Raw genomic sequence first — 236022 nt, 5'->3', positions numbered from 1 at the left:
AGAGGAGATCTTATCAATGTATGCAAATATCTGAAGGGAAGGTGTCAAGAGGATGAGGCCAGACTCTTTTCAGTGGTGCCCAGAAACAAGACAAGAGGCAACGGACACAAACTGAAACACAGGAAGGTCCATCTGAATATGAGGAAAAACTTCTTCACTGTGAGGGTGACAGAGCACTGGAAGAGGTTGCCCAGAGAGGTTGTGGAATCTCCTTCTCTGGAGATATTCAAAAGCCGCCTGGTCGCGATCCTGTGCAACGTGTTCTAGATGACCCTGCTTGAGCAGGGGGGTTGGACTAGATGATCTCCAGAGGTCCCTTCCAACCTCCACCATTCTGTGATTCTGTGAACCAACCCCAAACAACAGCAAAGGCTTTGAAGTCCCTCAGAACTGTGCAGCACGCTCACGATTTGTGTTTGAATGACCCTGGTGTAGCTGTGTGAGGAACCATTAAGCTCAAATCCTTGTGTGAGCCCTTTGTCAAGTGATATGTATCCCACTCGGGGACAGCAGGTGGTCCCTGCTAAGAGCATGGCAAATCTGCATGGCTTCTGAGAGCTGGTGGGGCCATGGCACAAGTAATGTAAAGGTTAACACTGTCTTTCTCTCACCTTTTTTTTTTTTCTTCTTATCCTGCCAAGTTGCTTGTGGGGAAGAATGACTGCTCTGCCTCTGCAATGAAGTACAGCACAGTTCCAGTTCCTCGGTGGGCAAGTCTTCATAACCTTTTTGTCCAATTCAAAGCACTCCATTCATTGCTTCTTTCTTGTTTTCTGGATAACACCTGCAGCAAGAGAGGTCACATCAAATTCAAGTGCAGTCTTTATGGAGATCCCTCTCAAAATCAGGGGAGAGAGTGTGCCAGGAAGAAAAAACTATGGCATATTAGCATCCCAAAGCAATCCCTCTCTGGTGCACCTGCTCTCAAAAGAGAGCAAATTCTGAGCTGCATGCAGTCTCCCTCTTCCTTTCTGCCCTGCATACTAGTGCACTTTCCCTTCTGCTAGTGCTACTGCTTGTGGGGCTGTGTTGTGAACCAGAGGGGTAAACCAGTTAGCAAACATGTGGCAAGGATTTACTTCAGATGGAGCAGTAAATGGAGGATGAAAGGTACGTTAATTTATGGATAGCCTGTTTGAGCTGGGTCTGTGTGCATGTCTGACTGTCAAAACAGCACGGAGCCAGCTCTAGCACTCTGTCTAGGGTTGTTCAGGACATTCCCCACACCCATGCCTTGTGTTCCTGCTGTTGCTACCAGCCATTACCTATCTCATGCTACTGCTGCCCACCTTCACTTGTGCCAGAGCAAGCATTTCACAGAATGGTTGAGGTTGGAAGGGACCTCTGGAGATCATCTAGTCCAACCCCCCTGCTCAAGCAGGGTCACCTAGAGCAAGTTGCACAGGGTTGCATCCAGGCAGCTTTTGAATATCTCCAGAGAAGGAGACTCTACAACCTCTCTGGGCAACCTGTTCCAGTGCTCTGTCACCCTCACAGTGAAAAAGTTTTTCCTCATTTGTGTTTTGCTTGTGCTATGAACCATTACAGGAAATAGATCTGGCCTTTTTTCAGTGTTTTTTGAGAGCATTTCCCTGGTTTGGCTCCTAGCACTGTGAAAATCAGACCACCCAGGGAACAACACACTGGAGTGGGTGGGTGACGGAGCAACCAGGGTGGAAACCAATCCTGTATGCCAGTATTGTTGTACCACAGCACCAAGGCCTCGGAGCCATTTCTCTGCCACATTTCCATCCCTGATCCTAGTCAAAAGATCATTTCGTAATGAAGGAAGGTCCTGGCTTGTTTTCCTCTGGTTCTAAAGATTTATGCACTCTCTTCAGACAAATAAAAAAAAAATCAGGTTTCAGCTGTTTAGCAAGGGTGACATTACACAAGACAGCTGAGCCAATCTAACAGCGCATCACTGCTGAAAGGCAAAGGTCCTGTTTTCTTCTGTTGTCCCACATTTTGTAGTTACTCTGTGTCTGCACAGGAATAATCCAGGACAATCATCATCAGCTTTTATTTTTATTATAACAGCTTATCCAATAAGCTAATGCTGTTCTTACAGTGTAGCTTGACTGTTCCTGGAAGCCTCATTTTTCAAACAGCAGGCAAAGTGCTGGTCCAAGTACTGACACCCAAAATAGTCGGATAGAACAATGTAGTAACAGAAGCATATGCTGCTGCTTCAGTAAAGCAACTGGTGCTATTTGCCTGTCTTGACTGTTCCAGGCTGTGCTAGCACCCACACACAGACAAACTGGGCAAACTATCACATACTAGGAATAATCCTGCGCAAAGACACTGGCTCTGGCAGCACAGTAACCCCAGGACATGAGACAAAACTTCACGACACTACAGCTATAATGGAGTTAACATGATCTGTAGGATCAGCCCCGCTAGCAGCACTACCAATTCATAGTGCTCTTCTCATGTGAAGAGCAGATAGAAGCCCTGTTAATTTGTCACTGGAAAGCTCCAAATAGCCAAGAGGAATCCAGATGTTCATGTGTTGCCTCTGGGACTCACTGCCACAGCTGTGCCGAGTTACAAGCTTGGGGGAGTCCTAAAAAGGGCCGTCACACAGTTACATGTGCAACATGACTAGCCAGAACTATACCTGTACCTACAGAAACAAATCCAAGGGATCTTTGAAGGGAACACACTCATGCTGAAATAGCATTTTCTCGAGGAAGAATTGTTTCACTGAAATATTCACAACCAGCTTTAGTGTTACATAAATACAAGACCCTTTTAACTGCGGCTCCACAATTTGTGTGCTTTTCCAAGCACAGCTGTTTTCGCACCTCTTTTCCCTTATATTCTCTCACATTCATGTTTATCAGTTATGCACAGATATAAAATTGTTTTACAGTGAATACGTTCATTAATGTGCTTTAAACACTGTTGACTTTAAAATGATCCACTCCAAAGCTCTAAAGGCATTTCGAGATTAAAAGTACTATTTCCCTTTTAGTGCAAACAATGTAGAGAAGCCAGGTAGAACGCTGAGATAGGAGAAAGCCATTTCCAAAGCTGAAAGGGATTCAGGAGATTTAGCTGCATCCTATCCAGCTTAAAATAAAGTTACAGCCCTGTCCTTTCCTATGGCTTATGTCTCTGACAGCAAATGTAATTAAAGCTATACAGAGAGGAATCGCTGCTTGTTCTGAATCACTGAAACTTGACAACCAAGAAAATAATGCCAGCCAGTGCATCCCCCCTAGTCCCAAGTCCTTTAAGCAGTTTTCTCTCCTTTCTTGGCAGAGAATACTGCTAAGGGGAAGACTTTTCCAGGCACTGTGTGCAAATTCATTCACACGCACCCTCAGATAGGGAGGATTCTGTCTCCCACGTGAAATGACATGAGTATGGCTGTGAGGATGTAGTGTTTGATGTCAACATCAAAATTTAGTGCTTGCCCCTTTCTCTGAGGATTCAGGTAACTTTCCAAATAAGCTAAATTGCATTTAACCTCTCAGAGGCTTTAAACAGGCTACCAAGATGTACCAGAATGATCATCTACCTCGTTCAGGCTCTGTATTCCGGAATAAGCCTTAAACCCATTTGTGCACGTAGCCAGGGACAAAACTGCCTTTGCTTTCAAGTTCAGCTTTGCTCTTATTAAAAAAAATGGCAAATTATTCATTTAGACATCAGCCACACTAGACTACTTTTAATCTTGACCCAATGGTGCATCATAAAAGTCTCCCTCCTCTTTGGGTTTGTACAAGGAGGCCAGCTAGTGAAGGAAAAAGGTGGCCCTTTCTGTAAGATGGAGAGCACTCACTTTGTTCTCCCAGTAACTCACTACCACTTCTTTACAGTGCAATAATATTGTACTTTTTGATACTCCCTTCCTAATTGTTTCTGATTTTATCCCTGAGTACATGTGTGGGGGATGAGGAATAATCCTTGAGCACTGAATCAAATCTTTCCATTCCTGCTGGTACGCCCTTCTCCTGGTCCACTGCATTCATCACGTGTCTTCAGAGCAATAAAGAAGTTGTCATCTGTGACCAGCCTTTGTAGATTACCAATATACATTTTGCTCCTGTAAAGCCTCTATTAAGGATGTGATTCCATGATACATACTTAAGTCAGTTTCTCAGCACTATGGTTGCCTGTGTGAAAGAAACCTAGAAACTGTTACTGTGAAGTTGCCTCCAGCTCTTGAGCACAGGAGGTAGCAACTGACTAATAGTTTCTTAGACAGCCCTGGCAGATGTGTCAGGTTTCTTCACAACTGTGCACCTCGTGAGAGAGCAATGCACGCAAAGCTCCCCTTCTAATAATGTCCCCAGCTGTAATTAATCCATAGTATCATTCTATAGTGTCAGCAGCACCATATGGACCAAGCAGTATTTGAAGGGCTAACCATAGAGAGTAAGTATTCTGAGAAGATTGCAATTATGCACCTGATTATCCTCCAGGGTAGCCACAAGGTGTTTTATCAAAGGCATGAGAATCTGAAAGGAGCGGTATTGTCATGGACTTGGCCAAGAGAACGTGAATGACCAGTGGAAGATAAAACAGCTGGCCTTTCATTGGGGCCTGCATAAACTTACCTCTCATCTTGTGTACAGCTACTGTCTTATGTTACACTGTTTCCAGTCTCAACTACAATTTTAATCCAAAAAAACAGCTCCAGAGAAAAACACATTGCATTTGGCATTAAACTCAACAGTTTGTGCACCACATGGTACACACCGAGCAAGCATTTAAGAAGCATGCACATACATATTACACTTGCACAGACCTAACATCCTCCTCTTCCCAAGGCTTGTAGAGGGGCTGCAAGAAGTTTCAAATCGGAGTTGAGTGCCCAGGTCCTCACAAGAATTTAGGTCGGTTGCAGTTATGAGCCTCGGGTATAAAATTTCTTTAATTGTCTTTGAAAGCTCTACCATAGAAATGAAAGATACAAATATTTTTAAATGCAGAATTGCTTCTCTAACTGTTTATTAAAATCATTTTGTTGGCAACRCTATTATTTACTATCTACTTAATTTATATGTCTATATTATATACATAATCAGATTACATATAAGCTGATTTACTCAAGGATATAACCGAGAAAGATTAAACATTTGTGTTTTGCTGGTGGTGTCAGTTTTCCTGTAGCAAAACCACTCCAGAACTGTAAAGGAGAGGACAGTTTATCTTCACTCCCACAGGCAGCTCCAAAACATCCAATCTGAGGGGAGGCATTATGTTATTCATGGTAGCAGCTCCTGTAGGAGCGGGAATGCGAGCAGGTGAGAAAAGGCTGTGTTGAAAGAAAACCCAACCAAGACAAACAAATGATATTACTTTATTTACCAAAAAATTTGAAGTTTACCAGGAACTGTTTGCCATCCATTTAGTGCAGAAAAAGAGAGTTTATACTTAAAAAATAATAACAACTGGTTGTATTTGACTATGCCTTATAGAGACAGTTGAAATAAAGCAGTTACTATCTCTGTGACAGTTGCTACTGCTAATACCTATCATAAAAGCCAGTAAGGAGGCAGATATGTTGATTTATCACACATTGCTGTTCCCATATATCTACTTTCTAACAAAAATCTGTGGAATTATTACTTACTCTGAGCTTCATGTGCCCATATTTGTATTGCTAACCTCTCCTGTAAAATTTCAAAGCTTTATTTATGTGAGGCTTTTATCTACCCCTCGGAAAAACACTAGCAATATGAGCTTGCCTGTCTCCAAAACTCAGATCCTTTACAATCCAGATTTATACAAACTGAATTCTCTAGTGGAGAAACACACCCTTTATCTAAGCTCTCAGTTAAAGCTCAGCTCCAGTTAGTACTTGCTAGTGTTTGGGATACTCACCTGCATGTTTGAGGAGCAGGTGCTGCTCATAGATCTTCCAGTGATCTGATGTGCGGTAACCAGTCACCTCTGAGCACAGACAAATGTTGGTGAGCCATTATTTCTTGTGACTTAGCAAGTTCCTCTTGATCAGCCGTGCTCTGCTGTCAGACACAGGCATGCTCCTAGCCTCCTGCAACTTCAGGATACATTGGCATAACTCACCCAGAAGGAAACAATTTGAATCCACAGCAAAAAGCAATGTCATTTTGTAGCTGGAATACAGTAGGAACACACACACACTCAGTTAACATGTCCGAGAGAAGGAGCTACTTCAGCCCTGAAAAACTGTTCACCGATGACTGCATTGTATGCCCGCATCTTTCAGAAAGTTTGCCCTTCTAAATATTCTCTGTCCTCTCTACATAGAGTAATTTCCTTGGCTCTGACACTGCCTCATCCTCCATATGTCAGTGCCTAGCACAAGCATTATCATCATGCCAATACCTGTCCATTCACCAGGATAACTTGTGTACAAACCTAGGCAAAGTTCTCCACCACAGTCTCTTTGGACATGACCACGTGTATGATGTGAAGATCAAGCCCTTCTTCTAAAACTTTATGATCTGTTTCACAGCTCTTTTTTTCCCCCAAGGCATTATTTTTAGCTATTTTTCAATTGTATTTTATAAGGATTTTTTAGATTTTAGAATTATTTTATTAGCTTTATTACCTAAACACAGCACATATTGAGAGGACTGATATGTTATTTTGAGCCAAACTGTCTTAACTAAACTCCTTAGAATGAAGTGTTTTCTTATCTTTTCTGCCATTCTTGCAGATTATGATGAATTTTGCCTGGTTTAAAAACTGAAGGGGCATATTGAGTGCCAGGCTTAACAGCTACAAGGCAGTGAGATGAAAAAGGCTAACACATTTGAGAAAACGCAGATATTTTCCATGCTAGGACTCCTTAAGGACAGGGGTGGATGTAGCGAGGAGCAAAGTTTCCAGCAGCAGTGTGGGGCGGTATCCACCCAAACGTGCCCCACTGAGTCCCTGAACGTGTGCTGAGGGCATATTACCTTGAACATATCAATCTTCAGCTGGTGTGTTGTCACAGCTTAGGAGATTTCAGTGGAGATAAGTTAATTACAGAGCTACCCTTTGTTCTTTTGGCTCTGGTCACAGTGAGGGGTCAGCATCCAGGGCTGAGCCTAAGTGGTTTCTTCTGGGACAATTAGTCTGAACCAGAGCTCTCTCTGCAGAAGAGAGGGGATCCTTTCTGGGGTCTGGGACACCTTGTCCTCTGCATGTTTTTACAAAATCTCAGCCATGCATCATAAATACATTATCTTGCGTGCACAGCGCTGAAGGGGACACATGAAGGACAACATGTCTGATACAAACCATAACTTTGGGGCCAGATTCATATAGAGCTGAGCACTCTTGTTTTAAATAGCATGAATTAATAAAAATAGCACAGATCCTATCAAACAAAACAGAACAAAAGCCCACACATTCACGGAGCCTGCTCTGGTCAGGTAGTTACAGGGMAGTGGCGTGCCAGTAGTGTCCCTGCCTGGAGTCACCCCTTTTCTCTCACCCCTCATCTGCTGAAGCTCTGTTTCTCCTTATCTTGTGGTCACCGTTCTGTGCTGAACTGCAAGGCACTACTGGGACTATGCCCAGCGAGATCACCACCAGCTCAGCATGCAGGGGTAGCTGTTCACTGCCAGTGTTTCTTGAAACAAACTGTCCACAGCAGTGCCATGCAAAGGGCAAGTTCAGTTATGCCCATGATGAGGTGCTACTTTTCACTGCTAATGTGTCCAGCCTGATAAGGCCCCTCTGTGCAGTGAAATCTGAAGTTCTACTAAAGTGGAATTATCTTCCAAAAACTAATGTTACTCCATTTCCTGCATCATAGCCAAACTGCAAAACCCTGATAAGTTTCATAGTCAAAAAGCAGAGATCACGGTTAGCTGGGGACAAAACAAAACTCTCTTTGACCTAAGAGTAATTAGAAACTACCAATTAATCAGACATTCTGCACAGGTGGATTTTCTAAACCGTTGACAACAACAGCCCTTAAGAAAACAAGGCTAGTGCACACATGTTGAATTAAGTCATTTCTCTCTCACCAAAAGGGGAGGTAGAGTGGACTAGGGTCACCGCTCACCCAGCTGCTATCCAAATCAAGATATAACAGGATAGCAACTGAGTAATGCTAAAAAGTTTGTTTCTTTGAAGAGAGCAAAACACTTTCTCCTCCATCCCAGTAACACATCATGAGAAATGACTGCAGGCTGTTGAGTAGGCCAACGGATGGGGAGTCAGGAGCTGAATTTCTTTCTTACCTCTCTCACTGGTCCATGGGCACAGTCTCTCCATGGCCTGGCCAGGGTAATCCATATGCTGCTGTTTGCAGGATTTCATGATCAGGGCAGTTAGACCCAAGGCATCCTCAAAACTTCATGAGCTCCTCGCAGATTTTGTGGACCTCTACTCCAGGGAATTCTGTGCAGGCAGCAAGCACATGCTGGTGTGCCATGATGCTGTGAGGAAGACTGAGGTGAACCTGTCCCCAGTTACACACAAKTGTAACGAGCAGGTTTCAAGAACATCTCTGGCAAGAGGATGGTAGCCACTGTTAAGAAAAGAGTCATATCGCCATTACGCTTAAAAGAATAAAAGTTCCCAAAGATGTTAACATATTCAGCACTTCACTTAAATTGCACCAGTGTCAAAATTTCAGTGCTGCTGAAATCAGAGCTCCAGTGTTAGGTGCTGYCAGAGCTCTTTCCAGGCACAGGTTGCCTAACTAATGAGACAAGGAGGGGTGGGGATTTGCCTGTGGTCACACAGATCAGATCTAAGACCAGAGCCCATGTATGGAATGAATTTATTTTCTTTTTATTGAGTTAAAGAATGCAACCCTGAATAATTTCATTTTTGGATTAGAACAAGCAGGCGATGTGCCAGCAAAGACCAAGACAGACAACAGCAGTCATCCCATTCCAAAGTGATCTGTGCCGGTGGCCTGACAGAAGGATTGAAGAGAGAAAGCACTGCCCAGTTATTAAAACAACAGGCATAAATCACAGAATCACAGAATGGTTGAGGTTGGAAGGGACCTCTGGAGATCATCTAGTCCAACCCCCCTGCTCAAGCAGGTCACCTAGAGCATGTTGCACAGGATCACATCCAGATGGGTTTTGAAAATCTCCAGAGAAGGAGACTCTACAACCTCTCTGGGCAACCTCTTCCAGTGCTCCGTCACCCTCACAGTGAAGAAGTTTTTCCTCATGTTGCAATGGAGCTTCATGTGTTTCAGTTTGTGCCCGTTGCCTCTTGTCCTGTCTCTGGGCACCACTGAAAAGAGTCTGGCCCCATCCTCTTGACACCCTCCCTTCAGATATTTGCATACATTGATAAGATCTCCTCTTCTCTTCTCCAGACTAAACASTCCCAGCTCTCTCAGCCTTTCCTCATAAGAGAGATGCTCCGGTCCCCTAATCATCTTCGTAGCCCTACGCTGGACTCTCTCCTGTAGTGCCGTGTCTCTCTTAAATCAGTGTGTGATGCCAAAGGCACAGACTGAATGTGCTCTTGTGAAAATCGTATAGTGTTGAAAAGCAAATATTCACTTTCTGAAGCCAGAAGCAGTACAAGTACACAAACAGTACACATGAGACAACTGAAGCTTGAATCACAGACTTCTATTTAGCTTGTGAACCTGAGGGGAGAAAAATGCATATTACATTTTTCACCAGTGAGCTCCAGAGAAACCTAAGCAGGGGTTGTAACTGGTCACTGTATCACATGGACAAGAGGAAGGGGGAGGCAGTAAGAGAACAAAGTTAGCTCACCTGATCAGTCATTTTAGTTTGCCTTAGAGTAGTAATGGTGTTGTAAAGAACCTGGGATGTCCCTATAGGAGTCAGCTATACCATACCAGAAAATCATCACTGCTTAAAAAAAAGCAACAGAAATATTTGCAGGTGCTCAGAATTAGAGCCAACCAGAAAAGTGTTTCTTGCACCTTCAACTTCTTCACCCATGAAAAATGTTCAAAAGAAATGTTTCTACATTTTCTTTTTTCTCTGAAATCATATAAACAAAATATTAGCCCACAGAAGAGTTATTGGTTCGAAACTTCATTTTTGCCCGTTTTTCCCTCAAAACATTTTGCTTTTTTTTTCTGGATCTATTCAGATTATAACTGTCCAAAATGAAAGTTAGCAAATCCATCTAGTTTATTTTTCTTCTTACAAAGAATGCAGCAGTTACATGGGTTCCAGGTATTGCAACAGTCTGTTGATGAACTGGAAGAACTGAAATTTACAGTCTCTCCTCCACCAGTCCCTCACAAAACACTGATGCAACCCTCTTAACTTGACCCAGTCTGAACTTGAACCCTGAAGTAAAGCACAATCCTGTGTATATGGTGGAAGAGATGCTAGTCAAGAGTCCACACTTCTGTTTATTAGCATGTTAGTAATCTAATAACTGGTACTTGAAAACTCTAGAGAGAACMAGCTCTTGGAGAAAGCATTAGTTTTGGAGATGGAAATGCCAATACCCAGAACGACACGACCTGTGTCTCCTGCGAGGCCTTATAAAAGTAATATGCAACACAGAAGTACTGCAGATCTTCCCAAGATGACCTGCTTTATCCTCCTGTGGCAGAGACAGGACCATTACCAAATCAATATAAGTTACAACGATAGCCAAGGTGAACCCAAGAGACCGATCTAATGCCCTCCAATCTAATGGTTTGATGAGAAAGTCTAGGAAATTAATGGGGTGATGGTGCTCCGCTTTGCTATTTAAACAGTTGATCACAGAAGAAGCAGAACCTGTAATCATCCTCACACAAAATATGTGCTGAATAGAAATGTGAGGGCATCGTGAACAAGAAACACTTGATAACTTAGTAACCCAAGCAGCATGACATCCTGGTTTCACTGAACTCAACTAAAGAACRTTTACTTTTGACTTCAATGAGACCATGAGTTTTCTCAGTCATTTTAACTGCACTTTGCTGATACCATCTTTGGAGAATGACTTAAAGACTAGAGTTAGGTAAAGAGTGAATCGCTCTCTTTCTCCCCATAAAAAGTTAACACGGAAAGTCCTAAAATGATGAATACCTTTTTCCACTTCAACTTACAAAATCAAAATGAAAAACAGTTTAAGTATGTTTTTTGTGTGTGTTTGTCAAAACATTTTACAGGGGAAAAAATAGAAAGAAAAAACAACATTTTCCCCCAGACACATTTTCATTTTTGATTAAATCTATTACTGATGTGCTCTGGGATGAAACATATCAAGTCTATGAAATAAGTGTGTGAGCAATTTCCAAGAATAAGCAGGATTTAAAATGATCTTTTATTCTAGGCAAGCAAAGGCAAGCAGTATGCTGTACGGAAAAGAATTACTGAGAAACAAGGAAATTTGCATCCAGTATCACCGACAGCAAAGGGGGAACTAAAAAAATGTGCTAGCTTTACACAGAGGGATACAGTGTCATGTTATTGCAGACAAATGAAGGGCTTGTATTAAAAATGCATAATTTAATCAAGAGAAAACTACTAATCAGATGGAAATATGCAGACCTGATATTGGTTTTTTAATATTAGTGTTATTAAATTCTGCTATAATTTTTTACAGAATCACCCAAATGTAAATTAATATAAGGAGAAACAGTTAACAAAATTAAGGGATCAGATCAAACATTCCTGACCATTTGTAGAGTCTTGCTGACTTGTAATATTAGGTATGGCATAAAAGGCTCAGTATAAAATACTACATGTACTAATCTAATAATTTTCCCCTGGTCAGAGCAGCCTGAAACAAGCCTTGATCACTGATGCAGCTGTTCGWGTCAGATGAACAGGAGCAAGGGGGACCGACTGCCTTGGCCAAAGAGTTGCCACCTTTCCGCCATAACACCACACACTCCTCTGCCTCCAGAACCTGAGCACATCCAGAAGGCTGCCAACTTCACCCCAAATCCCTACTCTGCCCACACTAAGATGGCCAGGAGTTTATTCCCTCTAATAAATTTTATTTTACTCCCACAGGCAGCAGGAGCAAGTAGTTGCCTGCTTTGGGTTTGTGCAGGAAGGACATCAGGCAGACCAGTACCTGACCCAAAGCACTGTCTACATATAGCAGTACTGAAGATTAGTGATCTGTTCCTTCTTTTTCCTTCCAAACCTTTCTTTTTCTTTTTTGAGCCAGAGTTATTTAAAAGGTTATTAACGTTGTACATCCTCAGCATCTCCAAGCACCTGATCCACGACAGCCCCATGCCATAGGCATTATGCACATTTTTACAAGTAGACAGAAGGATGTGTGTAAGCATTAGAACAGATCTCATGGGAGTCCTGCCTCCTACCGCTCCTGTCTAAGCACTGGACAGAATTAGCCTACAGAGTATCTGCCCTGAGAAAACAATAGCACGTCCAGGCTGAATATTTTCCCAATTTAACATGTTAAAAAGCTTTAAAAATATCTTCCATTTGTGCAGACACAAACCATGCACAAATCATTGTGAGAATCGTTGTGGTATTTTATCTATGCAGCTGCCTCAGCATCTCTTGTGCTCTTGAAACTTGCAGCAACAGCACAAGCTCCAACTTACCCAGGGCTCTGCCACCTCTGGTGCTGAAGTGCAGGTTACTAACGTGCCCATTTTACAGGCAGGCAGAGCAGCTACGCAAAAAGGGAATCCCACTTGCCAAGTCAAATGGCACCTTGGGGTTAAAGGTAGGAAAAGAACCCAAGTCCAGTTTCTCATTTGAACACTTCTGACGTGGCAAACATTGGCAAAAAGAGGTATTCTTGTCCTGAAACTTTGCCAAGAAACGTAGGGCTCAGACTTCAGACCACAAGCCTATTTCAGACTATGAGTTGCAGTACGAAAATGACTCTGTAACACCGTTCTTCCAGAAAATGAAGAATTATTAATACTGACTTGGTTTGTAACAGCACCTATAGGCCCTGGCCCCAGGTTTCAAGTAGTGTAGAAACACCCCCCCCCCCCAAAAAAAAATGCACACTTATATTTTCTTTTCCTTTGTCAATTAGACTATAAACACTCCAGAGCAGAGAATATTTCTTTTCATGTTTGTACAGCACCTTGTACCACTAGGTCCTAATCTTTCTGGCATATCTAGAACACACACTGAAATAGGATCAAAACAGGTACCAAGCATTTAATGTTAACACCAATTCCTAGTGACATTTTATTTGATATCCAGATAAGAGAGAAAGACTAGATGCACAGCAGAATAGCAAGGGAAATTAAATAGCATGTGTGACCAGTAATACACAAAATTGTTCATTTCTGCAAAAATAGATGTAGACTCTTTTAGACCAAAACCTGAATGTGTCAATTGCACTTCCTATTTCATTTTATGTTATTTGCTGTAAGTGCTTGTGACACACTCACACAAGTAGATAAATAAAGCCAAGCCAGATTTCTTCTTCTTCCTTTTTTCCCCCATGTTTTTACCAGCTGGTATCTCCCCTTGATCGTAGGTCCTGAATAAGCATGTAGCACTGCACTCAAGCAGCCACTGACAGCGCCAGATAATGGCCAGGAAGCTGTTGCTATTCAAGATTCCCTGCTATGTTACACCAGTGTCAATGAGAAGTAAATAATAATAATAATAATAATAATAATAATAATCAGCTTTCTTCAATTTACAGTAAGACATTCAATATTCACTGCGATTACCAGCAGCTCAAGACAGGTTTCCAGGGGCCATGTGTCCTGCCCCACCAGGTACATGTTGCAATACTGCAAATTCCATCTTCTGGAAGAACAGTTCAATGCTGTAAACTTCAAACACCCCATCCTGCTGGGCATCAAGGTTAGGAATCTTTTGCAGATGGCAGATAAAGAATGAAGTTAGAGGGGACACTCACTCACATGGTTTATAGCCTGTCTAAAGCAGAGCGTGCCTGTGCTTGATGTCACCTAGCTAACAAAAGTACTGCTGCAGCAAAGTCTTTCTGGCTCACAGGGTGGGACAGGACCTAGTGGATGCAAACAAGCCCCGAGGGGATTGCAGGCACTCTCACTGAAAGGGTTATATTAAGCCATACCACCACATCTGCTCTGCAGTTGTTACCCTGCATTAGCACTGGTTCAAGCAATGGCCCTCTGAGTTGTAGTCACACCTCAGTTTTGCCGGGGGGCTTGGTCCAGTGGCGGCTTTTTCTCCAAGAGCTTAAAGGAGAACTCTGACTCCCTCTAAAGGCACGTTCCCAGCTACGCTCAGAGAAGTCTCTCAAGTTTAGGAGAAGCAGCCAAAGCACGGTTCTATAACCAGACTCAGCAGTGAAGCAACGGGGGAGCTTACACATCTGCTCAGCTCACACAAGGCCCCTGCTAAGCAGCAAAGAAATTCTAAATAACCTTCCAGCTAATGCACCAAGTAGTGGCTTTGCCAGGCTATAAGCATTTCTGGCTTTAAGCAACATGTTAGGCAGAAATCTTCCTCGCTGATGTGAGCCAGGAAATGTGGAATGAGTTCCCAGGCCAACAAACGTTGTCCCAGTTTGCTTCTCCTGTCTATGACAGATAACTGGCCCAATCATCCCAGTATTTGAGGTCTTCTGCTGACATTACCCTCATTGTAACTGTCAAACAGAGCGGTGCTATTATCCCCGATAATACTAATAATTCCTCAGAACCTGAGGAACAGGGAGGTTAAAGACTTGCCCAAAGACAAGATGACAGAGAACAGGCAGACCTTGCCACTCAGCTGGACTTTGACATTAGTGGTTTGGTAGCTGATAAACAACGCTGTTTAGGATGATCCCCAGTAAAACGGAGTTAGATAAAGCCAAACATTAGCCCAAAGCAATGACGCTCCATTTGTTCACCATGAAAGTCATTTTCAGCTCTACAATAACCAGAAAGCTGTGCTGCGTAATGGCTTACAACTGACAAAGCAAGGACAACACAAGGCAGAGGCTCATGCTCTGGGACATCCTGGGACTTGGCTGCAGTGTGCCCAGCCTAGGCCACCTTCATTACTGCCTCTCCCACAAGCTCCAAATTTCCTTACAGTTCTGAAGYTTAAAATCAGCCTCAAAGGGATAAATGTAAAGACTGTCTCAGCATTTTTAAAATATATATAAAAAAACCACTCCACTTTCCTGCTTTCTTCATAATAACAGTTGATTAGGTATGAGGACCTACATTGGGCAGTCAGAGAACATGCGTTCTCCTTTACCATAATCAGTGAAAGTTATCACCAGTATTACCCACTTTGTTCCCATTGCCTTTTTGATGTCTCCTGTAGCCCATGGAAATTGTCAGAGTGAAGAGCTAGGAATAGAAAACGTGGAAGGAACATAGGTGAGCAAACGAAGATGAYGATCCTTTAATTCCTTGAAGTTTTGGAGGAAGAAACTCTGAAAAGAAGAATTTGCAATTGAATTCCAATTTGTTAGAGGGTGAACCATTTCCARAAGAAGAAATAGTCATCATGATGGAAATAGAGCAGCTGAGCAACAGGTCTGGGAGGGAAAAAAAGATGGGGCTTTCGTCCAAAAGCCGTGCTGCAGTCTTACCTTACACTTTACTGGCCTCTAGTGGAAAACAGAAGCTATTATCTTGTGATGCCAAAATTTCATTCACAGAGCATAAGAGAAAAATATACCATTACCCATATAGCTTATGTGTACATACTTGATAAAGGAAGCAATGCATGCAACTAAAAGGGTCGACCATTCTGCATCAACCACGTAAACAACTTTAGTATTGCTCACACTCAGAGCAGACATTGAATAAAATGTTATTTCTTATCTATATATGTGATTGTTCTCATTTAGGTGCTCCTCTTAACTGTGTGCCATAAAAGAGAAAAATAAAGTATCACCTGCGGAGGCACAAAGCTTGATTGTATTCATACYGGAAACTCCGGGCCTTTGTATGTGTTCCACTGAATATTAACCCTTTTAGCACTCCGATCACAGCAGCTTAGCTATAAAGTAGACTCTAAGGAGTTGAGCCACTATCTTCTATAAACACAGAGACTCTAAAAATGGAAACATATGTCTACATGAGCAGACAGTGATTGTCATACCAGTCCTGCCGAAGTATAAATTCACTGATTCAGAAACATTCACTCCAGTTTCTATGGAAGACAACTCACATCAATTAATTAAAAATATAAATAACACCAAGTAGGATTACAGGAACAAACCTCTGAAAAGATAAGTCAATGGAGGGCAAGAGGTGTAGTGCACAGACATTAGATAACATAAAGAGCAAGTCATCTGTTGGATTCCCACAGCTCTCAAAAACAGAGCCAGCTATAAAGCAAACACTGTCTCCAGCAGAACAAGGCACAAAAAAAGGAATAAATTAAAGGATGCCTCCTGAACAGGACCTGACACAGATCATTGGAGAGGGCTGTCTTCCTTCAGCTGTGCATAATTCTGTTTGTTCCAGMAGCTTGGCTTGGTTTCCCTCCCTTGAACCTTCCAGAGTCAAGGGCAGCAGGCAAGGTTTGCGACTCTGCTCCCTGGATAACAGAGGCTCCGTCACTGGCAGCCTTGAGATGGTGGGAGGCAGATGGCAGCACAGTACTCAACAGGGACCGCTTGGCTGGTCTTCTGCAGAGGCACGGCCCTCCCAGGGCCTGAGGGCCAGGTGCAAGGACGTGCCTTATTTGCTCTCCAGAAACACTGCACTTGGTAGCCTCGATATTCAGGAAAGGGGAAAATAGCAACAGGCTCCCTCAAACTCATGAAAAACTCACCCAAAGCATTACAGCACAAAGTGGGTATTTTCTGACCATATTTTCTGTATAGTTTGACTGTCTCTTCCACTCATTTTACCAGCTTACATATTAGCCTGTGCTACAGAAGCATGTCACTGGAAACTTCTTAGAAGGCTGAAGAAGATCACATGCTAAAACAACACAGCATTCATTCATTCAGAGTGGGACTACCTGAGTCACCTAATAAATCTGAAAAAACATTTTGGAAAGCAAAATGCACTCTTCTGACTTGTTTGTTCTGCTCCATCACCTTGGTCACTCCCCATTCACCATCGAGGAGAGGTGGGAAGAGACACCTACCTCCAAAAGTAATCATGTTAATATTTTTAACCAGTTCAAAAACCCCCAGCACCTCTTATTGTTTCCAAACATATGACCTGCTAGTCAGCGCAGTTTCAGACTAAAAGCATGGACACCTCAGAGCAGCAATACCACAGTCTGAACAGCATCAAGGAGAATAAACACCAGCCAAAGGGAAAAAAATCAACAGGATTGAGCTGCAACCATGCTAAGGAAAAAGCAGGTTCCTTTCAGCTCCCAAAAGTCTACACCAAAAGGGCTTCCTTGGGGACAGCTCTAGTTTGGGCTAAGGGTGCACACCACTCACCCCTTTGGGAAAGGCCCCACAGTGTCACTAAGTTGAAGGTTACAAACCATGGTGCTAGAACGGCTGTTGCAGGAACAGTAACAGCTTGACTAGCCAGAGAGCAAGGGCTCTCCCAGGTCTCTGCAACAGCTGAGCAGAAACGGAGGTAGCTGGGGTGGTAAGGCACTGACTGTTTTCTGGCATAGGTCTACAACTGGTAGCACCCTGCAGGCACCAGCCTGGAGACACTGCTCCTTCCCTGCACTCTGCTCTGCTCCTCATCAAATTCAGCCCCATGGTTTACACRGGCTGGGGCAACTCAGAACAGGAGCCCTGGGGGCTTTGCTTGAAACTTCACCATTTCCATGTTCTACCTGTTTGCTCTCTATTACCCCCCTTTTCTGTCTTTTGCCTTCTCCCTCCTCTCTCTTTTTCTCTTCCGTGTGTATGTGGAGGTGGGCTGGGGGAGGCGAGGGGTGTAAAATGCAAACAGCAGCAGTGAAGCTCTAAGGGGTAAGTACCAGGCTAAATCTTGCTTGAGTTCCCTTGGCTCACTACTAGTCCAAGTGTTTTTTCTACAACATTTAACAGAGTAACCAAAAAAAGCCTGATCTCCACGCCGTAAGTTTAAAATAATCAACCAAAGGACTTCAAGACCATGAGTCCTCAGGGCTAGCTGAACTCCCATCTGTAAATCCTATGAATTAGTTTCATTGTATTTATTTTCTCCACCAGACAAAGCAGAAGAAATGGAATGAATCTGAACTGGAAACAGACTTCTCTCAGCCTATTACACAGACTGGGATCTCAGAAAGAGCCTTAGAAAGTCTTTGGCTAGCTCTGTTAGGGCCTGAGTTGCAGAATGGTTGTCAGGGACCACAGGAGAGAAGACTGTCTCTTAGGTGAAATGGCAAGAGGGCCAGTGCACACTTCACCAGGCTGAGGCAGCACCAGAAGCAAAGCTTGGTTAGCATGGAAGAGGAAAGCTTTTGCCAGTATCAAGAGAGGCAGCTGGAGAGCTCTCTACACATTCTCCTTTTGCTTTACACAAAAAAAAAAAGAAAAAAAAAGAAAAACACACCCTCCATCCTACTGTCTTAATTTCTTAGACTGCAAAACATTTGGTCCTGGTCTGATATATGATATATGATTCTTTTACCTAATTTTGTGTATGCGGGTAATACCCAGTTCAAAACAGAAAAGGAAAAATCACGCAAGCCTTAACAGACGCATTAAAAATGCAGAGGAGTGCAAGTCCTATTTTAGTAACAGCTGAAGTACATGAGAAAGCAATCACAGTTGAACACCAGCAAACTACATACCACTGTAACCAATTTTGCTTCCAACAGGAGAGGAGGATCCTTTTAAATCCAGAGATATTTAAAATACACATGGTAAAACCAATCCTGAGCTGCCCAATGCATGCAATAAATGTGACTTTCAATAGTCTCTTCTATCATTACCAGATAACACGGAACTTCTGAGGCTGTTCTCCTGAAGTCCTGGGTGCAAGCAATTGCCTTTACCTCTGTCAYGTCTCAGGACACAAATGTGCACAAGAGCTCAGGGTTGGCTACATTATACTAGAGCAGTCATTTTGTAGCTAATGGCACATGTAGTGTGAGTACCTCCTGTGCCGTGCCTGTAATTGGGCTACAATATAGCCCAGCACCTATATAGCAACAACCTTGCTTGGTCCTGGGCCATGGGATAATCTGAATCCTCCCTCCCTCCCTCCAGTGGGGAAAGCCAGCCAGTCCAGGACAATTTCCAAGACCACCACATATCACCACTATGACCCAGAACTCTTCTGCACCTTCAGGTCACAACCATCCTGACATGAAATGAATAGAGGAGTTTTAAGTTTTGAACAATCCTGAAATAGTCCTACCTCAATTCAATTGTTTACTATGTGCCTTACAGTCCTAAGCATAATAAGATTATGGTGTGATTAGTCAGGACAGTTGGTCTCTCCTGAGCCTCCTTTTATTTTGTTTTGTAGGAACAAAGGAGACTTAACAGCAAACAAACCATTATTTTAGTACCTGTTGCTCAGGAAGCTGCAATATTCTAGAAAGGGGAAGAATTTCACTCCATGTCCATAGAAGCATTTTATTTCCAGTGGTTTATAAATACTTTACTTTTTGTCCACTAAAAGATAAAAAAGTAATTAAGTTGAATTCTTTTAAATTCTAGAGAAATTCAGCCTCCCCTTCCTGTTGTGCCCTCTGAATTGTCCACCTTACCTGTTTGTCACTTTTTCCTACAGCCCCTGAAACTTTTTAGGCCTTCCAGTGACATGACAAACTCAAAACAATAGATGTATGATCACTGGAAGAACTCTAAAAAAAACAAAACAAAAAACCCAAAGAAAACAACTTCATCCCCCTTCCCCCCTGCAAAAAAACCCAACCCCCACAAAATACAAGAGAGGCTCCTTGCTTCCTAAAAATTAATTGTGTGCCATCATTTAGATTTTAGTGAAACTGCCCTCCTATTGTGAAGTTATGACTGATTCTAATTGGCATAAGAAGGGAATGTTCTGATTCTTCCAGGTTGTATCAGACAAAAAAAAAAAAAACAGAGATGTATTAATGATCTTCCCACTTGTTGAAATATAGTACATCATATGCTTTGCTTCTGTCCAATGCATTGATTTGATCCAATTAACATGAAATCATTATGGACTGTTCTGGTTGAATGCATCTCCACTCCTACTTAAAATGTTGCACTGTGAAGCAGCAACAATTCCTTGAGCCAGACAGAAAGTACAAGAGAGCATGACCTCTAGTTAACATTGAAGAGGAGGAAAGAGAATCCCAAGATCTGTTGCCTGCTCAAGGGATTCAACAAAGCAACTTAAGAACGTGCTTATCAGAACAAAACAGCACTCGCATTGCATCAGGTTTGGCCTTTTATGATACTACTTTGTCATTCCAGCCCTCTCACTTTGTAATACAGACACTAGTATTATGTACTTGTGTGCACTTACCCAAGCATGCCTAATACACAGTATACAGCTGAGTTATACGAATGTTGGGAGTCTTTATGTAGAGATTCTCTGCTGCTTTAGTTAATTTTAATACTGGAATTGAGAGAGGGCTTCCAGAATCACTAGAACTGCAAGTCAAAAGCCTGCACTTAAACAAAGCTTTCACTGGCAAATTGCTAACAAGTGTTTCCTGGGCAGGGTGGACTGGAATTAATTTGTTATAAACTGAGTTTATAGAACATTCTTGGTGTAGAAGATTCCTTTTGCTCTCTTCTTTATAGCATTAAAAATCTTAAACCACTATCATCCATAGCACAGATCATTTTTGTTCAAGGAGAACAGTTTTTCTTAGCCTCTCACCTTTAGAAATTGTTTCATTTCCAAAATCTTTTTAATACTGATCCAGACTCCCAAGTTTTAAAGTCTGGATAACTCTACAACACTTAATTTATTAAAAAAAAAAAAAAAAGTGGGTTCAGTTGAGGGAAAGATATCAAAAAAAAAACAAACAAAAAACCAAAAAAACCATCAACAACAACCCAGCAGTATGAACTGCATAGTTGAGCCCAATTTGGATTGTAAATGGTTCCTAGAGAGACCTACTTTTACTATCCACAGTCAAGACTTGAGAAAATGAGCTCTTTGCTGTGGGATTAATAATAGATCTATGCAGATTGATATTCCCAGGAGACACAGGGAAAGGAAAAATATTAAAAACTGATGCTCCTGGCAAATGAAAAACTAATGGACCATATTTTCCCAAAGGGATGGGAGGTGCTTTCACTTTATTTCCCTCTGATGACTATGCAAGACCTGCCATAACGGGTAAAGCTCAGGGAGCACCATCTCCAGCTAAATGGAAACACCTTGAAAATTTCAGAGTACAGAGGGGAGTGTAAGTCAAACAATCAAATTCCAAGAGCACTGAATGCTCACAATTCTGCAACAGAATGTAGCTCCGTTTATAATTTACCTCAGAAAGTAGAAGAATTCTTCAACATTCACATTTCAGCCTGGAGTTTCTGTATACCCATGAGCAGGAACAGAAGGCCTTTTTTTTAGCAGGGRTTCAAATTGGAACTAAAGCCACTTTATCATTTAAGAACACTGTTTTTCAAAAACAATCAATATTAGCTTATTCTACTTTCAAACTCATCTTAAGAGTTTTATTAACTCTGATAGAACAGTTAAGAGATGGGCATCTGTTGGTGACATCCTTGAAAACACTCAAGGTACCTCAGCTTATTTATAAATATTTACAAGTAGGAAACTGCTTGTTTTCATGCAATTACCTGCATTTTCAAAATCTCATCAACTACTAGAAAATTCATTCTTAAATGAGTTAGAAAGGTGAAGAAATCAAAACTGATTTTCATTATTTAATATTTATTGATACAAAACAAAAAATAACTTGTAACAAACTACTTATTTACAATTTACACTGGAGGAAGATCTTTTAAGATCAGTGAAACAGTGTACTCCCAGTACTGAGTATGTGTCCACTTGGATGACAGTTACAGTTTCTTTAGAACTCCCTCACATTAAATGATCTTCAGTTTGCAGGTGAAGTTATGGAGAAGAGGTCTCCAACATCTCCTCTCCTGCTTTTGGTCTAAAAAATAAAAAAGAAATGAAGTTAGTTCATTCACATTGACACAATCTGTATCAAAAATCATGGCCTATCTGGCCACACCATAGTATTATAAAGTTACTGGACAGTAAGGTGGAACAACTGCAAATTGTATTCACAGCAGCAAGGATGTTAGAACATACACATACTCCAGGGGCAAATCAATAAAAATATTAGTATCATTTCAATTATGACTTTCAAAAAAGTGGATTACCTTAATATAATTTAACTAAACATGGCCTCTAATCTATTCCTCTATGCAAAATTTGCAGTTGTCAGTGTCACATCATCTTGTGGCATTCATACTTGGTCTGTAAATATTATACTGTCAATAATATGAAATGTGTATTTTGTGCAGGACAAAGAAAATTTAAAATAACAAATGCACTGAGACCTAAGGAGCAAATGTACATTTAAGTTTCATGCTATTTTTGTAAGAATCCTGTGCATATTTTAATTCACTTATATTCACTTCTAGACAAATGATCCACAATCCATGATTTACAGTTCTAAGCCCGTAAAAAGCTGCTAACAGTCAAGAGAAGTCCAAGAATTAAAATGGTTGCCAACTGAGAGAATGAAGTCTGATATAACCCACCATCAAGTGACCGCTAGGGGCTATCACTCCAGATGTAGAGTTACATGGAAAAAACAGCCACATCATCATCTGGACTGCACAAGAAGCCAAATTTTCAAACTGATTTAAAGCCCACATAAAAAAACAAAAGACTGCCATTGAGACTTGCAAACACAGCAGCCCACTAACAAAATATCTCTATTAAAAATTTTGTTTGGTATAGATATAGATAATTTTGGGGAAATCCACAATACTGATCAGTGGACTTATCATCAGACCCAGGATATGCATATTCCTTAGAGGGACACTTCAAAACGAAGACCAAAAGGGGAAGGTTACAGCCGGCAGTTTTAACAAAAACTAATATTTCATATCTTTTAATACACTTTCACTGTAGGGAAACGATGGCTCTTCCCCAGTGGCCAAGCACTCTTTGGCTCATCCCATATACTCTTTCAGCTGGTATGTTCATGGCCTGCTGTACAACAACAAAAGTTTTCTCCTTGCTTTATCTGCAGAGGGTATATCCATCTGCCTGTATATCCACCACCTCCTGTTTGAAGCATAAGATACAAGGTTCCTCAACACAACAGTGAACTAAATTTATAGAAGAGCAGCTTTCATAGCATGGGAGCCTCTGATTTTCCCAAAGAGCTCTGGGAACCATGTGGGAATTAGGCACAACTTCCCAATACTGGCAAAGGAAAAAAAAAAAAAAATGAAAGACTGAATGAATCACAGAATAAAAGAACCACCTTTATTGTCGACACCTGTACTAGGGTATGTGAACACCAAGATCCACTGCAATGAAAACAGTTCCAAATCTATTGCCAAGATCTTGATGGCTACATAGGGAGCCACAGACAAGAAAAAAAAAGCACGAGAACTGATAATTAGCCTGACCAATCGTGAATCAAAGTGAGAAGGGTCTGAGAACAGTGGGAAAACCCAGTATCCTGCAGACAGACCAGGAACTGCTCTCCTCCCTGAGCACCTGGCAAGATACATGGCAGCACCAGATTCCAAAATTCAGATTCACAGATGAGATAGGATGTCGAGATAGTAGATACCTCATGCCAGAGTGGAAACTGAAATCAACACATGGGCACAGAAACAGATTTGGGATCCCCAAACACACTTAGAGGACTGCTGATGCACAGGCTCAGAGCAGTGGGATGTGCACAGAGGTGACCTGTGACAGACAAATCACTGCTGTAAAGGAGACTGATCGAAGGATCACCCAGAAGAAAACTGTACAGCAGGGCCCCGTGGTGCAGACTGAACAAGATGACAGGAGGTACTGAACAACTGCTTCCCTCCATGCAGCAACTGGGAAGACTTCAGGAGAGTTCAGAGTTACCTGGGAATCTTTAACAGAAGAGAGGATCCCATCCATTCCTGGGCCCCCAAAAAGGGAGATTCTGAGGAAATGTATTCATCTCTAAAGAAAGCCCAGCACTCTACACCCAGGAATAACAGCACAGCAAGCCATCTGGAGCAACTGAACAAGATGCTGTGCTTACTGCCGTTTCCTGCTATCTCAAGTGAGATGCAGGAGGTAAGTTTATGACACCATAAATACCATCCTCCACCAGGCAGGAGAGAGAAAAGCTTAAACTTGTGATTAGTGAAGGGAACTAAACATTTCACTGGGCAGAAGTGGAGGGATGCAAATGAACTCCTTTTCCCACAGCATCCGAGCTTTTCATCTCCTGATCTCTTCTGTACCCCTTGACCCCTCCAGAGCAACCACAGTGACAAGGATGAGGAAGCCAGGCATGTGCACAAATACTCTAATGTACTTTGSAAAAACATTCCCATCCATGGGCAACAAGTAGGGTAAAATAAAGCTGACAGCTTCCAAACTGTGTGGGTAAACCTACATCATATGGAAGAAAACCTCAGGTGGGCTTGGTCAGCCACTAAGATGTAGCAGGTCTCAGCTCTCCCTCTAAGAGAAACCATCCTCTGACGGTGCAGGCCATCCTCTGATGGTGATCCTGCAGGGCCTCCCAGACTCTCCAGCTTATTCAGTCCAGGCTCCTCCTTACACACCATAAAAATTCGCCAACCAGGAAGACACTTTTCTCCTGGCATTGAATCACATTACCAGAAAACTCAGGCAGCAATGGGGTTGGGGGCGGAGGTGGTATATGTGCACGCATGCAAATCTGCAGCGATGGGCACATATTTCCATGCTAGGCCTCTGTGCCAAAACCAGCGGGTGCCAAGTGGCATTCCCACTGGCAACAGGAACAAAGGTATAAGAGCAGGTGAATGTCTAGACTAGCCTGCCAATACAAAATCAGGGTATGGTTTGATACCTAAGTGATGGCAAAGCCACAGCAAGATTGTGCCAAGGTGAAAGAAGTCACCTGCATGCTGAATTAGTGCTACCAGAGGAGCAGAACACACAATTTTCTGATGCTCTACATTAAGTTTGGCCGGGTGGAATGGTGCTGGAAAGGGGTTTTTCAACACTGCAGAGCCAGCCTCAACAGATGGATGAGACTCGAGAGCAGCCATGTGGGCCTGAAGTGGTCTCAGTTCTGCTTCTGCAATCYGGAAAAAAACAAAGATGATGATGATGATAATGAACATCTTTCCAGGGATGTCCTAAGCCGGCCTTCTTAGGATTAAAACTACACTAAAGTTCTTCAAAGAATGGAGGCCAAAGGAAGCTTTGAATTGCTTCTCTGAGCAAAAAATTGGGAGCTTTGCTAAGCCTTGTACAAAGCTTTATGATGGTGAAACTGGTGAACTTTTAGGCCCAAGAACACCTCTGAAAGAGTTCAAATATCAGCAACTGAGTTGGAAAAAATTATACAATCCTCACCAGTGGCACAAAGACAAAAAAAGATACCTTTGGTGAGGGCACTGAAATCCAAAAACAACAAGAAATTAGTTTAAGCAGCAAGGCAAAAAATGTAGGATAAAAACATTCAAACTTGATATGGCAGCTGAGAGGAACTGAAGCAGTGGCAGGTGAAAGCCTCTTCACACGGCCCACTCCCAGAGAAAAGGAGAGGCAAAGGTGCACCTTCGACAGATACTGCAAGGAGAAAATTGCCAGCTCAAATGGCAGGACGCAGAACATCTCACTGGCAGCATGTGCATATGGACTTTCACGAAGAAAAGGAAATTATGATAAACATTTTTGTAATAGATAAGGAGATCCTCTCTTCATAATTCCTGAAATAATTCAAGTTCCAGATGAGTGCAAATAAAGTTGGATAWCTAAGCAAGTTATTAGCACATGCATGCCTCCAATTAATTAAAAATGTGTTTCATCAGTGTACTCAGCTCCAGGGAAATAGGTAAGGACAGGGGGAAGAGGACTGGCCTACACCTCATTTGCAACCCTTAGCGTCTCACCAGAGAGATGAGCCTTGTGACGAAACAAATGCAAGCTTAAAATACTCTTCAGAAGAGGAACTAAATTATTTTCAGGAAAATAGTGTTATTGCTGTCATTCTCCCCCCTTTTTCTTCCATCAAGAAACACAAGTGTGTTATGCAGAGTGGATGTAGAATGTAAGCAACAGAAGCCATTTTATGAACAAGGTAATGATTTCTGTGAACTTAACTGGGGTTAACAACCAAATAAAATGAAGCTATTCTAAATTCTGATGAGATAATCTACTCAACGTAATTTGTTTGAAGGGTTAAACAGGATGCAAAGATGGACTCTGTAAGCCACAAAAAGAAGAGGCAAATAAAGCAAACAATCAGCGTTACTTTGTCTTTAAAAGATAGTGGGAGTTTGCTYACTGGCTGAAATACTGTTCAAGTCTGGCAGCTGTGTTCTAATTTATTCCTGCAGCAACCKCTATGCTTTACCTATGAATTATCTTAAGGGTGCACAATAAAGCTCAAGTGTTCAAAAGGCCAATGTCCACTTTCACCAATATTAAGAAAAGCAGCCATAATAAAAGTCAGAGAGCATTTGCTGGATGCAAAAAGGCCTCTGCAATTATCACTTAATTGTCCTTCATGGGCCAATACAGCAAGTCTCATACTTTCCCTTTAAGGTTGATCCCTCCTTCAGCACTTTTTCCTAACTGGCTACTTAATTAGTCTTCTTTCCTGGGCTTAATTATAAATTTGYTTTCATTAATTAGCCTCCGAGCTGACTTGGCACTTACTGAGATATAAGAGAAGTGCTTAGTTTCCTCAGTGTATGGGCTACTGTATCCTAAGGGAGCCTCCTCCTTGTCAGCCAGAAAATTTCAAGTTCAAATTGTGTTTGGAAAAAAAAATCATAATTAACTTGCATATCTTGTAATTGCCCACTCTGTTCTACAACACAAAAATAATGTTAACATAAAAAAGGATAGAACTAATTAATTCGGCCCTCTTTTTCAATGGATCATGTCAGCAATTGAATCTTGCAATTTTAGATAATATAAAATGACTTGATACTCTTAAATGAAAGTGATAATAGCATTACTTTAATCCCCAAAAAAGGGATTACCAGCAGACAGCTGTGTTCTGATGGCACTAATGCTGGAAAGGTATCCCTCACCATCCAAACGTCATGTTTAGTTCTTCGAGAAGTTATTGAACTTCATTGAAAGCCCACATGCAACCTAGACAACCCAGTCTGCTACATCTTTTGACACTGGGATACTACAAATACTATGGTTCTTCATTACATTAACACATCATATTGCTTGTTTCCTATTGCTTTTTACGGCATGTCAGTTCCAGAAGACACTCAAACAATTTTATCATATACCTGCAAACTTGATCAAATCTCATTTCAACTAGTGATACCGAAAGGACTGGAAAAAGCAACTTCAAACACCTGTAACTGTGAAACAGAATGAGCTAAACAGCATAATAAAATTTGTGTTATCAGCTATCCTACCAACCAGCTATCCTACCAGTTGGTATCCTACCAACTTCTCAAGTAGTTATTATCAAGAACACTGCTTTTCTTCAATCTTAAGGTTTAAAAGTCCTTACCTATTGAGCTACAAAGGGAAGTTAAGTATCTTATTTGGAAGATTAATATGTTTTTCTCTGAAAGCTTTTAGATTTGGATCTCAATTAAGTATACAGATTGGAAAAGTAAACAGGTTGCTTCCTTCAACCTCATGTTTCATTCATTGCCCCTGTTGTGTACCAAACATGAGAAGACTGCTTAACAAGTGCAAAGCAAATGTGGTTTTACAACCTTTTGTGAGCCCTTACTCAGGCACAGCAGTTTAAATCCAGCAAAACAGGAACACAAATTTTGTGGGTGAACTCAAAAATATAGAACAGTTCTCCAGGCATTCCTTTAACATATTCTTTCCCCAATAAGCAGTTGGCTAGCCAATTATTTTCACTGATGATCAAATATTGTTCTACTCTTAGAACCGAATATTAAGAATCATTTTTGTTGTCAAATCCTAAAGTAAGTTTTCACATGCAGCCAGAGAAATGTTTGGCTATGACTAAATTCATGAACATCATGAAGTGACAGGATATTCTGAAGAGGAAATGTACCATTTTGGAAGGACTAAGATATTCAGTTAAAACAGCTGCCAATACCATTAAAGAGGCACATTCTTTATGAGGCATGTTCAGTTAGATGTATTATCTGCAATCAATCACCACTTAAAATAAATCCTGTATTACAATACACAGTAGACAACAGAGTCTACATCAGTAGAAATATAAATAAGAAATATTTCTTCATGCTGAAATGCCTTTTCAGCTGTTATGAAAATGAGGATATAGCTCTTTAGGTTTATTACATTTCCCCAATGTTAATTTAAAATCATCTGCAGATAACTAATTCAGTTACGTACTTGAAAAATAGAAGGAATTGTATATGTGCCCCAGATCGTTTTATTGGCACTCTTTATTTTTCTATAATTACTCAGCTCATATTCTATTTTCTGTTTACTAAGTTGTATAAATATGTATGTGCACACAGATCTGACCCTTTTGCAATCATTCTTCTGCTGCTTTAAAGTGCAAAAAGCGTTGTTTAGTAAAATAGAAACAGCTTTCTAGCCAAATGAAACTCTAGATAGTTACACTTTCAAAAGAACCTGCTAACCAGCAGAGTCTTTTTCTCAGAGGGACCCAAAGCCTTTAAAAATCTGACTTTTACATTTAGGTGAATCACTGTCAGTAAATCTCTTAAAATTTGCCTCTAGTTGTTATCACAATACATACTGTAAAACACAAGTACATACTAACACTGAGTGGATGAATATATGATTCAGCCTTTGTTTTCAAATCTCTCAGTTATTATTCACAGAAAGCAACAAATTAGCATCCTAAAACAGCAATATCCTCCAGGAACAGTATATTTACTGCATCAGCAACAGAATATGTACTGTCCTGGCACGTCTCTTTCATGATCATAATCCTGAAAGCATCATCTATAGTCATGACACAGTAAATCAGCCTACATTCAAATCCAATTCTTATTTGCTTCAATAAGCCTGCTAAAGATATGGCAAATAGAATATGGATGTGCCTAAGATGAAATAAATCAATACCCTTCTTCAACTGGCAGCAGGTAACACCGGCTAACTCATTTTGGTCTAGCTTAGCATGAAGCTGGCTCACATTTATACTACATTTAGAGGTAACATTCTGTGTTCTAGAATACGCAAAAAGTTATGCCATCTGAGTTGAACATATAAGACATTATAGTCTTTGAAGTAACCTGAAAGCTGTTTTAAAAGCTTACAACACGCAAATAACATTATATAAACCCTAAGAATATATATTTAAGCTATGGGCCACAAAATGATGTGCATGGGCTATTATCTTAGCATTTTTCAAAGTCTAAATAATTTTGCCACATCTCTATGCAAAATTATCATAATGGGACGTGGAAGTTAGATTATTCAACACAGTAGAAAATATGCAAAGGAGAAGAATCACATCTTGGCAAGGAACAGAAAGGGATTTATGAAAGTTAATTTCTCAGATGTCAGAGAAATACCCATTAGACTTTTTTCTTCCTTTTCAATATCCCACTTGGTAAAGAAAAAAATGAGACCACCAAAGGTTACCCATGACTACTAATAGCCTGATATACAATAAAATATAGGAAGCAGGAGCCATAACAAGAACAGGCAAAAATGAAACATAGCGGCATCCTCTGACTAATGACCCATTCTTGTTTGCTGCATTTCATATTGTAGAACCCTTAGGAGTAGCGAAACTCAGACTCGCAAACAGAACTTCACAACAGAAGTTGTGAATTGTCCTGCACCTGCTCACCTTATATTCAGGCTAATGACAGGCAAATGAGTTTTGTACAAGCGTCAAGTTAAAAAAAATGCAACCCAGACAAAGTGTAAGCAATCTAGCTCAATTCAGCTTCTTATAAACTGTGTACTAGTATTTTAAAAAAGAGTTTCAAGTGAATGGCTGCAACTGGTACAACATACATAACAATGAAATTAGCAAGGTACAATGCCTAGTCCTAATGTTAATGGAAAATGATTTACATTTATTGGCAACAGGATTCAACTGAATTTTTATCTTTATGTGTAACATATGCTTCTTCCTCCCTTCTAAAAGTCAAGCCCTACTAAAGTACGGGTGMCTGCCTAAGCATATATAGATGTGCTTAGAGCCCCATCTAATGGTAAATACTGAAATTGTTTGTATAGATAAACTAGGCAAAAAAATCGATTTTTTTTTTTAATTCTTCTCTATTCTGCCCCTCCTTCTTTCCAAAATGGAATATTTTTCCTAAACTACAAAATGTTGGAGCCATTGTGACTATTTTAAGAAACCAAGCTCCTTTTCCACAGCAAAGTGGAAGAAAAAGACACTTCTTGCTCAGCTGTCACAGCAAAATACATGGTATACAACTATTTCTTTTACCAGAAGTTCAAGGTGAAACACGAAGGGAAAAAAAATAAATAAGCAAGTATCCAGTTGGTTATCTCTGTATACTTCTTCATAATTTTACAAACTAAAAGCAACATCCTAGATACAATACCACGCATACTCAGCTTAAATGACTTTGCTACTAAAGAGACAAAAATCAAACACTGAGATGCAGTTCAACTCTGAAACGTTCTCTGCAAACTCAACTATATAGGATACCTCTTGTAAGAAATTCAGTACCCAGGAAGCAACAAAACCATCTAGCCTGCAAAATTCCTTTACAAAATCCACTGTATTCTGTTGACATTCCCAGCCACAGAATTAGGAAAGCCTGACCAAATGTTCATGGCATTCTGACCTCAGACCTGCACTTCAACATCTGGCACTTTCCAGTCTGTGTCAGGAACAGGCCTGTGCGCTTTTACTTTTGTTTACGACGACATTCTGAAGGACAGATTTTTAATCATCTACTGGTGACCTAAAGAAAATCCACGCAAAAGCTTGCTGCCAAGTTACAATATAGTGCAGTGGGAGAAGATAGATTGGTGCCTGATACAGCAAGGGCAGTATATGACCTATCAGCTGAACCTACCAGCATGCAGCGTGTTGCTGGAAAGTGGCAGGCTGCCTGGACTTCCATAACAACATACATCCACGCTTTCCTTCAGAACCATAAACTCTGTAACCCGTATTGTTCACCAACTCCTTCACAAGGCATCCTGCTCTCCACCCTGGCAAAATGAACGGATAGCAAAGGGTACACTCCTTTGCAAGGCTGCAGTGAAGCTTCTCTCATAGTGGGATAAAGCACCAGCAGAGAGGCCGTTTGTGGAATGCAAGCAATGCTTCAGGTAGCAGCAGTTTTGGCTAGTACATGGCATTGCCAACAAGCATATCTTAATACCCTCTAAAAGGCAAGACTCTAGTTAAAAATAAAAGGTCAAGCCAAATTTTCAGGAACCTGTTTTGACATAAGGAGCCCACAAACTTAATGGAGTTTAGCACCATCCCCACTCATCTCTGGACAGGAATGAGGAATTAGTTTAGCATGTTCATGCCCACATTGTGAAACACACTTGGTGCACGAGAATATTCTATGGTGCCAGCATATTAGATCAGCCTTTTTGTCACCAGTTTCAGCACTGTAGAAGGAATGGTTTTTGAAGATAGATCCTGTTATTTAAGCAGAGAGATTTTGGGGTGCTGAAAGTAGGGGTACCTGGATGCTATCTCAGAAGCAAGTCATCAGCATTTCAGTGCACATGAGCTTTATCAGAGACTAAAGGGAGCTACACAATCTCAGTAGAAAGGTAATACAGAAGAGAACCTGTAGCATATCTTCTTTCTGAACTCCCCTACCTTTAACACATCCGAAAAGTGGTTTTATTCTGACTTTTGGCTGAAGCCAATGAGCTGTTGGGCTCAGAGATCACATCCACGCCCTGACTGCTGGGAGACACGTGGGAGAAGAATAGATGATCTCTGGTCTAATGCTAGTCCTGTACTGTTTTCCAAGTGGCAAATTTCCAGACCTCTGCAGGCCTGAGGAGTGGAAAGACTTACAAACTGAGCATTTTACTGGGTGAGATTCCCTCAAGCAGCAGAGACAGCATGTGCGCCCATCTGGTAGCTAAGATGGCTCCAAAACAGAAGGGACAATATTTGAATCTAGATGACCTTGAAGAGACCATCCCAAGCCCAAAATTCAGAAAAGCTGCCAACACCAAATTATTATCAGCTGCAACTAAATGACTTTTTTTTAAATCTCATGTTAAACTGCCTACAAAATTAGAGGTTGGGGAAAAAACAAAGGTCTTTCCCTGCAGTCTGAGCCTTGACAGCAAATAGTTTGTATCAAGGCAGAGGAAGAACTGAATGGTGTCTGGCATATTCCTTTGTTTTGCCTTCTCAGAGTTCAGCATGACTTAGCCATAAATACACACAAGCCATATGACTTCTACTGACCAAATATTTCCAAGGTCAGCCTATACGTGCACTGATTATAGGAATGACTGCTTGAAAGAGAGTGTTTAAAAAAAAAAAAAAAAGTATATTATCTCAACTTCCCCAATCTAATTGGTCTCTCACAGAGGAATGGTAATGTCAGTGTCTAGGCACTTTCACAGACAAATGAAGTTATTTGGCAGCCGACAGCTTCTTAAGGGAAGCACTAAAAGCCAATTCTTCTTTCTTACTTTAATGCATAACCTAGATTTGGCATAAAGATCTCGGTCAAGACTGTTTACAAGGTAAATACTCAGTCCTCAAGTACTCAGTCCTTAAACAACTTTCAATTCCAGTTCAGTTCCCCCCATGATCTCCTCCTTTTCTGGAATAGCAGTGACCATTCAGAGAAAGGATCCTATTGTAATAGCTGTAGTTTATCCTTATCTTCAGCCATAAGGAACCTTGAACAGCTTGGGAGACAAATGCTATATACGCCACCTGCTGTCCAGACTTGGTTTTTGGAATATACAGAATGAGCATGATTTTCCCAGAGGTCTCGATTATTACCCATGAAGACATCAAACAAAACGGAAGGAGATATTAAAGTAATACATTTGGCAATGACTTATTGCCCAGACAAAATAAAGCTATCTACAGCGTTCAGAGCTGATCACACAATCACACCATAGCTCATACAGAAGATACAACTGAAAAGCTCCTACACAAGAGCTCCCATTTTACAACATGAATTTTAGAYACTAATTACCCAGCTGCTACACAAGGAAGAAACTTCTGTCATTAACATATTGGAAGAATGCTGGATACTAGCACACAAGCATTCCACTAGCCCATCTCCATGACCAGCAATTATTGAAGTGCAAGCAGCATGATCCTACATTTAAATAGAGATTATTCTGAGAGGTTCGTACTAGACAAACATTAAGTCTACCAGATGTTATCTGAAGACGTCAAAACTTATTCAAATGCTAAGCATCTTCTGGGTTATTAGGCATATAAATACAATTTGGAACAACAATGTATTTTACTTGAGAAATCTGTAAGTATATCTTTCTATCTTTGGATGACAAAACAACAGTATCAGACCCAAAACAAGCTCCCTCATTATGTGATTTCAGTAAATTTCTGAGTTGGTTTTTAACTCTTTTTATACCAATTTCACATGCTCCGTGTTAGTTTGTAATGTTAAGCTGGACAATCTCTTTTTATGTAAAAAGAAACCCAAAAAACTCTATTATATAAAAGCTTTAAAAGCATTTTAACAAACTTTTATACGCAAAGTTCTTTACCTATCTCTTTTCAGTTGTGTGAAGAGAAGAATGCTTTCTTCATTCAGAATATTACGTATGTTATAACCATTTCCTACAAAGATGAGCAGAAAAGGTTTTGTTTAGAAGCCATTAACAATTTTTGAAGTTTACGACTAAGAGTATTTTTCATTATTTCATATATTTTAACAGATAGGGAAGAAGAGCCCTTAACCTAGGATGCCACCCTTAGACCCAAGTCACTGCATTCTGCAGTGATAACAAGGAAGAAAACCTACATCTAGAGTCTCCCTCAGAACTACTTCGAACTCTCCTGATTTCAGTCCTACCCACTGAAGGACAGCTTCTCGTATGGAATTCATTCCACTTTCATTTCAAAAGGGCAAAATCAGAGGTATCTAACAATTCTCAACCAGTATGAAGTTACAGCCCTTCCAACACACAGTTTGCACCTTCTACAGATCAAACATGGAGTGTAATAGGTATTGAACTGATCCAATTGGATTTTCATAATTTTATGTACAAAATTAGCAAAAAGATGAAGACCAAAACAGTCATATTAATTACCACTATATTAAGCTGTCTGTGAAGCTTCACAAACATTACAGTTTGGGACAGAAACAGAATATCAAAGAGAATGTGACTCTTATAATTTGATTACGTAATCAAAAACTTTGAAGCCAACCCACCAGAACACACAGTGTTTGCATGACTGCCTTCAAAGGTTAGGTCATCAACCCATGTCCAGTGTTGGGTCACATTCCCGTCTTCGTAACCCTATACTTTCACATTCCTTACTTGAAATTCTTTTTAATCATCATTCAGCTCAGTTTTAATTCCTAGCATGCTAATTCAGTCTAGTCTGTTTCCAACAAAGTGGTTTTAAACACATGTGCTTACCTGCTGGAACATAGAAATAGTCCCCTGTAGTCAGATAATATGACGTCTTATGCAAGGTAAGAACAATTTTGCCTTGGATAACATGGAAAGCCTTAATATAAGCCAAAGGGTTCTAAGATTAGCAATGATCCTTTTGCAAACATTTAAGAAAACTACCCAAGAAAGTAAGCTCTTTCTTTTTCCCCCCMAAAAAACAGTTGTAAATGAAGGCCAAAAAACAAACAAACTAACATAATAAGCAGAGTTGCAACTCCTTTTCCCCACCTCTGTTGAAAAATAAGTTGCAAAACTTAAAAAGGGGGGTGAAGGGTCTTTTCCTTTTTTTCTTCCTCCTTTTCTTTATATTTCTATTTTGCCTGAAAGTTCCAAACAGTAAGAACGTACAGGGATACAGGTTTAATGTCAAACAAAGCAAGGCAACGTGCATGCAAAATACCTGAGCTAATATTAGCAAGTTTTTTTTATTTCTGTTTGATTTCACAACTCAAATAATTCTTTAATGTTTCCCGTATTTATTTGCATTTTAAGACAGAAAAAATGAAAAAACAAACATGTCAACTTCATATGCTACTTTTAACCATTCTAAGTATTCTTCAAAGTGCTAAAGATTTTCTGTATACATACAGTCTACTATATAAAAATAAATAGGAAGAAAGCATACTTACTATTGTATCCATGTGAACAAACTGGTGTCCCTTTTCTTTAAATGGTTTCAAGACCAATTTACCAGTTGCAAAATCAGAGGTATTCAGATTTTTATATATTTCTACTGATTCATCTTTAAAGAAGCAGGAATGTCTGTTTCCAGTGTTAATACACTCTACARAAAAAAAAATCCAGGAGATTAACATTAAAGTCAACACATAATCAGTTTTGTTATCCACTCAATAACCACTTTTTAAATTATATACTCTATGCATGATACCAGTGCAATACCCCAAAGAGCTAGATTCAATATTAACTGAAAAATCAGGACATTTCACTCCCCTGTCCCCCTTTTTCTCTCCCTCAGGCTTTTTCTCCAGAAAAACAATTAATATTTCAGCAGCTCAGTTTTTTTAATGCTTAAGGAGGCATGAACAATCTTTTTTCTAGATCAGTCCAAAGGAAGACTCTGTTCTACATACTTCCTACATAATTCAGAAAGGTCCTTGTCAAACCCCCTCAACTTACCTAGAAGAACTTCCTTATTTGTTATTGGGTCCAGTACAACAGTTGGCTTAGAAGTATCAGCTAGAGTCTGATCCAAATTTGCAGCTATCTCTCTCCCTGAAGAGAAAAAAGACCAGCAAAATAATCACTCTACATTTTAAAAACTTTTATTATGTCACCACAATTTTTGCAGAATTTTAGATTTCAAACATAAGTAGTTAAATTTATTAAGTGACTTAATAGACTGATGTACACTTTCTTCAAATAAAAGGAAATAATCCATAACTCTCTGAAATAAGTAATTTTCGTTGGAATTACTTCTATATGTGACAGATATGGAGACCCTGAACCCTAAAGAATTTTCCTGAGCAATGCCAACTATTTCTACTATGCTACCAATAACAGTATCTACTCAAAAGCATGTGTGTTTTAAGAGAAGACATGTTCCTAAATAAAAGAGGAATATTAAATACATGATGAACAAAGATGAATTTCCTTCTACACACTGTTGATGTTAAAGAGATGAAATGTTCAGAAGAATAAACACATGTTCATTTTCCTTTTCTTGAGAGATACCATTAAAGGAATCTCATTTTAAGTTCTAAATCAGAAAACTATTTCTATAATGAAAAGGGTTTTTCCAGAGAAGGCAATAGCCTAACAGTTGATGTCAAACTTACACTTTTCAAATAAAAAAGAGACACTAGAGAACTTTCAAGACAGAGCAAATATCCCCAAACTCTCTTACAGAAGTCTCTTAAGCGGACAAGTTTAGCACAGGAAATTTCTCTACAGGCAGTCAGAACAAGGATGTCAAACGCAAGCTGCAGCACTTTACAGAAGCCTGTAATTGCTTACCTACTCTTATACCAAGACAACCAGGGATGGGAAGAAAGTTACTGTGTTTGAAGCAGCTACGTTCCAACATAGCCACCTCTCTATGAGCAAAAACAGCAACAGCGGCAACTTTATGGATATAACCACAGAATTTTTGTAGCATCAATAAAATTCAGGAAATTCTACTCAGCTCTTTACTTGTGGGCCTTATACATCTCACTTAAAATTCAAGGATGCTAACAAAACAGTATCTCTCAAGATGGATGTCTGTTAAATAGCAAATCCATCACTTTTGGAGGCAGTTTAAATGCATCTAAAGCAACAAATAATTCTTGTAAGATACAGTATGAACAGTCAATACCAGCTCAAGTTTACATAGGCTGCAAATGACTTGCATAAAAACTTAACAGTTGTGCTCAGAGCAAGGGTTCCAGCAACGGCCAAAAGCAGGCATCTCTCCAGCTCTCCAAAATAGTGTAATGGAGTAATGACGCTTCCCTGGAATACTCCTCGCCTCTAACAACATGCAGTTCTCACTGTCTATTTAAGAACTATCCACAGGTAAGTATTCCATGAATTTAGCCAGTTCTCCCTTTGAATCTAAGTAAACTTTTTTATCCACAACTTTCTGCGTGGCAAGCAGTCCACRAGCTTAACTGCACATGGTCAGAAGAACCACTTTATTGTGCTTGAAAAACCTGGCTCCCACTAAGCTTCATTTGACACCTTCTAGTTCTTGTATTTAAAAAAAAAAAATTGTTTTATATTCCCCTTCTCCATGCCACTCATCATTTAAAAGGTCTCAGCTGCACCCCTGCAATCACCTCTTTTTAGGACTGAGAAGCTTTTGCCTACATAGTTGCTCCTTGTACAGGAGTTCTTCCATATTTGTGACAAGTCTTCTCTGAACCTTCTTTGGTCCTACTACTTTCTTTATGAGATAAGGAATCAAACTTGCATGCAATACTCTAGAGCATCACAAATTTCTAACTACATTCACTATTTTCTTCCTTATTCTTTCTCTTATGATTTTTAACATTCAGTAGTTTTTTTAAAAAAGGTTATCAAGACTATCAAGCCTTGTGCTGACTTTCTTACAGAACTGTCCATTATTACCCTAAACTTCATACCTTAGTGGCAATGATCAATTCAGAGCCCATCCTTTTTAATGTGAATGCAGGACTGCTTCCCCCTGCCCCCACCTGCCTCCCTTGCATTACCTACACTGAAGCATACCTACCATTTCTAAATCTACACTCAATCTCTTAAAGTCCTTCTGAAATTCTTAACAGCCCTAGGTTTTACTACACTGAGCATGATCAATGAACATGGTTCAGCAGCATGGGTCTGCATATCCCTCTGCTGTACAAATTGACTGTTGACTATCTTCCATTTTCTATCTTTTAGCCAATCTTTTACCCATGAAGTTTTCCTCTTATCCCGTCACGCTTTAGCCTCCTAAAGAGGTTTTGATGCAAGAATCTATCAAATACCTCTTGCACATCTCAATTCGTTATATCAACTAGATCCCCCTCCTCACGTCATTGCTGACTCCCTCACAGAACACCAATACTTCGCAAGGCACTACCGCTCTTCTCAAAACCATTTCTGACCCCAGGGTCCACTAATTCTATCCTTTAGTACAGTTTCTAATTCATTTGATACACACATCCACAGATCTCTCTTAGAGCCCTTTTTTTCCCAAGGATCTATGGCAAAATGTCATATGCCTACACACAGGAACCAGGATGATTTTAATCAAGAGGTTACACAACAGTTAAAAGTTAGTTATTTCATTCTGAGTTGTTTTAGAACTGTGTCAGGACCATATGATATTCTCCAATTTGTTAGCATCATTTTGTCTACTTGTTCTATAACTTTATATCCAAATGTTTCAGTCTCAAACAAAAGCGCTGGAGAGTCCTCAGAAAGAAAGGTTCTAACATCCAAATCTCTTCCATAGAAGAAAAATTGTCTGGACTATGAGCCTATCTTTCTTCTGAGTACCATCTACATGCTGATCATCTACTGGCCTTGCAGATTCTCTAGCAAAGCTTCCTGTTCACCGGTGTTTAGAACGGTGTTTATTACTCATTTTTATCCTTTTTTGCCTTGTTCTTAAAGCTTCACTTGCCTTGTTATGTGTTTATATTTAACCTACAATAGTTTAAAAATCTATTGACAACATATGCTACCTTTTCAGATGTGATATTACAGGTATCAGTGAAATGCCAGGAAGTTTTTGTACCTAAACTGCACATTATGAAACTAAACACATTAACATCGTTAACCAACAAGCTGATCAAGGACAGAAGTACAGCCTACTTTCTTTAACCCCTGCTTTAAGGGCATCACCACACTTCTGGTTCTGTCCTTTACCTCTCCCTTTCCAGCCTTGAGAAGTTCAAGTTTTTATAAGAAGATAATACAGCATTGCTACAGCTACAGTAAAAGCAAAGTGTTTCTCACATCAGATCACATTAACAAATTTCATTATGTAAGGTTTTCACTTAGAGACAGAACCAAGCTGTCACAGGAAAAAATCTTAAAGCAATAGTGTGTTTGAGCATAGATTTTTTTTAAGCATTAAAAAAAAAAAAAAGAAAGAAAAACAGGAGTCTGTGTTTATACTTGTCTGATCTCCTTTCTGCTTATGACCACGCTTCTTCCGTTTAATCTTCCTGCAAGGTTCTGTTTCAGGACACACTATTCCACTGATCACAAGTCCTGAAACAAAAGGAAGTTAAGCAAAGTTCACTAACACACAATGATTATTCTACAAGAATGCAGATTTGCACAACCTAAATCATTTCAGTTCAGAATATAATTCCTCAGTGCAGAAATCTTCAGACAGCTTTAAAAAAAGTCAGAACAAATCCAAAAAGCTTTTCAAAAGCAAGTAAAAGTATTTTGGAATGCAATACAACTGGACACTTTTTGAAAAGAATCTGATCATATTTCAGATGAAGAATATTTCAGAAAGTCATGACATGAGAGTCAAGTTTTAAGAAAAAAAAAATCAACTTTAGGGACACAAAGAAATGCTATTTTCAAGCAGACTAATTACTTAAGAGAAGACCAAATTAGGCTGAATTGTCAGAAAAAAAATGACTGAGAACAAGATGTATTCTATCACTTGGGGCATTTAACACTATGACTGGATAAAATATTATGGTATCTTCTCTAGAAAGCAATTCATACACCAAGAGAAATGCTCCAATGAATGATCCAGTAAGTTGTCTCTTTTCCCTACATCGTACAGAATCTTTGACATAATAAACGCAGTAATACTGAGAAACTATTTTGTTCTTCCTGCTACAGTTAAAACAAGTGTACTTAACATTCTCTGCTGATACTGACTAAATAGATGACGAAATAGTACCTTGAGACTATAAACAATTTACTTTTTTAAATTAATGAGCAAATAGCAAGTGTCTCAAAACTTTTATAGCACAAAGTCAGCCCACACTAAGTAACCCTTACCATGCTATCAGGACAAACCAAATAGAACTAATACCTGAAGGCCTCATTGTATAGTTCACACGCTCCCCTCGCCAATATTCCAAAGGTCTCAGACGTATCCTTTTTGTTCGACGAACATTAGGTGTGTTGGAGGGCATTACTAAAAGCATTTACATTAAATAAGAAAGAAAAACTCAAAAATAGAAAACACAGAATAGTCTGTCCTGTTGTTCCATATCAGCTGAAATAACCCAGCTGATATTTATACCACATTGTTTTTATGACAGGGAAAGAAAATCAAGTATCACCAAGAGTCTTTTTACATACATCAGTATTTCACCCTACTTTTTTTTAAACATACATCACACTACCTTTCTATTAGATGCCATTCTATATATCCTAGTGAATCACTGAGATATGGACATTAGGGGCTTAAGCACAAAAAACAGCAAAGATACTACAGCCACGAAGACAAACTCCGATGACAAAGGCTAAGAGTCCTACTCAGATCTAAGGGATTTCACCAACAACAGTGAAAAAAGCATTGCCTTGGTTGTGGCAACAGGAGAGTAACAGAGAGACTGCATAAATAGCCATAGCCCCTCCTGTTCCAGGTTCCTAAGTCCCATCTCCAAAGTCCAAAAGAACAGCACTTTTGCCAACAGAACCCCACACGTTTCCAGAATTTCTCAGATATATATTTTCAGACTTACCTATAACACAGGCTGAATTTTCAATTTTTTTAAGCTACCATATATGAATACAGTAAGATTCTGTATTTTAGTCTATATAAGGACTAAAAGCTCCCTTTAGGAGAACAACTTAGTCAAGAATATTCAAATGCTAAAAATAAAAATGGTAAATAAAAAATTGCTTAGATTGTTTTTGAAAATAGGCARACCTAGTGTTGTACATAAAATAATAATGAAAGAATTAACAAAATAAAAATAAAACAAACTAGTATCGGATTACAATCCACTGCATGCCTGCTGTTCCACCCTATCCTCCCACATGACCAACTTGGACCACAACAGGAGACAAGGTCAAAAAATGCATCCTCAGTTAAATTGTATTAAACTGCTTCAAATTCTCTTAGATTTGCCACAGATTAAGAGGACACCTATGAATTGATGAGAGAGAGCAGTTACCAAACAGTAAGTAGTGTCTGCCTCAATATTAAATGAAAAATGGAAAGGTGATAATTAAAAAGATAATTGTCAAACACAGTAAAAAAGGAGAAAGTCAAAGTCTTTTAAAGTAACTTAAAAATTACAGCAGGGTTACACAGTACCCTAATGAGGGATGAACAAACCTTATCTTTAAATACTTTCTGCACTTTCCCTGACTGTTCTCCAAAAATTTTTCAACTTAAAATTAAGGTTTTGAGGACACAGCATTGCATAAAGTATTAATGATGCTTAACAAATTAATGCATGAATCCTTTTCTAGGGGTTTTCCTGCATCTCCTTTAGTGTAATCTACATCAACCTGGAAATGCATTTGTATTTATAGGCTTACATTAAGGTATTTTAAAAATCTTACCTATTTTATGTCTTGCTATCTTGTTTGACAACAGATCATTTATTTGACAATCCAAATCTTCAGAGTTATCTGAAAATACATTCAAAAAAATCCATCACAATACTGCTCCTGACTTCAATATTCAATTATTCAATATATCTGCTAGGAGCAACTAAAAGTAGTTACAAACAAAATTCCCAAGTCCCAATTTCTTTAAACAAATATGAAATCCTTGATGTAAATAAACAGCATATGTAATATGATTTTATGTAGAACAAGCTTGAAAATTATATGAAAATTAGGCATAGAAGTAAATATTCCTCAGATCCGTCCCTCTGAACAAAAAGTATTGGCAAATTATAACTACACACATAATTCTATTGATCGAAGTGCAAGATCATTCAGCTTTACGCCACTCAAGTATAACTTCAGAAGACAGTTATTTTCAAAACATGCACAAAACTAGGTCTCTGAAGAAAGCATTGCATAAAGTAACTAACACGACTGGCTCTAGAACATTAAAGAGAAGACTTTCTATCCTCAGAGTCCATACTTGCTATGACAGTATGTGCAACTTGTGTATGGAAATTTAACATAGAAAATGAAAATATTCTTAGGTAAATAGGCCCTGATTCCGTAAGGCTGTAAACTTTGATCTAGGGTGGCAGGAAGTGAACAAACATAGTACTGTCACATGACAACATACTAAATGGGTACAAACCAAGTATTAAGGTTTGTTCAAAATACTTTGGAAGGATAATTTTATCCTGGTAGGCTTTATGCCAAACCATGCAGTGCACGTTCTTCCACAGCTAACACAATATAAAGCTGGCATAAACACTGTATCATATACTCGGACAGAAACGCGATCACTCCCACTCCARTCAGCACTTGTTATACTGGACAAGCCAGTAGAGCAGAGATACAATAGAAATTACTCCAGAATCATAACCTAAGAAGCATATACAGAAAACAGAGGAAAATACCAGCTTTAAACATTACCTGAAGATGAATTATCCTGTTTACAAGCAAAGGACTTCCTTCTAGAAGTAAATTTAACACCATGTTCTAGTAAAGGCCCACTTCAAAGAAAACAAAAAAAAATTGCTTGAAAAATGTTACATATCAAAGGAACATTATAGCAAACCCAGGAGTGACAAATCAACTTTTTCGCATCACACAATTTTTCCTTCCAAATGCCTGTCTGTACCGATTAGATACRGAAGCAAATGACTGCTAGCTAGAAACCACAGGTCCCAAATCCATCAAACRGAGCACACTAAAAACTGTTCCTCTACTCAGTCAACACACAGCCAAACTAGTGTTCACATAATCTCTCTAGCCAGACTTACTAAAATCTCTTACTTTTTTCCCTCCTTTTCAGGAAAAAGAGACCTTCTCCTTTTCTCTGCACCATGATTATAAAAATCACCTTAAAAAAATGTTTTACATGCTGCAAGGGAAGGGCAGAAAAAYAGTTTATAATTTAGTTTTAAGTATCCTGTCATAAAACCTTCCCCATAATCTGACAATAATTAACATGCATGCACTTCCACCAGAGAGAAATTCTCCAGCAATCAAGTTATTTATAAGTTATTTATCAAGTTATTTATTTTTATATATATATTTATAACAGGACTTTAATAAACAGCCTTAGTGTTAGTAACCTTCCCTCCTTCCCCCCCTCATCTTTGACTTCGCTTCACTGCCATTACAGTGGCAACAGATCAAGTTGAGCAGCTGAATGTAGCTAGGACCCATAAGAACTCCAAAAGGAGCATTTTAATTCTGTATCAGTGCATCAACACTTTGTAGCACCAGTTTGTCCAGTTGAAGTCTGCAGTAGGGTCATTTAAATTAAAATACTAAAGATTTCAGTAGAATTACAACATAAGAATTCAATAAATCCAGACTGTCACTTCCATTTGCTTTCTTATTAAGTTCCCTTCCCACGAAGGAGAAGGTACATGCTTATCTACCTGCACAGAGTTTGCATTCAAGATACTGCTACATACCCTACTTAATGGCAACGAAGTTAATGGATACTCATGCAGTCGTTACCAGATCCTGGAGTGCAGTATTTCTGTTTAAAAGTCACATGCTAAGGTGGAAGCAAGCTTCAAAGTAAAAAATCCCCAAAGGCAAAAAATCCTATTGTGACAGCTTATTCACCACAGGAAAAAGGATTTTATTATTTCATTAGCTGTATTAGTACAAACACCTAGATGTCTCAAGCATGAATCATGATCCCTTTCTACTAGATTCTATATTAACACAAAATAGAACATAGTAATTATAACAGGGGGATTAAATGTAAATTTTACAGACGACTGAAGAAATTACCTTCTACGATTCATAGCTTTCTCAGCTGCAGAGGAATCTCTAGAAAAGAGACAATTATTATTACTGTGTGTACTGGAAGTGAATAATTTTGCTTAGTAAAAGGAACCATATAAAAGAGGTTTTCAAAAAACCAGCAATACAAAGAACAAGAAGTACTCAACTATACTATCTAAAGAAACTTCCTGTTTTGATTACCAATCATAAGTAAAGTCACTTCCATTAAAAACATAATTAATTAAAGAATTAAATATTGTATGGTCTGAATTTATAAACAAAGTAACACACACAAAATTAATATTATAGTTTTCCACTACTATGAAATCTAATGTCTCATAAGCATTTTGGTTAGTTTTATTAATATTTACATTTACACTGAAGTAGTAGTTTCTAAATACATCCACACGCCCAGAGCTTACTGGAAGGTGCACCCACTTCTCCCATTGCACTCCACTTCATTTCTCTAGCCTCACTATTCCAGATTCTAGACATCTCTGCTAATATCCAAGGGCTCTGATTTCCTCCCAACTCTGGCTATCCTACTAATGGACTGCTTGCAATAGTAAATTTACAAAACAGTGTAGGAATTCTAAAACCAAGATTCTCATAACAGTATCAAAAAACTATTTCCATCAATCTCGGCGTTAAAAAAATTATAATATAAACAGATCAAATTATGCAGCATTCTTATCCCTCATAAAAAAATGTATCTTCCAGTTGGCAGGGTATTCCTGAAGTACACTATAAGAGTGCTTTGCACCTTCTTCTGAAACACTGGGCGCTGAGAGGTTACTAAACTCGATGAATTATTCATCTTAGTTACCTGGCATATGCTCAGTGTTCTGTAAAAGAATTTCCCATGACCTCTACCAAAAAATGACTCAAAATTCAACTGAACAGTACCACTTAATACATGACTAGCTGCATTTTAAACAGCCACAAACATAAATTAGTTGTAATATTTTCTCTTGAGAAGTCTCCTCTGCAACTTCATAAGACAGACTGGTATCTTAAAAAGTTATCCTACGGGGATTTTTTTTGCTTTTTAACACTGGATCTGTACTCAAATCTCAAAAGAACACTGCAAATTCCAGTGCAAGCTTCCTTATGTAGGAGTGATTACTAGATTTGGCAGCCTACCTTTGCTAATAGGATGTTAATTACGCCACTGCATTTCTCTACTAGCTATTTAATCAGGCTGAAACTATCATATATTTCAACTATGCAAGTACTGCTTAAAAGGTAACAAAACAGGTTGCATTAACTATCAAGTTACACTGCATTTTTTAAAGGAATTAAACAAATCACTTACTGTGATTCATGTCGCATGTTACGTTTTCTTTTGTTACTTTTTATTTTAACATCCGATGGCCTGTTTTTTTTTCCCACCATGTCCTGCACAAAAGAGTTCTCAGAATCTGTTGTATTTGGAGGCTCAATGTCCTCAGATTTTGAGCACACACTTTTATGGGCTTTGCAATGAATCTCTTCAGGTATCTTCCTTGAAGACTTAGCTGATGATCTCTTCTCAGAATTCCACACAGTGTCTGTGAGATTCTGCAGTAGCTCTTTGGCTTTTACAGGAGTTTTGTTATTTGTACCACCAAGTGATTCTAATGAATGCAAAACATTTTTACGTTTTTCAGTGTTAGCCAAATTCTGAATCTTAGAAGTCTGTAATTTCAAATGCAATGGTGATGCAAACACTTCATTTAACTTCACGGACTCTCTTTCAAGCCCTTCTTCACCAGGTTCACTTTCAGAACTCTCCACTGCTGGTAATAGAGGCTTTCTATTGCTACCTTTCTTGCCAAATGCTTTCATTTTCTTTCTGGCACTTTCTGACAGCTTCTTAGCTATTGTATCTTTTGAAAGTTTCTGCTTAACATTTTGTTTCTTGTGAACTAAATGCTGAGAAGTTCTTAAAGTGGACTGCATGTAGTTTGAAGACTTAAGATTCTTTTTTGGCCAAACAGTCTGCTCCTGTTGATCTCCAGCTGGAGGCATAGATGAATCCTCACTTGGCATCACCTTTTTTTTACATCGTTCTGCATCAGATGCTTTTGTGTCTAACCCAGACAGTGATAATAACAGCTCTTCATCTTTTGGTTTCCAGGATGTGCCTTTTCTCTGTTTTGGAGAGTCTTGCCTAAGTGCTTCCTTTTTAGCCTTTTCTATCAATACACAAAACACATGGATATTAATTCCTTTTCAACATAAAAATTTGAAGAAATACTTTTACATGTGAACACATAAAATTTAACCAAAGGATCATACAAAAATAAAGTATCACAAAAGCAGGTTTTTCCCTGATGAATAATAAAGCTTTCTCAGCACTACAGTCCATGGAGAATTCAATATAGAATTTTTGGTGAACTTAGTGTATTTCCTAGCAAGAAAAAAAAGACAGAAATGTTCACATTCAATCTGCTTTCCAGTTTTCAGTTCTTCCTGCTAAGAAACCCTTCCCAACTAATCCTCAAAAACTAAATCCCAATTCACAACACACATCTTAATCTTCTTCCTAGAGAGACAGGAGTAAAAGCTTGAAAGTACCTTCCTGCTTCACTCCATTTGTAAGAAAATGAGGATTTTTCATCACTGCTAACTTAATTTTTAACCTCTTAACAGGAAGGGCTACAAAAAGAAATGAGCAAAGACATTCTCTCTTGTTGCCTTACATAAACCCAAACCTCCTAACTGTGCACCTGCAATATTAATTAAGACTCTGTTAACCTGTCTCATCTCCTTTATCCTCCTCATTTCCCAAAAAAACAAAAAGTCCAGTAATACAATGACCTGAAATGAAAAGCCTGAAGACCTGTTAAATAACTCACCCATATGAGTGCTGCTTTGCCTTTGAGATTTAAGGACTTTTCCTTCCCTGTCAGAAGATACTATCTCTGATTCTGATGTACTCCTGAAGTCAGGTTGCACTCTGACATCCAAATGACGCATTTGCTGTTTATCAGGTGCATCAATCTGTACCTTTCTGTTCTTCCCTTTCTTACTTTCTGTCTTCTGCCTTTCCAAGGACTGGGATTTCAAAGCAGGAGTTGCAGAGCCATCTTTTTTTGATTTTTTGTTCTTCCGGGGTATTGAAAACCAAGAATTAAAAGACACACCATCTGATTCATCAATTAAAAATTCACATTCATTTTCTATTTCTAAATCTTGATCTTTTGCAAGAGGAGGTGATGGTGGTGATATTGAGGCTGAATACCTACAGAAAGGAGGGACAAAGTATTCATATGAACGGGAAAAAAATTTTTGACTTTCAATCTTGTAAATCCTGGCGATGACTGCAGAACACAGAAGCATGCTACAGGATACTATCCAGAACAATGATTACAAAGGCCATCATTCATCGCTTTTAATCTTCCAAAAGGAGGACAGCATCTGCTTTTTCTTTCTTTGTCCTGATACCCATAACTCATCGTTTCTCAGATGCTAGATAAACAACTTCCTACCTAACTGCTCAGATCCATACCTGCTCTAAAAAAGAGACTGCTTGATCACCACTAACTTAAGAATCACATATACTTTGCCTGAATCCTCCAACCTACATATCAAAACCTCTCAGGCTCAATCTGAAAAGCTTTTTAAAAGCTGTACACTATTTCGCTGGCAGACAAAAGAAATACCATTATTAAACTATAATTGCACAAAGAGTTCAAACAGCTACTTAAAACCTTCCTCAATTTGAGCTTTTCAGTAATGATGGACTATCCCAACACATCATCCTATACCATATTTATAGGTAAAATTATCTTATTCCAATACTTAGGACTGGATTATTTTACTAACAAATTATGTTCCATGCTAAGCCTCAAAATACACCTTTTTCCAAGCGTTCCTGTCGTTACAGCTGCTAAAAATGCTGAAGAGAAAGCAGACTTCTTTTTCTGTACAGAGGTTATAGCAACATGGTCTGTTCCTTGCACCAGAACAAGCTGCTCGTTTTTCCCAGTTTGAGATCCTCCCAAATCTTCAACTTCTGCATGGCTCTTAACCGCAGCTGGAGTATTTTGCTCATCAAAATGTAATCTAGATACGAGAAACAGTATTTAAATGCAATGCAATGCTATACAATCCTGAGTGCACAATAAAGTATCTTGTTGACGGACAGCGACTCTCACTTTCTCCTGCTGACACTGTCTCACTTTTTATGAATGAACTTTCATTTGGTAATTTGCTGGAACGCAGGTTAGTGTTCCTACTTCCAAGTGTAGTAGTTAGTGTCCTCATCAGTAAGGCAACAGGGTTAACCTGAGACCCTCGAGCAAAGCAAGGGCTGCTCGACAATCCAAACATCTAATTTTAAGAGAAAGCGCTTCAAAAATTGTCAGATCTCCTGGATACTGGGTGCACTCTTGGATGAGACTCTTCCCAGTCTCATCGCACCATGGGTCAGTGGGACCACTGTCTCTCCCTCTCTGTGAGCACCCCCAGAGATCCGGTCCTCCAAGAAAGCAAAACCATGGCCACGGCAGCTGGCCATGAGAGCAACTGGGCTTCCAGTTTTCCAAAGAGGAAATCCCTCAGTGACCACAACTGATGTTATTCTACTCTGTATAAAACATTCGCATATTTTCAGTGAGAGGAAGAATGACTGCTCATCTCTGCTTTAGCAAAATTTTTGTAGCTTTTAAGGTGAACCCTGTCAACAGGATTCACTGAAAAAAAATCTAGAATATCTGAGAAGCTGACAGTTTGGGGCACTTTTCTGGATAAAAAGAGTTCAAACCCATTCTGGCAGGTATTCTGCACTTGGATACTGCGCTTCTGGAGGTTAACTCTAATCACCAGAATACTTAATAAAAACCACTACTACCCCCTGCAACAGCATTCTAAATCCAAATGTGAAAATTCTCTCCCTGGTTGGAATTTCTTTTTCTAATTCACAAATCAAACTCATAAATGAGTAAAATCACTGTGTTAGTTTACCCTAAAATGAAAGAAAGAAAAAAAAAAAAGTTCAGCTCTACTTACATATGGACAGGAGAACTTATAGCTTTCTCCACAAGAAGAGGTGATCCCACAACCTCATGATCATCCTCAAAGACTGAGAAGTTGGCAGGACTTCTGCATAACACTTCAACATCTTTTAATATGTTATTTGTTTTGCCAGGAGATCCAACAAGATCATTGATGTCTGCACTGACATTTTTATTTGAGCTTTCTCCTTTAGACACAGGACTCTCTAATTTGTTAGCATCAGATACATAATCACGTATCGCAGGCTTCAGGTGTGATTCAAGTGACCATCCTGCCATATATATTAAATAGTTTCAGTTCCTCCCCTCAAAACTGTATAAAAATCCCAAGAAATAGTTACCCCAAACCCTGAATTGGATAATGGTGGTACCAACCTTTGCTAATGACTGTTTTTAGTGGTGATGCAGATAAGGAGTCTGCAGAATTACAGGCGCTTTTCACAGAGTTCGTTAAACCTGCATTTGGCTGCCATATTTGATAGAAAATAATGAGACAAAGGAAAATGCTTGATACAGTAATAGAAGAAGTATTTTGACAAAAATATAAATTTTTAAGGACACAATTTTCTTCCTCAATTCTTCCTCAACTCATTTAAAGCACAGTTCTAATTCAATTGAACACTTCACTTTTCTATTATTTGAGACTTTCAAGAAAGTAACTGTAAATTTCAAACAACAGGTAACACAGTGTATACCCTAAAAATAAATTTGCAGCTTGTAGAGAATTCCTGCTAGTTTAGAAGTTATTTCTTCTCTTCAATGGAATGAATTAATTTAAACAATCTAATTCACCTTTATTAAATTAAGCTGTGGTTTTGCAAGAATTACTTTGAAGAAAATATAGTATTGTATCATCAGACTAAAATACACAAATTCCATTACAAAAGCTGTCTGTTTTAAACTCTCCTATTAGCAGAATATCCTGCTTTAAAAAAACTCTATAATCAAAATATTAAAACCAAGTAGACCAGGCTGCAGACACAAACTACATTATTTGTAACATTTGCTCAGACAAGATTCTAACAAGTCCTTTGACTTGTTTCTTCTGCTTCCCAACAAAGTTACAGATATACAAAGTCATTTTACAGAGAGACAACTGATTATCAGGAGCTGACAAGCACCTTTTATAGAAGGATCATCTTTCAATTTTACTGTCCATTTACTACATCCATTCATCTGGAAAAATGACCGAGGCCAAGTTCAATGGATTTCAAGATAGCCATACTCACCACCTGCTATAAAGCAGTGTGCTTGAACCTGAGAATGTTACTATCCCAGACAAAATGCTGAGAAAGCTTTCATTAGCAAAAGTCTAAAAAAAGAGGCCACCAAAAAAGCTTTGTTAAAGAATACTTCCCTTTTATTATAGCACAATTATCTAAGTACCATAATTACCATTATACCAGAAGGTTAAATTATAGCCAATATACTAATATTTATGACATACAGAGCTTATTCACCCAATGCTCATATACATCATCGCAGTCCTACAGAACTATATACATACCAAAGTAAAACTGTACCCAACAGTATGCTATGACACTAACGAAACTAACTTACCTTTTCGCTTTGTATTGAAGTGCCCTTTTTGTTTCTGACAACAGGAGTTGAGCAACATGTTGTACTTGGAGAGTTTATTGTAACATCACTACCACAACCTATAAAGAAAAAACTGTAAGTACAGGATACTTGGAATTGTACAGGTTTTGAGTTTGTTTCAACAAGTCACTAAGACTTGTCAAGTTCAAATAAATCTAAATAAGAAAGAAATAATAAAGAAACCAGTTATTCAGGAAAAATATTACCTCCCAAGATGGCTAAAACACAGTTTTAAGGGGTTGGAGGTTGGGGGGGGGGATGCTGTTAAAGATTGTGATACTTTTGATGTGATGAAAAATTGAACCTTTTTATTTTTATATATTTTAATTTCTATTTATTTACCACTGCATTTGATACAGGAAAGAAAATGGTTTTTTTGATTTTTAAATTTAACTGGCAAATTAAGCACAGCCTCAAATAATAGCTTACTTTCAAAGCAATCTTGTATGATTTTCAGGATGTTCTGACCTGGCTGTACATCAATCTGTTTCCTAGAAAGAAAAGAAAAAAATTATTTTCAATACACAATACTAATTAATCCCATCTAACCTGGCAATATAAGAGCATCTGCAGCAAACATTAAAGTTGTTATTACTTAATATTTTACACCATTATTTCCACCAGTCCCAAATTCAATAGCTTTCACCTACCATTTCCATAGATAGATACATGCATAGAAACTTGTCTAAATAAGCACTGCAGGAGAAAAAGTCCCTCTGTCACTGAATATGATGGGAATGAAGAAATACCTCTACATAACAGAAAATATACAACAACTGGAACAGCCCTCAGGTAACGCAACTTTGGGCTGAACAGAGTTTCTGGCTTAAAAAAAAAAAAAAAAAAAAATCAGTCCTCAAGTAGTATTGTCTGCACAATGATCCAACCTCAGCAGATACAGAAATGAAATTTGTGCAGCACATATCTCCTCACAGAAACAACCACCCTTCTCTTCTCTTACTACCACTCAACCAGTTACTCTTAGCTTTTATGATACCTTTGACAGCAAGAGCTGGCTTGATGTTTCAAATCCGTAAGCAAGCATCAAACCAGCTCAAATGGTTAGGCTGCTATTTCTTGTCTTCTCTAAGGGAAATGAAAAATGGCAGAAGAGATCCATGAGCTATACCATTTTGATGAAAGCAACAATAAAAAAGCCACAGACCATTTCTTCCATATGATTATTTTATGTCTTCTAAAACAGATAATTTGGTAGATTTTTTCTCTCAGTAAACTCATGAAACGCATGTCTAAAAACGGATTCCAGTAACACAAAGCTCGCTGACTTCTGACATTCCTTTAGAAAAGACTACAGCACAACAAATACTCAAACTAATCTTCAACATTTACCAGAAAGGGCCAAACTACACAAGTAGGAACTCTGCCTGCGCTTCATTTCTCTACTTCCTGAAAGGAAAAATGTTTGCATGGACTACTGTTTCAGTACTCAACTAGTCTAGCTAGGGTAGCTTCAGTATCTCTACACCACAGTTTGCCACTTTAACAGAGGACTGCAAAGGAAAAGCAATCGAATGAAATGGAAGAGTCTAGGAAGGATACAAAGAAAAAAATATATATATATACACACATGCACATATATATAAAAAAGTACATTTAATTTATATTAAATATATACATATACACACATGTCTATTTTTTAAATGTAAGTGACTTAAATTATGTAAATAAGGACTCTATCCTGTGGACAATCTGTCACTAGATGTCACGTTGATTATTGACTTGAACAGCGTTCTCTGTCATGGAATTGCTTTATCCATTCTCCACTCTGCTGCAAATGAAACAGCAGTAATACCTTTGCACCCAAGAGGTCTAAGAGGAATGTATGCACTGAGGTAAGACAGCTTCAGAAGCATATTAAACACTACTTTTTCCAACCAAAGTGGAATACTCCAAGCTTCAGTAAGACACTGTATTCTCTCCCCCAGCACGATTTGCTCCTCTCACCACTAAGAAATACAAAAACTTTGGGAACCACTGTATAACCAATTTTAAAAGATACACTCCTGTAATTTTGACATTAAGTTCACAGAAATAAATCAATGCAACTTTTCCAAACAATACTGTCTAAAATTAGAATTTTAAATATAAATACAAATTACCCTCCTCCGTGGCAGAATCTTGCTCTGTAGTCTTTCTTAAAATGATTCTGTTAAGAAAAAAAAAATCAGTTTTTACCAAGCATGTTGCCACTTGATGAAAAAGCAAACAAAAAACAACTTCCTTTTTCTCATATAAACAAATCTTGAGGATTCTTGATTCATCATAAAACCAGCAGGAGTTACTGCAGCCCTATTATTCTTAGAACCCTGCAGTTCTGATACACGTGCCCACTACCCCTCTAACAACTGCCAGGAATTCAGCTTTCCTTAAGAATCACCAAGCATGTGTTGTATTTAAATTAACTGTGAGACTTATATGAGAAAAATCTTACAGAATCTAAGGGATTAGTTAACTTTTCTAACTATTACCATTATAGAAATACTCATCTTAATAAAGAAAAGGGATCAACGACCACAAAGCAAACTAGAACATAACCTTACAACCCAACTACTGCTCTGTGGAAACTGCTCACATGGATATTCTTACCCTCTATTTATCACAAGCAAGACCATGCTGACAGGCAGTTACAACATAACAACTGTTCCATGGTAAAATTACCACCTTGCTTAACTCCCAGTACTTGGTCACCTACTCAAACCCCAAGTATAATCAAAGTCACTTGAATACCATGAGTTCAGTCATCTATTATCACAACCTGAGTAATTCAAATGACAGTTAGTATAAGCATAACTCTCTATATCAACAAATGAAATAAAGCCTACTGAGTTGGAAAGAGGCAAATGCTGTAGAGGAGAAAAACAGGAAGGAAGGGTAAGATAAAGAAAATTCAGTAGGCTAAGCAGAGCGTAGTTTTTCACCAATGTGACCATAAAATGTTTTTTGAAAATTCTAAATGTTTAACTGAAAGTTATGACCTCCTCCAATCTGCTGCTGCTGGAGTAAGTGTATGTACAGTATGAAGATCGTGTAGTCCTAATGCCACAAAATTCAACATGCTCTTCCTAATAATTTTGCCATACTGAAACCACTTCATATCTTTCCTGACAAAAAGCGATGGCTTCAGCTAGGATTTCTTTCAGATACTTCTGCGGATATTACTTCTGGTAATAAAAAATGACCGAAAAGATCAATTTATTCAAAAAAAGGATTTCATTCCACTGCAGATCTTCAACTTAACCTTAAAACTGCAGGATGAAATTCCACATCACTCAGCGAATCGACTGACTAATAACACAAAACATTGTCCCTTCACAAAAAGTACGGAAATGTACTCTGCAGTGAGCCAGTCACTCAGGCTCGAAGCTCTTCATCTCGCAAGTGCAGTATAGTCTAGCGGCAAGCAACCTTTCATGCAAAAAAAAAAATGAAACCTTCCTTAAGAAACCTAGCAGAGCTTTTAACAGTTTATTGGTGATTAGGTTAATGCTCCACTGCACATAAAGAGCTTTTAAAATTTTATCCCCCTATCTCTGACAGTGGTCTGTAGGGGGAAGCTAGGTACCTCTCTAATACGTCTAGATGAGACTTATTGATTCCCTGTGGCCCCGCCCGCCCGCAAGCGCGCTGAGGAGACGGGGGGGGCAGGGTAGGGGGACGCGCCCCAACCGTTAGCGAGGGGAACGGCCGCCCGCGCGCCACGCGACAGCCGCTGCCCGCGCGACTGGGCTCGCGCCCTCTCACCAACGCCTCCGCCATCCCGGGCCGCCGCCGCTGCCACGACGAGAACGAGGACTGCCGGCCCTGCAGCCCGGGCACCGGCGACGCCGTCTCCTCCTCTCCCCCCCCTCCCTCCCCGTTTCTTCTCCCTCCCGCTCCTTTCAAACCTCGGGGGGCTTTCCCGCTGCGCGCGCGCGCAGGCAGCGGTACCGCCCCCACCCCCTTCCCCCCACCCCATTGGTCGGCGGCAGCCGCGCGCCGGTGAGGGCTGTTTCTCTGCGCGCGCGCCAGCGCCTCCCCCATCGCCGGCCGTTGCCGCGCGTGCGCAGGAGCCTCCCTCCCTCCCCACTTCCCCGCCTCAGGCGGGGCGGTGCTTTTGTCTCATGTCGCAGTTGCCTTTACTCCCCTCTTTTCCCAGGAAGCAGTTGCTAACCTGCGCTGTCCTTAAAGCGCAGAACGGGGCAAGATTATTCGGAGGATCTGCCGAGTCTGTCATGATACCCTTCCCCGAGTATTCATCCCCTTCTCTCCCTCGGACAGGTATCCTGGCAGTCACTCCATCTTTTTTTTCTCCCCTTCCTGGATAGCACAAGGATCAATTTCAGAAAAGTTCAAATAATCAGGTTTCTAAATGCTCCAAAGTATCTGCAATCACCACAGGGTTTTGAATTTTGTTCTTTAAGCATTACTGAAGAACGCACAGAGAGCTATTGCTAAAAGAACTGGTTGAGAGCACACGCTGCTACAATAGCCAGCCCAAAATACATTTTAAAAAGACACTTTTTAGAGTGCACCACACACGACTGAGTTCACCTGTTCCAGTGTCATTTTCAACCTTGCCAAGCAGAGGTGCCGGTACCTATCTTCATAAGCTCCTCTGTAACAATTCAGTCAGATTTTGCCATTTAAATGAAATGAAAAGAAAATGCATATGAAATTCTGCAATCTGAAATGTATACAAAACCTGAGACCGTGGACCTGTCCGCAGCAGTACTGAGAGATGACATGGAGAATTCACTTTCACCTGCGCAATTGCACCTCTCTTTTCTGCTGGGACTAGCGAGCAGCTGTGTGATCCATCACAGATCACCTCACAGGCCAATTATGTACTCATCTTACAGGTACATGCTGCTGAGAAACAAAAAGAGATCATGAAGATGTTCAGCAACAAATGATCCACAGAAATTTGTCATGTTCGCTTTGTCTCTCATACCAACAAGCACCAAAATACCAACTCTCGTCATCGCTATTCTTTCTGAACGCTATAGGAAAGGCCAGAAATGGAATAAAGCATAATGGTTCTGTGAAGTCAATGGAAATTTCACCCCTCATTTCAGAAGGACCCACATTTCACTCCTGAACTACAATTTCCCTTTGCAATTTTTTAGAAGGCTTTGGTATATTAGTTCTTTCACAATGGAAGTCTTTCTCTCCTGCACGCACATTAGAAATTTGGCTGTCAGTAATAAACAGTGGTAGGTAGGCTTATTTCTAATATTACTTTTGGGGTCCTGTAATCCTACTAGATGTCCCATTTCCTAAAGGTCAATTTCAACTAGTCTTAATGTTAAACACATATTCACACAGAAAATTGTAAATAATACTATGGAAGCAGCTAAGAGTACAAACAGTTTCCCTAGCTGATAGGGTACTACAAGGGTAGCCTGCATAACCCTTGTGGGACCCAAGTCCAACACTTTAAGTTATAGTAAGCAAGCTTTTCTGCCATTACCTCCAAGCGAAACTGGCCATGGTAATGATGCAGTTTCGTATCAGAAGGCTCATAATTTGGCTGTTCCTCTTCGAGCAAACTGAGGAACGAACTCACAGACACTGCTGAAAAAAATCCTTTGAATCCATTCAGTCTGGTTCCTCCTGTGATTATCTGTTGAGTAAAGAGTCTGCGGCATGTACTGACCTAAAAGTGAGTACGGAGACTTCCTCTTTAAGCTGTTGCTTTTTTTCCCCTCTCACAAGGGTGAGTTCTTCTCCGGCTGAGGCTGACACAAGGCAGACAAGAACAGGATAGGAGGAAAAAAAACGTATCTGATATCCAGAGGACACTGAGAAGCGTTATGGAAGAGCCTGAGAAAATTCCTAAACCAGCTCCCCGGCGGATCTTCCACGAGCGACAGAGGATCACCGGTCTGCCTTTGTACTTCGAAGGTTATCTGTCAATCCGGCATTCAAGCTGCCAGGTAAGGTGCACAGTCCCCATAAATATATGCTTTTAAACATTTTTGCAAAAATCTGTCACCGTGAGCTAAAGACTGGGGGAGAAACACTTCCCGGTGCTGCCCAATACACATAGCTGCACTGAAATAAAGATATCTAGTTTAATTTGCACTTTCAGTCATTTCTGTTCATGCTTCTTGAAAAAGAAGTAAACTAAAGTATGTAACGTAACGATCAATATCTCCAGGATCCCATTATAATTTACTATTACCAATTGAAATGCAGACTGAGTGTGACTGATTTCATAGTTAACACCATGGTGAAAGGTTAATGCAATATTTTTAATAATAAGAGCAAAGTTTGACATGGAAATATTTTCTGATGCATCCTGTATTTACTGGACAATAGTATCCCTCCTGAGATATCCAACAACACACCATTTGAAGTATATGTGAGGTGTTCTACATCTGTTTTTTCTTGTTGTTAAAGGCTGATCATTTAGCATATGCGGACTACCTAGGAAAGTAGTACTTTGATTTTTTGACAAAGAATAACCATTTAAGACCCAAATTAGTAAATACCTTCATACTCTTCTGTGTGCTACAGTAGCATATATTTTCAGAGCATATCCTTAATCAAGCTGATTGCCTTTGTTAAGCACTTGACAACGGTGATCCCTGCACTTAGGATTATAAAATAGTCTTTGCCCTAACCCTACCTACACTCTCATCTCTGTAGATACAGAAGCACAGACAGTAGAGAAAATACGAGTTACAGAGGCTAAAGATGGACATAGTCAAAGGACGGATATAGCACAGTGGTTCACAAACACCAGAACAAACAGGTACCACAGAAAACAGGAACTCCAAGAAACAAAAAGCAGACTGTTAAATTGTCTGCAGCACTCAAAATTATTCTAAGCATTGCTTTGCTGTATCTAGCATGAGAATACCTGCATGTTTAGGAAAGCTCCCTCTCACATTGCTTTATTTATATAACTTCTATGTAAAAACTTTTTTCCTGAAGAATACTCCTTTTGAAATGTAATAATTACCATAATGGAATAACAAACAATACCAGGTGAGAGCAATAACACACAACCACTCTAGAGAGGCTTATGTGGGGCTGAAGAGGTGTACTAACCACCTGGCCTGCAGACCAGACACCAGGAGAAAAGAACTCATTAATACATATTTCTTAACTGGATCTGACTAAAAAATACCATGTTACTATCAGCCACTTCCAATCTCTTTTTGAAAAAAGAAAGGACTCTATGTGTGCATTACTTTTACAAATCCTACTTTATTTTAAATATCCACAGATGTCTTTAAGTAGCAGCCAGCTTCAATTTTGCACAGTGCTAAGTTACAAGTACTACTTCCTCCTGTGGTAATTGTTCTGCTGCCTTCTCCCTGTGATGCAGGTAGACTGCACACAGGGGTATAAGGAACAATTACGGCTGTGAAACACCAACAAATGTTCCTGGGCAAATACTACTGCATTTCCATAGAGCACAATGCCCAATTTATAAAGTGCAATTCAGAAATTTCGCATGACATCCAGGACCACACCTCTCTCAGCCAAGCGCTACTCCACAGCAAGCTTTCACAGGCTTCATTAACTTGCTAGGGACAGATGTTTTAAGGAGAACATTTACATTAATAGCACACTGCAGTGCTCAGAGGTTGGGGCCCAGAGGCTGAATGCTACAGAGAACATTTCGCTAGTAATTTGACAGAAACCACCAGAAAAACTAGTTAGGAGTTGACAGTGTAGGGAGCAAGGATCACCTGCAGGATACTCTAGGAAAAATATTTTGTTGACTCTAATTCATATGACCTTGCAGACCTGAAGACTTATTTCTTTTCTCTATTTCTGTGAAAATCTCCAACTTTGTGTCAAAAAAAAAAAATCAAAAAACAAAACAGGTATGTAAACTGAAAACTAGAACAGAGCGTCTGTTTTACAGGTTTGCATTCCCAGTTCACAGTCCCATAACAGATACACTTCTCAGAGGAACAAGAAAAAGAGAAAAACGTTTCCCATCATTCAGGACATGATTGTATTAGGGAACATTTGTAACAGTCAGACAGTCATATTTACCATGGCATGCTGTTGATTTACAAACACTATCACATGTAATTTAAAGACGAAGTACATAAAATATCTCTTCAAGTGCAAGAAGTCCAATTAGTAGGTCAGACTACTGTCAAGCTTTACAAGAAAGGCATTAACATGGTCTTATCCCTAAAGCAAATAAACTAGCATGATCAAAATCAAATGCAAGTAAGCAGTTCAAGGAAACAGTGTTCAGAAGATTAGCATCTTTAAACATGTTCACCTCATGCTATTTTCCGCTTTCTAGAGAATGATGTGCTGAGAACAACGAGGAAACTGTTTGCTTTTTATTAGTTGTCTTAAGCAGCATCAGGATCTTACTTTTTCTGCTTTTCAACTTAAAAATTAAGTGAACGTACAACTCACTTTTGTATTTGTCCAAAGTATGGAGTGCCATTTTTATGCTTTTTAGGGACAGTGAGAGTTTTAAATGGTATTTAAAATATATTTTTCTTTCATTACTTACCACTTCTAAATTGACGAATGTTAAAAATCTTCAGTGTTGGTTAGCTGGTAACCAGAGGAGAATGTGTTTCTCAGTGCTACTCAAAAGGAGTTTTTATTAGCAGGCACTGAAGCCAAGTAAAGGGATATAGTTTACCCATTGTCTAGATCAACATTATAATGATCTAGATCAACAAACAACAGAAAAGTTTTCCCGTTCCATGGCAGATTAGGACACTAGAAAACAAAGGTAGGAGCCTGTATATCTTTCTAGCCATCAACAAATTATTTAATAAACTTTTTTTTCTTACAYTGCTTGCAAAACAAATGTATCCTCACTCTTTAATGCTCTTTAAAACACTGATATAAAAGTAAATGATGGCAGAATTTTTATCAGTCCTTTTACTTTAAGCATTTGGTGGGAACTGAAAAGATTACCTTGACAAACTGACATTTCCTCCTTTCAGCAGGAATTTAAAGTGTATTGGACAGAACTCAGAGGAACTATGCTCTTCTTTTACAATGATAAGAAAGCCCCAACAGTGAGTAACATACTGTCTTTGTTACTATGCATTTGATGAATTGCATCTGTTATTTTCATCAAGTAATCCTTTGCTATTCCAGGCACTTCGCTACGTTCCTTTTCTCTCTCATCTCCATAGCAAAGCAAAGAGTATCTAACATAGTAACAGAAAGGCTGAGATTAAAATAAAAAAGAGTGAAACAAGCAGTAGCATATTAATTTGTCTCATTAAAACAAAAAGGAAGATTCTTTGGCACCTGAACTATAAATGTATCCACAGTGCTCCACAATGTTACTGAGTGCTCTTTCCTTGACTTTGCAAAAGAATACAATACATCTTGATGTGTAATATGACATTTTTTTATGCAGCTAAGGAAAAAGTGTTTGGTATTATCACAGAGTACTGTGGCTGAGGCTCTAGTTAGAGTCACCCACTCAGGTGGGTCTTGCGGGTCACTCAGGAACAAGACCTTAGCATTGCAATAGACAGTTCTATAAAAAGGTCACTTCAGCACTCAACAGTGGTCCAAACCACAAAGCAAGTGTTAGGAATTATTGGCAAAGTAACAGAGAATAAGACAGAAAAAAGATCATTAGGCCACAGTAAAAGCCCATGCTACACCTTGAATACGGCATGCAGTTCTAATCCCTTCATCTCAGAAATGGGGACAGTAGACCTGGAAGAGATTCAGAGCAGGGCAACAAGGTGGCAAGGAACAGCTCCTGCAAGGAATGACTGAGCAGGCCGGGACTGAAAAGAGAGGAGCTTATGGAGTACGGGAGAGAAAAGGGATATAATGGTAGTGTCCAATACCATTAACTGTTGGGAGAGGAGCGATAGAGATCTTCAGTGCCTCTTCCCGCTGCAAGAACTAGGGGCCATCAAATGAAGTAACCAGCTGAAGGAGGTGGTTCTTCACACATGCCTAGGCACTGCTTCCTACAGGATGAAGATGTCAGCAGTTCCCATGGATCCTAGGGGAGATCGGACAAGTCCTTGGGAGGGCGCTCCCACAAACACACCACAGCCACTTGAAGAAATCCCCTGAGCTGCAAGTAGCAGGGGACTGGAAGAGTACCAGGGCGCAGTTTTCATGTGCCTGTTTTGTTCCTATTCTTCTCAAGTGCCCACCCCTGACCGCTGTTACAGGCAGAGCACTGAGTGACATGGACCACTGGTCTGAACCAATACAGCCATTTTGTTCTCTCATGCCCCAGACAGGCTCATAAGTGCTCATGCTCTTGTATGAGAAGCAAGGAGTCACTGAGGCTCATAGGGAGAGACTGTAAAACAGTGCCATTGAAATGAGTCCAGCTTCTAGCCATAAGAAGCATGTCCCTCATGCYAGCTTTGGTGACAGGCACCAAAGAGATCATGCCCTTATTTTGTGCATGAGGTAAAAGCCTTCCTGCTGACAGGAGAGGAAATACTGCCTGCTCAAAGTGGAGATGGGTGGCCTGTCTACCCAGAAGGTACGTTGTTGCTGAAAAGAGCTTTTGTAAGCAGAAATAAGGGGCTGAGCTTTGGCATGCATGTTAGTGAAACAACCCAAACTCCAGAAAAGAAAAAGTCTCAACATGTTTTCTGCTAAACAAATTTCTTTGGAGAACAGCTAGATTTTTGGTGAATATTACAACTTGTGCTATTTCTCTTTTTTCTTCCTTAGTACTCACAGAAATTAGATATATCAGCTTTGATATCAGTAACTAGTATTCATCCAGATGAAAATGGCTTTGCGCAGTTCATCCTGATACTGTCGAATGAGGAACTAGAACTGAAGGTAAAAAAGGGAAAGCTACGATTTGAAAACCACCCAGTGCTTTACCATATCTCTCACAGAGCTCTGTTTCGATGTGGGGGTACTAGCTGTCTTTGTGGCCTCTAAGTGTGCAGCTTGCAGACAGACAGCACCCAAAGGCAATCAAAGAGAGAGGCAGAGCAGAAGGAACTAACATCAAGGAAGTTTCCCCTGTAGGCATTAGAAACTTTTCTTGGGAGTATTTGGGAATATAAAATGAGCAAAGAATTGAACAAGAAAATATATGAGAGAAACCAGGAAGTTCCACACTGACATGCCTATAGCCCAGGTCACTTGTAAAACAAAGAAGGGCAATAAAATACCTAACCATACCCCCGTTCAGAAGCCACAGAGGTTACAGGGCTCACGGACTACCTAGAAAGTTTTATCCTGAGCCCCGTCTGTCTCAGCTTTTCCTCCTGTTTGGATCCATATAACCTACTCCTTTTACTCCAACAGAGCCCACTCTTTCTTACCTTCCCACCTCTGAAATTGAAAATGGGGTATTGGGGAAGTGCCCGGTTTCAGGGTATGAAGTAGCTTGGCATGGTACTTCTAAAGGGATGAGGATTATGTGAGTCTCCAGGATGAAAATGCAGTACATTTTTTGCAGCAGTCATTCTTACTCTGTCATTTTCTGTTCTCTCAGGCAGAGGACTGTGAACTTGGGAAAGAATGGAAAGGTTTTATTCTCACTGTAACAAAGGTAGGGAAGAGCTTTATATCTCGCTCTATGTCTAAAGTGTCTATGAGGGGCTTTTGTCTTCATGCATGCCACAAGTTGGCTTTCCAAGCCATGAAGTCTTGCTGCTAAGGTGTTTGCACACACTAAACTGTTGGGTTGGTTATAACAACACCTAGTTTTTTTCTGAGGAGAAGAAAATTCAGGGTTGATTTTACCCCACTCATCTGCCATGGTATCTAATAGGTATAGATCCCAATCCACTGTTTGCTGTCCAGAAAGAAAAGACTTTTGGGAAGTGTCTAGTCCCTACAGCTGTGGACAAATGAAGCATGCTGAGAGAGACAAATTCTCTTATTCCTTACCCCATAAACATAGAAATGGCCAAACTGCATCCCTGAGAGAACCCATCAGTCCTGTTATTTTACTGAGGGAAAAAAAAGTTTTTATTTCCCAGAAGTCTTCACGTGGCACTTTTGAAGCAACTAAACTTATCTGCTATTTCCCTGTTATTCTGAATTGCTAGCACTCTCCCTCAGGGCTCCTTTTATTGGTCCAACAGGCAAAACTCACAGCATTTTGCCAGCTGTAAGTGTTTTAAAATGAAAGGAACTAACTTAGATCATGCTAGCGCTGGATTTGCTTATTTGCCTCAGTCTCTTTAAATAGCTAAACATTTTTTCTCCCCTTTCCTAATGCATGGAGAGTCTAAAGTCTCGCCTACATGTTAAAAAAAATACAATCACTAATAATTACTGTGGAATAACCATTCCATAATAGTTTCATATAAACTCACTCTTACACAACACCTTTGTAGCTAAATGCACTTTGAAAACAGCAAGACTCTCATTGATAACTGCCCGTGGGAAACTAAATGGGGTTTGTTTACAGGTGACTTTACACTGGCCTGGCTGAATCACTTAAAAACTCAGGCTAGCTGAAATAGGTTAAATTATGTATACATGGCCTTTTGCAGTAGAGCAACCCCAAAGCATTATTGTGAACTCCCACTCCTGTCAATGCACATCTCTGCACCTTGGTAAGTCAGGCCACAGATATGCTTATCTCACTATTCTGATACAAACAGAGGTGCAGCATCTTACTCAAAGCAGAAGATGACCCAAACCTTCCAGATTATCACACCTGCTTAAACCAACCATGTAAGAAAGTCTTTTGCATGGCAGCTGCACTTAGAAATTAGTTGTGATAGCCACAGAAACAATTGCTCACAATGTTTGTCCATTCTTTCATTTCCTTTTTAACTTTGGCATTCATTTTCAGATGTCAGTTCCACTGCATGAGTCATTATCACCTGGTCAATTTATGAGAATGCATGAAGTGCTAGAGAAAGAAAAGAAAAGAAGGATAACACTTAATGACTGTTCAAGTGCATCCTTGAATGAAGAAAGCCCTCCCAGCAGAAACTACAGCAGTACATTGACCTCTATGCCAGCGTAAGCTCCGACTGAACTATACCAACCCCAGCCTGACTAGAAAGCCTTCCCTTCTTCTTTCAAAGTATTATTTTCCTACAGAGGTTTAACATTCAACTGTTGTACAAGGGTTGCTTGATAGTCAGTGAGCAAAATCTACCTTTAAAACTAGGGAGATTTCCTAAAGGGAAGATTATTGCTGCGGCTTTTCTACAAGGCATTTTTGTTTTGAAAACATTAAGTGTAGCATATTGCCCTTCTAGAAGAAAATACTGATTCTTTTTGAGAAATTCAACTTAAGTTCTGGTTACTCATCTCACATTCTTTGCAAGGCTCCAGAAACCATACCTGAACCAAGGTGTCATTTGCTCTTTAAGAAGGCCAGAGCACTGCTGTCCTGAATTATATTTCTATAATAGCATTGTTCAGTAAGTCTTTCAGATGTCCTGCCTACCCTGGACAAGCCTAGGATTGTTAGGATGCATTAGTCTGGTAGACAACATCACTCTTTGTACAGCTCAGAATGACAGGGCCTTGCTAGCATGTATTTGTGCTGTTTCTCTCCTCTCTTCCGCATAGGTGTTTCTATGCAGTATCTCGGCAAGAAGCGATAGAGATGTTAGAAAAGAACCCTTCATGTGGGAATTTGATCCTGCGGCCTGGCAGCAACAGTAAGAACTACGCAATCACAGTTCGACAAGTGCTAGAGTAGGTTGATTCCACAGTATATTATCCCAGTCTTAACTAGCATGCACTGTATTACAAGCTGAATTGGTAATATCCAGAGATGATACATGAAGCATATCCCCTACCTTCTGGCTGTTTTGAGAAAGGCAATGTGAAGCAGCAGGGATGGGCCTGAGACTCATTTGTTAGTCCTTTCCCCCTCTAAAGCCAATTAAACTAAACAAAAAAGAAACCAAAAGAAAAAAAATCAAAAGCTGATTTCCTTGGGTGAATAGCCTTTCCCGATCTGCTGTCCAGCCATGAAAGCTTACTGAGTTTAAGAATTCATCTCAAAGAACAGGTGTAAGAATGGAACAAACCATATCCCTCGGTAAAAATGAACAAATAAAATGAAAGAAACAAATGTTTTCAAACAGTAACTTAATCAAAACACACCATGTTTCCACTGAATTAGCACATTTTAGCTTTTGAAGAGCTTCAAAACAAGAGGCATCTGAGAGCCAGGGAACGACATCTGCAATTCTCAACATTCCTAAAGTAGAGCAAGAACAGGAAAAAAGAAACCCTGCCCCACACCTTCAACAGGCCCTGGAGATATTACAAAGCACATCCACTGCTCCTGTGAAGGAGTTTATAACGACAGCAATCATGCATCAAAAGGTATTTAACTTCTGGCAGCATACCAACTTTCTTTTTATTTCCTTTCAGTGCCCCATTCATAAAGCACTACAGAGTAATGACCAAAGAAGCAAGTTTTGTCGTCGAATTGGAAAGACAGGTAAGTGAGCAGTTAGTTCCCTTGTTGCAGATTCTTAAGCAAGTGTAAGGAAAATTATTTATGGAAAATTAGAAAAACTGTAGTAAATTTCTACCTATAAGTTGTGATAGTCAGAGTAAAGCATGTAGAGAGATTTTGCTTCTTGCTAGTCCAACTAATCTGATCATAAAGAATAAATATCCTTCTGAGAACAGAGAACATAGACAAGTAGARAAAAACCACATCAACCTCTTCTATCTCCCTTTCTACCAAAAATAAAATCAACCACCACCACCACCACTCCCAAGACTGCTTGAAAAATGGCTTCAGTTCTTTCAACCCTAACTTCAGTAATAAGCCTGAAAACTGAGGTCCCATCCCGGATGGGCAAAGTTCAAAGTGCATTTAATGTAATTTTGAGAAATAGAATTAGTTTGGTTGAAGCACTACGAAGGCTGTAAAGACCTTTTATTTTAGTTTAAAACAGTTTTCTTCCACTTTTCCTAAGGCTCATTGTTTAATTAATGGCCTGAGAAATGTCCTATTAGTTAGAAAAAGCATGTGCTTTCTTCTCTGCTGTTGCACCAGCTGCTGGAACAACAAGAGCAGGCTTCAAAGTAGTCATTGTAGAGCAGCCAGGTGAATACAGTTAAACCTCTCAGTTAATTTACTGTTTTGAAGGAAGGGAAGAAGTTGTATATTTAAGGGTCAAAATGTTACCACAGGTAGCAAATGTTACCATCCTAGACCTCACTGTTTAAATGCTGGATGTAAATCCAGTATAGGTTGTTTGAGAAACATCATTAGGAATCCCAGCCTGCCAGCAGGTTTTTGAAAACTTATTCTCACCGTAACCCACATAGTATGTTTTGTTTTGAGTGCAGGGCGTTTTGTTTTTTGTTTTTTTCATGAAACAGGTGACACTGATGAGCCTTCACGATGTCATCAATTACTTTGTGACCCAGACCCGAGGGAACTTGAAACCGTTTGTCATGCCTACGCATGACAACATGCTGCAGAGGGCACAGCGTTTCGAAGGTGAGCCAGCTGCTGGAGGCACATACAGGAACCATCTCACTGCAACACAGAGACAGAAGCAGCATACGGGGACCCTGCACTAAAGCTAAACATGAGGGTTTTCCAAGGCTGTTCTTGCATGATTTCTAGAACAGCTCTGTTAACCTTAAACCAAAAAGGCAATGCTGCTTCTCCCAGAGATACTTCTGAGATTTGGAGAGGGCATCACACAAATAATTCTCAAAGCAGGGAAATACATATCCAAATAACCCCAATTCCTACAGAAGACTAAAAGAACTAAGGAAAAAAGGGGGGGAGAGAGAGGATGCACTGCTCCTGTAAAATGTGATGGAAAATAGTGCACTGAAATGAGAAAGACAGCATTTGCAGGTCACAGTGCAATAAACTCTTCACGTGACATCCCCATACCTTGTCTACTTACTTGTAACAGGATCAGCACTGTCGATGATATCCCACAGGAACAGCAGGGATGCCTCACATTTGCTAGGGCTTAAAGCACTGCCAGAGAAGCAGAAAACTCAAGTCTGGACATCTTAAATAGGGGCCCCTAGTTCTCTGCCAGGTCGCACATCTGTTACGGTATCTGAAACACAGCGAGTGGGGCATCGGGGCATTTTCCAAGCTATGAAACTGAGGAAGGGTATAAATCCAAGCAAACTGAAAGTTCTCCTGCCACAGCTGTACATTCCCACCCCTTTTGCATGCCAGCAGGCATGTTCATCTGACCCTGCCAGGACTTAGTTCAGGGAACTAAACCAACATTTAACCCAGCAAAAATAAGTAAGTGTCCCTGTTGGTTTAGCTCTCTGAACCACCTTTGCGTGGGCTGAGGCAGGCCCCAGTCACCGCAGAGGGAGGGCAAGACTGCACAGCTCGTCATGAGATAAGGCAGCAGGAGTGCRGCAGCCCTGCCCCAGATCATACTGGACAGTTGTGGAACCACACCAAGCCTCAGACACAGCATCCAACTTCTCAGAAATAGGGGATCGAGGCCTTAAAACAAGTGATTTAAGTGATCAGCAGTAGGATCCGACTTCAGTATTTTTAGCCTCTAAGTTCTGCGAGGCAGCTGGACTGAATATAGTACTTAAAGGATGAGGTACCCCTACTACTGAGCTACAGTCTTTTATACTTAATGGAGATGATTACTTCCAGAGCCTGGCTCTTTTTCAAACACCTCCTGTAGCACAAGATGACTTGTCCCTTCCTCTCCTCTGACAGCAGTGGGGCAGCAAGCATGTGGCTCAGCTGAAGACAGCTATGCTCTAGGTGCTAAAGTAGCTAGCAGCTCCACTGCACACACAGGATATGTTCTAGGTAGATGTACTCTTATTTGCAGACCAAGAGTGATCATGATGCACCTTTGATATCAGCTGTGAAATACAAATGAATTAATAGTTGTTTCAAGGATTGTGGAAGTCACTTGAGGCTTGGGAAAGTTAGTTTAGAAGAATGTCTGTGTGCTTCTAAAGAATAAATAATGTGTGCCTTGAATAAAGTGTACCCACTGTATTTTTAAGAGTGCAATGTAACATGAGCTGTACATTACTGTTGCCAGTATAAAAGTATTTGCATTTAGAGTTTTTTATACTTTTAAAATTATTTTTTAAAGATTTAATCAAACTCCTATTGTCTTATCTCACCAATAAATTCACCAGAACAAAATCTTTACCCCTACCCAGCCCCCTAGACTCTTCGGGGAACAGTTTTATATAAAATGAAATATTAAGACTTGGTTCTTCTTCCTCCATGCAGGTGTGCCTACCTCAGAGCAGGTGCCAATAAAGACCGAACAGGAAACTATCCACAGTCCAGGAGAAAGACCACTCGTGGCCCCTGTTCCTAACCAAATAGTACCACTGAGTCAGGAATGTACTGCCCCTGCATCAAGAGCATCCAGAGCAACAAAGGGTGAGGAAAAAGCAGCTTTTGCTCCCTTTTTATACTGAAAGTTATTTTTAGGAGACAGTGAATTTATTGCAATTTTCAAAGGTTAAGGGCCACATGCACCAAGTCTCTCCACTCATTTTAGGCTCCTGTAGCTATCAACATCATAAATATCATCAGGTCCTGTTTCCAACAGCCTCCTTCATTGCAACCTGAAGGACTGGTGTAAAATTCAGGCTTCTATTTAAGATCAAGCCAAAAAAGTGCTGTGAATATTCCCACTTTTTCCCCCTCCCTTGCTTTTCCTCTCTACTCCCAAATTAAGATAGTTCTACACTGTGTTGTTACACTGCAGCCACATTCTCTTGTAAACAAAGAGACAGAAATTGGAGAAGGGCAAGTTCTCCAGAGCAGGGTGCAACTTTCTGAGCAGGGCCTGACACTTTGTAGCCTTAATCCTAATTGGGGGCCTTCTGACGCTACTTAGCAGTAACAGACACTATTCCACAGCTGGATGCAAGCCAGACTGGGGCTTTTTCTTCTAAAAACTTAACATAAACATAATATTCTAAACAGCATAGGAAACATTTACAGTCCATGACCTGACACTGACCCCAACGTGTTAGCTAAAGCAGGCAACTGCAGACCTTCAGTACTGCTAGTGCAGCACAGGGCAGGACTCAGGGCTGCAGCTTACTGCTACCTAGCTGCACAGCCTAGCAGCTCAGATACTTTAACCCTCTTCTCCTGCTGATGTGAGTCAACAGGACATTAGGCAAGCCCAGAATAGAAATGAAAACACAGCAAAACAAGCATGGCAAACAAAAGAAACACATGGGTTTAGCATCCACTCAGTAGGGCCTTAGTGGGGGTGGTCTGTTGGTGCTATTACTGTGCAGACTGCAGTGGTAAACAGAAAATACAAGCTCTGGCTAGGAAGCTGGGGGTGGCCACAACACATCTTAGAGGGCATCTTCTCATTCTCTGGTTTTGAGATTTCCCCTCCTTTTTCTCCAGAGTTTCACAGAAGAGAAATGAAGAAAAGAATGAGAAAGAGGCAAGAGGGGCTGGAAAAGGCATGAATCAACCAGTAATACTGCAAGCAGGGACTCTCAGCAAACCCTTGAGAAACAGAAAGCTACTTGGGGAGGTGGAAAGGAAGAATTACTTGGCCTTGTTTTAGCCTTTGAAATCCCTTTGGTCTAATCCAAAAAAACCCAAGACTTTTCAACTGGTGGAATGAACTGAAACCACTTTTATTCAAATCATTTTAGATCTGTACAACGAAACTCATAGCCAGGATTCCAGGGCTATTTTGAACCTTGGAAGCTTTTTTGAAAGCAGTAAGGGGGTGAAGGGTAGGAATAAAAGAAAGAAAAATTTCAGTTTCAGCTCCTACTGAAATCTGCGGAAGAGAATTTCCAGAACACCTCTCAAAATCTGTAAGCAGCTTGGGTGGTTGTAAACTGGGGAGATGTGACTAGGTACAGAAGCTTTCATGAAGCATTTCCACATCAGTATTGCCTCCATGCTACTTGCAAACAAAAGGGACCCCACTAGAGCAGTCTATTGAGAAATAGTGTGTCAAGGGGGAGAAAAGCAGCACCTCAGTAAGTCTGCAGGCTACTAATTGCTTAAAATCAAAATGCCACCTAGAAAACAGGCACCCAGTCTTCTTCATATAAGCTACTACATTATGATGAATGTTCATGCTTCCAACTGATTTAAGCAATCACAAGCCCCCAAGTCTTGGTAACAGTCATCTGGGGGCAAAGTCCACATTGGCAACATGTCATCCTACCCTGCTGGCTAGCTGCAACTGTGTAAAGTATCAATGATTTCTGTGGCTTTCCATTAAAGAGCAACTCTGTCATTTCCAGCTTGCAGCTTCATCTCATGTAAGAGTTTCCCTACAGTTACATCCATCTTCTTTAATGAAGAAATAAAGGATATCGCTTTATATTCAGAATTCTCATATATTTTTGTGTTGAGCAATGATTTTTTTCCACAGCATTAGAACTTTCTTTTCATGAAAATATTTAAATTACTTTGCAAGGATGGCGCTGCTCCACATGTACTAGGTTAGAGTCACAGCTTTTTCTTAGTATGAAACTGAAACTTGTATGTTGCTGTGAGAAGTGGAAACTTAGTATTTCTTTACTATACCTTGCCTTCACCATGCAAAGCGATTCATTTGCTAATAGGATAGTTTTACCCCTGTGATCACCAATGCTGTAATTCATGATAACTTTAACCCTCAGCCTTAATAAGTATTCTGCAGAATAGACAGATGCCCATGCTAGCTGTTTCATCAACCACACAGAAGACACCAAAAGACACTTTTACTAAAATAATCTCTCAAAAGCTATCTGGTCAGAATGTATAACCCTTTAGATAAAAGTTTAGATTGCTGCGCTATTCTGCAGCAGAGTCCCATTTCCGGCATTACTACATTAACGGTAGATAATTAACAGAGATAGATCAACCTTCCAGCATACAGAGGTGACATTAAGCCAGTTGCATTTGTCTGAAATCTGTTTCCTTTTACATCAACTGGCCTACAGCTGCACTGTTTCCAAAGATACAAGGAAATATTAAGAACACAAACTTATCTAAAGCCTCTAAAGCCTTGATTTATGTTTGCTATCAGTTAGACATACATATCAAACTCTCTGCCTAGCTCAAACCTGCTAAGAGAGCCCCAGCATTCCTTCAGGATGTGAGATGCCATGATGAGGTGACAGGGAGAGTTTCTGCATTCACAGATGCCCAGCTGGTTCCAGAAATTTTCTATGTATTCATTATTCTTGAATAACACTATTTTTTTCCAAATACATGCACAAACATTTGGAAAAGGGGTAAAAAGATAAAAACTTGTACTTTTTACTCACTAGATATGTAAAGTCTTAGATCCACCTGAACTACCAGGCTTTATCTGCCAAAAAGGTCTTGTTAACAGCAGCATAATCTTCACACAGAACCCCTGCTACTCTTAGCATTAAGGAGACATGGAGACTAACCCTGGAAAACAGTTGAGCTGGCAGCAAAACACCTGGTGTTTTATATGCATGAGCATTCCTATAACTATTAAGAGCTGTGGGAAATGAAGGAAAATGGAAAGCTAGTGTGAGCAGATGCTGTAAGAAAGCAGTGGAGTGAGAGAGAAAGATCTTGACTGCTGGTATTAAATTTGATCTCCGCAAATCAACTGCTCTTGCAAAGAATAACATTTTGAAGGAAAGCTGTTGGAAGCATTCTAGCAGAAGGCAGTTCTTCACTGCTGCAGGGAGATGGCTAGCTCTAGTCGAAGCCCAGGGAATACAGCACCAAACAATCCTTGACACACGCAAGCTTTTCTTACGAGGCTCAAGAGCAGTTCTTGCGTTCTGGGTAGCGCAAGAAGCTTCTGTGCTGCTAACACTGGTAGTGACAGCTGACAGATCAGCACTCCCTGCCCAAAGTTCACTTGCCCAGTTTGAGTGAGTCCTTTTACTGTGATCCTGCCAAACACCTGCTCGGACCTCTGGTAAGAAGCAGCACTAGACTGAGAAACCGTCTGTATCAAACACAAATTCACACTGAATCAGCTCACTCCACTCTGCACAACCTCTAACATGAATACATTCAACCTCTATATCAGCAATTCAGAAAATTTTGAAACATGAAAAACAATTTTAATCAGCCACTTGACATGCACAGTTCTTTCATATAAAGTCCTCTTTAGGTTACTTGTAAAATTTTACCTAGGTTAAACTACATTCAGAAAATTTTAAAGGTCTGCTAATGAATATTGAGAGCCATTGTGAATTTTCAGGTTGTCCATCATCGTTTGCTTAACTGAGCAGAGGCCATCCATAGAACAGACATCCATTCAACAGAGAGGCACAATAAGAGCAATATAGAGATGCAGCCATATTTGTTAATTCTGGCCCTGACACCTGCCAAGCTTCATCTGGAATTTTTGGCAAGGTCTCACAAAGCTGTATGTGTTAGCATTAATAACACCATTCCAATAATTAGATCTGAAAACTTACTTTAAACCCTGAGGGCCATCAGATGGCATTCCAGCAAAGTACTGAGGCTAATACTATTTTTATATGCTAYTTACTTTGAAAGTATAAGCATGATGTTAACACCACACTAACGTACCAGAATGTCCTTGCTCAAAATGTCCTTGCTCAGCCTTTAATTTTGACAGAAGACAGTGCTTTTGATTTGCCCTAAATATTTAATAAGTGATCCTTATCACTAATTAGTGATCTCAGTTAGATTCTGGATTCTAATACTGCCACAGGGAAATATTCTTCAGTTGTTATTTAGAAGCAAAAACTTACTGTCTGCTTGTGCCCTCTCTAAAGGTAGCCTACTCTAAAGGTAGTCATCTTTTCTCCTGTTTCAAAAAGTTTTTCTAAAATAAGTTCTTAAAAAAAATTAAATAAGTTAGGTAGTTTACAAAGCAGTATTATTATTCTATAAAATTATATCTACAAACTAGACTGACTGTAAAACTATATACACCTTCCAGAAGATACACTGCACATAAGACTAATTCCCAAATATTGGAATAATTGTGTTGATTCCAGCTTTTCAATTCCATACATCTTAGTGTCCAAGTGCCCAGCCTAATGGCTGCTGTTCCTGACTACAGCTCACTGAGAAGAAAAAAAGGAAAGGGGGCAGAAATACTGACCAATAATGATAATTAAATGTAAAGACATTCCTAAATGTTAATAAATTATAATCAAGGATAAATGATTCTAAGTAGCCAACAGCTTTCGCAACAGCTGTATTGAAATACTGTGCATTTACTATTTCCAAAGCTTAAAAATTAAAAGCTTTTCTAGTTCAGCAGGTTTTTTATTCTAATCTCATTTCACTCTATCATCATCAGGAAAAAAAGAAAAGAACTATCAGCTCAACTATCCAGTGTTTAAAAGATAGAGAAAATCAGGTGTTGTCACAGATGCTTCTGTACTGCACCTCTTCCTCACCACAGCAGCAAAGCTAGTCCTTAATTTCCAATTAAATAGATTCTTCATACTTAGATAGCCAAGCAACCGATTGAAGATGACCAAAAAATAAAAATAAAAATAAAAATTCAGTGTTCAGTATAACTCAGACTTGCACTGTGGACAGGGGTACAGCAGAAGCACTCACTATAGGAAAGTGGTACCAAGAGGAGCAGCTGAGGAAAGTGTTTGCTGTGACGAACCTTCACGGCCATTTGCCCTTCCTCCTTTCAAAGTCATCACTTCCTACAGTGCTTTTCATTGGGTGAGGGCAGAAAGGCTCGACCACGCCAAACATTTTCTTGTTCTTGGAGACAAAAGTTTTATTGTGAAAGTGTTGGCTCAGCTCTCCGCTAGAGTTCCACTTTCCCCTATTGCAGTATTCCCCAAAGAACAGTCTTAGTGTCAGTAACGAACAACTCCAGCTCTCTTGGCTTCAGGGGAGCTATGCCAATTTACACCTGTTGGAGACTTGCCCCTTATGTTGCCATGTTAAGACTGACATGAGATAGCTGCTCTAAGATACAGCGTTACTAAGAGGGCAGAAGAAAGCGCCAACATAATGAAGCAGTTCATCTGCTTCCATGTGGGATTTTAGACATTTGGATAGATTATTCCTCATGTGTAGATGGAAAGGCTGAAATTCTAGTTTTAGAAGGAAGTTACATAGGAAATGGATTTGAGATGTTCTCAGAACACCAGGAATATCATAAAACAGCAGTTTCCCCAATTTTTGCACTCTTCTCTAAGCAACACTTAATTTGCACATGGGGATAATTTGTTAGGTTCACTGTTCTTCTTACTTTCTTCAGCTCCCCATAAATTAATACAAATCTTGTCTTTATCATAAGGACCGTAACTGGACATTCCATTTCATGGAGTGACCAAGCCTCCTTTTGAGAAAACAGGTATGAAGAAAACAGGAGCAGATGAAACATAAATCCAGTTTGTCTTCAGTGCAAGCCACTGACTTTCATGGTTTGTTTTAATTAAGGCTTCACCAAAAAGAAATATATAGTACCATCTTTAATAGCTGAAAATTAGCACACTCCCTTCAAAACAAATGGTCCTGGAGTGACTTTTGCACCTCTACCATCGTCTTCCTGAACAAAGTAGTATCTCACTGGCGGCCCTGGCAAGTCTTCATCTCCATCAGTCTCTGGAGCAAATGATACTGTCAAATCCACATACTTTTTATCAGCAGATGGTTTCACAAGCTTTTGCATCCTATAAGGAAACGAAGAACAGTTTGTTAAGATACCAGAAGGAGTGATAGTGGGAAATCTGTGCCAGACTAAGATGAATTTCATTCCTAGCAATGAAGTCCAACATTCTAGAAACCAGATAAAAAGAGGAGAATGAACCTATAATAGTTAATATAAACACACAAGTTGTTATCATACCTGAGGTACAACAAGTGGACTTCTACTTTTCTTGCCAGACTTCTCAGCCTGTTACTGAGCTATTACATTGCTGACTAACAAGTGCTCAATACAAAAGAGAAGATAAAATGTCCGCGTTAGGATGGGATTCCTCAAATGCATTATTTTTCTTTGGTTTCCTAATAAGGAGCAAAGCAAAATCAGCTTCTGCCGCAGGATTTTGGTCAGCAGGTATGACCAAATTCCCAGTCTACCAACAACGGCTGTTTTTTAATACCTCTTCTCCAGAGTATGATTAGGAAGATCCACTCCAGTGCAGACATTAGATATGAAGTTCTCATGGAGAGTAATTCTGCTGAAGTTAAGACTTTCCATATCCTTGAATTTTGACAGTGAACAGCAGTGAGGTGGGGGGGGAAAACAGCCAAGATCTGGGACTTGTTCCTTGGTGACCACAACATGAGCTTAAACAAGGTAAAGCGTCATGTGTTAGTGCTGCTTCCCCCCTTCCCTCTCTGCTGTCTCTTTATTGTAGCATAAGCCTCAAAAGCTACAGCTATTGCTTTGAGGTTGCACAATAAAATACTGTAGTGGAAGGCCAATCCACATCACTTTCATTATAGCTTTGGATGTCTCAGAACTATTTCCCTGCTAATTTGATCTTGCAGTACCATTTCACGAGGCTAGTTCAAATGCTAGGATGTTTTGGGAACACAGTCATTCAATTCTAAACCTCAGAAGACATCTTAGAGAAGGATCGCCCTTCTAGGCATGCCTTGGTGCCCAGGACAAAAAGCTGCTTTCCCAGAAGTAACTTGCTCCCTTGCAAACACAAAGCGTTGTCCTCTTCTCAGAACAGCTACTGAGGAAGTAGCTCATCCATTTGCATGAGGAAGCCCTGACTTACAGAACATGGCAGAAAACTATGTATCTAAAACTTGCTCTTAAGAGTCTGCTACGAGTCAATCCTGTAATTCTGAAAGGAAGACAGAGTCCTGCAACACTTCTTGTCATACTACAGCAAGAGTAAAGATTTTAAACACTTTAATAAAAATAAATAAATAAAAACCCACACCACACAAGCAAGACTGGTTTCAGTACTACCTGTAACAGAACCCCCAAGTTGCTGCAGCTACATACAAAGCTTGTTGTGAACTAAGTCTCAGGATAACAGAAAATCCTGATAGTTACAAGAAGGCAGCTTCACACCATGCCTTCAACCTTATTACAGACAGCACTCACTCAAAATCATTTATACAGCTGTCCTTGACATCCCTTAGCTGAGGTAGGCTATAAATTTACATCTTAGCATTACTATCAAGCACTCTATAGGAAGCACCAACTTAAAGGCTCTTCTCCCAACAAAGCAGCTTGCCCATAAGGCATACTACTTTCCCTGATACTATCCACCAGCAGACTTTTGAAACAGGCTTCACCTGGGGACTGAGCAATGCTCTAGCAAAGACTCCCTGTGAGCAATGACCAACATACACTTCACAGAAGCTGTTACGAACAGAATTTGAGCTAAAGAAGTTCAATCACCATATAAGGAAAACTAAAACCAGGTCAGATGCGGCTGTTTATTTGCAAAGGCCTACCAATTAGAAAACACCCCCCTGCCCTCTCACCCTACCAACCCTGCAGTTTGTTATACCCTGATTTCCTGTCAGTGAGCAGTACTGAAAAGCCTTGCAGGCTTCTTCATTTCTGCAAGGGCTCAAGTGAGCTAAAATCTCAAGGAATTACTATGTACTGGACAGACCACTGCAAATCTCAGTCTACAATCAGATACATTAATTCATTCCTGAGTAAGCGTTCTCATGCTTTCACAGTTAAGCCGCTAAATACTACCATTGGTTCTAGGTCTGTCTCAAAAAATTTCAAGCAGACTTCTGCTTGAACCAGGGGGCAAAACAASTCATATTCTTTCCCCAAAGCTTTCTGCCAAACTTCTCCGAGTTTCTCATGCTGGCATTCATCATTTTGCAAGTCTTCTGTCCTCACCACAAGACTTAATTCACTTTTTAAGAAGAAATTATTTTTTTATTCCCCTCTCCCACTTTCTTTTAAAAATAGAAACCACTTTGGGAGAAAACGGTGCTATCAGACTCATAGATTCATGATAGAGCCAGTCAACATAACTCGAAGGTGCAGTCACATCCCTGGATCCACTTTTCAGTTATACTTACGTCAGCTTTAATCTTTTAATGTGACCTGGCATCACAGGAACATACAGCATTTTGACTCCCTGTACAACCATAGTTGGTTCAATTCCATATTTCTCCTGGAATTCACGAATTAAAACTTATTAAAACAGTATGCCATGTGCACAAGCCAGCAGATCCAACTAGCACTCATACTACAGCTAGCTGCTCAAAAAGCACAGAATYCCAACCAGAAAATATGCTAATGCATGGAAGATGACAGTCTATTAAGATACATTTAAATAAATGGAATTACCAAAGAATTTCAAAATAGGCTTGGACATATTTACTGAGAGAATTATGCTACCATTCATATTAATTCTTTCTAGAATTATTCTGGTTTCAACAATAACTTTACAAAGGCCTAAACAAAAAAATCTTTCCCTTCACTTATTGTATTAAACCAGTACAATAGATGATATCTTACTCTGACAGCATTTATGAAGTCCAAGAGAGTAAAATCCTCTTTCCCATAAATCGTCCACCTGTCCCAGATTGTAAATGATATCCCATTTCTGTTTTAAAAAGAGAAAGATTGTTTGTTACTCTACAGAGTGAACTCAGGCATTTCCTTTAAACATATATTGAAGAATTGCTGTCTCTTCTGGTGACTTGCTGTTTTACCTCAGCAAAAAATCTCTTCCCTCTCTGCTGCCATTTCTCCTGCCCTTTGATCTGGCTATGCATAAAACACTTGAAGTTAAAACTCTCAGTAAACACGACATCAACTGGGAGCGAACTCACTGAGCTTTCAGACCTACTGAAAAATAGGCTTTACATTGAGCAAGATAAAGAAGTGTGTTCAGTCTGAGCATACAGGACGTTTATTAATAACAGTGTTGCGTGTCTACCTTGCCTAGATTTTTAGAGCCTAGTAACAAATAGCTTCCACTGAAAACAAAACCAAACCCTTAAAACCACCAGTTTTAAAATTAGGACAGAAGAATGTATGTATGTGCTGCATTTTCCAAACAGGAAGTTCTTGAGCTATGCAGTGCAGGACAACCTTGCTAGTACTCAGAATATCAGTTACAGCTTTAGTAGTATATAGCAAATGGATAATCGAGTTTGATAGTAAGCATTAAGTGATTCATGATCTTGCAGGTTAAAAAACAAACAAACAACCCCCCCCACACACACACCCAAAACTTGAATATCTACATATCTGTAATGTTTAATTGCAACATGACCATGAACTTGTGGTTGCATCGTATTTCTTCTGTATCAGTAAATGAGGCCTAAATATGATTATCTGAAAGTCTTAATACGATTATCTGGATTTAATACTATACAAATCTTGCACTTGATATAATGTCACACTAAGGGTCAAACAGCGGGTTTCTAGAATACCACCAACTGTCCTTCCTACCTTATTTCAGTTCTTCTTACTTCAGCAGTTTCTGTGAAGACTATTATTGGAATGGCTAAGTTCAGAAAACAGTTCTTGTATGCATCAGCCGCATAGCCACCCACAACTTTGATGAGTTCCAGTGCAACCTGCAATAAACACAAATCAGATGCTTCCATGAGACCAAACACGTGACCTAAAACCTGTGTTATCAATACCTCTAATTTAATTAAGAAGCCAGACAACTGCAGAATAAGATGTACATGAGATTGGCCTTCGTCCAGTCAGAGTAAGTCATGTCCACAGATGCTACCCAAATATGCTACAGAAACCAATAATGTTACTGCAAATCAAAATATTTCAATGTGCAAGAATGTTTCTAATGGAGGACTCTTCCAAATTCTTTCATCAGTGACAAATTCAAGATACCTCCACAAAGTATGCAGTTCCATTAAGGTATATGGATATGAACCACTGCAGAGTAGATCCTTTCCAAACTTGACACTGGCACTCATGAAAATTAATACGAATTGCAGAAAACAAACCAAAATGCCAATCTCCAACTCCTCTTTCTGGTCGGTGAGTCAGGAATAAAAGTACTGTGGGTTTACCACAGCTAGAACCAATAACAACCCTTCGAACAGGTATATGATGAAAAAAATTTTTTTTTGAAGTTTTAGTTTTCATATGGCATGACAACTACTCCTATCACTGAGATACCTCTCACCTACTACTGAGTCTTTGGGGGAAAAAAAAACCTTCCTGGCAAACACTACTACATGAATTAAAACTGTAAGACACAAGGGTATTTCAGATTGTCAAGTTCCACACATATATAATGCATATCTTCATGTTCGCCCCTTAACTGGTAAGGTATGTGCTGCCTTACACGAAGGGTGCATATATTTTTAAGTAGCAGAACAAAGAACAGTTCCAAGTCTTATGATACTGCTTTAATGTGGTTCTGCTATACTCATAATTCCAGGCTGCTCTCTCATCTTGCAAAGATGGAAACTGGTAGGAAGCATATGCAACACCCGCTAGCGAATAGCTAAGACTGATTAAATACAGCTCTTTTGCCTGTATTACCAAATGAAAGTCTGGGCACAGAATGAGCATAATAAAAATGCAGCTCCTTTTTTCAGGGAGAGCCCTACTCTCCCCTGTTAAAATTCAGAAGTCTTCCTAGATCAACACAAGATGCCCAGTTTGCAATTCCACTGACCAGAAAGAATTTCCCCGTTGTTCCCTGGCTAAAATTGAAAAGCCTCTTCAGAGGAGAAACAGTTGCATTAAAATACTCACTTGCAGGAAATTTTCAGTACACAGAGTTAGTTACAGCTACATACAGCTTTAAGTGCAGAAGCTACTTATCTCATGAATTCGGTTTCAGAACTCACAGACATTCTAGGCCACAAAAACACCTCTGTTCACCTTTGGCAGAATTCCATACGATTTATGTGAAAATATTTATGACAAGTTGCACTGATAATTATCATCGTGGAGTGAATATATCATTGTGATCTTCAATGATTTAAAAAAACATTTCTTTAATGGAGCTCTGTCAGGATAGCATTAATCAATACACAGACAATACTGCTTTTAATCATGGAAAAGTAACAGGAATAAACATTCATTTCAACGTTTTGCCAAAGTTCTTGTAAAGCAGCTTCTCAATACAAAACTGTACTCACCAGCCCTGACACTGTAGCAGTAGCTGTTGCAATTGCAGGAATGATCTTTCCAGCAATGCGTTTTGTTTTGAACCGATCTGCCGGTTCAATGTTGTACATCTTGGCTCGCAAGTTTGATGCAGCTGTTATGAAATCTATATGCCCATTACTATCGTCATCTTTTTCAAAAGAGATGGGCTTCATCTGCAAGTCACCTACTCATGGAAAAAAGCAAAAGTAGTCATCAGAAAACTGAAGGTGTCCTGAACATAAGGTTCTACTTCTCTACAGCTTAACAAACTAAAAATTTTAAGTATTGGAATGTGGTGCAGGACTTCTAACTTGCTTTTCCATGCTAGAAGGGGAAACACCCCTCCCAACGCCAATGACAACAGTTGTTAGACATGAGTAACAAAAGAGAAATAATGAGAATGTAAGAATTTATTTTCCTTGCAACACCAGGAATAGATTTTGGGCTATCCTGTGGATGTTTCTTACTCCCCCTACCTCCTTTAGTTCCCTCCTTTGAGAATTCCCTCTGYAAGCCTTGTTAGTCTGTAACAATTTCAGTATGGGCTCAGGCACATGAACGGATTATTCTCACTACTTGTTCTTCGGTGGTAATTTGACTCATGGTAACTAAAAGCCCACGTGCTTTTAGTGTTGGAGAGATGGTTGAGGGTTGACCCTCTGTGGCTTAAAGTCAAACTAATCTTTCTCCCCTGTAGTCATGGGCTACGAATGCACACATGCAGTAGTTGCTCAGTGACCTTTTCATGTGGCCAAGCATTGAAATTGGATTTAAAGATCTACATTTTAATATATCTAGAAGATGCTGAAAAAGACCATATTAGCTTTCACAATCAGGATAATTTCAGATTGATTCCTGTAAGAAATAACTCTTAACCTTCTCATACCAGAATTTCTTTCAGTCTATCTGGGATCTAGTTGGGAATCCCATGGGACAGGGCCCTAGAAGGAAGAGGGGTCCCAGAGAGCTGGTTAATATTCAAGGATCACCTCCTCCAAGCTCAAGAACAGTGCATCCCAATGAGCAAAAAGTCAAGCAAAGGGGGCAGGAGACCTGCATGGATGAACAAGGAGCTCCTGGCAAAACTCAAACAGAAGTAGGAAGTATACAGAAAGTGGAAAGGGGGACAGGCCACTTGGGAGGAATATAGGGATGCAACAGCCCATTTGGAGTTTAATCTGGCAAGGGATGTCAAGGACAGCAAGAAGGGCTTCTTCAAATACATCAGTAACAAAAGGAAGACTAGAGAGAATGTGGGCCCTTTGCTGAATGGGGTGGGTGCCCTGGTGACAAAGGATACAGAGAAGGCAGAGATACTGACCGCCTTCTTTGCTTCAATCTTTACTGCTAAGACCAGCCCTCAGGAATCCCAGACCCTGGAGRCAAGACAGAAAGTCTGGAGAAAGGAAGACTTTCCCTTGGTCGAGGAGGATTGGGTTAGAGATCATTTAGGCAAACTTGACACCCACAAATCCATGGGCCCCGATTCGATGCACCCAGGAGTGCTGAGGGAGCTGGTGGACATCATTGCTAGGCCACTCTCCAACATCTTTGAAAGGTCATGGAGAACAGGAGAGGTGCCTGAAGACTGGAAGAAAACCAGCGTCACCCCAGTCTTCAAAAAGGGCAAGAAGGAGGACCCAGGGAACTACAGGCCAGTCAGCCTCACCTCAATCCCTGGACAGGTGATGGAACAGCTCATCCTGAGTGCCATCTCTAAGCATGTGGAGGAAAAGAAGGTGATCAGGAGTAGTCAGCATGCATTCACCAAGGAGAAATCATGCTTAACAAACCTGATAGCCTTCTATGATGGAATGATTGGCTGGGTAGATGAGGGGAGAGCAGTGGATGTTGTCTACCTTGACTTCAGCAAAGCTTTTGACACTGTCTCCCATAACATCCTCATAGGGAAGCTCAGGAAGTGTGGGCTAGATGAGTGGACAGTGAGGTGGCTTGAGAACTGGCTGAATGGCAGAGCTCAGAGGGCTGTGATCAGTGGCGCAGAGTCTAGTTGGAGGCCTGTAGCTAGTGGTATCCCCCAGGGGTCAGTACTGGGTCAAGTCTTGTTCAACTGCTTCATCAGTGACCTGGATGAAGACACAGAGTGCACCCTCAGCAAGTTTGCTGATGATACCAAACTGGGAGGAGTGGCTGATACCCCAGAGGGCTGTGCTGCCATTCAGAGAGACCTAGACAGGCTGGAGAGCTGGGCAGAGAGGAACCTCATGAAGTTCAACAAAGGCAAGTGCAGGGTCCTGCACCTAGGGAGGAATAACCCCATGCACCAGTACAGGCTGGGGGTTGACCTGCTGGAAAGCAGCTCTGCCGAGAAGGACCTGGGAGTGCTGGTGGACACCAAGTTAACCATGAGCCAGCAATGTGCCCTTGTGGCCAAGAAGGCCAATGGTATCCTGGGGTGCATTGGGCAGAGCATTGCCAGCAGGTTGAGGGAGGTGATCCACCTGCTCTCCTCAGCCCTGGTGAGGCCACAGCTGGAGTACTGTGTCCAGTTCTGGGCTCCCCAGTACAAGAGAGACATGGCACTACTGGAGCAAGTCCAGCGTAGGGCTACAAAGATGATTAGGGGACTAGAGCATCTCTCCTATGAGGAAAGGCTGAGAGAGCTGGGCCTGTTCAGACTGCAGAAGAGAAGGCTGAGGGGGGACCTTATGAACGTGTAAGTTTCTTAAGGGAAGGTGCCAAGAGGATGGGGCCAGAGTTTTTTCAGTGGTGCCCAGTGATAGGATGAGAGGCAACGGGCACAAACTGAAACACAGGAAGTTCCATCTGAACATAAGAAAAAACTTCTTTACTGGGAGAGTAATAGAGCACTGGAACAGGTTACCCAGAGAGGTTGTGGAGTCTCCTTCCCTGGAGATATTCAAAACCCGACTGGACACAGTCGTGGGCAACGTGCTCTAGGTGACCCTGTTTGAGCAGGGGGTTGGACTAGATGATCTCCAGAGGTCCCTTCCAATCTCAACCATTCTGTGATTCTATGAGATCATTCCCCTCCTTAGAGTTCAGTGCCCTACTGTCTGACCACAGTCATCATGACTATACCTATGCATAACAGAGAATCCTAAAATTTGCAGGAATCTCAGAAATAAAGAAGCATAGGGTAATGTCAAACAATAAGGACCATTACCTGCATGGTACTCAAGATAGCTTTAGTAATCAGCTACCTGCTTTTTGCAGAATTACTGAACAGCTTTATTCAAAGACTTGAGTTTCATGCTACCCGCAGTGCACTTGCAAGCCATTACTAACCTATAAAGCTAGTTTTCACTACTCACTTTCCAGAGCTTCATTGGATAGTATAGACTTTTCCAGCTGGAAAATAGCATTTCTTTCATCTTCACTGCTGACTGGAATATGATCTGGTTTCCTTGCAGTTTCATCTGTCTGTACAACCTGCAAGTGTATGCACCACTCGAGTAATTAAATACATTATCCTTGTGCAGCACAAAGAGTGAAGCATACTAGACTTGCTGTCTTCCCCACATTACTATCAACCCCTCCCCTCTAAATGTATTCTACAGTGAAATGCAATAAAACTGACAACTGCACAGTTGCTTCAGGTGTAAGACTTTCTTTTCTGATTACAATGCCATTTAAAAACATCTTCCGGAAGCGTGCAATGCAACACAACTGCATGCAAGCAAATTCACAGTCCCCAGGAGTTAGCTAAAGAACTACAGGTTAATCTTTGCTGCCAAGTATTTTAACCAACTGCAGTTGGATGGGCCTATTGCAATGCCAGGTAAAGAGTCAGAATATCGGTTTTTGTTTCATGAGGCAAGCGCTCATGAGACAAGCATTAATATTGGGCAAGAAAATATGAAACTACCCTAGAACAACTTATTTGCTATTTTTAAGTGATGACAAATGCTAGCCACTGCACAATAACACTTCAGGTATTTTGAAGTGAATACTTCAAATACAAATGTAAAAGTAATAACACTTTCTTAATACTTCCTAGAAAGAAATAACAAATTGGCACTAATCAAGGATTATTTTAGGAGTAGCTTTTGAGTTATTTTACTACTTTCATTAACATCACAGCTGTTGTACAGGCCTAGAAAAGCTTTCAGATTTAAAATCACACTTGTCCATGGAAAAAGCTAATACAAGAAGTCATTTGCAAGAACCCTCCCAAAAATTCACTTTGTATTTAGCATCTGGTACATGGATACCTTAGCTATATAAAGTTAAAGCAATCCTGCATACCACACTCTTGTTTCCCTAAGTAACATTTTCATTCATATTTATTTCTGATCAGCATCAGTGCAAGAATTAGTGGGAAGTCTGGGACACTGCATGTGGACTTTTTTTCCTTTTCCCCCTTTAAATTACATAATTAACTTACTTTATTTGAAGGTCTGAACTCTGGTACCTTTACAGATGAAGTTATCTTCAAAATAACTTCTTCTGACAAATCCTGTTTTCAAAGAAAAAGAATTTAAATTCTCATCAACTCAGCCCTCCCCACAAAGAGATTCTATGCCCAGTAGTATTTCAAATACCCCAACCAAAAAGCCCCGCAAGTAGTCAAGGGAGGAAAACTAAGTGCAACCCTTGCATAAAGACTCCTATAACCATTTTGCTATGAAAAGTAAAAATAGGCAAAATGCAAACATCTTTGTACAGAATGTAAGATTTGTATGATTTTGATAGGAATGCATGTAGAAATGAATACTGGAATTAAAAATCAAACTTAAGAAAATAATATCATCTAACATTTAAATGTAGTTTAAAATGTCTGTATTGCCTTTTGTCCAAGCACCAATGCACTGGAATTTAAGGCAACTGGGAAGCTTGAGAGAGCATAACTACTTGTTACCATACATCTGATTTCTGCAGATATGCCATGAGGGAAGAGGTCACGTTTCTTTTATCTGGTGTTTGCAGCACAGGTGGCAGGGCAGTTGTGCATTCATGGTAATTTTGCTCTACAACGCACAGTAAGTCTGACCAGTCTAGAACCTGTCAGCCTCACTGCACTGCACTTGGATCCATCTCTGACTTGCAACTCCTAAGCACAAACAGGAGAGCATTCCTCATGACATAAGTGGTTCAAGGGATCAGGAGCAAAATGTAAACATGACTTGCAGGAAAATCCAATTAGAGAAAAAAAGATAACAAGAAAAACAAAGGATAAGCAACACAGAGGCTGTGTGAGTAGTAAAAAATGAAACAAAAATAATAAAAAGGCCTTAAGGATATTTTCTTTCAGTTCAGTTATATTACACAGCAAATAGATCCATCAAAATATGAATTTATGAGTTCAGTGCTTGCTGAAATTATTTAATGTGCTAGTCATTTTCCTCATTAAGAATTCAAATAAAGAAGACTAAGTGTAACAGTTGCAGAAGAGCCAGTGCTGAAAGACAGAATACTTTAAGAATCATTTTAATCAGTACTTGGAAAGGACTGGCAACAGGACACTGGACCAAAACTGAAAGTGAATATCCAAGTTATGAGATGGAAACGTTGTTACAATATGGATTACCTTTTCTGTGAAAGGAACACAGTACACTGTTGCAAAGAGTTTTGCTGCACTCACAATGAAAGCAAAGTGCCTGAAGAAAAGAGAAGTTTGGGGTTTTTTTACTTCGGTTGCCCAAATGAAGGTTCGGGATCATATTCAAGCAGGTTTTGAGAAAACACACCAAGTAACAGAATTTCTGCCCTTCAGAGCACACAGTCCAAAATGGATGACAATTTTGGGGAGGAGTTCTGAATCCTTCCACAACTGAGCAACCTTTGATGAGTGAAGAGGGATTTAGTCTAGAGTAAACCATATTTCCTTAATTTCTGCAGTCAAGAAAAGGACTGCAAACCCTCACAAGAGATTAGTGTGGTCAATATAAAGCTTCACCCCAGAAAGACTTTGATACTTCCAATAATCTCAGTTTTTATAGAAACTAAGAATGGGGATGAGGACAGTTTCTCAAGGCAGGCACAGGCATGCAACAGATCAGTGCTTTCAGATGTGTCAATCACATCAAGCTTTTAAATTATCTGTAACACCCAAACCATCTAGATCAGCCCCAAATCATGATGGAGAAATGGCTTCCCACCACTAGGTCATTTTAGGTAGTCAATTTAATTTGGCACATCCTTTCTTTTATGATATAGTGGTGGGAGGAGGAGAGAGGGGTGCACAAGGACAACAGCTCAGTAGTCATGTAGTTACACTGTTAATGAACAAATTGGCCATTAGCCAATTTCATGTTAGCTACCGGCAGAACTTCCCATAGCACCTTCCAACCTAATGTTAGTGAAAGTTAAATTACTCGCAGTCAAAGCGAGGCAGTTTACCCAGTCTGCCACAGCGTAAGACACTATGCTAGTCCCTACCACCAAGTAGCCAGTTAGCTATCGGTCCAACTTTTAGCGCTACGAAGCCATAGTCTGGCATTCTCTACTGCTGTGGGATGACTTTTACAGGATGCTCTGAAATGCACCAGTGGCAGTACCATACTTACAAAGGATTGCTAAATTCAAACTTCACTGGAAAAGGCGGCCTCTTTGGTGACTGCCAGAACAAACCTGGTAAGAAGACAGACTTGAGATGAAATTCTAAGATATCAGAAACAGTAACACACTGCATACTCCATGAATTTGCAAGAGGCACAAGCAGATGTTTGTACTTACTTCCATCTTTTAGTCGTGTATCGAGGGGAAATGAATGAAGGAGCTGAAGAGCCTAGAGGAAAAGCAGAGCAGATTTATTAATTTGTCATACACAGATTGACATTAAACACTCTAAATTAAGCCTTCTTTTTGGTAATGGTGTGAAATCTTGTTATAGCTTTTAGGACATTCCAGTTGCAGAGTTGAAGTCACTTAGAGGGAGGAAAACACAAGACATCCGTGTCGAGGTGGAGAGCTCAAAAACACAAGTACTAATAGACAACAAAGAGTGACTTGTCCCTTCATTCACTGCATGAGGATGATAATGTCACCTCAACTTTCCCATGTTCAAAAAGATATTTGATCCAACAAGCAAAGTGCTCCCCCTACCTCAGCATCAGTTTAGGAGAGCTGCATACCAGTTCGCAACTAGGAACACAATGTTTTCTTAACATGAAAATTACCACCATTAGCAGGGCTTCTATATACATGGATATGGTACATTTATTAATACAAAATATCATGAACATGTCTTTCCTACACAATTCCTCCCCTCCCACATAGTTGGGCAACATCGTGGACCAGACTTTCAGAATGACTGACAAGTAGACATTTTTCAGCCATCCTTTCTGTGAAATCTTTGAGAAAATCAAGGATATCAATATGAGGAGTTAGGTAACAGGAAGTTTAGTGGAAAAAAAGCTATTGTCCTAGGCCAATAAACTCCTTCAGTAAAGACATCTGGAAAAATAGTCAGCCGGAAAAAAAGGCAAGACACCTGCACCGAGACTGCTGAATAGAGCCACTAGGCCTGAGTTAAAACACCAGGCTATAAAACTCGACAGTAGAAAGGGGAAGAGATGCAGTCCTTCTAAGACACTATAAAGTGCGTTATTTATGGAGAAGAGATGAAGAGTGTGCAAAAGACTTGACACCTAATTATCAGGTGTTATTACCAAGTTTTTTGAAAATCCTTATCAACCAAGCATCATCTCACTTTCAGGTCTTACCTACATACCTTATGGCTAAAATATTTCTCAAATTTTACTCTTGCTAGTTCCACACACTGAGTCCAGTTTCGGGGTCTCCTACCGAGTGTTTTAATAACATGAAAACAGCCTTCTAAACTCTCTCCTGATTTTATTCTCTAGATACAAAAGGAAATAAGAAAATATTAAAACAGACAAGATTCCACACAATCCAGTCACACAATAAAAAAAGATTTTGGTAAGTTACAGGCAAAATGAAACAGAAATTTATCTTGTAAAATATTAACCTTTATGTGATCCTTTCCACCAGGATTTTCCCCAAGTGTTGTGGTCTACTTGTTTCACACTTCCAGCCAGTCCTAGTGATGATGAGCCATTAGAGACCCCAAGGAAAATATAAAGCAATAAAGCCTAACATATCACTTGAAAGTGATTCTTCCCTTGAGTTTTTCCAGTTGGCTGCACATCAGTGTTCAGTGTGATATCCACTATTTGCACTATATATCCACTATATGCTAGCTGGCAGTGCCTCAGTATTTCTGGTATTTCTATAAGCATGTACAGAAGGCACATAAGCTAGAGAAGCAGTCCACACACACAGGACTTTGGCTCTTACTTACTAGACATGACAGAAATACTGTTACTATGACAGATCAGCTAACTACTTTACCAAATAAGCCTTCAGATTTACTAAGTCAGAAAATAACCCAAATCTTTCTGAACTTAAATTGAAACACATTCCATATAACTTTAGTTAAAACTCTGTATTTTATCACAGCAACTTACTCCTACCTGTAAAACTTCTTCTGCAGACAGATAGGTTTGCCAAAATTTGTTAAACAAGGAAGGCTTGTGAGAAAATGCACTTTCAAACTAAAAAATAAGAAAAAGAACAAATATGGCATTTTGCAAGAAGCACAACAGAATCCTCACCTTTCAAAATACACAGTAAGTTATGTTAACAGCCAGTATGCTTATTCTCATACCTTATCCCTTGCCCACTGTATTGTATGCTCAATGGCAGCTGGGAAAGACTTCAAGGTGCAAAAAGGTATTTCTTCTTCTGGTGGATCCCGCTATATTTAAGGAGAGTTGCGTGTAAATACAGGCATATTAAAGTTTATTGCTAATAACAGCACCAAGAATTTGTAGGTTATTTAGATCTGAAATTCCACTGATGTTAAATACAACATGGCATATTTATGAGGTTAATGGACTGCCTTAAAACAAAATTTGGTTTATAAATACTAACATGTCACTTTCTGTTTACAAAGAACAACCTAAACTCAACATCATTCACTAAAAACCTCAGGGACAGGTAATAGGACAAGTGAAAAGCAAAACTGAACCCTAAAACACACACAGTAGAAGTTAGCAGCTAGAGTTTTTCCGAGATGTGCAGTTCATATTTACATACACTCACAAGGTGAAATACACCCTTTCATTCAAGGCCAGGTTCATGGAACCTAACAAGACCATATGGATGCTCAACACCCATGCTCTGTGTCCACACGACTCCATTTCATGGTGCCCTCAACCACTGCATTCCTACCTGGAAGAAGTCATCTCATAAAGGCTTAAATAGAGAGATTATACTACAAGTGTTTGAGGGTTAATTACCCTATTCTCCATTCTAACAGAACTGGTATGCAACCTTGGAGAAAAAGGCAGACTAATGCCTAACGCCTAAGGCTTCTGCTTCTCCTACTTCCCTGCGGAGGTGATAACATCCAAGAAAGGAATGAGCTGGCAGAAAGTGGGTCTAAGAAAGAAAACCATGAGCACAAAACCAGATTTCAATCCCCTAGTGGGGCTGGCTTCTTATTTAGAAGGGAGCTTTTAAGGAAAAAAAAAAAGTCAATCCTTTGAAAACACATCAGAACCATGKTTTTTTCCACCCAAACTCTATTTAATAGCCATTTTCTAACTATGAGATAGGATAGGCTCCTCTGACTCACAACAACCACCCAAATTCGTTACAATCAAGCACATGAATACCGTGAAAAGAGCACCATTTTTTAGCCTTAAGTGGTATTCAAGCAAGCAAGCAAATAAATAAATGGTGTCATTTCAAGAGTGAGAGTTTTATTACAAACTCATTCTCTCCCCAAAACACACACATTCAAAAGAGAAGTTACCAAGGTTTGTGCTTCATGATTTATACTGTAGTTGCTTCTAATTACTGGCCTAGGTGTAGTCACCAGCTAGGTAGCAGGTATGTTATCTCAAGTCTGCTCATATTTTTCTTCCTCTGAAGTTTTCCTCATAAACCAAGGAAATAATTATTTCTAAATGAGGCTGCAACACAAATGGGCCACTTATTTCAAATAAATACATGAAAGATTAAAGAATCAGAGGGTACTGTGGGATTAGTTACAGAAGGTAAGTGATGGTCCTAAGATACTTACATGACTGTTATAGGACTCCGTCAGATGAGGCACAATAACTTCCGTGTGTCCTTTAGTTCCCATAGTTCCAGAGTCTATAAGGGGACGCAGGTTTGCTACACAACGACTGACATGGATAGACATGGACAGACATGGACAATCAGGATACAGAGTAATCACTACATTCTTGACTTGTACAATGTACCAGAATGTAACCAAAAATTAACGTAGGTGCTTTCAGAGGAGTGAAGAGCTTATACCAGGCTCAGAAACAGAAGACGTGAAATAAGGAGAGTTATTTCTAGTTAGATCAGGACACCACTTGGGTCAATCCTATTTTGGATTAGGAGTGTTAACAATTCTCTTTAAACTTCCCTACTTGTAAAGTCTAAGTACATACTCCTCTGTATAAATAATTCAACCTTAAGACTATCACAACATTCACCACCCCACCCCCAAACAGACTTCGACAGCCCTTCATTTCTAGGAACTCACTCTGAGGCTCTCTGACAGGTGAACAGTAGCAGCAGTACAACAGCAGAGTTTGCCTCCACCATGAATATAAACCCACTCCTTCCCCCAGACTGCTGCCAGCATCCCTGTTAAGGAGCAAGATAAATCCAAGAAAACAGCTATGGGATCTCATAAGCACTTGCAATTCAGGGAAATTAAGAATAGGAAAGTGGAGTTCAAATAAGAAAGTCGAAAGCAATCCCCACTTCCTTTCCGCAACCTACCTATCAATGTATCTTCTTGCTTCAACATTGTCCAAAGCTGTCACAATCACATCTTGCTTGGTATAGAATTCATCGCTGTAAGTGTTCTCAGTGGCTGGACAGACTTTATTAATATATGAGTCAATCTTTAAGTAAGGATTGATGTTCAGAGTTGCTTCTGCTGCAGTATAGCTTTTAGGTTTCTAAAAATATAAACATATACAAATATACATGTATGTATATATGTACGTATAAAAACAACATTCAGGCAGTTAACGTCTGGGTCACAGAAGTAGTGCCTTCATTTGCCGATCAGGCAACAATTCATTATCATGGAAATGCTGGCACGCAAAACAAACAATAAAGGAAATTTTTTAAAGTATATAGCTCCCTCACAAATAATTCTCTTATTAACCTAGTTTAATTTTAATTTTAATTAAAAAATAGTGGGTCAGATACAACAAGGAGAAAGTGCTTAAATGGTGCAGCAGAAATGTATCAAGTAACTAAAACAGGTGCCACATGTTGCCTCTCATGCTTTCAAAATGCCATAGGAAGCAGTTCMGGACTGTCAAATGATAAATCCATTAGTTACTGGGACTATGTCTATGCAGCATAGACATCACAAACCTATGAACAATCGCATTGCTGCAATGCATTCCACACAAAGCCAATTTCTAAAGCTAAATTGGAATAGTGTTCTTCACCTACCTGATATTTCTAGCCATTTTAAAAAACTATATTCAAGTATTTAGAGATCAGCACTTAGAACACTGGAACTCAAGACCTTGTAGCTTGTGAAAGCTTGCAGAGTTCCCTTTCCATTTATCTATCCATCCAAAACGTAATCTGTTCACAGATTTGCTAGATGTAAACAGCAGGCAGAGAATTCAGCTGATGGGTTTTGGGCTGGGGAACCCCATTTCCCATTGCTGTCCAGATGGATGCTGTCCCAAGTACTTGGTAAGAATTTCTGCATCATCCATTTACTGAATGTACATATTTTTTTCCCACGCTATTTACCTGCTTAATGAAGACTGAATTGAGACACGATATATTTCATATCAAGAGCCCATACAAACATGGGATTTAAACTGCAGCTCACCATAATAGACATCTTGGCCCTGGAGGAATCAAAGCTGTAGAACAGTATTTCAGAAAATCTAGGTTTCAGCATCCAGCTAACACTTAGGTAAAGTGCCATTAGTAGTTCTTCTATTGAGGATATCACTGCCACTGCCATCTTTCCCACCCCTTGAATTTCAGTGGTCTAATAATGCATTTCTGGCATATTAATTCATGGCAGCTTCTTATGCAACACAGCATTTTTGATCTGATTCTTTATTTGCAAGTGGAAGAGATTTCACTAGTCAAAGACACCAGGACAAAAGTCAGACCAGCCAAGCTTATGCAACCAATACCAGTTGGAAGTGGGATGCCAACATAGCCTAGGTGTTGTTTAAAATGATACTGGATTAGAGCCGTAAAGCCTTCTCTGCGCAGAGGTACATACAAGTCGAATTCTCAGCGGAAGCACAGGACAGGAAAACAGAACACCCCAGAAAAAGTATKGTACAAGAAAGCCTACCTGTATATGATGAGGTCGAAAAAGAAACTGCCTGTTGAGGTTGGATTTCTCTATCAAGTCTGGATCTGTAATTGTAACCTAAGTCAGAAAGGGCAAAAGCAACAGCTGAAGTTATAACTTAAGTGTAGTGCTGAGCAATACTCCTCATGAAATCTATACAGAAACTTGTCAAAACAAAACACTGCTGTTGCCATCCACTGCGGCTAAAACCTCTAACTATAGTAGTGCTGGCTGATTAAAACCCAAGGACACCAAGGCTGCTACAAGCATATTCTGCTCCTAGTTACACACTTACTCTATTCAATGCTGAAGCCATCTTCCCTCTACCCAAAGCTCAATCTGAAATGAGGCTCTAGCTTTTAATAACGCTTTTTTGTAGTGTCTAAGCATTTAATTATTCTTTGTCACATTACTGTTTCTTGGGCAAAGTGAAGTCAACAGGTGCATGTGACTTACCAGTCCTTTGTCTTGCCCAGTACCAACACCAAGAAGTGCAAAGTTCTTTAACATTTCACAGCCTATTGCTCCACAGCCAACCTAAAGAGAGTAACGTTTTTAGAGTCGGAAATGTAAGTGAAAACCACTAAGTGAAAGCGACAAAAGCAATCCAGGAGTTTTTAGAGGATGTTAGGGATAGCTTAAAACAGGTCCGGGACGAACCAACCAGAGGTGATGCTTCCGGATCTGCTATTTACAAATAAAGGAGAGCTGGTTAGGAACTAAATGCAGGGTCAAGGAGGAGAGAATTACCAGTAGCTGAGAAGAATCAAATGAGGGACCCCTGGAGAAATCAACACACACAAAAGCATAGGCCCTGACAGGATGCATCCAAGGGTGCTGAGAGCTGGCCAATGTCATTGCAGGCTGCTCTCCATCATCTTTGAAAAGTTGTGGAGGTCAAGGACGCCCCCCAGTGACTGGAGAAAGGCAAATGTTACAGCCATCTTCAAGAAGGACAATTTGGGGAACTACTGCCTCGTCAGCCTTACTTTGGTCCCTCGGACAATCGTGGAGCAAGCCCTCTTGGTCGTTTCTGAACACATGACTGAGGAGACAGTGACTGGGAATAGCCAACATGGATTCACGAATGGTGAATCATACCTGTCAAGCTGATTGCCCTCTATGATAAAATTACTAGATGTTTGGACGAGGGGAAAGAGTGCTATGTTATGCACCTTGATTTTGGCAAGGCTTTCAACACAGACTCCCCCAGTATCCTTGTATCCAAGCTGGGATGTTATGGTTGAGATTGGTACACTAAAAGATGGGTGAAAAACTGGCTGACTCAAAGGGTAGTGGTTTATAATTCATACTCTGCCTGCAAGCTGGTTAGAAGTGAAGTTTCTCAGCAGTTTGTATTGAGACCTATCCTGTTAAATAATTTTAATCCATGTCCTGGAGGAGACTGAATGTGCCCTCATCAAGTTCAGCAATGAAAAAGTTCCTTACTCGGGGAGAGCAGCTGCTTGAGAGCAGGGCCGCCATTTGGAGGGACCCAAGCAGGCAAGGGGAACCCCCTGAAATTCAGTAAGGACAAACACAGATTCCTGCAGCAGGGATGGAATAACCCTTTGCTATGGCACAGCCTGGGCAGGCAGTGGTGCTGCTGAGATGGTTTCCTGGCGGACAGCAAACTAAACATCAGACAATGCCCTGGCAGCAACAAAGATGAAGGACACACTGGGCAGTATTAACAGAGACATAGACCGTAGATCAAGGGAAGTGATTATTCCCCTTTACTCAGCACTTGTTAGACCATATCTAGAATACAGCATCCAGTTTTGGGCCCTCCAAATACAAAAAAAGCTGTTGCTAAGTTTGGGCAAGCCCAGCGGAGGACCACTAAGATGGTCAGGGGACTGGAGCACTTGCCCTATGACAAGAGGCTGGGGGAGCTGGGCTTCTTTAACCTGGAAAAGAGAAGGTTTGTGGGAGGGGAGGGACCTAATAGCAGCTTCCCAAAACCCAAGAGAAGGTTATTGCAAAGACAAAGCCAGGTTCTTTGGAGGTGCACAACAGAAGGACAAGAGACAACAGTCAAAAATTGAAATAGGGAAGGTTCTGATTTGACATAAAGAAACATTTTTCTGCCKTGCAAGTAAACAGGCATTGGAACAGGTTGTCCAGAGATGTCATGAAAGCTCTGTCCTTGGATGTTTTCAAGACCCAACCGGATTCCCAGCTGTGAAGCTACCTCCAGAATCTAAGCACTGTGCAGGAGACTCTGCGCTCCACGCAGCTTAGACAAGTCCTATGACAATTTTGGACCATTAACTCTGCAATGACACACATAATCAGGGCTACTCTCACTAATTTGAGGACAGTTGGCATTAGCTGTGTTAGCAAAGAGTATTGGCAAAAGCCTAACAACGTCACTGATACTCACCAAGAAAACATTCAAATCATGCAGCTTCTGGCACAGAGAGTCTCCAATACAAGCCCTCAAGGCATCATACCTATCTCCCCTTTGCAAGCATAGGGGACAAAAAACAGAAGAGTAGCAAGTTGTCATTTATCATGTTAGTACCACTGATGCCAAACTGTACTTGGATGTGAACTGAGAGAATCAGACTGAGTCCCCTATAACTCCTACTCCTCCCATGCTCAAAAATAAGCTCAAAAAGCTCAAAAAAATAAGACACACATTCTCACCTCAAAAACCTGTCCCTCCAGCAGATTACACTGAACTAACGTTAAAAAAAAAAAAAAAAAGAGCGAGCCTGTCTGAGAATCAGATGCGAGCAGTACATAAAACAGCAGATTGTATTTATATTTACCGTGGGAGAAATTCTTCACAGCTTGTCTTTTCTAGCGGTGTAACAATGTCTAACATATCTACATATAGCTGTAAGAGGGGGAAAAAAAAAGAATCTCAGAAAAACATTCATGTTAATTAAGCTTAAAAAAAAAATCAAAACAAGTATTTTCTGTATAAAACCAAATCCAGAAATTTGAAGAACTCAGTCTGTACTGCCAATGGAAGATGATACAGCATTCAGTTATTTAGAGTTCATTAAACATTTTTAGAAGACAGGAAAAGGTGTCTGGACCACAGATGGAAAAGCTCACMGAGATCTGAAGCACAAGCTCAGAATATTGTGACCAGCATATTACTACTCCAACCTCAACAGGACTGCACAATTTTAAAATATAACTTTACTCTTGCCACTAGYTCTGGGATGCCGAAAGCACTGCTGTTGTGCTCAGTGGCTTCAGCTGGGATTTGGAACACATTACACCTTTGCAGCCATGCAGAGACAGGCCAATGCTTGCCTTAACTTATAGCACACTGAATGCAATGCCTGAATCCCATATATGAACACTTTATCTAAACTGGATGCACTTTCACTGCATGCACAAAACCACAATGTTTTTCCCCACATTCAGTCTCAAATTTTCTTCTTTTTGTTAAAGAAGTTGCTTAGGCTGTTTTGCTCATACAGCACTCACACACAGCCTCTGCCATCCATTCATAACATCACCATCAAAATAAAGATACAGAAACAAAAACAGCTTTACCCATTGTTGCAATGGTGAAAATTTTCCTGTTACTGCTTTCAAGACTTCCTGGCTAGCAACACCACCCACTGCTGCAGCCAGAGGAGCTAGAAATCCCTGAGCAGTCCTAGAGAGCCATTTCACTACATCTCCATTCACCTGAGGCTGAAAAATAAGACACGATAACAACAGATTTATCCCTCCAACCAAGCAAGTGAGTGCTTGTATTATACCACCCTATATAGCATTTAGAAAACCAGCTAAACCATCTAAAGATGGATACAAAGGCCAGAGCAAGGGCCAGCAACTGAAGCATGGCCTTTAGACAGGTAAATGAGCACATCATAATGCTGCTTATTCACTACTCACCCTGTTTTCCAGTGTTTCACTTATAGACATGGCTATTTTCAGCATTTCCTCAGCATCCTGAAGGCATCTAGACACCAGAGTGGAAACAATAATGATCATTTAAACATTCCAAATTCCTTCCAGAAACATGATCAACCAAGAACAAAGCGCTTGGATATAAACAGCAGGGAGAGTTCAGAAATTTATATTGGCTTTAACATCAAGCATTAAAGATATACTTCTAAACATTAAGGTTAGGTCAAGAACAAGAGTCTCATTGTCTTTTTCTGTCTACCAAGGCTCAAAAGGTGTCACCGCTATATTGGGAAAGCCCTGTTTCAAACCCAGACTGGCATCAGGTGACATCTTCCATCTAGATTTTAGGTTTTCAGTTCTATGTCATCTATTATTAGACAGACAAGGCACCATGTCACACATCTATTCAGTAACTACAATAAAAAGAGAGATCTGCCTGATTAAAGGCTATCACAGCTAGTAAACACAAGACTGCTGCATTACCCAATGTTTGGGATGCGACCAAAGCTCTCTTGGAAGTGGTTCAAGGCAAGCATGGCAATGTGGATCTGCAGAGGGGCCTGTTAAGACAATAGGGAACAAAAGCAATTGTTTATTTGAACTATTGCTACCATCTGGGGTTCTTGTTCCTTAACTGCACAGCTCCAATAAAGTTTGTATCTACGTAGCATTAAAAAGTGAATTTGAAATACCTTCCACTAGTGATTTTACAAACTGAGATTATAAAATGTTACACAGTAGCAATGTAACACCTTCTGCACACCCTCAGCACCCACTCTAAGTCCAGCTAAGGTGTCCCTAAAAGAAGTTTGTGCTGAAACTGGAAAACGCTGTAACCTTTTTTAATTAGATATTAGAATGCATTGCATTTTGACAAACCTCAATACCAAAGCACATTTACAGAGAGGTGACTGAGCTTAGCACCTGCGATATTCTCAGTGCAACTCATGGGTAACAAGCTTCCACTGGGATTGCAACTCAGATGCATGTTCTGTGTGACCACACAAACTAATACCCCACTCTTACTTTGTACTTTAAACTCACATGTAGCTATTACAGAATAAAGAGTTACAGATGCATATTTTTATACATACAAACAAAGCTGCAGATTACATTCTATGTAGTTATAACATTAAACACTCACACCCAAGTCCCCACACACTAATTACCTCAGGCTTGCTAAAATCTGCAACAAGGCATAATGGATTTGTTAGCTGCTTCTCTAACCGTTCCTGGGGGGGGGAAAAAAAAAAAAAAAAAAGAGTTCAGAATAATAGCACATTCACTTAAGAACACAGCAGTCACTGCTACGTGACAAAACAACACTCATCCTGAAGAGACTGAGAATCAAACATCCTTTCCTGCTAGCTTTTCATTTCTATTACTCTCTCCATTATTAATGTCATAAAAGATGCTTAAAATAGTAAGCTACTGCAAATTTTGTAGGTAAAATTTCCTACTAGAGTAACTAGTACAGCAGGAAAAAGTAGACCAACTTTCAGGCCTATCAGTCTAAGATATCATGGTCTCAGGTCTAAGATAAGTGTAGTTCTCAATTTCAACTCAGAACAACGGCTCATGGTTTAATATATGCCAACTAGACCATCTCTGAAGGAGGCAGCCAGTACCTGAAAAGCAGAGGGAAAAGTAGTAATAGGCTGTTTACTGCCTGGTGAGAGAGTTGAAGGCACACCTTACTGCCCCCAAAACCATCTTCTCCAGACCGCAAGAGGAGGTTACTGAAGACAAAAGTTGCTGTGAGCATGCCTGCAATGGAGGAGGTTGGTAGTCTCACTGGTCTTGCTCTTAAATATGATAGCATTGCTACCCTGAATAACATACAGGCTAGTGACAGTAGCAGTGGATGTAACACCTTTCATTGGGAAATAGTTTACGTAGAGGATCTGTTGAGTTTCAAAGTGCAAATGCTCTTTGCTGAGGAGGGCTTTACTGTGAGACTTCTCTCATTTATGAGCACAGGGACTTCTTCCGTGCTCTCCAAAGTGAGGGGCTGTGTAGCTTCTTGGGGGGGAAGATGATTTCAGAAATATCTTGAAATTACAAGGAATCTAAAGTCTTTGAGTCTTGTTTACATAGGCAGCATCAGAGAGCTGCATCTTACTTCCTTCTTTGCCTCCTGGTTTAATTGTTTTAACTTCTCTCTTCAATAAGTAAAACTCTCCCTGGAACAAGCGTCACACACGTGTCATATCCTAGTGACAAGACCTATGTCTGTAACTGCTCTGAGGTCAGCTACCAGAGATTTTACATGCACTTGCTTGTGGGCTTGCAAAACTTCCCAACTGCACAAGAACAGGCAGACTCCGCTTTGCAGACACAAGATACAGCCCATGGGCTGGGCAGCGTGTTCTTATAGTAGAAGGGGCTGATCCTCGCTCCCAGGTCTTTAGCAGGACATCCTAGAGCAGCCAGGATCTACTTTATGTGGGCAAAAAAGGGCATGCTACACAATGTAGTTTGCAACTCCTCTCATACAAAATCATCCAACTGACTCTTCTTCACAGAGGCTGCCAAGAAATCACAAATTCTTGGGCCTTTATGGAACGCCCCCAGCGTACAGGCACAGGTTGCCCATAAAATATTGATCTCTACACTACTGGGTAACTTTGAAATTGAAGTATTCCATATTCTAAGCCTTTTATTAATCAGCATCACTATTTTTTTCCTAAACAGTCAGTATAAACCCAAACCATGGATACATAAATCACAGCTGAACTCTGCTTCCATTCCTTAGCCAAGTTTCACTCCTGGTTTTGCCCAACAAACACTTACGAAGTAAAACATCTTGGGTGTCTTCACTTGGACAGCTATGCCTCCATGTAAGTAAGGCTCCATATCTGTAGTATCACCAATGCTGAAGGAATAAGGTGACACCACTAAAGAGAGAAGAGAATAAGCACTGTGACAGTGACAGATAATTAAAAGTTTCAGTGCATACTACAATTCCATTTCTGAAAAAGTGAGGTTTTTGTCAACGCTTTTTATATTGTAACTTTCTAGTGTGCAGCCTTTCTTTGAAATCACACGCACAGTTGATCCTCCTAACTTTAACAGGATTGTCTCTCCCTGCCAGGTTCTGGGCTACTGCATTAGTTTCACATGATCTGTTATGAAATAAGCTTTTTAAAGGGGCAGCAGATTTAACAAGAATTCTGATGACCACAGCTCTGTAATAAACATGCAATCACCACTGGTTTTCCTCAGACTGCACACAGCAGCACCCAGGGTATTGCCCAGAATAAGATTTTAGCCCAGTGACTAGAAATACAAAGGATAAAGCAGCTCTGTAGGGTAATTAGACCATTTAAGTCAAATTCTTCCTCCCATATCACCAGGAGCACCATTCAGTTAAAGGAACAGGACACAAAAACAAATGTTTTGTTTGTTAAATCCCAGAACCTGAAAACTGAGACCAAATGCTGGGCTTTGATTAAGAGAAAGGAACGGAACATGGCATCAGCACTAGTAAAACAAAACAAAATAGTTCAGAAAAAGCAGACTCAGCCACATATTTAAAGGGTCCTGTTTTTATCTTAGACTGCAAAGTAATTAAAACAAAAAAAGAGAGGGGGGTCTGAAAAGCAAATCCCAAACAACAAAATAGGGGCTTCCGAACAACAAAATAATTTGGTCAGCAAACTGAAGATAGTAACCATGAAGGTTGCCAGCTAGTTTCCAGCTCTTCATACTTGCTTGCTAAGCAGCAAATGAAGTTGAAAAAGCTTTACTAGATGGAAATGGAATTAAGATAACACTAGGATGACCTCCACACCAGAAGGAAATTTTCTGTGTGCAAATTCACTGTGGATTTACACAAAGCAATACTTTTCTGTTTGCAGTAACTATCACTGCAGTGAGTTAAAAAGGCTAAAAAATAAATACATATACAAAAAAGTTAGCAACAGTTTACCTGTTATTTGGTGGGTGGATCCATTTAAACATGACATTCCATTAACTTCCCGGAAGGTTAAAAACTGTCCTGTTTCAAGCCTGTGTGGATGATTTTCAAGGCAAGTGACAATACCAGGATTTGACTGAAAGCAAAAATGGGAAAGTTAGCAAGGAGAGAGTCTTGTGTGAAGGAGCTGGGCTTTATCCTAGACACACACCTTTACTTGCTGAAACTACAGCCGCTAACACTTTTACTACCAAGGTTCTGCCCTAGCTAGGGAGTTACCTACCATAACATTTTTTCACTTCAATTATTTTCAGTTGTACAGTGCTTTCCTAATACAAACTTACTCATTTTTACCTTTCACAGTTCTTAGCATGTTAGTAAACTGGATTGCTGTTGGTTCTAACTAGTCAGATTGTTTGTTCCTTAGTAGTAGTAGTAGCAAATTGGCCCTTTTCCAACCCCAAAATAGACTATACATATGAAGTAATTTTCATAGACATTAACAGAAGTCTCGTGAATGGTCCTTATTATTCCACGCCTCCTTCCAATCTGATCTTTAAAAAGAGGACACCACAAACTTATGAAGCTTATGAAGTTGGACATCCTTAAATATAGGAAAGCCACAACATCAAGGGATGTGGCAAACAAGCCTATGCTTGGAGGAGTCTCAGACAACATCACATCATGTTACAGGATGCCATGCCCAACCTTCCAAGCACACAAAGATCCCTCTGCAGTATGAGGAATGGCTTCTTTAGGAAGACCTTGTGGTGCAACTCGTGCCATAAGAAAGATAGTGGATTTGCAAGCAAGCCTGGCCTGTAGGGACACCTCTTCCTGGACTTCCAGTACTAGAAATATTTCTAGCAAGTAGTATAAAACTTAATTAAAGATTTAAAAGCAAATTTGAATTAGAAATACAGATCTTCCTATATATGATTGATAGTCCATTAAAACCAATATATCAGCAAGCTTATCTTTAAAGGCTGCAAGTGCTGTAAAGAATCAGAGAATCATCCATCTTTGGTATCAATACAAGCTTCAGCAAGACAACAGGGTCACATGTTTTTTGCTGCACAGTTATATACATCACTCTTAGTTGTTTGACAGCAATGACTGCCAGGTTTTTTTTTGCAGAGAATTTGATTTAATTATTTTTCATTTCAATTTAGCAGGTAGAACCTTCAGGATTAGAAAAAGTTACTTTGATTGATGTCACCCCTCTAAAGGCTATGTTATCATAAACCTAAGAGATGCTTAATTCAGAGGGCTCACACAATATTCACTGCTCTCCAGAGAGAAATAAACTACAAGAGGAGAACAAGGAAGACAAGGACATCACCAGGATCCTAGATTCTCAAAAACTAATCCCAAATATCAGGTTATGAATCAGAAGGAAAAAAAAAATTTTTTTTCCTTGCCTTGGCAGGCAATCAGCACAAGCCATGAAACACAGCTATGTATGGTTTATGCAGTTAATGAGAACAATCGAGTCTTCCATTCTCTTTTGGAGASACCAAAGAACAGGCCATGTAAATCATTATGTCACAAGCTTTAACTCAGACCAAATCCAACTTTTTATACAATCCCTTCTAGTTTGATTATTAATATGTCTAGACTGGAGATAAAATAAACAACTTGCTGTTAGTTGAGTAAGCCTCTAGTATGAACCTCCAGACAGAGTTGAGAGACGGAGCTAAAGTTGTTTCCATTTTATAAAACACTAATACAAGACTGAACAGATATCCTCTCTAACGTTTTACAGCAGCAGTATTAGCAATAATATTCTTCTTGCAGTCTTTGCTTTTATAGGTTAAAACAATCAAGCTCTCAAATTTCTTCTCAAAATAGGTTCTCCAACCCCTTTATCATTCTAGTAGTTCTCCTCTATACCTGCAGTAGCCCGTGTTCATAACAAAGGCTATTTTCATGCCTACCTCAGGGTTTCCCTAGAAGCCTTAACCCAGTCCCATACCAAGGCTATGCCCTCTTCTCTCCAAATCTCCTTATTTCTTTCTCTCTCAAAAGAAGAGAGCCTCAACAATATGATGTTACATTTTAAGTAAYGAGCAGGAGGCATCACTATGCTCTGTGATGTTAGCACTTACCATAGACTGCTTTTTGGCGGAGGCACTAAAGGGATTTTATTTCAGATGCATAGCAGGCTGTTGAAGTGAAACACTCAGTTATGTAGCCAATAATAAGTGATAACAATGCAAAGTTATAGCAGCTCAACAACTTCTATCCCTTACTTGTGTGATGTTTGAAATGAAGATTTCCTTTGGCTCCTCTCCTGTTGTATCCAGCACTTCAAATTCATCACCAAAGTCACAAAACAAACGTGAACATATTCCATAGACATCTGCACTGATGAACTGTAAGAGGAAGTAATAAGCATCAGTATTCTTGACACAGCAGAAGCCAAAGGAGTGACCTCTCACATTCAACTTTGTCCAGTGTTACAAAGTACAAGTTCCACTCTGGTGCTAACTTGCCACATGCACCCAGGCCACTGACTAAATGGCTGAGCATTAATGAGATACTTTGAACCTGCATTAGTGTTTCATTCAGGACCACTCAAAATATGAGTTGCAGCAATATGCAGTCCTGTGATTTTTACCACTGTTAAATTTGGTCTCAGCATGTTCTCTCAGAACAAAAGTAGTAGCCATGGGTTAATTGTGGGGGAAGGAAAAAAAAAAGGTACGTACCCAGATAGCATCAGACACATGCACAGAATTCAGAAACAGGGCAGAAAACAGTGTCACTGAAAGCAGTACGCTCCCAAAACCCACACTGCTCCATCAAAGGGATATCTGTATAAGACTATATACTCCACAAGCTGTTTTCTCCATTTCTGTATAGAACATGAGGGAGGTCCAAAAAGCTCACTTTATAGATTAATCATGTGTTTCATTTTTGTATTACCTTAATAGGTGGCTGCTGAGCATGACAAAAGTCATTAATCTTCTTCTGCAGCAACAGGCTTACTTCAGTCAAAATGACACACTGTCAACAAGAACACAGATAGGTTAAGACACTGAAAGCAATCAACATCTTCAGGCCATGGAAAAAGTAGTAGCAACAGCCAGTTACTTGGATGCCCTGAATCCTTAAGTTTCCTTTCCTCACAGGTAACAGAAAAAGCAGTCTTGAGCCAGTTTTCCCATTACAGATTAGAACGCACAGGTTACTGCTCCACTAATTTTGTAAGCAAGATGATCAAGAGCAGGAACAGCAAATTCTCACYTATTTTTTTTTAACTGGAGCTATGAATTTCAAAACCTATATAGAATACTTAAAAAATCAGTTATGGGTAATCTCAGCAATCATAGCTCTTTAGCTTTAAGGATAATGTCAGCAAGATATGCCCACCTGATACTGATCTAGCATGTATCAAGAAGTCTGCACAAATTTCAAGCATTGCTGTTTGTTAAGTTGCAGACACACTACTATTTTTTGCAAGCATTCCTTCAAAGTTTGGGATAGTTTTTGGTTACAAAGCATAAGCGCTGTGTCTTATTTTGTTACACATGGCTTATTACAGCCAGGACATTCAGAAACTTGGTTAGCTTAGGTAAAATAACCAATGGCCACACAGTAAAAGTTCCCAGCTTGTGCTGAGCCATGCACACACACCAGAGATGGCTGACTGAACAATGGAATAGCTCCTCATTCCACCACAGAGTTGCTTACATTTCATTAGACTCATATACACAGACATACATGACACTTAATTATATAGCCTGCATTCCTGCTCTCTAGAATACAAAGCACAAAATACACACTGAACATCCATGCAGTGGGACCGTAAAAAAAAGTTACTGTGTTATCTTGGAAATAAAACAACAACCACAAAAACTGCATGGCAACCTCCTTCAGTTATTTATTGCCATAACAAATGTCAGCGCCAGGAACATAAAATCATAGCTTTGGCCTTAAAAAACAAAAACCAAACAAGATAATTTCACTTGTTCAAGGACAAGAACTATCAGCTTTCTAGCCATCATCTCAAAATATTTACATCTGTTTTCATTTTCTTGACTTAAATTATTAAAAAAAAGGTTTTTTTCATTCCAAGGAAAGTACTCTGCACAGCTCCTTTAAGTAGAGTTACATACCTGGTATTGCTTTAGGAAAGACAGATCTGTGGTTTCATCCAGTGGCATAGTTGATGCTGCGACATGGACATATGGATTGAGTTCTGCAATATGATGAAGAGTGGCCTCAGCCCTGAAAGAAAGGTAACTTTCAAACTTTTATCCATTTATAAATTATATTTTCAAGACAATTCCATGCCACACATGACCTACAAGAGTCCCTTAGGAAGTCTCTCGGTGATGACGACTTCAGCTCATTTAGTCACATTTTCATTCCTAGTGGGTCAGAGGAAAACGGCTCTGTCCAACACACAGCTGGATTCACCGATGGTCTGGTGTCACAGCTGTTTTCTAGCCTTGTGCAGCTGGCTGAGGAAGCCAAAGAAAGAAATACACCCCCTTCCCTCCTTACTACATTTACATGAGAGCATTTGCTGTTTATAATCTACTAACCACAAGACACGAGATGCATGACTTGGACAGGGCTCCTGTCCCAACCTAGACTTCCCATGATACCTACCTGGGCACCGTACTCAAAGCCAGTACCTCCAAAGGCAGGGTTTAACGAGCATCTGATGTGTGTTAACAGTTTGTGGACAGTGAACTGTTAGTTTTTGCCACTGATCAAACTGTTACTCCTAGTCAAGTTCAGCCCTCCTTCCCCCCAGAGATTTCACCAACCTGTTCTTTTGACTGGTAATATCATCTTCACGGATGAAGAAGTTGATCCCTAAATCCCATTTCGTACACTGCTTGGTGTCATGAACTGTAAGAGCCTAAGAAAGTTAGGCAAAAGCATTCACTGGAAGAAGCGTACACAGTCACAGTATCCAAAAGGATGTATTAAGCCCCACATAAAATGCTGGAGGACTAGAGTTGCAGCAGGTCTAGTTGTACCATGGGTAAGCACTAACTTCACCAATTTCTTTGCCAAGAAAGCTCTTAATGTTTGAGAGATAAGGACATATCTGAAAGATGCATTTCATTAAGCATTTCCTCCCAGGTTGCAGTGATGTGAGCATTTAAAAACCTAGGATGACTTTTGTTACACTACAATCATAGGGCAACTTCAAGCTGTAACTGAAAGGACTCCCAAAAATTCAAACAAGCTTTTTAATCGAAAAAAAGGTTTAAAAGGCATATAACTAATAAAATTGATCCCAGAAGGACAAAAGCAGTTATTGGATTAAAATATCCAGCCATAAACAGAGTCTGCTGGGTGAAATAATAGGACATACATTTTGAATAGTTTGGCTTTTAAATTTATACCACTCAGTTTACCAGAATTTGAACAAAAACATTCAATGTCTGATCACCAGTTGGCTAAAATATTACGTGAGGTATCTCAGAATGCTTCTACTCAGCATCCCAAAAGATATGAAAAATCAGATTCACACTAGCATGAGAATCAAACTGTACCTCTAGATGATCTAGATTATTAACATTTTCATTATCAAGTCCTCAAATCTTTTGCAGTTCCTCTACAGAAAGACATTTACAGAACATTAAGAAGTTCAGCTAGCTAAAAATGGTCTAACTTTCTATCCCACGCTCCACCCCTCCCAAGAATTCCCACACAACAAAACTGTTTTACATACCTTTACCCCAGCTAGTATTATATTTTTGGCTGGAAGAAAGAAAAAAAAAAAAGAGAGAGAGAGAGAGAGAGAGAGAGAGAGAAAGAGAGACTGTTGCAGAATTCCGGCAAAGCTATGTAACTTATCATTTATAGGTGGACAATAACAACATGCCATTCCTAAGAACTTCACAGCTGAAGGGTTTGTTTTCTTCTAAATGTGGTTCAAGCATTCTATAGCATCACTGAGAGCAGAAGAGTATGAGCAAGGTTCAAAAGGCTCCCTACAGTTGTCATTCATCAGCTGTTCATCCTATGAGTGTGATTACAGAAACACATCTGGCACCCAGTCCCGTTAAGCCAACAGAAGAGGTAATACCCCAGGTAAGAACTGGCCAAGACAAGTCTTGTTCTCAAAGAGCAGAGGCAACAGTTAAGGGGTCCCCAATACCAGAACAATTTTGCATCTTGGACCAAATTGCATCTATTCACCCTACCCGCCCCCATTTCCTATATGGCAATAATTCAGCCTATATGTGTCTCTATTAGGTTCATCGATACTGAAGCCTAAAGGAATCATTTGGATTATCCAGCCTCGACTTTCACCCAAGATTCAAGATTTTGAGTAAAGTGATTTGGTCTATGGCAGCACATTTGCAAGTAACATTTAAAACATTTTTCTATTAAAAAGCTTATTAGAGAAAGTTCAGGATCTTACTGTGTTTCCCTGCATCTGCTATGGTACATATAGCCAACATAAACATATATATTCATTCAGGTACTGAAGACATATTTATTATGTCTAAAGTAAGCTTTAGAAGTATGCTGGGGCAGTATGTTTATATACATTTGGGTCTGCTTAAGTAAATGTTACCTAAACTTACCAATCTCCACACCAAGACCACCCATACCACTCAGGAACACGTGGGACTGAGCCATCTTCTGCATTGCTGTGTCTCCAAGAACATATCTCTGGCGACTACATCCCACATAAAGTCAAATCAGAACAAGATACAAATAAAAGTCAAGAACATAAGAATGTAAGTCAAGAATTCCCAGTGATTTCAAGAAAGTTAACATATTCTCAGTTATAAGTTGCTATGCTTTCCTTCCCCCATCCCAGTCAGTTTCTAATCAGCAATACCAAGTTCTGATGATGAATTTGTATCACTAGTGACACATGCACATTTATATTTAGCAGCCCTCCATTCAACAAGTAATTGAGGACATAACATGCATAGAGCTGCACTATATAGCACTTTAGGAAATACATTTACATCAAACAATATTTATTATTACCATCAAATATTAAGATAATAAATGGATTAAGCTATTGAAACTAACCGTTACATTTATTTGTCACAGGCTATATAAACATAAAGCGAGAGGATTAGCTTCTGTGGGTAAAGTGAGGTCTGCTCTCCTCTTACAACCTGCACATCTCAATTACTGTTACGGAGAAGTGACTGAAGAAATTCCCAGGAAAATGAAGACAAACAGCCAGGTTTCTGGGGACATTAGCATTCAAAGGGCAAAGAAAACTTATGAGGATCACACCCTTAAAAGGACCACATAGATCCACAGAATTTAAGCTTTCCGCCCATCCCAAAAGAGGCATTTACAACCCTACTGGAAGAATCAGGAAAAAATTCAAGGACTTGCACAGCTTGTGTGGATCTGGTCCCTTCAAGTTTATCTACCATCAACCAGCCCAGTGCAATTTCTTAGCAGAATCTCAAGAGAGCTCTCCACAATCTTGGCCAAAATAGATGCAACTCATCTGCAGGTTGTTCTCTTATCCAGATCTTTCACATTAGTCTGAAGCTACTACAATTGTTTATCTGATTATCAACTGTGTCAGAGGATAACAGAAATGATGATGAAGTTCATGAGAACAGAGAAGTATGGCAAAGATTGAGGAATAAATGAAAGACAATGGAGGAGATAAATTACACAATGTAGAAAGGAGGGGGAAGAAAGAAGAAGGTAGCGAGAGAACATTAGGAGCAAGTGAGGAGAAGAATATCTACTCTCTCTGCTTTGACAAAATTGTCAAAGCAGAAACAGGCTGAAGTCAGAAAGAAAGAAGCATCAGTCCTGCTTTTCAAAAAAGCATGCATTATTGATACTTTTCAAACTTTATTCAACTCTGTAGTATACAATTGGGCTTTTTACTGGCCAATGCTAATTGTCAAAAAAAACCTGTCAAAATACCAATAAATAGTTTCACAGGAAGATTGCTTACATCTGCAACTCAACCAGTTCTCACAGTTAACTACAGTTTCAGAAACTTTGGGGGAAATGAATTCAGTTTCACATGCTGGACATTTTGTTTTTTTCCCTTTCAAAAGCGGTGGACGCAGCAGCACAAGCGCTTGCACCTTTACCTAACAGGCAGCAGATACTGTTTTCAAGTTTTGGCTTTAATGCTACTGCATGTAAATGTATACATCACTGAAAAGTCAAGAGCACACGTAAATCCGGTATTCTTACCTATATAAAGCATCATCAATTTCCATAGAATCTGTCGCCATGATGCAATGTATTTGTTTGCACTAGAAGGATTACAAAAAGAAAGAATATGGTTATCCAGGAAGCAATTTCACAGATTGTACCTCCCCCCCATTCTTCAACAGAAGAATTGCAAAATGCAAAAAGCAATGTTACCTAATAGTCATTTTGAACATTCAGAAACCTACAGATCAACACAGCACTGCGACAATTCAAACGCACAGGAGCCAAAAGACAAGAACTCACAAACCTTCAACTGACAATTTCAGAATATGGAGAGGCATATTAATTACCCCACTGAGGAATCCCAAGATTTAATTCTTGTATTTGCCACACTTGGATTTAGTAAACCTAAAATTTCATTTTATATTAGCAACTGCAAGGTGTTTAACTTGCATCTGCTTGATTGCTGCTTATTTGGAAGAGAAGACAGGGGATCTCTGAACATTTATACATAGTTACTTAAGCTGCATTATTTCTATGTTAACTGAAAATACTTATGAAATCAGCTACCGTTATACCTAACTCAAGACTCAATACCCAGAAGCACATTTGAAAAAACTGTGATGTATAAGTTAGTGGAAACGACCCAGAAGGTAATACAATTTATTTATTTATTTTTAAAAGTCATACTGTAAGCTCTGAATTAATGCAACATTTAATCAAGACATCAAGTTGAAGAGTCAAATAGGATTTTAAGAGTATAGTATTTGCACTATTAAGGTCTTCAGTCAGCAAAGATCTTTTTATTGCTAAATTACCTTAGCGATAACTAAGCACGGGGATTAGGAAGAAACTCTGCCTCTGGGCAGGCTGTTTCTTAGTTATGTAGCCTGGGAACTGGCCCTTCCCAGATCTGGTAGTGACCATTACCATGTATGGGGCAAGCACAACCAACTGATCGAGCACATCCTCTTACAACTCCCTACCAACAGGCTTGGAAACTAGGAGATTTGGAAACAAGGGTGACAACCTTTTCTCTTAAGAGCTTGAAAGTAAAGACCTGGAAATACTATGTAGTTTTTCCTGCTGAGATCATGGCTGCACAGACATATCCAGCAACAGCTTTCAAGGTAATGATGCATGAGGGTTAACTCTTTTTTTTTTGGGGGGGGGGGCAGTTTTATTTTTGTTCGGATGGCTCTGGCACACATGGTAGCATTTCTACAGCACACCTCCTACTGCCCGTAACCACGTGGACCAAATTTCAGGCCCAAAAGCCCCCTCTGGGTTTTCCGGTGGCCAGTTGGATACTGCCGCAGCAGCGTGACAGGAGACAAGAGCAAGACGGGAAAGCAGGCCACAAACATTGCCAGCTGAGTTATTTCACAGGTTGGACACCACCTGCCGCAGGCCAGCGAGCACACAGCAGTCAACGCGTGCCCGAAAGCCCCCTCTGGGCCGGCATCGTGCCGTGACGGCCCAGCACAAGCACCCCCAGCCGGCTCGCCACAACCACATGGGCACTCTGGGGCTCCCCAGAGTGCAACAGCAAAACACATCTCACGAAGAGGGCTTCGTGGCACTGCCAGTCAAGCGGCCTGCCCGCCAGCAAGACTGCGCTACCCTACTCCTGCAAACCCGGTGCTACTTCTCACTGGAGTGCAGCCCCTGCTGAACCCGCTTCAGACAAAGGAGCGTGATGCAGGCAAAAAAAAAAAAAGGGGGGGGGAAAAAAAGAAATCATTCTGATGTTTTCTCCTTCTGGTTCTTCACCACGGGCTTATCCTTCCTTGCGATGAAGGATTTCAACCTGGGCAGCGCCGAGGCGGGCTCACGAAGCCGGGGCCTGGCGAGGAGGACCGGGCACCTTCTCCTCCGTGGGAGAGCGGGGCCGCGGTTGCCGCTGGAGCCCCCCCGCTGGCCGCCAACCGCCGCCGCCAACCTCCCTCCCTCCCGCGCAACGCAACGCCCCGCCCGGCCCGCCGCCACCCGCCCTCACCGCGCCGCGACGAGGCCTGGGCGCTGCCGGCGGCGCCGGGGAAGAGGCAGGAAGGAGCCGAGAAGCGGCAGCCGGTGCCGCAGCACCTCCCCGCCTGCACCGACTCGAGGGGCCGGGCTGAGCCCGCCATGACGCAACGTCACGCGACGCGCGCGTCACGCCTCCCTCTCCGCCCCCCTCCGCGACATGGCGGCGGCGCCGGGAGGAGGAGCCATCCCAGTGAAGCAATTCAGCTGGGAGAAGGGAGCTTAGTTTGGGGGCGACTCTCTGGGTGATTTTTGCTTGGTTTGGTCCAAAGCCTTGCCTCACGGGACCGCGGGCTTTTGCCGGGGTTGTGGAGCAAGCGCCATAGCTCGAAATAAAAATTGGGAACAATTGCTAATACCTGAGAAGAGGTTTTCTCAAAGGGCATTTGGGGGCCTTCGCAAAGGACTCCTGCCCCCCAACGGGCTTTTTTCTTATTATGTAGGCACCGTGGTTTAAAAAATCCCTCACTGTGCTCAAGGGTATCCGACTTACACAAGTAAATTTTTATTTCTGAGCCCTACTCATGATGTACAGTTCCCATCCTGCAGGACAGAGCCAGATTTAATGCTTCCTCTTGGCTTCTCAAAAAATAGCCAGAATCTTATCCAATGGGGCTAAAAAGGGAAATTTTGGCACCCCAAACATATGCTGGAGAGCAGCTAAGCCCATTCAGTAACGGAAATTTGGTCATTTCTCTATGCTACCTGGAAGCAAATATAGCCTAAGGAGATCATCAATTGCTCCTGAAAAACTGTGTCACGTTCAAGAATAATTTGATCTTTCCTTGCTTGAGAAGAGTTCAAGTCTTTCTTGATAGTGTTAACATAATTCACATAGAATATGAGAGATGCTTTCTACTGTGCAAACAACGATGACTGAAAAATGTCATTGTGAAATAGTAACCTTTTATTTGAAAAAAATATATTTGTAACTGAAAAAAATCTCTATTGGTATCCTATAATACATGAGGGGAAAAAAAAGTAAGCCTTTTCTCTATCTTGATTGGGTTTTGGGGAACTTCTCAGGAAAACCACATTGAATTTTTGTCCTCTTTGTTGCATGCCTGTTACAGCATCCTGATATGTTTTTCCAGCATTTATTTCTTATGTGACTAAAACTAGGAATTCTAGGAGCCTTCCAAGTGTTCCTCAGGATTCACTCCTCAATCCAAAAACACACACAGATTTTGTACTGAATTAGTAACGAAGACCAAGAGTGGTTGGACTGCACTGTGTTCATCCAAGCATGGGATATGCTTTGGCAGGATCAGGGCAAATGTGCTGGTCTAGTCATTTTTTTCTCAGGTCAAATTAAAGACAAGATGGGAGAAAGTTTCACAGAACCACTAGAGGCCACCAGAAGTCTAAAATGCTGGGCTGGGTGATGCGATAAAATGAGAAAGCAATACAGTTCTTCAGGATGAAGAATGCAGTTCTTCCCTGATAATGATATTAAGCCCAATATGTGCTTGGTTTGTTGCTTTTTCACATAATACATAAAATCAGAATATACAAGAATAAAATTACTTCTGTAATTTCAATGACTCTTGGAGAGCAGTGCACCTGCCTGATGAAGAGAATTAAAGAGTCCCAGTTATAAAGGGATACAAAATGAAGGATACTTTAAAGGCAGCAAAAAAAAAAATTCATCTTCAGTTTTGCCACTTGGTTAATTATTAGTTCTCTTAGTGATTTTACCTTTAATTTTGTATTTTCTTTCCTCAAAAATGAGCCTGCCTTTAACCTTCTTGAGGCTGAACTAACAAATCTTATTTTTAAGAACTCACCAATCAAATGTGATATGTAAAATGCAATCTTATCTGCTACACACCATCTTTCCGTCCTGGTTATTGCATTTTTAAGATACCAGTCACTCTGATATGCAATCATCTTACAGGAAACAGATTTTGCATAATAACAGTGAATACTGAAAAACCCTTTGCTTAAATGGAGAAATAGCAACATCCAATTAGTTCATGCCTAGCAGGTTAGCCGTAATTATGCAAAGGTGGACCATCAGTGAAACTGTAAACACAGACATTCTAAGGCAGGTTGCCAAATCAAAACGGACAGATTTAGTTTACCCCAAAAGCCAAAGAAACTGGCTACCAAATACATCAGGTAGTAGTAGGTATATTCAAGAGCCCTCTAGGATGATGGTACCAAATCGTGAAACATACAGGTTTCCCTCTTGTTATCCCAGGCAGCAAAATTTGAAATATCTGGAGCCATTTTGACTTCTTTCTTTTTCCCATTGCCTCCTCTTTTACACAAATATATATATAACTCTAAAATATTAGTAAATTTAGCATTAAAAAATCGCAAACCCATATTTGCACCATGCAAAAATGATCTGTAACTTTCAAGATCTGCAAAAGGTACCAAGCAAGGCTGTCAGTGTACTGACTTCCTGAAGCCAGTCAGTGGCATCAGGCGTACACCTGTGTTCAGCAGTATTGCAACAGTTCTGCATTCAAGCCTGTTCATGCCCAAAGTCCCTTAGTGACTACAGCTTATGAACACTATTGTGGATTCATTCTGCAGGCAGGTTTTGAACACATCTTTGAAGCCAATATTTTCAAAAAGTTGTTAGCTGCAAATCTCCTTTAAAATGTCCTTGATTTAAAATCTCCTTGATAGATCTCCTTGAAAATCCCAGTCATTAACACTTTTTTAGTCTTTTTTTTTTCTTTCTTCTGATTTCAAGGCATGATTTCACATTCTTAATAGGGGGATTCAAAAGTGGGGATTGGGGGAGGGGATGCATTTGTTTCTTTGATTCATTTAGCTAATAAGTAAATAGCTGACAAACCTCCATGTAATTTTCTCCCTAAAAATGTCTTCTTTTAAAGTACTGTGACCACTGCAATTCAGTTTAGCTCACAGGCTGATTTAGAATCGACCATAAATCCACATCCACAGTAATCTTCTGGTGGGTTTCCAAACATCCCACCGTATGCTCTGGCTTGCCATGTCCTCCTGTAGCAGCAGGGTGCTGCCTGATCAGGCTTTTTCTCCCTTTTGGCAGGACGTGCAGTGTAGGAGTGCTTTGCTGGCATGCTTAAAAGACTCTAGCTTCCCAACAGGGTGGGCCAAAGGATCTTGGCACTTAGCACTTCACTAGCCGGTGACATCTTCCTAGAAACCATGTTAACAATGTTCTTAAAATCCTGATCCAGATAACCAAAGGCACCAATTACTTAAGCTGAATCCACTCTGACATGCACAAGTGCATTTCCAAGAGCAAGAGCCAGCTTTCCCATGCACGTGCATCTCTAACACAGGCTGCAAGTTTCCAGGTAAATATTCATTGGGTTAAATAATCACTTTTGGCTCTCAGCTCTTCTAATTTGTTAAGAGGAGCAGTAGATTTGGAACTGCAGTTTCCACTAGCTTTACTTACGTAAAGTCACTTACTTAAAGTGACTGCTTGATGTAATTCAACCAGAGCTCCTCATGCGAGTTGTGCAACTGGGCTCTTATTTCTTTCCTATTTATGCTCCAGGCTGAAAATTAGCATCGGGCAAGGCTCAAACAACTTTATCTGAATAACCAGAAGTTTGGAACTTCTCTCTTGAAGCTGTAAATCTGCCTGGGAAATCTCAGGAGAACTGCTGCGTCAGCTGTATCGAACTCCCAACAGCCGAGTGCCAGTAATGTCATGTTGTAAGGACAGGTTTTTGCAAGGTCAGAGGCAAGATAGTTGATTCTTGGATGAAGGTTCAGATTCATTCTCAAATTTATATAGCACTAGCTTTACTGAAATTCACCTTAGAGCATTTTAGATAAGTAGATGACTCACTTTGTAGAAACTTCTTTAAAGCTCAAGCCACTGTGAAAGACAAACAATTCTTAGGATGGGGATACACAGAAAGAGCTGCGGTTTTAGAACAGCTTTATAGCAAAAGAAGCAAGATTAGTCTATTTTTAATCAAATAAAAATCTTAGCTTGGTTATTATTAAGCAAAAAAGGACAAAAAAAGGAACAATTGTTTTTAAATACATTTAATGTTATGAAATATATTACCTTTATATCATTTAAATCCTTGCTAAATCTTAACATGAATAATAATAAAAGGTTTTTAAAAACTTTTCTTTAATCACACAATATTCCCTTTGCTTTATTCTAGCACAGAAAACAGTCTTCATAAATAAAACACTGACATGGAGTAAAGACAAAACCAGGCCAGACAGTTTGCTAAAAGTTTGTGAAGAAAAGTGCGTCTGGCTGGCTCAGGACTCCCTGAGTAAGGTAGACATTCTCCCACATGCCTTGTGGCTGTTTGGCCTCTCACAAGAAAATCTGAAATAAAGGCTGCCTTTCTCATTTTAAAAAGGGTATTATATATGCATGTCACTTTCAGGGTGAGGTAGGAACCAGTTTATAGGGATTATATTATCTGGGCCTGGCCCCCTTATTGCTTCCCCTCCATTTCGTAAGCAGAAGACAGGTTTTAAGTACAAAACAAAGCCTTTGCTATTTGTGAAAGTGAACTTTCAGTTACAATTCACTTTTGATTGATTATAAGTGCATTTGTCATGATATTCACCTTTAAAGCATTAGAGGCACAAAAAACCTACATGTAACTTTTTTCAAAGGATGCCTTCAAATAATGTGGGGCCTGAACACTGGAAGAAAACAGTGTTTCCAGGTGACTCATATATAACTGAACCTGGCCCACAGTAAATTCTTAGCTGAAAAATAGCAGCAACGCAAAAGTGCATAAATCAAAAACTTCATCAATAAATTAAGGAAACAAATTTGCTGCATCTGCCCATTCTCCTAATTGTCCCGAGATCCTTTCCTTTTTTTAAATGGACGTGGAAAAATCAGAATAAAGATACAACTATTTTGAAAGCAAAACTAAACTCAACCTTCAATAATTTCTTTCTGAGACAAGGCATCTTATTTTTCTGAAATTCAAAAGATAAGAAACGCTTTTCACTATGAAAAAGACTGGAAAGGCCTGAAAATAAGACACCCTCCCCCAGAGGCTTAAACTTAGGCTTTTCCATCTGTAGGTAGACTTGTAATTCAGGGTTTGAGGTTACAAAAAATGCTGAGCATCTCATTCCTGTGGATTCTGATTCCTGCAGAGCTTGCGCTGGCGAAAGGATGAGGAGGGACCCAATTCTGAGTAGAAGGGGAGGCAGGGTGCTTTGGAGAAGACTTTCAGCTCTAGTAGATTCAATAGTGGGGGGCTTGCAGCTTTGCTCATTTCTCATGTGGATTCCTGTGAGCCCTGTGTTCACAGCCTAGGCAGTCTGGTGGCCAAAGACAGCAGAAGAAGCTGCTCCTGGGATTGACATTTTAGTTCCTCATACTGAAGGCCTATTACCTATTACTGTGAATATTACTGTCCTCAAGAACCCCCTCCCACCAGCAGCCTACGAGATGTCATGCACAGAGGTAGGAAGAAAAGTGCTTAATCCACGTATAAGGACAGCATTTACTCTGAAGTTCTCATCTGGATTATTCTTTAACATGAAATTACTCTTCAGCCTCATAAGACAGAATCATATTCGTTCATGGCAATAATGAGTCCCTCAGTGAAGCATGAATGTTTATCACTATTTACTTTCTTTGCAGTGAAATGGCTTCTGCTGGCTGGCATGCCCTCAGAAATGCACATTATTTCTTGACTTGAAGAAAAAGGTAGTTCCCAGTTTATTTGTTGTGAATATTTATTTTTCCTTTAGCACAAATTTAAATGCTGGCTTGAGGATTTTCTTTTGTTATGGTTTCCTTCCAGTGAAGTTATTTGCGGGGACACACTCTTATTACAACCAACCTTGGGTAAAGCTTGTGTTTCTGCATCTTAAGCACATTGTAAGCTGGACAAAATCAGTCTAGAAGGGCATTGGTACAGATGTAGCAGTATAGTGTTGCACTTCTACAGTAGGATTTCCAAGTAATTTGAACTTCATAAAATCCACCAAGTTCTGTTAAAAGTGTGCTTCATAACTGGAGTATCAAGCTTTCCTCTCTTCCCTTCCAACTTATGGCAAGCATGGCAATCATCCTTTTCCTTAGCCAGGATCTACCCTCAGTCCTGGCTGACTGGCTCTTAGCCATCAAGACATCTGAGCAGGGTAGGTGACAAGGCTCCCAGTGGCTGGTGGAATGTGCCCAGGGTCTTGGCTGCAGTTTGTGTGGATGATGGCCTCTAACAAGAATGATAATCAAGGGTTCACTTGGCTAGAAACAAAATCGTGACAACAGTTGCTTCACTGGAGGAAGAAGGTTTGGCTTCCACTAGGCCTAAGGAGTCTGGACATCTTCAGACCTCAGCCATGGCTGAAGAGATTTTTTTTTTTCCTGGATAGTGGTTGTACTTATAAAGCAGGTAGATTACTAGCTTTTAAATATTTGATGTCTGATGCCACCCGTTCATCATTTCCGATAACTGAGAATATTTCAAAGCTCAGAGATGAGGCAGGTAATCCGATGTTTCGTATAAATTCACAAGGGATTGGGATGTCTGACAGCGAAGTTAGCACTTGCTGTGGACAAAGGCTACTTTGACCAAAACTACATAGGAACTTATATATATATTAAAAAAATAGCCTATGTAGTTAAATCCATTTTTGACTTTGGAATCAGATGCCAGTTTTTGAGGTAATCCAGTTACGGAAGAAAGTCACTCGCGTGTAAACTCCAGGTTTATTTGGTTTGGCACATTCATCTCCCCAGCTCACTATTCCCACGAGGTACCACATCAGTCTAGAATCTGGAGTAACCAGTGGTCCCCCAGAGTCCCCCTACAGAATGAGGAGGAAAAAAAGGTTTTCATTAATCAGAAGGTAAAATATAATTCTCTCCACAGGCAAGAGGCTGTGTCCCATAAGAGACAAAAGCAAGCAGTATTTCAAGAGCTGCCATTCGTGTAGAATCCAGGCTGTTTCTGAAATCTGAGTCAGAAGTCAGTGGCCATTTCCTATTTGCCGTGGAGTCTCCTGACCTGTCCCTGTGGTTTTACAATAGCATTTCTCAATTAAAAAAAAAACATACCTTCCCTTCTGTTTTGTGAAACATTGCTCCACACCTGCCTCTTCCTCCTCCTCATACAAATTAAAGAAGAAAAACACAAATATATACAGCAATCTAAGCCAGTGGGAAACCTTTTTTTTTAGGGGGTGGAAGGGAAATGGCAGGAGTGAATCTCCTGGACAGGTTCTGCAAAGAGTTTTGCTTTGGACATGAATCTGTGGGACTGAGATTCTGAAAAGGATCTGTTTCAGTGAGCATTTATGAATACATTCTTTACAACTGAATATTAACAGAAATTACCTTTTTAAAATTATTGTTAGGAAATAATTTTTGTTTGAAAATATGCATTTCCTTGTAACATTTGCAAATCTGCATCACACAAATATCCTTACCATTCAATTTACACCTAGCTGTCCTATAATTATCTTTATTCATTGTTCCAGGCAGTTTTGCTTGTGCTGAAGTGGGTTTGTTTCCAAAGATCATCTCGTAGCAGAGATCTCTATTATGAGATGATCAATCCAGAATTTTATTTCAATGCATGGTTGTACATTTTTGCTAGCATCTCAATTGCTACATTCTTAAACTTCTTCCCTCCCAGCTGGATACTGTCTGGTCTTGGCTACTTGAAACATTTAACTTTTTTCTCACATTTAATATTTCAGCATTTAGTATCTCTGATGATGTCATGCTACTTTGAAGAAGGGAGGTCAGGGACTGGTCAGGTTCAAACCTGACAAAGGTATGATGCAAAGTAATTAATTTCATCTGGGCCAGCTCACAACTTCAGTAATCACCTCTATACACATTTTGTTTTTAAGTAGTTGTCATGATCAGCCCCTGCAGAATAATTTGCTGAGATGAAGGCACATACACGCTGGCAGAGCAGCCTCCAGTAAAAAAAGGAAAAGCTGCTAGGGGAAAACTGTGCAGTATACAAGGGGCTGGTGTGGCATGGAAGCAGGGAATGAAGAGTGAAGCATCAATACGGAGTATCTGGTTATACTTGTGGAAACAAATTGTTAGTTGGATTTCCCACAAGGTATTATGAGAAGTAAATGGGCTTGTATCAGCTATTTGGAGTTGCAAAATGAGAATTTCATTTCATGCCGTGAAAATTTTAAATTCTGATTATTATACTTAGTAATTTAACTCTCTTTCTATGGGTTTTATGTGCTTACTGATGTGTAATAAATGTTATTTCATTTCAGGTTGTAATTCCTGTTTAAACAGAGTCTACGCAAAGGATGAATACTATGTCAGTTAAGATTTGATGGACCAAATACCGAACCAGCATTAAAAGGATTTTCCTTTCCAATTTTCAGCTACAGTTACCTGACAAGCATCTACTCCTCCTTCCAAGTATCCAGCACACAGCATCCTGGGTGTTATGTCACCGTCATACACTTCTTTTCGGTTGCAAGTGTTTGAGTCTATAAGTTTCACCGTTGCTTCCTGAAGAACATTAGGAGTTGGACCTGAGGAGAAAGAATGGTTTGGGTATTTATCAATATAATTATTTTGCAATAATTAAGATACACAAAGAGTGTTTAACATTCTCTTACGGATGATTAGCTTGACTCAGCTTAACACAGAGGTTTTGCTTGTTGCTGTGTGTAGGTTAGCCTCTCACTGAAAAGGTACATGCTCATCTTCTCACTTAGGAATTGTACCACTAAGATGGCACCAACAATCACATGGATGCACACAGTGCCTGAAGTGTAACACCACATATTTTGTAGAGGTTTATATAGTATCATGGGACACAAATTACCTAGTGATTTGGACAGATGACTCGAGATCTTGGTTCCATAGCTAAATCTACTCCCGGCTTGGCCTGGTAAGAGTAGGAGCTTTGGCAAGCTGCCATCTGCATCTCACTGTGCATGTTTTCTTGAAACCCCAGAGAATTATCTGTAGCTCCTGGCTAGGACTGGGAGGACGTTTTCTTAGGCACTACATAAACACGTGCATGGCTAGACTACCCATCTCAAGAATTTACATTATGAAGTGGAAAAGCTGGAAAAAGTCGACAGTCTTCTTCCTATTTCCTGCTTTATTGTTGTAGCTCTGTCTTTTTCCAGTCTTATTTTAGAGGAAGAAACTGCTGCTCATGATTAAACAAACTATTACTTATACACCAAGAATTAGCCTCATTGCCTCATTGCCATGGCTACACATGTGGTATCAAATCAGCAGTAGATTAGAGCCATTGTTCATGTAATGTCTTGGTTGCCTGCTAGACTTGGGACTCACCGTCATTGGTAAGTGCTCCCCAGCCTGTGATGACAGCATAAATATTATATGGAAAAGTCTGAGATGGCTCGGGCAGACAAACACGGTGTACGTTACTTGTAAACTCAACTTGTTTAGAGAGCTTCACAAGTGCAATGTCATAATCATGTTCTGGGTAGCGGTACTTTTCATGAATAATAATAGTCTTGACTGATCGCTTCATGCTTGGTGGCTTCAAAAGAGCTCCAAAAGTAGCAGTCCACTTGTGAGGGTGACTCATTCTGAAATAGTTAAAAAGTGCTGTAAATATTTAGCTGTAAAATAACATGTAAATATAAATATTCAGGTCTTTAAATTTGATCAAGTTCCTTCATCTTAAAACTCCTTTGACCCTGCTCCTTACTCTATTCTTAAGGCGTATGCCACTTTCCATAACATGGTGCTGCCTTCCCTCCTCAACCACAGTCTTATATTCCCTCCCTTCCCTGGCCTCTGATCTAGCCAACATGCAGCTACATGGTGTATCAGACCAAGCGCTCTTCTGCTAGAAGACTCATCTCCTTTATTCTTTTTGCATGTTAATATATCTGTCCAACCAGCTGTTTGATCTTAAGTGCCCTGCAGCTTCATGGCTGTCAGATTTGGAAGAAGAAATTGCTGGGAATACCTGGCTGAATGGAGGGGTGGAAGTGTGGGGCTATCGCTTCAGATAGCAGCTTGCAGCTGCAGCATCCTCATCGTAACACGAAGATATGCCTTTGGAATCTCTTTGCATAATGGGAAACGAGCCCTATGCCATTTCAGCCACATTACCTTTTAAGCTTTTTTTGCCAAATATGCCAAATGACTATTTATTTCCACCTGTATCGTTGTCAGTTCTGCTCAGAAGGAGTCAGTCTTTAATACCTCATTGAAACATGAAAGTGATAGGCCCACCCAACCCTGACTTCTCCAAGGCAGAAGATTCTTCTGCTGGGAAGAGTCAGGGGGGTGGTGCAGATTTGGAAAGCAATACAACCTGATGCGTGTGGAGCATGTTGTGCTGCAGTCTCTCTAAGCTGGAAACTTACTCTCTGAAGCAGTGAGCTGCAGATACAAGCCATGTGTTACTGATGAGTGTTGCGCCACAGCGGTGGATGTTGTTGTACTGTAAACTAGCCTGCCATGGCCAGTCCCCCGTCTCTGCAGAAGACAATCCGCCGACTATTCGCAATGACGACAATTTTGCTGTTGACTTGACTGATCTATTCTGCCGTAAGCCACAGACTGTTGGAAAGGAGAAAGAGTACATTAGTTATTCCTCCACTTAGTAAACATGCCTACCAAGGGCTGCAGGTACTGTAGAAAATATATGTAAAATCACATGCCACCCAGGTTCTCTAATGGTATAACATCAATGAGAAAACATACCCTCCACCAGCCCCCCCAAGTCAGAGATCCTCATGCACAACTCATTTGGATAAAAGCCTGAATGAGGGAGCAACTATTACGGTAAGCCATGACGGTCAACCAATTTAGGCTTAGCTACACGAGCAGCCCAATTCAGGAATCAAAACCCTTCATCATACATCCAGGACAATCCCCAAATATAGGGATTGCCCACCTGAATGTCCTGGGTGATTCATCATTAGGATAAAACATGAGCAAAGGCAATCTCTGAGATGGGAATGCTCCAAGCCACGTGTTTTTACAGAGCATGCTTGCAGATCCCCTCAGCCAGGTGTCACTTGGAAGTAGGCAACTGTGTATTGCACAAACGGGAGATTTCAAGCCGTCCCTGAGAGCCACTTCAGGCAAAGAGCCTGTCACACTAAGCCAGTGGCAAATAAAGGCATGGATACCTCCAGCAAGTTGTGCATCCATGAGGAAAAGCGTTACCCTCCAAACCCCCAGAGGAATAAAAATATCTGTGGTTTCAGCCACTGAACAGACATGCAAGAGCAGCTGAAGCTCACAAGTAGGGGCAAAGTTGAGAAACTTCCGCCATCGATGGGACTGCTTCTGCTGTCTTCTCCCATCCAGCCAGCATCAGATCCATCTTACCTGGACCAAGACCCACTAGCCTTCATCCAGGCCCTGCTTTCAGCTAGACAGTAGGAAAGTTGACAGACAGCACTGTCCCAATCCATTGAAGAAGAGACAGAACTAAAAATCATTCGCATAGGGATAACACAGTCCAAACCATTGCGCTGTCCGTCTCCTGTGGCCAGCGACCCAGGGTGGGGCAGAGTAGAAATCTGTAATACCTCACTGGAGAGCTGCCAGTCCTGAGCCCCTTGAAGTCCTCAGCAGGGAAAGACTGGAGCCCTGCAGAGCGTAACCTCTGCCCTTTCCTGCTAGGATCTGCACAAGGTGATGTTAACAGCACCTCATAGCGAAAAGCAGCAGCAAGAGCTGAGCAGATTGAGAGCTGTTCATAAATTTGAAGAAAAAAAAATCATACAGCACTGAGAAGTTCCTGTGCAGCCTCTGCCCAGTACTGAGATTTAAAACTATGCTGAAGGAAAGCAGTGGAATCTAAGGATACAGTTGCTTGTCCAAAACTTGCTATGTAAAAGGAAAATGGGAGAATATGCCATAATTCACAAGACTGCCTGCATGAGCATGTTTCCTTCCTGCAAACTATGGGTGATTGTCAATAACTGGTCCTAGGGCTGCATAATCCTTTTGACCACTGGAGTGGTCAATGTTCGAAACTGAGGGAAAGACTCCTGGGTCCCTCAGTGCCCCAAAAAGCCAGCACCCAAAACCGGCCCCCAAAGCGACTTCCTTTAATCTGCCATGACTTGACAGCTTGCAGTTAAGGAAGTCCAGAGCTGCAAGCAACCCACCTGTAAGTAAAGTTGGCTTTTTAGGACTATTAGATCTGCACACAAGCTGACCTCCTTCCCTAAAGGCTCAAAAACATCTTTACAAGCTACCTCAACTGCACTCCTTCAGTAATGCCTTGAGAAGACTGGCAGTTCATATCACCTTATATTTCCGTAATAATTACTCATACACACTACGCACAAAAGAAAATGACAAGTTCCCAGTTTTTAGTAGCACACTGAAAGCCATTCTTCCAAACTGCTCTGCATATGCCCAATCCTACCAACTTTCAGGGCATTTAGCCTCTGCAGGCTGCATTTGAGGACAACTGGGCTGCCAGTCTTAATGTACAGAGATTAAATGTTACGCTACAGTGTCCAAGACACGCACGGATGAACCAGCCTGCACCACTGCTGCACAGTTTCAATACTTCACACCAGGGAGACGGATTAGGCATCAGCCCTGTGAAGGCAGGATTAGACTTGACTAAGTGCTCTATTTAAGTCCATGCTTTAAGCTATTTTTAAAAGTGATTGCTTCTAACTATAACTTGCTGAAATAGAAAATGCACTTAAATTCCTGATAGGGGCCTGCCTACCGTGAGCATGCTATTTATAGTGCAGCCTAGTGTTAAAGCAGTCAACCAGCCCAAGCAAAGTCCCTTTTATTTATTAGAAATCCTCAGCGCTCACTCAGTTTTCCTACATACGCTTAGGAGGTGTTTGAAATGCCTTTGTTTTCTTGTGGAAACATGGTCAAGGCTCTGCGCGTGCAAAGGCAGACACCACTAGGTGGACAACCTCCAAGGGAGCTCTGGGATGGGCGCAGACCGTCTGAGAAGGGATCTTCACCCCTAGCAATGCTATTTCCGAGCTGGAGCTGGATGCCTCCATAAGGAGCCCAGGAGGCACCGACACCAGGCTTCGGCATGCCCAAGCAGGGCTTGCAAGTGTACCACGCATCTGCATGAAGTGCGAGGTCACATTCATTAGCCAGGAGGAAGAGAAAAGGGCCAGGAAAAAAGCTCAGAGACTCTTAATGCTAATTAAAGCAACGGGAGAACTGCCAGGCTTAAACAACTGCCACTTACTGTCGTTGAAGAGGGCTTCTGCTCTTTTCTTCTCCATATCTGAAACAAAGAAAGAGGCGGGTGAGGCCAGGACACACGGACAAGGCTTCTCAGTGCCTGGTCATCCCACCTTTCAGCTTTTGAGCAGGGGCGCAGCAGGAGGCAGGGCAGAGGCTGATACAGATGCTCCTGCAGCTCCTACGCACTCACGCTCTTGCATTTGCTATCATGCACCTCTCTGTGGTGCGATCTGCTGTTTCCCAACTGGCCAGCATCCTCCAACAACCGGCACCCAGGGAACATGGCCAGAACAAGCCCTCTACTCCTTAAGATCTGCAATTTTGCCAGGGAAAAATTTTTGTGGTGGAAAATTTTGAAGCTCCTTATTGCACACAAGCAACCAGCCATGTTTTACACCAGGCTCAGAGGACACTTGGTGCCCACTGGTGCAGCCTTCCAGGTCAGAAGTCACCGACTTTGCTGGAATGAATGCCCATTTACAACAGCAGCGGCTGTCTCTCCTTCTCCTACCTTACTGAGGAGCAGGGTGCCTGACTCACTATGAATCCTAAAAGAGATAGCTAAGAGCAATTTATTGCATGCCATAGCAATAATTCCCCCCTTTAACATGCACATGTGTGTTCATGGACAATACCATACACTTCCACTGACAATAAGGAGCACCAGCTCAAGATACTGGTCTGTCCCTTTCTTGCATAATGTTATTTTTACTAGAGCCACCCTTCTAGATGCCAGCAGTCAAGAAGAGATATCACACGATCAGTGTAATTTTTAAATTGTCCAGTAATTCCTGTACAGTGCCTCTGGCTTCCTGTTTCGTGGCTGGATAAGCCTTTCTTAGCAGATCCCTGGGCTTACCCACTTTCTTCATTTCTACTTTCTTGTTGCAGCTACCCAGAATAATCCTGGTTTTGATCCCAAACCACCCCAAATTAGTAGGAGCCATTTTTTTGAATGCAAAGGGCTCCGAATCATGCTTGCTGTGGCTGTATTACTCGTGTTTTGCTTGGGGGCTTGACACTCCTTTCGGTATGCAGGGTGAATGGCAGGTTTGCAATCCGCCATTGCTAGACATGTACTCATTCATTTCCTAATATCACTTTAAGCAGATTACGATAAAAAAAGGAGGCAAACAGAAGTCCAGGGCATGTACAGCTTGCAGGGAATGTTACAGAGGCAAGGCAGCACGAGGGCAGCATGGGCATGCTGCTTGCTACTTCATTTTGGAAGAACGGGAGATGGGTTGTTAATTGAAAATATATATAGTGATTCAAGCTTATTCACTAGAAACAGGAACTGTTGACATAATAAAGACAGATGAGGTTTACAGGCAGCCAAGCAAAAACTCGTGAGCTTCGCCTCCAGTAAAAGTGCTCGCTTGTACTTTCTCAACACCTGTGAAACAGGAAGGAGAAAACCCTACCGCAGGCTTCAGGAATGTGGGTAATATTCCGTGAATTTCCACAGATAATGTGGGTGCTTGTTGCCAAGATGCCCTAGGTCGACATGCAATAATATCGGATAGTAAAAGCTAGGCCAGCAGAAGGATTCAGCACAGCTGTAAACATTAGTGCTTGGTAAGCCACAAAGTGCAAAAAAACGGGTGCTGAGCTCTGCTAAGTTTTGGCAGCTTCACCTATATGTTTATATTAGCAAGAAGAGCTTTGAAAAATCTGGCCCTGGCTGTTTATTTCAGATATAATAAGCATCCAGGATCTGCTAGAAATTCAAACTACATTGAGAACTAACTCAGTATTTGGGTTGTTCTAATATTGCGTAGCTGGAAACCGGTAAGAAACCAATCAATGCAATCAACAACGAGCGCGCACCTTTGGCCTTCAAGTGCAATATCGATAACAATATTTTTTCAGCTCCTCTCTGGGTGGAGAGACCTTTACCTCATAATGCCTAATTATAAAGCCTGCAGTCAATTATCAACACTTATATGGCATTGCAAAACTAATCAAGAAGACAAAAGAAGCGAGCAGCCTGTTCAAGCGCAGTGCCAGAAGCAATTCAATCGGCATGTTCTCACCGCGCTGCCTCTTGCCGTGAGTCACCCAGCTGGGCTGCGAGGCATCTCTCTGCAGCTCTATTTGCCATCTTGCCAGCCACCTCGAAAAATGTACAAACCCCACGTGGGCCAAATTCTGCCGCTCTGAGATATATCCACCGTCTCCAGGTGGACCGTCTTACACATCTTCAGAGAAAGAGCTTTTCCAGACACACACATGGCAGATCTTAAAAAGAATGCCTGTACAACTCTGGTTTATTTTATATTTCTATTTCTATTATTTTCATATGTTTTATTTTCATGTTGCAAGCCTTGCCTTGAAGCAATCACTTCTAAGGCATGAGAGGCAATTTCGCTGCCCTGCTCATTTGCTAGTTGTCCTAGTTGTTTGCACTACCAAGAAAAAGCATCAATTAGTCACAATTAAAATGTCATATCTTGTCCCAGCCACACAGAGCTGCAAATACAGTTGTTTGTGCTGCATTTAGGAAAAGAGTGTTCGGGCTTCTACCGTAAACAAGAACGAGTTTAACCTGAATGTGCGTTGCCTATCCGTAAAAGGGAACTGGCTATTAAGTTAAAGCTTGCCTAAGTTAGGAGAGAACAACTATTTAAATTAAAAACCACAAAAGTCTGTTGAACTGTGGCTTAGGTATTCCATCTTTCAGAAGAGGGATTCATTCTCCAGCAGCACAATCAATTTTGTTAATACAGTTACTTTGCACATTTAATAAACTAAATGACCTTAAGACACACTTCTTAAATCATTGTTCTCCACTGCCTATGAATGAGAAGAGTGACTCGTACAGTTACTATTTAAGATACAGTTGATATCTTCTTTTTTTACTCCTGAATACGTAGGCTTGAGCAAACATGGAAAGAAAAGGGGAGTACGCAAGAGCAGGAAAGCATCTTTATCTCGCTAATTGTTTATATGCAATACCCAGGAAAGGCCAGGATTTCTAAGGGATTCAGTGCCCAAATCCCATGGATCTATTCAGGGACTGTCTGTTTGAAAGTAGCCACCAACTGCAGCGGGAATGCAACCACTCCTCTCTAAAGGATTCACAGATACCTACAGAAAAATGTGCTCACGTTGTAGTGTCTCCAGATAACATCTAGATCACAGCACTGGAAGAGTTAATCTAGTGTCCATTGCCACATTTCATTTTAGTCACAGACACCACTGCTTATATAAAAAGGAAAAGAATCGGCAGAACTCAAATTGCCAGAAATGGAGCAGGCATTATATTCAAATAATTCAAGTGAGAGAAGCAAATGCATTTTTAGGGGACGTTATGCATTTCAGTGCAGAAAGGGCCAGTGATGGCTGCGAAATTAAAGACGAGAAAGCTGTTTGAAAAATCTGACATGGCTTTGCCCAGACAATTGCATCATTTTTCACATAAGCTAATTCCCACAAAAAAGCTTTATTTTCTTTAAAGGATCCCACCTGTTGTTTTCTATATGCCATAATGGCACTGCTAGTTTCAAAGGCAAACGGAGTGGTCCATGCTTAATTATATCAAATTCCCACATCTTGTGCAAGTTGTTTTCTCCCACAGAAGCAAGGTAGAGATTATCTTAAATAGGGTGCGGAAGGAAGAGTGGATTGTAAATGTAAAAACTTAAAAAGAAAAATATGTGCTTTAGTAACACCACTAATACCGAAACCACCTTTTTTCTTCTGGATGTGCATTTGAAGCAAAGTTATTACAGAATCACAGAATGGTTGARGTTGGAAGGGACCTCTGGAGATCATCTAGTCCAACCCCCCTGCTCAAGCAGGGTCACCTAGAGCATGTTGCACAGGATCGCATCCAGGCGGGTTTTGAATATCTCCAGAGAAGGAGACTCCACAACCTCTCTGGGCAACCTGTTCCAGTGTTCCGTCACCCTCACAGTGAAGAAGTTTTTCCTCATGTTCAGATGGAACTTCCTGTGTTTCAGTTTGTGCCCGTTGCCTCTTGTCCTGTTGTTGGGCACCACTGAAAAGAGTCTGGCCCCATCCTCTTGACACCCTTCCTTAAGATACTTGTACACATTAATAAGATCTCCTCTCAGCCTTCTAACTGCATCCTTCTTCTTAGAACTGCATCCTTATTTCTTTCTTTCAAATAAGAGTTTTGTCACATGCGACAGGCAGTAGCGTGAAACACCTCCCCACCAACTTCCTGCTACTCTCCCCACTCTTGGAAGAGGAATTGCCTCCCTGGAGTGAAACGCCCTTGTGGAAGCAGCAAAATGAGGTTTAGGCGTGGGTGATGCAATTGTCATTCCTTGAGCGGGGGAGAGTGACTTGGTGGAGACAAGACAAAGGCTTTGCACCTCTAATTGTCCCTGTCACCCTGCCCTTCCCTCACTACTCGTGTCCACAGGAGCTGTCCTCATATCACCGGCTTTTTCCCCCGCCAACTATGTCTTAATTTCCTGTTCAGGAGAGCAGTCCTTGTCTTTAGCTCAAGTTTGTCAGTCCAGACAGAAGAGCGAATGAATTGTCAGTATATTTACAGGTGTCTCACTTGAGAAAACGAATATGTTGTCAGACACCCACCGAAGAAGTTAGTATGGCATCAAAGAGTGGGAATGTCAGATCTCCGCTGTATTTCCCAAGGTGCAGGTGCATGTCCTGCTTCACTGTGATGGTGTTTGAACACTGGAGCAGGTTGCCCAGAGAGGTTGTGGAGTTTCCATCCTTGGAGATATTCAAAATCCAACTGGACGCAGTCTTGGGCAACCTGTTCTAGATGACCCTGCTTGAGCAGGGGGTTGGACCAAGCGATCTCCAGAGGTGCCTTCCAACCACCAACTTTTCTGTGATTCACTGCCCAAGGTTACTGTTACAGCTTGCACAGCACAAAAAGCACAGCCCTGCCACATACACTGTTTGACCTACAACCTGATGAAATGTTCCTCACTAATCCAGGTCGGACACTCGTCTGCATGCCTCCCAGGGAAGACTTGATATAGGGAAGTGAGAACCTGTCCCCTAGATTCTTTACTTTGTATTTGTCTTTGAAAGTCCTGGATGCCAGATAAACAGAAATAATAACAGTTGACTTGTTGATCAACACCAGTTCATGACTCATTGTTCATGGTCAAAACCCTTGGCGGTGCGACAGACAGGAATACTTCCTACTCACTTCAAACAGTGCCAGTGACCTTGCAGCCAGTTTCTTTCTGACATCAAGAGCATGCTCCCAGATGCACGTTTTGAGAGACTTTCAACCTACACAAGAAGGGGAAATAGGCTGGCAGCTGCTCCATGCTCTGCCAAATAGGGCTCCAGGCTGTGAGCTGGCTCCATCTCTAACCAGAAAACCCTGGGGAAGAAACTTAGCTTTGCAGGAGATCTCTTTGGTGCCAGAACTACGCAGAGGACAAACTGGGACACATTCTTCTTTCCATGCCAGTGGAAGAGCGGGCCTTAACTTGGGTGTTACTAAGTCACCTCTGACTTTGACATCTCACTCTGCTGGTACCTGCTTTGTTGTTTGGAGAAGAGAGGATTTAAATTTGCTTGATTTTCCACTAAAGATATTTGGGCTTCCGGTGGGATTTGTATGCAAATGCAAAGACCTCTCTCACCTCCTTTATTTACTTATTTATTTTTAAGCCAAAGCTATATTGGATGCCTAGAGATGTCTCTGTCTTTTGCTGTGCGACTGTGAAGTATAGGTAGATAGGAAAGCAGGGACTTCAGTTACAACAACAACACGTCTGAAGATACCAAGATACCGATGTATTTTGCAGCCCTGTGTAAATAACATCTACTGACTAGTGATGATATCAAAAGTAGTATTTCTTTTTTGTTGTTTTTTTTTCTTTTAGCTTTTCACATTTCCGATTTTTTCACACCTGTGCCATCCATTTCTCTCTCTTTTTGAACACAAAAGAGCTAATTGTCAGTTTAGAGTTTATGCCCTCAAAGCTCTTCATTTCCAATCCCCAGGAATGAAGAGGCAAAGCAAGTTTTATCCCTGGGCCAGCAAATTTCTTAGTTTTGCACAGCTGCCCTGGACAGCAGCTGAAGATCCTGAGCATTGCACCTGACTTTCAGGCAGCTGGTTGCGGCTGCTCCCCAAAGCAAACAGTCTTGAGTGCCATGCAAGTTGAGACACGGTGTTGACCAAGACGATTAGATGCTGGGAGGAAGACTTACTTGTTCTCCTTATCAGACCCTCCTAGCACACCATGTAAATCAGCGCCTGACCTGGATTTGCTCAGCTGGTTAGCTGCACTTGCCTATATCACGGTCCCCAAATTAGAATATTTTGATCAGACGATTACAATGAACAGGTTAATGATTTTTTTAAGAAGCCATTATGAAAACATTCTGGGATTGCCTCTAGATAAAAAAGGACTCCAGCTGGCAAAACTATCCAAGCTACTATGAAGCAAAAGGCACAAAGGTGCAGCAGAGCATGGAAAGAATCTTGGGCTTCTCAGATTTCCTTGGCTTTAATATTAGAGTTGGACAGGACACTTTATGCTGTGGACTATTCTGGAAGAGAGAGAAGTTGGAAATACAAAACCTAGATCCCTCTCTGGACTTCCAGGATCTGCTCCCAGGCAGGGGGAGGAAGGACTAACTTTGCAAGTCAAGAGCTGCATCTCCTCAGAAAGCCCAGGAGTGCTCTCCTCCATGCAGTTCACTTGAGTCAACCTGCTATTCTTAAATGGCACCACAAATCAGAGCTTGCCTAAGCCTCATAGCACTGTTGAAATCCTATTACCAAAGAAAGACCCAAATAGAGCCATTTATCATTGTCTCCTAGAAATAACAAAGTCTTGTTTATGTTTGTATCATGCCTAACAATTGCACAACATCAGTCTTATAGTGAGTAGCAGACCTATGCAGTCATCCATGTTTTACAGCAAGGCTGGGAGAGCCAAGAAAAGCAACACTAAGTTTATCACACAACTTAATCGAAGTGACACGGAGATGCCATCTTTTATTGAAACTGCGTATTTAATGAAAACATTGTGATTCAATTAAATCAGCTAATTTTCTAAATAGCAACTAATGATTTACAGTAATATCCCTGAGTGCAGTTCAAGGTCAACTAAAAGAAGAGTTTTGAATCACTTCCCTCATTTACCAGACTGAATATAAGCAGCTAATTAGATAACTCTATGAGAAGATCACAGTCATTTTCTCATAAGCATTTTTGTACTCCATCCAACTTTATCCTTTATACAAGGCACCAGATGAAACTAAAGCTTCAAAATTCACTGAATCATGACCCGGGCTTCTTTTAAATTCTTTCGATCTCTCTCTCTTTTGATGGGAACACACTATTTCCATATGGAAGGAACTAGATGTGCACTTCGAGCCAACAACTGCTGAACAAGAACCACTGGACTATGCACGACACTGCAGGGAAGAGGCGCTTCTTCACCCAGAGGGATGTCACCTATCACCCTGAGCCATCCCAGGGATGGGGACAAGTTGGCCCATCAAGAAACAATGGGCACGTGACAGCTCGCACTYGAGTTTCGCTGCATTGCCGCAATGCAACTTCTCCATTTCAAGTGCCAAGGGCCAGGACAAGGGGTTGCTCCCAGTCATTTCTGAGTGGGAGGAAGCCTGGCTCTGTCCAGCATGGAAGCTGACCCACCGTTCTTGCTCTTGCAGCACAACTGTCTGGCCTGCTGGTGTCTCCGGTGGTTTCAGTAGTCTAGTGATAGCAGCAAGCAGGACGTCCACGATACCAAATGGAGCAAGTATCTACCCCTTCCTTCTCACTAGCAACTCATCCTGGAGAAGTCTGACTCCCAGAAGAAATGGCAACCGAATGTAACTGAAGCTGAGCCACGYGCAAAGACCAGAGTCCAGCCCTGCCCAAAAATTATCTAAGAGATCAGAAATGCCAAAGAGGAAGGAAATGGGCTAGATCCTCATCTGAGAAAGTCACATTGATAAGAACGTTCTCCCTTTCTTCCCCTTTTGCTAAACAAAATTGGGGAATTTGCAAGGAATCTCGATCCTCCCACTAAAAATTATTTTTTCAATGAATTTGCTGTTTCCCCCACCAAAGAGCTCATCCAAGCATCGTTCCTACCCTTTCAGGCTCCTCAGAAAAGCAAAGACCTAGGGAAAACACAGAGCATGTTCATCTGTGCCACCACATACTGAAGCACTGCGATGAGGCTTCTGCTCTCTCTCCTGATAGGAATATAAGCTTGGCCCTGCGGTCTGGAGGAGGGGACGAGCCTGTACAGAGAGGCCACAAAGCAACTGCTCCTGTTAATCCTTATTTAAAGTGTATTTAAGAGGCTCAAGCGAGGTTTACACATTTCCACGGATTTTGTTCCAACTCAAGGAGCAGGAATGACTGCCCCCTCAGACTCAGTAACAGCCCCTGTCAGAAGGGAAAAAACAAAATCCGGTCCCATTAATCAGAAAAAGCTTTAAGGGAGATATAATATACTTACCTGAGACAATAGAAGATTTGACATTTATTCGCAGGGGGCCAGTGTACTTTTTCAGACCCCTCCGTAATATCCATTCAACTCTTTCTCGCAGTGCTTCTCTGCAGTCCGTGGAGGAGAACCAGAATGTGAGCAGAGCCTCTGCCACCACACCACCGGTATCGGGGCTATAAACCAACAAAAATGCATTTGGTTGCCTTCAGCTCATTTCTACATTTCTTGGTTTTATCTTAGCTCCTCCAACGATGGCAATTTAACATAAAGGATTAAATACATTTTCAAACATTTTGCAAAGAGAGAAGGCAGTGCTTAAAAAAAAAAAAAAAAATTCCAAGCAAGTCCTGAATGGTCAAATGCTTACATACTTAGGCTAGGAGAGGCGTGATGCTCTCTATGAATGATTGGCCAGACCAGTCCTGGAGTTTAAAAACCCATTGGTGATTACGTCCTTGGGACATAAGAACAGCAGGGAAGGAACTGATTTGATAGCAGTGGAAAGCTAGATATGCAGGAATTCAAAAACATCAGGCAGACGGTTAGTGGTGTCTAGACAGACCCCTGCAGGGCCCTGGACATGCACAGAAGAAAAATCTCCTAACATTGTCAAAAAGGTAGTCAAGGGAATAGCGAAAGGCTACACAATTCCACCACTGCAACCTTATGTGAAGTCAGGGTGTCCGCTTACATTTTTGGAGAATATGACTGATAACATCATGTTATGCAAAGACAAATGGAACTCAGCAGCACATTCACAGTCTACTTATCACAGTCCAGAAGATGGACAAAAAAGGTTTTTTTTAACAAATCTTACTGGGAAGTATGAGCAGGATCCATGCTGAGACACAGAGTTCCCCAGTTTGAAGTGGTTACTTGTGATGGTGTGCTCCTTTCCCCCCCCACTGATGTGCTCTCTCCCCCTCAACCTGACCTCCCTGTAAACAGCACATATGTAGGGGGCTAATTGAGCATGTGCCAACTAAGGCCCATCTAGTATGCAAATATGACTATGAGTCAATCATCTCCCCCCCCATAAATAGGGGGCAGCCCAGAGCCCACTGAGCTCTCCTGCACAGCAGCAGGCTGCACTGCAGAACCTCCCCTTGAGCAGGGCCGCCTCTCAAGGTTACTCCTCAAGGCTGAGAGAGATTCCTTACCCGTGACAGATCCTCGGTAAGTGATTAATAGCATGCTGAACTTTTGCGAACTTTGCAAAACTTTGCTGAGTTATATCTCTGACTAATTGTGCACATAATACCTTAGACATAAACCGTTGACCAAGTCTGGGACTAGGACTGGATCCAGCCGCACCTAGGCTCCTCTCTGAAGGAGTTTAGAAAGCAAGGGGGTCCAGTCTGAACCTCGTGACTCAACAGGAGGGTCTCCGTTGCGCACGCATCTGACCCTGTCCTTCATGCAGTAAATAACTGAGTGAACCTTACCAATTGAATCTCGTTAAATCGTTCTCATTCACGACTGAATTTTGTTAAGTTGCTGTCTTACTGCAATAAACGTAGTGCTGCTTCCCTCTTACGAGTGAAGTGAATCACTCCTTTCGCGACATTACTGCAAAGCCCACGTAAGATCAGAGGAAAGGAAAGAAAGAATCATATGAAGGTCTGAATGTACCCAATGGTAATACGTATTTCTTTCTAGACAGAGCATCAGATACCAGGCTCTGCAAGAGATTGAACGCTAGACTGCAAACACCAAAGCGTCTAATCTGGCATATTAAATCTTGCTCTATGCTTGTAGATGCCTCATGCCTGGTCATCACGCTGGCAAGGTTAGAGTGCATACTGAGAGTCTTCTCCTTTCCTTTGCCTCTTCTTTTCACCAGAGCCAAGAAGCAATGACACAACTCACAGCAGGTGGAAGCACAGTTATCTTACATTGCATACAGAGGGTGAGATAAAAGTGGGTCTTAAGCATCATTCAGACAGGAAAGGAAAAAGAAGTCTTCCAGTTTAATCTCAGTATCTGAGAAATTTGGAATAAAATAAAATAAAATAAAATAAATAGAAAGCAAGTAGCTTATACACCAGTCATGCAATCAGCCCATGATCTTGGGAAAGGACACGTATCAAAACAAGACAGATTTTCCTGCTGTCACCAGAGATGGGCAAGGAAGAGGCCTTGTGTTACTCGCACACCCAAGCTGTGCTGAGTGTCTCATGGCTGAGCAGAAAGACACATCCCTTGCCTCAAGGATCCCACAATTGAGACTGAGTAGCTATACGTGAACTTTGCAGCAGGCTGTTTTTTCCCCCGCAGTGCCAATTTCGGCATGATTGCCTCTCTATTTATTTTCCAGATATTATCTGCTCCAGCTGTGGGTGTTGCTCAGCATTTCTGAGGTGTTCCCTCACCTCTTCCCCCACTCCTCTTCCTGTGCTGTGCCACGCTGGAATTACTATACCAGCTCTTGCAAGCACACCACACCTCTGCAAACCCTCAGGTAAGTGCAGCCAGCCTTGAATCACTCACTGCACAGTGAAGGGCCAGAGCCAAAGGCACCTAGTCAAGGTATATTTTGTCTTAGGCAACTGTGGGCATTATTACCAATGCATTATTTATACTGAACCAAAATTATGCATTGCACTTTCCAAGCAAATTCATAACAATGACCCTGCTTGGAGGAGCTGGCAGTCTAAGCACTTAAAGCTTGTAGAAAGAGATATCATCTTGTATCAGGCCAAACGATGTATTTGGAAAAACGAACAAGCTCTGGCACAGACAAGCCTTACATCAAACATCACAGCAAGTACATCTGTCTGTCCTCCGGAATAACAATAATGAAAGATTTTACTTTTCCCTACAGGTTTGCCTCTCAGATCCACCTTGTCTACATTTGTATCACTCTAACAAGCATCTAAAAACATTTTTAAGGTTACGTTTAAGAATGACTTGCATGATTTGCCTTACTGGAGGTTAAGCTAAGATAGAGCAGGAGGAAAGGATTTTGTGAATTGCTGAAGAAGAAACACATTTACAGCAGTAAGATCTGCAGGCTGCTTTCAGTCTTGTAGGTTTAGTGGGTGATTATGAAAGCTAAGATGGGAAAAAATCCATCCTAGGTTCATGTATAAGGTAATGGGCTCTGAGCTGACCATTGCCACTCAGGAGCAAGACCTCAACAGTGGTCAAAAATGCAAATCAAGGAAGAGATTCAGAGCAGGGCAACAAGGTGGCAAGAACAGCTCCTGCAAGGAATGACTGAGCAGGCCAGGACTTTTGGCTGAGAAAAGAGAGGAGCTTGCAGGGTACGGGAGAGAAAAGAGATATGATTGGAGTGTCCAATACCATTAACTGTTGGGAGAGGAGAGATAGAGATCTTCACTGCCTCTTCCCAGTGCAAGAACTAGGGGCCATCGAACAAAGCAATGACCCGAAGGAGGTGTTTTTTTACGAGGAATTCCTTTCTAAAGGGTGGAGGTACAAGAAGTTCACGAGTCCAAGGGGAGATTGGACAAGTCCTTGTGAGAGAGCTCCACTGGGGGTTACTAACCAGACAAACCACAGCTACTTCAAGAAATCCCAAGCAGCAAATAGCTGGAGACAGGAAGAGTACATAGGAGCAAATATCATACACGTCTGGCTTGCTCCTACTATTCCCCAAGTGTCGGCTTTTACAGATGCAATATCAGACTAGAGGGTCCTTCATCTGAATCAGCACAGTGGTACTTGGGTCTTCGTCAACAAGCCCAGCACAGCAGTGAGCACTAAAAGTAAAATGCCATCCTCATTATAGTGAAGGAAATACAGGTTTGGAAATGCTTTTGTATTTTAAGATAGCTAAAGTTATATTTGCTTTATTAGCTAAAGCTTGCTGAAGATCTGAGCACAAATGCATATTCAATTTGGACTGTTTATCTTCTGCATCAAGACTCAGAGGAGGACATGGTTCAGAAGAAGATCACACTCAGTTGGGTATCATGCTCTGGCCATACACAAGACCAACCATACTAAGCCAGATCAGGTGGCTCTCCAGTTGGGCTTGGTGAGCATTTCATTGCATCTCAGCTGTGCGTGCTTATTATAATCTCACCTACCTCACTCTGACTAAGCGTGAGCGGATGTATTTTTTCCTTAAAATGGAATTGTGAAATGTCTTGTCCATCTGTTGAAAAAAGAAAAATGCAAGTTAACAACAGAAAAATAAAAGCAGGGTGGATGTCTGCTGGAATGGGCACTCAGAACATGGTATTTGGTTACAAACTCACGGATTACAGAGCAGAGAAACACCATCGCACCCAGTCTCAGAGGAACATTTGCCACAGATTTTCCCACATTTCTTTCCATTTGGCCTAAGGCACATCATAAAGATCTAACTTGTCTTTCTAAATATCCTATGAGTACATCAGTGTCCCGCTATACTACTGTCCCCTCCACTCCTACATGGTTTGCCACATGCTAGGGGACCTTTCAAGCAATTCCCATCAGAAACAGGGAAGTCCAGGCCTCATTTTATAAAACTTCAGGAATTAATCTGCAAATAGCCTCTTTGCTGGTGCCTGCTTAACCGCATCCTGCTTTAGACAAAATGCTGTCTTTCAAAATTGTGCGATCCATCTCAGAGACAACATCGCATAATTTAACATGGCATGAAATTCTGCCAGGAACAGTTCAGGATCACTGGAGGATTGAGAAACAGCAAAGTCACCAGGGCGTTATGCAGTTCCTTGTATCAGCAAGATCCAATAAATCAAGTGCATACATCCTGTAAACATCAAATGTATTACAGAAGAACCACTTAGAAATGCTTTACAAAAATTGTAAGATTTTGCAGTCTTTAGCCCTTAAAGACTGGTTCACTTAGAACCAAGTCTGTGGATTTTCAGCCTTTTAAGGGAAAAAGAAAAAAAAAAGAATGAATCCYGAATTTCTCGCATGTTGCATTCTTTCAGATAGAGAAACAGGCATGTAAGAATGAAAACTGTGGGTGATTGCTCCCAGAGAATAAAAAGCCCCTCTTTTCCAGCCTGTCTGTTATAACATTAGGCCTGACATTGCTGCATGGTAATACAAAACCAGAATAATATCAAGATGAAAAATGCACATTTTTCAGTGAATTTTAAGTTGAACAACATGCATTAGTGAAGAAAAAAGAAAAGTTCTTCATGGTCATGCATTTAGCTGATGTTTTATTTTGCTGTTACTGGCAGCTATCGGGAATTACTTGTGGATTTGGAACAATGGACAGAATTCAATGAAAAAAAATAAGGCAGGTGTATCAGCTGAGACAAGCTACTGCATACACACAATGCACTTTATCCTGCCACRCTGCAGGTTGCCAGCTGCTACCACCACAATTTATGAGGCATATGGTTAGATATCAGTCAAGTGCTTTGTTTCCTGTAATTTGGTAGCCGAGCTTTTCTTCCAAAAAGCTATCCTTGGTTATTGCCAGTATCGGCCCTGAGATACAATGTTGGGGTTTGTTTGTTTGTTTGTTTTTGATCTTTTATGATTACATTTCTTTGTCTTTCCTATTGGAGAGCAAACCTCCATAACCCCCAGACCACCTCCTACATGTTCTGTGCAGACTGATCCTGAACACCTTGTGCCGCGACGAAGAGAATCATTTCCAGGGGCACATGACAAAACACTGTGACATGCAACGCTTCTTACAAAAATAATCTGAGGAATCCAGAGGCAACTGAACTATCAGCAACAGACTTTGTTTTCAGAAAATTCAGGGTGAAAGGGGAGTTAGAGTTATTTTTATGGTGAGATCATTACTATATGATTTCCAATGATACCACTATTACTGGATTTGTGTCGCTTTCACTTTCTTGCCCAATTCCATGTCTGAATGAGAAGGAGCCGCTTTCCTCCTCTTGTTACATACTGTCACTAACGTCCCCCTCTTTAGAAATCACCTCACTGCTAGATCATTGGTAGATGAAAAACGCTAATTGGAGAGTGTTTCTGTTTCTAGCCATCCTTGCAAGGTCTTCAGTAACATCGGACCTGGCCTGGTGTCTTTCCTTCCGTAACCTGCTGCATGTTATCAGGAGAGACATGCTAGCCGTGCTTCTGCACTATGGCCCCTCCATCCTCACCTGCTGAAAAATCCATTTCTGACAGATACAGTCTTGTCCCAGATCTACTTTTTCCTTCAGCCAGGAGCTTGGTACCCTGAATTCCCAGCAGTAATCTTTGTATTTCAAACTTACGTAGGAGCAAACATTTTAGGGAGATGCCTTTTGCTAATGGCTTGCAAGGATTCATGGTGAAGGTCCATCTTGTGTTGCTTGCCATAAATCTTCCGATGAAAATTTTCACACTTGTAGCCTACAAGAAACATTTCTCTCTGGTCGTAGCTTTCTTTTCAGCTTGAGTCACAACCCTGGGAGCAAAAGCAACCACAACTCCATCCAGTAAGTAGGTTGGACCCAATCCTGCCTCGGTGAAGCATCTACACTCATTTCAACCACCTTGTTTTGGTTACAGTCATTCAAAAGAGACACTGCAATGAATAGTTCCCTTAACTTCACCACTGATTAAGTGCGTCTCACTTATTTTTCCAGTCTTTGTCTAGCAGCTGCTGAACGGTGACAGTTGCTGCTGCAGGCAAGCCACCACTCCTAACAAGAGTGCTAATTCCTGCTCGTTTCACATGAACAGCATTTTCCTGACAGCTTTCATTTTAGCATTCTTCCAAACAAGATTTTCTTTGAGTTAATGTTTTCTGGCTAGTTTAGTCTAATGCTACCTGGCATTTTCTTAACTCAATTTCAAATCCTCTATCCTTTTACAGAATTTCTCTTAATTCAGTACAATTTTCCATGAGAAACTGGACTTCACTCCTGAACACTGGTCCGTCTATGCCAATACTGTAGCTAATCATGGCTAGTACCAAATATGCAAGAGGAGGGCAGGAAAGTCTAAATCATGCAAACCCAGCCATGAAAGAAACTCTTCCTTGCTCCTTGTAGCCAGAAATTGTCTTATGCCTTGAAGCACAAGACTTATTTTTCTATCCTATCTTGAATAACTCAGGATCTTGTCATTAACATTTTTTTTCTGGTGTCACACTATGCCATCAGAGCCAACCTTCTTGGCCCTCAGAGCCACCTACCAGAACCTTTTCACAATCCAGAGCCAGGCGAAATGACCTGCCTCCCTGGGACCCAGGAAAAAAGCAGACTATGGAAGTAGGTTGCGTGCAGCTGAGATCACTCCATGCTGCTGTAGCACCTGGGCTGGGCTGGCCCTGCTGTGTAGCTGGGTCTGGAAACGACCCAAAATGGGCGGTTAAAGCAGGCCTTGCTTGCTCCCACTGCGCACTGCTCTGCTGCTGCGTGCCAGGTAGCAGGATCAGCCGAGGGTTATCGTAAATCTAGTTTGACAAAACTTTTCTCCAGGATATTTGCTGAGCCCACTGAATTGCATGTGGGGGATTATCTACATTATCTGAGCCATACAAATCCTCTCGCTGTTCAATACTGCTACTCTTTTGCTGACTGCCAGTTTAGTTGACCAGCTCCCAACATACTGCAGTCCTCCCTTTTGTCTTTTGGATAGAAAGCCCATTATCAGTGACTTTTTAATTTCTCCATCCTAAATATTAAATGGACCATGTTGGCTGGTTCAGTGGCTTTCTCCAGTATTTTGTAGTAATAATATAATATGAATTACTCCCCTTCAGTCACATTAATTCTGTATCTAGTGCCAAACTCAGTGACCAATTTGCACCCAATTTTGCAACACAAAATGTTGAGACCACCCATAAATGGCCAAAAGAGCCAGCTGACCATAATCCCAATCCAGAAGCAGCTCACTTGGGAGCCTGAGATGTCTTAGAGATTAGAGGGAGGGAGAAGGAGGGAAGAAAGGGACAGAAAACCCAAATCTGGCACTATCCAGAATGAGGATACAGACAAAGCCATGCTCCCCGTCGTATCAGAAATATCGATTACTCTGAGCACTGGTGACCCCAGAGCCACACTGCTTTGCTCCAGGTGACAAAAACGGGCCTGAAGGAGAGTGAGCATAACAACATGTGGGCCTTGGGCAAACCAGAAGATCCATCAGAAACCACATGCACAAAGATGACGTGTCATACCCAGCATGGCGGGCAAGAGCAGTGCCGTCCCATGCGGTCGAGAAAACTAGCACAAACTCCCCAGTGTTTAAACTGGCTGGACCGCTAAAGCTAGGAGGTGAGGAAGCCCTATCTGACCTTGCACTAAAATAAGGAGCACAGCTGGACGGTTGACGTGTCACAGCTGCAAAAGATAAATAACTGACCTCGTACAACCATTCCTAAAAGAGATCGGTCTCTCAGATAGGAGAAATTTTTAAGCGGACTGATACGTGGGATAATGTCAGGATTTAAAGTACCATGCTCATCCCTAGTGCAACCAATCTGAGAGGCATGTCCTGGCATTACAGTTTCATTATAGCCACTGTAATGGCGACAGCTGGCATTAAGGTCACCTAAGTATTCCCATTCCTACTCCCTGCTTTCAATTGTCCTTAATTAGCTTCCTAAGACTTTCACACTGCAAGCGAAATTTTGTCAGCTTGGGGAGGAGCTCTTGCCAAAATCTGGAGCAAATGTGGGTCAAAAATCTGTAGAAGCGCTTTTGCTTGTTCAAAGACTGTGCTTTTCGCACAGAAGTGACAATCTGGCCTTTGTTTTTTAAGCAGTGTGTAAAGGTAAGAAGTTGAAACCCAGGAAGGAAAAGTTCTTAGGAAAAGAGTGATTTTATGAAATTTAAGAAAAATCCATTTTGATGTAGTCAGATTACAAGCGCCCAAATATCATCAGTCACATGAGAACAGTATTGAATTTGGACTCTCCCTCTTGACAACAGCGCACTCTAAACGAGTCTCTCAACCAGCCTGTTTTCAATCTCATCGACACCATTCACATCTTGAATCACTTCATTGATTTAATTGTCTGCAAACAATGCAGCAATTCGGGATCCACGGGGCTATAATTAAGATAAGATTCTACCCTTAATCACACACACTATCAATAAATGCCCTTTATTTCATTCTGAATTCCTTTTTCCAGCTGAGGTTTCTATCCATTTTTCTCATGCACATTTTAGAGCTTTTGTGGCCACACCTGGGTCTAAATTTGAGTTATTTTGTTGGGGTGAAAAGGGGAGAATTTGGCATCCTTCCTGTTATGACTTGGCAGGCTTTGTACATGCTTATTAGACCTTCTGGTTGATGAACCAGGGGGAAAAAAAATCATTTTGTGGACCTATTATTTGAGAAAATTACTTTGTATTAAGAATTTGGAGAATCAGTGAATTTTAAGTTAGGAAAAGTTGGCCATTACATTAGTTATTTCCCATCTTAGTGTACAGCATGCTACATAGGTCTTTAAGACCACACCTGTAGCACTCACCGTAGCCCATACTGAAAGCTGCAGGTCTTGTAAACCTCTAATTCCAGAGCTAAATGAACAGGTGAAACCGTCATCTTGTCCACTGTTGCCTTGTCAGGTTTTCCAGCAGGCTGAATTGTGGGGAACGCCACTTTTGGCTTTGTTCCTAGCCCTGGGCTCCCATAGAGGGCACCCTCACTGTACTGTGCTAGTCCAAAGGCAGCACTTCCAACCACAGGAACCGGACCCTTAAAATAAAGCTTTTAAGCAGAGGTCATCAAAATATCCAGTTGATTGTTTCCCCTCAAGATATTCCTTAATCTTAATGATCTCATACATAGATAAACCAACATGATTTTTTTTTTCCATCACATTACATTTTTTTCCGGGGAAAGAAAAAAGGGAGAGTATTAGTAGAAAAAAATAAAACACAGTCTTTGAAGAGCTTCATTTAAGTAGCCTCACTTTTGAGGCATTTCTATTATAGGCATACTTGTAGCTAAAAATGTCTTCAATGAAAAAGAAAATGTCAATAGACCTTCTGACCTTCTCAGCTCACCCGGGTACTAGGCAAATACTTGAACAGCTGAGTGTTTACACATTCTCGGGCTTAAATAAGGATTTAGGGTTTAAATTTTGGGATCCATATCTGAAAACACAGCCAAATCTCTTCCTGAAACTTATTACAAACAGGAACTTCCTTAATTCAGTTTAGTTTGGGTTCTGTAGGGCCTGAGAAATCCTTGGAAAGATTTGGCTGCTGCAGCTACCATAATTTCTGTAATCTGACCAGTTTATCTGCAATATTCTTGTACGGTTCAGGGGCTGAGAGGGGAGAAGAGGGGAATTACAAGGAGGGTCGGAAACAGCGGCTGTGCAGCAAATGAAGCTATATGATACTTCTAGCAACTCTTGCTTCAACTTGCAGTAAAAAAAAAAAAAAAAGTCACATTAGACCTTTTGGGACTTCAGCACATCCCCCGTCTCAGAAGACATTTGGTACCACGGCTGCGTTAGCCCTCACTGCCAGGTCTCCCACAGCAATTACAGTCTTTAGGAGCATTTCCGAAACCTGCTAGCAGGGGGACTACTGGCTTGGCCCCCATACAGCACTGACCAAGCAACCCACATGCTTCTGAGCTTTGCTGTAACCCACATGTGGAAGCTGTGGCCAATGCACCTTGAGTACTTCTTGGCTCTGAAGCGATCTCTGTTCTGCCTTCCTCCATCTCCCAAATACACACATTTCTGCTGTGGGAAGACTGGTGGAATGTCTGGCCCCAAAAATGCCAAGCACCGTAAAACAACAATCTCATCTACTTGTTCCCYGCTACTGTTCTTTTCACGTAGGCTTTCCCTGAATTTGGCTCAAATGAAAAGCTGGGCCAGCACTCCTCACTTTGACCCTGTGGATCTTTAAGTGAGGTATTCACAACCCAAGTGATACAAGGTCCTTCCTGATAGCATGATGATGGCAAGCTTATCACTAGGTACAACGCAGAAAGCTAGCCTTCCAGTTACGAGTAATGTCTGGGCAGTTGGGTTAGTCTTCAACAAGACAAGATACCAGGTGCCAAAGCCCTGCTTTCTGTGGGAGCATGAACATCTGCCTGGGAGCTGGAAGCCAAACCACAAAGATCCTTGAGTACTGGGATGAGCAAAACCGGAGGGTGACTAAAGGGTGAGGTGGGTCCTTTCCTGTTCACCTGCAGGCACGTGGACACTTCCCCTCTATCTCTAGGGATCTTCTCTTGGGCACTRAGGTGGCTTCACGCATTTGGCTCTTCAAGTCTCTCCAACCCAGCTCCCTGCCTGTACCGCAGAGGCGCCAGTGCCCTTGGGCTGGCAAACTGCGGCGTCACACAGCTGTGCCAGAAGCATGCCAAAGCAGTCCAAAAAATCAGCACTGCCCYGCTCAGAACGCCAAGGCTGTAGAGCATGAGCTCCGCTTTGCCCCGTGGGGTGCCCAAGGGGCTGAGCACAGGCACCTTGCCACCTTGCAAGCCCTGCTGCGAGCCTGCTTGTCTGCTTCTCTAGGTCTTCAGAGAAACGCATTAACAGCCTCTGAAGACATTGTCAGGGGGCAAAACTGTCCCCTCAGGGGACAAAGCTGCCTCCCTTCCTTACCACCATCGTTACAGAGATTCATCAGCAAGTCCTTACAACAATGGAGAATGGGCACAGCCCTCAAAATGACTTCACAGCATTTGCCAGTGGTCTCCTAAGTGCCTGTGCGATGCCTGGTAGAGGGCTCTGTATCTGCAGATTGAAAACTCATAATTCAATTCTATCTGGCAGGTCATGTTTCAAGAGCTGTATTCATTAAAAAAGTCCCCCCAGTGTCTGCACTTAAGGACACTGAAGATTCTCTTATCACTTGAAATCATTTCATGAAGATGTCTTTTTCTAAAAGAGATGTCCTGACACACAACACAGAGTCCCGAGGCAGGAATTTCTAGATGTCATGCCACGACTTTAATAGGAATGTGGGGACAGCTGGTGGTTGACCAGGCCCTGGGACTGATTTTGAACCATGGAGGGGATGAAGACAGCCCAGGTGCCTTGCAGCACATGAAAAGGAAGATGGGGGAAATCCATGCCAGCCCTGCGGCCCTTGGGGCACTCATGGAGAGAAAACAAGCCTCACAATTAGCCAAGCAGGGAGCCACGCTATGTTCCTACCTGAGGAACATCTGGTCACCCAACCCATGGCCTGGCTTAACATCACAAGCCAGCAGGACAGCATATGGAATGAGGGGCAGAGCAGAGCCCCAGAAGCAGGGGAGGGTACTGTTTCTGCCACAAGAAACCATGAAGGGAGTCGGACACATGAGCTAGAGTAGGGAGAAGCAGCCCAACAGCTGGGTGGGAATGGCTCTGGCCAGAGGAGGAGGCAGGGAGGTCATAGGTGCCTGGGAAAGGAGGAGGAGGAGGAGGTAGGCTGTCCTGGAAGAGGGGTAACTTTCTCCCAGAACGTCTAGGAGAAAGCATCAGAAAGTTACTGTAGCGGCAAGAAGAGCAGGCAGCTACATTTGCAAGTCACTGGTGGGCAGGATAAAAGCTGATGGCCATTTTTACTGAGCGGCCAGCCAGGCTCTGAAAGGACCGTGTGCTGTGGAGTGCTTGGTCTCCACTACTGTCTCACAGCTCCACACCTGCCAGCCTCCAGGTGAAGCAACTCTCATTAAGAGGTGCTTGATGAGGTGTCCATTTTGAGCTCTCCTGAACACAAAACTCCTTCCCATGTGGTCAAAGCTGGTCTCCCACTCTGGGCACAGACAGCATCCCTCCATTCTCTGCCCCATGCACAGGATGGTTGGTGCTGCTACCCAGGGTAGGCAACCGGGATCGTCCTAGTCACTCAGGTCCAGAGCTGGCTGTCTCCTCTGCTCCCACACTTTGGGATGCCATGGAGCTCTTCAGCAGGAGAAGCACAACCAGAAACAGCCCTTCTGAAGTCTCCCCCAGGAGACTGTTAGCGAGGGGGTGGTTGAGTACCCACGACAGCCTCAAAGATGGTCTTGGAAAGTGGAACTGAATGCATTTTGCAGAAGTGGGGAAAAAAAACCAAGCCTGGTGCAGGCGCTAGGGAAAACCTGTGGGTTGTGTGTGTGGGGAAGGAAACAATGGCATTTACGATGCACACGCAGATCAGCCGAGCAGTAAGGGAGCACACAGTGAAACACAGGCTCCTTGGGGAAGGAGCCCTTAGCCCCGTGACTGTGCCCTATGTATCTGGTTCAGGAGGGGAGGCTCTGGCACAGTGCATTTTAGGGTGGGAAAAGAAGAATGACTGGTACATCTAGAAAAACGAGGAGGCTCTGGCGAGCTAGCACATCTCTTTCCACTGTAGCATTCGATGGGGCCTGCTCTTTCAAGACAGCAGAAAGGGAGTCCTCATGGCCGTTCGCAGGAAGTCTGACAAGGAGCAGAGACCTTTCATCATCCGTTCCTCAGTCCCCCTGCCAGCCCCACCCCACAATATGTTTTCCAGACTTTCCAGTCAGCCCTGAGATGTTGACTGGTGCACCGGCTTCATCAGCTCTCTGGCATGATCCCTCTGCATTCCCTCCCGCCTTCAATGAGATAAGGGAGTTGGGAATGTTGCTCACACCATGGGTGTTGCTATTCAGCTCTGGAAACCGAAGCCAACACCGGGGCGTTTGCTGCCAGACCTGAGGAAGGCACAGGATGACTGCTCTGTGGGACCCAAAACGTTTTCCCTGCGGTGAAATATCAGCTCCAAACCCAGCTCCTTTCTGCGTTGTTCTGGGGCCAAACGAAGGAAGCTTCATCAGGGAGGGATCAGAGAAGGGAGCACTCGGCAGGGAGTTGCATGACAGGTAATGTGAATGCTTCTGATTATCAGAGATGATTCACTTCTGTTCACTTTGCAGCAAGCATTGTGAAAGACACTGAGTTTATCTACATTGACTCACTGTTTCACAACATGAGCACAAGGTATCATTCCTACTAATGACAATGCAAAGGCTTGGATGTTCAAAACCTGACCCCAGCCAGGGGAAGACTACAAAGGATTTTCATAAATCCAGACAAATCAGGAAATGTAATGGAAAAAAACCCTCAGCGCTCTCCTCCTCTATTAAAAAAGACAGTGTGAAAACCTTCTGCGAGCCAGGAGTCAGGATGAAAATGCAGATGTTCTAAGATGGCTGTCTTAAGAGATGAAGAGGCTATTTTGGCCTCTGGAAAGGATGTTTTGATTTTTAGCGCCATGAACTGAGTTTTGCTTGGACAGAATCAGCCTATTAGGGATCACATTGTTATTCATTAGCATACGGAGACACTTTAAAAATGCTACAGACAATTTCTTGATCTCATCCATCCTTGTTAGGTGGAATATGTGGAGCTAAAAAAACCAAAGTTTTTGGCAGGGACCATTTACATCAGATGACCTAAAGTACAGCAAAGATCTGACCGCCTTTGAGAGATGGGTAGAAGTTCATGTCCGAAGCAAAGATGGCTCTTAAGAAAAATCACAGGAATGAAGAAAAGGCAACACAGTTCTCTGTGTGTTTGTTATGGCATTACTTATCAGGTACAATTAACATACTCCGAAACGATGTTTCTCGCTGCTCAACCAGCACTGGTATTTACTGTCACTATTGTCAGAAATGCTCAACACCCACAGGGAGACAGGGTTTCCAAAGCATTGGCTTCCATTCAAGCATCGGCTTCCATTCAAGCATCTAAACTAATAGCCCGGCTCAGAGGAAAGCTGATTGCATTGGACACTGTCTGAACAAACTTCTTAGCCAAAATAAGAAGTGCTTCCTTGTCAAAGGAGCCACATTAAAAAAACAAAAACAAAGAGGGAATGAAATGGGACAAAGAGATTAAACATGACCCAATGATGTGTTATTTCTCAAAGACTTCTCTCCAACCCTGTGCTTCCTCCCATCTCAGCAAAACACTGTCTCCTTGCTCCAGAACAATAGTTCCTCTCCAAGGTCCTATCACAAGGTTAAAAGGCTGCGCGTATTGGCTAATAGTTGTAAAGTGGTAGCACCTAAGTAAGCTCAGCTTATGTAAGACTCCATAAATAAAGACAAGCACCAAGAGCAGCTCTTGTGAAATGCAGTACAGTCCCAGGTAGGCAAGCAGAGCAGAAGGGAAACAAGCAGCAAAAAGATGACAACTTGATCAAGATCTCTGAGGTCCTCAGCAGCGGAGCTGGGAAGAGACACTAGTGGCGCCAAGTCCCTGTGTAGCACCCTACTGCTTCAGGACAGTGTGCGCCATGGCTCACGTTTCATTGTGAACAAGCGGCATGGCCCTCAATTAAATGCCAGTGGTGAGCAGAGCATTGATTGTCCTATTAACTGAGTATCTGTGCAGGGTTGCTAAACAGGAGGCAAGAGATATCTATCAGACACTGGTGAATGAAACACAAAAAGATACAAGTACAATCACATGCTTATTGCTGTAAAGAGCTGAACTCTATAATTACCATCTGTGGGGAAGTGCAATTTCCTTTCTTGTTTTCTCTTGGAGACAATGCACCTATTTATTTCCATAGCTACAGTATGAGCGAGAGCCTCTCAGCAACATCTGCTATCTGTAGGAAGGTTTCTCAACAAAACGTGCCAAAGGGGCAGGAGGACAGCTCGAGCATTGCTCTCTCAGTACCCGGCCTGACAGGTCAAGCTCCCCACCCCATAAAGGTTTGGGGGTAAAAAAGTATGCTTTTCTTACAGAGAGTGGGGCAGCACGAAAACCTGCAAGCAGGATTGAGCAGCTAGTTAAAAGGCGTACAGGGTACACCGGTGGTCTAACGGCAGGCTGTTTGCTTTAATGAGTCTTGTGTTACCACAGCATCTTTAACAAGGGAAGGGCCCAAAGGTCCCCAACTTACCAGTCTCTCAATCCTCTCGCTCAGGTCTCTAAACCTTCCCGAGGACTGTCGGGACAACTCGTTACTGTACCGGATGCTGGTGATTTTTATGTTGCCGCTGTAGTAGAAGAGCTTCTGATCTGTAAGGGAGAGGAGAGGAACAGGCAGCACCCACAATGCACCCAGACCCACCAGCTTCAGGAGAGGCCTGGGACTGACCTATATCCAGAACCCCAAGGAGTCAGAGAACCTTCACCTGTATTCAAAACATTCAAATATAGCTCCTGAAAGGAGCCTAGGAAGGAGAACTCAGTCCGGTTGGGCGACCTAAGCACAGTGGCCGTAAAATGCCCAACTTTCCACCAGTCATCTTCGTGGCCAAACAGCACTTTGGACCCAACTCGTTCAGTGCAGGACTGTGAGCGGTATCTCGCTGGAGAGCTACCCCCGCTCCTGGCCTGCATGCCCACCTAATGGTGGGTCCCAGTGGTCTGCTGGGGACCCAGGAAGGAGCATGGGGAACACCATGGGCAGAGTCGAGCAGAAGGCTCGGTCTGTCCCTCGCTGAATGGAGACCAGCAGGCTCATGTGTTGATGTCATCACAGAAGAAGATCATGAGGAGGATGTGAAAGGAGTGAAAGCGAGTGAAAGGCAGCAGAAACCACAGCCCTAACCGCCCTGCACAGCAGGAAACGTTCCTGAGAAGAGATCTGCAAAGATGTTAAACAAGGAAGGAAAGAGCTCTAAAGAAGTCAGTGAGCTTCCCCCAAACAAACTTTAATTAGCCTGATGGAAAGTGAACTCCCAGCACTGCATGGCACCACAAGCACAAAGGAGATGCACTAAATGCAGGACCAGGACCATAAGAAACTGTGTAAAACTTACCATATGCCAGAAAATAAACCAAGAGGCCAATGGTGATGGCTGCTGCCACTGCTGCTCCAATAACAATTAGAGCAATTTTCCAGGGCTCGAGATGTCTGATTTTGATGGCGGGCTGGTGAATTCTGCAAAAAGAGGGAGAAGATTAATAAGAGATGCTGTCTTTATGCAAAGGTAACAATTTTAGACTTTCTGCAAGTTCTCTAACCCAAGCTTTGTCACTGTTCCTACCATGCAATGCCTAGAACTCAGGACCCCAAAAGTCATGAGAATGGCCTAAAAACCACTGGGTTTCTAGAAGTGACCCACACTGGTTTCTTCTTACATGCTTTTTGGCATGTCAGTTTGTAGGGTCATATTTCTAAGATTTTGTTCTGCTGGGATGAAGGGTAGGAATTTACCATCTCCTTTTACATCTTTTACAGTCACAACTCCAGCATCTGAGGGCATAAGAAAACTCTGGTACAGCAACGTCAGCAGCTTTCCATGGGATAAATTAATAATCAGTTGCCACTGACATTCTGGTACCTTTGCTCCCAAAATCCCTTGTGCAACAAAAATAGTAAAAAGTGTCCCATGTTTTGCATAGCACCTATCCTTTATCCAAGCTGGGATAATTATCCAAATTAACTCTAGGAAAATCAATAGTCAGTAGGTCAGTATGACATTGGAACAAAAAACTGCCCAGAGGAGCTTACTGAGAACAAATTCTGCCTTGGGCTATGAACTTGAAGACATCTTAAGATCCTTCAGGTCATATTTTCTATGATGTTATCAGCCATTGCAAAATGCAGAATGAGAAGTCAGCATTTTTGGCAAAGAAACTTTCATTCGAGAGCCAGCTGCCTTGCTTGCTCAAACACGCACACACCCTTTGGATGAAGGTATGGCCGTTCCCAGGAAAGCAGGCTGCAGAGACCCTGTCCCGAGGGCATGAGGGGATCTCAGCGAGTTCCCGCATTCACATCACGGCACCCCTGAATCATACACCTCATAAACCACAAGTTTAAGTACACTAAAATAAAACTCAAATCACTGCAAACCACTTTTACAGTTGTGTGCAGGAATGAGTCAGCAGGCACCACACACTGCGCATTGTATATAAATATCCAAAGCTAGTCCTTTTTCTTTCATTCTAATTCATTGTAAACCCTTAGAGTTATTGCCTTGGGAAACAATTGGTTTAGTCTAAAAAACATGACCTTTGCTTCAATGAAAAAGTGAATGTTCATTTGTCACTGATATCTGTTCTGAGTTACCCTGGCTTGAAAATCTCTTTCATACCTAATGTTCCCTTCACTCCTCCTATCCTCTGGAAGAGTTTTTATTTAACGTCACATCACATCTCATCTTTATTTTTTATTTATTTTTTTAATGCATCTGTGCTTCTGCAGCAGGAAAAAAAACAAGACTGAAACTAAGCAATGCTGTTAGAGGTTGGTGATGAACAGCTCTGAGGTTATTTCTGTGCCTGCTGGAAGCTCCCATAAAATATTAACTGCAGAAATGCAACATGTGTAGGGGTGAAGAGTCAGGACTCTCATTAGCAAGAACATTTCCTAAAGACACTAATTCAATATAGTAACTGTTTTCAATAATTGAAGAGGTTTAGGTTGCTCAACCTCTCTCTTTTATAATTTTTCTCATGTCCCACGTTCCTCTAAGCCTCACGTTTCTAGACTGACTGACCAATGGGCTCACAAGCTTTCAGACTCAGAAATAGGAAAATGCTCAACTCGCCCTAATTTCTTCAYAAAGTGGCCCTTCTTTCCCATGGACATAATGACTTTGCTTATTGGAGAGTAAGGAGGAAACAGGATAAATTAAGTGATTAGAAAAGAGATTTCATAAAAATTTGGGGCAGAAATCTGATTTAAAAAAAGAAAAAAAAGTCTAGGAGACCCACACCTTAACCTCTAGGAGTGCTGTGTCCACTATCCATGTCTACTTGCACCTTAATGCGAGACCTACCTCAACTAAGCTAGACAACTCTCTCTCACCACTGTAGGACTTGGAAACTGCACTCCATGGCGTGAACTTACTGATTTATTGGGGCCAGCTTCACAGATGTGACATGTTCAGGATCTAATGGGACTCAGCTTCTCGCCTGAGGGGTCTTAAAGCCTCCATGGGTTTGGTAGTAGATCTTGGGTGAAACCATGCACACAGTGGTTTGTTCAAGTTTAATTTGCAATGGCTTTTTTTTTTTCTTCTTCTTCCTACCACTCTAACTAGTGGTCAAAGCTAACAGCTAACAGAGTCTGCTAACAGATTTAAAAGGCAATTGTCTTCCTTAAGCTGCACAGAAGGAAAAACCCTCAGAAGGTCTTTCAGCTGTAATGATCCTGGCATAGCCCCAAACCAAAATGTTGGGTTTGAGAAGCCCGTCGAAAAGGCTGAGTGCCACCTCCCCACTGCAGCAGATGGGTGTGAAGAAATAGCCTTGAGTATCAACAGAAGAGCAATTCGAGATCAGGAGTAACGGGGCTGTGATGCCATTGAATATACAATACTACATATTTGAAACCTCTTTTGGTATTCTTTTGTGCATAGGATAAAAATGTAAAAAAACCCGTATTCTTAGTTTCTTCCCTTTAAAGCTCCTTGTTATCACTCAGTAAACAGCTTTTCACATGTGTAATTTTACTCACACACACACCTTTCACTTAATTCACGAAACCTGTTTGAGGTCATCAATTCACAGAGAAGATCTAGAGCATCAGGTTCTGAATTTAATTTCTTTAGACAAAAAGTTTTTTCATTTGTAGATCTTAGAGACTTAATAGAATGGGAGTCTATTTTCAGAGGACCTGGGATGTCTTTTTTTATTTTTTCCTAAACATTCCCCCCCCACACACACATCCCTTAAACATCATGAAAGTATGGTTGAGTACCAGGAGGAGGTTTTCTAAGATACTTTCTCCCAGAAGAGAAGACTTTGCCAATTCCCTAGAAATAGCCACTAAGGCATCAAGACTTTTCCTGAGTGGTGGTAGGTGATTTGGTGCCCTTCATTTTATATATGTGTTTGAGTATTCTCCCCCATCATGAGCACAGAGAAGTCCTGCCAGAAACCCATTTCCTAGGTAAAGGGCTCACACCAATAAACACAGAACCAGAGAGGGTCCCTCTCCTTAAGAATTTACAAGCCAGACATGAGAAGGATGCTGTGGTCAGCCAATTAAGTCTGTTTTTTTGTTTTTTGTTTTTGTTTTTTTTAATAGAGGGAGGTGGGAGAAAAGCAATCAGTTTCAAGCAAAAAATTCAAACTCTTACCCAATATCCTAATCCAACTTTGAAGGGTGTCCTTCAGTAAAGGACATTATAATAAAGGATGTTATAAAGATCACATTAAATAAATCATGCACTTGTCTCAGTGCAGTCTGGACCTGTCAGTTTACAAAAGAAATAATGTGTCCTTTTTGTATATTGGACTTTACATTCACTTCTTGCTCTCTCACGGAAGCCAAATTAAAACTGCATCTAAGAGTCCAACCTCCTGCATCAGAGCAAAAGCCCCAAAGCCCACAAAACCCTCTCGACAGCATTTTTATCCCTGTTTTAAATAGGGACAATATTTCTCTCTTTTATCAAGGTGCTTTGACTGTTATTAATGAAAACCACTCTTTTCTGATATTGTCACCCTTTCAGTCTTGTATCAGGGTACGTCACCACGTTTGCTCCCCAGACCAGAGGACGCAACGCAGTGGAGGAGGGACAAGAGCAGCAAGGCTGCCTGCTCCACCCTGTTTCCCTTAGCGACTTTGCTTCCTGAAGAACTTCACGGAGCTCATGTTCCAGCCCAGCGTTAAATGATGGGAAAGGAGGCATCTGGGAACTGGACAGAGCTAACACTGAAGCGCGGCTCTTACAGGGGACCGAGTCACGCAGGTACATGTGCAGATGGCTGTGCACACAGATTGAGCTCCCTGCCAAGCAGGGATCTCTGGACATGCAACGGGCTGGACACAGTCTGCAATCAAGACCAAGAACTCTCCATCCCTTCCCAAACACATAAACACTCAGCTATCTGACCCAAAGATTTCTCCCACGTACGCTCAACTTTAAAATAATCCAAGCAACAATTTAAAACAGCCAATTTTCCTAACCAGGAGGCAACTGAACTGGATTTAAGGGTTGCTTACCCTCTAGCACACACTGTTATTAAAATTATTTACACCACTGTTGACATCCACCAGACTTAGCAACTAGATTCACATCTAACTAGGAAAAGAAATGGGTTCACGATTCTCCTATTCAGACAATTCACAGTTTTCCCTCTTAATGTAATATGCACAAACTAGTATTTGAGGCTGCAATGGGGATTTCTTCCTCACTGAAATTCAGAGCAACGCAGATTTAAAGGTATGAGTATTTTTCGGGGAACCGGATCCTTTGTGATATCACACAGGTGCCACTAAGGCGCCTAAGTGCCAAAAGCTGAACTCAGTCTTCTCTTGCAGAGTCAATATTGTATTGAATAAAGAAATCTTTATTGTCCTTACAAAAAGAGAAGAACACTTAATTGGCCATCAAGAATAAATTTTGTCAATCCAGAAATGAAGTTTTGAGTTCAGCATGTCCAAAAGTTATTAAAAATAACAATGAATTTTTAAAAACATCGAGGAATAAGGAATATCTTGTGATCATCCACAACCATTTGCCCCATGCTGGGGCAGAGGTAGGACTATAAGACTGCTGTCTTTAGCGTTCACACGTCAAAATTCAGCCATCCAGACAAATTACAAGGGTTTTAAAGAAAAATACATTTCATGTGCTTTTGGATTTTGTTTCTGGGGGTCACAATTTTAAGCTTTGTCAACCATTGAGGCAACAACAACAACAACAACAACAACAGAAAGTTTCAAGGAAGATTGAGCATTTCCTACAGCCATGTGAATCCAGGAGCCAGAGCATTAAACAGAAAACAACCAATTTCAGTAGGCACACTGTACATTTATGAACAGATACCATTCTGAACCAGGAAAGCATAGCAAAACATTGCAGCTCAGGCACTTAGTCTCTGTAAAAATCTCTTAGTCTTTGTAAAAATACTCTGAACTTTCCAGCACTACATTCAATATTAAGTTACGGCAAAACAAGACTAAACAATGTCCAGCAACTCTGTCTGCAGAAAATGCTTTCAAAGACAAAACACCTCCTTGTTATCCCCAGAAATCATGGATTTTTCCTTAAAGCTTGAAGGTCAAGATAGGATGATGAGCATCTGGTGGGTACCTTCTCTTTATGTAACTGTATTGACTTTACTGATTTAGCTGGGATGATTGGCAGGGTTGGGGGAAATAACAGTGCAGCTAAAGCTGACCAAAACCCACGTTTTCCTGGAATTATCTTATTAAAATTAGATATTGACACAAAAGAGCTTCCTGGATTCTGCACCACTGCAATAAAATCCTGCTGGGGGCAGGACAAAACAATTATGGGCAGGGAAATGTGACTGTTGACCTAAGCCATCGCATCCTAACCAGAAATCAAGTCTCTGTGTTGCTTGCCATGCTGGGGAGGGATTTCTCTCTGCCCTTCTCACACCAGCCATATATAATCCCGTTCAGTCAAACCACAATCTCCAAACCTCCCTTTGAGTCTGCAGCTCTCCAAACAACTTCCCCTCCATCTATTGCCCCTTTTCAGGCTGTACCTTTCAGGAGGGTCCATGATGCACCCTCGTGCAAAAATGAAGGGGGTGGAGATGAAGTAGTGAAGTTTGGGACAGAAAAGAGAGGGAAAAAAAAAAAGGAAATTCTTTTGGGGATCTATATGTCCATCAAGTCCTAAAGCTCACCCCGTAGTAGTCCTTTACTACCATCACACTTCCAAATCAGACTTGCAGAGTTAAAATGTGCCACCTACTTTTGAAGATCCCATGGCAGGTCCCGGTAGGTCTGATAGCCTTTTTGACCTCCAACCACAGCTTGACTAAAATCTGGGCTGCGTAGCGAGTGCTGCTGGAAGATGCAGGAGTTGCATGGACTGGAGTGACGGGAAGGGAAAGGTGTTGAATGCAGATCCTTCATTGAGGCCCGGCTGGCGCAACACCCAGCGCTTCGTGGGTTATTGCAAAACGAGGGAACAAACTTCTGAATAAAAACAAACAGAGGTAAGCATGGAGTCGATAAGGAGACTCTAACCTTCTGATCAGCTCAGCATCAAAGCGCTCCCAGGGCAGAGATGGACAGAGCAGATAAATCRGCCCAGGCAAGAAGACTCATTCTTCACCACGGCAAAGCAGGAATTGCTTTAAACTTCCCTTTTCTAGCACTCCCTTTCTGCCCAGTTTGTATCCCTCCAGCAGGCCTTCTCCTGACCGGCAGCAGCGTCTACTGTGTGCTCCCCGTAAGACCCACGCGGGAGAGGTACCGCACTGTCAAGCCACTTGCCTCTGGAGGCAGTCACCACGATGGCCCGGCACAAAAATAAATACAGACATAAATGGCTTGGTCAGCCAAGGCCGGTCTCCCTCGGTGCTCACTCCTCCCCAGCTGTCCCGGACTCCCTTGGCATCAGGGACATGACTACTATAAGTATCCAGCCTCCTAATTATATGTTAGTCATTTAATGGTTGGCATAACCCCGCCTGTGGAAAATGCTTACTCTGTGAAAAGGGCCACCAGTCTCCCTGGAATTCCCTTCTCCCAGCACAAACACGAGTCTTCGGAGCCAGCTGTGGGGGGAATGAATATTTTGGGGTGAGAAATTTTGCACTTTCATCTAGAATCCCAAACAAACAAACGAAAAATTACTGGAAAGCAACTCCTTGTTTCCAGCCTTAGGTGAACTTGGATGTGCACCAAAAAGGTCTTCAGCTTTCAAATGTTTGATATTTTCTAATGAAGTATCCAAATTTCACAGTTATTTTTGTGAGAAATCATTTTTATTACAGAAAGAATCTCAACAACCAGGGAGAAAACACACCAGCAGGAAATTTCCACCTGGCCATATCCAGCCCTTTTCCCTCCTTCCCCCCCAAAAAATATCCATTCTCAAGGACTTCAGCACAATTTGAGCAGTGAGGGTCTGGACAGCCCAACTCTAGGACAGTAAGAAAAGCTGAGCACTTCAGCACTGCATTTCCTAGTTCTCCAGCACTTATTTCTTCCATGGCTTTGATCAAATTGATTGCTTTTTTGGCTTCTCCTGCCTCCTTGTAAGAAGCACATGATTGCAGTTACCCACCTTATGTGGGGCTTTAATGACTAATACAAAGTATCTGTAACGTACTAATACTCCCTGGGCTTTGTGTGCCCTTCCTCCTGCCCCGTTATTCTCTTTCTCAAGAGTGATAAAGCCCCCAAAACCTTGTGCAGAAAGGCACTGGGGTAAAAGGAAATCCCTGCTCCACCCAGAAACGGATATACACCCACAGAAACTCCCACGCTCCATCCTTTCAATCCAAGTCAATCCAAAAGTCATGAAAGTACCTTAAAACTCTTTGGCTTATTGATTTATTTATTTTAAATATTATGATCAGAAAACCTGTCATCCTTACAAAACACACTGTTCTGATAAAAAAAGTAATAAGTATGGGATGTAACTCAAAGAAGCATGTAACAATTTCTTCCCAGAATGGTCACACTGAGGCTGTGTGCAGTGGTCTGTTCGCACCAATAAAAATTAGCAGTGTTGTTAGTGGGTTACTAACGTTAGTTTCATCATTAACATTTAGAGGCCACTAATAAGGTGTCCTGTGTACCTAGGCCAACCACACTGGGAAAAGGTAGCCCTGGAAGTGTTCAGGGTCTAAGAGGTACGGACTTCTTTTCCTGATGTGCCCAGAAGTGCAGAGGCCAGCTCTGCCCACCTGGGCCAGGTAAATCATCATCTTTATCCTGGCAGAAACGGGTTTCAGCAAGTGACTGGAGGACCATGCAGAAGTTATCCAAGATCTTGGGTTCTGCAGTGAGATTTCTTGGAGAAAAAGAACAGTCACTAGGAGAACGGCAGGTGGCCAAAGGTCTTGGGAGGTTGCACTAGAGGAAGGGAGGGACTTTGACAACAAATGAATGAACTTTTGGTAACTTTTGAAGCTCATCTCAGTAGGACAGACCTTTGCATCATTATTCCGGAGTACAAATAACAGAGGCCATTCCAAAAACATAGGCTGATTTCTTTAGGATGAAGATTTTGTCAAGATCTGCCTCATAAAAATGAGAGTAGGACATTTAGTTTTCAAATTGAGCATTAAAAGGAACTGCCCTGAAAAGCTGTGGAAAACAAGGCAATACATTTGCCTGAGTCAGAACATACAAAATCCATTTCCACACACCTATTCTATGGGAACAGTGGCACAGCCAGATCAAGAAAAGCCAATCCTTAAGGAGCATAATTTTCTAATTTATTTACAATAAGTTAGTAAATTGCAAAGTGCTTGGTATTAGTGGTTATTCAGAAAGCAAAGGCAGTAATATTTTTGGTTAAAACTAGGGAAGCAGTACTGAGTATGTCACTGAAATCGGGAGACCCCCCCCCCCCCCAACACCAATGTAGCATTAAGAAGCAGGCATTCTCTTTATTACAGTGTCGGGTGCACGGGGGATAGCTCCACCCAACGTGCACACCATGTGTCGCATCATCTAAAGTTTATCTCTATCATGTACATATGCATTAAATTTCCCAGAATGATTATACATATTCATTCTATTTCCTAGAACTAATTACTACATTTACGTAATCTTTACGCATGCGGTCTGAGTCTCTGGGGGTCTTCTGTGAGCGTCTCTGGTGGTCCCTAGTGGTGTCAGAAGAGGTGTCACTCCGTGTCTTCCCATGAACTTTGCTCTACTTTTCCATACATGGTCTCAACTTGGCTTGCTCTGTGTCCTTGGGTATGTTTGTCTGAGGCTCCTGTTGAGACTACTTCTTGTCCAAGCTGGTAACAGTTCCCACAGTCCCGTCACCCACCTTGAGACTCTTTCTTGCCTGGGGCCTTTGGTAACAAGTACACAGGGTGGAAATCTGAGAATGTGGGCGCACAGGATTTTGTGAATGAAAGTGTAAAAAGATGCAATAACAATTCTCTTCATTTAACCCTGCAAAGTCCGCCCAGCTGGTCAGACGGATTGCTTGCTTAATAATGGTAATAATAGGCTATGGTGGTTTATGTTTGCATACTTCCATGGGCTGCATGGCTGTACAGATGGAGTACACCTTGAGGAAAGACCATTGACCAGTCCCAAAGCAATAACATCTTTGTAATTTAAGAGCAAAGATGTTTTACATAATTGTATACCAGTTACTCAATCTGGGCCATGGATTTTAGACCCAAGACAGTGGTCAATCACTACGCTTAAAATGAGAAGTGAATGTTTTGCCAGCGATATTGGACAGAACTGACAAAAATTCTGTTAAAGCACAAGGCCCTGAGCAACCTGAACTAATTAGACCTGCTTTGAGCACAGGGCTGGGCTGGATGACCTCCAGACATCCCTTTCGTCCTAAATTGTTCTGCAAGTCTAAGAGAATCTGATAAGACCAAATGGGTCAACTACAACAAAATCCTCCCTTAGCCCCATCAATTTGCTTTCTATCAGCTCACCTTGAGAGCTCAGTTGTGTCTCCAGGTTCCTGATCTGAAGAAATAAGGGCTGCTTGAGGTTGGCATTCAAAATTCAGGGGAGCTCCAGAAGAGCTGCATTTCTTCCTACTTTCTAACTTCATCTGTTGGACATGCTACAAAACTTTCTTTTTCTGATAAAAAAAAAAAAAAAAAGGTCATAAGTTTATTATCCCATCCTTTCCTTTGCCACTGTAATTCCCAGCCACGACTTTTAATAACTCATAAGGAGGAAAACACAACCAGAAAATCCACTAGAAAGGTAGAATGACTCTTCAGAGACAGCGCCAGGACTGCCGGAAGAGCCAGGTTCTTGAACCTGAGCTGTGAAAAAGTCACTCGGGGCCAGGCTTTATTATGTGCCCCTGCAGGTTTAAGGCACTAAATGTGCCGAGGCTCCCAGATACTATAGGAATGGCCTCAAGCTCTGAAGTATGTGAGATCCTGCCCTGGTTGGCTTCCAAACAGTCCCTCTTTCCAAGCCCTTGTAACAGAAACTGCTACACCCGTCTAAGCTGCAGCCAGAAGGGCCAGCCCAGAATACCGACAACGCCCTTAGACAACAGAAATCCCCCAGTGCCAGAGTCATTAAAGAAGAATTCATAGCCCGTCGCCCCATTCGAGCCAAAAAGGTAGCACACAGGTACCCATCCTCGGCAGCTGCTCAGCCAGAGCTGCTACTTGGCAAAGCCAAACAGGCCAGCCCGCATTTTCTCCCAGGTGTTGCTTAGCAAGCTGGCTTACAAGCCGCTCTGTCCAGCTGCCGCACAAATCCTTTCTCAGTGCCAGATATGCAGCATCGCAGAAGAGGCATGAGGTTTTCATATGGGCTAGGTTAGGTCTACAAACAAATAAGGCACTTCCAGAAAAAAATAAATCCAACATATCCTTTACAGGTATTGCCCAACTTAAAAGAACAACGGCATCATTTTGCACAATGGAAATGCCAGGGAGATTTACAGGGAGCGCTGATGCAGAACTGCCAACGACTCTGAGGGAGAAAGACCCCCAYGTGCAGTTTCCTTGAACAACCACCTGAGGTGTTTTACACTGCTTTGGCTTTTGAGGCTTCTAGACCAAATCAAGGAGCATAAAGCTCAAGACCTGGTCCTGCAGCCATCAGTCAGAGGCTGAGTCACTGATGGGAAAAAGCAGTACGCTTCAGGCAGGTTGCTCAGTACCCAGTGGGGGTCCCAGTTTGAAAAGCGCAGGTTTGCTGCCTCTGTGTTATGACCTGCTGGCTGAACTCACACTTGGGTAACACCTACTCTCTGCCTAGCAAGCACAGAAAGGCTTGTTTTCCCCTCTCTTTGCCCTACTATGTTTATCTGTTACTCAATAGGTGGTAACAGAGCCAAGCAAACTGGGAACACATCACCACTGGGGACACAACATTTCTTGGGGAATGCATCTAAGGGAACATCTGCCCCTCAGCATGAAGGCCACCTGCTGTCAGTCTGCTTTAGATTATCTGCCACAGCATTGCCTGCCATGGGAATGGTTGGAGGCCAGAGCAGTGTGGTCAGCTCGCTYGAGACACAGTGCCCCCTTTTTCCGTGGCCATGCACGTTTCCTGACCACTGCTAGGCACTTGGAGCAGGGGAACACACCACTCTCAAGAACAGGAGAGCCTTGTTGCATAGCAGTCCCTCCACCCAGGCCATGGTCTGTCCACTGGGGACAGCTGATCCCAGTAACAGGTCCCCTGGATTTGCAGGTCATTCACCCCACCCCAGAGACCAAGACCAGGCTCTCTGGGTCAGAGCTCAATGGGTCGCAGACTGCAGGGGACCCCAAGAGTTTGGGGAAGCTCAGAGCTACACAGCAATTGCAGGCAGCTGATTACTGTTGGTGTTTACCTACAAAGAAGGGTCTGAGGTTAAAATGCGCTCAGGGTGCCAGGCTGATGGCAAGGCCTTCCTCAAAGTCTGTACTGCCCCATGGCACAACCAGAAGGGAAAGCACGGGAGCTGAGGGGGGCAAACATGACATAGCAAGCACAACCTTTCAGGCTTACTGGAAGAAGGAAGGAATTAATTAGCTAATCAAGTGAATCAGAGGCATGCCTTGCATTCCTTGCACCTATCCAACCCTACAGAAAAGAAACTCGTTGCATTTTTGAACAACAAGTTCACAAAAGCCTTTCCTCTGTTTTTACAGAAACAGCTTATCTGCTTCTGAGAAAAAGTCACTAGCAATGAATGGTGGTGTGCAAACATAAAATATTCTTCAAAGCTACTGAGAAGCAAAGAAAGTATCACTTAAGAACCAATTCAATAAAAAAGAGAGTATTACTCTAAGATAAAGCAGATTAATAACCATTTGAGGTATTTGCTCAAGTATTCTAACTGGATGAATGAAAGGTTTTCTTTGAAGCAATAATGGATCCAAGACCCCAGGCCAGCTGAAATCCTGACAGTTATGTTTTATAGAAGGATCCAGGTTCAACCACACATACTGGAGAACAAGAGAGTAGTTCCTCTGTTCAGTTCTTGCACTCAAACCCTTGGACAGAAACTCCACCCATGCAGCTCCCCCAGCCAGGCACAGCCATACTAGCCGAACATATCCTTGGGTCATGGCACAGTTACCAGCTACCGAATGCTCATTAATGCTTTTAATTAAAGTGTCATGCACACAGCATGTGCTCCATCAGAACTCACCAAAAAGCAAATTTCCCTAAGCCATGAAAAAAAAATTTGTGATAAGAAAGTGATAAGATGCCCCCTAAGAAGGCTGCCCCTGGTTTAAGACTCCCTTTATTGCACTTGACCCATTAAAATGTGACCAAAGGGCTACTGTTCTTCCAAATGACCAGCCACCTTCTCATCCACAGCATACCTTGTACATCCTGTATTACCGGACTAAAGCTGCTGTACTGCTTTTTCCCTCTCCAACAACAGTCTCAGATCCTGAGATCTCCCCCTAAGGTGTTAGGTATTACAGACCAGGATTGATGGCCTCCAGCATGTTCATGAAGAGCTTAATTTTCTAGCTCCGAATATGGTATAACTTGGACTAAGTTTCCCTTCTCGATGGGAAAGGGTGATCGTACCGTGCCTTTCAAATCTACTTTTTCACAATACTCTGGCCTTGGTAGAGAGAGAAGCAGGCAAAATCTGCTCAGCCCCCTGCTCATAGCCAGGGCATACTGAGCTTACATATGTCAAAGGCGATGCATGAATGTAGACTTTCTGATGGGGGAAGAGACCAAAACTCATTCAGCGCTCTAGAGGACTACACTAAGAGCAGCACAGCCATAGTCTCCTCAAGCTTTGTGAGATAATCAAGCAGCATCTCCAACTTCAAGGCAACACGGCCACAGTACCTTGTTCTCCAGGTCATCTCAACTGAGCTGAAATAGAGCACCACCAGCTGAAATGGTTTAAAGCTCTTGTACAATGCCATTCACCCTCTAGTGGCTGGTTCTTGCTGTACATCCAGAGCTCCCACTTGCATGCACAACTGGGTAACCTCCAGGCAGCCCTGCCCAAGTCTGGGTGCTGCATACGGGGGTCTCCAGCTACACTCCTCCAATGACAAGTCAGTGAAAACAGGGCTACTACAGCCTGGCCTAGGCAAGTCAAGGTCATTTGGATGAATGGGGGGTGGGCAGGACAGGACATTCTGATTCCTATTTACACTACAGCAGGTTTGCGTCCTCATGGGAATGCCAACCAATCAGAGCTCATTTCCCAAGATATCCGCACCTAAATGAAGAGTCAATAGCACAGTGTAATGCCTAAACAGCACAGACACTTTGAAAACACATGTTTCGTGGCAAATGAAAACCAAGGCCAGAGAGTATAAAAGCCAGTAAATATGTAGTAGAGGATGAATATAACATGTTCTAAAATATGGGAGTCCACATCATACAGTTGCTTACTGTGACACAGGAAATAAGTACACAGAACAATAGAGATTTTAAGTGGTTTTATTAACTTTACAAATGGAATACACTCCCATGTGTCTCGCACAACTGTATCATTAGATATGTCCTGTTCTGCCTTGAATGTTGATGTTAATTCCTATGAAAACATGTTTCCGGGCAGACAAAGCCTGTGGCTTCATAAATAAGCAAGATTTCAACTTAAATGCAACACTAGTCTGCTAGGCCACCTAACCAAATCAAAAGTTTTGCCACCTGCATTGCTTCAGGTTTCCAAAATTTCCCTCAGGAAAAGCCAGACAATGTTGACCTCGATGGAAGTTTTGCCATGAGACAGAGATTAACTCAGGTCCACTGACACCAGCATGATTCACTGTGGATGAGGTGTGCTCTTTAAAGTGCTGCTTCTGCCAGCCCCCCTTTACCCTGTGCTTGGCATCACCAAGAGGCCTCCAAGCACACAAACAAGATTCCTTCCACAAGGAAATGAACCAGAAGACTTTTCCAGCTGCTACCAGGAAAACTCAAAGTCCACAGGGCCAGGCTATAGACAGTCAAAAATAAAGACCCCCAAAACACACACAGTCGAGATATCAGGTCCCCTACAGCCCCACCGCTCCTGGCTGCACCACACTGGCACTCAGCAGGAAGGCAAATTGGGTTCTTGATCTCTCCGGGACTCAGAAACGGTCACTCCTTAAGCAAATGATGGGATTCACCTTTTCAGTTTTATGCCCGCTACTCTGGGGAGTGATACCTACTGCAGCCCTTTACACAAGGCAAAATGCTTAAGGCTTTCTGGTTTTGTATCCAAGATAAGCACAAGTGGAAAGCTCACAGATGCAAAAGAAATCATTGAGACATCTATTTACCTGTTTCTGGAAACCAACGATATAAAGCTAGGATTTACAAGCCTAAAAGTATTAGGCCCCAAATTACAAGCAAATGCAGCAGGAACCATTATGCCCTTTGAAAAACCAAGCTTGAAGTGCTTTGGGAACTGGAAATTCACGGTATCTTGCAAGGAGGCTTTTTGTTGTGACTCACAACTTTACTCACTGTCCCGCTAAGATAATTGCTTCTGGCAAAAAACTCAGATGTACCTGTCATACATCATTTTTAAGCATCCTCTACAGATAATGTTTCAGGGACTAAAATGAGATTTGTTGGGCTGAACAGATCTATGGAACCAGTATTATACTTTATGCCCTATATAAAAATCAAGCCACCAAGGTTTTGTTACTGGGGCTCACAGTGTTGCACAAGAGAAGTTCCGTGACAGAAGACTTTAAGCGGCAGGTCTTCCAGAATACATACAAGTGTAGAACACACAACAGCTTCAGACCCTTGTCCTTCATGCTAGAACTGACCCTGCAACATCAGTTGACTCTTACTCAATTCAGATGCCGCTTTCATCATGACTGATCCCTGAGGGGTTGTTGCCCCCAGATCTTCTGACCATGAGGATGCCAAGAGCCTGCTCTTGGCCTCTTCTAGTCCAGCACAAGTTACCTGCCTGCTTGCCACACTGGACCAGCTGCAGGCCTTGGCTGTGTGGCTGGCATCTCCCTTGCTGTTTTCTTTCTCTTCTGACCACAAAGGGAAAGAAAGCACGTGTTTTAGGTAGGTAGTGATTCAAAGACCACAACCCTTGCTGTTGTCAAGATCAGCATCCATACAAAGCATTGGAAAGGATCTGCGTACACACTGGGGAAAGCATCCTCACCAGGGATGGGTGCATTTTGCTGCTAAGGTGTAGGCGGGGGCCAAGACATGCTGGTGGTTCCACCATGGCTGGTGGAAACACGGGCTCCTGAAAACATCAAATTAGAAAGAGGAGGATGCTTGCATGGTTGTGATCAGACCGATTAGCTATGGTCTGGCAATGAGACACAGGCAGTTACTTCCTGCAAGAAGAGATGTTTACACTGATTCCAGGGCCAGACTGAAGTTCTGCCCTGTCCTGAGGGAGACAGTTCCCCCACTACTGGATTTCCACCATGGCACAAAGGCCAGTTTTTGAGGATGTAGCTGAAGATACACTGAAGTAGCTGAAGTTAACTTATAAAAACCTGGGAACACCACTCACAAGACCAAGCAGGTTGGTTTGTCATTTGTTTTGCAGTGGTCCAGCTGAGATTGTTACAATCCTCCACACTGCACAAAAAGCCAACAGGACTTTTATTCAGAACCATACAACACAGAGTTTTAAAATGGAAATTCAATCAAATATTATATGACAATAGACTGGTGTGAAAGAAAATTGTTTTTTAGTCTCGAGTCCAGCAGTTGAGTCCGGGGCTTGATTCTAGCTCACCTACAGCTAGATGAAGCCTTGAGAACGCACAACAAACGGATGCTCCACATTTCAGTTACAACTTGTCTAGGATGCTGGTGAACAATCATTGAGCTCAAGTGTTTTGCCTGGGTACAAAAGCAGTTGCCAAAACATTTGGTCACAGTGAAAAGGGGAAGCACAGGGCATAGAGGCCAAGGTTGCTGCCCCTTCAGCAGAGTACTTCCTGAACAAACAGCTCCTGGTCATACAGATCGAGTCTGTTCCTCTCTGGCTGTAGGCCAAAGCAATTTCAAGTCCTAGACCACCCTGAGCTTGCTGGCACTTGATACGTCACCACAAGCTAAGCCAGCAGCCAATTAGAAGGTAACCACAGAGCAGAATGTGTCAGAGGAATAGCCTTACAAACGGCCTGCAGAGCTTAACCCACTGCAGGTTTCAGACGTTCGTTTTGGAGGCGATCCAGTCTCGATAGTAAGTCACTCGTGTGTACACTCCTGGTTTATTTAGCTTGCCACATTCGTCTCCCCAGCTCACTATTCCCACGAGATACCAGATTCCTCTGGAGTTTGCGTTCACCAGTGGCCCACCAGAGTCACCCTAAGGAGAGAAACATCAGCAGGCAAACAGAGAGCAAATGGTGCTCACTTCACAAATGCAGAAAGCATCAAACCATTATGTTCTGTTACAAGGGATAGATATTTCTGACTCTAGACTATAGATATAATGCAACCTCCACACTGTTTATGGAGAAGACAGGGTGACAGCTTGTGCCTAATTCAGTCTCTCCAATTCCACACCCTCATGTCTGCATTCTCTCACGTGTATTATATGCAAAAATCATGTACAGAAGCACAGACTTCAGCCCAGGAGCAATGAAGCCATTAATTTACATCAGTCAAGATCTTGAACCCCATAACTTAATCAAGGTTTTCCAAAGCAGGTTTATATCTGGACAGAATCATGGGCAACCTGCTCTAGGTGACCCAGCTGGAGCAGGGGGTTGGACTAAATGATCTCCAGAGGTCCCTTCCAACCTCAGCCATTCTGCGATTCTGTGATTTCTTTACCAGGAAGTATCACCTCCCACCCAGCCTACCATTTCATTTCTACGATTACATAAGGTGACACTTACCTGGCAGGCATCCACCTGCCCCTCTAAGTATCCTGCACATAGCATTCCAGGTGTTATCATTCCATGGTACACTTGCCTCGTATTACAAATCCTGGTGCTTATAATTTTCACTTCTGCTTGTCGAAGTTGATTAACACTATAGCCTACAAGGAAAAGCGGCTTTAGGATTTGCACACAGGGTTTGCCACCTAAAGCTCATGGGAATTACAAGTAACCAGATTTTCCTAACAGCTTTTCTCTCACTTCAGACAATAAAGGGAGATATCCAAGGTCTCAGGAATAAGAAATTTCTTTTCTCCTAAAGTCCTTCACTTGTCCCAAACACAACCCTTTCTTCATCTTCCATCCTCATCGGATGCTGTTTAACATAATGGGCATATCTGTGAAGGGATTTTTTGTACTTGTTTCAGTGCTCAATTCCCAGCTGTAGGCCACAAGATATGCCCTTGAAGACAGTGAAAAGAGCCACTCAGTTAACTGGAATGTGGCTTTGGACAATTACTAGGCACAGCAAGGGCCTAACACAACACACAGCTTCTAGTCAAGTGGCTCTCATTAGCACACTTCTAGCTCTGAGCATGGTCTCAAATCTTTAACACTGACTAATTTGAAATGAAGGTCATTCTCAAGTCATTTGATGAACTGGAGCCTGAACGAAGACTGAAGAGAGAATAACTGACCAAAACAGTTATGATACACCTATGACCAACAAAGCTGGAGGGCAAAGAACTTGCATGAGTGTGAAAGCCAGAGGATGAGGCCAGTGAGAAGATATGAACGAATGCAGTCAGGCACTATGATATAAACAGCAACAGAAAAGCTGCTCTTATTCCTGCAGGGCCAGCCTGTATTTTTTTCCAGCTGCCAACAAAAAGTCCCAAAAAAGCAGTGAGCAAAGTCAATGAGTACAGCATTAGCAAATGTGCCTGTCAAACAAGAAGGTCTAATCAACTCAGAATAAACAAATAACAAAAAACTAACAGAAGGCTTCTCCAATACACGTGTAGGAGGACACAGGAAAAGGAGAGACACTCACCATCATTCCTCAGAGCTCCCCAACCTGTGACAAAACAGGAGGCATTGTCCGGGAAGACATGAGATGCTTCGGGAAGACAGACGCTGTGCACATCACTCGTGAACTTAATAGGTGAGGCAAGCTCCACAACAGCCACATCATATTCATGGTTATGGACGTGGTCATTGTATTCTTCATGAATGATAATGTTTCGGACATATTTTTTCTGTTTTGGAGGTCTCAGCAGAGTCCCAAAGCTGGCAGTCCACCTCCGAGGGTCTATTCCTCTGAAAGAGATTGGAGGTTAAGTCACAGGCATACAAAACAAGATTCCCAAAAGAGCTTAGCTTTGCTATAAAGCATCAAAATGCTACATGTCATCTAAGGAAAACAGCAGAGTTGAACAGCATTATGCTTCAGCAGATACCAACATCAGTAGGCCACATAAGGTCCTATTAGAACACCCAACAGTCCCAAAACCTGCAGGGCCAAAAAGGTGCCAGTGACTTACCCTCTGAAGCAGTGGGCTGCAGTCAGCAGCCACGTATTACTGATCACCGATGCGCCACAGCGATGGATCCCATCAAGCTGAATACTGGCCTGCCAAGGCCACTCCCCATCCCGTGCGAGCTGACCACCAGCTATTCGCTCCACTCCCGAGAAGGAGGTCATCTGCCTCCTTATCCCACAGCCTGCCAAAGAGAGGGCAGCTTTGCTTTACCTGTCATTCAGGTTCAAGGAGATCAGGGTCTTGCTTTGGATGGGCCCACATGGCTGCTGGTGGGGTTGTAACAGGGCAGGGTTGTCAAGTGACAACCTTCAGCTACAGCAGTACCTCTGATAGCAGGGAAATGAGACGTCATGGTCACAAGGGTCTCAGGATGGACATGGGGCAAACAGCTTGGTAGAAGAGTTAATACCTTTTCATTAAGGCAGTTGTCAGGCACACAAGCTCTTTCCCATGTGAGTTTTATATCCAGCAGACTGTTTGTTTTGCAACTGTTTACTTAAAAAAAATATTGCCTCTCTACAAACCTCACCTTGGTTGATATGTGACTATGGTTGTAGAAAGGGAAACATAATATACAAATACCCTTTAATGGGCCTGTGCACACATGCTCATTCACACAGATTATTAGGCACAGCCAAGACATATGCATGTACCGATAATTAACCTAAGCATTTACACTCATACAGCCTTCACATGAACGGCATCCGAGTCTCATCTAAAGCAGTTAAAGCTCTCATGTTACTGCATGGAAAAAAAACCCCACACCCTTAGTATTTAAAAAAAAATAAAGACTTGTTAAAAAGTCTGGAGTACCAAAACATGGAGGAATCCCCATATAAACAGTCACCGGGCCAAGACAGCTCTATGCTTTAACACACACGCACCCCAACATCAAAACATGCAGAAGACACTGTCACAACCCTGTGAACTCAATAGTACAGGCATTATTCCCATCACTTGTAAAATCCCAACTGTATAGGTAAGGCAAGATGAACACGGTCAGTAGATCCTTCTAGAGTGCCACCGAATTGCTAAGGAGTAGTTTGGGGGGAAAAAAAAGAAACAGATTTTGTCAGGTCACCTCAAGGTCAGCCTTGACAATGGATAAAAGACTCTTTGGAAGGAGGAAAGAGGACATGCTGCTGCTGCTAGAGCTGTTTACAGCTCCCCAGATAGCTCATGTCCAGCCCCATGTCCTTCATTGCTGTGCACTGCCTCTGATCTCCTGCAACAGCTGGTTGCATGGGACCAGCAAGGGCCATAGCCTCCATGCAGGGCACGAGCAAGGCAACAACCCTTCTCTTCCAGGCAGCTATCATTAGACACACAAGCAAAGCAGCATTGGAAGAGAAGAATGACAAATTTGCCAGCAGTGTAAGAACTCCTCTGCTTTGCCAACAAGAAGCAGAGTGCCATGAGCCAAGACCCTGCTCGCAGCAGCTGTGGTCCTCATGCAAAGCTTGCCAAGGGCAGCCCATTTCCATGCCTCTAAGGAACCTACTTTCCATAGCTAAAGTCAAAGAAAGAGCTGCCCACCCCCTAGAAGTTCAAAAGCCTAATATTCCAAACACTACAGAGTCAATATAACTGCAAGAAAACAGGACGAGTCCTCCCTGGCTCATGCATTATCCACTGCTCTAGCAATTTTTAAAAGTTGTCCCTGGACTAATTTTAATAAAGTGTTTGTACTTACAGTTGTTTAAAAGGTTTTCTCCCTTTTCCTTATTCAGCTCTGAAATGAAAAACAAACAAAACACAGTGAGTATATCTTATGCTCCTACCTGAACCAGCACAGATGCCCTTCCTGTACCCAGCAAATATAAACAAAATGGCTTGGACTGTTGCGTGGAGTGACAATAGCATAATAGGAGAAATGTGCTCTGTTGGAGAAGTTCAGTTAAGCTTCTGTCCATCACTGAAAATATAAGGCCAAAGAAAGCACTTTTCTTGCCTTAGCTCAGAGGTGAACAAGAGCAGATGCCTGCAAATAGGTCCAAGTACCATCTATATATGCTGGGCACTGTGCATGATGTAAAAGTCTATATGCATTTGTTCAGATTAAGCACAGCAAGGTGCTCAAAACAGTCTTCACAAGTCTTCAGTACTGTGATTGACTAAAGCTAAATTGTAATGGTACTGATTTCTTCCCAATAAAAACTCTCCATGCCAGATTCTCATGGTAGGCAATGACAGATTCACCAAACAGGACTGTTGCCCTGGGAAGCTCAAGATTAGGTTATGAACACCCTTGGTACAGCAATCTGTTCACACGAGGAAGCAAAACAGCAGGTGAGAGGGAAGGAAATGATCTCAGCTCTGCATTTTTTGTTTTTTAATGACTTGAGGACTCTGCATTTGGGTACCTGGAGTTACAGGCTCCCCTCCAGCTCCCTGCATGCTTTAGCAAGCTCAGCAGGGAGCAATGCAAGTCACCAGTCACCATTTCATTGCTGTTGAATGTTGAAAACAGAAGGCAAAGTCATCAGTGAATCCACAGTTACAGAGCCAGGCCTTCTTCTGGTGAATTAGGTGGGACATAACCTGGCTCAGTGAAACTAGGTCCCTTCACAGCGACAGAAGCTCCAGCGCACAGAGCAGAGTTCGAGCTAACATGAGTGAGCGCCAGCCTGCCTTAGCTCTGTTCACATCACTGCTTGTGCCATGGCTCTTGGGCTGTCAGCCAATAAGGCAACCTGACCTGTCCAAACTACCATTTTGAGACAGGAGAAGAAAACAGCAGTGACACGTTTGCATAATAAAGTGAAACTCATCACACTGAGGACAGCCAAGTATGAGGAACAAATTCCAAGCTAAAAACACAAACCTAAGGCACTTGCCTGTGAGTCTAAGGGTAGACTGGTCAACTTCCAAGAACGCGGTGCTTGCTTTCAGCCCTTTGCGTAACACTCTGTTGATGTGACCCCAGGTTGCTGCTTCATTATCAGTTGAGGCAAATTTAAATACCAGAACGACATATGCAAGCACTCCACCAGGATCCGGGCTGCAAACCAACATCAACAAAGTCAGCGGTGTCATTCTCTCTTTGCCCACTAATCCTCTTTGTTTTATTTTTCATTATCTGCCTTCCTTGTACGAGAACAGGTCTGGTCTGCACAGATGCATAGAATGAATAGCATAGCTGCACACAGCAAAAGGAGGATGACTACATATGTCAGTTGGTAGCAAAGGGCTCAGCTCATGCTATAACAATGATCCAAGGGACCTTCTGGGAGCAGTTAAGTAATGCAGCTGAGGAGGAAATGTTCCATTTTGCCCCCACGCAGCTCAGAGCAGTAGGAACAATGTTAAAAAGGGTCAAACCCTTCAAAAAATGCAGGTGCCCAACAAGCCATTCCCAACAGCCATTCAAAAGGTCCAGTCCAGATGCACATAAATTAAAAAGTCTTTCGGCATTTCTTCCCATCCAAGTCAGTTGTCCCTTTATTGGCTGGTTCTACTGAAGTGTTGTTTGCTCCACAGGAACTGGAGACAAAACCCTTGCTAGCTTTTTGAGTTACCAGAGCAAGGCATGATCATTCATTGTTAGTGTAAAACATTAAGCCCTATACTTCAGACTAACAGTCTACAGGAAGACCAAGCCAGGTCTGGGGGCAAAGACAGCAGAGGTGCAGCTAAACTGGCCTAACACCCAGTTGTACAGAAGGTATCTGCAGCGAAACAAAGCTTGAAGAAAACACTATCTGGTCAACCTAAAAGGTGTAAAGAGATTGGTTGAAGCCTAGCCCCCAAATTCTGCAATTTCATTTAATACACGGTACGCGAGGCTTGCAGAAGACAAAAATAGCACTGGAAAACAATGTTGGACAGTTTAAGGAAATGTCTCACTTCCATCTAGAGACAGATACAGCAAGACACCCCAGAAGCAGTGCTGTGGAGAAGGACATTTGCAGGAAATAAGACATTTTTTGCTGCCTAGAGAAAAATATTCAACAGCAGAATGGTGCTTTACAGATTTAACAACTCCAAACCAAAACTATGAGAAGAAGAGGGAGGTGCTGGCTCTTATCACTGTGTAAGTACTGCACAGAGAAGAAACACTTAAAAAGCCCTCCCATAGGACATTTATACCTATATGTCCCACTGTTCCCCTTCCTCAGTCTGTATCGAGGTATCTCACAGTGGAATCATTTATCCCTTCAGACCCCTTCAACAAGGGGAGAAGGGCGGCCACCTCCTGCTGTACCCCATGCAGAGGGTTAAATATCAGCCCCCACATCCACGGGAAGCCTGGTGTGGAACACGGAGCCAACTCTGGATCTCTCATGCCCATGACTACCAGAACAGTGAAGGCTGGGATCAAGTAGTAATTCAGTTACTGAAACAAACCGCAGAGAACTGGGGTTGGGGGGATCAGTTTCCAGAAGTACAAGGTGACATTTCTCCTCCCTGTTGACCTCTGAAGATGACAGAGCCCTCTGTAATGTGAGCACCAAGGGAGAGGGACAAACAGCCAAGACTTAGTTGTCCTACTGGTAAAATCAAGACAAGCAGGCACCCTCTGTGTGGTTGAGGAGTAGGGAAGAAAGAAAATTTCTCATCTCTGCTCTTTCCTTACCTTCATATTACTTACCTGAGACTGACAACATGGGACCTGACGTATCTTTTGCTCAAAAAGGACGCCTTAAATATTCCGAACATCTGTTAAAGGAAAAGAGTGTGTTAAAAACGCATCTGTAATGCATGCATGCTCTCCATATAAAACAGAGTCTTGTGAGCCTCCAAAATCTGAGAAGCTGCCTTCAGATCTCTAACTCTACCCAAGCTACAGCTAAATCTCCACTGACAATTGCAGAATTGGCATTCACCAAAAGCAGCAGCCAAGGGGTCAGCTTTCACTCTCCCTTTGCTCTCTGGGTGCCTGTTGCAGTGTAGGGCTGCTGGGACAGGCAGCGCATGTGCGTACCATCTGCTTGCACACAGTCAGCAAGGCATCATTAACCCACTACAGCAAAGCTTTAAGTTTAAGATTGCAGAGTTTCCAGCGTGGAGAAGCAGTAGCTGCATGATCCGTCCACCTTTTGGTGCTGAACCAAAAAACATTAACATCACCAGAAAGACATGCAGTCTTGACTTACTAAATGAAAAAAAGAGTTGCCAGGACTTTTCCCCTCAATATTTTCTCCATGTAAGGCCTTCTCACCACACTGTATTTTCTCCAGCTCTAAAATAATTTTGGAGACTCTTCTGCACCATCTCAGTTTCCCACTCTCTCTTTTAAAAGGCAAAGAAAAACCACACAGCATCCAACCTGCCAGCAGCACATCTTGAGCACTTCACCCATCTCCGGTTTATACAAGGCATGGGCCCCCCACAATGTCATATCAAAAACACGGTCTGCCAGGCACCATCCCTGCACTGAACATGTCCATGGCTCTGCATTTACAAGTCCTACCTCACACAGCAGGGAAGCAGGGAGGCACAGGGTCATTTGCTGCCCTCTACAGAAATCCCCTGCAACTGTGGGCAAGCCACAAAGGCCTCAAGTTCCCAACGGTAGTGAAGCATCTAATTCTTGATGATTTCAAGGAAAGCTAGACACTTAAATACTCTCGCAATCTCAGCCCTCATCACACTGTGCTGTTTCTCTCCCCATCTGCCCAACAACCACACCAACCTACCTCTAATGAGTCTGGGAAGATAAATTGCAAGATATACAGATACCATGGCACTGAGGGCCATATGCATGAACACTGCTGATCTTCCATTGACTCCAATGGAGCCTTTCCATCCAAGGAATCCCCTTAACTTTCCAAAAGTTTAGGGCTTAATCTTGCCAGTTAAGCCCTTGCCAGGGCTTAACAGTTTCTCTGTCGGCAGTTACAGGCATGGTGGACTCAACCACGTGCAGCTAAATGCAGGTGAATGGCATTGCTGAGGAACAGAGTCAGCTTCTCCAGTGTTTAATTTTCATCTTTTCCTCATGCTCCCAACCCTTTGATCCAGGAATAGCCCACTATAACCACAGTCACAGGACTCTTCCCCATGGGTCAGGCAGAAACAGAGGAAGATCTTAGTTTACCATTGTTTCAATCTCTTCGCTCAGGTGTCTGAACTGTTCAGTGGTTTGTCTCTGGTAGTAAGGGTCATAGTGGACATTGGAGATTTTGAAAGTTGCATTGTAATATCGGTCCTGATCTACAGGAGAAGAAAGGGAAAGATCATTGACCGTCTTCATTACAGTCTGGACATGCACAGCACCTCACAGAACACGGCCCAAACCAGGCTGCCAGGCTCTAGCTCTGACTCTATCAGGCAGGGAATCGCAAATTCAGCCAAGCTCTGAGCAGTGTCGCAGGGAAGAATGGCTCTGGGTCATCCTGTTGCTCCCCGGAGCTGTTTGTACCCATTCAAGTCACCAGCTTAAGGTTAAGATGTGGCCTTGAAGTGGACGGCAAAGAGGATCCCTGTAATGCAGAGTTAGCAAAAGGCAGAGCTAGAGCAATAGGAGAGCTACAGCATATCCTGGCCAGGTTTATCTGCTGCCCAGAGGTAATTTGTTGTCTCCTCGAGTCTCAGCGAGCTGAGACAGCAGAGCAGCCAGTGCCGTCCTAGCAGGAATGCATTTCAAATTCCCTCATCCAGGTATCTCAAGAGCCTGGGAATGGGATGGCTTCATTGAAGGGCTACTGAAACTGGTTCGTCACCAACCAGGACTGATGCTTGGGCTCCAGGAAGCCCAAACCTCTTCTCTCTTTCTCATTCTGGAATCTCCTAGAGGTGCCAGGTTCAGTCTCTGCAAAAAACCTGTCCAAGACTGAGCCTGCTCTGCATGGGCCAACTGCTAGACACGGCCCTGGCTTACACAGAAGACTGCTGACTATTGACTAACCACCAGCACAGGCAGCAGGGAGCCAGAAGAAACAAAGACTGACAAAACTGAATTCCTCATTTCAGGTAAATGATAGTTTAAGTATTCTTTAAGGTTTTGTAGCTAACACAGAACTTTAATAGAATCCGGATAGGTTTTCTCATGCGGATTTTATGCACAGGGGGTGAACTTCATCCTTTCATAATCAGGCAGGACCATTTAGCAAGTGCAACAGATATACAATGTCTTGTGACAGGAGAAGAAAAAAAAAAAGAAAAGTACACTTACCATTGCACAAAACATACGCGATCAAGCCAATGACAAGGGCCAAACCCAACACCACTGACAAAGTGATGACTGCTATCTTCCACGGCTCCATAGGTTTCATTGCTGTGTCCAGCTGGATCAATATCTGCATTGGAAAAGAAAATATGGAGAAATTCAACTTTGTCACAAACACAATAGCAAGTCTTGAACCAAACCATACCCGCTGCACTTCGCTCAGCCCTCCTGACACAGACTCACAGGCTGAAAGGACCCTCTGCAGCTCAGGATCTGGCCTCCTGCTCAAAGAAGGGTCTCCTAGAACAGGTTGCTCCAGGCTTTATCTGGTCAAGTTTTGAATATCTCCAAGGATGGAGAACCCGCAGCCTCTCTAGGGCCCTGGTCCAGCATCTGATCACCTTCGTGGCAAAAACTTTTTTCCTTACATTTAGTCATAATTTCCCTTGCACCTACTTTCCTCCATTGCCTCTCGTGTACCTCTGAGAAAAGCCTAGAGTAGGGCAGACCAATATTGCTAAGTAGAGGCAACTTCTCATCAGGAAATATTACACAGATTTCTAGTGCAGCTGACTGCCCAAGCAGATATTTACACTGAACGCAAGTCTAACGTTTCATGACTGATTAAATAACTTCTGCACGAAAGATATTCTACACCACCAGAGATGCAATGCAAAACAGAGTTTAGTTGGCCTGAGTAGCAACATTTAGCAGTCTCCAGTAGCATTTGGGCTTCATCATATCAAAATGATAAATACATTGCTAGACATTATCCTGTCTCCTGCCAGACAATCTGAAAAAAGGGAGAGAAACGACTACACGCACGTAACATGATATGGCAACAAGAGCCAGACTTATTGACTTGCTAAAAGCCAGTAAGAACAGTGAAAGGGCCAGGAACTTGGCTCAAGTGTGCACTTGAAGCTCAGAAGATGGGGGCTGGAAAAGGCAGAACATGAGCAGGCAGACACCAGGAGTCTGGTGGTCCAACACAACCAAGGGGGCAGACAGGCAGTGAAGATGAGGAGGTGATATGTGAACCCAAAGCAAAAGATAATGGAGCAGTGGGAGAGCGAGGGGGTTGTACACTCTGCCCAGAGAGCAACAGTGCCAAGCAAAAGCAAAAGCTTGTTTTTGCCTAATGGGAGGACTAGCAGGCGTCCTAGCCCTCTGCTTAAGAAGGAAAACAGGAAAGTTTTAACACTCTCAAGCTGGCGGTGTACTGGAAGGGAAAAGTTGAACAGGGCAGCTTTGGCCAGCACTGCAACCGCAGGTCACTGCTGGGTGCAGGAATACACAGGACAGGTGGCCAGGATCAAGCCTTCTGCTTCAGCAGTGCATGCTAAGGACAAGGCTGGTTCCTCTCCTCCTGTCGTGCCTGCTTTGTTGGGAAAAGCTCTGTTCTGGCAATGCATAGCCCAAGTTTTCCCCAAATCTAGTCATCTTCCCACTAGATTGGATCCGTTCTCTGATGGCAAGGAGGCTCTGCAAAGCAGACTCTGAAGAGCAGTTTCAAACCCAGGCTGTCTGAGATTTCTTTGGAAACTACAGGTTGCAGTGAGCACATGACATGCAGATGCTGGAGCAGAACTGGTTCCATGGAGACCTTGACACCTGCCCATCCAGACCTTTACCATATATGTCATCCATGACCCCTGAGGCTCCAAAAGATGCAGAGGTGCAGACAAAAACCAAAGACTTCTAGGACTGCCCTGCCTCTGTTTCTTCACCATCCTGCAGTCTCCCCTGGGGCACCCCCATCCTCATCTCACAGCTCATGATTTCTCTTTCAAATTGCAGCGCACCTCATGCCTGAACAGCATCAGAACAACATTCCTCCTTTGCTCTCGGCACTGACAGCATGCAGCGCAGCCCTGATGGCATACGGCCAACTCTGCAGATACCAAGGCAACCGTACTCTCATTTCATAACCACCGGCTTCTTTGAACTGGAGGTGTGGCCTTATGCCTAAGCTACAAAAGCTTAAGACAAGCACTTGAAAAACAAATGTATGGTTGCCTGCGGGACTTGTGCTCTGCCAGGGGCTGTTCTGCACTGCAGCCTGCCTCTGTTTCCTTTCATGGTGCCAAATGGGCAGCACAGACCCTTTTCCCCAGCATTTCACAACTGCCTGCTCTCCACAGGCATCACGGGGCAGAACCAGGGGAAACGGATACTTTAGGAACTGCCGAAGCACTGGGGGAAATAGAAATGTGGGAAATGAGGAATCAAATACTTTTTGAATTTCTGATGCTGATTTTGCTTTAAAAGGATTTAGAAAAACAGCTTAAAGGAAGTCTTTTCATATAGTTGTATAGAATCTATTTGTATATTCCACAAGCACTTCTTCAAACCTCGAATAGTTTGCCCTCCCTTTCCACCTTTCCTCCCTTTATCAGAAGTCCTGGGAAACTCCAGTCTTGAAGATCAGTACCAGAACAGTACCAGAATCTCTCAAGCAGGGCAAGTGCCAGGTTTCCAATAGTGTWCAACCGCCTGTACGTATCCTTCAGCCATGCTGCATGAGCGCAGGATCCAGCTCAGCAGTCCCCAATTTTCTGTTCACTTCTTTATCAGACATGCTAGTCACCAGCCATGCAGAGGGCTTGGGAAAACTCTCCTGTTTTTAGGTGTACAGAGAAAGCTCAGTCTTTTGCCACCATTCCAGCAATTGGCTTGAGATCAGGGAAGAGATGGCCCTTTTTGACAGCACAACAACTATCCTTTACTCTCTGAAAAACAGTTTGAGGGCAGGCAATTCCAAGCAGGTACTGTTGGTGTTAGAGTAGCAAACACTTCCAGCAGCGCCCAGCTGGCTCCTTCGCTCCCATAGCCTTTTTGTTAGTACACCACAGAGAGCAGGACTGTTGTGTTTTACTGGAATAACCAATACAGACAGGGATTCCTGTTCCTCGGACATCCAGCTCCCTCATTAAATGTTTCAGTGGCAGAGGGATACCCCTGTTCAGGTATGGGACTTGTTCATGGCCTTCTCTGCACTTTTGCCTGGATGTCAGCTCCAGGTGATGCCATCTGTTGCTCCAGCTCAACCAAAAACACTGCTCCCTCCAGCAGTGATCCCTGGCCGTGGAAACACTCATCCTCCGTGCTGCTGATAAAGGCAGACAGCATCAGATCCCCTTCACCTGTAGAGATGCATCCCTTCTTTCTTCTCAAGGCAAACAGGTACTGTTTAATAGAGAAGTGATTTTCCTCAGAACTACCTCCTCCAGTTGGTGCCTGGCAGCTGTCAATCTGCAGTGAGTTAGCAAAAAGCTTCGAGTCTGAGATATTTTAGTTCAATGCAAAACTGCTTGTCTTGGTGAGTCTGTGAACGAACCATAGACCTCCTCCAGCAATCACTGGTCCCATTTAAAACAAGCTTCATTCCCAAGGAGCCCAAGACAACCCAGGGGACAGGAGCATCTGACAAATTCTTATTACTGTTCAGTTGGGTCTGGAAAAGCAAACTATTAGTCTCCTATTTTATAATCCGTTGGCTCTGAGCCAAAGAATGCATTTTGATGCATTATTCCACATTGGAAAAAAAAAAACATTATTGCTAAACTTCACTTCAACCTTTCAAAATGAATTATTTTGGAAATAGCTATGTTTATGTAGAATGCAGTTATGTTAAACACAATACAATTTTCCTAATTAAGAAAAAAAAGCCTTGATGCAGGAAATCTCAAAAACAAGTGAAATACAGCAAGAAATAAAGCTAGGTTAATGCTTATTGCTGCATTAGGAAGAAAAATCATATTGAAATTTGAACGCAGCTAGAATTGTCTGGGTTTCCTTATGAAACCAAAATGGAGAGAACCGATAGAATCTCAGATTGTATTTCTGATCAACCCAAAACAAACTCTGCCTTCCATTTGGAAGGTTTATCCAAAATCAAAAAGACGAGCAGAATACACAGGTGATAAGTTGTTCCTCCTCTCTCACCCTGTACCAAACTCTCTAAAGGTTACCACCCTCACTCACAACATAAGCAATTCAAGTTCAGCTCCCACCTCTGCTGAACAGGATTTGATTCACTATATTGAACTTCTCTCCATCTCTTCTAGTTGGGCTCTTCTACTGCACAATGGCAAAAGCCTCAATAATAACTGTACCAGAAGACAGATGATCTTTGTGAAATGGCTGTTCAGACAGGGAGAGAAAGTGAAACTATATAACCCGTGCCCTTGGAAAGGGCCCTAGCCACTGCATACGCCACAACCAACCACCCTGTTCTATTTTGAGAATCTACCCTTACCATTTTTTGGCTTTTTAAGCTAAGTCCTTATAGCAGCTCTGACCTAGATTTGCTAGCACTGTTAGCTTGATCCAAACTACGTTTTTTGGGGACAAACTATTTGCTGGAAGTGTTTTGCTAACCTCTGCACAGAAGGAAATATGCGACCTCTTCCCTTACGCTACCTTATCCACTGCTGTCTTTCTGCAATTAATTTAGCCCAACCCCTGCTCACAGACACCACAATCTCCAGAGAGGCACAGAGGCACAGAGGCAGACCATGGGCTGCACAGGTGCTCAGCAGAGCAGGGCAGCTGCGTGTCCATGGGGAACTCTGCTGAGCAGGGTCTCTCCAGGCTTCAAGTCATGCGTCATTTCCCATTCTAACATCAATTCAGGCACGTTATAATCACTCTTCCTAGAAATGGGACCTATTCATGAGACAACTGAATAATCTGCTGGACTAGTAAATGCAATTTGAAAATCCAGACTATGTCCCCGAAGCTACCAATATTGGCAGGCTGGCTGGGAACAGCAGCAGTCTAAGCACACCTGGTTAACCCCAGGTGTCCCACAGTAAAAACACAGGGCCACATGAGCAAGACAAAGATTCTACTCCCATCTTTGTCACAAGCATTGTAAGCAATCCCACCAACCCACCACTTCTCCTCCACTCTTCCAGCATATCCAGCACATACCCTTCTACAAACGGGACATTCTTCTGCTTTTTTGGGTGTTGAACCAAACAAAAATTGGCCACTGCCTGTGGAAGCATGGCAAGACCCTCATTTGGATGAGGTCTGCTAGATACCAGGCTCAGTCATTCAGCTGTTGACTTCTCCCAAAGCAATTCCGACACAGGACTTGAACGCTGAAAGGATCTGCCGAGGGAAACAATGTGTGTGTTCTCCTATGTGTCATGCTGAATCAGCTTCATCTCCCCACACCCTTACACATCCCAAAGACAGTAGGTGCTGCATGCCACCCCTCCGCAGCCAGATAATATCTTCGCCACTCACAAATTGAGCTTCTCCCCTTAACAATTTAACTCCAAGGCCTTCCTGCTTCCCAGCAGCTTACTTTAGCTGTCCAAAGCTGACAGCTCCCAATTCTGTTCCTGTTACTTGTAGGAATGTTCAAGGGTGGTGTTCAGTCTTCAAAATATATTAATCCAGCCCTCATGGGTAACTAGATTTCCACACTGCCAAAATGCTGCTCCATACAGCCTTCCCTGATTATTTGATCACCTTTGCAATCAGAACAAAACACTTCTCGTTCCTCAACAAGCTGTTCTGCATAGGGTTTTTTGGAGGTAGATCACTGGGACAGAGCCAGCATGTTATTCTAATACAAGAATCTGTGCTGTAAAGCCGACAACTATAAAAGCCTTGCTAAAAAACAGTCTTTCTACAGTCTATTGCCCCAGCCAACATCTCAGAAAGAGTCCCCTGTTCTGCAACAAGCTTTAGAGGAATTAGCAGGGCTGCTCACTACATAAGGACACTACAATCTGCATGAGGGTGGGAGAAGCCATCCCAGTTTAAGGGAAATATTAAGTACTTGGCCACTGATTGCTACCAGTTAAGAGTAAGGTTTTGCAACTTCTACCTCCTCTTCTACTCCTCAGACTTTCACTTCCAGATGGATTGGTCATAGATTGGTGCCTTATTCTGTTCATTCATCAGTTCCAGAATACAGCAATAGGCCTCTGCTTTTCAGCCTCTGAAAAATGCTCTGCCTCCCTCCCCCTTTGACAGGTTGAAATCTACTCCAGAAGTGAGATACTAGACAGTCAGCTAAAATCTGCCTGGTTTCTTCAGTCTGACTTTCATTCCAAGGTAGGGTGGGTGAAATGGTCTGGTGCCAGGTTTGGTACGACTCCAGGCAGATCCTGCACAGATTAACACTTTGCTCCCTGCATACAAAGCCCCGCTGAAAATCAACATGAGCAGAAGAAGCTACTTTTACTACTTTACCCCACTCACCTAATGCATCATGCTGTAATCTCAGCTGTCTTCCCTGCAGCATGCCCTAAATGGGGAAGCACGAGGGGCACAGTTAGACAGCAGTAGAAGGACCCTCACCTGGCCCCCGTTTTCAACCTCGGGGTCCAGAGACCACCTTGATTTGTTGTGGAGGAGCCCAGGGAATTCTTGAAAGACAAATGTATTTTGGGTGAGAAGGAAGCATCAGAAGGATCAGCAATGTTCAGAAGGCAGCTCAAGTCATACGAGAAGTCTGAGTTAGTGCCATTCTCCTCGCTCCCCACTCAAAGCCCAGAAACTGCCCCACAAATCCACACATTATAGAGCCATACCGCTCAAGTTGCCAAGCGACAAGTCAGATCACTCTGTTGCACTCACCCCTGGGTACCAGCAAGAGGTCAGTGAGGAGCCCTTCTGCCTGGGAAATGTGCTGTCCCGAGCACCACAACACAATGTGCAGCATCTCAGCAGACTTGAGACTTTATCACCCAAATTAGGAAAGCAAGGAGTCACAGGCAAGTCAGAACAAACAAGTCCAGCAAGTCTCAGTGACAAAGGCTTAGCCAGTAGCATGATTCCTCCCCTAAAACAATAATAACAGTACACTTCTTTCATCTCACCTTTCATCCAGGAATCCCAAAGCCTTTTCAGAGTATTAACTACACCCTGCAACACCCCAAATCAGAAGAGCCATGACAATTTTGCAAGGACAAGTTTATTTCCTTCTTTAGTAGAATTAAAAACAAATTAGAAGTTATGGGCAGGACCAATGAAGAAAATTTGCATATACTGAAGAGACCATGTTCAGTCCCAGGTCAGATGCTTCAATGTAGCTTCAGTGGTGTATGCCTCTGAACTCCCTTGAACTTCATTAACTGCACAGTTTGGCCAGACAAAAGCTTGTCCCTGTAACAGCAGGTACATTCAAGTTTATTATTCTCCTTTAACTCCCTGAAAGACAGTTTTGATTGTGGCCACCTAGCCACAGGTATTTTTGCCCAGGAAAAATTCTTCTAGGTCAAAAATTTGTGATACAAGCGATATGTACAGGTTGTCTAGATGAGCATTTCTATCTGTGCTAGTTATCTGTGCTTAGATGGTAAGTCAGTTAACCCAAGCACAAACTTGAGCCTAAGGTAGCATTTCTCAGTCTTTTCTGGTTGGCAACCCTTTTTTCAAATTTTAAAGTAAATCTGTGAAACTGTGCAACTTATATATAGATACATACAGAGAGATTTGTTGTGGAAGGCAAATAAGGAGTACAGAACATCAGAGACGGGCGTGGTACAGATTTTCTTTGTTTTATTGCAGTGAAGTTTCTAATACCTAGAGATTCTTCCCTTCCATCCTGAATTGTCCTCATGTGACACCTCTCCAGCCCAGGGCTTGCCAGCTGAGAAACACACTGCTCCCAACACATCTTACATGGCTGGATCTCTTCCTCCCAGGCCATGTTCAGTCCACACCCACCTAATAGGAACACTGTCTTTCTGGGAAGATGAACTTCTTTTGAATGAAACACATGCCAAAGATGAGCCTCAGCTTCTCATTGTCTGGGTTCAGGCAAGGTCTCAGGATAATTTTTTCTGAAACATTATGAATACAGTTGCTACTAACACATATTATGTAATTGCTTCTCAATGCTTTAACTGGAAGCTACATTGCCCTCCCATAAAGGCACATTTCTATTGAGTCAGGCCAGGTGCGTAAGAGAAACGCGGGCAGAAGCCTTGCTAGAGGGTGAGAATTTTGGAGGGTAATGCATCAAGTGTCATACAATTACCTGGCCAGCATGCAGGTGGTGTGGATACTCATTCATTCCAGGCAGCCCACAGTCCTCTGAGACAGAGCCCATCCTTTTGACTTTATCACACCACAGGTGGAAAATGCACCATGACAGAGAGACCTCATGGGAATCCCTGAACAGTCTCACCTGCAGGCAAAACAACCCAGTGCTGCTGAAGTAGAGAGGGTAACTCAGGAGGCTTTCAGGGGCACAGAAAAGCTGTTCCAGACCTAGTTTTACAAAAGAAAGGCATCAAACTGGTGAAGGATGTAATAATCCGGGTCACAGGTCCATCTTTCTACAAAGTAACTACGCATCTTCTTTTGCTGCCAATACTGGGGCAGAAACCCCAGCTGGAAGGAAGGGACAGGCAACAGCCATTGGTGATTCAGTTACCAGGTACCTAACTGGTCTGGCTCATGTATTATGTGCCTTCTGGTCTAACGCTAATGAACCTCACAAAGAGGCTGAACAAGTTGTGAAACACTGCTGAGGAGCCAGCGACTGTAGTCCATGTGGGTACACAGATAAAAGTAAGGGAAGGAGAGAAATTCTGGAGGCAGAATGTAGGATGTCAGACAGGAAGATCAGGACCCCTATCATAACATGGGCTGCAGCAAGCAGGGAGGCAAAGTCTCAATATGTGACTAAAGCAACAGTGTCAGGGAGAGAGATTCGGATTCAGCAGGGACTGGGGAAGTTTCTAGAGTAATGGGACCCCAACAAAGGACGGCCAGATTTCACCCGAACCGAGAGGGAAACAACATCTGCACCTCACATCAGGAAGACCATAGGGAACTTTAGCTTGAAAAGTAGGAGAAAGCAGACTGGTGCAGAGGATGCCTTGTTCTGAATCCTAAGGTAGATGCCACATCCTCAAGTACAGAATAGGACTCAAGTCAGCAAAAAACAAACGGGAAACTGAAGTCAAAGAAGGGCCCCATGTAAACAGGACAGAGAGAAACAAAGCCAAAGTAGTTCTCATGTTTTACAGAATTGGCTAAGAAATATTGGTGGTGCACACCCAGAAGGCTTAACTTAAACAAGGATATGGACACAATAGGCATAAAGGAAACTCAGTGGCAGGAAGACAGTGGAATGCTGAAGTATCAGGGAACAATTATTTCCAATTATTTCAATTACTCTCAGGTAACATGTGAAAACTTGATATTGAATCCTGAGATAATACTAGATTTCTACACACTGTTAGTGACTGATTCAGAAACTGGGAGTCAGGGAACCCACAAGATGGGAAGCAACTCTTGTTTCAGTCCTGACAAGCGCACAGGATAAGTTTATGATATTATTGCCAAACACTTGAACTACAACAGCATTTTTACAGGGAGACCCAAAGTCGCAACATCCACTACTACCATGCTCAATTTCAAACAAAAGAACCACATAAAAGTGGAAAAAAATCAGTAAGAATATGAAAGGGGCATCTTGAAGAACTGATTGTTTTCGGGAGACACAGAGACTATTTAAAGACATTGTGTTAGTCTCAGATCAAATACATCCTGCCTATCAAAGAAAAAAGCCTTGAGAAAGCCCAATGCTAAACATCAGGGCACAAAAACATTGGGGAAAAGGAAAGCGTATTCCAGAAAAGCTGAAAAAGTGAAAAGGATTATAAATTCAGGCAGAGGAACCGCAAAAACCCAGTTAGGCAGGTTCAAAGTAGAACCATCTAGTTGATCTGAAGTGTCAGTAGAAGAGACTATGAGGGAAAAGCCAACAGCAAAATGAACAGTAACAAGTGACCAAACCCAGGGTGAAAGATGGAAAAACAGAACGACTGACAGTGGCATGCAACCTCTCACCTAACACTACTTTATCTCCCAGAGGACTGGGAGAAGTCTTTCAAAAAAATGTTTTAGACCAAACATGGAGAACCTCTGACAGTGAAGTATGCTTTCTATGCTGACCAAATTAGTACAAGTAACCCTAAATAACAGAAGTAGCAGGTATTTCCATAAACATGCTACATGGGATAGAATCATCACATCCTTTGTCCTGCCTTGCAAACCTACCTAAATTCCTTAGTGAGTCAACCAGCCAAAGCACGAGGGAGGTCTGATTGATATTGCCTACTCAGATTTCCAACAGACATTAAACATAGTCTCTCACGAAAGTCTCTTAAAGGAACTGAGCTGCCATGGGATAAGAAGGCTTAAGATGGGAAGCTGATTAAAAGAGAGCAATTGGAGAGAAGAAATAAATTATTATATTTTTTGGTGAAGCCAGATCATGATCTCACAGGAATCTCTGCTACTCTGTATATTCATAAATGGTCTAGAAAAGAGAAGTAATTAGTGAGATGATGATTTTTCCCATGATAACTATCTACTCATAGCAATAAAAAGGAAAATTAAACACAGCAAGCTGCAGAAACATCTTATAATATTGAGGGACTGTATGATGAAACGGAAGAACTTGGGAACAGGCAGGTGTGAAGTGCCACACATACAGAAAGAGAGAGTCCTAACCTTACAAAGCAATAGGAGCCAAGTTGGTTATTCTTTTCAGGAATAAGATTGAGGCAAAGAGTCCTGTGAGAATATCAATTCAGTAGCAGTAAAAAACAAGAGAAACCCTAGGAATTACTTGGAAACAGAATAGAGAAAAAAGTAGAAAACAAACTTATGTCACAGAATTAATCCACAGCACACCTGTATCCTAAATACTGCAGGAAGTTCTGGTCCCCCATCTCTCCATCTCAAAACAAATACAAAGGAATTGAATTGTAAAAGGTCCTGAAAAAGACAACACAGCTGAGCAAAGGAACAGAACAGCTTCTGCATACGGGCTGATTGAAGGGACTAGGATTCTGCAACTTGAAAAAGGTGCAGAGGGAGAGGAGTGAGTCTCCAAGTAATGAGTGGAACTGAGGAGGTGAACAGAGAATGACTATTCATTGTTTCTTCTAACAACAAGAACTAGGGGACTTCAAACAAGACCAGCAGGTTTAAAACATAACCAAGAAGATGCTCTGCCATACAGTGAACAGGCAAGGTATGGGACTCCTTCCTGCAAGGTATACGAAGTGTCATATGTTTTGCAGTTTAAAAATGGGATTAGTGAATATAGTGGAAGAAAAATCTCTATAGAGCTTTCCCTAGGCGTCCTCCATTGGCTGCTCCATGACTCCCTGTTCATTTGGCTGCCAGGAATTCTTTCTTAATAATGAAGTACTGTTAATCCTGTGAGGTAATAACTTCCACCTTAGGATCAATGTTTCTCCCCATCTGTCTCCTGAACAAAATGTGGTCTGACCTGCCTAGCTAGTTCACTAGCCACAGGAAGGATCTATTAGTCTTTTTGGTCTTGAGACAGGTAAGGACGGCAAGGCAGTCATCACATCAGAAGAGCCAAGATACCAAGTTTCTCAGCAATCCATAGCTCATTCGGCTTGGGTTGCAGGGGAAGCCTGTGTTTTGCAGCAGGCACCCATTCCTGGCTACAGACATCCTTTAAGCTGATGGCAGGAGATGGCACACAAGGCCTCAAGAACTGAGTCTTTAGATTGCAAAAAGGGGCTGTGGTCCCAGGTAAGCCAAATAGCATTCTTACTATCTGAAAGAAGCTAAGTGGTGTCACAAAAGCAATAACTTTTCAGGTCCCGCACAGAAGTCAAATTTGCCACCTTCTCTTTGTAAAGTGAGTTCAGATGTGCACCTTGCTTTCCCTAGATGCCCCCAAACTTGTCAAGTGAGGCACAGGATACAACAGGCACTTACCTGAAGTCAAAGTAGGAAATGGTGTTTGTTTTCACATTTGGACACCAGGATGATGTCAGTTCTTCAATCATCAATGAGCCAAGCATGGTCTTCACCTCTTTTTCTTACAAGAGCATCCAGTTACCAAGGTACCTGCCAAGGAACCACAAACCACTTAATCCATATTAATCCTAATTTCATATTGGGATAAAAAAACTCCTGAGAGGACATTACCACTTTCATAATGTGGCTAGGGTCTGCTCATACATACTGGTCTCTGGATCCTGGCTCAAGCCAGCTTCCTTCCAACAGTTTTGGGACTTAACCAGAAAATCCTGAGCAAGCTCCATAGCCCAGATACCCTCTCTAACCTGGGACAGAGCACTTATATGCCACTACTCTTAGTGTCTAACTGGCCGTACCACCTCCTGGTGCAGCATCTCATGTCCCCCTACTTTCTCCTACCTTTGGGGCCACAAGTTTGAGATTCCAGTCCCCAAGGCAGGGCTTTGACTCTTTCACAGTTGCTCTCTGCAGACACCTTTGGGAAACAAAAAGAGGTTGCCTATGGGCTGTGCAAGTTGGATGGCAAAAGCCCAAGCCTATATACCAAAGTCACAAAAGGATGTGACTTTGGTATAAAGCTCTATTATTACCCTTTACAAGCACAGCTCCAAAGATGACAGCTTATGCTTTTACTCATAGTCACAGACAGGTGTCTTCCTATATTAGCAATATTTTAAATATTTAACATTATAATAATTGTAAACAATTTCTTCCAAATATTAAGGAAAGGCATATTTAAGCTTTTGTGTGAGGAAGAAGCAAGTGCAGCATAAGCCCATTACACATTACAACTTGACTTGTCAGTAAAGGACACTCAAACTTGGGTACAAGATACAGGTTGCTTAAACGAATCTGACTGAAATCCAGTGTTGATGGATACACTTGCCTTTACAACCACCAGTTATTAGACTGCACACCAAGTTTATCTTGCTCTTCTCTGCACAAGTAGGCTTCTGTAGAGAAAAATCTGCCTATTTATGTGAACCCAAAATTTCTTAACTCTAAACCAGGCTTCTAGGCCATGATTCTTAAAAACTAGGTATCTAAAAGCAGGCCATTTTTAAAGATTTGGAATGTCTGGGGATAGCCTCCAGTTAGACAAACCTCACTAAAAACAAAATGGCAGCCAGGAACGTAGCATACCTGAGGTCCCACGCACTGAACAGCACTCATGTCCCTCCGCCCAGGCTAGAAGTTGGGCCGTGTGGGCACAATGCCTTTGCATGGTAGGTGCTGAACTCTCACAGCACAGACCTGTCATCAGCTCCAAATCCTCATCCAGTAGCCGAAATACGGCTCCTGAAAACCAAAACCACCAAGTCAGTTTTCCAGAAGATATTAATATCCTGTATTAGGCCCGCAAAATCACTGGCAGACAACAGCTACTAAATCCTCCCTTTTCTTTCTGATTTTCTTGAGGGAGTATCTTTCATTAGGTCAACTGCTAATCTTCAGAAAACAAGAGAAGCTTTCAATGTACAAGAACCTTCATCTGCTTTTTGTTTCTGTTCTTGGTAGCGCTGTTGCAACTGAGACCATTGCAGGGCTGTGTTTGATTAAGGCTGCCAGGGGATTTGCTGCTGTTTTTTAATTAATAGTTTGCTTAATTCAAGTCAAAACATGCTTGAAACTTGGCATCTCCATTCCAAGTTTGGAGCCTGCTCTAGCCTCACACTTCTTTTACCCAGTATGTAGAAACTGAACCATCTTGCTTGTACCAGGTCCACGAAACAAAGGCAAACCCTGCACACGAGAATCAAACTAATACTTCGGCGCAGTAACTCGAAGAACTGAAGCTGGAAGAAATGAGATACACAACACCTTGACACAAGGCTAGATTTTTTGAAGGTGCCTTAAAAGAGACACCCTATGGCAACAGTGCACATATACTATATAAACAGTTAAAACCACTAGCCTCTTACTACACCAGTGGTGCCTCATCAAGAAGAAAATTCACGTGCGGGCAGCCATGTGGCTGACTCCTGGAGCAGGTTCACAGCTTCAGCTCTTAAGCAGAAACATCTTCCTTCCTCAGTCACCCAAGTTTCCTACACAGTGCGCACAGACAGCCAAGAACCCAAGACAGAGCTCAGCATCCTCCCTGGTCCACAAATGCTCTGCTGCCTTTAATGTCAGCCAAATAACTCCAATCTCATTCCTTGCATAAAGGAGACAGTAAGAAAGCCATAAGCGAACAAAGGTAACTGCGATTTCAGCCTTTGAAAAGGCATTTGCTGTTCACTACTTCCTTTCAGCAGTGCTTTGATCTGTTAGTAACAACACAGTAACAGGATTAGGTTGCACTGCTATAAACATATCAGCATAAGTTGCAGAATATGCAGGACTGTTCAGCAGAAACCAGTCTGAACAGTCCATATGCAAGCTGGAAACTGCATGGAGTAGAGTCACTGCACAAGCAAACTGAACTGATGCATCTTTCACAGAGAAAAAAAAATGGCTGTCCTTTTTGACTGCTGTGCTATCAGCTTAACAGAACTCACACATATTGCAAGCAGAAAGAAGGGGAGATCCAAACTGGGCCAGTGGCTGCTTAGAGCCCTGGAAAATGTAGGGTTGAACTGTGTAACACACTGTGCAAACAGGCATGCAGGCAGTTCCATCAAAATTAACACAGCCTTGGTTCACCTCCCACCCCCAGTCACCTGAGGATCTACCTCAGAATGAAATGACTCTGAATATAACAGGAGAAAAGAAAGCTCTCAGAGGGTTGCTTTAAAGCTTGTCCACAGTAGCATCTGGCAGTGAATTGAGATTAGCCATCCAAAACAGAGCAATGAAACTACTTTTTTTTGCAGTCACATCAGTGATAAGGCCATCCTTGTGGGTAAGCCAGGCCTTAGGAAGACCAGCTGACAGCTAAAAATCATTTTCATGCCTGATGCCCCCTACTTTTTTTTTTTTTTTTTAAAGTCATTTTGCTTCCTACTCCCCTAAGAGCAGATTGTATAGTTTCAACCAGGACTCTGAGTCAAGCAGTGTTTACTCAGCCTCTCACTTAGGGCAATCCTAACAAAACTCCTCCTCATTGAATTACTGTGAAGTAATCTTCCAGTTGGAGTCTCCTGCTGCCTTGTCAATCTCTTCCATAATTGAGAAATGCACATTATCCAGAACTGCCCTGACTTGCTGAATGCTGAAGAATTGTCTTGAACACTAAGTCATTAGCAAGACCTTGCTGTACCAATGTGTCATCGAAATTACTTCAATGACCTTGTGACTCCTCCTCACCATGTTTGCCATGACTGCTCTCATTTTCTTCTTTAAATTAAACAAATGCCTACAGAAAGTACTATCGCCACAGTGCTTAACCTCTCCTGGAGCAGCTTCTTCTCTAACTACGATTGTTCTTGCTTCTCTGCAATGAAATGAGTTGTCCATGTAGAAGTTAGTGCAGAATTAGAAACTGATAAGCAAGGACAGGACTACAGCTAATGCAAACTGGCTTCATTCAGTTACCTGTGATTGAGCTGTACTGATATCCACTAGCTGAAGATTTCTTCCCAAATTCAGCAGGGCTATTCAGGTACATGAAGTGAAGCATGTGCCTAGAAGACTAAGGTAGAAGTCTTGCTAAAGGCAAAGTAACCAAATGAAAAACGGAGAAGAGGAACATGAATGGTAAGGAATAGAATAATATAAGTGGAGATAGCTTTTATTATTAATTTGTTTCTGGATTTATGTTTATCTCTAGTGGATGAAAAAGACTCCAAAGAGAAAAGCAATTTTATATTGATGCCTTCTGTTTAACCCAAACTACAAAGCTAATATTAAAATTAAGAAAAATTTAACTTGTTTCTGTGGCGAAGCATGAAAGAGGAAGAAAAAAAAATCCTTGTCAGGACAAAGTATTTCCAGGTTGTCTAAACTCAGAAAAGGAGGAAAAGCTTAGAAGAAATAGGTTTCAATTCCATTCCTGGTTTTAGCTTCAAGAAAGGAGTCAGGTATATTTGATGCTATAACAATAAAGGAATATCAATTGTTGAACAGCTGGACATCAAAAAGGAACAGCTCCCCAATATTAGCCCAGTGGACCTTGCAGCCTCACACATCCACAGAGCCTCCTGCCATAATGAAGGACATGTCACAGTCACACTACAAAGATACCAATCTCAAGTAATACAGAGCAAAGGGACCGTGAAAGTAGCCACCAGTATATCAGGGATACCACCAGAGTCCTAGTGCATTTCACCACTCTTGTCCCCATCGTGCAAAGCCGCACTACGTCATTATCAGCAAGAACGCAGAGTGGTCCCTGGCTGTACATGACTGCCTGAGCAGCCCAGCTCCATCTCTGGTGTCTCCCCACTCTGGTCCTCGGAGAGGGCTGGTTCTTGCAGGTTGATCCAAACTCCCTTCTGCACATGAAGTGCCCCAGCAATGAAGACCAGCAGCTGCAGCAACCACAGATGACTTTCCCAGTAAGTATCAAGCCTCACCACCTACAGGAAACAGAAAGGTATAGACCATGCTTAGGGAATCATGCAACACTCAACACTATAGACAGGTAACAAACACAGTGGTGGAAGACATTCTTTCTATAACCTGCAATCTTCCATTGCAGACATTTTTAGTCACAGTGCTTAAAGATTTTTTGGGTGGAACACAGTGTTTTAAGCTTCTCTTTTCTAAGGACTCAGTTGCAGCACAACATCTAAGTTCTCCTCCCCATCCCCATGTGTTTTAAGCCAGCTCTTTCACATATGTGTACAAAGGGAGAGAGCTGCATGCATATGTTTACATACAACAGGGCTGCAATGAACATATGGAAAAGTTTCCTTTGTGCTAGGCAGGTCATGTCCCTGCAAACACAGGGTGCTCAGCATGTTCCACACCTTCTTCTTGTTGTAACTGGGTGGGCCAGTCCCTGGACTGTGTTGCTAAAAAAAGAGAAGGCTGGTGCAGGGAGCCAGGCTTACAAAGCACTTGGGTGGAGAGAAGGGACCAAACAGCACTGGTGACAGCTGAGTTTCTTAGGCTGTGTCTGTATTGCAAGTACTGCAAGCACTCTGGGTACCTCCCTTACTCACAGAGGGATGAGGCTCACACACACTTGGGTGGAGTGAGCCTCTATCCCTCCCAAGGCAGATCTGCCATGCACAAACACTGCTGTGCAGCATAAGTTCAGGGAGAGAGGCCAGCATACAGCAACTACAAGAGGAGAAGCTGAGGCAGAGATCAGCCAACACCTGTGTTGCACCCTTGCAGGAACAAGTCAGCAAAATCTATTTTTGAGTTTCTAGGTAAGGCTGGGGGCCTTGGTGAAACAATGTGACATTTGCAAGGAATGCAGGGACACTGGCTCCAAGCCAAATAAGCACAGGTGATCTCTCCCACTTCTGTTCCAGGGCTCAAGAACTGGACTGGGGTCAATGGCTGCAGCAGCAGCATCAGACCACGTCCTCCAATAGGGCACAGTGAGCAAAAACTGCACGCACAACACTAAAGACAGTGAACCCAACCTCCCCTCTGGAGAGACAACCCTTAGTCTTCTGCTCACAAGCCAGCTCCTTTGAGAGCCCAAAGGTATTCAAGCCCAGACTGAAGCAATTGTTTTTAAAAATGGGTGTATGTGCCACAGGTGGAGTGATAAGTGACATAGTATGGTAGCACTCAGACCCCTTGTGGGTTGATACCTACGGTGACCTTGGCTGTATGACCCTAAGGAATCTCTTGTAGCAGTTAGTAACCCAGGCCCCCAACATCTGCCTCGTGCAGAGTCCACAAGCAGGTCTGGCCACCCAGCATTTATCTCCAAAACATGCCATCTCACCCAGTCCTGCTCCAAAGAACAGGCCAGAGCAGGAGGCCACACAAAGAAAGCTGAGATGCAGCAGCAGGCAGCAAGCTGTCACATCACATGCTACACAGATGGTGCCTACATGCTCCCATCAGGGTCCCAAGCTGTGTGTGTGGCTGAGAAGTGCTGAACACAACGTGCCAGGGAGGCATGGGGTCAAGGAGACACAAAGGACTTAGTAATAGTAAGATGGGCAGTGCTCCTAGGGCAAAGCAAGATGGACGTTACCATTCTGCTCCATGCAGGGACAGGCTTTAACCATCTGAAGCAGCTGCGTTCTGCCCCATGTAGCCTATGGGACATGCATAGCTTCCTGGCATACATGCCTTCGCAGGACTGATAGGCTAGATATCCCAGAAAGGAAAATGAAGTCACCCAGACCAAAAGCCCCAAGAGTCAAATGTGGGAAGGCCCCGACATGGTTTAGCCAAAGGTGCAACTCCTCTGTGAGTTGTTTATTTCAACCAAGATGGCAGGATAATACAACTAACTATACAGCCTCATCAAACCAGGCACTGCCAGTAAGGACAAGGAGCCAGGGAAGAAAGACTACTCAAAGAGCTGTCACAATATAACAGGAGAGAGCTAAGACTGAACGGGATCCTAGGTATATGGACGCAAATCAGGATTTAATTCAGAAACCGAATAACAAATAAAATGCAACAGAGGGAAGCATAAGATCAAACACTTGTTGACTAAACAAGAATTCCTAGCAAAATCTGGAAGTTCATCCACTTAAAAGGAGTGATAAAGGAGAAACACGCAACTGAATTAAATATGCTGTAGGCAATACAGAAGTGTCTTGGAGCCAAAAGCATGATTCAGCCATCAAAAAACAAAATGCAAGCCTAGTCTGTATTGCTGGTGAGCTGCCTATATTAGAGAACAAAAAAGTAGTATGCCACACACAGCAGAGAGACTCCCTCTCGAGTACCTACCATGTACAATTCTAGCTACCACAAACAGACAAACTGTGCCTAGAGCAGACACAGAAGAGGGCTGCCAAGAAAATGAAAGCAATGGAAAGCTATTCTTACAAGAGAAAGATAAAAGAATTGGACAGAATTTCATCAAAAAAGGGCTCAAAGTCCATTTTAAAAAGACACGGGGACAAGAGCTAGTAAACTCCTGCTTTAACACCAGTCAAGAACACGAACTTGGAACAGGTAAGTTTCATCTGCTCACGGGCATCTTTAGGCTAGGAAGAGTAGTCCAAAAGGAATTTGAGTCAACAAGAATTCTTCATTGCATTAGATGATGTAGTACATGCAATTGCCATGGACTAAAACCAGTGATGAAGTAGGTCCCTTCTCACCTCATGTAATGAGAAAAGATTTGCCTTCTCACTTGTTTTATACACCCCTCCAGCAGTTACCAATACCAGCCAAGCTTCCCAGGGGAATTATAGCTATAAACTACATTGCTCTCCATGTATTTTTCCTGGAAACACCCATACTGTAACTTTGACATTGCATCTGATGCAATCATTTTGCTTATGACATTCATAAAGTGCTCGTGCGGCGCTATTCACAATCTCAAAAACAAGTCTCCAATGACAGGCAAAAAACTGCTGCCTTGATTTCAGGGGATTAGAGGAAGGAGAGTATCTTACAGGTGCTCATGAATGGCAGCTTATTCCTAAGTAGACAGCTCCTTCTCGACTACTCCTCTTACTGAAGGGAGCAGAGGAAAGGACAATTACACTTGGAAGGAAACAGAAATGGATACATGAAGTTTAAAGGAAACCCACTGCACTGTTTCAGTTATGCAGATTGTATCTTTCAGCACTGACCTGACAGCTTGCAGCCACAGGGCTGGCAGGAATCATGCCACAGAAGCTCTTCTCAGTATGTCCTGCAGTTTGATCACTGGGCTACGGACAGAAGTGCTCTGAGATCTCACAGACTAACTAGGGTGCTTTCAGGAGAGGATAACATCCACAAAGGGTGCCTCGTCACCCTCCATCAGTAGACTTCCTCTCCAAAAGGCTGGCTTTCCTGCAGGATGGCATGCAGACAAGTCAGTTTGGCTGAAACACAAGCACAGGCCAGCACCTGGCCTCACAGTAGGCTGAGCAGCAGCATAATTTGGGAAGTCCTTTTTCAAAGGTTTTTTAGGCACTGAACTGAAGTCTCAAAGCAAATGTAAAGGATGTGTCAGAGCCACTGCATACAATTCATTTAACAGTGTTCTTGAACCCTGTCTAAAAGAGATGCTTTATATCTACAAGTGTTGTAAGACAGACGTTCTAGCCAAGAGCAGTCATGACTGTATGGCTGACTTGCTAACATAGACAAGAAGTCTCCTGTCCTTTACGCTGAATGATGCTTAGAGAAGACAGCTGACATGGTTACAGCTTCAAGGTATGCAAACGCACTCTCTGTGCTTGATCCAAAGCTCATTTAACATAGGCATTATCATTAAAGGAGCAAGAATCTCCAAGACTGTGGAAGAAGAAGAACATGAGCTAAAGATGTTCAGCCATACATGATGCTCCCACAGGAGTCAGAGGAAGGTGTGGGTTTTGGGCAAAGACAGTGCAGTATCTTTAAAAAGGAATTTCTTGCAACACAAAGGCATCTACATGCTGGCATCCTACACACGTCTATCTTCAAAGAAGAAGAAGTCTCATAGGAACATGGTGTGTGTAGGGGGGAAAACTGAGGACAATCACTAGCTGGAATGAAGGGCCTAATTTTTAAATTAAGCACTGAAAAGACTTCACATAGTCATATATTCTCACTTTAATAACAAAGGACCAAAAGATTTTACTTTAGCCTAGTGAAACGCAAGAGCTTTTGTGCTCTACTGTTAAACAGCAGGAAAACTTTTAGCATCCACAACACCTTGTTTGACTATGCATTCAGTGAAGCTGTCTTAAAACTGCTACACCTTACTTTTTTGAAGATGCCTTCTAAATCTTGCAGTGGACAGGAGAGTAAATCTTTTTATTCACCTTTTCCATTCCAGTTCAGGAAACCACAGCCGAGGCAAATAAAGACAGTATTTTCAAACAAAACTTTATACGTGGAATATAGAATAGATATCCGAGTCTGATCTAGCAGCCATTACATTCAGGAAGTTTTAACATTCAGATCCAGAGGGGAAAAAGAAAAAAAAACAAAAAAAACCACCCTTGTGCTTTTAAGCCAGCAACAAACTGAGTATATTAAACCAAACATTAGACCCTTGTTGCATCCAACACGAGAACAGACATGCAAACCACTTGGCGGTTCAAGGGTTATAAGAAATCTTTCTTCCATTAACTATTTTTAGCACACGCAACTACAGAAAACCTTTCTTTCCTTCATCAGTCTGCTTTCTTACTATTTTGATAGCAAATAAAGTTTTCAACAGAAGATTGCCACTTTTCAAAGATATCCTTGCTCAGGTTGTCTCTGCCACCAACAGGACCGGAGTGAATCCTAATGCTTTTGAAATGGAAAACTGGAACTCTGAATTGGGAACTTACATCATCTCTGGCTGTGAGGGGAAGACATATCTGCCAGCCCCAGGGGACATCTCAGATACTCCAAGGTGTCTCAAATGGCATTAGGCACCAGTATGAGGACAACCAAATCAAACCCCAAGGGACACTGCTCATTCCAGTGCAGGGATGGGGATTTCCATGATATATACACTTCAAGTGTTCTCCCAGAAACCTCAGCAGAGCTAGAGGAAAGTTCATTCCCAGACATTATCAGAAGGGAAAATGCTGTCTATATCTTAAATAATCTGTGATCCTTATACTAAGAGCATCCTCTGGGACACTCTGCTAAAAAGTCATCCAGTTTTGCATTTGCACCAAAACCAAGAGATTTCACCTGGCAGGCATTTAAATACACATTTTCATTTATGCACATTTGCAAGGATTTTGAAAGCAACAGCTAGGCCTATGCCAAGCACCTTCGAAAGTCCCATGTTTGAGCACACCAGCCTGCCTCACAGAGGTTACCCATCTTTGCCCCATATGCTGTCAGTTAGGATAACAAGAGTCAAGTGTTGTGAGGTGGTCCTATAAAGAGCTGAGGCTAAGGAGAGACCATTGCAAGCAGTCAAGTCACTACACATTAGCTAGTTAACAATTAGCAGCTGGGCTGTATTAACTAGTCAACTGTCAATCGCAGGGTAACCTGAGCTCACTTCCAGCTATTTGTAATAACATGTTAAAAGCTAATATAATTTTGCTTTGTGGTGCAATGGGATAGAAGCAGGCATACAGTCAGCATGACTCAGCTGAGCTACACCGTGTTGAACAAAAGCAATCCAAAGGTCACCACTTCTCCCAGCATCTCAAACAATGCTTCCTGTAACACTGGGGTGTGACACCTTTACAGCATTACCAAAATTTCAATCTCATCCCCTTACCCTATCCTGAAAGAAAATATATCAGAAAAACAGGTCATGTCCTAAGAAACCTGTTACCCATGCACTTTTTTCTTCTCTCCCTTTCCCCTCCACATGCTTTATCTTTGTGGTTGTCTTCATAAATAGCCTCAGGACTAGTTTACCTAAATTGTATGTAACCTCTCTTAATTGATGTTGGAAAGAGGTGGAGCTGCTGTTGTTAACAGCAAAAGACACTCAGTCACTAGCCACAAGATTTGAGATAAAAACCTAACAGGTCAAAAATAAAAAAAAGAGGTTCAGGGCAGTCTCCCACACGCCCTATCAAGGCCTGACAAAAACCTAGCTATAATCAGTCAGATGATTTGCCAATAAAATGGAAAACCTAACTGTGTGAAGAAAGGAGATCCATTTTTATGAATTAAGCTGACGGGTCTTCATTCAACCTCCCTAACAGGTAAGGAAAGCAGTTTGTTTTGTTTTAACCATAATCCATGACTGGAATAGCATGCATTATGTTGTATATTCCAAATAAAGGTCTTAAATTGACAACTTGATTACCAGCTACATTCAGTATACATTCCTCCATGGCTGAGATAGGACTAACTGGTACTGCCTGGACTTATGTTCAAGACACAGGTCAAGCAAAAGCCCACTGAAAATGAAACAACTTCAAAATATGCTTTGATTGAAAGGTGCTTCACTGGGACCTAGATTTTGACCACCTAAAGCTTGCATCAATTTATTCTATGTGAAAATGAAAACCAGCATTACTTTGCTGCTTGCAGTGAAGTGCCAATGACGCATGACATACATAGATAAATATATACATATATTTATATTTTTTGTTTTAATAACAAAGGGCATGTTACATCTTTTCAGTTCTTCACTTCCTTTTAAGAAAGCCAAGCCAAGCAACGCAGATTTGTCACTAACAGGAAATCACTTGGTTCCAGCTGGGAAACCATCAGGGCTCACTGCTGGTAGAGCAGATTTGTCACTAACAGAAAATTCTTCCTCATGTTTACATGCTCTACTTCCTACTGTAGATCTAGTGCGTCCTCCGCTGCTGTGCTCAAACTCTGCTCTCCACATGCCCACAGTTAACCAGGCCACTTCCAATTCTGAGCTGTTTCTTGTGACAGCCTGCAAGCGTTACACACTTCTGTCACTCTTAAGTATGTGGCAAACTTTAGCCAAGTACTTCCCAGCCCTGTGGGATAGGACCAGAACAGTGAAAGCCTGCAAGACCAAGACCTGTCTCCCTTTCATTACCCTGCAGTCCTGATTCCACCACATACATGTTTAATGATCTACTTCTCTCCAAAGCACAACACAACCCAGAAATATGGAGGACTAGCATGGAAACACAGCCAAGCTTCACTTGCTCTCCGTGGCTTCCACCTGTGCTTATACAAGTCCCCAGCCTCAAGCTGAGTATTGAAACCCTGAACATACTCTGCCAAGGGCCACATCTGCTGCTGACACAGCTCACACTTAAAATGTTGCCCATCCATAGTTTACAGCAGGAAGGAAAAGAATTGTTCTTCCTCCTTGGTCTGACCATCTTATATATCAGGTAGAGAGATGCTTCCACAAGAACAAAAAACAGGTCTCAAACAGGTATATTATCAGGCTCATCCGCATCAAAATGAAGGTATGAATTTTTTTCTCCCCAACATAATAGACATTAGGCAGTTTCCTTGCTCAAATTCTCAGATGCCATACCAGCAATGCTCTTCCTGCTTCCTCCAAGAATGACTCCTGCCTCTTGCATGGGGGCTACCACCAGCAATTCCCTCCACACCCTTATAAAGCAACTAAGGCTGTCCACAGCTATCTTTTGGTTTAGTTCTTTTCCTAGCAAGGAATCTTCTGCTATCCAAAGCCCTTCCTTACAAGGAAGGGAAGAAGAAGGAAGTGACAAAAGGATAGTGCTGGTGGCAAACCCCTCCATCCCTATGAACACTTATCCAGACATGAGGCAGTGATTGTAGGGACAGACCATATACCCATGTGCACACAGAACTTCTCTAGGTAGGTACTAGTACCTAAACTGGAATAGCTTAAAACAAGCCACAGTGGCTCAACCCAGCCAAGAAGAGAAGCAGATATTCAACAGCATTGCAGATTAACCACTCAAGTATTTGCTCAGCCTCTTGGGCAACTCTGGCAGTGTCTATTGAGCTTTGCCACAGCTAGATATCTTCCAGGATACAGCTTAGCCAATTTTATGCTAGCTGTAGAATGCTTGCCATACATCAAATCCCGTGAGTGACAACAGTGTGGGCATGCTGGACTTATTATTAGCCTCTCCCAGTAGGCCTCAAGAGCTAGATGGGTTAAACACTTGCCAGAAATGTGAAGGTTAAGGTCACCATGCTGGAAGCCTGGAACAAATGCATTCTCCTGTGACAAAAAAGGCTTTAGAAATAAGGGGAAAAGCTATCACACTTGAAGAGCAGAGGAAAGAAAGCTATTAAGATATCTTTCAAAAAGTTGGAGATACTCTTTTGTCATCTGCATTTGGATACAAACTCTGATCTATAAATACAAACAACATAAGGAAGGCTTATAAATAATGAAGTTCATAAGAACAATTTGTTCAAGACATAAAACGAATAATAAGTTCTCTTCCAGTGTGTCAGAGTAGGAAGTCCATAGGATGAATAAACAACCAGACTATTGAAAGAGTATTCACAGAAGATACATGCAAAGCAAAAAGCTAAGGAAGTTCCTCATGTCAGTCTGGGGAAGTTCCTACCCTGGAACCTGTCCTTCGAAATAGATCCTCTGATATGTTCTTCCCAAAGTACGTGTCAGCAGAACAGATAACACTATTTTATTCATTTTTTTCCCATTACTGATTGCTAGTCAGATAATGTTCACCCAAGCGTTGAGGAAGAAATTCTTCAGAGGGAACAAGCAGGAAGGGGAGAACTGAAGCTTCAAGTTTCTCTCCTGAAGGCTGAGGCTCGTGAGGACAGCTAGGAGGAAAAGTTATTAGATTCAAACTCAAGCTTGTTCTCAAGATGCTACTTTACATGCAAGGTAGTTGGCAAATTAAGTAGACACCCTATCTATAGATCAGCTGCACCACTGGTAATAAGCATAAGAGCAGAAAATTTCAATCAGTTTGTATTTTCTGGTAACTGCCAACATTTCTGAACATCTGTAGTAAGAATAAGCTGGATGTCACTCCTCCCCTCTCTCAAGAAGGGAAAGGGAAGTGCCTTCTCTTAGATTCTTCTCCTTAGGATGGCAGCATGATCATACAGGCAGAGGTATCACACTGGAGAAGTGTGAGGGGAACTCCCACTCACTCCACCAGGTTGGAAACTGCTCTCATCTAGACAAGATTACACAGCATCTGGCATTTTCCACGTACCATTGAACAGGCTGGTTAAACCTACTGCAGCATGTACAGCTACTGACTTGCCACATCCAGGGTAGGATCAGCATTCCCATTTGGGTGTAAAAAAATGCCTGACTTCACAAAGGATGTGTAATTTCAGCAGGGCAGCTTAGCAAGCACAGCCTGTGCTAAGAAGGAATCACACTACAGGCTGAGCTCTTCCCGAAGAGCACCTAAAGTGCTCTTCTGTTCTACAAGTGCACAGTACCTAGAAGCATCATAGCTCACGCCTGGGATTTCCAAGCATTCTTAAGTGCATTTGTTGATCAGAGAAGAGTCAAAACAAGGCTAACATAGCAACAACGTCAATCATGCATACAACCTAACAGAATCTCACTCCTAGCATTATTTAGAAGAGCTAGGAATAATCCTTTGGTCATTACTATAATTTCTGCTTTCACCTCTTGTGTCACAAAATGAACAGAGCCAATATCAATGTTGACTGTAACCCCAGTAGTGTAGAAAAGGATACACAAGTTATCTGCTCTTTTGTGTCCTTTAGTCTTTCTAGAGGGGTATTCCAGAGCTACAACATGACAGAATCACTCTCTGGCTTTAAATGACTGAATCATTTAGATTAAGTGTCCACTCCACCCCAAAACATATCACTCTCATATAAAGAGGAGACATGAAAATAAATCATCTCCAAAACTGGAAAGCAAGCAACTGAGGATAAAGGTTTACAACATGAAATTATCAAGTACTTTTATCTCAAGCACTAAACACTCTCCTTTGTCTCCACAAACAAGAAAGGGATGTTAATCAGTCATCTACAGACCACGTTTCTGTTCCAGCACTTGAGAAATTGTCAGACTATGCAAGTGCTACAGGCTTTTAGTGAAATTACAGGTAATGAGTCGAGGGTGGATTTTTACACTTCATACAATTACTACCTTGCTGCAGGATATGAATGCGGCTAACAGCTTTGCAGTATTTAAGAAAAAGTAAGACAGTTGACTATCCAGCTTTAAATAACAGGCCACTTCTGAGCTGACATCACTCCACTTGCATCTGGAGAAAATTTGTCTTACAAGCTGTGATTATGCTCAAGAAGCTCGCAGTAAGCATGTTCCAAAGCCATCAGCGGATGGGTCATAAAAACAAGGATCTCCCAAGGAATGACAGCTACCTACACAGCTGGCACTAAGCATGAAGAGATAAGTACCACACTAGCTAAACCTGGAACACACTAAGGTACATTTCTTGCTTACCTGATTTTCACTCAGACTGCATGAAAAAGCTACGGAGGAAAAAGTAAAGAACAAGCAAATACCCTTACATTTTCTCCTACAGCATTACTCCAGGAATGACTTGACTATTGGACTGTATCCACTTCTAGCACTCCCATATTTCTTTTGAACTACAAGCGAGGTAGTGGTTCTGGTTTCAAGTCTTTATCAGACAGATATTGTACTATCTATTCAGGGTGGAAAAAATCACAGCCTGGGTCCTTACGGAAAGTAGCCTTAGGCAATTGCACTTCCTCTGCATGTACCCTCAACAGTTGGAGCACACTGCATGATGTTAAGCAAATCAGCATGGCAGAGGTCTGTTTCATAAAAACAAGCAGGAAGGAGAGGGAGATCACATTTACATCCCCACTTAGAGAAAGGCTGGAGTATGAACTCGCCCCTTCTGGACACCAGAGGGCCCTCATAACAGCATATCAATGACACAGCCAACAGCTGTGACCAAAACTCATGACTTTAGACACCAAAGCCAAAGATCCAGAGGAATCCAACTTGCTCCACCTCATTGCACACAGCTGGTGTTTTGAGAAAGCAGCAAAAACCCTGACCTTGGCTCTCCAAGCAGGGCTAGCCATCTGGCTACACAGACATCAGGAGCTAGGAGAGGGATAGCAGGCAAGGTATTGCCTACTGGCTAAAGCCTCAGATCCAAGAATTAAGTGAAAGCCTCTAGTTTTTTAATCCACTAACAGCATCTAGCTTTTAATTAGGATGAAAGCCAAGCCCTACTCTCCTGTAAAACAGCAGAAGGGAGAGGCATCACAGTGCACCATCCTTTGCCAGCAGGCTGTCAGGAAGCCAGCATCTCCATACCCCAGGCTAGCCAGTGGTGCCAAGCACCATGCCTGCAACCTGTTTCCTGCCATCTGTAATAGGTCTGACCTGGTGGGATGGCCTCGCCAGCTGCATCTGTCCAGACCTCTCTTGCATATTGAGCTCCCCAGAGATCCAAAAGACTTTTAAACTCAAATACATAGGTTTTATAAGAACTTAATTTAACTTTTCAAACAGAACATTCAAAGTGCCTATGCAAAACACAACAGAAATAAACTGGATTTATAAACAGGTCTCCTCAAGGAGAGGCCTTCCCCCTTCCAGGTTTTGTTCTGGTCACCCTAGTGGTTTCCAGATTGCAGCAACCCTGTATATCCCCTTGTGGTCCCCAATGAAGTTACTCTTTCCATCACATCAGAAGCCTGGCCACCTGCTCCCCAATCCTCTCTGCAGTCTCTCTCCTTGGATGGCAGGCTCCGAGGGCTCTGGCACCCCTTTTGCCTGCCTCATCCACATCCTAGTAACTTCTCTTCCTGGTGCCAGGCCAGTTGCTCAAGGAAACAGGAATTTTCCTCTCCCTCTCAGGGACCACCTGATCTGGTCACTCTTTTCAAAAAGCATAACAAACTAAGAACAACTTATCAAGCAGGTAGTCTAACCTTAGCATTAGACTTCATGCCCTCCTATTGTTCCTCTTTCTTTTGTTGGAACCAAATTTCAGATTTTGCAGGTTGCCTTGATACTGTCCAACATTTTTGTGCATAATCTAATTCCATTCATTAGAATGTTTAATTCACCACTCAAATTAAACTCTCTGCATGTGATATGATCTGCTTGGTAACCAGCTTTCATCCAGCCTCCCAAGATGAGGTAACAACATTGCTCAAGAGCCAGCTCCGGGAGTTCCTGCCTTCCCCATTGTCACAGCCTCCTTGTCAGACTTGAAACCAGGAGACAGTAAAGTTCTCATCTTCATCCTCTAGCAATGAGCATGAACAGATACTTGGACCAACAGGCACCGTCAGCCTTGGGTTCCTGCCAACCAGAAAAACAATTATTTTACACTTGTGTTTTCGACAGAACCCAGAAAATCAAGTGTAGCAAAATATCCTGTCACCATATCTCAAAAGTTACAGAGATTACAAGGAAAAGAGTTGCAACTGATAAACTCAAACTGAACAGCTCAGATACTTATAACAAAAATTTTTTGAATGCTTTTGACTTTAAGAACAGCTTGAAAAAAATTCAGTTCAGTTTAAAATTGAACTAATCCAGTGCTGTCAAAATGACCTCAAGCAAAACCAAACTCCCCTCAATTTATTTTTGCAATTTTCCTTAGACTGTCAAGCAATTAAGAAAAAAAACAGATTTTCAAACTCGTCTAATAAATCAACATTAGAAACAACTAGAATACAAGAGTGCACAGAACTGGATGCAACCTTTCCTTAAACAGGAGGGGAGGCAAAAGCCACTCTATTTAAAGTTCTAAGTAATTCATAATTAAGATAATTAACCTACCACATGTATATAATTAATATACTAACTTCAGTTCTCTGAGTAGGAACATAAAACTAACGTGATGTTACATGATACAAGTTTAAAGAGTGCTTTCAAAGTAGTAGTTAAAAGGCCATAAAATAAAATAGGAGGCAATTAGAACAGTTTAACCCATTGTGCAGACAATCACCATAACAGAAGGCAGTTACCCCCCCCACACAAACCAAGAAACTGGTAATCAGTCATTAAGGTCAGAGAGATTTAAAAAAGGAAATTTATGATGAGGTAGGGCACTGGGGGAAAAAAACAAAAACAAAAAAACCCCAAAACACTATGGTGAATTGAAAATTTAAGATAGCCAGAAATTTCAAGAGCAGGTAAGAGAACAAAAACAAACAGTTTCCATTACATCAGAAGAAAAGTCAGCTGAAGGGTTTCTGAACTACCAGGGCAAGGATAAAGCAGATAAGGACAGTGCAGTGACACTGTGTATTTTTCTGTCAGCTTTCACAACAGCAGATGTAGAGGAAGACATTTGGGCTTGTGCTATTTTCAGGAAAAAACACAAGGTTTTTCTGAAGAAAGGAGCCAGAACTTTAAATACTGACACAAACCATGCTCACACGGATCCGTTACCCCTCCACACAACTGAGGGGTCTGAGGCCTGCAGAAGTGTCCTAAAATGAAACAGTAAATCCTGCATCAGAAATGAGTAGACAAGAGGAGCTTCTGACCCAGCAGTGCTGACAAACTGAGAAAACACAAAAACCCTGCAGATTAAATTAGACCTATATATTATAAATGACTCATCAGCATAATTGCTCAGCAAGCCATGCCTGAAAAACAAAACAAAACAAAAAAACCCCCTCAGCATGCAAGAATTTCTACACCTGGGTCAGGGGAGGTGAGCTGTACTTAGCTGACTTGCTTTTCAGCAGAGCTTGTCAGTGTCTTGCAGCGAGAGGCAGGTGGCAAAGGAAGAGCAGAAAGGAGACACAGAGGACAAATAGCAGTTCACAATACAGCTTGCAATGGGCTGCAGAAGCAGATGAGTGCAACAAGAAAAGGTTAAAGAACCAAGCCTGAGAGGAAGGGATAAATGATTCTTCCACTGCATTAACAGAGAGCTGTATGAAGAAGGTTAATGAGTAGATGTTCCCAGCAAACAGCTCTGAGAAGCTGAGACATGTTCTTAAATTTTTCTGAAGCCAACTGCTGTTGCCTCCATTTCTAATCACTTCCCATTTGTTCTGTTCTACTACCTGCTTCCACAGTAACTCCTCTCTGGAGGAAAACGATGAAGGGACCAGTAGCTACATAAGGATCCTGCTGCTACCTCTGATGTGTGCCGTCTCTCTGCAAATCGCTGCTTTTCAGCAAGGCTATCAAGTCTCACAGGAAGCCTTGCCATATCACTGGTTTCCAAGGGTGATTCAATCCCCCTCCCCATTTCTTTTTTTCTTTTTCTTTTTTCGGGGGGGGGGGNAAGCTTAAAGGTTCCAAGTGTGCAAAAGCACTTCAGCACATACTTACTTTAAAATATATTAGTTGAATTGATTTTAGAGGGACATATGCATAGATCAAAGTGCTGCCTGAAATGAGACACACCTTTCTTGAATCCAATTCGCTGACATTCCTAAGATAAACAATTTCTTAGAACTTCAACTTTTCCATTCTATATTGAAACAAGCCTGCTACATGAGATCAAGGTTTCAAACAGACGCAGTCCTGTCAATGCTTATTCTGATCACTAATATGGAGTCTCATGTTTTCCTCCCACTATTCTACCACTTACTTCATTACTGGAGACAAGTTGCTTCTTGATAATTTTCGTTTTCATTTCTTTAACATTTACAGTGCAGCAAAGCACTAAAATACAAACCCTATGGGTTCTAAAACTGGAAGGCAATAAAAACTCTATTGTATGTATGCACTTAAAATAATTGTCTGACCTGTTCTTAAAAGCTTCAGTGACAAAGATCCTAAAACCTCTGCAAATAAGCAACTATCCCAATTTCGGAGACATCGGGGTACTTTAATTGTAGTTGGTTATCCCTGTGGTGGGAAAGGAAATAGATGATCCATCAACATCCTTCCAGACCTAGTTTCTATTGCTCTGGTGTTCATCTATGATATTTCATAATTTTGCAAGATGACTCAAGATTCTAAGCATCCGGGGATGGAACACTGATCAGTGTTTGATGAACAAGCAAACCCAGCAGTCACCCAAAAAAAACATATAACAATTGAAATAGGGAGCAAAGAATGAGCTAATTTAAACTCTAATCCTGTGAAGCACAAGTATTTCAGTAGCCCTAGAAACAGAAAAGCACTGTAGTTTTAAAATAGGGTGTGATTCCAGATAACAGCAGTGATTCACCTGGAAGACAAGGTGAATACAAAAGCAAGAGACAAGCCAAAACCTGCATTGAAATGAGTACACTGAGCGTCACAGTCTTAACAGCTCCTTTGGTGCTAGTATGAAAGGTTAAGGACAGGGCAACTCGGCTTCCATAGGAACAAAACATAGGAAAAGTTATGTCTCTCATGGTAGCAAAAACCACCAGAAACAAAATTGACTATTAGCAATAAATCTACTCATAGTAACGTAGCAAAACCCACCAGAAACGAAAGTGACTATTAGCAGTAAATCTACTGATTGTGATGCATGTTGCGGGCATTGGCAAATAAGCACAGTGAATTCTTATATCTTGGCTAAACATAAGAGGACAGATCTTAAGCCAGTGTAAATCAGCATAGCTTTGGTGATATAAATGTACAAATACACATTCACAACTGAGGGTTTGACCATAATGACATCAGATGCACAGAAGGAACAATATTGGGAATAACAGAATTTCCCGCCTGAGTGGGACATGCCCATACGTCTCACCTTGTCTACTAACCATATGTTTACATGCATGGAGCAAGATAATAACTGTTTATATAATTGCTAATGTCTATTATGTCTTTACATAGTGCCCATTTTAATGAACTACATAGCACTTTGTACCATGCTGGTGGGGTTCATGCTTTTGGGTCAAGAGAGGTATGCATTACAACCTCTACCTAAAAATGCATACAGGCATGCTAAACAAACACACTGTAGAACTATGAGGTGCATCGCACTTCTTATTAGCTGCTTCCTGCCCTCCGGTCCCTCTCAACAGGTAGTGCTCTAACCGCCCAAGCCTCTGAGCAGCTGCCACCTTRAACCTTTTTCTCAAAAGGAACATTTATGCAGTCAGCATCTGCCAGTAAACCTCTTATGCTCTGAAGGTCTTAAAAGTTTCATGAAATGGGGTGGGTAGGAAAAGTGGCTACCACCTCTGTTGATAGAGAGGGGCCAATATGCCCATGCCTCATTAGATAACAGAGATGCCCCAAGAGAAAGATAGAAAACTGGGTTTCACTTTGGTTACGCTTCTCAGATAGCCACTTATTAATAGAGATCCCCAACAAACTTGCCAAACACATGCTTCCTTCGTTCTCTGAAGAAGGCTTCCCACACGCAGAACAACATTGTTCCAGTGATCATATTAAGTTTTAAGCCAGACTTCAGATACTGAACAGCTTCTCACAGCTGAAAATTAAGCAGGAGACATTCAGAACTGTCAGCATCCAGAAGCCCTCATTGTACTTAGCTCGAACGGCAACAGCTGAGCCTTCTGGAAAAGGTGACCTTTACAATCTGATACCTAAGGAGGAGCTCACAGGGTTGCTTCTTCTGCAATTCTAGTTCGAAAGTCTGTACCAGCAGAAAGGAAAACTCCCCATATTTTTTTTCCTGGAACAGGACAGAAGAGAGAAAAACATACAGACAGAAGACAGCAGAACATGACATGTCTTCTCTCCATCATATCTTATCAACAGACATCTGTCAGTCAGTCATGTATAGCTTTAAATTACACTGCTGCCAATGGGTGTGAATACTTATGATGTGCAGAGTTCTGAATACTCATTTTTTATGACCAAAAAGAATTCCTTGGTTACAGTCAGGTGCTATTCATCTATTTCAGGCTAAGTTAAGGTAGGGCTAGCTAGCTAATGATAGGGTCTGTCACAGTACCATGCAGACACCTAGTCTTGTCAAGCCTGTTCTTTAACCCCCAACCTGACTGGCCTAGACAGCCCGTATCACACAGAATAATTGTTCATACATTTCTAGTGAGGTGACAACTAAGAAGAGAACTGCACTTTTCAGCAACTATAAATCATGACAGACAGAGGAGAGGGAGTAGGGAACACCAAACACATCCCTCACCTCTTCATTGCAAAGCAGCATACAAATTGAGCTCCAAGTATACAGCGCTTTAGCAATAAAAAGCTAACTGTAACATGATTCAGCAAGGAGCATAAGCCCATGCTTAACTTCAAGTATCTGATTAGGACCTCTCAGCTTCCACAAGACTCAAACAGGAGCTCTAACAGTTATGTAAATGCCCTGCTGAATTCAGGCCAAGCAAATGCAAATGTCATAATCAGATCTGAAGAAAATACCTCAGGGATGACCTTAAGCGCAGCCTTACAGTCTCCCACTTCCCAGGAAAATTGGCAGCACAAGGAACAGAAGTTTACCACTCAAAATATATACCAGAACAAATCCTGCCATCTCCAGACATAACCTATAGAGGCGAAGCAGCACTTCCATGCCCGCGATCCAGTGCGGGCCCTGCATTTCCTTTCTTCTAAACATAACCATTGTTTACCACTAGAGTTCCTGCAACAAAAGAAAAGACAATGGTTCACATCAGTCTGGGATCAAAACAGGCACCAAGTGTGACATGCTGCCACCTCCTGATTCAGTACGGGATTGATCTAGAGATACTGCCAAGTTGCACCAAGCTCCAGCTGGACCGAGTCTATCTAAAAGCTCACTGCTGTTCCTGAAATGGGACAGCCCTCTTTTCTCTGTGCTCATCTTGCCAATACAACTTGCTCACGTTCTGGAAAAGTCATCCAGGAGAGAAAATTGAAATCGTTTTCTTTCAAATTAGCAATTTCAATCAGGAGTCAATGAGAACTGGGGGCAGCACAACTGAAAGCAAGGGGAGGGAGAAACAGAAGAGAAGGCCATCCTATCCTGCAGCAGAAAAACTCTCAATTGCCTCAACCGTATCGTCTAACCTTACTTTAAGGAATGGGAAAAGGCAAGTGATGGAAAAATAGTCTACTTTTTTACAGTGTGCGTGCTCAAACAAGGGATAAATCGCAGCGATGACTGTCAAATGGTCTACTCCAGACAGCTCCACAAAAAGAGCGTCAATGGACCATTCGACACACTCAGCTTTGCCCTACCTTGCTTGTCACTGAAGTGACTATTCAGCTCTCCAGGATCAGACTGTACTGCAACAAGCACTTCCAAAAGCATTGCTTGGATGTTTCTATTCAGAAAACCTCAGCCCCCTCGAAACCCAGCACCAGCAAATAGATATCATCCTTAACATTTCAGCCTGAGAATCACAGTATCCAGGGAGGAGGAGGAGGAGGAAGCCTCAGGGGAAAAAAACAGCACTGAACAAAAGCAATCAAGAACAACAATGGAGAAAAGCAGCCAAACGCAGATCTTTTGGGAGATGGGCAAAAACTTGTCTTCCAAGTACTACTTTAGTTTTCTTTAAAGCTTTTTGCACCTTCTGTCATTAACTTAATTAAAAAAATATTTTGGAGTAATACTTTTAGGGTGTTTCCTGTTTACACAGTAATAACACCCTCAGCCAATAAACTCGGCCGCCTGAAGTACTTGGCTTTGACATACACTCAGTCCAGAATACAGTAATTACCTTGTAAACAGGAAGCACACTACTGCTTGTGCACCCGGGCTGCTGCACGAACAAAAGACACAGGAGGTGTACTTCTGCACTAGTACCTCCTGCAGCCTACTTAAGGCACAAATCAGAAGCAAAGCTACATACAAATACTTTATGCCTATCTATGCTTGCAAGTGTCTGCCAGCGCTCTGTGCAGCTACGTCTAAAAATCAGATTTTTTTCATTACAAACGTCTTCAGCAGGCCAACACAGCCAGAGTACTAGCTTTAGAAAGGCTTTTAGGCATTGGCAGAGTAGAACAAGATATGGGAGATTTTTGTTATAACCTATACCTTACTATTCCAAGGTTGTAGGCAGGTGACAAGGGCTAGTGTGCATGCAATCACGAAAGGTACCAGGCTTTAGGAGAGCACTACACATGGTAACACTACACAAATTTATCAGAATGAGAAGTCATTCTCTGATGCAATTGCAGCTCTCTGCAGCTAGACAGCAGCTAGATCAATAAAGACACACATTCCAGGAACCAGCTACTCGCATGGCTCCCCACTGACTCACACCATAGAAGTCTGCCTTTCGAGAAGAGCAGGAGACGTAACAAGCCTTGTCCTCCAATCTAGGAGACTAATTCTGAATCAACGGACTTTGCATTTTAACCTAACTTAGATCAACCAACATACTTTACAAAGGTGATATCACCACCTCATCTTGGTTCCCCACAGTTTCAAGTTACATAGGCTGTATTAGGCCCACAAGAAAGTCAATTACTGAAAGGTACCTCTTAAGAAGACAGCAACCCCTCAGCCAATCCCTTGATAGAGAGAAGGCCTGACACCTCAGCAGGTCCAGAAGTACTTTCTTCTGCGGCTCCATGGTTGGGAAAGCTTTAGTTTTCACTGATATAGATCTATTCTCCCAAATCCATCCAGAGCCTATCCTACTCCTATTAATAGCCTGGACAAGAGTCAACAGAAGCCCTAACTTTAAGTCACTTCTACTCAGTCTGTTAGTTACATTAGCTCAGCAAATATATCAGTGTTCCAGAGAAATCTCATCTTTGACCTAGGACACGATTATACACTCAGTTATCCTAGTCATTCCTCAACAGCGCTCGTCTCTAATCTACAGTCCTCAGAGAATGCCTATCAGCAGCTGCTTGCATAAAAACACTGACAAAGGAGCTAAGATTAGGATGTTACAAAGATCTTGCAAGCAATTTTAAGGACAGAAATTGTAAGCAGCACCTGGTTCTGAAGGGCATTCTGCAGACGCCGAGGGAATTCTAAATTCCTTCTACACCAGGTTTGGGCAAAGTAATTTTCTGGCCCTTTAAATAAAAGGATGCCTATGAAATCTCTGGCACAACAAGAGCTAGAAGGAAACCCAGTGCCAAGCTTTGCACTCCCCCCACCCACCCCAAGCCCAGCTGGGATTTGCTGGGAAGTCAGTTACCAGCTGCTTGGCTGTGCCAAAGAGTCTCCCTTACCATATAATGGTTGAGCAAGAACCCATCAGTAAGAGAATCACAGAATTTTGAGGTTAGAAGGGACCTCTGGAGATGTCCCTAGTCCAACCCCCCTGCTCAAAGCATCATCACCGGTTTAAGAAGAGTCAGCTGCTATGCCTTTGGAAAAAGCTTCAGCAGCTGTCCTCAGTTGCAGACTTCTCTTTTGCTTCTCAAACATATTAAAGTGCTGGACTCATGCTGCCATTATTTGAACTTCCACCTCATGCCACATCTGATTTTGCTGAAACCCACCAGAAGGGCTACGCCACACTTTAAAACATAGCCTTCTCCAAAGCTCTCTTGCTGCGTTTGCAGATTCAAAGAGAAGTATGCAATCTGACATAAGCTGCAGTTCCTTCCGACTAAATGCCCTTCTGATAAACCCATGTCGACGGCACCATCTAGTGGCTTATACGCAGATACATACAATTTGGCGGGGGGGGGGGTCAGTACCTTTTTCAGTTCAGGTTCTATCAAAAGCAGTAAATGGAACACCAGGTAAAGCCATACCACAAGGTAACTTCAAGTAAAATTAGAGAACATAGGCATTGCTCATGAATGCTGCACGCTAACTAACCCTGCAGTGTGCACTCTGGCAGCTGAAAGGCCCCTCCAGCAGCTGCTTACCCAACTCATGTGATGGGTCCACGCACACAAGAATTTTCAGTTTTTCACTACAGCTTCAGGATGTAAGTGTCAGCAAAACTACGAGTGACAAGTGCTATATGTTTCACAAGATGCAATTCCAGAGAACGTAGCAACCCGCAGGTTGAGCAGGTGTTGAATCAGTCAGAGCCCCACAGGCGTAATATTAACCTTTATTCAGATCCAATAACCACTACAAAGGTGAAGAACATGCACCTTGCTGTCTCTTTCGGTAAGCATCACAATCATCTCACCATTTTCTTCAATTCACCCAGTTCTAACTTCTGTGACCTCTCTGCAAAAGTACTTCATTTCTCCAGCAGATGTCTTTATCCTATTTTGGGGTTCTGCTTTGACAGTTTTGAAGTGAGACAGGCAACACTGACCAGTGCCACAGGGCACATTTTGTATTCTAGTCTTCATTGCTGGGAAAGGAAGATGTTTCCTCACAACATTTTAGGCTGGACTAATCAAATGCCACTGTTCTCAGCAAACATTTTCACTAACCTGTCCACTCTACAAGAGCAACCAAACAGCCTGAGGATCTCGAGGGAAAGAACTGGAACCACCTTGTTCTGGAGGGAGCAAGCCTAGGGATTAAGTTGACTGGCGGCATCCATCAGACTACCCTACAAGATGCCTGTAGTTTTAAAACAAGAATTTTCATTTAGTCAACAGCATCAGGCACCTTGCTATGCATCTTCTCTAGGTCAAAAAAAGGCAGGTAGAGCATCTGTGTGATATGTGCTAATTTGTTACATCAAATTGAGAAACAGCCTTGAAACATCCTGGACTGTGATGTGTGCTAATTGGTTACATCAAAGTAAGAAACAGCCTTGGAAACATCTGTGGGAACATCCTACATCCTGTGGTGGGGGCATGTACCCTGCCTGAGATAAGGGAGTTGAGATAGCAAAGCGGCAATGTTAGTTTAGATAGCCTAATATGGTGATGGCAATGTCACACAACTGTGAAATATAGCACGACTTCGAAAGTTGTAAAATATATGCGTGACCTGAGGGTCACCACTCACAATGCAGAGGGCTGAAGAAGACCCCCTAGCAACAGCCGGCGCAACCGCAGAAGTTACAGGAAGTGCCACATATACCTGGAGCTGGAATTGCATATAAGGAGACTGTGAGGGGGGGATTGCGCGCGCCGTTGGTGGAGCAGGAGATTCCCCCGGCCGCCCAGCGCTGTTTTGCTTACTTGTAACTTGCTCAATTATTCCATTAAAGTAGATTTTATGCAAACCAATTGGTCGTGTTTGCCTGTAACATCTGTAACACACTAGTTAACAGGATGTAAAACATCACAGTGCACAACACAAACTCTCACTTGATCATTTCAAACTGCACACAGCCCTAACAAACTACTGTGGGGCACTCAGTCTCCAGGCTTCTTCACAAGCTGCCCTAGGGGTTACTAAGATGAGACAGCAACAGTTTCGAGCTATGTTAGTGCACGTACACAACCGACACTAAAACCCCAAGTTGCTTTAAAAGCTGCCTCGGATTCATAAGAGCACCTGTTCCATATATGAATGTGATAAAACAAGTTAAACATTGCCCAGAGCAAGAAAAAAGAATTCCGCTTAAGGAGACACACACACACGGACAAACACGGACAAACACACCCCCCAAGCACTGATGGAAGCCTGCCCCGCTCCCCATAGCTGTCCTCCCAGCGTACGAGGCCGCTCAGACGGCCGCCCGCCGCCCCAACAGTCGCCCCCTCACAGGGATATGGCGCCCGCCCCAAAGGCGACCGCCGCTAACCCTGCCCTCCACCTCCCGCCATCGTAGGCGACCGCGCGCATGCGCGGCGCGTGCGCCTCGCCACGTTCCTATGGGCGCACGGCTCTCCCCCCTCCCACGCCGGCACGCGGCACTGCGCATGCGCCACCGGACGAGCTTCCCGTTCCCTCCACACCCCCCCCAGTCCTTCCCTCCCACAGCGCTGTGACGCGCGGAGCGTAAACAAAGTGGTGCATTGTGGGAAGGGGGACTCGTTCCGCGCAGGAAGAGTCGGCCTCCATCTTAGGCGCTCGGCGCGTCGCGGCGGCGGCGGCGGGATGGCGGCGGACAGCCGGGAGGAGAAAGGTACCCGGCGGTGGGGCCGCGGGCGGTGTCTGGGGCCTGGCGACGGGAGCCGGCTCGCGCGGGGGAGGCATCCCGCCGCCCGGCCCCCTGCCCCTCCCCGCGGCCTGCGCGGCTGTGGGCGCTGGGCCTTCGCCCTGGGGGCCGTCCGTGAGGAGAGCGAAGGGGCGGCGGGGGCGGGAGGCGCCCGCTGCGGGCGATTTCGGCAGCCGCTGGACCTGCCGGGGCCCCTCGGCGCCTGCTGGGGCGCTGCGTGTGGGGAAACGCTCCCCCGGTGCGCTAAGAGATGCGGTCGGTGCCCGGCGGCGGCGCGCTGAGGGCAAGGTGACTCGAGCAGTGGGTCGCGAATTGCCCACTTGCACGGGCAGTAAGTTTTTCAGTATAGGCGATCATTTTCTGTTGCTTGTTTTTTAACAGAAAACATCAACTTTTCTTTATTTTTCCTTGGATAGCTAGTCATTCATTTTTTTTTCTTAATAGGATTTTCCATGAAGGAATATGGTCTATAACTTTTGCAATGGGAAGCTTGCATTGCAGTATTTTGTGGTACTTTCTGCTCCGTTTTGCTGTCTTGCCCAGACTCAGTTATGCTTACTGGGCACTCTGAGTAAATATGCTTGAAATAAGAGAATTGAACATTTCCAGGGTAACGTGTATTCAGAACACTCCTAATTGTCATGGTATGCAGAAGCTGACATGATGCATATGTTTTCTGTGAGAAAATTATTTCTATAAGTCAGTCTTCRCTAATCAAATTTTTGAGAAATAAAAACATAGTTTAACTGTGGAAGATCGCTGTTTGGTGGTTAGTAATGTAATTAGTTATAGTTAGCAGGTTACATTGCTATTATTAACTAGAATAAAGGTAAAGGATCACTCTGATGGTATGGGTTGGCTTACATTGTTTAGGATTTCCATGGGATGCATTTCATGGAGGACTTCTTGTAGGATAGGTACCGTGAAATGTCTTTTGTTCAGAGTGATAAAAGTTTGCTATGTCTAATATTCATTGTGAAATTAGATCATGTTAAAAATTCCCAATTTATTTTATTAGCGCTAATGAGTAAAATGACTTCTGATTTTTGATTCTTAGCATTATTTTCGTAAGAATTGTGGGTTATGCTATGACTGGGTTGTATTCAAATAGGCTTGAGCTTCCACTGGAAGCAGTGAAATTGAAATATTTACTACTGCCTTCTGTAAATTCGTTTTCATATTGCAATTTATCCAGGTTAGTTTGGGGGGTTTTTGTTTGTTTTTTTATTATTTTTTTTTAATCACTGATAATGGTCACGACAAGGGTAGCAACCAAGAAACATTTTTATGTTTTGTGTTTTAATCTGCTTTTAATTTTCTCCCCTATGGGAGGTCTGATTATTACTCATTAGCAGCTGTTAATGCACTTTCATTTGTAACTGAACTTGTCTCTACTGTAAATGTGATATTGTTTCTTTGCTCCTTCCAGAAGACAAATGCTATTTCACTACTTTGGGAAACTGGAAATAAATCTTGCTTATCATTTCTGCTTTAAGTCTCCTGATCTTATACCCTCTCTTTTGCCAACTCAGATGCATGTTTGGACCCTTCCTTGAGCAGATTTAACTCTCATGGCCAGCAGAGAAAAAAACCTTCCCTGGGTTACTTTTTTGCTGTTTCAGGTGAGTTAAAATTGTTCATGGAAGAGTCCAACACACCCTGGAGTCAACACAAGATGTGTTTCAGGAGGGCACAGTTGGGAATGTCTGTATTGAAATCGGAGAGATACCCATTTGGACCTTTCTCCTTTTGCAGTCATGAACTGTAAGAAATCTGTCCCTCTACCCCTTTCGAGCTCCCTTTTTTGTGCTTTTCCTGATGCTTATCATGCCCTCTCTGAGCCAATTTATCTTGCTAATTAGGTTGAGCACTAACAGTGACAGTTCAGTTAGTGGAACTACCTCACGGAAGTTAGTTGAGGAGAAGAGAACCCTGTGGTCAGACTGCCTTTTTTATGTCAGCAGGCTGTTAAATAGGTCTGGCAATTTCTTAGGGGTCAGATGTATACATTTATGGGGGGGAGGGGAATCCCTTCTGCTTCTTTCCTTTGAATACTTGTTTAAGGTTCCAACTATAAATCTAACACTGAAGGGATTCTTCAGAGAGTCTATATCAAACTTGCTTCCTCCATTAAATTTTCATTACCTTCTCATTTATTTCTGATTCAGCTGATACCTCAATCTTTTAACACCTCTGAATGCTACTGCAGTAGCTGAGGTAAATGTAGTTTGCTGGAGTATGCTGTTGCCTCACCAAAAGCGGAACAAGCCTGAGGTTCAATGTTTGTGGTCTGATATGGGTGATATATTGAATAGTACACCTCTTTTTCATGGTCTCCATTAACAAAATCTTTTATGTGAACTTGCCTGGTCTTCTATGGGGAAGCACAATTCAAGCCATGGGATTACAGCAGATATTTAGCAGTTGCACAGCCAGGAATCTGGCTGTCACATCTCTCCTCAATAGCAGCACAAATATTTGCTGGGGATATAGGTATCAACAAATGTAAAAATCTGCTCCCAAGAGAATGATGATGCAGCTTCGTGTTGTATTTAAATGTCCTCTAATGGCAAGCTGCCAGAGAAAGGCTCAGTCCACCTCTCCACACCACTTCCTTTGCGTTAAATACAGTAATTGTGCAGTTTTATGACAACTTCTACATTCCTCTGCCACAGAAAATGCAGAGAAATGCCGGCAGGGAAGCTAGCACACTATGTTGAACTTGTATTCAGATGTATATCGCAGAGATAAAATAATTATGTTAACTTTTCTTTCTGGAAAGGGGGAATTGTCTTTCTTTAATACCATGGTATAAAACTTCTGTTCAGGATTTTGAGATAGTCAGGTTGCCAAATTCAGAGGATTTTTTTTGCTGCTTTACCCCTGATTTCATCCAGCACAGAAGTCCTTACATGCTGCTTCATAATGTTGTGCAATGCATCTACAGATGTTGTCAACTAGCTGAATCCTTGGAGTTTGCTCTGCTTTCCTTGAAATGAGTAAATGCAGAAAGTATAATCACTGATAGTAATATAGAGTGAAAGAGCTAAGAATTCCAGAGTTTAGGAGAAGTAGTGTGAAATTCTGAAATGAATACCTTTTCTATTATTTGTCCCTTTGCATGTTTATGCTTAGTCCACTCTCATTTTGAAAGCACCTGGAATATAGATCTGCAGTTTTATATCTGATGAAACCCTCATCTACCAGAATCGCTACATATTCCCATGGGTTTCAATCCAAGTGAAGCACAGTTGGAAACAGTGACAAGTTTAAAAAGCTGTGTGACCAAGTGTGGTCATTTAGCTTCTCTAAGCATTAATGTCCTTAAACTTTTGATGCCTTTTGATCAGGGTGAATGAGTTTTAGCTTTTTTTCAGAGCAATTCAGAATTAATAATGCAGCACATAGGTACCTCTTTCCACCTCTTCAGTTGAGCGCCATGGCTTATGATTTTGCTATTACCATACTTTGCCCTGTTGTGTTTTCTCTCCTTGTAGGTGAACCACAAAATTCCCCCTTCTAATACAGCAACAACAACAAAAATAGTGGGAGAGGAGGTGAAATAATTTGAGGTGCAAGTTCTTCATCAGGATTTTGAGGACAGAGGTCCCTCCTCTCTGTTTATGGCATTCAGGCTACCTCCCCCTCTCCTTTTTTTCTAATTTTGTACAGGCTTTTTCTTTAAGCCATTCATTTGTAGGTCAGCTTTTCTGCAAAGCTTGCGTGACATGAAGAGTCAGCTCAGACCTTATTTAGAGGCCTAAGGGCATCCTGTAACATATTTTACTACTTCTGTTGGCTTTGATTGATCCTTTTGGTTGTGGAAAAAAGTCAAGAAGGCTTTAATTTTCGCAGTGTGGCAGATTGATAAACTTAAGGGAAATTTTCTAGTTTGTAAATACTAATTATACTGTTGTTGGCATCTTCAGACTATTTATAGTGTTTTTTAACTTAAGTATTTTGTTTTCAGATGGTGAACTGAATGTTCTGGATGACATTTTGACTGATGCTCCTGACCAAGATGATGAGTTGTATAACCCTGATAGTGAGCAAGATAAAAGTGAGAAAAAGGGTAGGTGACTTTGGTAGTGAAGGTCCTACAGGAAAGTAGGCAGTAAAAACATCTGTATTAACAAGATTAAAGTTCTTGAACTAACAGCTCTTACAGCCTGAATCACAGAAGGAAAGAGTTCTGAAAATCTTTCTTTCATGAGCATCTGCTTTTTCACCTGACTTTCTGAGCAAACATTTAATTTGGTTTCCTTTTGTCTCAAAAGGAGTTGCTGAGTTTGGCTTTTTGTGAATGTATTTCTGTTAGAAAAATCACTGTACTTTTCAGTTCAATGAAGTGAAACAGAAAGGGAACAAGAGGGTTTCAAAGTCTGGTTCCAGCTCATTGGTAATTTCACTTTAGGCTAATCCCTTAAGCATTGGAATTAATGTTCCCGTATATTAAATCTGCAAAGTGTTAAAGCCTATCAAAGCCTAAAAAATTGATTGCTATTTTAAAATCGTATTCATCTCAGAATGTCAGTTGTTCCTAATGAGCAGTTTTGGGTGTCGTTATAGAAAAAACACACTAAGGTGAAGCTTAAAACCGGAAGATGCTACCTTTGACTTTGATGGGGGAATTAACAAATCTAGAGAAAGTAGGCATTTCTGCACAGTTTTCAGTTTGATATACAAAATAACATTGAACTTGGTGTCTCTTTTTATTTAAGGATCAAAAAGAAAAAGTGACAGGATGGAAAATGCTGAAAGCAAAAGACAAAAACCTTCTGTGCATTCTTCAAGGCAAATGATGCCAAAGCCACCTAGTTCATCAGTTAGCAATAACAAGAGAATAGTGAGTACGAAAGGAAAGCCAGTATCAGAATACAAGAATGAGGAATATCAGAGGTCGGATAGAAACAAGCGTCCAGATGGTGATCGAAAGATGCGCATGTCAAGCAGTTCCAGGGAACCTTATAAAGGACAACCAGAAAAAACTTGCATGCGGAAGAGGGACATTGACAGAAGGGCAAAGTCTTCCACACCAGATGGTTCAGAGGTAGTAAATGTTCTTGCTGCCTTATAAATAAAACACTTATATGAGACTTTTATAAGGCACATTCTCTTAGGACTGTGTGTGCATCCTGACAATGTTATATGACTGCTGATTCACTTTTTTTTTAAACATCAGAGAATCAGGCATGATATGGATAGACGACCAAGCAGATCCAGCCATTCTTCCAAAGAAGAGGTAAATTCTGAGGAGTATTGCTCAGATCATGAGACTGGCAGTAGTGGCTCCTCTGAACAAGGCAATACAGAGAATGAGGAGGAAGGAATGGAGGAGGAGGAAGATGATGAAGGGGAGGAGGATGAAGAAGTGGAAGAAGACGGGGAGGAGGACGAAGAAGAGTATGAACAGGATGAGCGGGATCAGAAGGAAGGAAATGACTATGACACACGAAGTGAAGCCAGTGATTCTGATTCTGAATCCGCATCTTTCACAGATGGGTCAGTCAGATCTGGTTCCGGTTCAGAGGCATCAGGTAGGTAACTTTTAGCATGCTAATTTGAAATACCTTGCCACTAAAAGTTGGGTTGCTTTTACAAATATTACTTCAGGACCAATGTCAAAACTAACCTTTGGAATCACAAGTAAGATGTAAAATGAAATATCAACAGGCAAGGGAAAGTTATACTGGGAAGTGGTGTCCTTTTACATCAAGGTGTGTGGATTTCAGGAGTTCCATGCTGAAGGTTCATAGTGCGTGATTGATTCAACTTTGTTGTTTAATGCTTTAAAACATTAGAGTTAATATTTTCTTATGCATCTCATGGCTTAGTTTCCTATACAATTCACTTTAAGCTGGTGGTAAGCTAGTCTATATTCATCTAGATGAATGGTTAGGTAGGGTGGTGCAAGAAAAAGCACTAGCTCCCTGAAGAAGGGATTATATTAAATAGTTGAGCCTTAAATACTGGCTGTTTTCAGCATCAGAAGTCAAAACCTAGGTTGAAATGATTAGCTATTAAGATGAGCTTAAAACCAGAAAAATGCTTTAAGCAGAAACAAGAAACAGTTGCTTCGCAGTTGTCTGTTATAACTGGTCCTGACTTACAGAAATGAAATGTTAATGTCATTGAACTGCATTGTTCAGAAAATTTCAAATTCATGGCAAACGCCTTTCTTTGCATGATAGCTCAAATTTTCCCCCTTAGTTCTCTTTGTATAAGCAGACATAAAGTGTTTGGATTAAGTGAGTCTTGAAAAAGGTGATCTCTGTGATATAATTAGGACACACTGGAGAGTTTAATGTGATATAGTTTTATTTGATAAGAGAAAGGCTTACAGCCCTGTTAAGATTCCTCTTGCATAGCTGCCTTGTCTGAGGTCTGCATAGGTGGTCCTCCTGTATAACTTAACACCAGTCTTTTGGCTAAGCTCTGCTATCTGAAAATAGAGAACAGGAAGGTGTAATTTAAGACAAGTGAAGCTGTAATAATTATTCTAAAAAGCTCTGCAGTACAATGTAACTCTTCTGAGAGTGGAAATAATTGCCTATGTGCTACAGTGTTTTGTTTTCATACCTCTTGCCATTTTATTGAGCTTTGAGCAAACAAGAGACAGTGTCACTATCACAACACAGCTGGTGCTGTGTGTGTTGCAAATTTGGCTAAAGGCTGGAGAGAACTAAAAAGCCCTTACTTAAAAGACCTTGTAAATTAATTCTGTCCCTAATCTTTGCATGGAATTTTTAGATGTGTGATATTTGTCTTCCTTTCGTGCATGAAAAGTTTGAGTAATTAGTGTTTTCTTCTTTTGTGCATGGTATGTGGGGAGGAGCATTATGGACAGCAACCAGGATTTTCATGTGCAAGCCAAATGCTAACTTCATCATTACAGATATTATTTGCCGGTCTCAGTACTTGTTATCTGAATTTTGTCTGCCACTTGATCTTTACAATCCTGCTGTTATTTGTTTGGGGGGGGTTTAGATGAGAAAAAGAAGGAGAGGAAGAGAGCCAGAGGTATCTCTCCAATTGTTTTTGACAGAAGTGGAAGTTCAGCATCAGAATCATATGCAGGTATTCTTTCCTTTTACTGCTTCTTGTCCTGACTTGCATCAAATCTTACTGTGAAAACTAAAATAAATGTAACTGGCTGTAGAAGTTTATGGGGTATGTAGCTTGATATAATTTGGTATTGACTTCTGGCATGTTGTGTGTGGATACCTTTGGGGGGAAGTAGGCTTTCTTGTTACTTTAATGCTATTCTGTTGCTTAAGTGGAATTTTCACTTTTTTTGTTTTAAACTTGGAAGATGATGATTCAGTGACTAGTTTTCTGAGTAGGAAACTGTTCAAATACTATTTTAAAAAACAAACCCAAACCAAACTACCCAAAAATGAAAAATAAAGCAAAACACTCGTGCACATTGAACAGTATTTTTTGTGTGTGTGGGTGCGCGCCAGAAAGCATAATTTGTCATGAATGAAAATTGTATGTGACAAGGCTGTAGAAATTGTATATTATCTCTATTAAGGCTCAATCTGAACAAATGTACTTTGGCTAAACACAGGTTCAGAAAAGAAGCATGAGAAATTATCATCTTCCGTTCGTGCTGTCCAAAAAGGTATCATTTAAATTTGAATTTTTAATGCATGCCCCATAACAAGCCATTGTCTCTGTTCATTAAATTATGTCTAAGTAGTAATGTTCCGATATAATTCAGTTTGAACACTTTATTGTTATGAGCATAACATAGCAATTTTGCATGTTTTGAGGGTGAGATGCAAAAAGTTCTGCTATTTTGCTCCTTGTGGAAGCAGCAAAGCAAAAAATAAGATGCTTGCATTTTAAAAAAGGAATGTCTCAGAATATTGTTTTGGAGGACTCCTGTTGATACAAATGTTTCCCAGTGTTTATCCAAAGATTCTTAAGCAAGTATACAAATCCTGTATATCGGAACATCACTGAATCGTGCTTTTTCTTTTTTTCTTTTCTTTTCTTTTTTCTTTTTTTTCTTTTCTTTCTTAAGTACTGAAGTTTTAGTTTTGGTTTGGTTTCCCTTACTCCTTTAAAGCTTGGCATTCTGTGCTCTACAACCTAGACTTCAAGTTTCAAGTTTTTGGGTGGCTGACTGTCTTGATATATAGGTAGGAACTGGGTGGGATACAGTATATTTTGAAGAAACCAACTATCTGCACTCACAATGAAGTTTTTAAAAAATGTAAATATTTATATTTTAGCTTATTTGATGCTTTGTTTTTTCAGACCAAACAAGTAAACTTAAATACGTTCTCCAAGATGCAAGATTTTTTCTCATCAAGAGTAATAACCATGAAAATGTGTCGCTTGCTAAAGCTAAGGTATGTTAAATTTTCTTCAAACTGATTACTTTGACTGTTTTCACACACAGTTCACTATAGAAAAGTGTACTGGTATATACAGTCTTTATCATTCAGATCTTGGCAGAGGCGAGTATGAAGTAATTACTGCTCCTCGATTCTTTAACGCTGGCTACTTGGCTTCCATTATAATGTAGAGAAGTTTCTAGACCATCAATCCTGTATCTTGGCAGACTACGCTTAAAAAGGGAGCTTAAGCCATAAGCTAAGACTTAAGCTTAATAGACAAAAAGACATAAGCTTAAGCTAAGACTGGAGTTTAATCTGCCACTGAAACTCTTGAGGGAACAGTTGGCAGTGGATAGCATCAGAGCTGATTCAAGCAACTTACTGCTATTTGAAAGTGATTCTTCTCTTCCTGTGCCCGTGGAATCTCTGAGGTGCTTAGCCTGATGCTTGCTTCTGAATATGACTGTATCTAACACTTTTTTGTAAAAGTGATCACTTGAAGATGTATCCAGAAACAGTTGCAAAATACAGTGAATGTATACAATGTTTCCATTTTTTGTTAAGCAAGACTGAGTCCTAGTTTTTGAAAAAAAGTAGAATGGGCTGTTGTAATAAAGAAACAATTTGCATGTTTATTCAGAAATTCTAAAATATGATCTCATGCCTTTTTTTTAAAAAAGTTTTTACAGCTTGTCAGAAGTTACTATAAGAACTGTACTACCAAAATCTGCCTTAGGGCAAGCAGTAGTCTTGTATATGTTCAGCACATAAGTTTGCTGGTTCCGCTGAGTTGGGGGAGCTTTGCGTTTCAGTGCCTTGGCTGTTTTCCTTTGGAATTTGCACTTTTAGTGTTAAATCTTCCTCCATGATCAGATGAGTACCGTAACTGATAGAGGATAAGCAGCGAGAGTATGGGAAGCAATGCGGGATCACCTCCACTTGGTGACACTGAGCCATTGGATTGGCTCAAGTATAGCGAACTGATTGACTTTTCATGAACTTTGCCACAGCCGCAGCGTTGTTTAGATGCCTCTGGCAGGAGCACTGTTCAGAAGGTTGATGTATCGTCATGATCACTGCTCCTCTAAGTAAGGAAATTCTGTGAGATCATATATATGTATTCCTTGTTGGAGCATAGGGTTTGTTTCTCTGGGCTTCCTCGGTTAGATTTTGACAACATGGTATTAAAACTGTTGTTCTGTCAGTATCCATCAGTTGCCCTAGAGCTTCCATCTTCCCTGTGGCGGCTAAATTCTGTTGTGCTATGGAAGTACGCTTGAAAGGGTGCAGAATTATTTAACCTCTGTGTCATCCACCAAATCCTCAAAGGTAGTAAGGGTGTTGCATCCCCAACCACTCACTAGGCTCTGTATGGATGTACTGTCTGGAAGGCAGTTCTCAGAGTTACTTGAGCCATCTTCCCCCTGCCTTCTTCAAGGTCAGTTTGATAGCATCCTAAACCAACCTACATTGGGTATGCCATGGTTGCATTTTCTCCCTTTCATCAGYACCTGTCTTCATCTCACTGTGCTGTGAGCAGGTTCAGAAGGTGGGTTTGGCTAAGATCTGATGCTGTAAAAATAATTTTTCAGTTGGTTCCAGGATCCGAACCCTTATTGCAGAAATGTATGCATGGTAGAGCTAGTGCAAGGGAATTACTTGCAAGGGATTCCAGTGCACTAGAGTTCAGCTGCTGAGAAATGGCACCAAGCCACTTTTGCTGTTTTGTATTTGAATGCTAAGTGTTTGGAAGAGGATATGGAGGGAAAAAAACTGATTTACTGTTACACAATATGCATGGAGCAGAAGATTCTATTCAGGAAACTCTTCTAAAATAGAATAACATTAAACCCATTAATCTTAAAATGTAACTTCCTGGACAGTTTTTCCCCCCCCCCCCCTCCATTTTGAGTCTGGTCTGTGTAGTGAAGCTGACTGATGCTCAGTTTAGCTGTTTATGGGAGAATATCCGTTCCGTCTCCTCTGCGCTTTGGGCAGCAACAGCATACTAGTACCTAAAGCTGTTGGAGTGGTTGCTTTGTGTCTGTGTGTGTGGACATCAGTGCTTTGCCACTGCAGTTTCTGGAAATGAAACTGGCTCTTGAGCTGGAGCCAACATAAAAATTGCTCTAACTCGCAGTGTGGCTTTGCAAACAGCCTAAAGCAATATAAATCTGGTGGAAAGCTAATAACAGTGGGGTAAAGGATAGTTCTCTGGTGACTCAACTCCAGTGAACTGGGTTTTCAAAGGGTCAAACAAGCAGTAGTCTGGACACGGAGTAGTGTGTGAAGAATGTCTTAAGGAGAAAGGCAAGTGGGGAGAACAGCACCTTTGGTAGCAGCTTGCTGCCAGATCATATTCTGAGGCTGAAGTTCAAGCATATTAAACCAGCCTAAGCTCCTCCTCCCAGGTTGCCCAGGGAAATGGACTGTGGAGCTGATCTTGCTGAAAAGTAATGCAACAAACTGGTTATTCTATAGCTAAATTGGTACCTCTGTCTCTGAAGGTTGTTTTTTTGTTTTTGGGTTTTTGGGGGGTTTTTTTGGTGCATGGCTGCACAAATGTCTGGCAAAAGGGAAAAGGTATGAATTAGCAGATGGGGTTTGGGGAGGCTGGAAAAAACTGCTTGGAGCTGTCTTGCCAATTTAAAATGTTGCTCTGGTGTCTTTCATATTTCTGTCCATCCACTAAAAGAGTTAGAAATTTTGTAAGCTCTCTACTAGCCTGTCATATCAACAGGGTTATTTAGTGTTACCTACCTGTCCTCCTGCACAGATACTTCTGTGTTTTCCTACTTTGTTTTTGTTTTTATGTAATGATCAACTCCCAAAGTCACACAGCTTAAAAATACTAAAGGTCAAGGTTTTCTTATTTTTTTTCCGTCGTAATTACAAATAAAGCCTTACAGGTGATCTAAATGTATCTGCAGTGTTCAGAAAAGATTGAAAAGCCAATGTTTAACAATTTTATCATGGGCCAGGCTAAAAAGTATTTTTCTGAAGGAACTGAGTTCAGCAATACATGTTTCTCTCCATTTCAGCTACCTGTGATGTTTTATCTCAGAACACTATTTTGCTCTTGTTTTTCCTGCCTCAAGTACATACCTGAAGTCTTCTGTTAGCTAAATCACTTGGGATTAACTCTTATATTTTGTTATGGGGCGGGCTGTTTTGTTTTAGGGAGTATGGTCAACGCTTCCAGTCAATGAAAAGAAGCTTAATGCTGCATTTAGATCAGCGAGGAGTGTTATTTTGATATTTTCTGTAAGAGAGAGTGGCAAATTCCAAGGTAAGTGTAACTGAGCTTCTATCAAGGTAAGTGAAAGTGAGCTTTTATGTGCAGTAGCTTTTCTGTTGCATCTTTGTTACAATTCACGTGAAATCCTTTAGGATTTGCAAGGCTGTCTTCAGAGTCCCATCATGGAGGATCACCTATACACTGGGTGCTGCCTGCAGGAATGAATGCAAAAATGTTGGGAGGTGTCTTCAAAATTGATTGGATTTGCAGGTAAATAATATTTAATTTGTATTGCTGTTTAGTAATGAGGCATTATAATCTCATTTCTATGTATTACTCGCTCAAGAGTGCTGGCAGCATCCTTTTGAAAACTCAGTTCAACCAGAGGGCTGCCCTCCATCCTTCTCGCATCTCTACGCCTGTGTTACCGAGTTTGGGACTCGGTGCTATACTTGTACATATGGTACAGCAAATGTTTTCTTGTGTAGACAATTAAGTCACTTAAAGATTTTTAACACTTTGTTGTATTCCTTCACTGCTCTTTTGTACTGAAATTAGAAAACTGTATTCTGAAGTCTTTGAGTAGAATCAGCTGCTCACTTGGATGGACAGTTGTGGAGAACAGAAAAAGATTTAAAGGACAGTTCTGTCTTCAGTCAGGCATCAGAATCTGGCTAAACAAAGAAAATGCTATTGTTCTAAAGTCATTTACGAAATATTATTGATATTTACATAACAGATTGTGTATGAACAGTAACTTCATTGATTTAACTGAGTATATCTTAAAGAAAAGATTTTAAGCCTCTCATAAGAAAACAAGCTATGTCAGTCCTCTGAATTCAGTGCATGGTTACACAAGCACTAGTGCTGACAAAAAATGAAAACAGGAAAGGTGAGGCTTCAACTCATAGCAAAATCTAGGTTAGGAAGGACCTCTGGAAGTCACAGATTTCAATTTACAGCTCAAAGCAGGGCTGGCTTCGAAAGGTTAGATCAGGTTGCACGTGCCCGTATTTCAATGATGTTGCTATCGCAGGTACCACCTCATGTGAAAACTGGTGAGCATATTCAGATTTAGCTTTGCACAATAATAAGCGAGCACAATCTTGATATTATACAAAGACTTTTTTTTTCCTTTTAATAAGATAAAAGGTCATAGTATGGACTATGATAGTTAATATTGGAATTAGTCAAAATGCAATCTATAGTTCTTCTGTTACTGATGCATAAACTATTCGTTCAGAGTCCTGTCAGTGCAAAGCCTAATGAGGTTATTCTGTATGCAATATCCTATTGTATGCATATTTTTACAAAGAATGGAGACAAAACCATAAATGATGCCACTTGCATATTTAGGCGTGAATTACCCTTCACTAAATCTGCTCACCTGACCAATCCTTGGAATGAACATAAGCCAGTAAAGATTGGACGCGATGGACAGGTTTGTTCTTTTTTTTTTTTTCCCCCCCCTTTTCTCTCCAGTAATCCATTTTCAGTGCTTGCTTACAGCTTTGTACATACAGAAGATTGGGAATGTTTTAGATCAGTTCCTCCCTATAAAATCCGGTGGCAAGGGCACTTAGTTAATACAATGCCAGTTTTGTTGTCATCTTTTCAATAAATTGTATTTGATGCTGCAAAATTGTGTAATATTTGGGGATCCAAATGTAATGTGGCTTGCATTGTACGACATCCAAACCACTACAGCGTTGTTTTTTAAAACTAATTCTGGTGTTCTCAACTGTCTTCTGCATTGTGTTTTTCTTAGCTACTGTGTTCCTTAGGGCATGGGCTCTACTGTTGCAAGGTATATACCTATACACTTTAAGTGAGGTGGCTCTTTGTCTTGTCAGACATGCCAGAGTACAATTACATTGCTGCTGTCATCTAAAGTAACCTAGCCTTGATTAAAATAATTTAATAGGCCCCACTTTTCTAAGGCAAGATGGGAGTTACATAATGCCCATAGTGTATGGCAAATGTAGACTCCTTGAGTTATTTAGCACATAGTCACTTTCACTGTGTTGGGTAGCAGATGTAAAACTGAATTTTCTATCTTGTTCAAATTTAGTGTGATACAAAAAAGGATTTCAGTTAACTTAGTTTCTGTTAAATGGCCAAGGAAAGATGTTTACATGTTTTGTCCATCTAACTGTAGAGCTGCAGTCAGTGTTTTTGTTTTTATAAAGTTGCGGTACCACTGGGTACAGGGCAAGCATTGCATTGCATGATGCTTGTTCTCTCAGCTTCCAGCTATTCAATTCGGGTTATTTGTCAAAGTGGTTGTGGTTTGCCCATTTACATTTTGCATAACTCCCAGTGGACCTCTCTTCTGGGGACTCGTTCAGTCTCCCTTAGAACTCATGTGAGCTTCTCGTGTCTACAACATCCTTTGGTAAGGCGTTCCCCAGGCCTGCTACTCACCGTGCGGAAGAAGCAACTCTTTGGATTGTTTTGCACCTGTCTCCTGTTGGCTTCATTTGATGGCCCCCATTTCTCCTCCATACCCCACAAACTGCTTTCTTTTCTAGGCTGAAGAGTCCTGACCTACTCAGTCATTCCTTGTAGGAATTGTTCCACACGCTTCACTATCCTTGTCGCCCCCCACTCCCCCCTTTTTTTTTTTTCTTTTTTTTCTTTGAGAGGAAGGAGTCAGAACTGCACTTGGTATTCAATGTGTGGGTGGAACGTGGACTTTCAGTGTGGTAGAGTGATTTGCTCATTCTCTGTTCCTTTCATAATAATCCTGAATGCCTGATTTGCCTTTTTCGGCTGCTGTCAAGCTTTGAGCTTGTGTTTTCATGGATCTGTCATACTCTGAAGAATTCATTTTCGAATGATAATGGTCATCTTCATCAGGCCATGGCTTTACATGTGAAGCTAGAATGGATTTTTTTTCCTACGTGTGTCGCTTTTCTCTCTGTAATAGGTGATCACTTTCTTTGTGGTTAAAAACAGTCCTCTGATTTTATAGCAAAGCAGTGATGTGGCCTGTATGTCTCATGGGAAGATATGGTTGCCCCAAGTGTTGGATTATTTTATGAAAATACTAAGTAGTCCCTAAAGAGTGAAAGGTAATGTAAGTGTATTTTACTCTGTTTCTAGTGATGCTGAAAGCTCTTCAAAGTGTCTTTTTTTTTTAATGTATATTGTCAAAGTAAATGGGGAGACTTTCTTTTCTTTTGGTTTATAAACCACTACTGAACTTCTAACTAATTCTAGGAAATTGAGCCGGAATGTGGAACCCAGCTTTGTCTTCTGTTCCCTCCTGATGAAAGTATTGACTTGTATCAAGTCATTCATAAAATGAGGCACAAGAGAAGAATGCATTCACAGCCCCGATCAAGAGGACGCCCATCCCGTCGAGACCCTGTTCGGGACGTGGGAAGGTTAGAAACGTTCTTTGGACTGATAATAGGCACATGTATCAGAATAACGTGATGGAGGAATGTGATTCGTCCAAGCTTTTCCTGCGATAAAGAAGAGAGAAAATCCTCAAATCAAGCTGCATGGACAAGTTTGTGGCTTCATTGAGGATTTCACATGGTTCCCCGGTCTGTCATTTTTCAAGAGGAAAATGGGGATCTTTTGCTTTTGCAGAAAAAAGCTCTTAAAGTGCTGTCTAGTTTAGACTAGATCCTTTATTGAGATAATGCAACGTGTAATGTTAGCTGTAGGTAAGCTTGGATTTATAATGAGCAGGCTAGATGGAGAGAAGGAAATCTTTATATGCCAAAAATGTGTTAATATCTTGTAAAAGCCTTTTCTTTCAGGTGTGTCTCTGGATAAGCCTTATCAAATATGGGACTTTTATAAGGATCACTTATAATTTTGCAGAAGATGCCGCCTCATTTTGAGGATAAAATATTTAAGTTATTTTGATATTCAAGAGGAGCATTATTGGGACTGTTTCAAATTGTGTCACCGTGATGTGTTAACCCCATTGCCAAATATTCTCTAACATGTAACCACTGAATTCACACATCTTGCTGAGCTTCTGCAAACAGTAGGCCCTTTCCAAAAGGGATCGAGTGGCCCTTGGAGACCCGGCAACAAACCAAAAAGAATGGCTGTTGCTGTGTCTGTATATACAACCTTTCCAGATGCTGGCAGTACCTGTGGACTTTTAAAGTATTTTTAGAGGATCGACATGGTTATTGATCACTGCTATATGAACTTAACATCATTATCCAGAAAAAAGGGGGTATAACTTGTTACAGAATTGGAGAAGTCTTTGCAAAGAACTGATATTAGCCCTTCTGCCAAACACCTTTTCCCTGTGTAGCCACTTTGCATACAGACTGATGTATGGTTTGGGCTGAAACCTTTGGTTAAGTTTCCTCTTTGTGGAAACGTCCTGTGGTAGGTACAGATACCCAACAAGAGTCCCCATTTCCTTGAGCTTAAAAAAGGACACTGTAACGAGTAGGTAGGAGGAAACCTGGCAGCGCCCCCCTATTTTTGGCTTTAAAGGACTGAACACCAAGATGGCTTTTGAAGTTAAGCTAAGAGGTTTCCAGTGCAATAAAGTATATACAAGTGAAGGTTTTGCAATGGACTGCAAACTATACATATAACACCACCACACCTTCTCAAGCCTGCCAGGGCCTCCATTTATGTATGTGGCTTACAGCTTAAAGTCAGTAGTTGGACTACTATATGAACTGTTACTATCATATTTTATACCGGTCGTAAATGCACTCTCAAAACTACAAGAAAGCGGTATGTTTATTCTTTACACCAGCTTTTATTTTTCTTGATCTGATTTTGCTGTAGATGCAACTGCTTTGTTTTTTGGGCTTTTTGCTCAGAGTAAAGAATCTGCTTTCATTTTAAAAAGCTTAGTAACTGGGTATGGTGGGCTTTAAAAATGGAAATTGGGAAGGGGATGGAGAAATGACTTTATAAAAGTAAAAGGAAAGCTCCACGAGCTTGTTAATCATTGAGCAAGTTGCACAGCAATTAAGTGATTGAAGAAAGTGTCGATTTCATGTCTTTGTCATAAAGAATTATACTTGCTGATGGGGGAAAAAGTGGTTTTGTAGCTGAATGTTTAAAAACACTTTGATATTAGCATTCGAGCCTCCCATTAATGTTTATGTATCTTGATGGAGTGAAACTAGTAGTCAGTTTCCAGTTCTTTATTAGGTGTAACAGCAACTGGAATGGAACTGTTTTATAAACAAACTTCCTCTGTGAGAGTGAAGTTCTTAAAGATACCGCCTGCTCTGAAAGAGAGCTCTTCTGGTATAGAAAGGAGTCCTAATTATTTTAATTATTAGGAAGCTTAAGTGTTCCTAAACTTTTTGTAAAAGGGACTGATGCATTACTGGTAAATTGCTTAAAATAGAAATCATGAGAAGTTATGTTATTGTGCTACCAGTTTAGACAGGCTGTAGTGAGAGAAGTAAGTTTGCAAAGCATGCACAGTTTTATTTATAAATGTTCTGGAAGTAGACCTTTTATAGAATTCTTTGCCCCATAGCTAGCAAATTTAGCAATGTCCATGCCTGCTGAATATAATGTTACATTTTACAGTCTATTTTAACTGTATTTAGTTATGTAAATCTTTTTTGTCTAATAGATTGACTCAAAATGTAATGCGGAAAGTATAATGGTAAAGCATAAGTTTGAGTTTATTTTAGACAAATTTTTTACTTTTTGTTTAGTACTAAGGTACAGTAAGGTCCTTCCTTAACTACCAAAGCTTCTGTAGCCAGAAAGTTACAGTGAAAGGTATTTAATCTGACTATCATTTCTGGTTATTTGAGCTTTAAATGTAAAGGTCTAGAATATTTTGAAGCAGGTGAAATTCAGAATGATTAAATGCAGATCCCGGGCAGCTCAGGCTATTCCTGTGAGGTATTCTGCTGTGACGAACGCTCCAAGCAACCTTGTTTAATCTCTAATATCTAATTTGTGTAGGCGTCGACCAGAAGATTATGATATTCATAACAGCAGAAAGAAACCAAGGATTGACTATCCCCCTGAGTTTCACCAAAGACCAGGTTAATATCTTACTATGAAGATTTGTGTGCACCAATTCACAAGTGTTTTCCTCTTTTTCAGTACGTGTTCATGAATGCAAAAGTAAAATTTGAGAGAGGTTGGGTAAATTTTTCAGCCTTTCGCTATTGTGGATCCTCTCAAGTGCTTTGTTAATATAGGTAATTGAAATGCCTGCCAGTCGCTAGAATTGTCTTGACCTACTTGTCAACGCGCTAATCTTCAAATTGAAATGTTTATCAGAAATTTCCAGCTAGGAAAGTCAGCTGAGATTACCTGACTAGCAAGCCATGTTTAGAGATGATAGTAGACATTTGGCTGTGTTTTCAGAGGTTTTTGGTTTTGTTTTGTTTTGTTTTAAGAGCTTGACATTAACAAACCTGGGGCGAGTTTTCATTGTACTTTACAAGGAGGGTCTAATGATGGGTTTGGAAGAGGAGTTCAGTTGTTCTCCAGAAATAAAATGCATGCAAGGGTAATGCAACAGCTACACTGTTTTTTTTCTTTTTCAGAAAGCAAGAATTAGGAAAGTGGTCAGTTGTAATCCACTGAATCTTACTTCACTGCTGTTAGAAATATATATTCCATTATTTCTGTAGTAGATTTCTAAATCTTTCTTAAGAACCTGCACTTACCTGTGTCCTGCTTGACAGCAAAGCCTGTGTTCTCTGACACAAAAAGAATGTTGCTGCTCCGTGGCTTTCCAAAACCACTATTTAAAGTACAGGACAAAATTTTAAAAAGAGCAGAGTACAAAAGCATTATTTTTTAGCACCAGAAGCACGCCTAGTGTTTTACATCATTTTGCTGAGCTGTTAAAGGTTTACTTCCAACAATTTACTATGATTGTAACAATTCATTGCCCTGTGGGACCTTTTCAGATGTTTTTACCTTATTTTTAATTTTCTAAATGATTTTGTATGCAAAACCTGTTAGGAAGCTGGATTTAGAGTTGCCTAGTTTAACACCATCCCACTGAATATGTGGTTAATAAGTAGTAAGTGCTGTGTGCAGACTGCCAGGGGACAGTATCTTCAAAGCTTGTGGGCATTCCCAGACAACTTGTTTGAATAAAATTCAAGTCCCTGTTTGTACTGTGTGCAAGTTCCTAAGGGTGCCTTTTATTTATTTATTTATTTATTTTGTTACTATGATGTACTGTATTCTGTACTGTTTATAGCAAAAAAGGAAATTGAGAGTTTTTGAGAGTTCTTTTGAAACTGAAGCTAATGGCAGGTAGATAAAACTTGGTGTATGACACAAAATGAAAGGTAGATTCTAATGAGTATTTTTTTAATAGACTGTTATCATAAGATAGTAAATTTGATTAATACTGCTTGATGTTCGAACAGGGTATATAAAGGATCCCAGGTATCCTGAAGTAGACAGGTAAGGTGTGTTCATGCTATTCATTTTATGCCCTGGTAGCTTGTCTGTATGGATAACTTGGATTTAGTTCTACAAATTTTTTATTCCCAACAGACGATTTTCAGGAGTTCGCCGAGATGTATTTTTAAATGGGGTAAGTTAGTGCATGCTGGTTTGGGGGACATTTTTGTATTCAACTTTCAGCACTTCCAAAGAATGCTCATCACATATATTAATATTACTGTCTTTCATTTCAGTCCTATAATGATTACGTGAGGGAGTTCCACAACATGGGACCACCACCACCATGGCAAGGAATGGTTTGTGTCTTGTTAAACTCCATCTTTCCCTAAAGAATACAACTTTTTCATTCCCCTCTAGAAGTGCCTATTATGTGTGATCTGCACTCAGCTCTTCCCTTTTGCTAAAATGCGTCTTTGCTGCGATGTATGTCAAATTTGTAGGGGAGGAAAGACTACTTATATCAAGTTTGGGTTTTTTTGTTTTGGGGGGTTGTTTGTTTGTTTTCTTTACTTTGCTCTCATCAGTAGCCCAGCATTCTCGCATGCAGTATGGCAGCAGGAATGTGGCTTGGTTCGAACCTGCAAGAAACTGAAAGTTGTGAGGAAATAGCAGAATCCTCCTTTAGCCCCCACAAAAGGGTGTGATGCAATTTTGTGTTCAGCTACATATTCACAGTAATTGGCTTTCTTTCAAACAGCAAATGCATCAAAGAGGAGGTGGACTTGCTGCAGATGGTCATGAGATGGGCTGGCATGCTCTAGGTGTTGTGCAGGGGCTTGCTTTTGGCTATGGCAGTGAAGCATGCAGGGAAGTAGCAGAATGTACTGAACAGTATAATTCAAATAAGTCTTGCTGTATGGCAGCTTCCACTGAAATGCATTTTTTCCCAGCCAGATGAGTATATGTATGAGTACATGTACATATTGTTATGTACGTGAAAGTTAACTGATAGTGCACTCGTACCTACATTCAGCTGTGGTTTTGTTGTCCAGTGGGGAGGAATACTCATTGTAACTAGTTATTTTGGTTATATGTTCCCTGTAATCATGGACCCTGAGGGTCATGATTTTGGATAACTAATGAGTTTCCTTAGCAATCATGGAGTGAACATGGCAGTCTCTCTCTTCTGATTCTTGTGTACACTGTGAATGAGCAAAAGGCATTGCTAGATGTGGAAGTGCTGCTGTAGCCTCTTATTCTTCTCAGCTAAAACAAAACTATTGTTTATCATAAATCAAGGTAATGAACAAGGTTGTCAGACTGGGAGGAAAATGGTTTTTCAAAAAGAGCTAACCCTCCAGACCCTCCCATCATTTCTCCACCTCTTCCCCACTCTACATGCTGTTCAAGTAATCCTAAAATCCAGCGCTCCTGCCTACTTCATTTTTGAACCACAGTGCAAGCAAAGATATTGTGGTAATAACTGAAAGAAGGGACTTGCTGATAAAGGAGGTGGAAGAGAAACAGCCAAGAGATGTCTTGTTTAATAATAATAATAATAATCTAGTAGCCTTCTGTCAAATTACTTGTCTTGTAGAGTAACCTTGTTCATTTAAAATAGGAATATTTCCATAGGAAATGGCATTGAAAAGTCTCATTCTAGTGAGACCATGCTGGTCTGGACAAAAAACCTCATCCTGTATGCATAGATCTTAGAGGGGAAAAAAGGCAAAATTAATTAGCAAAAGCTTGTTTACAGTATCACTTTGAGGCAGTTTGGGAAAGAAGGTGTCTTTGGGGTGTTTTTTTTTTTGGTCCAACTTCTAAATAAGCATTGGTAGAGAAGTAGTAAAGCATGCAGTCTTCTTAAGAATATTCTGCCTTGCATTCACTAGGCTGTGATAAGGTTATGTTTAGATGTCATGTTTTCCATTTGAATGAAAGCTAACTTCTTCCTCTTAATTCCCAGCACTAAGCTTTGTGTACATACTTTTGTTTTGGAGTATTCAACAAACTTCATGTAACTTTCTTGTAGCCACCGTATCCAGGTATGGAGCAGCCACCACACCACCCTTACTATCAGCACCATGCACCTCCACCTCAAGCTCACCCTCCATACTCAGGACATCATCCTGTACCACATGAAGCAAGATACAGAGACAAACGAGTAGTAAGTGTCCACAAAGGCAGAGGGGGAGAGAAGTCTGCAGGCCAGAGCAGGAGTGGGAGGAAATTTGGGTACATATGTAGCCTAATCCAAGATTTGCTGTTTTTGAAAGTACAGATCTTAACAGCACAGTTTGGTTTTCCTTTGAAAGATCAGTCTTCTAGATTGACTAGAGACTTCTAGCATCTTCGAAAAGCCTCTCTCTTACAGGTGATGTAGAAGTGCAGAATTCCCAGGACATTCTCTTAAACTGAGGGGCTTGGTGTTATTTTTTGGTCAAAATGGCTTCCGGTCATCAGGCTGTGAACTTTTCCTGCTGAAGCCCAGTTTGAATAAGGGTGTGCTTGTAACATCACTTGCACTTACGCACAGCAACTTATTTTCTCTTTATCAGCAGAAAAGTTTGAGTTTTATAACTTAAACAGGTGCATCAAAACCAGGGCTGATCCTTAAACAAATAATTTCTGTTAGCTGGCCTTAAAGGCTGCTTAGCTTTCAGGTCTCCTGCTGGTATCTGGTGTTTGACCCCCAACCTCTACATTTTCCACTTCATGCGTTGGAAGCACAGATATATGGTGCTGCCCTGAAGATGAAAGAAGAAATTTGTGCTGCAGCTATCAATTAATGCGGACTTTGGACCTTTTTTTTTTTGTATATATGTATACTGGACTTTCCCCAAAGTTACAGCCAATCGTGTGGATAAGGGTGGGGATGGGATTTTAACCGGGGAAAGAAAATAAACAGAGCTGTCCTTTCATCACAGCATGACTACGACATGAGGGTAGACGATTTTCTTCGCCGCACACAAGCAGTTGTCAGCGGTCGGAGAAGCAGGCCTCGCGAGAGGGACCGAGAGCGGGAGCGGGACCGTCCTAGAGATAATAGAAGAGACAGAGAACGTGACAGAGGCCGTGATCGGGAAAGAGAGAGAGAGAGGATTTGTGACCGGGACAGAGACAGAGGTGAAAGAGGTAGATACCGAAGATAATCCATCTGGAACCACCAGTGGTCACTTGAAACAAAAAAAGCTTGTATTTTTTTGTGTGTTTACAAGTAGTACATTTTATTTTCAGCTGTCTCCTTAAAGTTCGTTGTGTAGAAGGATTTATAATGACCCTCTTTATTCCAAGCATGCAGTGAACTATGAACTGGAAAAACTCAATCGGCCAAAAATAGAATACACAAAGCTGACACTCGAGTTGACGTTTTTATTGGAGCAGAATGGGAAACAGTTAAGAATGTAGATATTGATTAATTCTCAGTAAGTGTTCATCTACTTAGTGACTTCATTCTAGGTTTTTGAATACTGATGGATAACTGCCTATTTTTTTTTTTATTTTTATTTTTGCTTTGATGTTTTCTTACCGTAGTTTCACATGGTTCAGTGGGAAAATGCTGCTATCAAGTATGCAAATATTGAAGTATGATTTTTTGACTGTATGGCAGTGTTGTAGCAGCCTCTTTTTTTTTTCCTTTCTTTTTCCCCCCCTTCCTAATTTTTAACCTTATCTGTAAAGTCAAGTGTTTTTCCAGTCTTCAGTAATGAAAGCAATATTAAGAAGACACTATTGATACCTAATTTTTAACCTTTTTTAAAAACCTTCCCGCGTTCAGTAACATTTTGGTCAATTCTCTTGTCTAGCCTCCTTCCAAAATGTACACGTTGCTTGGAATGTTCACAACCTGCGTGTGTGGAACCAGAAAATATTGCTGTATTCTACATTGCTACCATTTTTTATAAAAATAAATTGGTAACTATTGAAACAATTAAAACTCCAGTTCGGGTTTCTTGATCTTGCCAGCTTTGATAGGTTCTGACAGTTCTAGGAAGGCATTTGTATTCAAAAATGGTTTAAACCTGCTTGCAATAGGTGAAGTTGATCCAGAAGCCTGAATTCTGTGAAAGAACTGCTGAAGTACAAGGTAAATGCTTTTCTGTTTCCACAGTGAAGTAGTCAAGCTGCAGGATCTATAAAGCCATACCCATTCAACTTAATCAAATGATCTTAGAGCTGTTAATAGACTGTCCTTAGCAATAATCATATCTGTCTCCCAGGAGTGCATTCTCCTGCAAGGTCCAGACTGTCTCCACTCTTCTTCTTTGTAGTGATTCCTGCATCACTTGCAAGTTCTCTTAATTAAGATATATTTGAGTTTAAATGCCAGTGGCAGAACTGAAAAAAGAAAAGTAAAACTTGTAGTTGAAGTTGTTGAGTTTCTCCAGCAAGTTCCTAGATCTCAAAACTTGTCTGTGTAGCACTGTCAAGGTGGACTGCTTCATAAACTTTAAGGATCTTCTCCCATAACAAAGCTGCATTGTAACACATGCTTTAAAGACTTCCAACTCCGCCATGCTATTTCTGAATGCTCTAGCTCTCTGTTTTCGTAAACTTCAATACAGGATTGGCTATGGTGTGATAATTCTGGAAACACCTGGGGTTTTTTTAGAACTGACAGCAATTTGAGTTTTGTGTATTTTAGTCTATATAGCTATAGTAAGCATTGACATGTTATGCAAAATATTTGACCTCCAAAATGGAAATGTTTTCTTAAACATTACACGACGTTGAACATATTACAGTTCTTCAAAACAGTTCACTATGCAGTGAGAGATTTGCCCATCAGTAGTAGGATTAGATCTGTCTTATCAAATTCAATATACTTACTGAACCTAGTTGAACAAATGCATCACAGACATAGCCTGCATTATTTGAGATCTTTCCCCTCTTTATTTGAAGATTCTGGAAAGAAAAGGGGTCTCTTAATTTGGAGGGGGGAAGG

At 41.6% G+C, this 236022-nt stretch overlaps 6 protein-coding genes and 1 long non-coding RNA gene across 19 annotated transcripts; 2 read left to right on the top strand and 5 right to left on the bottom strand.

Annotated features, from left to right (window-relative positions):
• Nucleotides 1-21581: 21581 nt before the first annotated feature.
• Nucleotides 21582-54556, bottom strand: CENPC (centromere protein C). Of its 3 annotated transcripts, none has more exons than XM_026084398.1 (19): nucleotides 54479-54556; nucleotides 52428-52474; nucleotides 50737-50798; nucleotides 50269-50366; nucleotides 49084-49174; nucleotides 48704-48980; nucleotides 47552-47758; nucleotides 46549-46934; nucleotides 45024-45885; nucleotides 43715-43753; nucleotides 42374-42453; nucleotides 41393-41461; nucleotides 39906-40010; nucleotides 39020-39115; nucleotides 35573-35668; nucleotides 35065-35219; nucleotides 34400-34490; nucleotides 33521-33593; nucleotides 21582-21821 (listed from the first exon to the last, which is right to left on the bottom strand). In XM_026084398.1, exons 1-19 carry the CDS (start codon nucleotides 54539-54541, stop codon nucleotides 21779-21781), a joined length of 2940 nt encoding a protein of 979 aa, XP_025940183.1. In that variant the 5' UTR covers nucleotides 54542-54556; the 3' UTR covers nucleotides 21582-21778. The 3 variants fall into 3 exon arrangements, with proteins under 3 accessions (XP_025940183.1, XP_025940185.1, XP_025940184.1); XM_026084400.1 differs by lacking the exon at nucleotides 54479-54556 and adding an exon at nucleotides 54070-54156; XM_026084399.1 differs by lacking the exon at nucleotides 33521-33593.
• A 1489-nt stretch (nucleotides 54557-56045) lies between these two features.
• Nucleotides 56046-72667, top strand: STAP1 (signal transducing adaptor family member 1). Its single transcript, XM_026084401.1, has 10 exons — nucleotides 56046-56243; nucleotides 59253-59324; nucleotides 60973-61086; nucleotides 61754-61810; nucleotides 63068-63240; nucleotides 63799-63927; nucleotides 64615-64684; nucleotides 65581-65701; nucleotides 67457-67612; nucleotides 68606-72667. The coding sequence occupies exons 1-10, from the start codon at nucleotides 56121-56123 to the stop codon at nucleotides 68668-68670; spliced, it is 1080 nt and encodes a 359-aa protein (XP_025940186.1). The 5' UTR covers nucleotides 56046-56120; the 3' UTR covers nucleotides 68671-72667.
• Nucleotides 72668-73538: 871 nt separating this feature from the next.
• Nucleotides 73539-109589, bottom strand: UBA6 (ubiquitin like modifier activating enzyme 6). 3 transcript variants are annotated; one of them, XM_026084395.1, is made up of 33 exons: nucleotides 109485-109589; nucleotides 107525-107586; nucleotides 105916-106010; nucleotides 105054-105082; nucleotides 104137-104231; nucleotides 103477-103588; nucleotides 102284-102364; nucleotides 101608-101730; nucleotides 99368-99491; nucleotides 98230-98333; nucleotides 96606-96668; nucleotides 95920-95996; nucleotides 95422-95488; nucleotides 95074-95217; nucleotides 94332-94399; nucleotides 93941-94019; nucleotides 92011-92091; nucleotides 91555-91632; nucleotides 89988-90169; nucleotides 89272-89377; nucleotides 87850-87939; nucleotides 87656-87736; nucleotides 86893-87021; nucleotides 85896-85947; nucleotides 85727-85790; nucleotides 84748-84817; nucleotides 83605-83676; nucleotides 82532-82649; nucleotides 79226-79419; nucleotides 77553-77680; nucleotides 76611-76698; nucleotides 76169-76263; nucleotides 73539-73824 (listed from the first exon to the last, which is right to left on the bottom strand). In XM_026084395.1, the coding sequence occupies exons 2-33, from the start codon at nucleotides 107563-107565 to the stop codon at nucleotides 73638-73640; spliced, it is 3117 nt and encodes a 1038-aa protein (XP_025940180.1). In that variant the 5' UTR covers nucleotides 107566-107586; nucleotides 109485-109589; the 3' UTR covers nucleotides 73539-73637. The 3 variants fall into 3 exon arrangements, with proteins under 3 accessions (XP_025940180.1, XP_025940181.1, XP_025940182.1); XM_026084396.1 differs by lacking the exon at nucleotides 86893-87021; XM_026084397.1 differs by lacking the exons at nucleotides 105054-105082; nucleotides 105916-106010; nucleotides 107525-107586; nucleotides 109485-109589 and adding an exon at nucleotides 103669-103731 and having other exon boundaries at nucleotides 104137-104192.
• Nucleotides 109590-116110: 6521 nt separating this feature from the next.
• On the bottom strand, nucleotides 116111-153705 carry LOC112974916 (transmembrane protease serine 11E-like). The gene is made up of 10 exons (XM_026084392.1): nucleotides 153542-153705; nucleotides 147674-147795; nucleotides 146809-146927; nucleotides 135136-135203; nucleotides 131090-131253; nucleotides 122638-122676; nucleotides 119807-120002; nucleotides 118758-119017; nucleotides 117837-117979; nucleotides 116111-116272 (listed from the first exon to the last, which is right to left on the bottom strand). The coding sequence occupies exons 1-10, from the start codon at nucleotides 153703-153705 to the stop codon at nucleotides 116111-116113; spliced, it is 1437 nt and encodes a 478-aa protein (XP_025940177.1).
• Nucleotides 153706-163352: 9647 nt separating this feature from the next.
• On the bottom strand, nucleotides 163353-179996 carry LOC112974918 (transmembrane protease serine 11C-like). The gene is made up of 10 exons (XM_026084394.1): nucleotides 179802-179996; nucleotides 173205-173328; nucleotides 172128-172243; nucleotides 170679-170746; nucleotides 168925-169088; nucleotides 167781-167819; nucleotides 166088-166268; nucleotides 165598-165863; nucleotides 164562-164704; nucleotides 163353-164026 (listed from the first exon to the last, which is right to left on the bottom strand). The coding sequence occupies exons 1-10, from the start codon at nucleotides 179994-179996 to the stop codon at nucleotides 163865-163867; spliced, it is 1458 nt and encodes a 485-aa protein (XP_025940179.1). The 3' UTR covers nucleotides 163353-163864.
• Nucleotides 179997-181287: 1291 nt separating this feature from the next.
• Nucleotides 181288-201614, bottom strand: LOC112974917. The gene is made up of 6 exons (XR_003256412.1): nucleotides 201255-201614; nucleotides 188469-189451; nucleotides 186135-186290; nucleotides 185391-185466; nucleotides 184947-185078; nucleotides 181288-181439 (listed from the first exon to the last, which is right to left on the bottom strand). It is a non-coding gene; the product is annotated as an uncharacterized LOC112974917 (long non-coding RNA).
• A 10380-nt stretch (nucleotides 201615-211994) lies between these two features.
• On the top strand, nucleotides 211995-235019 carry YTHDC1 (YTH domain containing 1). Of its 9 annotated transcripts, none has more exons than XM_026084386.1 (18): nucleotides 211995-212117; nucleotides 213683-213772; nucleotides 216121-216222; nucleotides 216872-217200; nucleotides 217333-217687; nucleotides 219138-219227; nucleotides 219721-219774; nucleotides 220416-220510; nucleotides 223679-223787; nucleotides 223889-224006; nucleotides 225093-225177; nucleotides 226959-227125; nucleotides 229662-229744; nucleotides 231095-231131; nucleotides 231225-231264; nucleotides 231368-231430; nucleotides 233110-233244; nucleotides 234005-235019. In XM_026084386.1, the coding sequence occupies exons 1-18, from the start codon at nucleotides 212090-212092 to the stop codon at nucleotides 234227-234229; spliced, it is 2205 nt and encodes a 734-aa protein (XP_025940171.1). In that variant the 5' UTR covers nucleotides 211995-212089; the 3' UTR covers nucleotides 234230-235019. The 9 variants fall into 9 exon arrangements, 7 of the variants coding, with proteins under 7 accessions (XP_025940171.1, XP_025940174.1, XP_025940175.1 ...); XM_026084385.1 differs by lacking the exon at nucleotides 211995-212117 and adding an exon at nucleotides 212696-212794; XM_026084389.1 differs by lacking the exon at nucleotides 213683-213772 and having other exon boundaries at nucleotides 211996-212117.
• The last annotated feature ends 1003 nt before the right edge of the window (nucleotides 235020-236022 follow it).

This window comes from Apteryx rowi, unplaced genomic scaffold, assembly GCF_003343035.1.
Source record: "Apteryx rowi isolate R43461 unplaced genomic scaffold, aptRow1 scaffold_639, whole genome shotgun sequence".
NCBI lineage: Eukaryota > Metazoa > Chordata > Aves > Apterygiformes > Apterygidae > Apteryx > Apteryx rowi.
Note: the sequence above shows the minus strand (reverse complement) of the source record. Positions and strands in the feature narration are given on the sequence as shown.

Coding starts and splice junctions, on each gene's coding strand:
- CENPC (XM_026084398.1), bottom strand. CDS start 54,541: ATGACAGACTCGGCAGATCCTCCGAATAATCTTGCCCCGTTCTGCGCT. Junction 41,462..42,373: donor ACAGGATAATTCATCTTCAG/GTAATGTTTAAA, acceptor ATGTATTTTCAG/ATAACTCTGAAGATTTGGAT. Junction 35,669..39,019: donor GCAGAAAGGAGATCAGACAA/GTATAAACACAG, acceptor TTTTCTCTTCAG/GGAGAGAGATAGCTGCAAAT.
- STAP1 (XM_026084401.1), top strand. CDS start 56,121: ATGGAAGAGCCTGAGAAAATTCCTAAACCAGCTCCCCGGCGGATCTTC. Junction 61,811..63,067: donor TTATTCTCACTGTAACAAAG/GTAGGGAAGAGC, acceptor ATTCATTTTCAG/ATGTCAGTTCCACTGCATGA. Junction 67,613..68,605: donor AGCATCCAGAGCAACAAAGG/GTGAGGAAAAAG, acceptor CTTTTTCTCCAG/AGTTTCACAGAAGAGAAATG.
- UBA6 (XM_026084395.1), bottom strand. CDS start 107,565: ATGGCGACAGATTCTATGGAAATTGATGATGCTTTATATAG. Junction 98,334..99,367: donor ATCCACCCACCAAATAACAG/GTAAACTGTTGC, acceptor TTCTCTCTTTAG/TGGTGTCACCTTATTCCTTC. Junction 85,948..86,892: donor AGAAATATTTTAGCCATAAG/GTATGTAGGTAA, acceptor CTTTTCCTCTAG/GCTCTTCAGCTCCTTCATTC.
- LOC112974916 (XM_026084392.1), bottom strand. CDS start 153,705: ATGAAGGATCTGCATTCAACACCTTTCCCTTCCCGTCACTCCAGTCCA. Junction 147,796..153,541: donor CTGCCATGGGATCTTCAAAA/GTAGGTGGCACA, acceptor CTCTTTTTGCAG/AATTCACCAGCCCGCCATCA. Junction 131,254..135,135: donor TCACGCTTAGTCAGAGTGAG/GTAGGTGAGATT, acceptor GTTGGTTTATAG/CCCCGATACCGGTGGTGTGG.
- LOC112974918 (XM_026084394.1), bottom strand. CDS start 179,996: ATGCTACTGGCTAAGCCTTTGTCACTGAGACTTGCTGGACTTGTTTGT. Junction 172,244..173,204: donor CGCGTATGTTTTGTGCAATG/GTAAGTGTACTT, acceptor CTTCTCCTGTAG/ATCAGGACCGATATTACAAT. Junction 170,747..172,127: donor GCGAAGAGATTGAAACAATG/GTAAACTAAGAT, acceptor TTCCTTTAACAG/ATGTTCGGAATATTTAAGGC.
- YTHDC1 (XM_026084385.1), top strand. CDS start 212,728: ATGCTTGAAATAAGAGAATTGAACATTTCCAGGGTAACGTGTATTCAG. Junction 219,228..219,720: donor AGCATCAGAATCATATGCAG/GTATTCTTTCCT, acceptor GGCTAAACACAG/GTTCAGAAAAGAAGCATGAG. Junction 220,511..223,678: donor TGTCGCTTGCTAAAGCTAAG/GTATGTTAAATT, acceptor GTTTTGTTTTAG/GGAGTATGGTCAACGCTTCC.